The sequence below is a fragment of the Falco punctatus genome (assembly GCF_963210335.1).
Source record: "Falco punctatus genome assembly, chromosome: 13".
Taxonomy (NCBI): Eukaryota; Metazoa; Chordata; class Aves; order Falconiformes; family Falconidae; genus Falco; species Falco punctatus.
Genome location: NC_137593.1, coordinates 13,331,132 through 13,616,415, shown reverse-complemented (window position 1 = coordinate 13,616,415; position 285,284 = coordinate 13,331,132). Strand labels below are relative to the sequence as shown.

The following is a 285,284-nucleotide window of genomic DNA, read 5'->3' as shown; positions in this document are numbered from 1 at the left end:
AGCCATGGAGCTGCGGAAACCAGGCCCTTTGGCTACTTCAGGGAGTTTACTAGGTATGTATAAATAAACATGGAAGACTCCAATACTGCAGCAGTTTAACAAAGTGCTAGAATCCCTTCTGAAATGTTTACGAGGTGAAAATAAGTAAGCAACCTCTGCAAAACCAACTAACATTTTTCTATTTATGAAGCTTCCCATCTTGCAACGTCTGTTATTTTACATGAAGATTTTAATTTAAAAACTGCCTTTCTGAGCTATGCTGAGATGGGAAGGTTGCTGGGATTCTGGGCTGACATCCCAGGAACCGCAGTAGATTGCCTGGTATTCACAGTCAAGTTTTCTAGTAAGGCGGTGCACATTTCCAAAATGTCACTGCACAAGTGGCCATTGGTGGAGTTATTTTAATCAGCGGTTCAGGAAGGCACTTAGACTTGTTGTGCCTGTTCCTGAATCGACAGACAAGCATTCCTTGAACTAGCTTAAGACCCTGCTGTGAAGAGAAACTTTAATGGCAAAGACAGCTCCAGGATCACTTACTGGAAGAGATTTTTATCACTTCATTTTCTCTTCTTTGTACTGTTGTCAATCAGGAAAAAAAATATTGAAATTCAAGGAGCTAGTCCTGGATAAAAGCAGACTGAAGCCTGAACTGAGCCATATATAGCAGCTTCTTCCTCACATCAGTGGTATTTTCCACTGATAATCCGCACTAGAATAGAGGGGAACTAGAGAGGAACAACCAGGTGTACCATCCCCATCTGTGATAGCTCCTTCATCTCCCTTTCAAACATCATGCACCCAGGGACAGCTCTGAGGCAGGTGCATTGCAAGTGCTGCCAGACAGGTGGGCAGCTGTCACGAGCAGTGTTTGTATTGTCGGGCGCTGAGCTGAAAGGTGTTCCCAAAGAACCTCTTCTGCTCCATACTTTGAGGCTCTGAAAGGCACATACTTTCAATCCACCATCCCTCAGCTTCTCGTTCTGGGAACCTGACTCATTTCTCTACTCTGAGCACTTTAAAGTTACATTTAATGCTCAAGGAAGTTTCCTTTTCCCTTCCAGAGCTGTGCAAGATCCTTCATCCACTGCTGCTAAACCTTTGACAAAAAGGCTTATGAAGGTCAAAATATTTGTTTTCTATGCGTGAGATAGAAAGTCTGAGGAACCTCCTTTTATTTCCACTTCTCTGGCTGAATAGATGGTCACACTGGTGCTGCCTGACCTTCTTTGTGCCCAGAACAGACAGCAATGCTGAGCAACCCATGGCAGAAGTGAGAATGGTACGTTCTTGGTCACATGTAACTTTGTGATTTGGGTGGACAGCTAAAGTCCCAGGTGTAATGAAAGCATCACCCAGGTCCTGACGTTGGCAGGCAGAAGTCACAAGTACTGAGGCATGAAGAACACAAAATACCTTAATGGCCATAACCCAGGGATGTTCAGAGTGTACTGCAGCGCAAAGGCAAAAGCCAACCAACCCAAAAACATTTCTGAAGGGAACACATCCACAGCCTTCACTGGCAGAAGGTTAATTCACTTTGGACAGTTATGTGAGCATGCTCTGAACCTGGGCTGGTGGTGTTTCAGATAAGATTGCTGCCTGTGCTGAACCTCCAGCGGTGCATCAGCAGTGACAGCACAGCTCCTACACAGGTGGCTGCGCAAGGAGTGTGCACGATGCCAGCACGGACCTGGTTGTCAGGAGCATTCTAGTCCCTGCAGAAGGGATTTCTTGGGCTCCAGAGGGCTCTGCAAAGTCTAATCTTCTGAAACTGATGTTACTGAGTGACTTAAGAGAGCAGAGCTTAGAACCACATGGACCAGCAAAGATCCTGTACGTGTTGGTAAATAGTAACTGCAAGGCTGAGGAATTTCTTTTTTCTCACAACTAAATCTTCTCCAGTTATTTCTGATGCCTACTTTTTTGCACTACCTTGGTACTTCAGAACCTTGTCTCTGAATTGAAACCCTACTGAGTCGTACCCCTCCAAAAATTAGTCATAGTTTTCCCCAGCCATGACTAATGCCAATAAAATAAAGTTAAATCTGCAAAACTCTGCAAACTTCCTATTTGTCCAATCTTTCAAGTACTTACTATGTTAAATTTTAGTACTGAACCTTGAAGTATCTGCTGTTGCCTCTCAGATATATTGAAAATAATTTTATTTCTTTTTTATTTTTGTCCATTACTTGGTATTTTATCGTTCCTTCCTGACTACTCAACTTCTGTAAGAACATTTTGTGACTGACTTCATCATAGGACTAAGGGTGCTGTAAGCAAATTATATCAGTTAGGCCTCCTTTAATTTTTGTTTTAAAACAAAGTAAATTCAAATCATTGTCATTTATGGAAGAAAGTGCTTTAAAATTTGCTCTGGTGCCTTTCCCATCCGTGTAAGTGTAAACCTCGACTGTCCTCTACTACAGAAAACACTAAGTCAGAAACGGTGAAACTGTAGCTTGTTACATATTCTTCATTCTCATGGAAAAGACCACAAGAGACACATGCTTTGGAGAATGAAGATCCATGTCCATCTATGCTCAAATACTACGTGTGCAGAGTCACAGCTGGTACTGGACAGGGGCAGCAGCAGGGCAGAACTCCCTCAGAATCTCACCCACCCTGCCTGTGCCTTGTCACCCTACACATTTCTTTTTGGCTAATTTATATTCTCTTTTTATCCCATGTAAAACGAGCTTCCTGTCTCCTCTGATCCCCCTTTTTACTGCACTTCGATAAAATTTGGTTTTCTTCTATTCTCCCACGAAATGTAACAGAAAGACACTGCAGAGCGGACAGCAAAAATAACGCACTGAAAGGCGAAACAATAGCTTCAGGGACCATTTGAAGGGAGGCATTAGGACTACTTTAATTCCTTTTCTACTAACTGAAATATCCTACTTCTATTACACTTTTCTTGCTTTTATGTTGGAGGAAAAATTATTGTTTGAAGGAGCAATGCCTCCTGGCACACTTTAAAATTCCCTCTTACAGGCAGGCTGGGGTTGAAGCGTCCCAGTGAAAGCTGCTAAGAGCTGACAGCTGCCTCTTAGGAACTTCTGAGAATCCCATCTCTAACAAAGATATCCACTACCTCTACAGCTGGAAAGGTTAAACTGACTCAGCAAAGGAGCTACTACTCTGAAACAGATTTAACAAAGGATCAGAGAAGAGGAGGCTCGGGAGCACCCAGTTATCGTTGCTGGAGCAGAAAGTGGTTTACCTCGTGGCAAGGTGACAGTGTGCTGCCATACAGCCCCTCCTCCATCCAGGTGTTGCTACATCTGCCTGACAATCTTACACAGGCAAGCCAAGTGCCACAGAAGCCACTGGGACCCTTTCATGAAGAATTATCTGGAAAAAGGAATTTCTGATCTGTGAGTAATTCCAATATTTTGAAAATTTTTTTTCTTCCAAATATAAATGAGAAGCCAAAATTCCATGGGCTGTGTGGAACGGCTCTCCCAGAGAGGAACAGGGGAAAGAACGGATGAGATTAAGAAACATTATTTTGAAATAAAAAAATAAAATAAAAAAAAGAAAAAAATGCTGATGATACTTTTTTGATGAACTTTGCCACTTAATAACTTAGCTGGGGACCAAACCAAACCCCAGAGAAGATCCACAAAGTCTGCAGCTCACTGGGAACCTGAGAGAGGTATATGAAAAAGAAGAAAACAACTAATGATCAGTCAAGGCTGATAGTCAGAAGCACACCAATAAACAGGTTATTTTCCAAATGGTCATACATTTCAAACAATTCACATATATTCAATATTTACAGACAGCTATGACTCCTCAAAGGGTCCAACAAAGCATTTAAGTATGGTTTTCAATTTCAGAATATGTACCCCTACTGAAAATATTTACTCAAGTTAACGTGTACAGTTAGAGGTTCACTTAATTGCTTTCCTGGACTAGTTCCTATTAATTCTTAACCCAGTAAAATTATTTGTACATCTGATACAATGCCCTATGGATTTCTAAGCAAGTCTCACTCTCAATTTCAGTCAGCATTGGGTCTGCTATTTAATTCTTCAGCCAAAACTTGTTGATCCTTGATATTTAAAGTCAGCCCTTTAAAGTTACATAAGTAAAAAGTACTTAACCTTTCAGTGAAACAGAACATCTCTAGTTTCCTTAATCACTGCTGTTGAGCATCTGCTGCATTCCCTTTTACGTGACCCATGAAATTTTGGGATGCTCATTGGCATAGCAATATGCATGTTCCTGACAATCCTGACTCCCACTCCTCCTCTCCTATCACATGAAGTGGCTAGAGCTGCTCAAAGAAAACCGTTAACAATTTTAGCTTCAGAAAAATAAGCTTTATGCAATTCTCTAGAAAAGACAGACAATAGCTGGAAGAGATTTTGCTACTGCTAATCAGGTATTCAAGGCATTAAGGAACGACTATGGAAAATTTCAAAGGAAGGTGACAAGATGGAGTGTCTGACCAGAAAAAGGGCGGATAACACTGCGTGTCACTAAATGTGAAGCAATGCATACAGGAAGAAACAATCTTAAATACTTCTACTTTGCCTACATAGCAAAGGGCTCTGAGCTGACAGTTTCTATTCCAAAATGAGGACCAAGAGGGGGTTTGGCAGAGGCTGGCCTTCAAAATGATTGCTTCCAATGTAACAGCTTGAGATCTTCAATTGAAAATGACAGGAAATGGGCTCAAAAAACCCAGAAAGGACCTCTTTTAAACAGTGGAACTCCTCACCAAATCATACTCCAGATGCCAAAAGCTTACACAGATTAAAAAAACAAAGTCACCAAAGGAAAATCCCTCAAGGACTATTAAGTACAAAATATTGTGCCTGGTTCTAAAATCCCTCAGCCACAAATTGTTGGAGGCTGGGAGTATATTTGAAGAAAGTGTCAAGTATGCTTGGAGTACTGGCCACTGTCAGAGTGAGTATCCTGAGCTAGACAGACGTCTGGTGTGACCTGGTATGACTGTTCTTGCACTTTTATATCACATTTTCCTGTTCCCTTGTTCTCAGAAAAGCCTAAAAAAAAAAAAAAAATCACTGAAATGATCATAACATTTATATGCACATACCATATTTTGTTCAACAGATAGAGTTGGAATAGAGAATTTCAACCCGAAGACTGAAAGCTTAGTAAATCTATAAGCAACCAAAGATAGGTAAATGCTAAATGTTTACAGCTTAAATAAGAGACAGAGCTATCATCCCTACCTTTACTACCTTTAAATCAAAAAATAAATTTGGACTTGAAGTTGAAGTACATATCAGCAATTTAGGGCAATATATAATACAGTGATTATATAACTACCCCTGAAGTGAGCTTCATATACTTCAGAAATTCAGAGCTAATCTTGAAGTTCAAAGAAACCCAAATATGCTGAGATACAAAAATACATACATATTATGCATCCAGACATAGTGTGGTAACATCTGCGATGTTTCCCACAGTCTAAAAGACTCTCGTGGTTTCAGAGATATTCTTTACACTTAAAGTACAGAATCCTAGTAAACCTGATAATATTCACCAGTTTGGTTGGAATTTCTTGTGTGCACACATACAAGCAATATCTTTGTTTGAGAGGCCAGCATCAATTAAATTCAGCTGCTTCCCCTGCAGACTTAAATCAAGGCTGGATAGTAAATTAATATATTACTAAATATAGTCTGTTTATAAGTCATTCTTGTTTAGCAGTTGCACCTTTTCCATGTAGTTTAGAATAGAAGCTGCCCTTGTTCTCCAGCACAACCTCTACCATGAAAGCATCAGAAGAAAGTAATTACATTTAACAGGCGCCACCCTTGTTTAATGGTGTATAAATATCCTGGTGCCAGTCCTATGCTTGGCATACAAGGAAAGGCTAAATACATTAAACATCTGCAGCTCAACTAAACACCAGTGAAATGCTAGAGGTGATATGATAACCACAGACAAATGCAGAAGAAATGGGATCACTAATGACAGAAGAGCATTGTTTAGGATAATATCATAGAACGTGCTTTAAAAGTAAGCACAGGGAAATCCTGTTGGAAACATTTCCTGATGGGGATACCTAATAGGCTGTCGAATAATCACCCAAGGGAGATGGAGGAAGTCCTTTCGACTGAGTCATTTCTTTCTGGACTGGGCAAAGTGTAAAGCAGACTACAGGGGGAAAATGTACTGGTGGGTGGAAAGACAACCAGGTGTACTTCTCAGAAGCCTAAGACATTTCTGTTTTCAGCAGTGGCAGTTTTGTTCAGAACAAAGCCAAGCTCATCAAAAACTTTTTTAATTGTATGCAGATTGATGAGTGACTTCTGTAGTCTCTCCCATCTCTTTCTCAAATCTAATATATTTACATGTATTTATGATGACTCCTTAAACTGCATTTCCAGGACAGAGTTTTCCCCTTGTGTGTTCCCAGATCTACAGTCACGTATTGCCTTCATCCATCTGATGCTGCGCTGCAAGAACGGGTGCAGCTTTATCGGAAACTTGTCCTGATCAGGTGCTTGCCAAGCATGACTAGTTTAATGTGACAGATTATAAAACGAAAGGAAAGTGAAAAGGGAGGAATAACAAGTGCCAGGGAAAGATTAGATTCTCCATGCATTTCTGCATTGACCTTTTCTTCCTCGATATACCATTAGTTACCTAGATTTACAGCTCGAGATGGCAGACAAGCTGTCAGGTTCACTATTTAGGTCATTGATGATGTTATGAACTCTACTGGAAACCGATTTCATTAAATGAAAGTATGTGACTTGACATTTGATATAGCAAATATCTAACTGACATTTTTAATTTCTACTCGTACAATTTCTTTGTAATTATTGAGATCTTTTTAATTACTTCTTAGGGACCTAAAAGTTAAGACATTCCTGAGAAAATTGTATATGGGGTACCAACAGACAATATATAGCATCCATGCTGGAAAGTCATTATATGTGAGTGCACTTTGGCATCTGTGTACATAAATCTATAGATCAATCTGCAGAGCAGCAATATTTTAACCTGAAGTTTCTTGGATGGTTTTCTTTCAGCAACCTCTACATCAAGCTTTTAGTCATAAATTGAACTCAAGTTGCAATTTATTCATGAATAAAATCCCACTTCTTGGACTTGATCCAGAGAGAAAGGAAAGAACCTAACTACTGCTGGCCAGCAGAAACACAGTTCAACACACAGAACACTGGCCTGAGCAAAGCTGTGCTTTGGGTTCTCATCTGTTCGTAAACAGTATGAACTATGCAAATGTCTACGACAGTGCAAGCCAGACTGGATACCCTTCAGACCCACGTTTCTGAAGGCAAAAGCTGTACCGTATTTAAAGTGATGGAGCAATGGAGGTCTGTATCTTTATATTAAGGTCTGAACCCAGGTTCTCACTGGGCATTCACTTTACTCATTACTGTCACAAGCACCACACAGCTCACTCTGCCTCAGAAGTATGAGGGAAGAGAATTGGAAGGGAAAAAAGGAGGAAACTCATGGGTTGCAATAAGAACACTTCAGTAATTGAAAAAAAAAAAAATAATAATGAATTGTTACAAAAGCAAAAATAATGAAGAGAGAGAAATAAAATCCAAGAAAGACAAGCCATGCAAATGAAAATGATGGCTCACCCCCAACTGACCGATGCCCAGCCAGTCCCCAAGCAGCGGCCCCCTCCAGCCTGCCCCATAAGTTATTGCTGAGCATGACGACAAATGGTATGGAATATCCCTGGGGTCAGCTGACCTGGCTGTGTCCCCTTCAAACCCCTTGTGTACCCCCAGCCTACTCGCTGGTGGCACTGTGTGAGGAGCAGAAAAGCCCTTGGCTCTGTGTAAGCCCTGCTCAGTATGAACTAAAACGTACCCGTGTTTCCAGCACAAATCCAAACCATAGCCCCATACGAGCTGCTATGAACAAAATTAACTCTATCCTAGCCAAATCCAGCACAATTACATTAGCTGAAACAATGTAATTCTAATGATACATAAGATCCCCACCATTGGAACTAGGGTAAGAGTTTGATCATAGTTCAACTGTAGCATGTTGGAGCCATCAAAACATTTATCTTGTTAAAACACACTCAGGCTACAGCAGCTGTCTCCTAAGAAACTCATCCTGCCACCTGGTAATGCTTTACAAACACAAGTACCTGGAAAAAAATAATTGCTGTACCTGTTCATGACATAAATCCAGCATGCAGTATCCTGACCTCAGTGCAAACAGGGAGCACCATCACGAGAATCAGTACAGCAAATTTGACTGAGTGTCATGGTTTAGCCCCAGCCAGCACTAAGTACCACACAGCCACTCACCCCCACCCTGGTGGGATGGGGAGGAGAATCAGGAAAAGGTAAAATCCATGGGTTGAGGTAAGAACAGTTTAATACTTGAAATAAAGTAAATCATAATTACAACAATAACAATTTTAACAAAGAGGAGAGGAAGAGAGAGGAATAAAACCCAAGGGAAAAAAATAAGTGATGCACAATACAATTGCTTACTGCTGACCAATACCCAGCCAGTCCCCAAGTAGTGCCCGGCCCATCCTGGCCAGCTCCCCCCAGTTTATGTACTGAGCACGATGTTCTATGGTATGGAACAGCCCTTTGGCTGCTTTGGGTCAGCTGCCCTGGCTGAGCTCCCTCCCAGCTTGTGCATCTGCTCACCGGCAGGACATGGGAAACTGAAAAGTCCTTGACTTAGAGTAAGCACTACTTAGTGACAGTTAAATCAGTTATCAACATTATTCTCATATTAAATCCAGAACACAGCACTGTACCAGCTACTGAGAAGAAAATTAATTCTATCCCAGCTAAAACAGGGCACTGAGGTAAAGCTGATCTGAATGAGACCTGGCTGGCCTGGTTTATCTCCCTTCTGTCAGCTAGATGCAGACTGTGGTAGGCACGGAATCCAGCCTGGTTCCCGAGTCCACAGGAAGAGGGACTCACCCCACGAGGAGGGGGGTTATGGAAGGCTGCCCCTCTTTGCACTAAGCGGCTCAGTGCGGCCACAACTGTAGATGAAACTCATCCATCAGGGCTGCAGAAGGGATCCCTGCACCAGCCACACCTGTCCTGGGAGGGATTCCTTGTTGGTGTCTGCTATACTCCAGCAAGAAGGGTGAAAGTGGCATTTACGATCTTCAAAGAGTTCAATGCAACGACCAGCCGCTATCTCTGCACTCAAAGTCTGCTGAGCTTCCGTCTCTGTGGCTGTGTAACGTGGCCTGGCATCTGGTTTAGAGCAGCGAGAAGAGCTGAGTCTAAACCCCAGGACTCCTGCTGCTGCTGACAGTTCCATGCAGCTCTTGTTTCCCTCGTGCTGCAGGACCTGGCTGGCTTTGGCACACCCTGCCTAACTGCTGCCGAGTGATGAGGAAATATTTGCCTTCAGCCGGAGCACTAAACACCTCCTCGGTGGCTAGGAGAGAAGGAGCTTTCTCCACGGTGGGGTGGTGATTACATTGAACCGTTACCTCCATTTTCCACCTTTGCCACGGTAATTGCTTTCCCTTGTGCCCCTCACTGGACAAACGAGCTAATGAAATATTCTGGGAACAGGGAGGACTTTTGAACACCGTGTAACATAAGCGTGCTGGCTTTTGGAAAAGGGGCTGGCTCTACATATATGTAGAGTGGAAGAAGTCTGCTATTCCACCCTGAGGCGAGAAATTAATTGCTATGACTGTGCCCCCTCCTTGCCATGTATTCAGCTGGCAAGCCCTAGCCCGTGGCCACTGCGTGGGGTCAACATCCAATTCCGGACTTGTTTGTGTCCTATACTTCACACTAGTGCTCCTGTACTTCATGGGAAAATCACTTGCAGGGCAGAATAGGTCCCTCTGCCTCCACTAAAGGACAAGGGCTTTAATGGGCAGCGTAGATTTTACTTCTCTGTGCAGAAAGCTGAAGATGACAAGCCAATCTTGCTTGCGTGACAGATGCAGGAGAAGAGCAAGGTGCTCATTAGAAGCTACGCTCTGCCCCACTCCCACAGCTGGGGAATGAAGATGGTTTGTTACACTTGTTTGTTGGTCTGTGTTTGTCCATGGCCACATGCACCTTGGGAAAGCCTTAATGCCTGAAGTGACGTACCAGCAAGGCAGGAGGTCCCGTGTAATCAGGCTTGCAGGGACTCATGACATCCAAGGAAGCTGAACCATAAGCTAATGTATTGTCCCTAGTTTCTGAGCCTCAGAGAATTACTGCACCTGAGCTGAGATGGGCTGCAGTTTTAAGCAAAACACAGGATTAAATTATCACTCACTATGGTCCCAAACGCAGGTCACAGCCCTGCCATGTCAGAAGCTGTGTAAACAGAACAGAAAGATCCTTTCCTGCCCCACAGCCTCACAGTCAAAGGATTTGGGGACAGTCAAGTTAACTGAACTGTACATTAAGCTGACTACGGTATTCCTTGTTTGTGCACTCTTAGTTTACAATGGGATAACCTGATCGAGTTTAACCTTCCTCCATCGCAGACTAAGCCGAGCTGTGTTACATCCCCGCAGCCCCAGGCTTGCGGTGCGCTGGGCAGACAGCATGTGGGGACCTGTTACATTCTGGAAGGCAAATGCATGTCTGGGCACCTGTGTGTACAGACAGACAGTGACACATACAGGATGTGAGTGTTACGCTAGAGACATCGCCCATGTGACAGAAAGCGAGCAGAAAGCCAGGGAAGCGTCTGAAATGGGCATGCTGGCTGCTGCCTCGTTCAGGGGCAGCAAAAGGGTGAATTCTGTGTCCTGGTTTACCAGAGCCTGAGCCTCGCCAGTTCCAGGACTGGTTCCAGGCTGAAAAGCTAATGTGGCGACTTGCCTTGTCTGCCTGGCAAAGGGACAGTATTTCCTTGCTGATGATGAAGGAAGCAAGGAAGGAAGGAAGGAAGGAAACGCTCCATTCCCTTTCTTTAGGGGCAGAAGTAGCCAGCCTGCATGACTCATCTGGATGTGGAAGACGCAGCATGGCATGTGACTTTGGAGTTCTAACTACAGCACCCAAAAGACAGAGGAACTGAGCGGCACTTATCTTTTTGTGATATTGCATGTATTTCGTTTTGTGATATCACATGATATTCCAATGGATAACCCTCTTGCCATACCCACGTTACAGATGGAAAAGACCTCTGATTTAAGGTTCCTGTTCCAACTCTGAATGCCACATAACTTTGAATTTGCTCAGATCTTCAGCCAGTGGAACCGGCATAGGTCTACTGAAACCTGACTCATCAACACTGGGTCTGTTACCTTCATGGAAGAAAGCTGACACTTAGTCCATGATGACACCCGCAGAAAAAGACATACTTTTAAATGTTTTGAACAAAGTTAACTAAGTTAGAGTTACTACATATCTTAGTTGGCACTAATCCTTAAAGTATGGCACTCCATGATGTACTCCAAGGCATTTAACTGATGTTATAGAAAGAAATGCTGCAATCTTGAGATAAACTGGGCTTGATATAAAAATAAAGTCTGAGAGGATGAGTCCAAGAATGAAGGAATGCGTAAAACAACTGAAGGGAAAAAGTAAATTGGAAGTTAAAGTTGGAATCTGCTATGGCAGGCAAATATCCCCATCATTGAAAAGGCTCACAGAATTTTAGTAGCCTAATAAGTTTGATAACTGCCTCAAAATATGATTATTTTTAATGGAAAAAAACCACAAGTTCCAAATTTTGGAAATAGTGCAAAGTTTTCTGCACGGATTTAAAATACTCTTTCCCTTCCTCTCTGAAAACAAGCTTGCTGATTTTCACATTAATCAGCTTTAAGACTTGAAAAATTTAACCCAGCTTTTACTGTATTTCATTTCCATACACCACTCAAAGAAAGAACCAAACTAAACCTAACAAGTTACGTCTACGGAAACCTCACAAAGGCATCTGCTTGGATGTCAATAAGAAACTGCTTGCACACGACGTTAAGACTGAAAAAAACTTCTGAAGACTTAATAGACTCCTAGAGCATTAGACCATCAGATCGCAAGTTCATCTCCATAGGTAATGTTTACATTTTGCTAAGTTAGCATAACTTGTGTTAGACTAAAGAAGAGACATCCGTTTTCAATATGTAAACGTAAATACAGAGAATCCAGCACCTCTCCTAGGAAACCAAGGAAATGGTAAGAACTCTACTTTGTGCAGCTGCAGTATCAATCTCACATAAGAGGTGATTATTCTGTGATTTACACGGCTTGCACATTTGCCTTTTTATAACCAGATGGCATGAAAGAGCTCATTTTCCAGCATCCTGCAGTGGAAGACAGAAGTTTTAGTTTCTGGTTTTTGGTGTTCCTTCCTTCCTTGCAAGGATTCTGAGCCAAGGACCTAACCAAGAGAGGATTTGCACTGCACTCTCCATGACTTCAGATGGCCCATAGATGAAAAACCTTCATGTCAACGTTAACTCTCTTACCTAAGCTCCTCCAGGTTCTGAGGGCAGCTCACTCCAGGTGGATCCTGGAGCGCACGTTGTGCATCACTGGTGATGAGCAACATTTTCAGGGGTGCAGGGGTCGACAGGGAAAGAGAGAGAGGCAGGCAACAAATCCACACTGTGGAAAATTCTCACCCTCTTTTAAAGCAGATGGGGAAAAGAGAGCAGGAGACGGCAGGTAACATTTACAGAGGGAGTCAATATAGTCAAGAGTGGGTGTAAACTGCCCTAGACTTGACCAACATCTGCCTGCTTATTTGGAGAGAGCTGCTGCCAGCTGAAAGGGATGTAGATGGTAGAAATAGCTGAGATATTAGGAAGCACAGAAAGAGGGGACTCTGGAGTCTGAAGGCTGGGCGGAGGCAGTGGTTAACAGCCGTGGTGCCACACCGCAATCTTGTTAGCCCCTATCATACCACAACATTCAGTGTCTCTTTCCCGGGCTGAAGAATCCCATTTTGTCCCCTCAGCCCTTATAAAGGAACTATTCTGTTCCTCTGGCCATCCTTAGCACTCTTCTCTAGAGCTTGTGGTGGCTGCGAGCACAACCCCACACACCAGCTTCTGGAATCGCAGGGGTGCCTGCAGCAGGCCACTGAAGAGAAACACAACCGCTTTACTGCTTCAGTGTTACTGTCAGGCACGTGGGAAGGGTCTGTGGGAGAGGTGGTATCCACAAGTACGCACTGTGAATGCAACGGAGGCACTGTAAAGAGTTCCAGCACAGAGACAGATGGAGCACACTACCCCACGTGGTAGCTGAGCTACACGTACAGTGCCTTGGGTGCCTTTGGAGATCTTTGGAGCAGGAATATCTCCTTACTAAAACGGCCACAGCATGCTTCTTGCATGGAGATGGAGGAGAGGAATGCAACACCTCCTGCCACACACACACAAAACCCCCAACCCCTTCAATCATCAAAACATTCTGTTAGAGCTAGAGGTAGGAAGCTCCAAACATAGGTAACATCAAAATTCCTTTCTAGGCAGAGTTCAAGTTTGCTTAAGGTTGTTTTTGTCTGGGTATCACTGAACTTTCAAGAAATCTGCCAGAGCTGTAAAGGGAAAATATAACTTACAGTACCAGAGAAGTATCGTTCTCTGTGTTGTCTTCCAGAAACTGAAGGGCTGTGATTTTATTAGAACACGGCTGTTGCAAGACCACAGAGTAATATGCTGACATTTTGAGCTGCATTTAAACCCAATATGTATTTTTAAAACTACATTTAAGTTCCATCATAAACTGACACCGGACAGAACAAGTCACTATTGCCACCGCGACTGCATTTGAACTGAAAAGGGAAAAGGCTGTACTATGCAGAGTGTTGCAAAAAGCCCTTTTTCTACGACAGGGTCTATCTAGGGTTTTGCAACAGTGCCAGTCTCTCTAGTTTCTGACCACCTCCCTCTGAATTAGACTACAAAGCAAGTTGCCAGTAGGGCTTCTGGAAGCTTCAGCTTCTTTCCTTTCTCCAGCTTGCCTTGTCAAAAAAAGGAAGCTACTGCTGCATTTCATAAGGACAATCAGTTCTCTGTTGACCTTGTATAGCAGTTCTTCTGCCCTAGGAGAACTTTAACCCTTTTCTTTGCACTGTCTCATCTGCCCCATCTATAGCTGCCTGGGCAGTCTGGTGTTGTGGTACCTGATGGGAGCTTGCGTTGTCAGAATAGGAAAAAAGAGCAGAAAAAAAGTTTGTTAGAAATGAGACTGTACAGAACTGAGAACACTTTGTATTTCTGGTACTGAACAGACACAGGGATACATCCCTTTTCTTTTCTGGATGTTTCAGGGTACCCTCTACATGCTTCATCACATGAAGATTTCAAGGTGCATATTCTTAGGGATATTACTTATTTAGCCTGCATTAAACCCATGAGAACTAAGTCAGAAATCACACTCACTCTCCTAAGTTCCCTTACAGATACATACCAAAAATTGGTTGATGCCCAAAGCAGCCTGCACCGTCACATGCCCTCATTTTGGAGAGCCACACAGTTCAGGCTGGTGTGAGTCCTCCCTCCTTGCTTTGGTACGAGGAGGTATATGATCTCCTGGATCAGAAACTGCTTCTGCTTGTGCAACTATACAATGAGATCTTGACTGACAAGTACGGTGCTGGGACACTACAGCAATTTAAGTACAACAATAAATATATATTAGATGCTCAAGCCACAGTAACAATGATGTATACAACCAAAAAAAAGAGCTAATGATCTTGTAAGGCTTCCTATGCCTTATTGCTTAGTCATTTGTCTTGAAATTATAAAGTAGATGTTCCTCAGACATAAAAGCAATATAAAATGCAACATTATGGACGCTTTCATCATGCAAAAGGGAACACCAACCACAAACTTAGAAGACGGCTGAAAACCAGATCCAAGTACTAGTTTTAAAGAAATCTGAGATGTTCTCAGGATTGCTGTCATTCCTAATAATATTTCTGACATTCACATTTCAGTACTCCCAACAATTTCAGCCAGGGAACAGGACTGTACTGAACAATGTGTACACACACCTATTAAAGTTTATTAGATAGCCCTGGACATCGATTTTATCCTTTTGACAATGTATTTATTGCTGCTAATTGCTTCCTCACTTCACCTGCCAAATGAGACAAATAATCATGCTATCCATGACAAAACCAAAAAGATGACAAGAAAAATGCTTTTAAAAACACATATGTATATTGTGTAGCATAAGCCTGGAAAAGGAAGAAACTTCACAACACACAAAAGAACCATACGACAGATACACGACCCAACAGAAGAACAGATTTGTCATATGAATAAATGTGGTGTGTTCCCAAAAAAGCCCAGTCTAATACTTCAGAAAAGAGCAATATCCTTTTCACGGCTCAGTGGTACTCCCTGAGGAATTTTGGAAAACATTCTAGTAAGACGTGCTTTGGCTGATAATATCATCGGTTTGCTGGGATTTGATGTTTTCATTCTTTTTTCTTTTTGGTTTCTTGTTGTTTTGATTTGTGAGAATGAACACTTGTCTCGAAAACAGGATCTTGGTTACTGAGGAATCTGTTTATTTCGGTCCCTTTTTCCTAACTTGGTATCAGTTGGAACCACTTGGTATTTTAGGGGCCTAATTTTAGGCCCCAGTTTTTCGGATCTTGGCCAGAGGCCCCACTCAGTGTCTCTATGTATATGTAGTATGTTGGAAGATTCGCTTTTATCTCTGGTGAGGATCCAAACCTGCTGAAAACATACAGATAATTTTTTTTTTCCATCATGTTCAATAGCTCTAGGTCTGGCCTCCTGCTGGTGACACCAGTTGGTCTGAGCATTGGTGAAGGATAGGAGATGGACATTTGATCCTGGATTCACTTCACTTTGAGCACTTGTTAAGTGAAGAGCTGTCTCTGCTCAGTTGCAATAAATCTAGTGTCCATGGCTGCACAAGCTGGGGCAAGGCAATCCCATTGCCATCAGGACCCAGCATCCCAGCACCTACACAATGCAAAGAACAGCCAACACATCACAATGAAAACACAAAAGACCAAACTCAAGCCTCTCCTGACAGACTTGGTGCGAAGTCCACGTGAGTTCTCTGCATCCTGATTTAGCTCCACACCACCACTGGTACAAGCATAGCAAGAAACTTCCTAGGGATTAGCTTTGTATACAGGCTCTACTTTTTTACAAGGAGGACAAAACTTTTCCATAAGAAGCAGACATCATTTTAGGTATCAGTGGCAAGTCTTACTTTCAGGAAAAAGATACCAGGACTGACTTCTCATCCAAAAGTAAGATCTTTAAAGAACAGTGTCTCCCCAAGGCACTGATACTCTGCTGGGACTTCTCTACGACTTCATCCTCCATGCTGTCTCCCAAGCGACACAGCAGCACCGGTCAGCCCCCTCAGGACATGGCTATGCTTTCTCCTTTCACCAGAACAACCCAACATATCACAAGATTGAAGATTTCAGGGGGCAAATCATGAGTCTTTCAGGGCTTTCCCCATGCACTAGCAGCCCTCACTGGGGAGGGTTGGACTTGGTTTGTGTTTGCCACACAAAAGCCAAGAGCTGTTGACAAGCAAAACAGCCGCCTCACTCAGGGGTATGCATATGCTAGATATGGAATTACACCAAGGCAGGAAGAAAAGACATGTGTGGAGTGCAACTATGTTTTAAGTAATTAATCTGCTGCTATTTTCCTTTGTTACTGTTCCATCAAGTCTCTGAGACATCATCTGTCAGGTTGCTTATATGCCACAACAACCTTTCTTGCCCAAAACAAGAGGCATATGGACCACGACAACTAACAAGTGCTGGGAAGCAAAACGCTGAAGGCCCCTCTTATAACCAGAGGAGAAGGGGTAGAGAGGATTATTTGCAGAGAATTCAGCTTGGGTTTTCAAACCAGTATTTATAGGTTTGGAAAGAGCCAAGAACAAAAACTTTAAAATAGTTATTAGGGGGTTTATGGAAACTGGATGAATGGATGGTTTCAATGGGAAGCCAAAAAAAATATAAAAAAGATAATTTAAGCCTGGCAGGAGACCTTAGGATCTTGAAATAATAAATCTAAAAAAAATAAGAAAATAAAGCTTCTGAAAAGTGACACAAAGCCTCTGAAGCCCAGAACAAACCCTTCTATCTTAACAGTAGAGGTGCTGTGCTTGAACCATGGGACAACAATTGCTACTGTACTGCTCTCTTACTAATTATTAACGCAAACTATGCTGTCCTACGCATTGCACTCTAACCACAGCAATACAGTCAGATAAACTATCCACTAAGCACAAAGATGGCATTTGAGAAAGAAGCTGAAATAATCCAAAAATAACACCAATTTATATCCATCAAGTGGCTTCTCCCACTTTGCTTTATCTAGTAAGCCATGCCATGCATATGTATTTAAGTCCTTAGATGGTCACAACGGTGCCTGTACTAACCACAGCAATATCCCTGCAGCGGTGACCTTGTCTTATTTGGAGCTGTGTCTGCAGAGCTTCTGTAGCTGGACACCTCTCAAAACCAACCTACAATCTATGGGGGGAAAATGGAAAGCTCCTTGCTCTCATCTCTTTTCTAGAAAATCAGACACTTATTCAAAGTAGTGACTGCAGTTTCATTGTACCTGAACACCTACATTATAAATGATGCTTTTTACAAGGGCATATAGCGATAAAACAAGAGATAATGGCTTTAAACTGAAAGAGGGTAGATTTAGATTAGATGTTAGGAAAATATTCCTCACTATGAGGGTGGTGAGGTGCTGGCACAGGTTGCCCAGAGAAGCTGTGGCTGCCCCATCCCTGGCAGTGTTCAAGGCCATGGGGCTTTGGGCAACCTGGTCTAGTGGAAGGTGTCCCTGCCCATGGCAGGGGGGTTGTAGCTGCATGATGTTCAATCATGCTATGATTCCCCACCATGGCCTTTTCATAGACACAGCTGTGGGGAACGAACAGAGAGCACCAGACTCATGGACAGAGCTGATAATCCTTATGAATCAAACAGGTTTCACACCAGCAAAAGCACACCTCTAGTGGAGTTCCAAAAGCCTCTTACAAAAACAGTAGCGCATGTAAAGTGAGTTTTATTAATTTAATTAACTTAGTAATTAGGGGAGATGACTATTATGCACTGATAAAGAGGAGAAACTGAGGCAGAGAGCAGTGAAGAAATCAGCCAAACAGTGGGAACAGCAGGAATCAGCCCAGAACTTCTGACTCATGGGCTTGTGCTCATTTGGCTAGTGCTTCTTTCACATAAGCCAAATCCTGGTTCTGGTCTTATTGAAACCAATGGTAAAACTTCCATATATGTGAATGGAGCGAAGATTTGAGACTTCAGTCTGTCATCTGCACTTTATAGCTTTGTGCCTTATGCTCTGTGGTTCAGCCAGCTGAACAGTGCTATGTATATTTAGGGCACAATGAGAAAAATAAATAGCAATTAAAAACAAAAACCTCCACCCTTTCTTCCATATGGAAGATTTTAGTATTTTTAATAGTAAAATTACTCTTCTTCATTTATGGCGCTTCCACAGAGAGATCAGTTGCCTGTAACTGTTAGCAGCAGCAAAGGCTGAACTCCTCCCAGAGATCTGCTACAGCAGCCTGGCAGCTCCCCAAGGCCATGGGAGACAACAGCCCATGCCCATCTGTACCACCCACAAGAGACACTGCTCAGCTACCTTTTCTGCCATCTTCCAGCTGACAGACCTGCTGATGGATCCTGCCAGCTCACAGCAGCTAAGCTGGGCTCAGGTCAGGAGGCAGAGCAAGTTTTTCAGCAGTAAGGTGGCTGCAGATTAAGGACCTGGTCACCTTGCCCTCATGTGATGCTGAAGAGACCATCACAAGGGAAACACTCCGTGCAAGACACAAAACTCTAATCCTGACCACTTGGTAGAATGCTGACTGACTACCAGTCTGTATGCTGGGGTTCCCAGTATGCATCTTCACTGCCTGCTCCACAACCTGCTCCGAGGTCAACCCAGATGTCACATGCCAGTGCTATGTCACATCTAAGGCAATGGTCTGTGAGCTGTACCTCACTGGAGCAGGGAGCACGGCCTCTCTGCAGGAAGGGTTATGGCTGCTCACTCTCCTCCCTGTCCTTTGACATCGGAGGATTGCTCCCAGAGAACGAGCCTGCAGCTTTGACCATCACCCCTTCAGGGAATGGAGAAACAGGGAACTCTGACTCTGTATTCCTCGAGACCTAGCCTTACTTAGGCTTTTGTCAGCAATTACATGCTGTATGGCTTTTTAACTATCAGCAGGTGACCACCATTGCTATTATCCTTGAAAAGAGAGAAGCAAGAAAGTTTTAAAGCTCTTACAAGCAAAAGATAAAAGAATTGAAGATCTGGTCCCACCTATACATCACCTGCAATGAAGGAAAGAAAGAGGAACTGCGTATTTCATAAAACTTGCCTCTTCTTCAGTACCCTCACTCCACCAGTGCAGAAACACTGATGGTTCAGTCAGGGGGTAGCTGCTAAAGGCTCTACCTTCCCAATGAATGCTCAACTGTTTTATTTCAGCATGTACGTCGGTGAATCCCACCACCGCTTGGCCATGGAACATGGAGAATAAAAAGTTTATTGTGAGCAAACCCTGCTAAGAGCGAAAAGCAATGTCCATTGTAATAATATTGCTTTGTGATGCTTGTTTCTGAAACTTCTTTTTAGGGTAGAAATTTTCTATACCTTGTCCTTCCTCAAAGATGGTACCTGTCTCCTTCCTTTTGAAAGGCCTACTTTGAAAATTCTCCTTAGTCAGTTTTGGGAGAACAAGCAAGGCACGAGGCTTCATCCAGTGATAAGAAAGCGATTATTACAAGACTGGGAGAAAACTATCATAAATGATACATTTTAAGAAAACTGAACTGTCTTAGCAGGTACTTCTCCATTTGTTAGTTATAAACTGTCAGATACACTGAACTCGCATCAGTCAGCATCTACATCAGTTGAACTAGTTCAAGAGAATTAGTTGTACCTGCCCTGCTCTCAAGTACCTTTCCAGAGAAGCCAGAGATAACTGCTGACCTAGACATATTCTTCCTGAATAAGGTGTGCAAAGGAAGGCTGGCAGGCTGCTGGCAGGAAAGGCCAGGTTTTGAATACTTTGTCTGAAATCAGTGTAAGAGAAGTCTGTAACCACACACAAAAAAAAGGGGAATTATCTCCCTGACATGGGAGGGAGGGGAAGTATGTTTTCATCCTGTGTCATCATTTCAATTTCTGCATACTTAACTTGCCCCATCCTAAACTCTAATCAGTTAAGGTTATGATGAGCAGCCTTCAACTCAACCACTTTGGAATCAACCCTGCTTGAAATAAATCACAACAGCACACAGAGCCAAAAGCATCACATCCTACTGCACTGGGCAGCCCTGCACCTCCCAGACAAAGAGAAGGGATGCATCTGCTACTTGCTTGGCAGTCCATGCTAGGCACCTTCTGGAAACAGAAAAGTGAGGGCAAATCCTGTGTAACTGCTTGCCCCAACCAGTCTGGAAAGAGAAAGATGTCAGGGGCAAGACTGTAGCAGATGGCAATAGAACTGGGAGGGGAGTGGATCCCTACTACAGCCGAGACTCAGTCACCAATAGATCAGATAAACAATCCTGTTGAACATGCTCTCTCCTGTTCTCACAGGTGAGGCTCCATTAAGCACATTGCCTAGGTTTGATCCAAAAATTAAGACACACATAAACACAACTCTCCCCATTACCTCTCTGCTCCTACATACAGAACATTTGAGGCAACCACAAGCAACTTCACCTGTGTCAAACTGACTGTGTCACAACACTAAGCTGAATGTAGTCTGTGTTTTACTCACCCGTTCAAAGGAGCTGGGACCCTGCAGGACAGCAGGGTGGAGCTGGCACAAAGCAAGGCATAAGACTTACCACCTTAAAGGTTCTTCCACAAAAAGTGCCATTTTATCCCACAAATTCCCAGAATCTCAGAGTGAGGACTTGTAGGTGGGAATACCCTTCCTCTGCCCCAGGGTAGATGGTTTCAGTCACGGAACAGTTCAGACTTCAACAAAACAGGGTGCATATGTGCAAACATGCTCACACAACACTAGCCTCCAAATACTCCCAAACCCAAATGACATCAAGATTTTCTTTAATTATTGTATTTTTAAACCCTTGATTTTCTTGCGGTGGGGGCCTCAGAACCATTGGAGACCTTGGGGGGTGGAGGGGTGCCAAAGACAATTGTGGCCTGGGAATATTTGCCAGCTGGACTATAAGATTTATTTTTGGTTCTCAATTCTTTTTTTCCTGTTCTCCTTGCAGATCCTGTTTTTTTGGCTTGCTGGGGTCTGCAAATACCCAGCCTTACAAACTGTAAACCCAAACTGCTCTGGGGTGTCAGCACCTGAACCTGAGAGGACTACTGCAACAGTGAGTAGCAATTTGATCTATCTGGAAGCTAACCTTTTCATAAACCATACTCACTAGCCACAATTCCTATTGAAGTTCGAAGGCCCAGTTTTCCTCCTGTTTGCACCCATTCAGCTTTAACAGCTACTGCTGATTTAAATGAGGAATATGGTGTGGAATCTGGGATTCATTTCCTATTCTAAAGAAAGAAAAAAAAAGAAAAACACACTTTGAATCCAGCTATCTTGCAGGCTGAAATTCTGTTCTGCATTTTTTTCCTTTCAATGCCGCAGCCTCCTCTGCTCTTTCTGCCTATTTCCAATTTTCAGATGAACTGCTGAGATGCTGAAATTCAAACTACGGGAATACACATCATATAAAGCAATCACAAAGACTGTGTTGGTTCAACATCTTCCCACCTTTCTACATCAAAGCAAAATCCTCTGGTTGCCTGACACAGCGAAGAGTATCTTGCAAGTATGACTGGATTTCTGCCCAGAAGCGGGTAAGTGTTGTAGGAGCTGGTCCTGGAGACTGCTGCCCACCATGAAGATGTGTGAGAGTGTCTTGAACTCAATCCCTAGCTGATGTGTCAGCACAAAGCACCAAGAACCATCCTTTGAAAACAGCTGAGAATACTGGGTGTGAGGTGAAAGGTGTTGATCTGCTCCAGCTGGCAAAGAGGCAGCACTTTCTAGCAGCTGCATACAGAAAAGGGAGCTGGGAGAGTGTTTTGGATCACACAGGTCTTCATCATGGAGAAAGGTAGGGAACAAAACCCTTTTATGTGATAATCATGAGGCACTGTCAGCAGCAGAGGTCTGAGAGGAACAGCTAAAGCAGGAGGAGGAGAACATTACGGATGCTAATTGGTAGTAATCACACACAAAGGTTTGGGAGAAACTGTGGCTGAAGGACATGAGCTCCTAGATGGAATCTCATTAACCTGAGCTACCTCACCAAGGGCTGAAAGGAAACATGCAGCTCCCATGCTCTCGGAACAAGACATGAGCTAGCATAGGTGGACGATCTGAAACTCCCCATACCCTGCAAGTCTTGCAAAAGACTCTCTGTGGCCACTTTGTAATCAGTTACCTGCCATGTCCTTTCTTAACTCTTTCATGTTTTCCTCATGAGTCAGCTCTTGCGGTACCTGAAGCAAAATAGATCCACCACTCAGATAAGACAAATATTGTCCTATATACTGGTTTTATCTTTAGTAACCAAAGCCTGCAAGACAGCTGAAAAACAGATGGGTTTTCACAATCCTGTTAGACAGCAGGAAGGTAAAGACTTACTGGAAGTCAAACTCTAGATGTGCTATGCAATGGTCATATGCACATCCTTCCCCCACCCCCTGTTGGCTCCAATGACTTTTCAGGACTTGATCTATTAACAGGACAGAGTATGCAAACCACTTGGAACCTGTGGCTGTCTTTGGAGACTTCATCTTATTCTTCATCCAAATTAATATGTTCTTCTGTAAGCCTTCCTGACAGTGCCCCAGTTTCACAACACTTCAGTCACTCCTTTTAGAAAGAAGGAAAATACTCTATCATCTGGATGTGCCACAAACATCAAACAAGGAACAGCTTGCCTGAACAAAAGCAGAAGCACGCTACATATGTGCTTGTCGAAATTATCTGGCAAACAACAAGTATAGTAGGAAAGAACACGTAGATGAGGAAAAAACAAAGAAGTTATTTCCTCATGAACATTCTTGATAAATAACTTGACTCACTTTGCTAAGAATAATTTGATTGGAACATGTTACTTAAACTGTTTAAAACTTTTGGGTTTTTAGTTGCTCTTCATGCACAGCTTCTGTCAGAATATTTTTCTACTGGATTGGAGGACCAGAATTGCACCCTAGCATTGCACTATTAAGCAGCAAAATTCCCATGTGCTTACTGTTCCTCTTGTGTGCCTCTGCTCTGTTTTAGACCTCTTCACTGTTATGTCATGCATTTCTGTCCACAGCAAAATCCTAAATTGCAACTCTAGGGTAAGATACAAAATGCCCTACATGGATAACCAGGACATAGCCATAGCAGAAGTTGCTTGCTAGCCTCCTACCAGTCAACAGGAGAACTAAATTCAAAAGAAGGCACTTCCTTCCCTTCCTCCCATCCCCTCATTTTTCCTTTTCCTCCACTCTATACAGCTTCGTCGTACACAGCCTGATTGCAGAAGTTTTTAGCTCATCTATCTGGGTCACATATCTGTGGATGACACCAGTACAGGATTAAATACCCTAGCAAAACTCAGGAGGTTTGCACTGCATGCCTCTCCAGAGCAAAGGACCTAATAGTAAGCCAAGGTGTAAGCATATGAGCAGGATTGGACCACGCAGGCTCCATCAGCAGCCAGTGCACCTACTGCCACTGCTTAGAAAGCAGGCTTCCCTACCATCTTCTGGGTCTTTTTGTTTTACTCCCGCAAGGTCTGTTGTCAGAGGAAGGGAGTTCAGAGCTTCTTTCCCTCTACCAGTGGGTTGGTTTCACCCTATTACATTAATGGGAATTGCAGGTGCACTTCCACCCAAATGTTAATTTCTTCAAACAGCCGAGAAAAGGCTACATGCACTTGGGGAGGAAGACTATACATCCGTTTGTGCAATCTTAGCTTTCGAGGGGAAATGTGCAGTGGAAAAAGGAGGAATGATAGGGGAAATTAAATTAAAATGCAGGAAGAAGAATATTAGTAACAGAAGGGAACTTTTACCTGTGGTGCTGGCCAAAATGCTTTCAAGATGCTCACTGAAAACACACAGGTGTACAGGAAGCCCAGCAGACTATCCAAATATAATGCTGAGCTGGAGAGTTCTGGGAAAATTGTCCTGTTTCTACAATCTAAGAGAACTTCGCAGCTCAGTTCAGCTCAAGTCTTAGCGGTTCTCTTGTCCCCTGTTTCTCTGGGTTGGCAGGAGCTCGTCACAAAGCCCAGCAGGACAGCCCGGCAGGCATTCCTGCAGTATCTCTCAGCTCTCCTGCCAAATGGTCTGGGGCATATTCAAAGGCACCACAAGTGAAGAGGGGAAGCAGGGCAGTGCTCTGAACCACATGGTGTGAGTGTGTTCTGGTGAGATTTTCCTAGGTACTGTGTGACAAAGAACACAGGAGGCTGTTTCCACTTACAGTCCAAGCTGTTTGCTCAGACCTACAGAACTGACACCCCCCCAGCCCGAACAGACCTCTGCCAGCCTCCCAGAGGGCAGCCACTCTGCACAGGCTGTCATCTCTAGAGCAGGCTGGCTGAGAAGTGCACATCTCCTGTTTTCATTCTATCTTCTCATGCCTCTTGCCCCATCCAGGCTGACTTCCCACTTCAGTCACGGCAACGGGATTTATCATTGCACCATAGAGAACACAGGAGGGAGACCCCCAGCCTGGCAAATGCCTTTTGGCACTAACAGAGTTACTAATCATCAGTGACTTACACCACAGGGATCTCAAACATGCTTCCACTCCTCCTGCCTATGTAATGACACTCTTCTACACCCTCTCAGAGTCTTACCTTTACCTTGACTCTGGCCCAATCCCTATTCCTCAAGCTTTTCACCACAAGGTCGGTCTTCTCACCCAGCCTGCTCTGCCCTGCTCTCTACTCTGCCTAGTCGGGCTGCCAAGAAGGTTGATTAGATCACGTGGAAAGAATTAATTACTGCCATCCCAGCTGACTCTCACCCCAGTGTACGTGGCCAGCATCAGTTCTTGCTCTGCCCTGGGTTCCTTTTGAGATCTGTCTTCCTTTGTTATCCTTTCCCATCCCATTGATTCCCCATCCCAAACACTGCCAGCCTGCACTCAAATAATTTCCAGAGCCTTTCTGCTGTGCACTGCAGCTCCATTTCCAGATATCTTACCAGTATGTTGTACAGTGCCATGAAAACATCCCTATCTCCACAGGTCACCTGCCTAATACACCTGGATTGTACTTACATTAGCAGAGTAGAGCCACCCTATGCCCACCAATGTTTGAACATCCAAGGTTGCACCACTGACATTTCCGTTCATTTCATAAATGAGAATCAGCTAAAAGCCCAATCACTCATAAATGACTGTATAAGAATTCTTTTCCCATTCCTTTTTCACTCCTTCCCATAAGTTCATTGGGGTGGCAAGGTTTCCGATATGAACACCAGCCCTTTGAATAAAACTTGGCAGGTTTCACACCACTCATTTCCTTAGGTCAGCACAGTGCTGCATGACATTAATAGCTTCCAGCCATACAATTGACAAGAGGAAAATAATTCTTTCTGTTAGCAATGACCTTCCAAGGTAGTGTGCTTGCAAAGCATACTAAGTGCTAATGGCCTTCCTTAATTGATTTTCCCAAATCATTGACAGAATTTCTGGTGATAGGTTCATTAGTCTCAGAACAAAGAGATGATGAACATATCCACCAAGAAGAAACCACGAGGAACTGTAAAGAACTCACAGAACATGAGAATAGTGTGAGGCAAATAAATGACAGATCAGCTTGGGGCACAGGTGGTGCTGCACAGCATTGCTCGCCCCTCTGTGCTGTTATAAATCGGGGTGTAATCAGGTTCACTCTCATCTGATATAACCAACCAGACCCCAATCTGATCATGGACACTGTCCATTTCTGGGCTTTGTGTGCAGAATCTGTTCTTGAAGTTCTCACAGTTTTACCACGTAGCTCTGCATAGTTCAGCTCACCACATGCCACTGACATTCACCCAAATAAGCTCAGCTACTTTTATTGTCCACAGCCATCTCTGCTGATCAGTACTATCTTCACCACCACTCATTCATATCAGAGAGAAAAATGCTCTAGCATGTAGAGGGCAGGTCCATGTTCCGCAGTAGATTTAGATATCAGTGCTCTATTCCACTTAGGCTAAATTAATACTGCTTGAAAGACATGGAAAAGCAGCCCGCTGTGCGGCCAGGCTAACGTGGCAGAGCTACAGGCTCCAAGAGACACTGTGCTGTGTGATACAGGTGCAATAGTTTGTTCAGAGCTAGCTCAGGTCTCTCTAACTCAGCACTACTCCACATGGCACATGCTAGCCCATCCAGGTGCTTGGTAGTACCCCACAATAGCGGGGGTATTTCAATAAGGATGTTTTATGGGAATGATCTATTTTGTCCTGAATTCCCTATGCAGGAAGTTCTCGCTCTGTTTTTCCTTCTGGGTAATCACCATGAAAGGGACATACAGGCAACTGAAAACTCGCCAGCCTTCGCATTATCTGGAATCACTATTTCACCATTTTTGTCAATTCCGTGTCATTCCCACTGTCCCTAAGTGGCTATACTAGCAGAAAAGAAATGTCTCTTGATCAAGATACTTGCTTATAATGCAAAACCATAAAAGCTCATGTTCATAGAAATTACGAAGGCCAGGTCGGATGGAGCTTTGAGCAACCTGGTCTAATGGAATATGTCCCTGCCCATGGCAGAGGGGTTGCAATGAGACAACCTTTAAGGTCCCTTCCAACCCAAACCATTCTATGTTTCTGTGATTCTATGTCTTACATTCTTAAGTAAAGAGAGGAAATGTTGACTACAGCTTACCGTCCAAAAAAAAAAAAAAAAAAAAAAAAAAAAAAGTAGAAATGATACTGTAAGAACAATTGCTCATATCACTGTGTTGAAACCTCTTTAAGATCTAAATTGTGTAATACTTGGAATTTATAGGGCACCAACCCCATCAAACCATGCTTTAATTCTTGCATATTTCTCATTTTACTCCCCCCTATCCACAGCCTACTGGACTGTGAAGTTTCAAAAGTGTTATTTTTCCATTTCTCTTACACGACTGTAGAAAACACAAATCACAACAAACTCTGCTGTTTATCTCAATATCCAGAAGAGACAGGAGTAGATATAGAGTAAGAGGCCCCAGGTTCAGGGGATTCAGTAGTAGCTAGACCAGCTGTGCTACACTCTTCCCATGGTGTTTAGTGCTTTTCTGAAACTACACCTGCATGCCAAACTGCACAGATTCACATCCTTGTGAACGGAGAGAAGCACCGTTTTAACACCCTCACGCAATCTTCTCTGGCTTGCTTTTGCTATTTGTAGTATCGCTAAGGAAACCAAACGTGAGACTGGTGATCTTTATTCAACATGTGCCTTCCCCAGACATGATCTCAGCTAACTTATGTGTATCACTTAACTCCAGCCCATTCTTTCCTGTACAAATACCCATGAAATCAAGTTGAACTGGAAGGTAAGCGATGATAGCTGTGACTGAGTTGATTTTTATGTCCAGTACATGAAGAGCTACAGTGACCTCTAATGGCAGGCTGCCAAGCCTTTGGAAATACAGTACCTGTGATGCTAAGCAGAGTGCATGGTGAATTTGCTATAATGAATCACACCTAGCACTCTTTGGAAGGTCTCACAACACTTCACAACAGTGGGATGTAATTAGCTGCCAGACATGGAGACAGAGGGATATGATGTGACTCACCTAAGATCATGCACTTCATCTGAAACAGCCCCCAGGGATACAGTTCAGGGCTTCTGTGTCGCAATCCAATGCTTTCTCCAAGTGAACCTGACAATAAAACACCCTGGACTAGATATAAATACAGCCAATTCTGTCCTAAATCCAGGTTCTGCTCTACCTTTCCATGGCAGCCAGAACTCTCTTTTCAAATCATTCACCTTCATTTCTGAATCAAATGATAGCTGTGTGCCAGTGCGTGGTGTTGGTTGGAGTCTGTGGAAAGTCAGAGTTTTAGTTATGGAAAATCAGGGCCTGGGGGGGAAACCCCAGACTCTACTTTTGATCCAAATTCCTCCAGGAGTGACTCTGGCCTGCTCCTTAGCCTATAAGCCAACACAGGTATGGGATGAATTTTTCATGGCAATATTAACAGAGTATGATTAGCAGTTCTCTGATCTTGACTTTTTTATGCACTTATCCTCACAGTGCAGCTGTTTGCTGGGGTTATGTGACTTTCCCCAATTTAAAGGTGGAAAACTGGGGCAATGATTCACACTCAAGGCCAAGTTCTGTGATCACCCACCCAGCTACAACTCGCAGCCTGGATGCAGGTTGAAGTTCAGCTGATTCACACAGGCAGAGAAACACAAGCCATGCAGGGCAAAACCTTGGCTTACATTCAGGCTGGCCCTCCACTGCATCTGCCTCCAGCCATATGGTGTAGCCAACATGAACTGATGCTCAAATTACCACACAGAGAGACCAGAGGCAGCAGTAAGCTACTGTGCACCACTTAATGTGGGTGAGCCACCTGTGTGAAGGCTCCCACCTCTCAGCAATGCAGAGTAGTAAGGCTTGGCTTGGCGTGCAACAAAGGAAGTTTCACCAGGGCAGCATGACCTTACATGAAGGAAGAGTTGAGCACCAGCATCAAGAAAATGACCATAACTCAGATAACCTGTAGTAATTTTTGAGCCATAGCAACATAAGCATTTATCCAAATCCAAGCAATTCTCCCATAGTCACAAAAGAAACACAAAGCACAAGAGAGTGCAAAACTGAACAATTTCCCAGAACCTCAAATACTAAGCCCACCTTCCCTCTTTCACTTGATAATGAAAAATAACATTCAGGTATATCCTTTTATCAGAAAACTGCTATTTCTCTAATTGCTCCAACATGGGAGTTTTTAAAGTATCGTTATTTAAGGAACTCCTGAAAGCACTGACTCTGTACTAATGCAAATTAATAGAAGATTTGCAATAACAAAGCTTAGAAAGGATGCTTTTTAGAAATTAACATCTTAATAAAAATAAATTTTCAGCTGTACATAGCTAATTCCATGGTTGTTCACTGCAGGGTTTCTTGGACTTCAGTAGTAAACGTATTGCAGGCTGTGGTGTACAGGACTAGATGGGACCTCAGTTTGACAATTCTTATGCAGGGTAAAATTCTCCGTCATAGGATTTCTGATTGTATCAAAGTACTTGGGCAATCTTTTGAAAGGAAAATACAGAAGAGTTTCACACAGCTGAGAATCATTATTCCACCTTGCAGCATAAAGCTGTTCTGCACAGTTAGGTAATCAATGGAAAGAAAACAATCCTGAGATATCTGGTGACATTTGGGTTTATAATGCTCATTCCATAGCATATGCACATCTAAGCGGGAGATTGCAAGTCTGAGCTCTGTGTCAAGCACTAAGAGAACTATGATTTACATCAGTCGGAAATCAGATGCTTTGACCACAATACAAAGTTATGCGAGGCCATGAATTGTCTGGTGCCATGAATTGTCTGGCGCCAGCATTTAGAGCGTACTCTAATGGTATGCTACACCTCATTATTTTCATATATTCCTTAGTGTCTTCAGGAACTCAGCATCTCAGAGCTCCCAGTAAAAACCAGCCCTACTGCAGAGAGTGTGCCTGCCCTTCCTATGAGTCAATTCCCTGATCAAAAGTGAATTTTAGACAATGTTTTCTCAACTGAAATACAGCCATCACTGCTGAATCATCCAGAAATCTGAACCTGGAAGTTTCCACAGATCTTGTAGAAAGTAAAAAAAAAGTGATGGTAGCAATCCTGGCAGGTTCCCAGTTCCAGCATCAATCCACACTGCCCTCCAGTTTGCTCTAGCCCAGCAGGTGCGTGTACAGTACAGCCTGGTTTGAGTCAGCCCTCAGCCTTTATTAGGAAGGGGCAGCAACACGGACAAAATAACATTCTGCAGGAAGCATCAGCACATGCTTTAAGGACTCGAATCTTACTTTGACCATAGGCAAAGCTGGCAGGTCTTGTAGCAAACTGTTACCCTGAGCAGTAGGTAGTGAGTGGCTGACAGGACAGAGTGGAATTAGTTTCTATAGAATATTTCTCCGTCGATACAGTTTTCTGTGTGCCTAAGTATGGCATAATTTAATCCCCAGGAAGCTCTGCCACACAGTGTCAAGTAGCGAGCCCTACATTGCTGAGAAAGGTCTCCTGGCAGTAAAAGCACAGGAACACTAGCTTTAAAGAAAGAGGATAAGCAACTTTAGTTCAATAGCAACATGAGGGAACGGGGCAAGTTGGATGAGTACCTATCCCACTTCACACTGCGTGCCCAGAGCAGCTACTGCATGAGATCCTGTGGCCAGACAGCGAACGCCAACACTCGGAGCATCCTACCTCTGGATTTCACGTGTGCTCTAAACTGCAGAGATCCTACACAAAGCAACACTAGCCCAGCTGACACCTACCCTTTCTGACAAGGTATTCTGCCCAAGAAATCCAGGTACAAATTATGGGATACAGCCTGGAAAAACAAAGAACCTCTAGATATTAACGGTGGAAGTTGATTTCCCTTTGTTTCTCTTGTTACAGAGGACAGCTCCACCTGATTTCTCCCACATCTTGTTCTTGGTCTGGGATTTGGCAGGTACCTGCAGCCAAAGAGGTGCAATGAATTTGTATTCTTCCATTTCTATTAACAGGCATACAACCATTTTCACAACAGTGAGGTTGACTAAATGCCCTTGATAACTTCTGGTTTACGAGGGAGTTGATGGCATTCTGAAACTTTCGGGCAGTATTAAACAGCTCACAGAATTCGGCCAATAGCCAGGGCACAGATCTGGCATGTGGGAAATAATAAGTGGAATATCTCCTTGTTACCACAGCAACTTGAAAAACACAGTGAAAACAGTGCATATCCCTGCAGAATTACTGAGGATGAACACACATACACTTTCAAAATATTGAAACAAATATTATAAAGATGCTCCTCAATTGCAGAATAAATTCTACTTCATGCAGATGTTCATGCCAGAAAGCCAGATGTTGTCTATTGATACTGAAACTTCCTATAATCCCCTAAAATCTGTTGGATAACACACAGGGAACCAATTGTACCAAAGCTTAAAAGAACAACACTGACAGTTACACAACTAAACATGAGGAAACAGTGATTGTACTTTGCAACTTATTCTTAATCAAGCTTTTGCTTTTTTCGATAGGCATATTTATTTGCTTCTGTGGATTGTGTGGTAGAGACATTATCAAACCATCTTAGACGGCTTAATTCAAAGATCATTAAATTCAAGAGAAATAACTCTATTACCTTTGGTGAGCTTTGCCTCTAGGCTTCAGGCAAGCCTATGGCTGAGCCAAGGGAGTCAAGAAATCACTTCTAGCTGAAGTCAAAGGAGGATCAGACAGTAGTTTGTTTGATAACCCCTCTGACTGCCCTCTTCATGATTCAGACTTAAGGGACACCACTCTTGGTGGAAGACCAGAGTCTTGCAGCCTCTGTGTTCGTATGACGTATTACACAAATTCATATAGGATCTAGTGGATTTTCTGATGTTGATACTTGTCTTCTCTCTTACTGTAAGATATTCGAGAAGTAATTTGTTTACATATAAAATTATTTTTCCCCCAAATGAAAATGTTTTTTATGCCTATTGAAACTTTACAGTAAAACAAACATCCCTGGCTAGCATTGCAGACCTCCCTCTGATCCCTACCATGGGAAACCAAGGATTCAGACTCCTGAGAATGTTTTTTATTTTCCCCTTTGGTTTTGCAGTACCAGCTGTAATCCCTGGAATTTAGCAAGAATCAGAAAAGGCTATTTAACAGGAATCACATTCCTCAGTTTAAAAATAAAAAAGATAACTATTTATAGAGAAAACCTCTTAAAACTAGAGATGCATCTTCTAATCTGATACTGTGTCAATATTAATATTTTCCTGCATTACAGAGGTACTACAAGAAAATATCTGAAGGCAGGCTAGGTTTATATCCATATTATTATGTGGGAAACAAAAAGGTCCTAACTTCTGGGGGTGAAGATGTTATTATTCACCCTGCAAACATGTTATCCTTCCTTATTCACATTACTGGAGTTTGCATCAAGATAGACATGGCTTTGTAATGTAATACCAAGCCAGAAGGGTAGTTGAATGTCTTGAAACAGAAGCTCTATGTAGAAAATTTGAGATTAATATGCACACCCGCAAGTTCATCACAATGACTACAAAGCAGAAACTATAAACTAACTCTTGGAAATAAAAAAAAATGTAATTATAGTAAATAATGCAGTGAGAATGAGAGTGCCTATGGTCAGAACCGAAGTGACAATGGGTAGTGCAGTTACAGCCTTCTCATGTTGTCTCCACCCCGTGATCAGGCCAACTTTAATTATATTGTGGATCAATCAGATACTACAGCAATAATAAATTTAGTCTACCAAAAATTATTCACTGAGATGATCTGATTTTTATGTCACAGTCAGGGTGGGGGCACATTCAATTAGAAAGAGGATGAAGCTGAATCATTACCCAAAGCTTGAATCAAAGCTTTGGGAGTTCATGAACCGTTCAGTAATATTTTCATCCTCAATGGCTAAAATTGCTGTTTGCATTTCATTGACTTCAGGTACTCCTGTTATTAAAGGTACTTATTACCCAAAATCCAGGATATGAATAATATCAAGCTGTGAAGAAGTTCATAGCAGCACAGAGTTCTTAAATCCATGGCTATTCCCAGTGATTGAAAGGAGTCTCAAATTAGCATTAAAAAATATTGATGGTAAATAACCTGTGATGGGTTCAGTTAACAGGAAGAAAACCCAGGATCTTCAAGGCATTCCATTTATAAACTGTTTCATGGTAACAGTAAGAGAACCTGAGGCTATGGCATCATAGTGCTTATCACTATTTGTCTTGGTTTCACAGAATGCAAGATAAACAAGGGCCAGAAGAAATCCTAGGGGGTCAACCCTATCCAAACACCTCCAGTGCTGCAGATCCCAGACCCTCCTTAATTAATCCATACCTGGGTTTTGCTTCTTTGCTGCCTTTCTGTAAGAAATCTTTGCTGGGAACTGCAGTCAGACACAAGACAGCTATTTGCACATACTCTTTGCTGTTTCACCCTGGTTAATCCACTCCAATCTCCCAAGGTCCTTCCCAGAGGCTAACAAAAGAGGACAGAGATCCCTGCTTTACAGGAAGTGGAAGACGGAAAGACCAAGTGCAATGCCCAAAAGCCAGCACAAGGTCTGCAGCAAAGCCAGAAAAAAGCCATTGAAACTAAGCGTTGTCAGGTGCACATTGAAAAACTGCGGTTGTGTTTCCCACTGGAGAGCTTCTGATCATAAACCAGTGATCTACGAGGAACATAAATGCCACACGCTGTTAACAAGGTCTGTTCCTATCATAAACATACATTTATCTAATCACCCTCACTCTCAGACCTGGATTTTTTTCACTGTAAGTCACTACTAACATGTCACAACAATTACCTGAATTGATGCCAAAGAAAGTGTTGCTTGCAATTGCTTTGAATAGCTCAAAGCTCTGCATTACTCTTTCTTTTTTTTTGTTGTTTTTTTTAAATATCCTTCACCTGGTAGCTTTTGCCTTAGACTTAGCAGTTCAGCAAGAAAATACACTCGAAAGAGTTTCTTCAGAGATATGAAAGTCCTTTTAAATTCAAATACAGTGATTCTTTAAGTAAAATAGATGAGGAAAAAATGTATTTCATTTGTTTTTGTGATAGATGATAACTGTGGTGACAGTCACACCTCTTAGGGGAGTAACTCTAAGACAGGACTTGTTTTCTGCAGAAACGCCTGTGCTGGGAATGGGGAGAACCTGGGACACATCCTTTTTCCACCTCCATGGGAAGAAAGCCAGGACAGGTTTTCACCCTGGGCTTCCAAGCAGACTCCACTTCTTCCCACTGGTGTTGAAGAAAGTTCTGGGCCTCCAAGACACTGACCCTGCTGCATCCAAGGATCTCAGGAGCACAGCATCACCCCTACCTCAGGTCATTAGACCTTCCTCACCAGCAGGGATCTGCCAGTAAAGCTCACCGCCATGAGTTACCCCGAGTGTGTAACAGCATGGGAAATGCTCAACTTATCAGTCTTTCTTATAGCAAAAGAAAATAAAGCAGATGGAGAACAAGGAGGGATTACTGTGGCCAACAGAAGGAGTTCAGGTTGGCGCAACAGGCACAAGAAGACACTTCACATGATGGAGAATAAGGTTTTCCCCAACCAGTGACAAGCGAGCAGCCCCTGGTGCCAGACCTGGCCAAACCACCGTCCTGAACTCTTCGCTGGGAAAGAGGATGTCTAACTTCGAGCTGCACATCACAGGGATAAGACCAAACAACTGGTCACGGACCAGCTCAAGCCAGCACTAACTCACGATTCTGAGCACGACCATGCAGTGCAGAAAGGTGCAAACTGAAGAAAGGGACTTGGTGAACACAGTAAAGGGAATCAGAGCCAAGAACTGAATTCCATGGAGCTGCAGCCAAATGGAGTCAGAGGAAATCTTACAGCAATTCACATCCATGGATCTTGCAACTTTCTTCCAATCATTCCTTAACCCTCTATGCTGCTGGGCTATTCACATATTCACTTGTAGGTACTTATCCCCTATGAAACCGAGGGGAAAGCAGCCTGCTGGGGGTGGTGCAGAGCAACTTGCTGGCAGAGCCCAGGAGACAAAACAGCGGTTCAGCTCTGTGCTGACCAGACAATTGACACATTTTACCTTTCATCATAACATCAATGTAGAACACAGCTTAATGTCAGCCTGGAAAAGAAGCAAGGAAGGTTTCCAGTGCCCCTGCTGCCTTCAGACAAGCAAATGCAAAGGGCTGCTGGTAGATGCAACCTGCACCAGGGAGTGGGCAGGTGTAGGCAAGAGTAAAAAAACATCCCTCCATATGGAGATGGGCTCCTTCCTGAGAAAAGGCCAAAAACTGCCTTCAAACATTTCACGAACAGTTAACACAGTTTCTGTTTCTATTTGCTTATTGTTAATTTTTTTTTTTTCTGGCTTATCTTCTCTTAGACTGTAAACTTGCGAAGCAAGAACCAAATTAAGTCTAGCTGAGGAATTCAGTTTATCAGCGGGGGACAGATGGATGACAATGAACAAGATAGTCCCACATAACAGCTCATTTATATTCTAGACAAAATGATACTACGAACTCAGCAATGACTACGCAGTAATTCAGAATAAAATACATCAGAGAGACATGGTAATGGTCACCAGGTGCTAAAACAACAGAAAAAGAGCGTTGTAGTGATCCAACTGAAAAACTCTCCGAATGCATGGAAATCTGAAAATGCACAGGTTGGTGGAAAATGCCCCCAAACACACCTCTGTTTCCACATTAGATTAAATGGCAACAGAATTGACATTTTTCCTTTTACTGATGCTGTCATTATAAAGGCTTGTGGACTGAAGAGGAACTGACTAGTCAAATTTTGGAAACAAAATTGGGTTGAGGCAAATAGACCACAGAGTTGGCAAAGACTCAGTAAGGCTTAAAGAAAAAAGGCAAAAAAGGGTTTACTTCAGTAATACAGGTTAGGAATGTTAATATAGATAAATATCTCCAAACTAATATACATAATGATTTTTCACATTGACAGCTTCTGTTTAAAGATGACTTCATGGCTGTTAGCCAAAGGTTTGGAGAAGTGTTATTTGGCCCTGTAAGTCACTATTATGGAAACAAACCACACTCTTTTGGGTTATTTGGTGTACATGACAGCACAGATGCAATTTTTGCAAGGCTGGCTCTGTCTTTCTAATTAACTCTACTCTCTCCAGTGCAAAGCTGACATCTGCCAGTGCCAGTCATCCTTAATTTTGGTCAAATCCCTCTCAGAGCTGATGTTGGCAAGCAGAAAATTCTCATCTTGCTGTTCCCCGCTTAAAGCATTTCTTCCTCTGCCTTTCACCTATGAGCAAAGGGGGAAACCTAAACCTTCCAGCTGCCTTGATCTTGCTGACCTGGTGAAGTACTCCATCACTCTCGAGCACTTGCAGACCTAATAAGCAAAGCAATGCCAGCCCTCCAGTGCGACAGTAACCCTTTCCACATAAACATTTTCCAAGACCGATTTTTCCATTAGGTTCTTGATCCCTTTGGTATGCATTGTTCTGACTGATGTGAAGTGAAATCTGAAGCACGCTGCCTCTTAAGGAATAAGAAGATTTTTGCACGCAACACAAAGTATTATTGTTGCAAAGCGGTGGTATCCATACGTGTGCGTACCTGTATGCATGCATGTAAACCATCTCCCTCTGCCAGATGCTAGTTGGAGCATCCAGCAAGGAGCTATATGTCAGAGGTCCCAAAACAGCAAAGAGAAATAGCCAAGCTATCCAGACAATTTCTGCAGCTGAGGAACCTGTGTTTTACTCTCACTATCCCTCTGAAGTTTTATGTGTTACATCTGCATGCACAGATCTGCAGAAGCAAAAGTACCTTTTGGAGCCTGAGTAGCAGCTTTGGGAGGAAGATCATGAAGGACTGTCCCAGCTTTCTGCAGGGTGGGACAGGGTGGTGATCTAGGAACCCCAAAGTGCATTGCAGCTGTCTGGATATGGTGGGGAAGGAGTTGCAACCAGAGCTGACAGCACAAGGGCAAAAAATTACTTTGTGTTGGCACCTTCTGGCAAGACAAGCAGGAATTGCCAGATCTGAACAGTTCAATGGCTAATTCCAACCATGACTAGCAGGCTGGGTCAGGGACATCTGCCGTGGACAGTGAATCACTACCCAGCCCAGAGATTTTTCCTTCCATTAGTCAGAGGAAAGCCCGAAGAACATGAGTTTATTCCCCTTCTGTTTTTCATTTTTGCTTTGTGGTTAGCCTTGAAAAACTAATAAACATTTAGCATGTCTGCCACATAATTCTGTGTTTGCTTGCATGTATAGTAGCTGTAGGGAGCAAACACTATCACTCACAACAACAGGCCTTAAATCAAACAGACAGTCCTTTGTCTGCACTAAAGAAAACATTTTTTTCTCCGATGACAGTTTTCAACCCCAAATAAACTAGAAATCAATCATATAAACCTGAAATCAGAACAACAACAAAAAAATGAGTTTGCTAAAATATATGCGTGTGCTTATACATGCAGATTCAATACTGGCTGAAAATCCTCCTGCAATTAACCCATTCTAGATGTTTTCCAGTTTTTAAGAATGCCCCATGTCCTCTCCTCCTGCAGCGACTCCAGCCATGCAGCGGGAGGCTCCTGGAATTACACCAGCCTATTTCTGATCACTTCACATGTATTGATACTGATAAATTATTAATATGCTGCTATTTTTAAGTAGCCTATAGGTCTAGTGCCAGCCTAACAGCCTGCCATTCAAATGATCTATGCTTAAGTTCATTACCGGCCAAAAGCCCAGGACATGGTTTCCCTTAGCTTAATACTCGTTCTCATTTCCAGAACTTCCCTTCCTCCATCAGTCATGAGCCTAAATAATACATGACAGTCACACAAAGGCAGCTTAATGTGAACAGTCCTGAGACAATTTGTCAAAGAGCTGCAACTCCTTTTATGCAGCAGGTTCTAAATAAACTTTAGGAAGGGCTTTATAACCTCTCAGAATCAATCTGAGCCTTTATAAACACTCCTCGGTGACCTGCTTTTCCAATAAATGCTTTTTCAGCTAGGAAGATACAGGGCTGTGTCAGTCATCCAAGCAGCTGTTGCAGGCAGAAAGGAGGGCATATAAACACTGCCCCAGCCCGAGCCAGCAGCTGTGCTTCCCAAAAGGACTGCCAGGCAAAGTGCAGAGTGCAGCACAGAGGGCTCTGTAGGATGCAGAAGCCTGAACAAGAACAGAGCCAGTGCCCGAGCTCATGAAGGGAGGGAGGTTACTCAGCCAAGATGTTGCCGTTATCTCGGTTTCTAGTGAAGATGTGCTGCATACACATGGGTTACAGAATATCCTGAGGTTCTGCCATGTGCTGTGTGGGGAGAGGGGCTGGCGCGGGAGGCAAGTAATGGGATACAGAACAGTTTGTTCTAGAGTCCTGGTTTGTGTCCATCGCATCTCGTTAGGGGCGTCGGGTGAAATTAATGCTTTGCAGAAGTCAATGGCAAAACTCCCGTTATTGTTAGCCTGGGCCAGGATTCCCCCACCAGTGTTTCTAGCACGTGAAAAGAACTTAATGACCACCCAGGTGGGTCTCCCCTCTTTACTAACTGCTGCATGTTTGAGAGGGTGATGTGTGAGGCTAAACTACACAATGGTGCCTCAGAAGGGACCAACCCTGGTAACGTGTACACACCAAAAAATTGCACTGTTTCTGCTGTTGTGGGGATGGCACTCTCTAGAGCTGGTTAGGGAAGAAATCTGAACAAACTCCAGTGCCAGCGGAGAGAAAGATTACACCAAAAGCAGCTTGGTTAAATAAACACCGAATGACCATCAGAATTTCACTAAGCACATAGGAAACCCGTTGTGCTTCAGTTTTCCCCATTGTAACATCAACAGCGTTTGTCCACTACTAGTTTTGAAATCTAAGCTATCAATCAAAAAAGCAACACGAATATTAACATCCATTTGCAACACTTGACCAGGCTTATAGCAAGTCACCTTAACAACCTGCATATAGTTACAGCAATAGAAGACAATGGTTGCAAATAGCGTTACACGTTCATCAACTAAGAATGCAATAAAGCATCTGCACCCAGTCCCAGTGCTCATACCCCATCATTCACTGGAGCTAGATGAAGGTGAAGTCTTAATTATCAAGTTAGATTGGAAGGTCTGCAGGTGCCTAACTTGCCAAGAAAGTATTATGCTCTGTGTTACTGAAACCGATACAAGTGACACACGTTAAAATAGACTCTTGCTATGCAGACGAAAGGCCAAGTTACTCACAGCTGTAACTACTATTCCATTCTGGAGTAGGCTGTCTAGCAAGGCAGCAGAAAAATAGGGCTGGATATTTAACCAGTCCCCATTTGGATGTATTTACAAGGTAAAACATCCAAAATGTTGTTTTCAGTGTTAAAGCCATAGCATCCTTCCCACAGCTGCAATACTAACCATTGCTCTGCCTTGATGCACAATGGAGGTATACCCCTGCCTCAGTTTCCCTCATGTGAGATGGCTAATAATAATGACACTTGTTATAGACAAAACAACAGTGCACATATTAAGTTATTGACTGATTTTTGTGGAGGATTTCACATTGTGTATAAAGGCTGCATCTGAAATCGGTCCCCAAAACAAACCTGCGCGTTTATGCTGCATCTGATTCCTCACTGCCTGGAATTTTGCTTTAGCAGTTATATCAATGCAAAGTGAGGACAAGTCAAGTACATAGTTTGGGAAGGGTTGTAAAACTCCAATAAAGTTTGATCCACATTTTACATAACTGCAAAACTAACTAATATTAAATGTAAAGCAAAATGATCCCTCAAGTAGTTTTTCCTGCAGAAGACAGTCAAAGAACAACGATTCAGGTTTGAGTACTGATCACATCTTACACAATTTAGACCTGTCTTTGTCCTCGGGCAGCTCTCAGCAGACAGCTGGGCAGTGAGAGCCACATAGGATCTTCTGCACCCCTTTCATGTGCACGCACTCTTCACCATGGAACTGCACAGCAAATTTCATCCCCTGGATTTCCACTTTCAGAGTTATAATCTGAGATCACTTTAGAAAAATATACAGAGGAATTAAACTCTAGACTCGGTGGGCTGCTCCAGGAATATTTCTTTCCGTGCAGCTTCCTGTGAAGTAATTGAAAACCCAGGATAACTGTGTTTCGTATCGTCGTGCTACGATGTGCCGGATTTAAGTGTTACTGCACATGGCCCCATCGGCCGGGGAGGGGGGTGAATCCCAGGGCTCTCGGTTTGGATTCTGATGGGCAAGTGCACCTGAATTAGTTTGCTAGCAGCAACGTCTCTACAACCTCTTTGGGATTATACAGCTCCTGCACACCTGATTCCCAAATGACATCAAGGGACCTCGATACTCTGCTGCCGGTGAAAAGCGGGCATTGGAAGGAACACAGCATGGGCAATCAGCACGGGCTGGGCAGAGCAGGGGGTCACCCCCCTTCCATCAGAGAGTTCACCCACTAAACGCATATCTTATTCCACTGCCACTCTCAGACAGCCCTGGTGATGTGTTAAAAACTAGTCAAAAGTAATTTAAAAGTACAGGCAAAACTTAATGCAATAAGCATGCTTGATAGATAGCACACTGAGGTGAGAACAGCAGGACACAGGGCCCCCAGCAATCAGACTTCCAGCTTCCAAATAGATTTATTCTGCCCTACTAGATTAAACAACTACATTTTATAGCACTCCAGCAAGAAGGATTCTGTTTTCCATGATTGTTACTGTGTCCACTAGCAGTCACGTGTAGTATTTCAGTCATTTCTGTGGATGCTTACCCACCACCACACAGACCGCTTCCAGAAAACATGTGTTTCTGTCTCTAACAAGCCACAAATTAAAACAGGGTCCCAGAACAAAAGAAACCTGATCTGCGAGAAAATTCAGATCCGGATTTACATTTGGGTCCAAACACTACATCTGGTTTAAACGAAGCAACCAACAAATGCGGCAGCCACGCACAGATCACCACGCAGGGACCCGCACTCCCCCCCCCAGTTCCCCACCAGCCGCTAAAGTCTATTTTACCTTTACCCCATCAGTCTTCCTGGACGATACACTTTCTATTCACTTCTTTCTTTACCCACAATGTTTTCAAAGGGAACGGGATGTGTGTTACTCGGGAAATCAGGGAGAGGCTGCGGGAGGGATCACACGCCCCAGAAGGGACCCCCGCTCCGTGTGCTGCTGCGGGGCCCAGGGCTCTCCCCTCATGGCTCTTGAAGGGGCTTCTTCCCCCAGGCCTGCCGGGCTGGATCGTTCCTTCTAAAGCCTCACAAGACAAAAACTGTCCCCTTGACCCCCCTGGCTCCTGGCATGAGCTCTGCCCGTGCCGTGCCGTGCCGCAAGATGGGGCCCTCGGCGCGCGGACCGCGGAGCCACGGGGACAGCGAGGAGCCTTCCCGAGGGACACGCGGATGCTGGTGACGAGACGTAACAGCGCTGAGGCTCACACCCCACCAACACAAAGACTAACCCCGAGCACCTTCAGAACTGCCCGAGGAAGCAAAGAGGCGGTGTCGCTTTCTGCAGGCCAGCCGCCCAAAACAGAGGAGCTCAGGGTCGCCACCGCAGCTGGGAGACCAGCAAACACCAGCTTTCCTGCTGAAGTTGTAACGGGGAAGGCAGGATTCACCTAGGAGGAGAGGCAGATGGGAGCTGGCTACAGATGCAGAGACTTTCCAGCCGAGTCCCTGGCAGGAGATGGGATGCTGAGCGGGCAGAGGTGTCCGAGGTGTGCGCTTTAGTCAGTGAGCCACAGCATAAAGCGGAGAAAGAACCTTGCCCGGGTGTGTTTTGAATCACAAAAGAGCATCTCACTTCAGACACAAGAGCACGCTCACCAGTAGCGAGCCCTGGAGACAGAACCTCTGCCTGGGTCAGCCCCGGTGGTGGGACTCGAGACCTGCTCGGCCAAGGGGGACTGGGGCTGTGCCCGGCAGGGGCTCTACATCGAGTGCCAGGGAAAGTGGTCCGATCTAAAACCTGCTTTTTGCATAAAGGGGGGAGCAGGATATATGCCATGCTCTTCCCTATTTTAAAAGGACTTGCAATACATAAAGAGGAAAAACGAGATGCCCAAAAAGCCCAAAAGGCTACAGGTGCACTTTTCTTTGGGTGTCCCTGAGGGCTTGTGTACAGGACACTCCTCAGTTGTCCTGCAGAAAAGAAATATGAGTAAAATGCACAATAAATAGCTCCACAGGAGAGGTAAGACTGGAGATGTCTCCAGGCTCTTAAACAGGCTCTTGCGGCAGAGGCAGGGCCACGAGCAGCCTCCTTGTCAAGCAGCCATTTACACTCCATCCAAAGTCTGCTGTGGATGGCACCCACACCCCGCACCCTGCTTTTTCCCGGGTGCACTGCTGGCTCTTCTCTGGATGACTGCTCATATTCAAAGTACCTGCAGGGGAAGGGAGAGCTGAGCTCATATCATCTGCACCCAGCCCAGCACGCGCCCCTGCCCCGCTGGAGCAAGCATGGGTCTTCCAGACAGTGCTCAGCCCGAGCATTTGCAGGTACACAATGCAGGCTTGTGGTGTACTGACAACGTAGACATCCAAACAGCCCAGACATCCAGGACTGCCCACAGAATGTCGAGTCCCACCTAGATTTGCATCCTACGCAGTGGTGTTTCACATGCGGGGTCTGGTCTACACACAACAGCTCCGCAATGACAGTGACGCACAGGTAAGGCATTAGAAGGCATCCTCCTACATGCTGTGATCCTGCACTGCTAAGCAAACTGGAGAAGCTGTGCTTAGCGATCGCAGAGTTGCCTACAGATGTAGGCATCCACGTCTGAGAGCCCGTGAGGGCACGGCTGGAGTAAAAGGAGATAAGAGACCAGAAAGCCCTGCAAGAAACAGGAGTACAAAAGAAGCCTCAGCAGGGAAGAGACAGTATTTTCTTTCACACCAAGGTTAAGCCAGTAGGTGCCTCCCAAGGAGTGGGGAGGACTGCTCAGGGTGCTCCTTTTCCCTTGGCAGCAGAGCAAGTGCATCTGCTAATGAATAGGACCCTTAGAAAAAGCAAGGAATTTTTTTCCTCCCTACACATATTCAGAGAAGCAGAGGGGGTTTTGTTTTTTTCTTCTCCCCCCTCTTCAGAATTCTTTCATTTGTGATTTCTAATCATCATTCCGCTCTTCTTCCCCCCCTTTTCTTCACTCCCCATTCACAAGCCACACTCCCCCCGGGCTTGGCACCACTCCAGACCCAAGGAACTCCAGGAAGGTTTTTTTTCTCTCCTTTCCCCACCACCACCACCTTCTCCTCATTCAAATTGAACTTGTGGACAAAATAAACGCTGGCACTAGGTCATTGTCCTTCCCCTCCCCATCAGAGGATTCTGAGAGAGGATTAAACTAATCTCATACATTGACTCACTCCCGGGTGCTGGCCTGGACTCCTGCCATGCAACGAGATGGCATAAAGTGCAATGTCCCGGCAACTTGTTTCTGCAGTAACTTCCTATGCAACAGCAGCAAAAAAACCCGATACAGGAGCGGGTGGTTCTATATTGTGCAATGTCAACACAGTCACCACATTTAACACATTGCCTTGATTTAAAAGGAAAAAAGAAAGAAAAAAAAAAAATCTAGAAGCCTCATGGGAATGGACAGTCCACCCAAGCCAATCGTTTAAGTGCTTCTGGATTGGTTCATTTGTTAATTAATACTTAAGCAAAAAGTATTAGACGTTGTGCTGTGAAGGGAGGGAGGTTACCAGAGTGGGACTGCCTGGGGTCTCTTGGTCTCCCCTCCCACCCCCGATGTACACAGATGATCAGTGCCTGCGGCGACCTCCTGAGAGCCGGCAGCGCCTGCCTGCAGGGACCTTAGCATCAGCAGTTTCCGAGTGCTTCACAAAGGAAGACACCATCACCGCTGCCATTCGGCAGGTGGGGAAACTGAGGCACTGAAAGATACCGTGATTCCCGTGAGCCCACACTAGTAAACAAATGGGTTACTTCAGTGCTTTAGGTGTTGAAAATACCAGCTCACCACTGACATTTCTGAAAAATTGCTGCTAAGGCTCATCTTCTTGGATAGCTCTAATGAAATAAAGCTGCTGAGCTGCGTGTGTACCTCCATCATCCTTCACTGACTCACACAGAGCCGCTCCTCTCCGAAGACGTCAAAACGTTCAGCAGACATCAAGGCCCCAGCTCGGCAGAATGCTGAAACATGCCTTTGAGTCCTATGTGACAACATGACTTGACTTTGATCCAGCACATTTTTGAAGTGTCGGTGGTTCTTAATTGGCAAAATCAACTCAGCCTTGAGACTTCTGAAGAGGCAGGTAAGAATTCAAGACAGAAACACACAGATGATTGAGGATCATAGTTTGCCACCAATGAGGAGTATATGCAATATATTTCTGGCATGCAGTAACATTTATTCAAGGCTTGGAACACCAAGGTGTGTGGATATACATGAGCTATCGCTACAGTGGATGTGGTAACAGCATTAATCCATAGGGGCACAGCCTGACAGCAAGCTGTAGAGCTCTTGCAGGGAGGCTGTGCTGTGGCTGTGCTGCGGCCGTGCTGCTGCAAAGCTCATCTGCACAGCTATGTCACCCTGGTGGCTCCGAGTCAGGAACTGTGGCTATTCCTCTTCCTGTCACAGATCACCTCTGCATCCTTCAGCAAGACATTTAACCCCTCCATGCTACAGCTTCTCATTTCTAGGTGGAGCTAACACAGCCAAGTACATCTTCATAACCTATCCGCCACCACCCTTTGTGAGCAAGATGGCAGAAAGGGAAAGGTTGCTGGGAAGAAATAACCACAGAAAAACAGAAGAGGCAAGACATGACCAGAGGGTAAAACCATTCCTGACCCATATCAGGCATCAAGCGCTAATGGAACAAATTCTCATTCCTGCCTCAGACTCTCAGTTGACGACTGAACAGCTCTGAAACAATGCACAGATAGCAAACAATTCCAGTCACAAACACCCAGGCACAAACGTCTAGGTGGTTTGTCAGTGAGCAATTAAATCCTGTGCTGAATAAAAAATGTTAAAAATGCATCACATTGTGGCTTTAAATAGCCTCTTGTTGGAGAGATCGGTCGCACTGCCAACTTGCGCTTGGGTAAACTTTGTTTTTGCTACTGCTGGGATTCTCTGAATGTCCATCAGACAGTTGCATCACACGCTGAATAGTTTGGCATTACCTCATGCCTTAAGGGAAAGGCAGAAGAAAATGAACTAGCAGCCTGTTTTCTCTGTCTACTTATTTATTTACTTTGCTAAGGGGCTTTCTTATTTGCTTTTGTTTGGGGGTATTTATTATTTTTTTTGTACTTTTTCCTCCTGAGCTAAGGGTAACTTGAGTGCATTGTAATAAAAAAAAGGTGATGAGGAAAGTACATTGGGAAGTGCAAATGGGGATGTGGAAAGCAGGGGAGGGAAGGAAAAATGTGAGTCAAAGAATTAAATCCAAATTCCAGTCTGGGACTTTTTAACGAAGACGGAATACTGACTAGTTGAGAAAATTAAGCTTTTTCAAGGGGGTCTGGGGAAGCAATTGGTTTCTATCCAAGCAGAAAATGTCATTCTTCCCCATTGGTACCAGTGAAAATAAGAAAAGAGAGACAAAATACCCCCAAGCCTGCTCTGAGAAATCTGAAAGGATGTGAGAATAGACAAGGAAAAACAAGCAATTAAAAGGAAATTGCTTCTCCCTATACCCCCCCCCCCCCTCTTTTCTTTCTTCCCAAATGAAAGTGGAAAAAATTGATTAGGGGGTCAAAAAGAGGAAGGACCGAAGAACCGCATCACGTGCAATGCCACGTGAAGTGACCACTCTGCTCTGCCAGGGTGTGTGCAAAAATATGCTGCGGCAATGGGGCCGAAGACCTGCAGGAATGGACAAAAACTCACTTCTTGGCCTGTTTTGGTTGAACCTTCTTCCTGCCTCTGAACCTTACTTTGATAGTCACAGTTTCTCCACCTAAATCAAGCATGTGAAGTCACTGAAAACTTAAAATATTTTCATATATGTTGTTACTGTCTCATCAAGACACCAGGCCATCATTTTATTCTTTTTCCTCTACCAACTTTCTCGCTGTGGTTTCCCAGAGCACTGCTGCGGTCCCAGTAGAGCTAGCACACACTGACCAGCAGCTACTCAGATCTGCTGGAAGTCACTGCCTGCCTAGCAGGTCAGCAAAGAGGAAACGTGCCCTCATCTCTGTCACTGCAATAGGCAGTCAGGCATCCTACTCAAATCTGGCTTAATCAGTGGATTAGTTAATATTAATAAAATAGCTGGCAAAGTGGCAAAATAAATGCTCAACATTTGTTATCTGCTGCCCTTCTAGGGCACAGAGCAGCGGACAGTAGCTCTGTTAACTGTTGCTGTAGGATTTCCACAGGGACCCCCTTGGAGCACAAAGCATAGCAGCACACAGGAGAGGGGGCATAATTCATAGGACACTAAGTACAAACATCATTTTTTGCACCAGTACAGTACTTTTCAAGGAAGTAAAAAACTTTGGATCAAATCTAGATTCACCTGTATGCCCAATGGTCGGCAGCTTCAAAGGATTCATTTGGCTCTGCATGAAAATATCTCAAGCCATAACCAAATCATCTGAGAATTCAGTATTCACTAAAACTAGAAATTAAGGTTATGAGAAAAATAGGTTAATAGGGAGAAGTTTTATATAAACACATAATGATGTTTGTCACATTGGATCAGAGTGATACCCACCTGAGCAAGCACCCCAGCCTCAACAGTGACCACAGCAGTTACTAGACAGAACACACAGGTGTATACTTCTCCTTTAAATTCTTCCAGTCTCCAACTATTTTCAGCCCAGGAACTTCCCTAGTCAGAGGGGCTTTTTCTATGGTTCGTAACCCTGGCTGGATTACTCTTTTCTGTACTTCTCCAGCCTTCCTCTGAACACATTTAAAAGTTTAGCCTCTACAACTTTTGGCAAGGAGACCCTCAGTCTCTTAATATGTAAGATCTTTCAGGTGCTATTTATAATACCAGGTTGCAATGTATATAATCATTTGGTGGTTTGTATGGCCAGCAAAATTCTCGGCTCACCTCTGTTGAAAACAGTCCTTAACACTTCACATGCAGGCAAATTGGAACCATCCCTCATGCGGACCCAAACTGTCTCATACAATAAACTGTGTCAACGTATATTAGGCAGCTCCGCTAAACAGAATACACTACTGGACCTCATAAAGCATATTTTGCTGGAGGAGCTGGAAACCCTCTCCAGACACCCACTAATTCCACCTTACACTAAAAATATATACCTATACAAGAGCTTGGATGATGATATCCATACAACCAAGACAACTGTGAAACTTTCAGCAAAACACTATGAGAAATCACATCAAACCCCCCCAGATATCTTGAGAAGCTTTAAGTCAGCACATTCGTAGGCATTTGCTAGAGGCTGGCACATTTCCAAGGAAACCTGAGAGAAAGTATCATTGATTTGAAATACAGCCGCTCAGAATTTTGATGAAAGTGAGAAATATAAGACATTTTGTCAAGCTCCACTTCAATATTTCACACTTATGTGTGAATCCAAAAATGAAGTGACAAATTTGTTGTGAGAAACACATGGGCAACGCAAAGGGAAAAGCCAGATGAATTCCTGCAAAGTGTGAAGGATGTTTCCAGACACACATAACCAGAAAAACTTTCTACAGTAATTTAAACTAGGCCAGAAGACCTATGACCAGCAGCAGAACCCCATCCTTCTAACCCTGGTTTCGCCATGTTCTTTCTACACACTCTGGTGCTGGAAGATTTAGCCTAGGAAATTCCTCAGACATAAGACATTACTGACACCAAATGTTTAGAGGAGTTCTTGCACGTAGTAAAATCAGAATGTATTTTTTACGTTAAGTAACATAAGCACTTAGAAAAACCTAACTGCCTGCGTATCAGAGAACAGGCTGAACACTCGTGACCTCCCACTGAAACTTCCCTTGAGGATACTCGGGACCGCATTATTTTTCCTCTCATTCCTAACTAAAGCATTTGCTATTGATCTTTGCTGGAGGCAGTGCATTTATCCACCCGAGTTATTCACCCTGTACGTTATTGGTTTCTATAATTAAGTGATGTCATTTTAGAAAAGCGGCTTCATAAGCTATTCGCAACGGCCATGCAGACATTCGTGGGCAGGTTTGAGGAGAGGTAGGGCAGGCAGGCTGCACTTGGCTTTCTTTCTGCCCTGCGAGCCTTCCACTCGGAAGGGCCAGTTTCAGTAATCCAGAGGTCCCGGGTAACTCAGAACAACGATGCCTCGCTCGTATGTCCCAGACTTTGACTGGTACTACGGCAACAGCTAAGCCCGGCTGGGACATTTTCATTATAATCTCAGTGCTTGAAAACAAACAAAGTTGTACAACGCACACAAACAGCCTTTTCTAATCTCTTTTAATGGCACTCTGAAGACCAGACCGTCAATTGTCCACTGTGTTCTCAACAATTTGCTAATGATAATTAAAGTTGCCCAAAGTTTGCCAACTATTTCAGCTCTCTATTTAACTAAGAAGATAAGGGTTCAGGAGGAAAGCAAATGAAATTAACTTGATCCAAGAAGGAGGTGTTACCTACGGAGGAGCCCATAAGAGCATAAAGATAGCAAAGGCAGAGGAAAATGTTCTCTAAACTGCACAACAGATACACAGAGAGATGATGCCAAAACACTGGAACAAGATTACAAAAGTGGGAGAGTGAGTGGATTCATTTTTTCTTTCTCTCTATAGGATTCCATCCCAAAGAAGTTGCTTAGACAACAGCAACCCCCTACCATGCAATCTCTGTATGAAGAAAAACAAATCCGTGCTGTAGTAAAAGTGGAAGATCAAAACCTGGTTTTTTTCACCAGCTGAGAGAAATTAAATACTCCTAAGTGCCCCTTTCTGCAGGAAAGGGCCCTATTTCCTCCCTGGGCTGCGAGATGTTGGGCGTACAGCACCCAGGAAACAGAGAGGAAGAGAAAAGGGAGGAACTGTGACTGGAAGCACAACTTCTGCCACTCTGAAGTTCTGCTGCATTAAGAGTCCTGTATAAAGTCTTGTTTCCAGGGAATCACGCAAGACCACATTCAGTTGACCACTAAAGCTATGATTCTGCATAGTTATTTTTAATCAGTTCTGCTGTGACAAGATAAAAAAGCTGACAGACACCAATCTACAGTGCATTTTCCCTATGTCAACGCATGCAGCAGGTGACCAACTGCACGCCTGTCCCATCGCAAGGCTGAACTCATTGTCTTACGGGAAACACATCTTTCTGAAGATCACCATTCCTTGCAGAAGTTCCTCTGCCATGACCCAGTGTGATCACATCTGCTCCCAAAAGTTTAATGGGGTTGCATCAAATTCATACTTTCTACGAGCTCCACATGTGCAAAATTGCAGCTGTGACCTCTCCGTAACTTTCCATATTAGGCTCTTTGTATTCCTTTTGTCTTGATGCATTATTTTTTAAACTTGTGCATCTGAGATTGTTTAGAGCAGCATACCAACATCCCTAACAGAAAATGAATAATACGGAGAACCACTTTTGTACCAAAGGTGAAGAAGCCTTTATTGGGAAGATTAGTCTTGCCTTATACTTTAAGGAGCTTTATCTGTCCATCCATTTTCTGAGCACATCACATTTAACTTCTGCTTGTTTCAGTAAGTTCCAATGACTTCAGCACCATCCAGTCGGCAGGTTTATGTCCCCTTTCTGTAAGCAAAACAGTAACTGGCCATTCAGCAGATTGCCCTCCACGCCATCCTCAACTAGAAACTCAGGGAAAACACTGTGCAGATTTACTGCCATGTTGCACCCTGTGAATAGTCAACATCAGCCAAACAAACAGCTGCTTCTGAAAAGTTTCCCAAGTCTGTAGCAAAATCACAGGCAAGCAGAAAGACTTCTCCTCACAGCAAGAACAATAATGCAAAATTGTTCTCACAAGTTACAAAGTTCCTCCTACATAAATAGGTGCATTTTTTGCTTATATTTTTTTCACTTGTGCTGAGAACTCTGAGATCAATCTCTTGGTAAGGAAAGAGAAGGAAAAATAAACTCGCATCTGAGTGTACATCTACACACACTATCAGGGACACATTAGAAATGTTGATCGGTTTTGATTCTGTACAGAGAAGGTAGGGGTGTGTGTGGGGAAATTATGCTTGAGAAGAAAAAAATACAACAAATAAACAACAAGAAAACCCCAAATAAACCCAATCCAAATCCACAAAACTTTCCTGGCTGTCAAACAGTCAGATGAATGTCTGCAGCTGCCCCTCTGGGGTTCTGGAGAAGCAAGGGTATTCCTGCCTTCCATCCCAAGTCGTTGGTCATGTCAGATCCAAAGCCTATTTGAGTTGGTGTTTTCACCTCCTCGACTGGTATGGATGGAGCTGCAGATCAGTTTGCCCCCCCTCCCCCCCACCCCCCATATCTCCAAACCCTTTTCACACAGGCAAAACCATCACATCTTTTAGAGAAATACTACAAAAGTGTATTCTGGTCTTAGACAAGAACAGCCACCAGGATCACAGACTGACTGCATGTTTGTAACCCCAAGCTTATATAGATGTTTACTTAAACTACATTGATATACAACATAATCACTTCTTTATTCTAAAGAAAAAAAAAAATCGATTAAAACCAGAATATTTACTGATTTTCTTTAATGCTTCACTTCAGAGCCAAGCAGGTAAGTGAGCATCTGACCTGTGTTCATAAAAAAGGGTGAACACTCACTGTCATGCTGGCAGAATAAAGTCATGAAATGGGATGTGCATGTAGAAGTACACAAAAAATGTTGAATTTTATTCCTTAATTCTTAAATCACACGCTTTTCCACTCCAAATGACTGGGTCTATAAACCAATGATCAGAGACCCTTTATAAATCTTAATTTTTAATCTGGTCATATTGATGCTCAGTTTGCTCCTACTATAACTACTTCTATATAATAAATTCCTACTAAATTTCAGATATTAACTAATTTTCTGCAAAATTCATTTTTTTTTTAGAAAAACATAATCAAATAGCAAAAATACAAAGCAACAGTCAAAAGAAAAGGGAACTCTACTGCCTGTAAATGTACATTTCCAATGCAGTTCAACTTTTAGTGTCATTTATTTTAAATATCTTTTAAATTTGTTGTGCAAATTTGCAAATCAACAACACTTGCTGTTTTGCATTATAAACTTTATCTCATCTGCTTATAACCCAAGAAGCATTTCATGTAAATATTTACAGGTGTGAAGACCTGCAATATCACATTCGCAGGGTTTGATGTTAGCACTTTAGGACTGAACCATCCTTTTTTTACACCGTGATGCTGCCAAACTCACCCAAAGTAGGAGCCAAATCTCTACCAACACATCAAGCATTTCACATTCACATCATATTCTTTCTGACCAAGTGGAAATAAGTCCAGAAAGCAGGGGGAACAGTCCACAGCACTCCTTGCTCATAATGCATTTAACTTGAGCCAAACATCAGGCAGTGACAAATCAGGACATAAGGTGGCATTATTTCCCTTCCTTAACTGTCTGCAGGGCCGGAGTCCAGATCTGCGTGTCAATACCGCTACAAACTTTGCTACAAACAAGCTGTTTGGTATTCCAGAAACAAGTAAACAAACAAAAAGAAAAAAGCACCCAAGGAGAAAATCAAGCCCATACTAACATGCATTCGGAATGCTGCACAAAGCCAGATCCCGACTCCTCCCCAACCTTTCGCTGAATACTGTGTGTATAAAGTGGCCTGACTGAAAGCATCGCTATTAGGCTTAGTAGTGCATTAACTGTACAGGACCGCTAAAATAACATTTTGAAAATCTGGATTTCATTTGTATCCCTGACTCAGTGTTCAGCTGTGATTGCCAGCAGCAGGAACCTCTACCGGATTTATACAGATGCTGGGAAAAAAGAAACGAGAAAACTATCGCAAAGGATACAGAAATTTGGTTTGCATGTTCATCCACTTTCAGGTCACACAGAGGATTTGAATTTATTTTTTAAGAGAGCATATAGCCGTACATTTCAGGTACAGAGAACCAACTTTTCCCTCTTCTTGCCCAACATTTGCGGTGTAATTGGATTGAGTACCATTATTTGTCCAATTATCAGACTTGTAGTATGACTTGACTTAGTTCAAACCAAGAAACTAGAGGAATAAGCCTAGAAGAGATATAAGGCGGCAAAAGGCAATTCAATTGCTGACTGCTGGGTTGGCAAAGAACGCACCATCCCAAGGTCTGGCAATGCACGCTTACTTAATTGGGAATATGCTAGCATCCTGCAGAGCCCAGTATCGGTCCAATATTGCTCAGCACTTTTATCAATAAACTGGTAATAAGCATAGAAGCTCTGATAATAAAACATGGGATCTCTCCAAGTAATAAACATTAGAAAGTGGTCTAAACCCCTCTGGGAGCTGGGCCCATTCAAACAGAATTCATTTTGCCACCTGGATATGCAAAACTGAGGGAGAGTACCATGCTCTGGACAGCAGTGGTGCTTAGAAGGAACTGGAGAACACCGCAGGCAAGAAACTCAACATAAATTCCTCCTACATTGTCAGGACAAAAGCAAAAAAAAAAAAGTTAAGGATGTGTGGAAATAAGGAGGGTGCTCTGTGTAAAAACAGAGAGGCTGTGATTTGAGGAGACACTAGTGGGTTAACCATTAAAATAATGCCAGCTGGTTAAAGACACAGGGGACTGTAGCCTGGCAGAGATGGAGAGAGATCAGTCTGTTCAGTCTACCAGAAAAGATGACTGGGATGAGACCAGCAGCCGTGTGTGAGCATGTCTCCAGTTCCAGGTACGTACAGGACCTTTCATTCAACATACTGCTCACAATAGAAAGAAGGTGAAAACTTTAAACAGTAACAGTGGTTAAACACTGGAACTGTCTCTCACAAAGCAACCCCCTCCACTAGTAACTCAAAATCAGGGCAGGTGTCTTTTGGGAAAGGATGTTTTAATCACATACAAAATCTCAGTGCAGACATAACTAATAAGAAAACTGACAGAGCTGTATGGTGTCAGAGGCACGCTGGTCCCTTTTGGGTTTAAAGCTCTGTAAACACATAATTCTAAAACCCACAAAATTCATTGTGATACCCCCAAATATCCAGACACGTTTGTTCATTTATCCTGATAAAACACTCTCATGTTTAATTTTTTTTTTATGCATTTGCCATGAAACTCACAGCTCTAAGGTCCACGACTGTATGAATACAGGTTTAAAGGGGAAAAGCTTGCCAGGCACGACACAGTCAGTGTTCTCATCTGCAAATCTTGTGCCACTAGAACACTGACTGAGCCATGGGGTCCAGGAATAAACAAAAGCGGGAAGTACCTAGTGGAAAACCATCAGAAATTCAAGACAGCTCTGAAAAGGGTTTGTTTGTGTTTGGTTACTGTGGCGGTGGCAGTTGGGGTAAGCTCTAATTGCATCTGACCCATTTCAGCACTTTACTGAAAAGGGGGTTCATCACAGTCCAAGAGATGCCAAGCACACAGACAAATTGAAATAAACACCTATCTCTGGTTCCATCAATCATGAGCTCCTGACAACTTTTGGATCCTGCTCTCCTCTTCCCCCATCTTGCTGCAACTCTGAAGAGCCTCTTTTATCAGGTCGATTCAGCCAGGGCCACCATCTCCATGAAAGCACCCTGTGTGGTGCTGGCTCACTGTCAGACATGGCTTGATTCCATTTCATTCCATCACCAAGAGTCCACTGACATGGTTATTAATCATGGGCTCACTGACAGGGTGCTGAACTGTCTGGAGATGAAACTTCACATTCCCATCCATGGCTCCCCAGGTAGGACATGGAATTTGTTTCATCTTTGTGTAATCAAGAAATGGAGCACATTAGGGGAGTGAATTAACCCCAACTTCAGGTTCATAAAGGTGTCCCTGCTCTGTTTAATTAAATCTGTCTTAAAAACTCCTAATCCCAAACTAAAGACTTAATAACGTGCAGGAACCTCTTTTTCCTTACAATATATTGCCATAATCTGCTGACGGCTTAATATTGAAATAAACATGCTGCTCCTCTAACTGACTTGGCCAGTACAAAGACCAAAACCCACATGACTAAGACCAGCTTCCCCTAGGATGGCAAGCACACAGTGCACCACAGATGTTGTATGCCATTAGTCTAAAAACCTTCTAATTTAATGCCAAAACGTAAGTGTCAAAGATTGTCCAAAACACAGAAAATAAAAATCAGGAGTGGAAGCAAAAACAAGGTGCAAAAGTTCAATTCTTTCTCTGAATATGCAGAGACCCGTCCTTTTAGACTGAAGATAGCAAACCCTTACCCATGGGTTTTGGGTGGAACACATTCCTTTGAGAGAGTCTTGAGGCACTGACTATCATCCCAGGTCTGTGTTTCATAGTGACCAGAGAGAAGCTCTGCTTAGACTCTTCAAATTTGGTGGAAAACCTGATTTTGTAATTCCTTCTTTAAAAATGTGAAGATTTGTTTCAGATTATGATTAGCAAAATTCAGACCTAGATCAGAGCTTCCTTCCCTCCATCAAAACAGGTGTCTGGATTCAGAATTTTGGTACCAGAACTGAAGTAACCTGGAATATTGATCTCAGCATCCATTTAGTCCCAAGCGGAATGAAACCATCATCAGAGCTTTAGAAGACAGCTTGTGGAAAGCAGGGGGACTCTACATGAGATCTTGAAGGAGACAACCATATCAAGAGAACAGCAGTGTGATCCAGCAGTGGAAAAGACTGACAAGAGGAATAAAGCAGAGATGTACAGAGGCAGCAAGGCAGGCTGTAAGGACTGTCAGTCCATACTCAAAGTGACTCATCAGAGGTAGACCAATTCCTATTGCTCTCCTTCCCATATCCATGATTACATCCAGGTCCAGATGAGGAAGACTACAACTTTCAGTGCTTCTCCCTTCCCAAGACCTCCTGCCACGCCTCAGAGACAGAAGACAGGGAGAAATGTAGACTTGGACACAGCGAATGCTGCATCCAAAGAGAACATGCAGCAGATGGAAACGCTTTCTACTCTTTCTTTCCTTAAGAGGATTATTTCAGCAGGGCCTGGCTGGCGTCTGCACCAGAGCTAAGCACCAGTGACCACGCCAGCCAGCCTTACCCTCCTGTCAAAGGGTTTCATTAAGACTTTGGTTCCCTGTTGCTCTCATGGCGACTTGCACGTGCTCACTAAATATCCTGCATCCACCTCCAAGGTATTTGCTGATACAGAAATCTCTTTCCCCACTCCTTTGCCCCTCCTCCCAAGGACCTGGGGCCACAGCTCAAGTCACCATCCTGCTGAGAAATTTTCATTACACAAGGATGGGACAGAGGACTCAAGCTGAATGTGTATTATCAGAGAGGCAAAGACCTTACAACTGTACATCGTGTCTACTCTTCTGACCATGCCATCAGCCAGCTAAGAGTGCAGGTAAGCCGTGCAGAGCACAGCAGAGAGCAATGAACCCCTTTTCCTTGTGCACTGCTCACGTTGAATAACCAGATGAACTGCTGCTCTTGACCAGCTCTGGGTCCTACTGCACCAGCTGCAAAGCCACACCACGGGCTGGCACCCTGGGGCCAGTGTCTGACCTTCCCTCCTTGCTGAAGGGGTATTTCAAACCTTAGAACTATAATAAAATTCCTATATCCCAAAGACTAAAGACAGACACTTGTATTCCACCTTTCCCAACCTATCTCACCCTCAGCTCTGCCTCTGCCCTGCTTCCTCAGCCAGAACAGCCATGCAGATGGAAGGGGGTGAGATCCATTTGGCCCAAGGTAGGGAAGTCAAGGACAGTCCCACTCATTTTAAATAACACCACAAATATTTAATCTAGTTGTGAGATGAAGGTGAGGGACTTTCATCATTAAACTTAGAAGGAGAAAAGTCAGGATATCTTTCTTCAGTCACACAAATAAATCCATTCAGCTGCAGGGAATGACAGGCTGTGGTCACAGGGTCTGCAAGCGGGGAGGATGGATGTCCCCAGATATTTAGCTTCCCAGCATCCCAGGAATGAGAGATAGCTCCACCCAGCTCTATTCAGGTAAGATTAAGCATCAATAACTTCCAGCAGAATCATTCAATGAATCTACCTGGGAACCTGTTCACTCCTTTAATCTCATTTCTGTAACCAGCTTGCACAAAACCAGGAGAAAGACATGTCTCACCATACAGATAACTTAAAGGCACTTACACTACAACATGTAGCACATAAAAACATATACACTCTTTCAGAACAATCATCACTTCTCAAAAATCACTTACAAAAGTGATTCTGGCTTCAATTTTATGTTACTAGTTTCTGTAGTAGCAATTACATCTCGGGGCAGGAAACAAAGCATCAGACAAGTTGGATACACCCACCTGATGTGAAACTCCCAGTGTTGTTTTCAGTATTTCACACACACGATGCCTGCCTCTTCTAAAGATGTTCAGTAAGAGACCTCAAAAGGTAATCTTAAGTTGTGATATTTGGAAATATATTTTTTTTCTAAAAAGAAACACTAGAAATCTTCTGATGAAAGCCTCTCAATCATTTGGAAAATAAGAACTACCTATACTTTAGTGTCTTCGTTTCCTTTAATTCTAACCCAATTTGCATTCTGTCACTGGAGAAGCCACACTTTGTTGCTCTTTCTTTTGAGGACATTTTTTATTTTCCCCAGAGCCCTAAAAATATAAAGAACCCAAAAACCATTAGCAAAACTATTAATTTTGAGAAGGGACAAGGAAAAGTGATAACCTGTAAAGTCCTGGATCAGATCCAATAAGACTGTAAAAATATTTATATTTCCTATTTAAAAGCCAGAGCATATTGAAAAATAATCTATTTCAGTTTTAAACAATTTATATTTTATTGTATTTTTCACTTGATTCTTCCTAAAGCTTTAAACACCTTATTTGCCAAAATGTTCAAATAATAAACCCCTCCAGAAGCACTTTGGAAAGCGTACAGTCACAAACTCAGCACAGCTGGAACTGTCCCAGCAGCTACGCCAATTCTGTTGTTGCATATCAACGGGCTACCTTAAGTCCTCCTTTACCAAAGGAACATAAAGACTATATAAGCTAATGCTTGCTAGATAGGATGTAATCTTAACTCTAGGGTTAAATTAAGGATGCAACTTTTAGCAAAAACCAATATCCAAGCAACAGTAATAAATCTGATACGTATAAATATGTCACTTTATCATATTACCTGTTCGTGAAGGCACATGCTGCAGATAAACACACACCACAAACTGCCAATATAAACTGTAATACACAAGTAACTGGATGCGGCATATCTGTAAGCTAAGTCTTAAATACCAGAGTGCCCCAGTGACAGAAGGGTATGTATTTTGTGACTAGCGATTGAGGTGGCTTGAGGTACATTTTACTTGCACCTCAGATGGCGTGGCACGTTTTTAAGAGGACAGACTAACACGTCCATCTCTTTCAGCTGTCCTTGTCTGCCCCAGATGGCAAGAAGCCCAGGGTCAATCCGGACTCGGTCTCCATGCGTGCTCGGTCTGGAGAGCATCCATCAGCACAACAGGCCCAGCCACAGGGTAGGGGCAAAGCACACCATAACATTTGCTAACGCTGGCCCTGAGCACTTCTGAGACTCAGCCCAGTAATTCCTGAGCACCCTTGGCTCCCTAACTCTAAAACACTGACAGTAACTAATATTTAGAAAGGGCACCCTAAAATCAGCACTTGGCTTTAGAGTTCAGTTTTCCAATAAAATCTTGAGATGCAACACCAGTAATGTAACACAGACCTCCCTAGTCCTCTCCTTCTTTATGTGACAGCACCTTGACCTCCCGGAAAAAAAAAAAATATCTGTTTTTCTGGCCTCACATCCACTTCTTCCCAAATATGTATCTTGTAAACTCACTGTGAAAATCACCTTAAAACATGGTCCGACAGTCTAATAATGTTTAAGAAACGACCACAGGAGTCATTACTGATTAAAGCTGAACCCCACTATGGGGATCTTTATAAGAATATAAAGTTATATATGGTTATGTGTGTTCAATATATGCATAACGACTTTGTCTAATTCCATTGTATTGTAAACAAGTACCTATGCCATAAGGGAAGGTCGCCAGTATGAACCGGCACTGCGCACAGCACCACATTCTGCTTTATATGCACAAATCCCAGCGTAAAGGCAGATGGAGGGGCCAGTTGTGTTAAACCCAGGTGATTATGTCACAGGTTTGGGGTTTTGTTTTACATTTTCTTTACCAGCAAACTGTCCATTAACTTTCCTGAGAGCAGAAAGCAAAAGGAGAGGAATTTGTGAAGTCGGTAGTCCATATGGCTGGTAGCGAGTTAATCTGCGTCTAAGCAGCAGGTAGCATGAGCCAGGCTGTCTGTTGGGGTTGTTAGTAACCTAGGGGCAGATCATGGAACAGCAGGGAAGAGGATAAACTCAGCCTACAAATACAGTCAGGAATGTGGCAGGAAATTATTTTTGAAAACATACTCTGAAGCATAATAGCAATAATCAGTCAGTCAGACCGTGTGTATGAAACCTATCTGGACCCAGGGCACACAACAGCAACACACACAAATGTGTGATAAAACAGACTGGGTATATACCCCTGTGCCCATATATATATTAAAAACATACACTGTTCAAATGAAAAGTACAAGCAACATCAGAGTATATCTACACAAACATTGCTTTAACCTACAATTCTAAGCAAAACAAGAATAATTTACTTATGCAAACCATCCACCAAATATCTTTATAAAATTATTAATTACATCAAAGAACAAAAGGTAGAATTAGCAGAAACTGAGAAGTTCAGGCAATGAAATAATTTTTTAAAAAAGGAAAAAATAATGAGGAAACAAGCCACAGGTCATAAGAACAGCACAGGAAAGCATCTGCACCCCCAGTACAGACTGTGACACTGGGCAGCAGGTAACATGTGGCAGGTAGCCAAGAACCAGTTGGCTCAGAGGGACACAGCCTAAGACAACCTGGAGCAAAATAAAAAGCAAATCTAATTACATTTTCTTATTTATTTTTCAAAATGTCCCTCAATAAGAATTCTGATTTTTTAAGTTTTTTCAACGTATGAGATGATGACAAGACAGCAAACAATTGTCTAGGCTGGAACATTTTATTTCAGTCATCGTTTTTAACTCATCACTGGCAAAACCCCAGATAACATTAACCCTCCAGCTATCACCACCTTTAGGGTAAGTGGCAAACATTGGAAAAATTAAGCAACATGACAATCTGCCCTTGTTTTGAGAAGAAGGAGTGAAAGTTAATTAATCTTTATGATTAAGTAGATACAACAGTTCCAATGGACCATTTAGCTCCACAGCCTGTCTTCTGTGGCCAGTAGAGGATGCCCAGGAAATAATGCAAGAGCAGGGAGATACTTCAGCCATATGTTTTTCTAGTCACAAGGAATTTGCGGCTCAGGAACTTCTAGAAGCATTTCCTTGTATTTAGTACTAGCAATCAGTGCATTAGTAGGACTTCTATTCCAGCATCAGCAAAGAGCAGCCCTCTTTACTGACCATAACAAATTGCAAGACAGCTCAACACAGAGGGATACACTCAAAATTTCCCATCAGAAGTGAGAGCTATTCTTCCCCAAACTTGAGCACCAGGACAAATCCAACATGACAGATATAATTTGTATTACATATTGGTGCACTACAGGAAAGCTGGAGCCACTAGTAATGCGTGCTTTATAAAAAGCTCCAGCACAGGCTGCACAGTTACTAGAAAAGAAAGGGAGCAATAAGGATTTATTTTCATCCAATGATTCTGATCTGCGTAGCCACTTGGAAAAACAGAATTTTTCTGCAAGTGGCAGAATTTTGAAACTTGGGTGGAAAAGACAGCTGCTCTTTCAAATAGGAAAAGTAGTGTCACCTTATCTATGATGTACCCGACCCCTGAAAACAGATGCTTCTGTCTCAGGTGAGTACCAGAATACTGTTCAGGTCCACAAAGTCATGCTGCAGGGAAGTTTTGATAGAAATAACATTCTTTGGCTTTAATGCCTGTCCACAAAATTGCAGGATGACAGCAAAAAGGGACAAAGAACTTCTCTTGAAAATACAGATGGGCTTCGGAGGGGCATTAGGGGTAAGGCAAATTTTAAGGGGAAAAACAGGTCAATGAAATAATCTCAGAAGAGGTTCTCCCATGAGAGACCTGCAGTTAAGAATTGACTGTATTTTACTTCCAGCAGCTAGGAGGAATAGAGTCAGTGGTTGGGGAGAAACACTGTGTGCTACTCCCTGGATGATCTCTGTATCTGGCTACCAAGTTTCAGAGGTGCTTGTCCTAGCACAGAAAGATCCTGTCAGGCATTTACTGCATCTCAGGCATCTTTCCTCTCTAAAGAAGGAAAGCTCTGCTTAGCGGGAAAGAATGTTATCACGTGTATCCTAGTGAAATGCAAGATGAGAAATCAGTCTTTAGTGGCTGAAGGGAGTAGATCTGAGGTGTGCATACCTTAAACCCTAGCAACTACAGGGCATTGCCATGCCCTTCACTGCCACAGGTCTGCACACTGCCAGCGCTGTCCCAAAGACCAACAGCACTAGTGATGCAAGCCTCACAGTGGAGTGCCTCAGGAGCCAGTTAGCACAGCTACAAACTGTCTGAGCTGAAGGTGAACAAAATCTTTTTCCTCATCCTTAACCATCAGACTCCACCTTAGTCACATAGATAATGCGACCCCAAAAGACTACATGTTAAGACTTACCTGAATTTTAAGCTGCATGTGGGACTCGAAGCAGATAAACTGCTGTTGAACATTCTTTGCCTCAAAAGGGCTTTCCATTAGTCCTCAAGTCCTGCTTTTCTCCCCTTCTTCAGGTGCAGGTGTCCTACACAGGTCTGTTCCCTCACACAGTCTCTGAAGTTTGTTACCTTTAATTTGTACAATCTTTCTCCAGCTCTATCCTAGACCTGCAGAGTGATCTCAAAGATGGCAGCTCTCACAGATCACAAATACTGCCATATTGGTCTTCAATTCAATGCAAGATTTCTTCTAATACTTCAACTCATGTATGAGAAAATGCCTTCCCTCCTCCTGCCTTTGCTCCTCTCCCTTATCTCTCACACCCTGAAACAGGTCAAAATACTTCTCTGCACCGAGATCCACTTGTTTCAGGTGAGTAAGGAGGAGGAAAAGGAGAAGCAGCTCTTCAGAGGGTTGGTTGCAACTGTGTGCCAGTCCTGGCATCACTCAGGCATGCACAGGCAGCGGGGTGGGGGTGTGTGTGCAGAGTTTGACCTTGTAGGTAAATTATTTTGTCAGGTATCTCAGCTGAGCAGCTGGTGCTGCCCAAAGGCAGACAGCGTTGAGATCCCTGACACCTCCTCACTGACAGCGCAGCTCCCATGTCTGATGGGCCCAGAGTGCTCAGCGCTGCTCAACTCTTTAAAGAGCAAATAAAAACTGTCAAGTTAATGGGGAGGTTTTGTGCGTGCTAATTATAGCACACAAAACTCCATTGTCTGTGTCCAAGGCTGGGTCACACTCTGTTGTTACAAAGCTTTTGTAACTCTACTAATGCCTTTAATATAAGCTCTTATTAATTGTATACTCAACTTAATTCCTAAGCTCAGTGCTACTGGATTGCACTAGCCAGGCAGCTGACTGTAATTACAGCGTGCTTATAGTGTGCTTAACCCGCATTTATAAAGCATGTTAATTCTCATGATTCTGTTTTAATTTGGTGCAGGATTGACAGCCTTTTGATTTTGCTCCACAGATCAGATCTAGCAAGAGCAGCTGCCAGGTAAATACAGCATGCTACCCAGCTAACATGACTTTCTCTTGCTCTGGAAGGAGGTGACACAGTGCTTCATCCTCCCTTGGGTAACTGGAAATACAACATCCCTCCAGCTCTCTGAAAGCTGCCTTTTTTTTTTTTTCCTTGTACATACTGGCTCATTAGAAATCTTTATCTCCAAAACAGCCTTACCCTGTTAGAAGGCATAAACAGGAGTTCCTATGATTGCCACAACTGCTGAGGGATCTACATCCTTCAAAACAGAGTTTCCCTGTCCATGAAGTCCCATAGTTCCAGGCCACTATGCCACATTTCAGCAGTTCTAGAAACTAGACAAAGTATTTCCACAACTGTTTCAGAACAGTTTGGGGCTGTACCTACAGATGACTGTCGATAAGGGAAACATCACTTTACCTATTTGCTTTTTTTGCCTATACTGAAAACTTCAGAGAAGCACTGATAAAATCCAGCACGCTGCATAAATCTGGAGAGAAGCCAATACCTCATTTACTCAGCTGGCTGTCAGCCCATATGAATTGCCATTTTTGAATGACTTAAGAGCACTGAGGCATACAGGTCTTCCCGGTGCTATTGCCATAAGTAGTGTGCACCCTGATCCTATTATGTGCTATAAGGGACAAGATGAGGGTGGGCCACACAGAACTGAGACGTGTTTAAACTTCAGGATGACAGCTGTGGCTAGGCTCTATCCAGCACCACCTCCACCTCCCTGACACTCCAAGGTAGCAGGTAGCTCCTACCTACAAAAGTTCTCCTGGCTAGCAAATTGTCTTCACAGCAGGTCCTGTTTTACCTTCCCCACTGCCCCTCTTCTGTCAGTTGTTCAGGAAATAATAAAGAGCAAATAGAGAAAGTCCTGTAGGAGGGACACTAGAAGGATCAGTGATCTGGGTACCATGAAAGAAGAAAACTATGTGGGGTTTGCTCTGAAGAAGATTTAAGGAAGGCATCAAATATGGAAGAGGTTGCTGAAAGAGGCATTCATTTTACCTTCAAGCAGCACAGGACTTGAAGCAATGGACAAACTGCAACAAGGATGGTTTAAACATTAAGCAAAATCTCTGCAGGTAAGAACAGTGACATGCTGGAATTGGTTGGCAAGGGATCTTCCATTCTTTTTTTTTTTTTTTTTTTTTTAAGAGCTGGCCAGGCAAACACCCATCAGGCACAGGTTAGGTAAAGAGCAGCTCATTTTGGGACATACAGACATGCCTAATGACTTCCCAGGATTTCTTACAGCTACCTTTTCTACAATTTCTTTAACCTTTTCTCTCTCGTTAGCTTTTCCTTTGGCAAAAAACAGTTTAAAATGGTAGCAAATGCTCTTATTATACAACTTAACAGCAATATCCAATCCTTCTCTCACTTGTGTTTCCCCTCTTGAAAGAGGTATAAAAATCCCTCTATTTATTCATGTAACTACACTGATAAATATTTTCAATCAAAATGTTCTTTGAAATTAAGTGAACTTACGTACAAAATGCTAACTTACAAAAAATCTTTTTCAATGTTAGGTTCTCAGTGAAAAAACATCATCATTTTAGAACACAGTTTTCAGCAATAAGGTCAATCTTTATCTTTTCACAAGGAAAGAGTAACTTCCTAACTCAAAGTAATGATTGCAATGGTTTTTTTATTATTCCTTTTTGCCATTGCCTGCATTAAACTCTCCATTAACATATCATTTCAATTTCTTTATTTCTAAAAGATGATTATGTATTTTTCAGAAAACAAAGGCAACCAAAATATAAGGACCGAAAGTGTTTATAATTGTATCCTAGACCATTGACCATGAATATGAGCACATTTAAACGCATGCACCAGTAATAACATCTCAACTTTACAAACTCAGAACCTGCTTAATCTCTGTTTAACAAAATCCAAATGGGGAAGCCCTCTGTCCCCAAATGCTGCTCTGCCTTTATGCCAACAGGGGAGCTCTGGGCTTCTCTGTAGATGTGATTATTGCTGTCCAATTCTTTGCCTTTCTCTCAGGGCCATTCTCTTTATGCAGGATGACTCATTAGCCTGCAGCCCCGGCAGGGAGCTGACATCCAATTAACTAGCTGACAGTCCTCTAGTGGCTCCCACTACCCCTCTAAGGCTCTGTTTACAAACACAGGCTGTTGCGCCCATAAGGGAGGGGAACTTGAAAGTCCCCCTGCCAGGCCAGTTTGTTCAAAATCTTCAGAGCCCTTTAAACAACACCTTTGCAGGGTAAAGATCGGACATATTGCTTGCAGCAGGATGCAAGGCATCCTAATGGCTACATCTGCGTTTGGCGGGAAAGGGAGCAGCAACTGGTATTGAAACAGGAGCGTCGTGGCACAGATCTGGGGTTTCAGCTGGGAAGCCGATAAGAATTAGCAGACGGGGAAATATTGTTGGATTCTGTATGAGGACACCCCTACACAGACAAAGAACTAGGCTTTTGAGTATAAAATCACAGGTGTAGCAGAGTTTGTGCAACATCTGCATTAGGAGACAAGTCATTTCATTAACTCACATTGTAAAGAAGCTCCAAGTCGCCCACATGCTTGAGCAGGAACACGGTGTTATTTGCAGAGAGCCGAGGTTTTCACTTTGCAGGGACTCACTACAAAGTATCTCTGCTTTTGATCTGTAGGTGCTGGTCTCACTTCTTCTGCTTAGATTTTTCCCCCCTTTCAGCCAACTCAAAAAAAAAATAAGGTGCCCAGAAAACTATGATCACTGCTACCCAACTTCCATTTGGCACCAGCTAAACCAAATAACTGTTTCTACTCAGATACAGGTCTGCCCTAGAGCAACAACTTCAAACTAAAGTCAGAAAAGCTCCTCCTAACCTGGCAGCAAGTCTGGAATTGGACTTCAAATCCCCATTTTCCTGAGTACTTACAGGATTTTTTGATCGTGATCTAAATCCTAATCTTCACCCCCAGCTCCTTCTCCAAGTTAGGTATAAAACCACCAACTAATCCAGACACTTTCAAATCTGAGCCCAGTTCCTTTGAATTTTCAAGAACATGGTCTCACCTTCTGAAATAACCTGCACAAATCAAAGCAGTGATGAATGATGACACTGTCTTGAGTGTCCACTGTCCCGTGCTGCGTCACTGGGTAAAGAACAGAGCAGAGATGGATCCTGAGAGAAACAGGGAAGCTCCAAATCCTGGCTCCTATTTCCTCCAAAGCTGCTTTGCACCATGCAGACACGCTTATAAGGTGTTATGCTGGGCTTAAGTCAGGTTCCTTCAGATTTCTCTCTCACACTATTAGAGTGATACAAATGAGAATTTATTGAGAATTTAAGCCTGAATTTTTAGTCTTAGTTCTCTAATATATATATCAGAGCAGACATGCTGACTTAAGAGATCTCAGCAAGAACTATTCTTATTTGGTTACATAGCAGGCAAAGCTTTCAGCTAGAGGTGGTAACCACAGGCAAACACAAACTTGGGTCAGAAATCCACTGTATGAGCAGCTTTAATAGACTGAGAATTTATTCTTCCACCTCCTCTAAGTGACTGTTAACTAGAGATTAACATCTCAGTACCCTGAATCTGTAGTACAAGTTACACCAGTGCTTCCAACCTGCAGCTGTGCAGTCAGCCAGTGAGCTCAAACCACCTTCAGCAGCAGCATGAGATCTCATAGGGGCCTCTCACATTCTGGTCCCCAACTCGTCTGCAGCTGCAGCATCCTCCTACAGGAGGTGATAAGAAATAGCTGAGGGGTAGGCACTTATTTAGCCTCAAAAGCCATTTCTGTCCTAGCCAGCTAACCACAGCTTAAAGCACAGCCTCTGCTAAGAAAAGCTATTGCTGTATCTGGGTGAATTATATTCCAAACTGTTGCATACAGACCTACTTTACCCACTAATTAACCGTTCTGACTCATTACATTATAGGAGCGACCACGATAATTGCCATGTGCATTGTGGTATGACACCAGAGCCGCCAGCCAGCCAGCACAGCCGTGCATGACAGAATGTGAGCCATGCCACCCTGTCCCAGGCCCCGAGCTGTGCTCCAGCTGCAGCCTCATCATAGGAAAATTAAGAGTCCTTTTCAAACTGAGATCATGCTGCCCAGGACCTGGCCGAGGTAAGTTATGAAAAGCTCCAGGAACAGCAATTCCATAGCCTCCCCAGTTTATCATGTTTGGGTTGTTTGGTCCCCCCCTGCTCCCCCTCCATATCTAGTTGGAATATAACTTGTCCCAGCTTTTGACAAATTCCGAGTCCTTTCACTGTGCATGTATGAGAAGAATTGGTCTCCATCTTCTCTATACTCCCCCACGGCAGTGCAAGATTGCCATCAGACCCCCTCAGCCCTCTTCTCCAGGCTAAGCAAACCTAGTTCCCTCGTGTGCTCCAGGCTCCCAACCAGCTTAGTGGCCCTACTGCCAGATTCTCCAGTTTGTCAACAGCTTTCTTGCATTGTGAAGAGCAAAACTAGATGCAGTACTTCAGATGCAGCTTCATCAGTGCCTAGTAGAGGTCTCTAACCACTTTCCCCAACCTGTTGTGGCCTTACTAATGCATCCCAGATAGCCTTCTCTGCCCACTTTTGCTTTGTCTAGATAGTCATAAAATAACCCGTCTGTTGGTTGTGCCAAACCACTCATCCCTGGAGTTCCTTCTGCTGCCTATTATTGAAATTGCTATCTTTCTACACTCAGCATTTCCAGTTAAGTAAACCATAAGAATCCTAAAACTGTTTTAAAAGTCTGGACAGCAATAAGCCTACTCTTCCTGGAGATTATGTACACCCATGAAAAAAAAAATAGCCTCTGACTACACTGTTTTGAACCCTGTGGCACAGCTCAATTCACTTGTGAAAGACCAACAGATGGACAGAAAGAGACACCCTCCTCCCCCCTCAGCTGGTATCAATTCCCATTAACTGCTCTCCTGTGTCCAGACTATGCATGCTGACCACTCAATGCAGACAAAATTGCAATCCACCTTGATGAACTTCCTAACAAGTTCTGTCTCCTTCCTTGTTCCTCTACCAGTCACACACTCTCTCTCTCTCTAGATTTTCCTCTAATTAATTCCATATTAAGCACTGAAAATCTGCAGGGTCCTCTCAGACGTCCCTTTCTGTATGGACCCTCCGGGTCCCCAGTGGTAAGCCCACTGGTAAAAAGCTGACATCTGTGCGGCAGCTCACAGGCTGCAATTTCAGGTGTAGCATGTGTTGCACCTTGAACTACCGTCTCATTTCAGACCCCACCATTGAGACCAATTAAGTACAGAGCATGCAAGGAGCCGACCGAGTGTCGCGTGCTGACTATAACCACAAGGACTTAGAGGCCACAAATCTGTTATTACCAAGCTGTTCCTGACAGCAGCATGCCGCCTCCTAACAAAAAGAATAGATTAGGATCAATCAAGTCTCCCTCTGGCTTGTCAGTGGGACTTTGGACCACACCTTCCACCCAAAACTTTCCTCTTCTCCTGCTTCTGAACACCTAGGCAGCTCCAGGCTAACAAGGTGGCTGCTGAGTCAAGCATGAGCTGAACCATATGTTCATAATTAGTTAACTTCTTGCTTTGTTGCTAGAGGCACTATCAATAAATCGGTGACAGCCCGCAGTGGCCTTAGGAGATGCAACCAGCCAGCATGGAGCCCTCCCCTCCACACGGGCGACTGGCCATGTTTCATTCCAGCTGCGGCATTGTGCGGTGAATTAACTTTATCCTCAATTTAAAAAGCCAGCATGAAATCAAGAGACTTGAGAAAAAGAATAAAGCGAAAGAAAGAAAGAGAGAAGAGGAAGGGGTGGGAGGAGAGGGGAAAAATCCTAGCAAGTCAACTCAAAAAAAAAAAAAGTCTGGTGAGTGACAGTCTGCAGGGACAGCCCCGCTTAACCCACTGCTGCAAGGCTGGCTGCTGGCAGCACCTTAACCTCCAAAACCATTCTGCCTCTTGCTTCCCAGTGCTGCGGATCAAGGTTTCCTGTTACGCACTGAATGGGGGAACCCTGTGATATAACTGTTTTTAAACCATTCAAACACAATTCGTGAAGTAACAGCCTAACTAGTGGGTAAAGCAGAGCAAAAGCCAACAGCAGGAGGGTGAGACAGGCTGGCTAGCAGCAGCGCCTGGAGGTGAGCATGCAGCGCGTAGCATCACCTGCGTACCTGAGCAAATAATGGTGTGACTGGGTGTATCTTGCGAACAACCCAGTCTCCAGTAGAGTACATGGTGGTCATCTATGCTTACTGCTCCACTCAACCTCAGGAGATGCAGTTATAAAAAAAAAACAAACCAAAAACAACCAACCATTTTGGGTTGGTTTTGGCATTTTTTTGGCTTGTTGTTTTGTTTTTTCTTAAACATAAGTGAAAATAGCAAGTTAGAGCAAGTCCAGTGATGGTCCAGAGCTAGGTGGGTCACACTAAAAAAAGTTCTTGCGTACTCAGTTTGTTGATACCAAACTGAATTTGCATACTCCCCCTGATCTGGGAAAGGACATGGCACTAGTCACACTGCCTAGTATTAACTCAGGCTCCCTAGAGGCAACGGAGAGTGCTAGAGACTTCTAGAAAGTGGTCCACAATGCCTCAATGCAGAACCTGCCTATCCTAAGGTTCTCACACCTCCTTGGACTATAGAGTTACTTAGGTAACCTAAATATCACCCACAAATAAACGCTGAAGTGCTTGTAGTTAACTGTTAGTGCAATCATTCTGCCTGCTTTGGAGGATTAACTGAAACAAAGTCTGTGTTTGCAGTGCTCCCATTGGCAACTTTTATTTGATTACAGATGCACTTGAAAAGGTTGTTGCTGTAAGGTGGAGGAAGTGCTGTTATCCTCCTGGGGCTGATGGAGCCTGTGAAGGTACAGCCGTGAAAGAATTCCTCTCCCCTGTTTCTGCTCTTTCTGCACCAGCCTCTTGTCTCCGCCAGCCCTGGCCCTTCAACAGTCTTCCAGGCTGCTTCCCTGCTGTGCTTATCCCACCTGCTTTCCTGCTGCCTCCCATAACTGCTCCCTCCTCTGAGAAAATCTGCGCTTGCCCTGGCCTTCAGTCTCCTTTGCAGGTGAAACTGGCTGCTTTTGCTAGCGGGCTCTCTCTTCTTCTCAGCCTACTCTCCACCATTGAGGAGGCACTTTGCCGCCTCCTCTGCAACGGAGCAGCTCAGTTCTCTACTGTGTATGTTCACACACAAATCCTATGAAATCTAAACATCCCTGCGGGGCAACTGAGGCTCAGGTAAACCCCAGAGAAATCTGTATGAAGGGTGTGATGACAAGTCCAGCCTGTACTTCTGAAAAGTTTTGGAAGCTGCTGCTAAATCTTGGAAATAACTCAACTCCATAACCACCTTTTCAGGATTTGGAGTGCTCCTAGCCATGCAGCCACAGGCACGCCTCAGATCTCTTGCAAAGGATATGCAGAAAGGAATTCAAGACTCTTTCCAGCAAAAAGAAAGCAAGAATAACTTTATACCCCATTGATCAGGACACAACTCTCGGGGAGGGGAAAAAAAAAAAAAAAAAAAGAAAGAAAAAGACACAACTCTTGAGTCTTGCTTCCAGCACTGTTTTGGGTTTTACCAGATAAAACACACGAACTGCTGCTAGTGCAGAAAAAGACTCCAGTCCCTCTCTCCCAGACAGGTGCTTTAGGAGCCCAAGCTGGTCTTGTTTGAGGGCATTTACGTCCAGAAGGCATAAATACACAGATATACATCATTAGACAAAAATCAAGCAATTCTTTCGGATTTGGAAAATGCTAGTGAAAAAGTATAAGCTGGGGGGGGGGGGGGGGGGGGGGGGGAATAAAAAAAAAAGAAGAAGAAGAAGAAAAAAAAAAACCCACACTATGGACCTTAACTTATTAGAGGAAATAATTTGGTGAATAAATCAAAGATAAATGTGTGCTGCTCCCAGGCTCCCAAAAACAAGCCAGCTTTTTTTTAGCATTTAGCATTTAGCATAAAGCATTAACTCTGCTTTAGCATTTGGAAATATCAGCATTTTCTCACACAGCACCATCTGAGATGAAGGGTGAGCAGGGCATTATGCCTCTGTATTGCTCAGTTCCCCCTCCCCCCCAATTAAAATCCAATTGTAAGAACCGGAGCGAAGGCGCTCGGATTCACTCTGCTGAACAACCCTGCTGATCTGCAGGGGTGCGGCCAGAGGGAGGGATGCCAGCAAGCCCTCTAGTGTCCACAAACACACCGACATCCAGGAACGCATGAAACCCAAAACTTTTTTCAGAAATAAGCTATCCCTCCAAATTCATGGTACCAAACCTTAGCTTTGAAAGAATAAATGCCATAATCGGTGCTACTCTTGAAAATAAGACCACTAGCAATTACAGACGACTATTCCTCAGTAAGAACATCTAATACAGCATCTTCCTCGTCACACATTTGGGGTAAATAGAGATAAAAGTGAATTATTGAAGGTCACTTTGCTGACCAGCAGCCAACCCAGAAATGAGCACTGTAGAGCCTTTCAGTTTCCCAGTGAAGTATTCAGTGAAGTTCTGTGGGGCCACAGCTCCTTCATGCCTGAGGCACCAGGTGCCCTTACTTACTCTTCCTTGCAGCTTTGTATCTCCTGGGTGCTGGAGATCACAGATAGATGTAAGTCCTATCACTTAACACAAACTCCCTTGAAACTTGAGGACTCACAAAAGAACATTCAACACCTAATAGCAGCATCCCAGGTTAAACTAGTTGGCTTCAGATGAACCTGCTGCTTTTCACACAGCGGTACACCCTTCTACCTCTAAGAGGGAAGTCAGTGAACGTTGACCTGAGCCAACAAGGGTCCCAACGTGCATGTCAGGAGGCTGCTGAGCTTCAGTTCTAGCTATGGATGACAGACAAGTCACAGGGGGTTCTGTGGATGTCAAAAAGTCTCATTGCTGTCTGACTAGAAACAGAGAAAAGAAAGATGAAGCAGAACCCACAGGAGATTCTGGGCAGCTCAGTAGCTGCCATTTAAGTCTCTGTTCCTTCCAGTCACATCAGGAGACCAGGAAGAAGAACCCTGAGCCAAGAGAAAAAAGTTTCCTTTCTGAAGCCTGCTCTGTTGCACTGTACTAACCTCTTCTTTCTTTCCCTGCTGCACTACTACAGTTTGAAATGGAATTATAAAATTACAGTAAGGCATCGATGAACCCTGTTCTCTCATCCAGGGGCAGCTAAAAACCAAAGACTTTTCTTGTTTCTTATTCACTCCGAGGCCTTTTTACATGTCTTTGGCACAGCACAAGGCTGCCAAGTGGATGCAAACCTCCCCTCCCCCCCCCTCCCCCCCCCCCCGCCTTTCACCTCCAGGATAGCATAAAGTATAACTGGACACACAAAAACAAATAAAATTCCTGTTCACAGTTATTCTCCACTGCACATCATTGCTGCAAGGGAACCCACATTGCCATTGAAGTGTGTAAACTTTTGCTTAAAATTAAATTTCAGGAAAAAAATCAGAGGAGAAAATAGCTCTGATGTGTTTTGAATGGAATTCTTCTTTTAAAAGGCTTTGGGATTTGGAAGACATTTACTCTTTTAATCCATTATATCAAAATCATTGACAAAATCACAATGAAACATTTTGTTCCTTCCTAAAACAAAAACCAAAGAGGGGAAAAACAAAAAAACTCTCACAGAGAATTAAAAAGCATTCAGGTTTCATTCCAACGAGCTGGGCGTCAGGACCTCAGCATTCTTCAAGAAAAGAGATTATTGTCTCCAGCCAGCTCTGGTGTAAGCTTGTAAAATCCTCTGCCAATCTTTCAGATGAATTACCAGCCAACTAATTCCTTTTCATCACCAGTTCATCAACTACTACCTGCATCGGCTAGGAGCTGGAAATTTTATGTATACAGTCAGAGCTGTTTTACTTGAGTATCTCCCTAGTGACTTACTGTTTTAACTCAGCCTTTGAAGAGTGTGCACAAAAGCCCTGACGTCTTTCTCAGCTCGTGACAACAACATCCTTCACCTTCTGACCCCTGACACATTTCCACACATCCTAGGATCTTTCTTTCATTATTGATTAGGGAAGGCAATGCCATACAGCTCTGCAATGAAGAGATGCCCTCACATATATTTACTCAGATCAGAGATCTCTGCCAAACCTCCCAACCGCCAGCCAAGAAGGGAAAGTGCCCAGCTCTGCACCCAAAGAGAAATGGAGGCGAGCCAGGCTGCCAACTCCCAAGCACCAGCCAAGAGGAAAAGCACTATTAAATAGGTGAAGCCCAGTACATAGGTACTGGCAGCATGGTACACATTGGAGGAGCTCACAGCCCAGGTTATGAAGCAGGCAGATGCATGCATCAGTGGCTATTAGACATGGGGCCCCATTCAGCTCTGCATCTGGTTCCATGAAAATTCATCCTGATTTGGATGAAACCCGTGAGCTAAGCTTTTCTGGCAGGTCTCCCTGCAAAATAGTTTGACTTCAATAGAAAACACCATGGAGAAAAACATGGCTTTTCAGCACACCTGCCTTTCTCTCATAGATTCAGCCATTTCCCCAAACCATGATAGTCAACACTCATAACACAGTCAAGAGAAACTGTTCCCGTCATCTGTTATTTAACCATGGGACTACCTCGGTGCATTTGTTTACACTGCTGAATCACTATTCTGTGATGAAAGGTTTACTTAGCTGCAGCATGGCAACTCAGTTCAGTGGTAACCTCTGGATGACAAACACCAACACAGAAGCAATGCTGCTGCTGCCAGAACAAGAATAGGCTTCGGTTCCAAAACTACATCAAGGTTTATGTTAAAACTCCTATCAAATTAGCCTCCAAACCTCACGGGAATTTTTCTGTTCACAATTAATATTGCTCTTGTGGAGCTCGGTGGTCACAGCCAAGAACAAAGGTGCTCACTTGGCCAGGGGCTTCACGAGTACATTTTTGGTTACAGAAATATAAAATCTAAGCAGACACACCACTCCTGATTGATAGATGAGGAACCTAAACACAGAGATGCAGAGACTGACTTGGGTCTATACAGTAAATGGGTGATGATGTTCTAAGGTTTCAGACCTCATGTTTAAGTGCTGCTATAAAATCGTATAACATCAGACACAGGAATAGAACATACTCCTCTTCCATACATTAATCAGACTGGTAACAGTAACAGATTCCCACCTGTAGTTTTCAGGAGAACCCACCAGTTTGTCAAAAGCCATACCCGAGATCTGTATTTCTTTAGGACCTCATTTTTTATGATACAGTTCCAGATGCTCAAAAGAAAAGGGCAAGACATATGCAATACATAGGGACTGGGATGCATTCTGAGATAACATGCCCACAGAACACTAAACGAGGGCAATTAGTGTCCTCTTCAGGCAGAAAATCAATATACACAGTAGAATTAATGAAAATATTCAAAAGAACACTCCAGAATGATAAAAAGCATTATTTGATTTATTTTAATACCACAATGTTCTCGCTCTCAATGCCATTCTGTAGTAGTGAATTCCATAAACATACTCTGTGCTACACAAAACCAGCACTTCTTCCATTTGCCTTTCCATTTCAGGACACGAGTCCTCATTCCTGTACCTGGGGGTGTAACGAATTGCAATCTAGAGGGATGTGAAAAAATAAATAGTCACCCACACTGACAGAAGACAAAGTCTATTACTAGAGGTGTGTTAAGTGCTTCTCAGACGGTCAGGAAAATACAAAAACAATTACACAAAACCAGACAAAAACAGCATAGAATGTTGTATGTAAGTATATGAAAATGGCAAGTACACAAGCACACAGGATGCAAAAGTAAAAGCTAAAGTCCAAGAAAGACAAAAAGTCACAAAATCTTCATGAATAAATTTAGATCAGAAATTAGATTAACATTTTGAACAAATAGTCAAGAAGTAAGAAGCAGTACCGGTGTCACAAGAGAAACCAATGGACTTCTGGCATTGAAGTTTTATGAACTGACTGCCTAACTAAAGCAGGAGATGGGACAAGATGACCCAGAAGTGCCTCCTAGTTCTAGATCTTCATGAGTAGTGAACTGTGCTTTACCTAACAGATCTCCCTTTAAAGCAGGGATCTTCTGCCCCTTGTCAAACAACAGTTACATCCACAGGAGAAAGCAAAGATTAACTATTAACAGAACAGGGGTGACAGGAGATGGGTGAGCAATTGTGCACACAACACGTGGCACACACGTTACTCAAACATACTACTTACGTATTTCACTTGCAAGGATATTCTATACATAAAAGGGTTGCTACCTATGCATAAAAACTTCAACTTTATCAGATAAATCCAAAGCATGTCTGCAAATCCATTGAACTCCATTATTACAAGAAAATGTGATTTGACTGTAAAGTGATTTTCCAGTTCAAAATTAATCACGTCCAATAAAGAATACCCCTTCAAAATCTTAATGTCTGCACAGGTAATGAGTTCCTTGCACACTTGCTACCCAAAGGATAAATGTAGAAGATAACTGCAGATCTGGAGGAACATAACTTCTCAGCACCTTGAACTTAAGACCCTTTCTAAAAGTCCACAGTTTCAAAGCAATTCAATATTAACTGAATGTGATAGATATTCATTTGGATTTTCATTATTTAATTTGAACCTACATAGTACCACAAAAATACAAGCCCATCAGATAATATCCATTACTCAAATTAAGTTTCTAGATCACTATAAAATGTTATCCTTTTCTATACTACTGGTAAAATACAACTTACTTCCTTGGAAAAAAAAAATCCCCCTTTTATGAATACAGACAAGTAAGCATTAGTAATACCAAATTCCCTTCTAGGGATCTATCACAGAAATAAATCTCATCCAGCATATACCAGAAAACACAGAAGCAAAATCATATATACCTGAACATGCTGCATGCCTTCATTTGAAACCAGAAGAAAGCACTGAAGCCATCATGAATCAGATGACTAACTGCATTTTACAGCTAATTACATCCTCAGATGTATTTAATGCCAGCTGACAATAATTTCAAAACTAGTAACTGGTGTGAGAGAGTGATGGAAAAGGTAAATATTATCCTAAAATGCACCAGGAAGAGATAAAAAGAGAGGAAGATTTGTCAATGCTTTTCTTTTAAACATTAGTGCATTACACAGCCCGCTGTGGAATTTTGGTCATCTGTCTGAAAAACAGGTTAATGTCAGCTCTGAGATGGGTTCCTGCAGTGTTTATGTTAGGGAAGACTGTAAAAAAACCTGCCTTCTTTGACCTAAAAAATAAAGGAAAAGACAATATGTGACAACACTCTGCAAAGACAAGGCTAAACACTACAGAGAGAGAAGAAGTGTCTAAACTAAAGCAAGAGTTTGGCACAAGGACAGAAGGGATTATACCTGCTATGAATATGCTCAGACTGGAAACTAGAAAGTGTCTAGCCATCAGAGCTCAGAGTATGGTGGAGCCTCACAGTGGGAATAACATAAGGAAAATAACCTAATTAGTTTTAAGAGGGAGATTGAAAAGTTTAAGAATGTCTCAACAGCAGGGGACTGGATTTGGGAAGTGCCTTTTAGTCCCACGTTCAAGGAGGAAGACTGATCAGAGAACAACCAGAACCTGTATCTGCATAAATTTCCATTCAAAACCATTCTTGCAAATTAGTCTCATCAGGTTTAACTAATCACACCTTTAGTTCATAAACATAATCACAGATTCATGCAGATGTCAGACACGTGTGTGTACCTGACTATAGGTTAGTATCTGGAGTTATTAAGTGAGCCTCTATTTTGCCACTGATATATTAAACATCCTTAAGAGAGATAAGTAGCTCTGTAGCAGTAATATGGAAGAAAAAGTGAAGAGGATTTGGAGTGAGTCTGGACACCCGTGCAGGTGTTAGCATGAAAAGTAACACACACTGTTGTGAGTCCAGTATAAAAGCTGAATTATTTTTTCTTCTGTATACCATCTCTTGTGAGACCCAGTTCACAACGGTCGAAATACAAATTTAGGGCCATTTCTAAATTAAAATGAGTTAAACCAGAAAAAAAAAATTAAGTTTGTTGTTTGGGTTTTTTTCAGTCTGAAGGATTAGCTTCATCATTGTCATTTAAACAGGAAAAATCATTAAAATTACAGTAGAAATTATAGGTACAAAGAACACAGGGGAATTAACGCACTGCAATATGTGTTATCGTGTTCTCAAAACTTCAGAAAAGAGCTGCTATTACACTTGGTGAAATCCTATCTCCACTAAAACAATACTGCAGTCTTGATAAAAATTTCATCCCTGAATTTTTATTTACAGTTAAAGAAGTATATCATTAACTAAAACAAGCAGTAAGAGCTCTGAGAGGGGCTGCCTCAGATGAACAGGGAAAGAATTAGCAGATGATTGTTATTTGGTTTTGTTTTCACTACACATCGATGTGTAATTGCTACCATGACCTGAAGATCTTCATTGTGTGTGACGTCCATACACAATTCTGCAAAATCAGCTCTTTCTCTCTTACACCAACAGCATTTGTCTGTCCTTAACAGTCACCCAAAAGTTAACTCCCCAAACCTATCAGCCTCCTGGGCTGGACTTTGTAGTCTTTTACCCATGAGCCTTCTTTCACTCCCCAACATAGAAACCACAGCACGGTGCGTTGACATGAATTCCTTGAGCTCAGAAAGCAAAGCACAGTCTAAACACAACCCAACACAATACCAGCTGTGCAGGAGCAACAATGGAGTGACCACAGCTTTTCTTCATACCTGCTTTTTACCCCAACAGCGTGCCCGTACTCCTCCCACCACTTCTCAGAGGCAAAGAGCATGCCTAAGCACACAGAGCTCTGCCAAGAGGAAGTGGAGGCCGAGCCGCCAGCAGTGCGCCAGGCAAAGGGCCCTGTCTAGGAGCAGCCCTGGGCCAGAAACGCTTCTCCCCACACCCACCCAAAGCGGGAGGGAAACTGCCCACTCCATGTCCCTCCCTAGACGTGATGTTCAGACGCTCAGCTCTCCTCTCCCTGCAGCTGCCCTCTGTCCCTGAGAGCCAAGCTACGAGATGACTCGGGGGTGCTACAAGGGGCAGCCCGGCACCCGCTGCGCGGGGCAGCCCGTCAGTTCACCCACTAGGCCTCGCCACTGCAGGCTCCTCTGCACCGGCCTGCACCCCGCCCGGGGCTAGGCAGGCGCCCCCCTAGGCTGCCCGGGCCGCCAGGCGAGGAACCATGTGGCCAAGGAGGAAGGCGCAGGGCGGCCCCGACCCAGGCAGGAGGGACGAGGCTACGGCCCCGCGGCCACCACTGCGCCCCGCGGCGCGTGCGGGCGCGGGGTGATGACGTCGCCGGGGCCGCTCGCCTCCCCCAATGGCCGGGCCCGGCGCTCCCGCGCCTCGGAGGAACCCCAACATGGCCGCTGTCTCGGGCGGCCCCCGGCCGAGGCTTCGGTGCCCGGAGGGGCTGCAGGCGATCCGTGGGCCCTTACTCCCCGCACGGGATTGCTCCCGGCCCAGAGGGCTCCTGAAGCCTGTCCCGGGCTTGCCTGCCTCACCGTCCGGCGCTGCAGAGGCTGCCCGGCGCACAGCCTCTCCTGCCTATTGCCGGCGGTCTCGGGGCTGCTGCTTCCCCTCGACCCGTTCCCGACGTGTTACAGGCCTGCCGGGCCCAGGGTAGCAGCCCTTGCCTGCGGTGAGGGAATCATTGCTGCACGGCACCCCAGGAAGCACCCTGAGGCAGCCCGCTAAAGGACAAAGGGACTAAGCTAAACCAAGGACGGCTGCGCTGGGCCTTGGCGCTGGTTGGAAGTGTTTCATAGAGCTTGTGTTTCTTGCTAACCAAAAGATGCCCCCTGATGCCATGCAGGAGATGGGTTAGCGCCCAAAGACTGTGGGTTATCACAGCTGTTGCCAAACATACCGTGCGGAACTGAGGTTTAGTTAAGCTAAAGAGTGACCCAAGGCTGGGCATGGTGCCGATTTGGAGCATGAGCCCTTTTTAAAATGCCTCTGTTGGGAAAAACATAATCAAGGTGGGAGATGGCAGTGATTTAATGTGGCATAGCTGCCAGTTCACCTTGGGCAGCAACCTAGGAAAATATGCCAGTAATAAAAGAATGGAAGGCAAATGGTCCTCATGGTTTGTATTGTCCCTGAGCCTTGCTAATGGGGAAATGGCACTGAGCATCCTCCAGGGGAGAAATGAAAGACCATCCCATATGCCAGCATGGGCTGCCTTTGGCCCAGCCTCACCCTTGGGTGGCTGCAGATTGTGTGTGCAGGCAGGTCCAGTTACCTCCTTGAATAGCCCTTGCCATAGCAGGAGGCAGGATCCTGACTGAACAACTGCTCTGCTATTAGCTTTATTTCCACTGTCCCCTACGCTGTTCAAAGACAGACTCGCAGTGAAGAGTTGTTTGGTTTGATATTTTTTTTTTTTCCCTGGGAACAACTGAAGCCTATCTACGGATTTTAACTGCTGTGGAAATCTGATGTGAATTAGAAGTGACTATGTGCTGACAATCTCTGTCTTTTACACACCTGCATATGGCTTTTGCAACATCACCCTTTATGATAGTAAATCTTATACCACTGTCACAGCATTTATATCCTGAGATCTTCTGGAAGCCTGGGTCTTGACAGAAAACTAATTCCTAGTATAGTGAGGTATTTGCAGGAGCTTGTCATTGCATGCTATTATTCTGAAACCTGCACTTTCTCCCTCAGAGCTGTCCACGGAAGTGCTTTAAGTCATATTTGCTTCTACACACCCCTGGGAAGCTGTGGAAAGCCCACTCCCTCAGTCAGGCATGCTGGACAAACTTGCTTCTTCCTGCTGGATTTTACAACTGCAAACAAGGCTTCAAAACAAAACAAAACAAAACACTCACCAGCAACACCAGCAGCCCTGCTCTGAACATGTGGGATGCTTCCCTGGATCCCTGCTCATTTCCTGGAGTGAAACTCAGGCACACCAGTTCAGTGCTGTCCTGAAGTGTGTGGAGGCTTTTTTTTTTCCCCCTCTCTCTCCTTCTTTTCTTTTCCCTCCTTCCTTGTGTTGATTTGTGGGGCCAGAATGACTTTGATTTCAGCAAGTTTGCTGTTTATTCACGTCACAAGTTTGACAGCTTTACACCAAATCAGATTGCTGGGTTTCAGGAGAGCTCTGAGGCGTCACTGGGAGCTCCTTTAGATTAAACTCGCCTCCCCGGTCTCCCCCCTCTCCCCCTCCTTCAGAGCCATTTAAACCTCTCTGGGGCTTTTAACAGAAACGTGCTCCCAAGACCTGCATTTCATTCTGCCACTAACATGGTAAGTGCTCTTTGCATTTCTGTCGACCTGGAGTCAGAAAGGGAGGAGCTGGTCTCTCTGCCTTGGGGGGGTTGCAGCAGGTTTTGTGCCCTCTTTAAGATGGGGAAAGAAGAGGGCTCTCGTCTACCTGCAAGAGCAGTCTTTGCTGCTGTGCCTTCCCATGGGTGAGCAGGTTCCCTGCTCGAGGCTCTAAACTCTGCCGTTGCCTTGCAGAGATTGAGAGCTGCTGCACTTGGGGCTTATTTGGATGAAGGGAAAGGGGTGAATCCAGAGACAACCCCAGGTTTTGCTACTGTGCGGTCTGGGACTCCCGCAGAACTGCAGGGGCAGAAAAGAGTGCGAGCAGCCTGCAGGTCTCTGCTGGCTTTGTGCTGCTTTAGAGCCGAATCGAGCCCCCAAGGTGGGAGGAACGGAGTGGCCAAGGACAGCCCGCGTCCTCCCTTCACCTTAAACGGGCTCGGGGTTGGCTCAGCAGTATTTCCAAGGGACTGCAGGAAACTCGGCCACCTTCCTGGCGCACCTCAGCCCGGAGCCCCTCTGCCGCGGAGGGCTGCCGGCGGGGGCGGCACTGCCCAGTGCTCAGCAGCGGCGGGGGGGTGGGGGGGGTGGGGGGGGCAGGGCGGTGCGGTGCCACCGGGCTCGGGGCGGGGGGGCAGCGGGCAGCGGGTCAGGGCTGGCAGCTCCCGCGGGGGCAGGCGGCGCCTGGCAGGGGCTGCGGGGCTCCTTTGCGACAGGTACCCGAGCAAACCCCGAGCGAGGCGGCGGAGGGTGGGAGCGCTTCCCCGCGGGGCAGGGACCAGCCCCCGCAGCGCTGGGATGCTTCCCGCCGGGATGCGGCGGGGCCGGTGCGGGGCTGACACCGCCTCCCCTCGGGGCCCGCCGTACCCCGGGGGGAACCCACCGTCACGGCCCCTTCCCTCCGCAGAGCACCGGCCGGCCGTGCCCGCAGCCGGACATCGCCGGGGGCCCGGGCTGCGCCTGCCCCTGGCCCGCCCCCGCCGGGGTTTCCAAGGAGACTTGGGCCGCCGTCCGCGCCGCGGAGCCGCCGCACAGCCAGGGCCGGCGGGAGGCTCGGCCGCCCGGTAAGTGCCCGCCCGCCGCCGCCGCGGGGGTACCCGGCCGCCGTGCGTAGCCGGGCTGGGCGAGGAGGTGGGAGCGGGCTTAACCCCCCGGGTCTGCCCCCCCAGGCCAGCTCTGCAGCCCGCAGCTCGGTGCCCAGGACGCAGTGTGGCAGGGAGACCAGCTGTCCTCCCAGCTCTACAGAAACAAGCAGGTAAAGGCTCCGCGCCCCCCTGGTTTCTCCCCGCCAGTTCTTTTACCCTGTATCATGTATCGCACCTTCTGGGTTGGTTTACAGCAGGTCTCCCTCTCACTGGCACGCATGTGGGAAACGCTGGCAAACTGCTTTACGTGGGTAGGTTTTGTTCCTTGCTTGAAGTATATGTCTCCCCCGTGTTGTCCCATGAAGCGGGAAGAACTGTTGTGGGATACCCTGTTCATCCCTCCCCTTTTACAGCATATTGCGCCAGCTGCCTTGGTGCTAAAGAAGACCAGGGGCATGACCAAGGAGTCCCTCAGGCCCTCATGATGCAGAGCCTCATGCTGTTGACTAAAAATACAGTGTGTGCATCCTCCTGAGTCCACTAGGATTAACTTCATGAGAAGTGATTCCACCAGAATTACCTACTTATATGGAGGATCAGCCGTTGACCAACAAGTATTTCCTTGTTACTTTATTTTCTCTCTTTCCCTTTTTGTGAATCCCATCAAGTGGCAGGAGAAACTCTGAACAGTTCTAGATGAAGGAACCCCAGACAGATCAGTCTGGTCAAATACTTGGAATGATATTTTGACACAGTGAAGTTGATAGATACTCATTTACTAACTGTAAGGTCCCTGGAATGAAACCCTAGTTCCAGAAACCACTGTATTTCTTTCTTTGGCTCTACCACAGTCATTTCAATCTGTGCTCTTCAGCCTGTGGTCAGCAGGTGCCCAAGGTCCTTGGCAGAAGATTCTTTGTCCTCCTAAAAAAGTCTCCAGAGCTATGATCAGGAGACAAAAATCTCTGCAAATACGTAGACTTCTCATGAAAAAGTGTTGGGCATCAGCAAATCAAAACATATCTGTTCAGCTCTTGGGACCTGGGATTATTTCAGCTCTGTATATACACTGGGATTGGCACAGTAGGGTCCAGGATTGAAGGGATCACCGAGCGGTACTGTATCATAAAGAATGGCAGTTGCATCTTCCTTCTGCACCCTACCCCCATAAACTGTGAGTCTGCAGCTTCTCTCTCCTTTTCTCCGCCAGCCAACTACAAATGGGAATGAGAGGGGTGCAAAGGGATGCTTACTGCTGCTCAGGACATCTGGCAGCTACTATCATGCCCGTGATGGTTTCTGGCTGTTCATCGGGCTACCTGTAAGTCTGTTCTGTTATTATTCCATGCTTACAGGGTTTTTTTTTCAAAGTGATCTTCTCAAACACTCACTAAAGAATAAAGGAAGTTGCCTGAAAACTGAACAGTCGTGCCGCTTAGATTTATGAAGAGAAGAGGCTGGAGCGGGTGTGTTGAGTTCACAAAGCAAACACCCAGATCATCAAATCAAAGCAGCCTGTACCATAGGGCAATTGCTATTAAGTTACAGAGTCAACATCTATTCATCAATATCTCTATTCCACAGCTTCAAGATACTTTGCTTCAGAAGGAAGAGGAACTTGCTAGGTTACATGAAGAAAATAATAACCTCCGACAATACCTGAATTCTGCCCTGATTAAGTGTTTAGAAGAAAAAGCCAAGGTATTGTGTTCAAACCTGCTGTATAGACGTGTGTGGAAGAAACGGGTTGAATAGGAACATGCCAGTGAAATATATGGAAAGCCCAAGAGAGCAGACAACCTGCAGTGTGAGATCTATTTAACTTCACAGAGCTGCCAAATTCTGGTCGTGGATCTAAGGTGACTGTTTACTCCAGGAATGACATCCTATCAGGTTCTGACTATGGAGACAGTATAACCCAAGACATAATTAAGTGTAGTTTATAAGTAAGTTCAGTTTGTAAGCAAGGTAAAATTATTCCATCTAATGCTTTTTTCAGTGAAAAGTTCAAATTTGAACATACATTTCTTGAATGTGTCTGTTTTGTCAATTATCTTTTTTGGTAAGGAATAATTTTTCCTTTTTTATGTTTTGGGTGATTTACATTAGAATACTGATCTGATTTTTTTAAAAAAATATTAATTAAAAAGTTGTGTGGGTTTTTTAAAAAGTGAAATACAAACTTAGGCACATCAATTTAACAGAATATTTCATCCAACCTAAGTATGAAAGGGTTTTCTTAAGTAAATATTTTGATTATTTTTCTCTCGTCCAAAAGAAAGTAAAGATAATTGTTTCTTGTTGTATTAAAGACATCTTTTACTATTCCAGCCTTGTCTATGAAACTGAAAAATTAATCATTTTCTCATCTCTGTGGATTGGGCACAAAGTAAAAAAACCTGCAAAAAATAGCAGACTTTCCTTTTACATCCTATTCTGAGGTGACAGTGTGGCATGTCCCCCCTCCAATGCCACGACCTGGCTCCTTGCAGTAGAAAAAGTCTCCTTCATTGGACACAGCACAGAGACATGGCCACCCCTCTGTCATGTGGAGGAGGATGCAGTGTGAAATCATCACAGGAGGTGTCTGAGCAATGAATTCACGATGTGGTGGGGAGCTTCCTCATTATTCCTGCCTTCCTTTGACCATCCCTGGTGCCTGAAGGGCCCTTGACCTTGAATAATGATAACTGAGGTGGATTAATGAGCTCAGAGCCACTCAGTTTCTGCTCTGAACGCTCCCTGGCCAGGATCACACCTGCCCAGTATGAGTGACCTTCGCATCCTCCCTCTTTGTCGGGTTGCCACATTCCCCCTGCATCCCGCCCACCTGCCAAACGCTGCTGGCAGCAGCAGCACAGAGCAGTGCCATACAGCCAGGCGGGGGCTCTCATTTCACACCGTACTGAGTGAGAATGGGATCAAAGCACAGGCCTTATTGACATTATCAAATTCTTCTCTTTCAGGGACTGGATTGTTGCAAAGACTGTAAGGACACAAAATAGTCGTGTTGATATGTTTAAGCACAGGGTGGAAGAAAAAGGATCTTTTATAAGGACGTAGTAACCATCTTGCCCATCTAAAATCTGAGATCAGACACCTGTTGCTTCCAGGTAGTTAGAAATTCAGATTTTAATTTTCTTTCTCCACCATTTTTTTTTTTTTAGAAACTGCTATCCTGCCATGGCCAAAAAACCTGTGCTATTCTCAAAAGCACCAAGAGGAGATTAAAAGAGGACCATTGCTTTGTCCCTCAAGAAACTCCTCATGCTTCCAAAGCTAGAAGAAACCTCTTTAATGAATTCAGTGCCTGTGAAGAGCAAGCCAGCCCTGCTGTGGACAGCTGGGTCTTGCAGACTTTAGGATTAAAAGATGTCAACACCATTGATGAAACTTCAGCTAACTACAGTGCCCTATCCACAGACCTTGGAAAAGACACGTACTGCCTGAGCTCTGGTGAAGTAATAGACTATGACCGCAGTGAAGGAGCAGCAGCAGCATATAGCTGCAGCCGTGTGCCTCCAGCTAGCAGCAGTAACCATCCATGCAGTGAGGACTCTCCCTTCTTTCCACAGTTTTCTTCAGCACCATGTGTCTCCTCATCAGTGCCAAGTGTTTCCTCCCTCCCAGCCTATGGGTTGCCTTATTTGACTGGTGATTTGTCACCCAACAAAACAGAAGTGGCCTTCACAACATCCCTAAGTCCTCACCGAAATGTGAGAACGCACACCTTCCACCAAGGACAAGCCTTTGTGCGCAGGGATGATGATGGAGGGTGGAGATTCACCTGGGTGCCCAAGCAGGCTGAATAATGCACCTTCATTGAGGGTCAGCCATAGGGGGCTGTAGGAGACAGACACTTCCATCTTGTGCTTGAGGCAGGTTCAGGCATCAAAGGGCTCTGTTAAATGCTACTTTGTCACCTACCTGCTCCTCATTCCCTCCCAGATTTTCACAGGTGTGGCTCCAGGTTGCACTTGGACAACTATTTGCCCCAGGCCAGATCCTAAAATTGGTTCCACTTCTTTTGTGCCTGTGTTGAGATACCAGCTTTCACTTGTTTCATGTTTTTCCTGTCATTAGCTGTTCCTTATTATCTGGCAGTTTACAGTCTGGAGCGCTTTCAGCTTTGATGATCACTCCTGCGTGCACCAAACTGGAAAGCATTTTGGGAATACAGATTGGAAACAGCGCCTCTCTCACAGATATCCACAGACGACAAAGGAGGCATAGGTTGGAGGCTGAGGATCATCAATTTCTAAGTGATTCGTGTCTCTCCTATCTACACAGCTTGCCTTGGATTAAGGCAACCACGGGGTTTTGTTAATGTGCTACACTAGGCTGACCTACCTGCAGTTGCATGGTGCTGACACATTCTTTGATGATGCCTCAAAATAAACAGGATTTGCTTCTGTTGGCTGGAGGCTACTTAATTACAAGTGATTCAGCAAGGTCAGGGGATTTTCGTAAGGTGTGATGAAGAGACTAATGTGTTTGCTGCTGCATTGTGCTTTAATGGTATTTTATCTGTCAGATAAAAGGAGTTTAAAAGGTTTGAGCCTTGGAACAGGAACTAAAATTGGAGATTCTGTAGAATAACGACACTGCCATCACCAGCCAAAGCTCTGGCCTAATATATCAGTGGCAGAGATTTTCTCATCTGTGGGTTGTATATACTCAGAGCACTTCTTTTTTCTGCAAAGGATGCGTTCCTTTTGCCTGCAGCATCCCACTGGTCTTTTGATAGATTTTATTCCATGTTTACTTGCCTGATTTTGGAAGTCCTCATAAAAGGAAGCTGCTCCCTGGCTTCATAAGCGATTTCTGTGGCTCCAGTGGGGCTTTTTTACAACATCAAGAGCTACACTTGTGAAACTGCAGATTTTCTTCCTAGGGAACAACCTCTTGACCTCTTTGTTCTGATCTCTGAGATCACACAGAGATTCATCTGCAATCAACATAAGCCCAGAGTCAGGGCTGCTTCCTCCTCCTCCCATAACGCTATGCTTCTTATGGGAAATGTTTCTCCTGGTTTGGGGAGGCAGTATCACTTAGTGGTTTGACTGAGGCTTTGGCAGCCACAACCTTCAATACCAGCTCTTGCCTCTTCATGTTTCTGCCAGGCAGTGATGGACTGAAGCTAGGACCATCGCTACCTTGAGAATGCTTTAAAAATCTCTGGAGAGAAGGTGCTTTAATGCTGCACAGGACTTGACTTTTAGTAACACTGCTAATGAAATGAAGTCAACTGACATGAAGTAACTCACCAGTAATGTTTTGTGTTACCTTTTTTTTTCTGCTTTGAGGTAGTTTGATGCCTAAGTATTGGAAATAGATTGATCTCATTATTCTTGCTTTCAGAATTGTCCCAGTGGTATTAAGTACTTAAGTAAAAATATGATAATTGAGGATTTCCTTCCGGTGGCTTATGTCGAAAACTAGATTTTTCTTTATTTTTAGAGGATAAAAATATCTCCTAAATAGTGTCTTGTGCCTTAGAATTGAAATATTGGGGATTCTTCATCAGGAGCAGTAGTGATTTCCCAAAAGACTTTTAAATAAACAAACTCTGTATTTCTGGGTAGTTACTTTCAAGTCAGTCGGGGGCAGACTTCCAGAGTAGGCAATTTGAAAGCATTGATTGTAGGTATTATTGCACTGAATTTAAAAACAAAACAAACAAAAAACCCCCAATAACAAAGAACCAAAAAACACCAAACAAACAATACGCATGGAATAAATACAAGTATTTGTTTGGGGTTTTTGCTGTAGTTGGTAACAATGTGGCCAGCTGGTGAAAACGAGTCAGACAAGACCACTGTTTCTATAGCACTTTTCTGCTTTTCAATGAAAGCAGAAGAAAAATCCTGTCCTACAAACAATTACTTGTCAAGGCATTTTTTTACTGTTGATCTCCTCTCGCCTTACTATGTACGGTGACATTGAAGAAAATACTCCTGTCGCTGGAGTTCTTATTAGTGCGTGTGGCAGTGTAGAAAATGCCTGACCTCAACATGAATATGTGGTGGAACACCCTGGTATGTGCACTGTGGCGGGTGAACAGCATGCCAGGAATAGACAGTGTGGCCAGAGGATTACACCCAGCGCAGCTGTAGCTGCCACATCTTTCAAAGCAACTGTAAAACATAAGTAGAGAAAGATCTGTCTATGTTTTCTAACACTATTGAATGCTATTACTTACTTATTTCAATGCTCTGGTGTCAGCAACAGTAGTAAGTACATTTGTGTTGTCAGCAAATATTAATTCAGTTTTTTTTTTTTCTCTAAAGAGTGAGTGAAAGCTTTCCACCTGCTTGTCTTTTCCTTTCCACATTTTTCTATCACTGCATGCGAGAACTTCTCCTGCAGAGAGCCAGAACAAAAACGTCACATCTTTGGTACAATCCCAAAGTAGGGTTTCAATAGGAACAAACTGATGCTTGAACCTTTGCCATCCTCTTGTAAAGGGGTGAACAGTCCCTTGTATCAACAAATAAATGATGGATGTAAATGAATAGCTCAAAGAATAATTTACCTGAATAAATCATCTTCTTTTCCTGTGGGTTCCTGAGTTTTACTCAGGATGAAGGTGTTGAATCCTGTAGCAGGGATATTTCTGTCTGAGCCTGGCCTGCTGGAGTTCATTTGGGCAGAGGGCTCCGTGGTGCTGCTCCTGCCAGCTGATGGGTGCTCCTGACCTGCACGTGCCAACTTAAAATTCTGGTTTAGACAGCTGCTTGAGCAAAGGTCTCTATGTCAATAATATTGCTGATCACTGTAAGAGAGGGAGCACATGGGAAAGGAAACAGAAAAATCTCCAAAGCTTTTAGCAAATAACTAAGGGTGATTTCTTTTTCCCTGACAGCATCATTTGAACTAGTATTTCCTGAGCTACCTTAAAGAACAATAGAAACAAGCTACTCTGTGTCTAACACCAAGCCACAGCAAGCAAGTCAGCCCCAAGGTGAGGAATGAGACTCTTCTGCTTTTTTCTTTTTCTGTAATACTCCCACCGAGTATTACATCTCAATTCTCCATTTAACATCTCAATTCTCCTTGAGGACAAGTCCCAGTCACCAACCCGTTCCTTTAGATAAATATTGCTCCTGTTGCCAAAAGAAAGCCTTTACTCACCATGCCTCACTCTAAACTGCCCAGTTCCTCTGACAGTCCTGCATTTGTGCAGGTATAATAGATGTGGAAAATTAACGTTATGGCAGATTACTGTCAAGTGGTGGGATATGGAGGATGGTTACTGACCAGGCTGGTGCTGGTCTGACATTCTGATTTGACCTGCTGTGTCCCCATGACTTCACTGGGCCTAAAAGCAGTAAAGCTGCATTAACGTGGTGCTGCTTCCAGCGTATTTGCTTTTATCTCTTGCCAGGGCTCATGACCTTAGGCACAGGCTGGGGCTGCAGCAGCAGCATGGCTGCCAACTTGATACTACGAGTCTGAATCTAGCTCCTTGGTGTGTAGGCACACAGCATAAATGCACTTTAAATTGAACTAGTAAAAATCAGCCATAGAAATGGAGCCTAACACACCATCTTTTTCTTCCTGAGAAAATTCTGGAAATGCTTGTTTGCTTTTAATTACTGTCTAGTTTGCATCATAGTTCTTTGGCCTGCAAAGACACGGGAGAGAAAGTCTTACCTGTACAAAACCTAGACCGGGCTTTGAGATGCAGGTTCAGTCCTGGTTTGTGCCTGATGCTGCCTGTTTGTAATTTTGTATCCATTCCCCATGGGTGAAACAGAGCCCTGTTACTCATGGGAAGTTCAAGGTGAAGCCCAGGGAAGCCTGTGACACATTCCTATGCCACAGAGATAGCTAGAGATCAATAGGAATGAAAGCAAAAAGCGGAAACAAAACCCAGTTCTTCACACAGCCATCACAACTAGGCAGCCAGGGGATATAGATGAAGAGTTTCAGTTTAGTACTGTACTTCTAAAACAAATCAGGCAGCTGGAATAGAGGAGCAGGAGGCAGCAGCTCTGGGGTTTGATATTGCCTCTGGTATTACAATTTCTCTCTGTGCTTTGGTTTCTGTGGAATCCACCGCTGGACCAGTTCATAGCAATTTAACAAGAAAACTTGATTCTTTCTGCTGCAAACCATGTGAGAAGTTCTTTTTTGCCAAGGATCAGTACCAGGCCCCTATATCTCCAGGATGGGGAAGTGTAACTTGAATGGCCCAGGGAGGTTCTCTGAGCAGTGAACTTCATTGTCTGTAAATACCTGTCTTGTATTAACATATTTGTTTTATTTTTTTATTTGAATTTTGTTCGCTTTATTATATGAAGGTAACGTGCACCTACACCTTTTAAAACAATCCATGTTTTTAGAAAGGTATGCGAATAGAAATGGAAGTTAATATAACACTTAATATGTTGATGTTCATGATTTTTTGATTTAAAAGGCCATAATTATATGTAATGACACTGGTAAAATTGACATTAAGTTATGTCTAATAAAATTTAACATCTAGTTGATGCAATTCTTTCTGCCCACTTCAGCATGTATTAAACAATGCAGCTGTTGTTCACACTGCACAGCATCACACCTGGCACCTACACGCCTCTCCAGAGGACTGAAAGGGACTTTTATTTCCTCCAAGCACCAGTGTCCACAGGGGAGTTATGTTATGATCAAAAATAATGTAACAGAGGTAAAGTTGTAACGGTCACAGGTATGCTCACTTCAGTCTGGCCTCACACAGCATATTGCAACGACCCATTGTTGTTTTGAGTCAGAAATAGATTCGATGCTACAAAACAACTAGGACAGAGGGAAGTAGCGTGCTTTTTTCCTGTCATTTTTGCAGCATCAGGATCTCACTTAATAGACTCGTACCTTCTTTGATGTCTGAGCATCCTGATCCAGGGCAACCTGATTTGTCACAGTACTCCTGATTTTGACTCTGAAATGATGAATTTTAAAATGGCACTAAGGGTGAGGTAAAGAGACTGAAGATGACAGACCAAAGCATGAATAAAGTTTTCAAACCTCTATTTAGTTAGGTATACTTGACAACAAAAGTAAAGCTGTGTTACTTAGTAACTTTTCTTTCATATCACAGGCAAGTTTATTAGTAACCGTGCACCACCTGGGACCAGAGGGATCTATTTTTTTATTGGAATGGGAGTTTGTTCATTGCTTATGAAAAGGTACAAAATGAGCCTGTGTTAATCTCTTTTGCCCTCCTCTAGAAGCCACAATAGGTCTATTAGATGATTCAAGCACAGTCTGGCTAGTTGCCAGGTAGCTGACATCCCATCATGAAGAGAGAGCAGTCTATAAATAATTTGTGGAATGAGCTGTGATTCACTGAAAATGCACTTCTCCAGTCATTTCTCTGCTCCATCAGCTGTGCATCATTGAATTATTTCAAGGCTAAATATTTACAGACAGTGCTGCCCAAGGAAATCAGTACTGTTACGGTGCACAAGTGACAAGTTATAAAAATCAGTAGGAGCATGGAAATCTGGGAGGTCTGAGGTCCCTATTTTCCCTGATTTATTGAAAAAATCCCACTCAAACTGTAGCTACAGTACAGGTATGATTAGCTGAAACTCGCAACAACTGTCTCAGAAGCTACTAGTCACAGCACACTCCCTAAATATTCATTTACTAAGCAACGTTTGCACGTGTAACATCTTCCACCACCACATTATTTCCTGTTAATGATAGAACACAGGGTCAGGATTTGGGAGTGTGGGAGCTCTGACACTTTCAGGGGCACAAAATATGGAAGGCCAGGAATCCTAGCCTCCAGCAGTGCAGACTGAAGGCCTAGCACCACATTAGAGAGGCCACACGTGCAGTCAGTGTCCCAGATGTGCCACCAAAGCCCCAGCTGTGCAGACAGCAGCAGCCAGGCAGCCGAGGTCCCCGCAGTGCCGTTGCACACCCAGATGCACAGCCAAGGGCCGTTGATTCCAACTGGTGTGGGCAGAGGCGCCAAGCATTCACAGCTGGGTTCAGCTGAGGGCGTTCCGTTCCAGAGCCGTGCAGCTGGGGGACGGGGCAGGACGGGGCAGGACGGGGCAGGACGGGGCCGTGTCCCTCGAGCGCCCGGCGGCCCTGGCCAAGGTGCTGAAACGGCCGCGCCGCTCCCGCCGCGCAGCGCGGGTACGGAGGGGCGAGAGCACCCGGGCGAGCAAGCGAGCACCCCCCGCCAGAGAAACATCCCGCAGTGTCGGACCCAAAGGCTGGGCAATCCGCAGGGAGCAAGCTGTTACCAGTGCCTGAAGGACGCTGCCACACGCCAAGGCCTTTGGTTAAAAGAATGACCTGTCTTTAATTCCTACCCGATGACATGACTGGGGTTAAGGAACCAGGGAGAAATACTGTGTGCACAGGGCTGCATCCTTGGCAAACATCACTGACAGTTGACAGGTACAAACAGTGCCAGGCTCCTCTGCCCAGGCAGCGAGGTAGCTGGGTAACAGGCAGGCTCATTCCGGAGGCTGCATGCCTGCCCAAGTATCCTACTACAAATCACTATACGTAGAAAAAGTGTCAGCTGGAAGCTCCCCTCACCAGTGTTATGAACTGCAGTTTATTCCAGATACAGAAGGAAGAGATTGTCAACTGTCTCCCAGTTAGGACAGAAAAACCAAGAAATCCCTGTGACATTTGGGAAGTAGCATCTTTTGTAACCTCTGAAGCATTGCATGTTTTATTGAGTATCAAGCTCCAGATATTAAGCTTAATACTACAGAAACATTTGTTACTAAAGAATTGAGAATTAAAATAATTATTACTCTTTGCGTTACAGGATTACGTAGACTATCCAGATGGGAATATGGGCTCCATTATATTGGAAATTGTATTCAAAAATCTTACCCACTCTGTAAGGAATTCTGTTCTCATTTCCACTGAATAGGATCCCAAATAGCCTCCCTCTTTTCTAAATGGATTTACCAAGTTACACTATTAAGTGGGACTTGAAATATATATAGTGTTTCTCTGTTTTTTCTCAACATTCACTGTGGAATTACATGACAGACACCTACTAAAATGATTTTCAGTAATCAAGAGACAGAAAATAATAAGAACTGCCTTGCCACTGCTCTCCTATTCTTTGCCCATCTAGTCCCATTTGAAATCCAGCAGCACAAAATTATCTGACAATTTCAAGCAATGGTAAAAAGGAAAAAAAAGGAAAATTACATAGATAGAAAGCTTCAGTGCAGATTTGCGTTTTAAGAAAAGTTGACATTTCTTTTGTTTGTAAAACCACATAGTTCCAAGACACAAGTAATGCCTCTTTCTAAGAAATACACACTCCTGGCCAGGCCTAGACAAAACCCTAAACTGACAACGGTGTAACCCAGGTCAGATCAGAGTAGTAACTCTTAATACTGTAAAACAAGAATTCAGCTCAGCAGTATTCACGCTCAGTTATAACTGTTGGGCATACTTTGAATTCCAGCTACCTCACTTGGATGCAGAATTAAACAGAACAAGTAGGAATGACAGGATCCCTTCTTGCTTCAGGAAACAGGGCTAATTTTGATTACCTATGGGTCATGAAATATTTAATTATACCTTTCTGCAGGTGAATGGAGAAGTCCTGATTTAATACTGGTGGGTATTGTTTAAACCTGCCAGCTTCAGTTTCCTTCAAAGATTGATATTAGCCTGGTATTTTTTCTTGCCTTCTTACCTGAAGCAACCAACAATACTGCTGTGTGAAGGATGCCATGTTCCTCCACAACAATTGCTTCATTTCAATAAAAGTGTTTTTTCTGAAATAAATGGATCATTTTTGCAATCTGTAAAAATTGAGCTAACCCACTGAAATCAGCATGAGTTAGCACTACTCCTGAGAACAAAATGGAGCTTTAAGTTTCTTCTTACTAAAAGACTTATCAGAATGAAATATCATTACCTCAATGGCCCTGTGGCCGTTTGAGAGGTATATAAACATTTGCTACCTATCTGTTAGCCATTCAATTACTAAGATCTTGATACTGTGTAAATATTTAACTACAATAGAGGATATAAATCAGAGGAAAGTGATTCTGTTTCATTCCACTGATGGCAGTAAATTACAGGCTATTCAGACTACTGGGCTACACCCAAAGTACTGACTGAGCTGTGAACACAGGCAGACATTATCTAAAATTTCCTGTAAAGCAAGTCCTTATTTAATCTGGACTTCACAGGGGGAAGACTAGCAGTATACCACAACTCCAGAAGCCAGGAGCATTTTCATGATATCAGCCAGGTAGGGAGAAGCTACCAGCATCCAATCTTTGGACTAGTTCTCCAGCAGATGTGACCAGGTGCTACGAGTTTGAGTGCCTGGATATTAATGACACAGGCAGCAGAGAAAAGGAGTGGCCAGTAAATTCTTGTTTCATTAATTTTCTGGAATAAGCAATCAGATAGGTCCGAGTGTAATTAGAGGCAGCAACATGATGAAACCAGACCAGTCAACCCTTGTGATCCAGGTTTCTGTGCAGTAACAAAGGTCCAAAAGCTGCCCCAGGAGCAGCCATTCTGTGTGCTGCTACTCCAGAGATGCAACGCTGAGCTCTCATCACAACAGGGACATGAGTTTTGTCACATCTCATTCCCTAAAGGCACTGCAAACTGAAAGTCAAAATCTCCAAGAACATGGCTTTTCCTGTGAGAGTAACTGCAAATGCATGGGTTCGTGCCCAGCTTTAGCAACAGCCATCAGCAACTGAGTCACTGTCACCATTCTCCACTGACTGTCCTTACAACACCCTTTCTTTGGCTTTCTGATGTACAAGTCTTGGTGCCAGCGCTGGGTCCAGGATGATGGGTCACCCTTCTCCATTTCTAAGAGATAGTTAATACTACTGCTGGCTGGTGTTCGTCAGGACTTGTTTCTTCTCACATCCTTGTTTCAGCCCATGCCATCCTCTGCCATCAAACCACTTCACCAGCGGAGCAATTAGCATCAAATAGCTTACAGAGCCCTGCTGCAGTCTTGAAAGGGACACCAAAGATCTGACAGACCAACTATCTTCAGAAAATAGAGCAGGAATGAGATGCTTCTACCAGAAGCGTGTCCAACCCTACCAGCAATGTATCACTGCCCCGGCATGGGGCACCTCACTCAGGGCTTCTGCTGACCTTTGCTTTGCTCTGCAACAGCCACTTTAGCAGAGAAGCAAGCAAGGCTTGCTCACAAAAAAAGAGAAATAATTTATTTCCATCCTTTTATGGCTTGGGGTTTTTTTCCTCCTTGCTTGCAGGATACCTCATCCCACCAGTGCCACCTGGTGGGCCCCAGTTCCCCCATGGGGAGGAAAGGGAGGGTGCAGCCAGAGGGCCTGGAACAGTTACAATCTTCTGCAAGAGAGCATGACTACAGAGAAGCAGGTATAACCCCCACACACACACACTTTTCCGAAAAAGTTTTCCAAGATGCATGGCCTCACTTCGGGGCTGCTGACAGTGGAAGTTATTCTGCCTCTGCAAGGGTGGATTAGGAAGAAAATTCCATTTGCCTCCCTCCTTTTTCACTTGGCCCACGTGCAGGTACAAGTTTAGCAAGTGCCTGCAAGCTCCAGTGCATACAAACAAGCCTTGTGCAGCATTATGATTTGGTTTTCTCTACCCTCCTTATGGCCTCCCCTGGCTAAAGTCAAAGAAACACTGAAAGCATCCAAATAAATCAGCCTATTGCATTTTCTCATCAGCTTAAAATGCTCTCCTTAGTGCCAAAAAAATGACAATTCTCTGCAGAATCAGGCTTGCAGGATGGTTGTATTGAAGCTATTTCTTTTTGCCTTGCCTTCTTGAAAGGCATATTGGCAGAGGAACATGTCTCCAGACTTTCAAGTCCAGTGCACCGTACCGAGCACACAAAAATATATGCATGGCACTGACAGAGTGCAGAGGGTGTCCCAGCACGAATCTGCTCTATGAACACTTGCCTTCTACCACGGTCATCCTAAAACAGGTCAGATTAATTGCACCATAACTGACAGCTGGTAGATTAAAGCCTGTCAGAAGACAGGAGCCCAAGCATGTTTGGGTGTTAGCCACCCTGAGGGACAGGGACTCAACACTGTTAACCACCCTGAGCTGAAAACCTTTAGAGCTGAGCCACAGCAGCCCTGGGATGACAGGAGTGACTCAGCCCTCCTGTGGCTTGAGCAGAGGGGAGCGATGAACAGAGAAGCTGGGGTTGACCACAGAAAGGCTGGGGCAGGGGGAGTTCCTAGGATGCCACAGCTGCTCCTTAGCACATGGTGCCAGTCATTAATAAAGAAGCAAACCCAATATCCCTAACAGTCATGCTCTGCAACACTACAGTCCTCTGTCCTGCATTTGACCAGTTAAAACCTTCACTACTTCTGTCACGAGAAAAACTCAGGCTGCCTGTAACTGCATCACTTCACCCTGCTCTCCTCTTCCACAGGAATATGCACACACAGCAACAGGGAGAAGAGGCACAGAACCTCAAACAAAAAAAAGGAGGGTAAGAAAAGTGGGTTATCCAGTGATGGAGATAACCAACACTTACCATCATCATTATTAGCAATATATTATTTGAGCAGGTCAAACTCTCCCATAAAAAGCAAAAAGCAGAGGATGAACATCTCAGAGGAAGGAATTAATTGGTAAGTTGCTTGGAAATGATTCCAAAACATCTGTTTTACAGCAGTCTGGGGAAGTTTTAGAAGAACAGAACAGAAAAAAATATAACCTTGTTCTGACTATTGTCTGAACCCAAGTCAGGAGAGCTAATGTGCAAAGGGAAGCAGCAGTGAAAGCTGGAGTAAAGGGGAGCAATATTTATATGTATTTCTTTCTTATTGATTTAATTTTCAGCCCACTCTGGAATTAGCTGTTCATTTCAGCATGGATGCACTCAGCAGTTTGTGACACATTGTGCTGTTTTGCTCTGCTGGCTGTGTTGTGCCTGCCAACATTTGTTGAGAAATAACAGGAGGTCACACATGGTGTCAAAAAAATACCCCTGGCACAGTACATAGAAAAAGGCATTGTATTAGTGGCAATGAATTCAGACCTACTGATGGTGGAATTAATGAAATCCGTGGCTGGCACTCTCTTCGCATCCCAACTGAGGCCAGAATGAACAAAGCAAATGTACTGGCCACTAGCCCATAGGATCAGCAAACCATGCTTGTCCAAGGCAGCTGGAAGCCCATTACCTTCCCTGGCAAGCCCTGAAGTGGAGAAGGGAATTGCAGTGCTTACCCAAGACCTCTCTTCTGACTTTGAGGCAACAGAGACAGGGAAGAAAGGAGGTAAGTAATGCTCATGGAAGAAAAAGGGAAATGAATGGTGAGGAGCATTTGATTATCATTTTACTTTGCCTTTGTTTCTTAACTCTTTCTGATCTAGCTACAAGGGAGGAACATCTTTCCCTTTGGTTCTTACTTGCCCCAAAGCTAAAAAGCCTATTGCCTGAGCACCAGCATTCACTCAGTCTTCTTTCCTCTCCTGAGTGGTTTCCAGTCCCTTTTAAGAAACCCTCAGAGCTATCTATGTTGGCCTTTGTCTTTCCATTATGTTAAACAGAGACAACTAAGGATACATATTTCTAGAGAAGGACAAAATTCCTCACAATAAAAGCAAACACTGCATCAAGGACTCAGGTGACATCCAACCTTGGAGATGGTCAGAAGGTGGCTAGACAAGGCCTTGAGCAACCCAATTAAACTTTGAAGTTTCCCCTGTTTGAGCTGAAAGTTGGATCAGAAAACCTCTGTAGGTCTCTTTCTACCTCAGATTTTCAAATTTGAGTGTTTCTAAATACATACTTGATCAGTCTTCTCCATGTACTATTTACCTGCCAGCTAAGAAAAAAAATAAAAATAAAAAAATCAGTCAGCACTTACCTGCCTTGGACTAGCCATCATTAGCTAGATGATGATCCATCACTTTCCTTTTGCCCCTATTATATAGGGTTACATATTTTTCTTTACAACCTCACACTTTCTTCCTTTTGTCCAAATACATTCGGGAGCAGAATCCAGGAATTGTAGCTATCCATTCTAATCCTTCCCCTAGGGATCTCAAAGGACTTGCTGCATTAACCCCAGCTGCATGTTCATTCTCTTTTAAAAGGATGATTCAACCCCTGTTTAAAACATAACTGGTTGCATCAAGTCAGATACATAGCAGGGTCAAATCTTCTAGAAGGAGTAGCCAAAGATCAAAAAGACTCAATTAATTCCTTTCTCCTAGGGCATTTTAACGCAATTCTTTCATGTTTAATGTTTAATATGAGTAATTATTTGTCTCTCACTATCCCTCATTAACACAGATCAGAGGGACCAGCTGCTAGATTCCACTTAATACTGCCCAAGTGGTCACCCAGCAAATAGGTCTGACACTGGGAAAAATCCTGTACAAGAAGCCTCTCTGCTCACACTGTTTCTAACAGGCAGTTAGCTAAGCATGGATGCAAGCCCTCCTTGAGACGGCATCATGGTTCAGGGTCCCAGGGCAGGAGTTTGGTGCCTTCTGGGCAGTAGTCATCCCTCTACGAAAAGGTTGTATAAAGACTATATCGCACAGAAACTTTTACAACAAAGTGGGATGTCATTTGGCCCAGACCACATGCTGGGTTTTTGCTCTGGAACAGAAGTCCCCTCAGGATGTTATTCCCATGTTTGCCTTTTGCAAAGTAGGCTAAGTCCATCACAAACTTACACCATTGCATTTCAGAGGAGAAATTCCAAGTGAAAACCTAAGGAGAGAAACAGCACAGCACGGGGGCTTAGCTGCACGGTCACAAGCAGCACTTCGGACACAGGCATCCATCCTTCCCAGAGCTGCAGGCTCAAGGAGAAAGTGCTCAGATTGCTGCTGCTGCAGAGGTGGTAAGTTTCCGTTTGCAGGGGATGAATTGAGAGGGAGACAGGTCAAAAGCAATGTTTCTTACACCACCTTTCATTCATTACACTTAATAGCATCAAGATGTTATTAATATTGACAAATAACTATTCAAACTATTTCCACTAGTCACTCCCACCCTCGCGGTTACGTGACCAGAGCAAGAACTGGGAGACCACCTCCAGCTCTTTGCTTAGAAGTGGAGAGGTGTGTTCAGGCTGACTAAAAGCAGTTTTACATCCTAACTTGAAATCTGATTTTTAAAAAATCAGTGTAAGGGATTGCAGTGCAGTTACACTGTAATTAATGCTTTACATCAACCTGAGAAGTCTGATAATAACAATCTTTACAACTACAGTTTGACTGATTCTCCCTAAAGCTAAGCTGAAAACTGGTAATTCCATTTTGTTAGGCACTGACATTATATCCTTTCTTTTCATTTGTAAAAGACACCAGACAAGAAAAAATAAGTAGTTATGTCAACGACTTCGAAACAGAACATATTTGGGATGCATTTGCTGCCTGAAGAAGTCATCTTCTCAAGATCAGTAGTATTTCTTGAAGTATTTTCATTTTTCACAACTGCATTTTCTGATGGAAAGCAGTTCTGCTGAAATTTTTCTAGAAAGCTTTCCTCACCTTTGAAGTCCAAGATGGAATATGGGAAACGGAACCATCAGTTGCAAACTCCCTCATGTGGGAGATCAAGCTGCCCACAGACAGGAGCCCTGACAGAATCAGTTTTGCAACAAATCTATGAACACGGAGGTAGACAGGGCAACAATAATTAGTGATTTACTGATGTTCAGCTTTTCCTGTATGCTCATAACCAGCTTGCAACAGGGAAGCATTACTCAGCTCCCAGCAAGCCAGTTGTGATTGGCAAGTGGAGAGGGATTTGCCAGACAGTAACAGTGATCCGTCCCTGGGGTTGCAACAACCTTTTGAAGATGGAGAAGGCAACCATAACCTGTGCTGATAAAGCCAGCAAAGTTGGGACCAAGGGATTTTGTTTTCTTTCCTCTGATGCCAAGGAGAGGAGCATGCCTGGTACGCACAGAGTGTTCCCACCAAACAGTGTCAGATATGCCAGTTTGGAGGTCTGCCAGTCCGGGGCCACCTCAATGAACTCATACTGCGAGGTAGGAGGAACGCACAAAGACCAGACCTAGGTTATCTCAGTCTTCCCACAGAAGGCCAAAGCAACCATTTGTCATCATTATGTTTATTCTCTATTCTTATTTCTGTTCTCCCCAGAAAATAGAGTAACGCTTACTAAGAAATAAAAGGAGGGAAAGAACAACTTGAATACTGAGGCTAGTTAAACTGGTGGAGAAGATTATGAATAACCAGCATAGCTGGCATAACTCCTATTCTTCCTTTAACCTACTGCTTAAAATATCAGAATTGATTTATTACTTGTCATGGTATAAAAAGGTTTTCATTGCTTGGCGCCTCTTCTGTCAAAAAAACTGACAAGAGCATCCACCCATGATGCTTCTCTCTGCGTGTCTTATACAGCTGAATCCCCAGACATGCACTTTTGCAGACTCAGCTTTCAGCAGCCCAGAAATGCCAGCAAGTGCCCTGCTAGCCTGAGACTGATTTCATACTGGTACCTCTATCCATACTGCCAAAATACATTTTGCATGTGAAAGGTTTGAATGAGGTATATAAGCAGTAAAGAAGCAGAAACTAGAGAAAAATCAACAAAACGGTGGAAGAAATAAGATAAGAAGGCAGAATCAGTATTATTTTACACTTCTATATTATTTCCCTATCAAAGACCCTTTGGGTACTGCATTCTGCACTTGTCTTGTGTTTTGCTCACTTCTCTTTAGCAGAGAAATTCCCTGATCAGATTTGCTGCCTCAATGTAGCCTCAAATAAGCCAGGAAAATGAACAGCCCACTGGCACACAGCCTTACAGCTAAAATGTAGCGGCAAGGTTAAAGATCGGGGACAATCTTGTCTGCACAGAAGGACACAGGATCTTGAACACACACATTAAAACCCACAAGCCCCTGATTTTACATTCTTATCCAACTGTTACCCCGCCTCATGACAGAGCTCTGTGGTGGCAGAGGACTGGCAGGGGTGATTGTCATCCCTGCTTGACACAGAGCACCCCAGGTACTGCAGCAAACGTTCAGCTTCTGCCTCACATCCATCATCCTGCTGGCTGTGCCCTCACCACAATCAGTGACTGTGTTGGCTTCACAGTCTTGGTCCCATAATCCTAGCACACACTGAGCAATCATTGAGTGACAGAATAATTGCAAAAAGTCAGGATTCTGGAGCAACGAAGGAGAATGAACCTGTTCATGCTGCATCCCACCATATGCCACTGCAGTAAAACCCACCTGAGCGTGAATCAGGATGTCAGAATATGTCTCATGAAAGAAACAAACCAACTTGGATTATTTAACCAAAACTTTCCCACTGGGGACATAGCCTCTGCAGACTTTCCCTAAAGAAAGCTGATTCACAGCTCTAGCAAATGATAGCAAGCAGAGAAAATGATGCGCCCAGATACTTCCATGTATGCAGTCCCATAAAATAATAATGTTGTGATAACAGAGGAGGATGGCAGTGCCAGGTTAATGCAAAACCAAGGAAAGACAGAGTGGGCCAGGGGCCCTTGTGGAAGCACGTGCATTGGTTGTGTTATCTTGAATCTGATCATCTACGCCAGCAGCCTTTGATTAGCTGCTTCCTTGTTGACACTGGGTCTGGTTGAGTTATTAAAGAACAGCAGATGATACTGGAGATTCTTCATTATAACAGCTGAAATGAGTACAAACAAGGAAGCTAGAGTAAATCTCTGGCACACAAATTGCCATCACTATGCACAACATACACCATGGACTTGCCTCCTTACCCTTCAGGGAGAGCCTCCAATGCTGTCCTCCCCCAAGAAGGAGATGCAGAACAGCAGGTCCAGGAGCTACGGTCAGCTTGTGTAGGTAAGGAAGAACCAAAGAACAGCCTCAGCATGACTAAGAAGTGGTGGGGTATGAGCTCCTTTTCTGAAGGGACATCACCTGAGGGAGTCGGCATGGGTGAGGCAGTAAGGCAAGCTGTCAGCCTGGCTCTGATGCCAATTTCTGCCCTTCTCCCCTTGGTGCCTTTACCTGCCTTCTACCATCTGATCTCTGCAGTGTTGGGGCTGTCTCCTGCTATCCATTTTCCTACTGGATCTCACTTTCTGGGGATCAGCAAAGGAGACTTTGCAAAGATTCCAAGCATTATTTTTATTATCTTTGTTTCCTGTTTAAGGGGGGAGTTTGAAAGAACTGGTAATTCACCCTGGTCAGAGGAACTGCTCACTTTTAAGTTATTCCCCACTAGTAAATATCTATTTATACAATAGATGCTGTTTGCAGTCAAGCATAGAAAGACCAAGGAGGAGAGACATTTCCTATTCTGCTACTGTGAGTACGCCTCTGCCAACTCCACTGTGCTTCTCCTGATGTATATTAGGAGTCAGTGTGATTACAACAACTGCAAGAGCTTAGTGGGAAACAGTTTTGAAGGTTCCCATTGTGTGCTAAGAATCAAGAGCTTTCCAGAGGTGAAAAGTAAAATAAAAAGCAGCACAAAGTGATCTGGGGGTTACATTTAGTGACGAAGTCAGGGCTGCCATGCCAGGTGCCACACAGAGAGCACCACTCTTGTGTCCCTGGGGCAGGGGAACAACAGATCTCCCATGCATACAGCTCCTGAAGGGTGACCACACAGCTTTGTTTTCAGTTGTGCTGAGGATCCTCTGACAAGGAGCCTTGTGTTAAAACTGCTACATTCCTACCAAATGCGAGAAACCTAAGAAACCTGTGAAATTTTCACAAATTTCACCTGCAGTATTGAAAAATCTAACACCTGGGAAACCAGTCATCTGAAGCCCTGAGGGGGAGAGGTACCCTGGGACCCGGTGCTCAGGTGAAACTTCACCTGTCAAGTCTTTGTAAGGTCCTTGAAACTCAGCTGCTGAACATTTCTGGGCTTTTCAACCACTGTGTAGTCCATGGAAACCAGCCATGAAAAAGCAATTATGGGAAAATTGATTTTAAACTGCTGCCTGCATTCCCTACTGCTGGATGTCCTCAGACACAGCCCACTGATAGCTCATCTGTGTAGAGGTACAGCTCTTTTTTTTTAATTATTCAAAAAAATCTGTCTGGAAGGCTTTGACATACAAACTGTGATAAGCCTGAAGCATCACTGTACAATGTTTGATAAAAAAATAAAGTATAAAGCTTAAAACCTCATTTCTCATTGCCATCTTCTGGTCAGAATGGTGTAGTGTATCTTCTTGCTAAAATAAGCTGCAATACAGGGCACAGAGATAGGAGAGAGGTCACAAGTGCAGCTCTTGCTTGGCTGCAGTGATGTGTTAGTGTGCAGGAAAGGTATGAAAGCAGCTATGCAGGATTCACATCCACCTGTAACAGCTGCTTAAAAAGTGATTCTGTATTTGAAAGCAACGTTTACTGAAAGCTTGGCATTTATACTTCAAGTTCTTTCCCATACTTTATTTATATTAAAATGGTTATTGATCATTTCAGCACAGTCATCTTGCTTAGAAAAGGAAAAACAGCCTTTAAAAGTTTCTCTATAGTTAGCCTGATCTCTTCCAGGCCAGTATCCTCAAGCAAAATTTAATCTTTTGGGCCAGGCTAATACATGCTGAAAATCTATATTCAACAAACAATAGTTGCATTAACACACCATGTACTTCTGATCCAGATGCAAAATAGGCTTGGCATATATACACTGCACAGCCTGTGGTGGTCCAGTTGTGTACCTGCTGCCCCAATATTCAGAGGTGCAGCCCTGGTTAACTTGGAAATTTATGTTTATGCACCAATTAGGGACAGATAGGAGAAGCTGTGTTCACTATCAATCTGACCCTGACACCCGAATAGGGAGTGACTCTCCGTCCCTTGTGCTTTTGGAGTCACCTACACAAAGTAAGGGTCCTTTGTCTAAGCTGAGAACAATTTTCTCAGCATCATTGTGGAAGAGCATTGCTCAAAATCAGCTTTCCCAATATTTTCCCATCTTGAATACAGCATCCCAACCAGCTTCACCTATAGGTCATTTAAACACACACACACACAAAAATTCCTCCAGAATTCCAGAAAATGAGTCAGTCCAAAGAGCTTTTGTCCAGCTCTCCCTGCAGACTGAAAGTCAAAGGAGAAGTCTGGATGCCCTACACTTGCCTTTGTTGAAAAGCACCTGCCCTTTGGCCATGAGTCACACCACAATGGGGAAGCAGTTGAATATTTACACATCACACCTCTTGAATCTATAAGTATTTTGACAATTTTTGGCCAATCCCCAAGCTCTGCTTTCTTTAGCCTTTAGTTAAACAAACTGGAGGGTTTAACCAAATTTAAAACAGAACAAGAAAAGAACTATGAACATAAATAAGTTTAACTAGAGAGAATAAAATATAGTAAAGGAAGAAAACCAAACATCATAGCAATACATATTTGCAATAACCAATTTCCTGGCTCCTCTTGTAGAAATACACCTGACCAAGTCAAGGAGTGGAACAGTGCCAGAAAGCTGCTCCAAGTGCACTGGCATGGTCTGTAATTCCTCCCCAGAAAAGCACAAGGGCATTTTGCTCATGCTTTCCCAGACACTCCACACTGCCCCATTTTCCCTGTGCTCCCTGGAGATGGTTCAAGAGAATTCTTCCTTTGAAGTACACCACATACAGGCAGCGAGGGAGCTGCTCATGCAGGTCTTCTCCAGCCCCTGGGTTATTCATCACACATTACTGTGACAGTGCTGATAATCTTCGATAGTCTCAGCCTGGCTCCTCTTTTTCCAGTTCTTGGTAAACTGAACTGCAGGCTGTTTCTTTTCACCTCTTGTTTGTAATAGCTTCAGGACGTAACCCGGCTAAAACCAGGATTACAAGGTCTTTTACCATGACATATTTTCAAAGACTCATTTATTTTCTGAGCCTTGAATTTGAGTTATATCCAATTGTATACTCCTGCTTTACAAGCAAGCAGCTTGATAAATCCCTCTCCCTTTGGATTCTCTCTTAATTGTTTAAACTGTTTGGTTGACAAAGAGGTGGATTATCCCAACATATACTTATGTTTATAGATTCTATTTTACTCAGTAACTATTTTAGAATACCATTAGGGCACTGAAACCAGGTTGCATCCACAATCAGATCAGGCCTGACTCTATATATATTTATACAGACATCAGGCTTCAGTTAAACTTCTTTTTACACACTAGTGGCCCTGCCTTTCATGATAAGCATTTGTATCCAGGTTCGACAGAACAAATATCTGTGATGAGATCCATGCTGTTAAAACTGATTTATTCAGAGGATGGAAACATGCAGCAGATCTATCATAAGCATCCCAAGAAAAGACTGCATCTGGGTTTGATTGGAAGCAACTCCACCTTCCAAGTGGATCAAATGTGTTATGATTGCTGATGTTAAGTCCCAGAGCCAGTTTTACTGGTTAAAGCATTCAAACCACATCTTAGCCATCGCTGTAATATACTTTCACATCTAGCAAAAGCTGTTTGTTTTCTTTAAATAAAGAGACTTGGACCTTGAATCACTTGCACTGGAGAGAAGGAACAGATCATATCACCTGCATGCTCTTTTCACAAGCTGTACAGCCCACTGAGCCTGAAAGCCAAAAAACAGTGATAAGAAACATGTCTGAAAAGACCCAGCAAGGAGTTATTCTGGCTTTTTTTTACTTATTCCCTAAGCAAGTGAATTATATTTTTTCCCCCTTTTTCAATTCTGCCATGGTAAGCTAGTTAATGGATCATTCACAATGAAAACATAATTAGCAACAATTAATAAAGGGGAAAGGCTTGCATAACAGCATACGCAGGAGAACATCTTGCCAGTAGACTGCTTATGAAACACCACTTATTGGCACTGGACTTATGACTATCTTCTACTTCCATCGTATTTGTATGTTTACATTCTGCTGAATGGGTTGTGTATAAAATTGCTGTAAGACCAAATGCCAAGCATTTAATAAATAGGTCTAAACTTTTTCAACCTGTCCTGCTAGTAACATTTTGCACCATTGGGTTCTACCACATGTGCTAGGTGAAGGACAACATACGAAACCCCAAAGAGCAGTGCCTTACAGACAGCAGCGGATGCTGGCAAAGCTGCAGCACAAAACAGAGCAAGTTGAGGTGGCTGGGATTAATCCAGTGGAACAGCTGCAGCTTTGAGGAAGTCCAGGAGGCTTCTCTGAATTTATGCAAATAAACAACATTTACAAGAAGGAAAGAAATTGCACGTAACAATTTAGGATTTTCACCATGTCTTAGCAGCAACCTGACCCTTATATCTGCATCTTGTGGTTACAGAGCATTTTACACTGAGGCTGTCATACAATTCATGGGCTGCGTAGAGGCCACTGGATGTGTGCAGGTGGCCAGCATTAAGTACCCATATGCTGCACAATTTCAGCTTTCAGGCTGAAAAAATCCAAGGGAAAAATAAAGATGGGGCAATTAGAGTGGAGGGAAAGAACAACAGAAGTCAGGGGAAGAGGAAACAGGAGGAAACTGGGAAAGGAAGAGAGGTGTAAGGCAGCAGCTCATTAAAAAGTGGCTTCCCTTACAAAACAACTTATCAGACACTACAGATATAGCTATTAGGCTGTTTGATGCTGAATTAAAGACTGGAATCCCCTGGGATATCTGCGCAAGCACTGCCTGAAGGAGCACACTGAAGAGTGAGTGCTATGATCCCCATATGTGAACTGTCACCAAAGCCAACAGGGCACACCAAAACCCAGCATTCATCCCTCTCCCTGGAGGACTGCAGTCCTCAGACTTGTTCTCTGATCTCAGACCATTTTAACCAGCTTGTTCTGAACACTCAAACACAAGAGTTCAGATTCCAGTGGAGAGCATAAAAAGTGCATTGACTGTTACAGCTGAGTCAAGGGAGATGCCGGCATTGCAGGCGCTATTGTTTGCACAGCAAAGGCTCTAGTTTTGCCTCAAAACACAATAGGTTCATTCAAAAGAATTTTCTTTTGAAATAACTCATCTAAATCATGTAACAAAATAGATTTTGAAACAAAAAGTAGTTTTTCAAACCCCACAGCTCTTCCAAGAACTAGAAACTTGGCCAACGTGTCCTGTAATCACTGGGTTCAGTTCCTAATCCACCACTATATTTTTCCCCACTGAAATTAATGCAGATGCTCAAAGCATCTTCAAATAAGACACAAAGTCCAGTTCTGCTGGGGTTTCTGAAGAAAAGCTTGCTTAGGCTGGTTTATAAGTGTCATTAGGTAGGTTTTGGAGTCAGAATTCCCTATAGCATTCATTGCTCAGTCACAGTTCCTGATACTGGGAGGCTGTGATCAAGGCCATGACAGCTTCACTTCTTTTCCCTATACCATATGAGTTGCTCTTACCAGAGGAAGTTCTCGGTTCCTATAATTCTGGTTGAAACAGATAGCAAAAATTTGTACATACACATACAGTATTTGATCTTGCAAATGCTTATTCATCTGAACAGTGTCATTTACATCAATAGGAAAACATCAGTAACCATGAGTAAACACATTTGCAGGGTCATATCTATGTATATATTGTGTGTATATATATAGAATACAATACAAACAGAATATTTTTGTTCTATTAACAAGTAAAAGATATTTGACAGCATGTATGTAAACATAGCTGGAAGACCCTTCTGCATGATAACGTATTGAGCACTATTTAAACACCACAGGTACTTGCGCTACTACAAAATACCTGTTACTTTATCTGCTCACGCATGAAATTTATCTGAGGCTTTTCCTCAGAAGGAGTAGTCAAGGAACAGATTTGCATTTCAAAACCCAAATGCCAGAGCTGCCTGTTTTCAGCTGCAACAGTGATACGTTACTAACGCTGAACAGCCTCAAAAGACTGTCTGCCATGGTGAAGAGTTGGAGAGAAATTGTACTAGAAAGAGGTAGGAGGCAAAGGACACTGCTCTCTCTCCAAAACCACGTGAGTTTCTAGGTTTGAGATGAAAACTGAAAGTTGCAAAGAAAAAGTCACCCAAGGAACACGTCATTTCTTGCCTCGGAGCTTGCTGTTAGAAAAGCTTGCAGCAAAGAAGTGATGATATTTTAGTGCTGGACACAGAGCAGCTCCTGAAAGTGTGCTAATACTGCCTGTGGTCAGGCCTAAGCCATGCCAGATGAGATCACAGCCCTACTGTCCCATGTGCTCTACAAACCTTTCATCAAGGATGGTGGCTACCATGGTCCCTACTGGCCACCTTGCCCAGTATTAATTCACTGAATTTGATGGCCCTGAAATTATTTTTTGGGGAGTTATTTGCTTCAAATTCACCAGCTCCCTTTGCCCTCTCAGCAACAGTCATGAAAACAGATTCCCAAACCTCATCAAATAGTTTAATCTGTCACCAACATTAGTTGCTCAACCTGACTCAATAAAGGCTAGGTTTGAAAAATGTTAGTAATAACAGTAATAAGAGCAAGCTCCTCCTGCACAAATTAATAGTTCTAAGTATTTTCAACGAGCAGGACAGGTACTGCAAGTTAAACGATTCTCAAGGCATTCACAGAAGCAACCCTAGCTATTTATTCCCAAGAGCAACCATGTCTGCCAACACACCTTGCCCACCTTTACATACTGCCAGTGACAACACCATCACCTTTAGAATAAGGTCTATTATTAGTAACTCCTGAATTCCAGCCCTCTCTGGTATGTGAGCTTATGAAAAGCAAAACAAAGGCATATGGAGCTTCAATATCACTCTAGTAAGTATTTACATTACAGCAGCACCTGGAAACGTGACCAAGACCACACAAAGGTAGGTGCTCTATATGCACTAAAAAGAAAGTCCTTGCCAAAAAGGCATTTACAATCTTGGCATACTACGGGGTCTTGGTTAAGACTATTCATGTACTACTAACATCTCCAAGGGTCACAGGCCTGATGTCCCTCTGCATTCACTGAAGCCAGCCTTGGCAGGGTCCTATCAAGGGCCAGGTTCCTATGCTATGCCCGGTCACAGAGCATGGGGAGAGGGTGGTAGCTGAGAGGGAACAGGCTGCTGCAGCTATTCCTTCTCAAAGCAAGGTCTGCATGGGGCTCAGGATCGGTATATGCCATAACCCACCTTTGTCACAATAGAGAGGAAACGTTGAAAGTGAATGCACATGTTTAATACACTTACCGACTTTGAAGACTGCCTGGGCAACCCCATGGCTAAAACAGTAGATGCAAGCTCTTCAGCTACTGCATAGAGATCTTCTGCATCCAAGGCGTCAAGCATATCTGCAAGTGTTGACCAGCCAGGACCCCATCTACAACACCCAAGCAAGGCAGGCCACGGAAAGCAGCCACGTCCAGCTGAGAATCCAGGTCATTAGAGAAATCCATGGCAATGAACCAGGAAGCCAACCCACAGGTCAGATCCAGCAACGGCCAGGCAGGCCCACCGTGGCAAGGCATATCCAGGGATCGGCCAGGAAGTCAGTCAATGCATTAGGGTCCAGATCAATGGGATCCACTACCAGGAAAGAGCATAACCCAGATGCAAACACCCTCCTGCAGCATAGCTCAAATCAGAACGCAGGGGCCCAGCCTCAGCTTAGATAGGATCCCTGTGCCAGTGAGCAAGGGCTGTGGGTGAAGGTCCCAGGTGAGGTTGTCCAGGGCAATTAAGAGCTATTAGTGCCATCAGGACCCAAACCTGTGTGTAGAAGCACCATCTTAAAGGCTATGATTGCACATTTGTCAGCAGTTCCATTAACCACTAAAAGAAAGTGATGAAATTACTCTGGGATCCTTAGTTTCTGAAGTCTCCTGCTTGCTTGTTGGCCATCCCTTAGATATTAATCCGTCCTAGATAGAGGCTTATGCAGCTGTGGATTGGACAAATAAGCAGTTGCCTCTGTAAGACAAGCAGAAAGCTCAAATAAATTAATAAAAAGCTCCTTTCTATTGATTTGAGTAATTTCTAGTGATTTCTAGTGAGTGGACTTTGAATCATTGTGCCACAGCACATCAGTACCTATTGTGCTGGGAGCCACAGGGACACTGTGTGCTGAAGAAATCATCACCACCGCTCATCTGGCTACTGGGTTAAACGTTTGTTTTGCCACTGCTTTCCTTCAGTAGTTACACACATGTTGCCCATTAGCCCCATGACTAGCATTGCTCCAGCTGTCTGTAAGTTGGTGACATATGGGAAAACAGCTCTAATCAATTTCGTTTCCAAATCATTTTCCCAAAATGGTATATATTGCTCTGGTTGATTTCAGCTGTAATTTGTTTTCACTTTTCAGTGCAAAATGAGATTAGAGGTCAAGATTGTGACTTCTGGATGAAGTGCCATGTGGAGATGCACTGAGTACAAAGGCCACTCTATCTACACTCCGGTTATATATCATTTGAACAGTGAGATTTGAGTTCAAGTAAAGGCAAGACAAATCTGTTTTGACCCAAAGCAGTGCTTTTGGTTCTAGAAATTAAAAGGAATGTTGAAACCTGAGGGGAGAATCTTTATGATCATACTGTCAGAGTAAGGCAAAACTGACTCTGCAAGCCAAGAAGAAATGTTCTGAAACACCCTTGGCTTTGGGGAATCTACTCCACAGGTCAGCTTTCAAGTGGGGCACAACCTGCACCTCCACCAGCTTGATAGATACAGAGACAGCAACAACACGTTGTTGGTGTGCTGGCTTGGATATCTTAGCGCACGTGTGTGTGTATACACAACAATTCAGATTTCTGTGATATTCTGATTGTGGTCCCTTTTCCTCTAGTGAAACACCTCTCTCTGACATATCCCACAAGAACTTAAAAAGTGGAAAAAGGAGGAAGAAATGCCCGGCAAAGCAGCGAAAAGCTGTTTCACCTCAAAGATGCAGTGCAGAATATGTTTCCATTGTTTAATTTACATTTTCTTATTAAAAGGATCACTGACAGTCTTTAGTCTGGTGTTACTTGTTACCCCTTGGTAAAAGAGTTTCTCTGCTCCTTCACTATACTTCTATCACTATTTTTTTCAGTGCTCTAAAGCTTGGGATAATGACTTTCACTTGACCTCTCATTTTACCAGCCAAAAAGCCAAGTCAGAACTCTGTTGTATTTGATACAATATAAATAGTGAACACACTCCAAGAGCTAAAAACAGGTGAACTACATAAAGAAATTGTTTAGAAATCAGAGGGAAGATGATGAATAGTGTATTTCCTATTGATAAACGGAGTGTGGTATCCAGCAGCCTGAGGGCTGACAACGGAACCGCTGAGACCATCAACTCTCAGAGAAACTGATCCTATTTAATTATATTCCTTCTGCTTGTAGTTTTGTCTGTATATATCTTCCCAGGGGTTCTCCAGTGTGCGTCTTTTCATTATGAGTACAGAGAGCTCTTAACTCAGTGGGTCTGGGTTTCTTAGAGAGGCTCCAGTCTGCCTGACTAACCACATCACCACGCTCACACCAGTACTCTCCACTGTTGCTCATTAGCAAGAGAAAATGTGTGGGAGAAATGCCATGGAGGACCTAAGTCAGAGAAGGAAAGCAATACGAGAAGCATTTGGAGAACGAGGATATGGAAAATAGCCATGAACAATTTCCAGAAATGTCCCAGGCGATCATTGCCTTATTCAATGCCTCTCATTTCTGCCAGCCTATTTTTGTCTCAGCCCTGGATGTGTCCACCTCAGTATATGCAGCTAAGTTGGTAATTTTTAACTCATGACACTAATTGAATTGTTATTGAATGTGATTAATTAGAACTGGAACAACCCTTTAACAAAGAATTTATCAGAGCATTTTCTGCTCCCTTCACTGACTCACCACTTCCCAATGGCTTCGCTCATACAATCCTTGGCAGGTCCCAGGTACCTGAACTCCACTGAAACCCGTTGCCTTACGGGCATGATGCCAGCGTAGGCAGCCTGGCCCTCCTCCACCCAAATACGAGCCACCAGTGGGTCAGGTTTTTTGCTTACACATTTTTATCTCCAAAAGCACTGAGACCAGCTCAGCAGACCACTGCTTGGAGCTGCAGCGCTCAGGTCAGATTCACTGAGCTGGAATAATGCACACACCACAGCAGGACAACAAGAGGATTTGGAAACCTGCCTATCTAGGTTCCTAGATTTCAATGGGAACTTAGATCCTAAGTACAGATTAGGGTCTGAATATCTTTGTGACAGAAACACAGTGGCAGGTTTAATATTACATGCAAATTTATTAGAATGACTTATGATAACTCCAGTGATATGTGTGTATGTACATGCAGAAATACATGTACATTCGTCTCAAGTCCAGGACTTTTTATACATCTTGTGATATTCTTGACCACAATGACATCAAATAACACTGAATTTCCAGCCTGATTGTACCTGGAATGGAAACCATAGTTTTAATTGGGTTTGAGCTTGGCATTTTTAATTTCATTGGCCATGTCTTCCTCTATTTATTCCCCATGGAAGCAAGCAATGAATATCTTACCTCAGAGGCACCTCTGGGCAGAACTACTATCCTTGTGTCAGCTGGCAGCTTTTGGTAATGGGAGCCAAAAAAGGGTGTCACTTGATGCCAAGACCTGCACGTCTTTCAGATTATGGACCCAGGATACAGGCTCTGCCTGCCCAGGGCAAGATCATGGTTTTGATCTTGTTCCTGTAACATCTGCTGAGCATGTCTTGTACATGGAAAGGAGCATTAAGACAGCTAGAAGGGTATTTTAACTGAACTACTTTCCAACCAAAACATTGTTTTCATCTAAATGAAAAAGTAGTGTAGTAAAGGCAAAAGAAGAATGTTTTTCTAAACCATTAAAAACTTTAAATTCAGTGCTTCCATTTTTTATTTCCAAATTATCTTTGAAAATGAAATACTAATTGGGTTTTTCACTTGTTTCAAGGGAAGTCACATTTGGTTTTAGTCTGGAATTCAAAATACACTGAAAATATGATTTCTGAAATGTTCAGTTCTGCTGTGGGACAGCTTCAGGCCAAAATCAGTGGAAAAACTGGAGAACTTTCAGACTGTTCTATGCTGAGAGTTACACAAATTGTGAGAAATTAGCATTTCCTCTAAATTATTTCAAGCACTAACTGAGGTATCTCTTCTGATGTATAAAATTAAGCTTCCTTCAGAGGGTTACATGAAACTGAAACTTCAAGTAAACTTAGTTAGGAAAAGTCTTCCATCTTCTCTGAATGAAGAAAGAGGAATCCAAGTCCTGGCTCAAGCAAAACCAAAATTATTACGCTAACTCCAAAATATGCCCAGGCAATTCCTAACTCACAGAGAATTATAGCAGTTTGGAAATTAAAAAGAAACCTACCAACACAACAACAAACCAAACAAACAAACAACAAAAAAAAAACCCACTAAAGCACAGCAAAGCTTTCCTGTTGGTCTGCTTAGAGCCTGAGCAAGACACTAAATCCAGATGGTTTCATGCCTGACCCAGCCATGAAGTGGCAGAGTGCTGGGTGTGTGGTGCATCAAACCTTTGGGCAACACCAGACTCAAGCTCCCACCCTGGTCTCCTTAGCTGAGTACGTGCTGCTTAGATATCTTGAGAGAAGAGAGATGCAGCCTGGCATCAACTCAGTTCAAGTATTATTTTAAAACACAAGGCTTAGCACACTTAGACAATTGGACTGAAAAACAAACAGAAGTAGGTTGATAGCTATTTACACTAGACTTAGAGTTCCCTTTTATATGATTTCTCAACTTACAAAAAATACACATATTTAATTCTAATTTTCCAAGACCTTCATATATTCATCATCATCGTGACGTCCTTTGGCACCTGAGACTAAATGAAAAGAAACAAGGACAGAACAAATATATACTAAGAAAGTTCAGACCTACCCACTTATTTGAGCTAACCATCTCATCTGCACACTGCTCAGCAAACAGTGATCCAAATCAGCTGTCCTCCCTGATTTGCCTGGGGAACATAGTGCAGGTAGAGCACGTCACCTGGGGGGTGAGTTCATTGTTATTTCTCCTGCCAGCTCACCAGAAGTCCTGTTTTGGAGGAGCATTGGGCTCAAGTGTGGAAGCTGTAAGAAAAACATGACTTAATATCAAGTTGCCAGATTTGGAATGGAAAAACCTTTCTCAATCTTTCATCAGTGGTAACTTCAGTGGATGTTGTGGAGCAGCTTGTAACACGAACTGGCAGCAATATTTGAGCAGTCTCCAGTTCTCTTTTGTCCTTGGGTCCCCACCTGTGCACATGGGATACAAGCATTTTTCTGGCTCACAGAGGTTTTGAGAGGATAAAGGTTTTGAGGTCAAAGCAGGAGGAGCAGGGAAGGAAAGCAATCGGATAATGCAAGATATTTTTCTCTGCTGTTCCACATGTAGATACAGCACACATCAAACCTGCTAGTAATGGCCCCACCAGTGGTACAGCTGTGCCACGAGGAGCTCAGGACCCTGCCCAGGACTGGGGCCAGATGCTGAGGCAACCAGTCCTCACTGTCATCTCTGTGGCACTGTCCCACTCACAAGTGTGAGCTTACCTGTCTCTGGATGTGTGTCTGACACTTTGGCTGTTTTTGGTTTTGCAATGCCCTGCCAAGAGCTCCAACTCTTCTGAGGTTGCAAGATGCAACTCCTGTCTACCACGGTCAAGACCTGTCCTTACTTTCAATGTGTTTTGACCAGGCAGTGGTGGAACACTTGCTCGCTCTCAGCCACTTAAATTTCCTTTTCCTTTCCACCCAACAAATATTTTTCCAAGCCAAACACAAAGAGTTACATTATGCACAGTCCTTGAAATGTACACTTAATTTTCAAGGAGGCTGCTTCAAGGAAGGCAGCATACTTGTAGGTATTTTGAACTAGCAAAAGAAAAGGAAAAAGATAATGCAACAGTGGAGAACTGAAGCATGACTTTTCTGATGTTTGTTTTTTTCCTGTGCCAGCAAAGATTGAATAGTGCAGAGGATTTGTCTGCAAAGTCATTCTTTGCCCTCACTCCCTTTCTTTCCTTTTCGCCCCACACCTAGATGTAGTAGGTCTTTATTCTCATGATAGTTCATTAAATGTCTAATTTGCAAAATAAAGTATCACCAGCACCTGTTAGGTAAGGGAAATCATGGCCAGCATGGTGCTGTAGCCTCTTCACAGGACAAAAACAGATCAGCGAGGTGCACAGGTGGGACACCCCACAGGCTGCAGAAGCCGGTGGGTGTTGCAAGATGTATTTCTCCTTTCAGTCAATAATCAACCACTGTGTTTGCAGAAGCGGTACATTAGCTGCAAAACAGAGGCTGTGGCTATTCATACCCACTGAGTTGCTTATTTTTGCTAAGTTCAGATATGCCCTTAAATCCCAAAGCTGTACATTGAGTTTCAAGGAATTTCCACATGCAGCGCTCACGTCTGTGTAAGGAAGGCTGGCTGATTAATTCTCTCTGTGTCAGTTTTCCTTCCATGAAATCTGTGTCCACAAAAGCCTGGGGGAATGACGGGGCAAGAAGAGGGCAAGGCTTGTACTGAGATTGTCTGGAAAAGGATAGATTCCCAAAGTCAGACGTCTGCCAAAAAGCAACTGCAGTTACTCTCATCGACCTCTGCAGGTTACACCAGAGGGTAGAGCACAGGTCTCTTGGGTAGCAGAGCACTGTCGTGTATCAGGCCTCACAGGTTTAAAAATCAAACAGAACAAGGTAGATCTAGTAGGTTATTATTAATCAGATTTTTTCACAATCATTTCCATTTTAATTGCCTGCAATTTCCTTCAAAGTCCTGCAAAAAGAATTTTAAACTTTGGGTTACGGAAGAAATAACATATACGAACTGAAAGCAAACTTTCAGACAGAGAGATTTTTGGCAAAAGATCAGAACTATTGACCTTTTCCATAATTTAATATTTTTAATTATAAAATATTTTGACCAAAAATGCATAGCAGAGCTAGACATCAAATTTTGTTCTGATTTTCACCGTCATCATGAATGTCCTTCTAAGTATTCATGGCGAGCGAGATGCTTATGGGTAAAAAATTGAGGATAAAGTGATTGTCTCTTATTACTAAAATGGTGGTTGTCATCGGGTGGGTGTTAGCACCCATGTGCATGTGTCTGAGAGAGAAAGAGGTCTGCATTCAGTAGCTTTATGGAAACTCCCAAGGAATAAATCAGGAAACCCTTTGCAATCTGCCACTGTAAACTCAGAGATCTTGCAACGCTTGAACAAAATGATCCCCTAGCTCACTGCTGGAGGATATTTAATCCTTGGGGGTAGCAAGGTGGCAGAGGTAGTGTCTGCTTTTCTACCTCCATGTCCTTTGACTCAGCTCAGAGCAGGACACACTGCTTGGCAGTCGTTATCTGTCCACCAGCCTGCACAGCAGCTTTGTAAGGATCAGACACGTATCAGCCTATCTTGCTCGCCTTCTCTTCCCTCCCTCTCAAAAGAATCAGCCTTAGCTGATTTGACTTGATTTCTTAGGCACCAGAAAAAAAGGAAAGTGTGTTCACTCAGGTCAGAACGCGGGGCTGGTGCACAGACATCAGCTGCAATGGTGAGGAATGCTTAATCCCTCTCCCAATAGCGCAGTCTCCCTCACCCTGCGCCCCTCTGCCCCCATAACGCTATAGTTACTGTACCTTAGGCAGCTCTGACAAGTGAAGGATTTAATTACAGTCATCTGAAGGGGCAGCAGAGGCGAAGGTCATGGGAGGTGAGGAGACACGGGGATTTGCACTCATGTGATGCTCGGCAGGTGGTTGTCCCCAAGGCTGAAGGGTAAGCCATCGGCAGTGCTGGGATGCTGCTGGTGCTGCAGGCAGACAGGATCACACCTGAAAGGATTAAATGCCCTCATGATAAATGGTTTTCTGGATGTATTTTGGCATGAAATTTCTTCCCTGTGGAAAATGTTTCGGCGTCAAATTTCATACAGTGCAAAGCTGCTCTTGGAGTTCTGTGGCACATACTGGTCCATCAGAAGAAACCTGGGTTTGCTCCCTTTCCAGGGAGCGTTTCCCAGCCCAAACAATTCGGCATATTGAACAGATAAGAGTTTTATTTATATAGAAATGAAGAAAAAGCCACTCATATTTTAAACAATTCCTATCTGTCACAACAGAAAAAGTAGCATTTCACATGTCTTGTTGGCAGGCAGGTGACGCAACACATCTGGCCTCTGACTCATTTAATTCCATACTGTTACCTTGTGGCTTGTGTTGGAATTGCTTAGTCACAAAGCCTTCACATTTACTGAGGACCATCTCTGGATTTTCTAAGACTATACCTGCATTAGCAAGTAGGATGGACTAATTGGAGCAGAGCCATGGACCAGGAAAATTTTTGCTAAGGATTTGACATCCATGGTAAATGCATTTCATGGTTGAATTGTTTTGGGTTTTGTTTCGATTTTTCTCCTCTTTTTAATTCATGCCATCCAGTTTGATCCTAGGGATTGACTTCCCAGTAGCGATTAGAACAGATTAGAGGAGCACATACTTCAGATAAGTTTCCTCCAAAGGGACACTAATTCAAGCATCCTTAAGATGGCACCACAATGCAAACCAATCTACTTCTGAAGCGAGCTCCTGATCTGAACTGAAACACTAATGCAGACACAAACTCAGGTCTTCACAATAATTTTAATTAATGGATCTGTAATCTCAATCCATATTTAGGAAGAAAATGACAGTTAGCACTGCTAAGAGAAAAACGTAAGGACTCAGTATTCCTCAAGTATTTGTATTCTCTGGGATCTCAGCAGATGGGGCATTATGGTTATTGAGGATATGAGACGAATAAGGTCTACTCTGCCTTGATCTCCACGGTTGTTGATTTATGAATTTTATCAACCCTCCAGCCACACATAAAGCTAATGTAAGAAACTTTCTCTCTTGTTGGATAAGGGATGGGTCTATTTCTTCTTCTGGAAATCTCTCCTGACCTTGAAGGGAGTAGAAAAAAAAAGGGGGGGGGGGGGGGGGAGGACTGAGAAAAGAAAAAAATAAACAAGAAATTAAGCATGGGATAAGATCAACACTACTATTCATTTGTCTTAAGTGGGTGAGATAAATTAAAGAATAGAGATCTCTATCTGGGCAAAATGGGCATCCAGTACCCTTCTTCCCCTCCACTGAAGTAGGAAATATGTAGTTTATGACCAGCTGGGACAATCTCTACTGAATGGCTTTGGGGCAATAAATCACAGAAGCTGGTTTGTCCACATTTCTTTCTTTTCTTCAGACTGTTTGGTTAAATCTCCCACAGAGAAAGTTACGCCATGCAGGGGATTCAGCAAAATGCATGAAAAATGTACTCATGTCACCTACGAATTCTTCAGCTCTGGCCAAGGTCCAGCCGTGGCTTTAATAGAAGACAATGCCTTACTGCTCTCTTTCCCTGAAACCTATGAGGGCAGCTGTTTAAACATTTATCATTAAATGTTTCAAAAAAAGAGCTCACTGGAGTACAATGATGCTATTTGAGCCCTCAGGTTTGTTTCCGGGACCTATAGAACACATGTGGGTTTGGGTGGGGTCATCCCATAGTCCCACAGTTGGCTTATTAGTGAGCTATTTAACATGAATGTGAGCAAAATATTTTTTTCTGTATGTTCCTGATTCCTCACAGACTGGTTCAGTAAATCCAAAGCTGTGACAAGGACTCAGCATGCTGGGAAAAGGCCTCCTTACAGCTGTATCAAGGAGAAACTGAGGCAGAAGTGAGCTGGCTTGCTTTCTCATGCTGCTCTTAACTGTTCCTCGTATCCATTCTCTCTAGTTCACATCTCAGATTCATTCAACCTACCCCCATCTAAGGTTGCTCTAGATGCTACAAGTCTACACAAGACCAAGGGAAGACAGAGAAACTTCCAGAAAGATAAATGCATTGAGTTACTGAAGACAGAGAAACTTCTGGTTCTGGCAGTTCCCAAGCAGCAAGTAGTTGCATTTAGGAGATCCATCTGTCCTTGCCAAGTTCTTACATGTTTTCCTTTGGATTGCTTTTGTCACTGCTGGCAACAGCACATCACAACAGATAGACCTTTGGACTGAGGCAGTATGGCCATTCTCGTGTTCACAGGAGACCACTTACGTGGGGAACCAGGGTCCTTCTCCCATGGACAGGCAGGCTCCAAGAGGGACAGTAGTCAGCTCATTCCACAGTGGGATACCGGGAGCCACTGTTTGTTTGAAAGACCTTCCAACCTGAACCAGGCATGGGGCAATGATCTAAAAACCGTGAAACTCTGACTGACGCTTTCACAGGTCCTGTGGGGCTGTGGATCTCCTCTGTGTTCTGGAAACATGGTTTCATGAAAGGTTTGATCCCAAGAAGGTGGATTTTTAAAAGCGAGCATGGACTTCATGGGACACATTTGAAGGCTCCCAGGTTGCCTGTGCTGTTGTGGTGCGGCAGGAAAGAGCATAGCCAGCCTGTATGCACACAGCGCTGATCTGAGCCTCTGTTTGCCTTTCAACAACCAAATTTCTTCAGCCTGGGTGGCTGAAATGAGGCAGCTAATGTTATACTTAATGACCTATTTAATGGCCCATTTTCCAGAAGTGATGAGAACTTACAATTATCCCTGTGCTCAGTGTGAGCTGCAGCTGCTTAGCAATCAAAAAGTCCAGATCACGCATTCAGATGCCTCATTTTAAACGGGTAAAAGTGGAAAAAAAAATAATGTAGCCTTAGATCCTTGTCCTTCCTGCAGTAAGGTCAAACGTAGGTACACCAAAATAAAGCACCTCCTCCCACTGACTTTCATGGGACTCTCAGCATGAGCTGGGAGAGCTGATCTTTCCCAAAAGCAGCACAGCTCCAGCCCATGGCTCAGGCAGGGCTGTATGCCCTGGCCACGCTCTGCATCACGTGGGCCACGTGTGCTGCCCACAGAGAGTCTGCCAGTCTCTGCTGAGGTTGCCAATTGGAGCTGGATGCCCGCTGGTGCAAATCTGTGATCCCATTGACTGGGAAGTCCTGACCTTTCCAGCCTCCTTTGGGTTTTCATAGACCTCCCCAACCACTGCCTCGTGCTCACTTTAGGGATTTCAAGGCAATAAAAGATCCCAGCTAAGTGGCTCTATCTGGGACATTTGCACAACTCAAAAAGCAATTATCATCTCTCAGCAGACTTTGTTGATTTTGGCTCAGGGTTGACCATACTGATTCGCCTGAGGTGCTATTTATGAGCTGACTCGACATCTCAGGGTAAAGTCCTATGGACTGAAAAACGTTCCCCATGCAGGGAAAAAATATGCTGGCACTCTGGAAAGGCAAACCCTGCTTCTCATATGAAATCCCTTGTCAGCCCACTGCAGGCTCCTTCCATCTAGAGCTCAATCCACCTCTGTGGCATCAGGTACACCTGCCGACTGCCAAACTGTTTCTGCCATGTAAACTAGCCCATGACAGTCTCCACTCTCCACATGAGCAGGACTTAGTAAGTGGCAGAGTATGAAGTGATGGAGATTGAGTGCAGACATTAATCTGAACCTTGATATTCAAAAACTTCTAGCTGAATTGGTTGAAAAATGGGTTTCCAGGTCTGTGAAGACCCATGGAAGCTGGGGTTTTTAAGCGTTTCACCCAAAATCAAAACACTTCAAATTGAAGTCTCTTTTGGTCAGCATATCTTGAAATCTACCATTTGTTTTAGGAACACCAAAATATTTTGGCTTTTAATTTCAGGAGCCTTAATATTCACCAAGATGCTGAGAATCAGGAAGCTCAGCAGCACAAATCTCAGGTTTAAAGAGTCAGGGCTTCTTGCTGCATAAACAGTCTCCAAAAGCTTTTCAGCGCACACCAAGATGAAAATAGCTTACTTTTGGGACAATATCAACAGATTTTACTCCTACGCATGAGATAAGTAAGGTTTCATGGGCACCTTTTGTTGTCCTGGCTTAGGTAGGTTTTCTCAATATGTTCAGGATGCAACCACGCCAAGAAAAATGTTCTGTTGCCCTGGAGTTGTTGTCTCTAGGTTTCACTCTCTCAGTGTCCTCCTCTGCCTTCTCAGTCAACTTTGCAATGGTTAGCTTCACACTGGCTTCAAGAGATGGTTCCTGATCTGCCATGCAGGATGAATGACTTAATGAATGCCCAAAGCACTGCATACATTAAGGATTTTCATCCCAGAGGAGGAAAAAATAAGTGAGAATGTGGCAGAGCTACTGTAATTTATGATAGGCTTGCTGAGAATGAAAAGGTAGCTTTAGCTTGCTGCCTCCAATATCAGCATGGGGGGGCATGGTATGAAGCAACCAGGCAGCATGTTCGGGAGAGACAAGAGGAGGTGGTTTGTTTTTTTTTTTTTTCACACGATGCCCAGGTAAACTCTGGGCCTTCTGTGCAAGAGCACTGTAGATCCCTAAGGGCTACTGGGATGCGAAAAGCAATAAGAAATTCAAGAAGAAAACTGCATGTTATCTACAAAGGCCAGAGCTCTGCATCCTCAATTATCTGAGCCACAGTTGGCTGGGAGGATATTCTGGGGAAAACAGCTCAATGTATTTTTCCTCTTGGCATCACCTACCAGTAAGATGCGTGACTGGATGGATGCTGGGCTACAAGGACTCTGACCTTATAAGATGCTCTTATATAAGCCAAACATCAAAGACGCCAACACGGCATTCCAAAACCAGAAACACACAAGAACTGCTGTCTCTGGGCAAACTTGACTGTATCCCAAACCAGGTAAATCAGCAGTCAGGCTGGGATTGTCCAGCTCTATCCCTGCAGCCAGGACCCCACACCAGAGCCTCATGAACCAAAGGCAGGAGGCAGGTAATCTCCCTCGGGGCGGCAGGATTGCCTTGCAGAGACCTGCTTTGCCCTCTAGTGACTATTAAGCATAGAACAGGGAACTTTGTGCCACCTCTTCCAATTAATAAAAGTCAGGTCCTGCTACATCTGCTGGCTGGCAGACAAGCAGTGAGGTCATTCTGACTTTGTTCAGCCCAACTGAGAATATCCCTCTCCCGATGTAGCCTGGTCACTGCTGCCTGGGAGGCACGTGGCATGGAGCAAGGGAAGGAGATGCTATTCTGAAAAGTTGAGAACAGACATCCTAAGCTGGGGAATGAATAGCTGAGTCAATTGTAAAGGAAAATCCTCCAGGGCTGATGCTATTTCTAGTCTGCACATGCCTTGGAACTGAAAAGAGGCTATTTGGGGGAAAAAGGAATGGATGAATAATGGAAGCAAAAATAGTCGCTCCACATTCCTTTCCAAAGCTGTGTTGCCTACAAACTCTTTGGAAACAATCAACAATTCATTAGAACATGAGCTCATATTATGTGATCTATGGGGCCATAGACTTTGTGATCTATGGTCTGTATATGTGCCTATTAAAAGAGCTCTTAGTTGGAAAAATAATAACACCCGTCTTTGTTTAAACGGTAACAAGGGAAGAGAGGGATTAGAGTAGATATCTAGAAATGTGCAATTACTGAGCTATATGGAAAGCAAACTCTAGGAAAACACTATAGAAAACCTCTTTCCCTTTAAACTTAAGAATAAATACTAATATTCTAGATTTTGAAAATGCTAGTCTGACTTTGCTAAATTAGAGAGACTTTTGCTACCACCCAAGATAATCCAAGAAAGCAAATGGATTTAGTTTTCTTACAATCACAGAAATGAAATCAGATTTCCATTTGCAAACTCATACAGTCAACTATTGTGGTCAGAAAATATGGTTATGACCATCTGATGGAAAAACATAATTTTTTTTGTTTTCATATATAAACTACCTATTTTACAGAAACTCAAACTCAATCTAGATGTTTTGGTGAGTAAATATTAGTATTTTTCACAAATAGACAAGAACACCAAGAAAGGCACTCTGAGTACTAATGTTCACTAAGCAAAATAAAATTAGGACCATTATGAATTTTAATGGAAAACTTAGGCCCAGAAATAGTTTTGAGCTTTTGTGCAAAGACTGATTACCAGGAATATTGCAGGCAGGCTGGAAGCCATTCTCTCACACCAATGACTACAGCGAGTAAAATAAACCCAACACACAAAACAACAACAACAAAGAAGCCTAAACAAACAAACTAAGTCCATTCCAGCTAATTCATGAATAAGAGAAGAGAGGCTGCGTTAGATGACTGCTCAACTGCTGATTTCAAAACATATCATTTGGGTTTTACAATACCTACAATTGTACCTAAGCACTCAGTCTTAATTAGTATTTTCTACAATCAGTGTCCTCAGCTGGGATACCGTTTGTAAGAGAGAAATGTTTGGCTCCAGTTGTTAAATCACTTAGACCTACTGCAGAAGGGTTTGGAAGAAACTGGGAAAGACTCACATGAAGTCTGTAACCATGTTTGAAACCGTTGTCTGGCTGTTGGCTCCATATCCATGCTGGGTACCCAGAGCTTCACATCAGCGTCTGTGGGTTTTTAAGGGTGCTCCTCTTCTGTGCCTTTCTACACAGAACTCACTTTTACAAATTATTTCCTGCTGGGCTTTTCTAGGCTACAGCTGGCCAGACTCTGTTGAGCGATGTCTGCGCTGGGCTCTGCCATGGATTCAGTGGCTTGATTAATGCCAGCAGATGATTAGGAGTGAACTTATCTGATTTTTAACTTTATGACTCCAAGAATAACTAATAACCATAACTCCAAGAACTACTTGCAGTGCCTGCATCCCAAAAGGTGAGTTGCTGTATAAATTTTGTGCTCTTGTCTGAGAGCCCCTGGCCCCAGCAGTTACTAGATGACATCCAGCAAGGCAAGGCGGAGGGGGCACAGTTTGAGCATGGCCCTGCTCTTGCTAACTTAGTTTTAAAAACAGGTAGATACACCCAGAAGATATGTGTAAGTCATGGGCTGCTCTTATATGGGCAAACTCTGTTTACATGCATTCACCATCAACTACAGTGCATGCGGACGTCCATCCACACTTAGCTTTACCATCCCTGAGGACTGTGAACTAATGCAGGCAGTCCGTCCAAAACTCTAATTGGCCTGAAAATACTGATTGGCTAGAACAATGATTTTGAAACGTTCTTCCTGGTTTTTTGACCCTTTAGAGACATAGGAGTAACTGTTCCATAACCAAGTGTTTAAGATCTTCCTTCTTATAACAGGCAAGTGCTTGCAGGAAGGAAAACCACAGCAGCAGATGTTTGATAGTCTCTTGCACATCAGTAGTAAACTAATGTGCAATAAGAAACTAATCTTAGTGGCTCATAACTGATCGATTTAGACCTGGAAAACTAGAATGGAATCACTTGATTTTCACAGATCGTGTTCCTTAGCTCTTCTTGACAGCTGCAAGAGATAGGAAAATATCAGGAAAAGAAATTTGTAGTTCTTTTCTGAACAGTGGCAGCTGATAGCCATCCTGCAGAAGAACTCAGGAACACCGGGAAGCAATAAAAAGGGTTAATCAGAAGCTGTTCTCCTCTGAGTTCCCATATATGTATCTAAATGAGCTGGTTTCATGCCCATTTCATGTAGAGATGTGTCCTCAGTGGCAAAAAAAAAATAGTTATTACTGGGAAGTTCCAGGTCTGCAGAGTAGGCTTGGTCACAGCTGAGGCAGCATGAGGCTCTTCTGGCTCCTTGTTATGAGCTCCGAGGATACTGTTCTCCTCAGCCTGGGGAACCCAGGTAACACACAGAGACAGGTTTGGTCGAACACTCCTGAAATCTACCCGAGATAGATTTAGCAGCACTACAATTGGCAAATGCTTAAGAAGACACAAGATACCTTCAGAGTTGTCCATCTGCATCCCAGTGCTGCTGACAAAGTCCTGCAGTCCCATGAAGGTTTTCCCAAGAGCAGACAGGCGTTATCAGTGTGTACATCCTACCTGATTCTCCATCTCTGAAGGTTTCTTTGTGCCCAATTTTCTGTGAAGAGTCCTGAAAAGGCAGTGCTTTGGCCTGGCCATCCACAAGAAGGGAGGTGGAGATGCAAGGGAAAGATGAACAGACCGTGACAAATGAAGCTACCGGCCCATTACTTGGTGGGGGCAAAGAGCAAAGGGGGAAAAAGCATGTCAAAGCTGAAGTACTCAAGAATTAATTTTACTCTATTTTTCTGCAAACAAGTAAATTCTAATGAAGCAATTAAGATGTTTAATTGTATTAAGGGAATAGGTTACTCTAAAGGAGCATAGTGGAAGAATAATTTAAAGAAATATCTAGACATAAAAAACTCCACCATGTATTCATGCTGGAAAGGGCTGCTGAAATTCCACCTAGAGTGCTTAAAGAATTAGTTGAACTAAACCTCTAAACCATTAGTGATTACATTCAAGAAGGCAAAGATGACAGCAGAAGTCCCAGAGGAGTGGAAAAGGGCAAATGTAATGCTTATCTTAAAAAGAGTGCAGAGAGGGGCTCTGGGGATTAGCCTCTCCAGGAGCCAGGACACATGAATAATTACTGAGCATCCCATCATTAGTACCAAACAGATAATGAAATGATAAGGACCTGCCACCAAGGGTTTGATGAAAGCAAGTGTGTCAAACCAATCTGAATTCCTTGAGAAGGTGAGTGACCTGCTGGAGAAGGGGAAACCAACGTGTGTGATCCCAGCTTGGCACCCGTGAGACCACAAATGTAATCAAAAAAGCTATACAAAGGTGGAGATAGTCCAGAAAAAAAGGCTAGATCTCCCTTGCACTGAATTTTGAGTAGGTTTTGATGTTGTTTTTTTTTAATAAGGGTTTTATAAACTCTCCATACCTTTATGAGACTTTGAGCCAAAAGCCACCTAGCCTAGATATGGACTTTAGCAGTGAAGTGTGTTGTGAGCCAGATAAGATTTCTGTGCCCAGCCCTGTGGGTGTATGCCCAGTGTCAGTCAAGGGGTAAGTCTCCATCTCCTTCCCCTTCTATAGGATGTTGTGATGCTTTCTACAAAATGTAGAGAGATAGAATAATGATAATCTTGAACTAAATTCCAGCTAGGGAGACCTGCTTCACCTACCCCTGGCTTTCTGGGGAAAGGTACCATGCCTTGGAGTGGCACAGCATTTTCTGATCCTCTCTACCAGAGCCCCTTTTGAATTGGGAGGCATAAGAAAGCAGCTTGGCAGAGCCTGCTTGACAAGATTTGACATCTAAATTGAACGTCCAGGCCTTACATTCCTAGGATTTGCTTGAAAAGTCAGTAGAACTGCCTCTTGGTAACTTGTGGGCTGTAAAAGTGGCTGTATGCTCCTCCAGATAAGGGCTTCTTTGTGCAGCGTTGTATAACGGCTGCCACAGTGTTGATGTGTGCCAGGCCATAAATAACTTCTGCCTAAACATTTTTAGCAAATACTTTCTGCTTCTTGAGATACACTGGACAGCTTGAAGTGTGTATATCTGCATGTGAAGTAGGTGGGGGAAGCCAGAAGAGCTCTTATCCTGAGCACAGAGCAAATATCGCAGCACTCCTGATACGCACAATAGAAACTGATGCCTCCGTGTAAGAGTGTCCAAAGCAAGCAAGACATCTCAAAAGAGTTGTCTAATTGGAGTGGTAAGGTGTACTGTCCTGTGGTAGAAAGGTGAATGAGCCCAGTGCCCACGAGAGGTGGGTGCCAGCAGAAGTGCTCTGAGCAGGACATCCATGGCCAAACCCCATGCTGCCATTCCATCTGAAGGGACTCTGCCAGCCATCTACTGATGTTCCTGGTGCGTGCTTGGTGCAAGTGCAAACTGCTGTCTGAATTTCTAATGAGGATAACCTACCTTTTAGACTGCACCTGAAGGGCACTGTCTAACTCCATCTATAGAAACCACCACTAATCTCTGTAGATGATTGTCCAGCCCTGGAAACATAGCAAGGGTTAACAGGGACGCACAGTTGTTAGAAGACTCCGGTGACAAGGAAGAAAGAGGAGGGGAAAAGAACACCAAAAACCCCCTTCACTCTGATATATGAAATAGTAGGAGATCAAACAGCTCTGAAAAAGCAGAACAGGACAAAATACTCACATTCCCCCCCCCCATTCCACAGACACTTCAGAAAGCTGTGATAGACTCCAGTGTGTTAATCAGCCTGTACTAGCTATAGCTGATGGCACAGTGGGAAAGGTACAGACTGGTTATGGATTTTACATGTACTTATCATTACTGATTATCTGACTGCTTCTGCACAGAGCAAGTCATGAGCACAGTGCAAGGCTTTTGCAAGATTCTGCATGTGCCTCTTCAAAACCAAATAGGCCAGCAGAGAAGGGAGGAATAAATAGCCTGGGGAGAAAAAAAGAAAAGAAGGAAAAAAAAAAAAAAAGTGGTTTTGATTGATCCAGACTGAGATTGTCCAGAATAGCCTGTGCATTGCAAGAGCTAGTCTAGGGGACCTTCATAAAAAGGGCTAACTTCATATAAATGCAGAGGGAGAGAGAACACTAAGGACTATTAAGCTCACTAGTTTAAACATCCATCTGGCATGTAACAGGAACGAGCAACCTTGCTCAGTCAGCTCTGCAGTACTGGGAACCTAGACTCCCAAAACTTAAAGGAGCTCATTTTGAAAGCGTCAAAGAAGCACCAGCACATTTACCTTCAGTTTTTCCCATAGAGAAACAGCTTTTCAACTAAACAAACTAAGCTTAATGGATGCAACATTTGTATCTCTGCTCTGCAATGAAGTCTTTATGTAACAGGGCAGGTTTATCTAGGGTAAGGTATCTAGAAGTACTCAGATACCCATCTCTCAATATTTTTTTCTTAAGGGAGATAATAAGTCATACTTTACCGTAGACATCCATAGGAAAAGCGATCTCTAGCAACCTTCACTTCCACCTCCTGCTTCCAAAGCAGGCATTTGGTGATATACCTCAGCCCAGATCTGCTTCCTGATCACTTCTGTGAGCGCTTGCTTGCCTAGTGATATTCCTCAAAAACAGCTGATGTAATTAATAAGCATTGACGGATTAGTTAAAGGGGTGAACCTTAAGGGAGTTGCTTGAGGCAGTAAAGGAGTTACTACAGGTGGGACTTCTTATAAAGATTTTCCTTGTCACCTGCTAGCAATGTTACTTAATTATTTGGTGCTTTCTATCTTTCAAAAATGAAGGACAATATTAATGTAACTAGTCTAGTATTAATCCTGTCTGCTCTGCTTCTTCAGCCAGGAATGAGAGGTAGCAAGAGCTTCTAACAATCCATAGTTATAAGGGGAGGGATGTTACAGCATATGGTATTTAAAAAGAAAGGCCAAATGCCAACCTGGGAGGAAAGCAATGAAAATCATATAATGCAGCAGTTACTCCAATCGAGTGATAAGGGTGACAGCAACTAATGGGGAATGCTGCTAAGGTGTCAGCCAGGCAGCTGTGAATTCTCAACAATAGCCCTAGAGCTTGCTTTTGGGCAAGTTGCTCTTATTATTCTAGTGTTTCTGTAAAAGCATTGGCTAAACAGAGAGTAGGGGTTACCTTTAGTCTATTAAATGAGTGGTCACAGTTCCACTTTGTAGTACTATACTGGAAACCTGCTCTTTGCCTGCTAACTACTGCATTTCAAAAAATCCAAACTATTAAATTTATCATAAATAGAAGTGCAATTGAAAATGCCAGGATGAGTACATTTTTTTAATTGGAATGATGTACATTTATTTAATTGGAATGAGAAAAAAATGTATTTTCTCTGCTGTACCTTTCATTGTTCCATTTTCTTTCACAACATCACCTACTAGAGACTAAATATAAGCTACCCACCATACTGAAAGAGCTGGTGACAGGAGGTGACAGCCTGCAGGCTTCTCAGATCTGGATGCTCCAGCGTTACACTGGTGACTGGCAGACGCATCTGCACATGGATTTGGACCACGCTTGCTAATGAAGTCACTGCTCCAAAGCATCTGTTATGTTGACCTCTTTGCTGTACGTAGGGACCAAACTAGTGAGACTTAGTGTACCTTCAGGAAGTTCACTGTCAGGCTACGTATGGCAGCTGAGATCACACAAAATAAGTGTAAAGCCTCTTTAGCGCATAAGGTGTCTCCTGACATCTGTGTAGCGCCTGGCACACACTTCCTTACCTGTGGAGGATGCAGAGAAAAAATATGCTAGGGACTGAATTGTCCAGATACTGTTGTAGCTGAGGGTATAAAAGGGCAGGAGGCAAGCTGTACATTTCAGTGAGGAGTAAGTGAGAGAAAGCAAGCAAGCAGGTAGGCTGGAGTACAGCCAGACAGCGAGTCTCAACCACCTGCTACGTCTGTCTCCCTCTAATAGTCAGGCTGGTGTGCAGAGCAGCTGGAAATATTTGGATGCTGTTTGTGTGCATGACAATGGTTATCAGGAAGCTTCAGATACAGACAGGCAAGAATGACAGGTAGCTAAATTAGAAATGAGGGTGGGAAGCTAAATCATCTTGATCTAATTTACAAGGTGGTGACCTTGGGTCCCCCCTTGGCATAAAATTAATGTAAAAGGAGTTTGCAAGCAGTTGAGCCAGACTGAGCAAAGTGTTAGATTTGGAGTGAGCTCTGGACAGCTTCCCAATGATGTCTGTGCATAGGAGCTTGGCAGGAGTGAGGAGGGGGCCATGTGGGAGAAGTCTGGCTCACTGATAAGAACAAAGCAAAACAGGTGCAAGATGTCCCCAGGGAAAATGATGACATAGCCCGGTTACTTGGATCTATTTCCATATGTCTCAAAAGAAGCAAAGTTAGTGTGATATGAATGGGTTCTGCTGATACTATTGGCACTTATTAAACTGTACCCTTGAAAACTTCAAGGGAAAGGAGAGCATGAAGCCAAGCAAGCGGGAAACTAGCACCCAGCATTAATCAAGCAGCCCTATATGGGGTTATCTGGGGAGCTGGATAGTAAATAGATGATGGCATAGCCCAAATGCCCTCACTTTTTTCCATTCAGGTCCAGCTTTGTGCCAAATGCTGGAAAAAAGTAGACCAACTGAGCATTTATGAACCAGGACTGGCAGGATTGTGCTGCTGGAGTGGATGAGACCAGCCAAAATAGATGTGGATGTTATTGCTAAGCCACTCGCCGTCATCTTTTGCAGGTCATGAAGAACAGGAGAGGTGCCCAAGGGCTGGAGGAAAGCCAATGTTGTTCCAGTCTTCAAAAAGAGCAAGGATGACAGAGGAACTACAGGCCAGTCAGCCTCACCTCCATCCCTGCAAAGCTGGGGGCACAGCTCATCCTGGAGGTCATCTCAAAGCATGTGGAGGAAAGGAAGGTTATCAGGAGTAGTCAACATGGATTCACCAGGAGGAAATCACGCCTGACCAACTTAATAGCTTTCTAGGATGGAACAGCTGGCTGGGTTTATGAGGGGATTGTGGTGGATGTTGTCTACCTTGACTTCAGCAAGGCTTTTGGCACTATCTCCCATGATGTCCTCACAGGTAAGCTCAGGCAGCGTGGGTTAGCTGAGCAGACAGCGAGATGGATTAAAAACCAGCTGATATATTTGTTGGGGGTTTTTTTATGTAAGCAAATCTGAAAAGTATAGTGAGTGAGTCTGAAGTGCTATCTGATGCCATCAGGGTGTTAAATGCAGGTAAATGACATGTACAGTGAGGCTGGTACTGAATGGGAGCAAGCAGCTGCTCTCTTGTGCATCACCACAAGTGGAGCAGATGCTTTTGAGGCAGAGATGTGAAACAAAACGGTAGATGTTACTCTTGCCTGCCTCCAGAAAGGAGCATGCAATTAAAATGTAAGCATGAGTGGAGCAGAATTTTATTTCACTGGCAACAGTGTGCATTGAAAGAGTGTGAGCAAAGCAGAAGGCATGGATTACTGTCTTCAGAGACATCTCCATTTGTGTTGGCAATATATAGGAGAAAAGAGGTATTAAGGCACTATCCACAGCCAGGTTCTTGGACCTGATACAGAAACATGAGTGAGATTTGAAGAGCTGATACAATCTGATATGCAAACATGTTGATTTTTTCCAGCTAGCTCTAAGAATACAGTTGGAGGCTTTTCAATTGCTAGGGGGTTGGTTGAGGAGCCCATGGCATCTCTGTCCTAATTCTTTAATACATCTTAGAAGATTGGGAAACTGCAAATGCTGAAAACTGAGAATGCTGGGCCAATGTGCAGAAAAGTGCAGCTTCAATAACCAGTGCAGATCTGATGGTGTGTGTAGACTGGAAACTGTTTTTCAAAGGAAAACACTGTTTTCATTTAAGCTGAAATGTTCTAAAAGGGACTAGTCTTAACAAAGCATGCTGTAAGCAAAACAGAGTGAAATGCCAACATGTTTTTGACACTCTTGGTACAGCATATTTTGAGCTTTGCTTAAAAAACTTCTCGAAACATGTTTATGTTAAAAAGAATAGAAGTTAAAATGGGAATCAAATATTTTCCACTTGCTATGGATATAAATTGCTAAGAAAATGTCATGCAAAATTTTGATGTCATCTTGTGCTATTTGTGTTCTGTTTGATGACAGGAAAGGAGGAAAAAAACCCTCAAAATAATAGGATTTCTGTGAATGGGAAATTCAAGTTCTTTGTGAATCTGTATGGGACACTGCAGGGTCATTCCCAGACTGGTCAATATGGAATTGCCCACATATGGAATTTCAAGGGTCCGTGTAATTAGTTAGTAGCCAGTGAACATAGCTCGATGGGAGCAGGTATTCCCTAATGACTTCTTCCTATCAATAGTATTTCCAGTTTGGCTGGTAACTGTGGGTACATAGATGTGGTAGTGTTTTGTAAGCATCACCATGTGCAGATTAACATCAGGTTTTTAGTTCTTCATCCATTAACCTATAGATCTCAAAAGATGAGAACTTGTCATTGAACATGTTTCTGATGGGAGTCAGTGTCTTCGTGACTGATCTGGAGATAAATAAAATATCACTTGCTAATAACCGTGGCAGATGGCACAAAGATTGTCTGTCATCGCTATTTCCCGCTTCACCAAGCATGCAACGTGATCTGGCTTGCCTGATGAACTGGCCCCAAGCAGATACAGAGCAGCGTAATAAAAAAATTCATCTAAGATCATGCCAGTGGAGTGCCAGGGGGCACCTCAGCCATAACACCTCATTGGAAAAGGTGTTGGAGTGGACAAGCAATGAAGTTTGGTTCCCCACTGACGTGTGGTGGCATGAAGGAAAGAGTCAGTGGGAAGCAGTGAGTAGTGGTGGATCAGGCACTTCACCTCCTTGTGCAGCCCAGGCACCACGAGAGACATCTCTGCCGCCTGCGGTGTGAAAATTAGTAAAGAGCAAAGTAAAGGAAGAAAACCTTTTGGAAAACCTGAACACAAACCTTTCATGGGCAATGGGTTGCCAGCTGATTTGGCAACACCGTGCAAATACCCCCCTGGACAGAAAAATCCCTGAGAAGTCTCTTTGCTGCAGCAGGGGAAGGAAGGTAGAACAAGAACCCTGTCTGGAAGCAAAAACCAGGCAAAACAACAATCAGGCGTCCTATTAAGGGTGAGGCTGATTATTCACTTGGACAAATACTGCTGATTTGGAAAACTGATGTTTTGAAGCCAAATGCTTTTGTGGCAGATCTGTTTTATTAAAGTACAAATCATTAGCCTGATTACAGGCATATGAGTGTAAATGTTGTGTCCCCCGATGCCTGGCCATCACCATGACTGGTATTATGAAGAATTAATAATTCTATAAACCATTCTGTGACATTTATGTGTCTCATTAACATCTTCGCAAAAGGGGCCTGTGGTTCATTTATTATGTCTTTTTACCTCTCCCCAGCATGACCAGTAATGGTACATAGCATGAACAAGAGTCAAACCTTGCCTTTTCTGCAGGCAGCTATGGAGTCATTCATTCATTTCTCCTCACTCCTGCGTCAGTGTTTTAACTCATGCATTTCCAGAACAGCACTGTGCTTTCCTGGGTGCCAGGTGAGGCCGAGTGCCTGGGTGATGAGCAAGGAGCACTTCCATCTCCCAGGCTGCAGCTCCGTGCTATGGGTGCACCCTCCTGCATACATGACCTCGTATGGTCTCCCCTGCCTGACATGGCTCTGGGTTATACTGACGTATAGGTCGTACTGGGCAGACACCATCCGAGAGGTGGTGCTGCCCTTCACAGATATTTGTGGTGAATCAACCATGGGAGAAAAAAATATAAATGTGGAGCAAGGATTAAAGGTTTGAAACATTTTTTCCCTATTTATGGCATCTGTTGGTTCCTTCACAATCTTGTAACCATTTGGGAAAATGTCTGCTATAAATACACTTAAATCAGATGCTCTGAGATCAGCATCTTAGTGTAGTAGATGAGAATAAAAATCTTGTTGATGTTAGGAAGAGGATTTGTTTAAGTTCTTGCAGGTTAGTGATTCACCCAACATTTCAGATGTGAGGAACAGCCCATCATCTGCAAGTCCAGTAGGACTTGCTAGGGAAAGATCTCCTGGGTACCAGAGCTTTGCAATCACTGAAGACAGGTTGATGTTGAAATGGACTAAGTGACTTGCCTGTGTCCCCTAACTGCCTAGCTAGCTCTGTTCAGTGTCTTCATGACACCACCAGCCTTCCACAGATTGAAAACAGCTAGATAACAGTAGAAATATTGTACAAATGGCTCTGCACATTATGATCTGGTGGCCTCGTACCGTTGCGTGACATAGGTAGGATATACAACATTGTATGAATGTTTATCATTAGGGTATGGTAGAAATTCTCCATATATACTAATTCAGCTCCCCTCTGAATGGTTCTCTTGAGAGGACTGGGTGGGGTGAAGGGGATTATAGTATTGTGCTGACTTAATTTTGGAGATGTTTGCATTTTTTTATACAGCTGACAAATACATGTGTGTCAGAGAGAAGAGCAGTGACTACAGCCCATCTGCACCAGTCAGTGTCAGATGGGACATGAACAGATTTTAACTGATTTTCAGAGAGCAGAAATCAACTGCAAAGAGTTTGCCCTGGCCCTAAAGCAGGACCTCATGCTGGCACTTGCAGGTATTGCTACGCAACGTGCTCAGGGTTAGAGATAAATACAAAGGAAATTGGTTCTAGGGTTTGGCCCCCTGTGTCCTTGCTGAGATAGCCCATCCAGCACGATGTGTTTGGGCTCTGGGACCTTGGACTTGGGGGCAAAGTCCCTGCACACAGTGAAATCCACCACATCTCAGTATTTGTTAGGAGAGCAACCAAAACTCTGGGTCCGTTTGGTGGGTAGGAAAAGGAGTGGTAAAATTGCATTAGCTCTGTTGGAGCAACAGAAGCAATGGCCCTTACCAGTTTGCATTTGTTCTTTCATGAAGAGCTGACAGTTTGCCCAGAAAGGCTGGGTATGGCCGCTCTGTACATCTGTTAGAAGTTCCAGCTGTTGTTACCTGTATCTTTGGATTGATGTAGTCAACCGAGACACCACCATAGTTAAATAAGGGCAAAGTCTGTAAATAAAAGCTGTTTAAATGCCAACAAATAACAAATATGCTGACTCTGGAGGTTGATTGATTACAAATTATTTGTATTTTGTAGCTTGTGTTTTCAGCTCTACCGGACTCATTGACAGTACCATCCCACATCTAGTTGTAAGCAACTGGAGCCATTTAACTATTTAATGGTATTTTGATTATTTGTCACAAAGCATTCTGCAATTTATCAACTTGCTTTCCAAGTATCTCATTCCTGCTCCTCCTCTTTGATCAGTGAAAATGCACACACAGACAAAACTTTTCTGAGCCACTTACAATGTGTCTGCTTGAAATTACAGAGAAATCCACGCCTGGAGAGTTCTCTAGACTCTGAATTTCTAATTCCTACTAGGTGGTGGTGGGGGTTGCCCTGATGTTTTTTTACATTGACTCAACAGCAGGTTTTTTGGTTTCTATTTTCTCGGTCTGCTGCAGCAGGGCTGTTAGGATTCAGCTCACAGATTCTTGTAACAGGAGAGCCGTCATCTGTGCTTGATCTCAGAAGGAAAGGATTGAAAAAGTCAGGGCAATACTGGGGAAGAGAGGCTGCTGAGGAAGGAAAGTGATGTGTGAATTATAACTGGGCTTCAGCACCGTTAAAAGTGGAGAGATGTGGCCCCTTCCTTCCTCACAGCCCCAGCAATTTCATTATGGCTGCACCTGAGGACATCAGATAAGGGCCTGTCCTGGGGGCCGCAGACCCTGTACCCCAAGGGCTCGGTTCATGTTTCAAAAGCAGAAGAAAAATAATTACTTGCCAGCCTGAGAGGCAACACCAAGACAGACCAGAGTGGTGAAGGAGAGCATGTTTTTGTCTCAGGGGAAGAAAACAAATGCAGCGTATTACTGGGTCTGAGCATCAGCTGAAGGCGGCCAGCTGGCTCCCAGGATTAGCACCCTTCCTTGGTGGGGAGAGAAGTAATTTTACAAAGTGGAATGAGGCAAATGAAGTTTTCATTGCAGATGAAGAGTGGGAAACACTGCTGACAGCCATCTCAATGGACTGATGAAACGGCAGCCCCAGGGAGACTGACTGTTCAAAGGCTCTTTCAGTTATTTAATGAAGTGTGGTTGAGTTTTGACCCCTCAGCTTCAGTGCCTGAGGTTTTCTGTGAGTGTTTGAGGCCTTACTCCTATTCCTGAGCTCATTGACTACTCAGGGCATTTTAAAAATCATATTTCCATAGGTTTGTAATGATATTTTTTTTCTTGCTGCATGAAAGGCCACACAACTGCCAGAACAAATTCATCATATGGTGGAGCCAGGAGAGGGACCGAGCCCAGGAGCCCACTGCAAGCACTGGGAGCAGGTGGGGACGTCAGCCAGCCTGGGCAAACCACCACCCCAGGCACCACCTGGTGAACAAGGCTCTAGCATTTACCAGTTCCCATGGCACTTGTAACAACAGCAGGTTAAAGAAATCTGTTTATTTAGAGAGAAGAGACTTGTCTGAAGACTTTTGACCAAGTTCATTTAAACCACAGTGGATAACGCACCATGCTGCACGGTGCACTCCTGCGCTGGTGTGAGCTCCCATTGCCATTAGCAGTTTTATCCTTTGCAAAATGCAGGCTTGCTTCCCCTTCTCAAAGGTTACTGCCAGGAACACGGCTTCTCCCCCCTCCCTCCCTCTTGTCCCCCGGCTGGTGACCTGCCCTCCCGCACTGGACCCCACCAGCAGCCCTGCAGCAAGCACGACCACAGCTGGGGATAAGCAATGCCAGAGAAACACATTTTTAGCTCCACTTGGCAATTTCAATTCAGGAGAAAGACCCAGGCAGGCAGCCCCCAGCTGCTGCTCTGTGTGTGGCTGCAGGTCCCCGGCTCAGACCACCAGCACCAGTGATACTGCTGCAGTCCTTCATGCTGGCACAGGACTGATGGTGACTGACACCATGTCAGCCCGTGACATCAGAAAAATATCTTAGTTGAGGCTGCAGTGAGTTTCTTTTCTGGCCTAGCACCCGCAACACCGTCAGCCTCTTGGCTAGAGTACGTAGAAGTCGTTGTTGTTTGACAGGTCGCTGTAATGGCAGAGGGCAAGAGCAGGAGCCTGTGCTGGCAGGGGCTCGGGTCGACTCCTGCTCTGACCCCCCTGCGCCATGGGCCCACCCGAGCCTGGCTTGCAGAGATGAGCGTCCCACCGGGGCTCAGCCACAGCCCGATGCTTGCGCTTGAGTCTGCTGCCGCTGTTGCAATAGGTCCCACAACACTGGCATGTCAAGAAGTGCTTGGCTCGGTGTTTGGCCTTTGACTCAGGGGCCGAGGCCATCCCTCCGGGAACAAGAGTCCCTGCCGTGGTGCCCTGTGGGCTGGGCTGCCCTTTCAACCGGCTCCTTCTCCTCTGGACGGGGTCCAGGCTGATGTCTGACTGGGAGGAGCAGCTCTCGTTCCAGCCGGCACCGGCGCTCAGGCTGCGCAGCGGCAGGGCAAGCCGCAACGCCTTCCAGAACTGGGAGCCAGAGCGCTTGGACTTCTCCCCCTTCCAGGTGACAAAGGAGACAGACTCCTTCAGCTGGAGGATGCTGGGGTGGGTGCACTGCAGCGGCCTGTACTCCACCACGATGAGCTTGGTGGCGATGGCGTTCTGGCACATGATGCCCAACTTGAACTCCAGGAGGCTGATGCTCTTCTCCGTCAAGTAATCGGGACTCAGGACCACAATCATCCTGCGGCTCCTCTGGATGAAGTCAAACACAGCTTCGGTGGTATCTAAGAGTGCAGGGACAGAGGAATTGGGATGCACAAGGGGGAGGGAGTGGGGAGAGAAAAGCTGAAGGAAGCTGTTTGGTGGCATACCTGCACAGCTCCTCCCTTCCCACGGAGGGAAACCTGGCACAAGCCCAGTGACTTTTGAGTTGCCCACGCACCTGCTGGCAGGGACTGCAGGAGCAATAGCAGCATTTTTGCTTTGCAGGGGTTTTTTGAGAAGGCTGAGATGGTAAACAAGCCAGGATGGCAGGATGAGCCAGGACTGTACTCTGACTCCTGCCCTACACAGCACCACTCCTGCCCAGGGAAATGCAGGCTCTTGGTAAAAGGCAGGTCTTGTTTGGGAAACACCTGCCCAGACCCACACGTCTCTCTCTCACGCTCTCTCATCTAGAAATGGAAGCCTCCAAACTCAGAAAGCAAAAATGTGAGCCTTAAACCTTTCCATGAGTTCCCCTATCCATGATGGAGGATGAGAATACTGTCCTTCAAAGCATTTCTGGGGATTAATTGCAGTTTGTAAAGCTCAGCAAGATGCTTAGCTGGAACAGTGCCAGGCAAGGGCTGCATCTCTTTCATTATGAATGTTAAAAAGCAGCAAATCTGAAGGATGTCCTTGGACTTCCATTTATGGCTTGGGATGCAGTAAGCATATTGAAGGTGTCATGGCTAATGGGTGAGCAGTGGAAAGGATGGAAATTAACAGGGCTATGGCACTTAACAAATTAACCCAAGCTGATTAACAGAACTGTAAAAAAATTTAAGAAGTTTTTTAAAAAACAACTTACTGAGTGTGGGTGCCTGAGATGGGGGGGACCTGAGGACAAGGTGGTGTTCAAGCCGGAAAGGGATTACTGGAGCATCAGCTTGCACACTCAGAGAGAAAAAACCTGCCTGCAGGAATGTCTTGCAAAAAGCTGTTCTGGGGAGAAGAGCTACCTGCTGCTTCCATTGCCTTTCACACTGCTAAAACCCCGATTCCTCAGTCTGGAGACTCCTCTCCCTCCCCGCCGGTGGAACACTGGTCTTTTATATAAATAAAAATACCGCTCCTTCCCTGCCATGGCAATGTCTTTTGCTCTTCCAGCACCTGGCTGTCTCTCTCCTTCCTTATCTCGCAGCAGAAGGTGCACCGTATTGCACCTGGATGAATCTGATTTAAATACTGTACAGAGCAATACTTTTTTTTTCAGCTACGTAACTAGCTGTAAAACTCGTCATCATTAGATTATTTGGGGACCAAGAACTTGGAATAGGAAAAAGGATTAAACAATAATATCCTAATGGAGAAAGTAAGGCACTCTTTGGTTCTTTAACGTAATACTAAGATTAAAATCAAACTCTTTGGAGTATGTTTTTCTTGTATACAGTTTGGGTGGAATTCCCCACCTGACACATACTGATTCATTGAAACCAAAAGTAGATGACAGTCAGTACTGTCAGAATTGTCACTTAACACCACAAAATGTTCTTACCACCCTATCTCAAAGGCACAAAGAATTGGCAGCAAGCTCCCAATTTACTGAGTCCAGACCTCATTCAAACCTTTCCATAACCGATTGAGATCTGTTTTGAAATCAGCCAAGCTTCAACATTTTGTGAAAGGAAAAGCCCCTTTGCTTGTTTGAAAGGTCTTTCCTTTTGAAACTGGAATCACAGAATCACAGTGAAACATAGGCAGGAGCAGCCCCTGGGAGGTCACCCGTTCTACCTGCCTGCTCAGAAAGCACAGGCTCAATTAATGTGAGTGATTCCAACACTGCTGAAATGAAATGTTTCGATTGAGCTGACAGTGATGGTTTTCTTTCACCAGTTTTGAATTTGCAACACTTTCTAAGACTCAATATTTTTTGGCAGAGAAAATGCTCAAATTCCCGAAGATAGTTTTTATTTCTGAGAAAGGGATGCATTTAGACTTGGTTGACCAGGATACCTTGGGATGTTCAGTTTACAATGTAATCTCAGCTTATGAAAAATCCTGACTGGCCACTTCACAGTCTCCAGGCAGGATGGTCCCTCCCTGTGACACCAACAGGACAGGGTGGGACAGTGAGCAACGACACTGCAGGGGTTTGGGTACCAACAGAGCTGGGAATTTGATACTCTTGGATATCTGCTTTATACTAAATAAATTCCATCTGTACTACATGGTTATGAAGGACACTGCATTTTTTTGTTGGTTTACTTATGTCTCCTACCCTAATGCACCCCAGAGATATAACAGAGGACTGCAAGAGCCATACATTTGTCCCAGCCCAATAAAAGCTGAGGGGTCACAGACCCCAAATCCACAGATGACTCTGAATCCATAGATCGTGACAATTATTCATTGCTCTACTGGTCTGGAAGTGCTAGGCTCTCTCTCTCAACTTACCTCCTAGCACGCAAATAAGGGAAAAAGGCAAGAAAATGGCTTGGATGAAAAAATATGGTGCTGAATGAACCTTTTCTACCCAACTACCTGGAAGGTGATGGGCAAAGCAGCCTAAGAGTGACTTTCATTTCTGTGATTAGGGCAGATTTCCAAGACACTTGTTCAACATTCTGGCTTGGTCTATCAAGAGGATGGTGTTTCCTTCCCATCTTTCTATCTCATGACTGCAGAGTGAGTACTGTTCAGGTCAGAGACCTTCTGTGTGTGCACATCCACTGCTGGGTGACATCTGAATGCTGCACATCATTGTGTTTCTGCTTGCATGGCTCTGGTAGCAGCGGTGGTGCCTCAGGATCTCTACGGGCACGCCACGAAACAGCCAGGAAAATGCCCCCCCCCCCCCTAATGAGGTGTCCCCAAATGATCTTGATGCTTGGACTACACACAGTCATCTTTCTTTTGCAGATGCAATGGGGAAGAAAATGATACTTATGAGAAATGCACAAGGACTGAAATGCAGAAGCGAAAATGTTTTATTGAAAAGCAAAATAAAATAATACTGACACTTCACAGACCAAAACCACAAAACATACAGGAAACAGAAGGGAAAACTTTGGACCAGCCGATCAACATCAAATGGCACGGGGCGGGTGGGGAGGTATTTTTTCCAGTTTGTGCCATGCTGTTTCCCCATGAAATAACAATGAAGAACTTTATATGAACTGCGTATTGCTAAACACTAGGTTAGAGCACAGAAACTGAAATGAATCAACTGAACTAGACAGATGCTCTGACAGAATTCCACAATGGAAACCACATGTGGCACAGGATGAAATGGCAGGCACATCTGAGGTGCTTTGCAGATCTACATTATGACTGGGACTGGGCTTCACCCCTGGCCTGAGAGCTCCCGGCAAAGCCAGTGGTAAAGCTCCCGGGGGAGCAGAGCCTGCTCCAGCACTACCCCTTGCACACTGCTCCCTCGGGACCTCTTGGGCCCCTTTCAGACCATCGCACCTTTTGCCTTGTGGGTGCTCTGCTGATGTCTCTCAGTAATCCTGTCGTGGGATTGCGATGGCACCGAAGGCTACTGCAATGCATGCCAGAGAAAGTCCCAGTCTATCATTTATTTGGAAAACTCTCTGAATAAACCCAGCAAAATAAATTAGGTGGATTTAACCTCCTAAAATAATAACTTACTAAAACGTCAGCGGAAGTTCTCTTCGTACCTCAGCCAAAAGTGAGATGTGATGTGGTAAGCTCTGGGATGGTAACTAAATTTATGTGCTGTTTTGAGTCACTTTTTTAAAAATCGAATTGGAATCCAACACAGTTCTGCTTTAGCCTCAGGGCCTTCCCTCTCCCTGCAGATCTGGCAGCCAATTACCGAGACGCTGAAAACACAAACAAAAAGGTGAAGGTGGGCAAAACAACGTGGTCGCAATAGGTTCACAAAGTTGAGCATGGTTTTGGGTGCTATCTCATATAAACTAAGCAGATGAGGAGCTCCACTACCTTCAGTGAAGCTGATTGCAATCTGATCTGCTTAAAGCAAAGCCTACTTGGGGTGGGTAGGATGAAGAGGAAGGTGAGAAAGAAGTTCTGTTTGTTCCACATTTGTACAGTACTTGCCCAATGGCACAGATGGCTGCGGCTCCCCGCTGCCCTGGAATAACATCATTAATCATGAGATACTAAGAGCAAGAGGCTTCACTGCTCTAGGATTCAGCCCCACACCTTTAATCTTGGGCTGTTTACTGCGATGCCCTTAAACCTCCCTGCTCAGCCAGGTGAACAGCACACAGACTCCAAATTGTAGTGCTTTTTTTAATACCATTATGAATGGATGTGCTTCACCCGCTGGAAGACAACAGAGTGAAAGAATGAGTCAGAGGTGACTCAGAAACAAACATTATCAACGACAAATAAGCATGCACTTAGTGTGCATAACACTAAATTCCACAATTAAGTGGGCAGGTCCTCGCACTGGGAGCTACAGGTGTATGAAGACACCCCCAGAGCTTGTAGTTCTATGTGGAAACATTGTGAACAACAGTACCAGTCAATGTCAGGGTCCCACCGTGCTTTGGTCTGTCGTACAAGGGAAGGGATGCTCACCTCCTGGGTCTGAAAAGCCTGTCTGCCAGGGGTTAACTCACCAGGCCCTCTCCTATGCCTGCTGTCTCCCACTGAAGCAAGGGCTGGTACTTAGTGGGTTATTTTTATATTTCCATTTTGTGCAAAGGTCGGTTGCAGAAGCTGAGATACATCCTCTGTTCTGCAACTCTGGGCGGGAAATAAGTTGGGCAGAGACTTGCTTTGTAATGCCAAGGCTAGGTTAAACCTGAGTCCTGAATTATGAACGGTGAAATTGTTCATACCCAGGCAGAGAACACTGAAGCTTCATACAATCATAGAATAGTTTGGGATGGAAGGGACATTTAAAGGTCATCTCGTCCAACACCCTTGCAACCAGTAGGGAGATTTTCCACCAGATCAGGTTGCTCAGAGCCCCGTCCGACCTACCTTTGAATTTTTCCAGGAATGCAGCATCTACCACCTCCCTGGGCAACCTGTTCCAGTGTTTCACTACCCTCACTGTAAAAAATTTCTTCCTTAAATCTAGTCTGAATCTAACTTCTTTTAGTCTAAAACCACTACCCCTTGTCCTGTTGCAACAGGCCCCTACTAAAAAGTCTGTTCCCATCTTTCTTATAAGCCCCCTGTAAGTATCGAAAGGCCGGAATAAGGTCTACCTGGAGCCTTCTCTTCTCCAGGCTGAACAACCCCAACTCTCTCAGCCTTTCCTCATAGTCTTACCCAGCTAGACAGAGCTAGTAGTTTTTATTAAGTTCAAACAAGTCTGTAGGCTCTCCTGGGGAGTTGGACATACATCCACTGTCACCCCAGAGGTCTTGGCAGCGCCTTGCACGATGCTTTCCCCCAGCCAGCAGCACAGAGACAGTAGGTGGCTTCAGTAGTAAATTGGGGTACTTGCTTGTGAAGTCCCTGAGTTTACTCAGCAAAGAAGCATCTCTCAGACATGCTCCATGGCCCGTACTAATGAGACATTTCCCCTGGACTACAAGCATTACAGCCCTGAAGAATCTGGGATACTCAGGAGACTGCAAAGTCCCAGAGACTAACCACTCATTAGTAGAAATGCTACAATACAAATATCACCTAGCAGAGTTTTTTGGAGTTTGGGTTTTTTAAATGCTTTTGTAACAGCCATTTCACATTGCCAAACTACCTCAACGCACCTGCTCCTCCAGAAATGCAGGGAGCAAAGATGAGAATCCTCAAGAGTCTACACTCCTCCCACTGAAGAATGATCAGGACTATATACCTGGCACATGTATGAAAGGTTCTGTATTGGAGCCACCTTTCAAACTGTTCCCCAGCCTCTGCAACTGGGACCAACAACCAGGAAGGAGCAAAGCCACTTAGGAGAGGAAAGGAACTCAGTCCTGGATGCTAACAAAGGTCCCAGAGGAACTGCATCTAGGAGTACTGGCCTGTACAAATACTAAGCTATCCCCATGTGAAGGCTGCATCCCACCTGAATAGCCCAAATTTAGATGTTGAGCCCAGGGCTTGTATGGTTGATGACAAGGATGTGCATCTGCAGAGGCAAGGCATATGCATCTTTGGTCTCTCTACTGCCAGGGCAGCAGAAAAGCTGCATGGAGGCATCACTGTCCTCTGAACTGCTTGGGAAACACGCTGAGTTCCTTTCCACTGCCTGGCCTAAGTTGTGGCTTTTTGGGGTTTGTTTTGTTTTGTTTTCTGACGGTGTCAAACATTTTTCAGGGATACGTATGAGTTTCTCAAGGCTCAGACTCCTGCCGATTTTTTTCACTGGCATTTCCACCCGCAGCTGATTCCAGAACCTGCCCTTTGGGAACTTGGATTTTTCGCCTTTCCATTTAATGACAGTTAAGGCCGCCTTGGCCTGCTTCAGCTCCTTCACTTTGCTCTTCTTGATGGCTTTGTACTGCACTAGAATGACTTTGATGTTGCCCTTGGAGGCCATATTCTCTAGGCCAGCCTTGAGCTCCAGCAGGGCCTGTGTCCCCTGCAAGACGTAGTTGGGGCTCAGGACAACAAGCAGACGTCGGCTTTTCTGGATGAAGCTCAGGGTTTCGTCTGTGACAACTGGGAGAAAGAAACATTGAGGTAGTTAGTGATGGCTGAGAACCTGCTGCTGAGCTTCTAGTGTGACACCAGGTGTTTCTTGAAGGGGACAATAGAATCCCTTGGAGGCTCTCTCTGGAGACTATACAGGTCCTTCCCAACCCTGCAAGTGATTCCAGGTATGGCCTACTACATCACGGCTGGTACCCACTGTCCCACAGAGTGACACCTTCTACTCCCAGCCCCAGGCTGCCTACAGATGTGTCCCTCCCTCTCCATGCTACATGGAGATGCCTGAAGCACTGTACTACACAGCAGTGGCACCACCCAATGCTACGAGGATGCCATGTGGCCAAGAGGGCAGCTCTAGTAGGCTCAGATTTAGCTTCCTTCTAGTGAGAGTGGAAAAAGAGGCTCTTGGGAGCAAAGCAGGATAATTGCCAGCTGGACACCACATGATCTCAAGGAAAAGACTCAGCCTGAAAAGTGTCAGGAAGCCTGAATGCCTGTGCTTACATCCTCCTCTGGCAGATGTCCAGAATGACTCTGGGTAATCCCTTCACTCCTTTTGCCTCAGTTTCCCCACACCAAACCCAAACAGTAAGTATCTACACCTTTCCTAAGTGTCTTCACGGTTAATTTGCTTTGGAAATACCGCCATCCTAACTCCTTTACTCATCCAGCTGTTCCTGTCGCAGTCATCGATGAAAGCAGATTTGAGTGTTTCTAGAAGTGACAAGTAAACTGCTCAGGACTTTTAATGAAGTGTCCCAAAAGTTACATCCCTTCGAGCTGCAGAGATGTCATGGTAACTGTGGATCCTCTTTGAGTTTCTAACATCCACAGGTAGACTGCCCTTAGGCACCATTCTGTAACTAATGTGAGAATTCCCTCTAAGTGTGAATCCCAATGCTTGCACTCTGCTGCAGGATCTCCCAGACTTCATTGACACGGGAACGTTCTTGACTGGTCAGAAAATACAAAGGAAAATAAAATAACACTGACGGGCAACTTCATTTAGCTGTCAAGCACGTTTGATTAGTTCCTGTCAGCAAACTTGCAGGATAATCCATCTCCCACTGTTTCTTCATCAAGGACAACATAACTCCCTATCCAAGACACAGATGCATACCCTAGAGGCATGACACCAGCTGCCAAAAGCTATTCCCTGGCCCACTGTGCTTCCCTAAGAACAAGATTAGTCAAACCCTAGCTAAGAAGTGATGGGGAAGCCCCAGCAGTGTTGCAAACAGCAGCGCAACGATGAACCACCTCGCAGTGCTCCAGAGGGCTGGTGCTGCATTGAGGCTGGCAGTGACTGCCATGGCGAGCAGGGATGGAAGCACTCCAGAGGTGAGGGTGAAGGGCAGGGAGCCCAGGAGAGCTGTACCGGGAGGAAAATGAGACCCTCCAAAGGGAAAGGATGGCAAGAAGCAGCAGAGGGAACAGGAGGGAGATGTACATCTTGAGAAACAACTGGTGAGAATAGCTTAGAGCAAACCTGCTCTGAGCCTGGCACTAGCATCAAGCAAACAGAGCCTGGAGGGTGCCCTGCCATCCAGGCTGTCTCTAGAAGAAACATTTGTTTGCCCTCAGACTTATTGGGGCGATGTCAACGATCTAGGAGATAAAGGGAACAGATCCCAGACTGATCCTGCTCCCACTGTCATGCAGCTGGGATGAGACTCCAAGCAGTTCCTCCTGCCCTACCCAAAAGGGACCTCTATGGACTTTATCAGCACAGGTTCCGTCATCAGTGGGGTCCTGATCCAAAGCCCATGAATCCAAAGTGGGGTGGTCTGCACTGGCGAAAGTTCAGGCTTTGAAATTTTAGTAGGCATCAGGGATCACGCAGCCAACTCGGCCCCCAGGACACTGGAAATGGGGACTTGGCTAGATTTCTGCCCTTGCTGTGACACCTGTGTGACCATACGCGTATCTGGAGAGTTTCATAAACTTCCATTCTTGGTGATTCCCTGCATCCCTCCAGCAGATGCTGTGTCCAGAACCTTGTATGATTTGGCTTGAAACAGTGGGGAAAAAAAAAATCTACATCATAGTAAAGAGATGAGTCTCACTAACTGCAACAAAGTACTCTTAATCATAGCAACTTAATTGTATGCCATGTTAGACACAGACTCTCTAATTAATGAGAGTGAGTGGGAGGCCTTCTGGGAGAGCACCTTATCTTCTCACTGATGTTGGCACAGTGCTCTCCACACCTCCCTGAAGCAGATACTCCTGTTTCTTACAGGCACTCACCATTACTCTCTGTGAGCTACCAGTCTGGTCCAGTATTACACTTCCTCAGACTTTCCTTTTCAGCTTTGACTTTATCTCCCTTTTTTAAGACAGCTCAGAGAGTTTGCATGAAGGTCAGTAGTCCAGTTCCCTCACGCTGATAGATCAATCACTCCTGCACATCACTCCAAGAGAGAGAAAGTGAAACAACCAACAACCACCACTTGCCCACCGTAGCCTTTTTTGGTGGCCTGGAGCATCTGCAACACGTCACATGAAACAAAAACACCAGAAGATACCAACAGCAGAATGTTAATGGAGATGGGGAAAAAACAAAGGATAAGGTTAATCTGGATAGGACAGCTCCTATCAATTATGGTATCTCAACGAACAACGAAGAGAGAGTGCGTATGGAGCATGGCCCCCTGTGAAATACTCACTTCCCCCGGGAAGGCTGTCTCTGTCGAAGATACACAGCTTGTACCCAAACTCATTCTCCAAGACTCCCCGCAGTGTCAGCAGCACAAATTCCTCCTCCTCTGCATTGCGTGCGTAGGACACATACACATCGTACTCCTTCCCGTCTGAGCAGTGGGAATGCAGAGAAACACAAAGGGCAGAAGACACACTTGTGATACCGCACATGCTGAGCCTGACTTGTTTCACGGGAAAAGCAGATATGACAGCTCACCGAGCCCAGGCACCGCAGGTTAAGACACATCGATTTCCATAGTTAGGACACAGCAGCAGCACTGCCTCTTTGACTACCCAGCCTGAATGTGCAGGTACTCAGACACTGCTGCCTTGCTGAAAGCATGAGACCGCAGCAAGGTGACAAACCCATTCTGTCCCTGGTCCTTTTGTCTTTTGACATCTCTGACATTGCTTTCTCTCACTGCTGTCTATCCACATGAGCAGTCCCACCAGACAGAGACTGGCACCCTGCCTACACCCTCTGAGAGCCACCGCACCCCTTGGCAGGTTCACACCACAAGCTGCAAGGGCTCACACACCATCCTCATCCTACAGAGGAAGAAATCTCAGCTCAGAGTCCCAAGAGATGAACTCCCAGTAACACATGGAAGCTGTGGAAGAACTGAGGACAGAAGGGTGATTTCCACATCCATCCTTTTGGATACCTTCCTACATTTTAAAGCAGAATCACCCTGGATTCGTGAATCCTTACATAGTCACCAGAGAAACCAGGGGCTTACTGAAAATTCTTGACTTTTGACTATCTAGATCAGGTGAAACAGCCAGCCATCAGCAGGGCAGTGCCCCACTGACAGTAGACACATCCACACTGCAGAGAATACAGAGGACTTCTCCTTCCATTCCCCTAACCCAAGCTTGACTCCTCTTGCCCTAAAATGTCCCACACAACCAAATGTAGCTATAGAAATGGAAGGTCAAAACATCATTATGCTGTGGAGAGGGTTAAAGATAGCTTATATGAAAACTCCTTCATTTTCTGGCCTGTAGCAGGATAAAATAAATGCAAGCACTTTAACTCCTTACCTAGAATGGTTTCATCTGTTCCAAAATGAGCCCGATAGAAGAGGACCATTTCAAGCCAATAAACATGATAGATGACTATCAGCACCACAATGAGCAGGATGGTTGCCCCCAGTCCACACGCCAGCTCCACGGTGTACTTCGGTGCTACAACTGGGTTTGAAAAGAAATAAGGGGTCTGGTTTACAGAACAGCTTGGGCCTTCAGCTAAGCAGGAACAAGCTTATGTCACATGCAGCTAAACACCACAGAGAAACAGCCAAGAGCCATGTTGGCCCTTCAGAGGAAGGTGACCAAGCCAAGGCTTCTCTGGCAGGACAATGTCATGGCTGGCCACCCTGGAGTCCCCGTTCTGGGTTACTAGGTCTGGTTGGGCTGGCAGAGAAGTCAAAGCGCAGGCTGGACTCCTGTCTCTGAGCAAGACCCGGGGAGCGGCCAGATGGTAGAATGACCTGTTGACAGAAACCACCTGCACAGTCCAAAGCCAGCTCATGAATGTGCACATTCTTAGCGGTTTGTGCAAACTTAGGGCAATACAACAGCACTTACTTCCAGGAGAGCCAGCCAGAGCTTACCTGCAGCAAAATAAAGGGCCACCATTTCCCCTCACCATCAAACACACGCAGATCTTGTGTCTTGTCCCAGACTGACAGTGAGGATATAACTAGCCATGGCCTGATAGTTTTCTATCAGGAAAGAAGAATCACCGTTCATTACAGAAAAGCTGAAGTGCTTGCAAACAAATAGGACAACCCGTGGACGTCAAGCTGGAAGATCACAGGCACCCCTCCAACTCACAGTGTCTGTCACACTACTGCTGATTCTTTGTATTAGGGTCAGAAAATAACTCTTCTAACTGTATCCCTGGGCAACTCTGGTTTTCTGAAAATTCAGGTGGCAGGTAACATACACACTAGCAAACCGCACAATAACAGTACAGCAGTGAGCGGAAACCTCACCAACTTCAGGATTTAATAAGTTTTATTAGAAACTGAATTAAAAAAAAAAGAGAAAGTGGAAGGAATTTAACAATTTTCATTAGGTGATGAGCAGAGGTAGTACATGAGGAGAGGGAAACCATCCAGAAAAATCAGGAAACATATATAACCTAGTGTGATGAAAGAGCTGGAGCCAACAGATATAGCTACTAGCTAAAAACTGGAAGACAAGTGCTGAGGGGTTAGATTCTGGCATGCTTGATGTTCCTGTGTGCAGCGGGATGGTCTACAGTGAGCTTAGCTTGGGGTTGCTCTGCCAGCAGTGGTCAGGTCTGGTTCTTGGATTTTGTTGTGGAGCAGAGCAAAAAGGGAGGGGACTAACCAGGTTGGATCAGAGCAAACCCACTCAGCTGCCCAGGAGCAGACAGGGGAGGAAGAGAGCAGATAGTCCAGAGCAGTCTACTAGGAAACAGCATTCAGGCACTGCTGTATAAAGAATCTGAAGATTGTGGATCCGCTTCCGCTACACGCACAAACATAGCATCCCAGAAGAATTATGCATATAGGGTGAGCACACTGGCACATGGTTCCAGCCTCAGTTGTGTTTGGTCTATTGTTCCTTCCTAATGATCCAGAAAAGGTTTGTCTCTGCCCTGGTTTCAGCTGGGATAGAGTTAATTTTCCTCTTAGTGAGTGGAGTGCTGTGTTTTGGATTTGGTGTGAGAACAATGTTGATAGGACACTCATGTTTTTAGTTGTTGCTGGGTGATGTTTATACCAAATCAAGGACTTTTCGGTTTCTTGGGCCCCGCCAGTGAGAGGGCTGGAGGGGCACAGGAAACTGGGAGGGGACACAGCCAGGACAGGTGACCCGAACTAGCCAAAGAGGCGTTCCATACCATGGGGCGTCATGCTGAGTATATAAACTGGGGTAAGAAGGAGGAAGGTGGGGACATCTGGCATTATGGCTTTTGTCTTCCTGAGTAACTGTTACATGTGATGGAGCCCTGCTTCCCTGGGGGTGGCCAAACACCTGTCTGCCCGTGGGAAGTAGTGAATTAATTCCTTGTTTTGCTTTGCTTGCTTTACCTATTAAATTGTTCTTATCCCAACCCCTGAGTTTTACATTCCTTTTCGATTCTCCTCCCCATCCCTCTGGGTGAGGGGGAGTGAGCAAGTGGCTGCATGTGGTACTTGGTCGCCAGCTGGGGTTAAACCTTGACAGTTTCAAAGAAATGGGACTAAAAAGGAAGAAGAACAAGTACCAAGAAGGAAGATAAAGAGCTCTGTGAGCCTTCCCGTGATAGAAGGATGGAGTATGGGGGAAGAAGGTGTCCAGCATGAGCCACACAAGGCAAGGCAGCATCCCTTATGGGAGAGGGGAGGTCCAACCTACAGTAAGGTGTTGAAGCTCTAGATGAGGTTAATAAGGAGGTGGAAATATCTACTGTAACCAGGAAACCTCAGATACCTATAGCAAAGGCTCAGTTATTACTGAGAGCTGGGTCTGGGAAACAGGAAGAAAATTTTTGATGAAAGAAAAACGTACGAAAAAAGCCACACTGAACAGAGCTGGATCAATCCAAACCATCCATGCCAAGATGGCTGCATCTAGACTAGAGCATCATCACAGCAAGGACTGAAAACACAGAGCATCAGGTTTAAACTGTCTCACTCCCTAAGCAATGTCAACGAGTGCAGTCTGCCTTTCTGGAGGGTGCCAACTGGTAGCTGTTGCATCACGCAAAACCATCACGTAATCAAGTAACCTGAAATCATTTCAAGCAGCCTGTTCCCTCAGGTTTGTTTCAATTGTGGTACATGGATGGGATGAGAACAGCAGCTCTATCCACCTCTCTCTCTCCGCAGGCACTTGTCCATGGTAGGGTTTAAGTACCATGCAACCTTTGCTCCCTGCCTCCAAGAAGCGGTGCAGTATGACAGCAATAATACAGCACTGCGTACAGAACAGCATGTTGTGGAAAAAGGCCTGATGGAATTACTTGTTTCGCAGGGCAAGGCTCAAGGCAGGACCAAGAGCTCTCTCTGAACACACCTCATTTCACACCCATGCTCTGCAATTATTTTACCTTTCATGTGCACTATGGCCTGGCTATGGTCCTCGCCTTTGGCATTTCTGGCATAGCAAGTATAATTCCGTTTCAAGTCCTCCGGTGTGGCTTTTGCAACTGTTAGAGTCCTTATGACAGTTTTGTCTTCAAATTCTCTAGTAATTTCACTGTAAGATAAAAACTAGAGCATTACATACATGAAACTGCAGCAAGTTCTTAGTGACAAATACTCCTTTCCCTGATATAAACCAACTCTTTCTTTAAAAAAACCCCAAAACACCTAAACTCGTATTTATAAATTGATACACACTTCAGATTTTAATACAGCTGCAGCTGTTCCTTTATCCAATTTTCCTTAACATTTATTTTGCCACTCATAATACTCTCACTGCAGCTGTGTCATGTTGCATTCTAGAGATAAAGTCAGTCCTTGCCTACAAAGCAACAAGATCTCATGAACTCAGGATTCAGAACCCACGTCACATTTTATGTGTGACCCTGGATACGTCACTTTCATCTCTTTCTGCCTGAACTGATCATCTGCAAAATGGGGATAGCAGTATTTGCTTTTGCCCTTTCTTTTTCTTATGTAGGTTTGCAAACAAATGGGGCAGTGACCACCTTCCAGATGTAATTCAGCACCCAGCAAACGGAACTCTGAACCTCATTTGGGTTCTTCATGTAACTGAATCTCTATTCTGCCTAATCAATATTACATATAATACCACATTTTTGCTTTCAGCCTCTTTTTTAAAAGATTTTTTTTCACTTACGCTATTTGGGAATATTCCTTTAAATAAAATTGTGTCTGATCCTGTTTTACAAGTCCCACAACAGCACCAGCTGTTGGCACTACTACCAGGAGCTGAACAAGTGATGATGTGAACTGGTAAACAAAACTCCCTCAAATTCTTCTGTAAGATAAGACACCATCCAGGTCTGGAGACCTTCTCCCTGGAGCTGCTGGTGCTCAGCACAGCACGGTGCAGACACATCGGTTTCTGATTAACAGGGAAGCAGGGGACTCCACACTCCCTTGCAAGGGAAAATGGGACTGTTGCATGCCTGGTTGCATGCCCGTACTCACACCCCTCTGCAGGACCCAAAAGAGGGTTAGATACAAATGAAGGTTCACATTACTGCATCACCTTTGTGTGACTTTTATCTTGGGATCCGTGATGTCATCTGTGTTTTTTCCATCTATGGTCCACCACACCTCAGTCCGGGAGTCCTTCAGGAAGGTGAAGAAGACCTCACAGGACAAAACAAGGTCGTCTCCTGGGAAGAAAGGACCATGGTGAGGTACTGCAAAGCAGGAACAGCATCACCCTGACTTTTGCGCTTGCCAGTGATCCTACCAGCCTGACCTCTGCCTCCCTTCAGGAGGGAATGAGGCTAGTGTCCACCTTCCGATGTCTGACTACAGTTTACCACCCCAGATATGCTGATTTATGACAGACAAATAAACAGGAAAAAATACCCCGTCTTCTCAAATGTGTTACAAATTCCTTGACTGCACCAAGTGACCCACCCAAAGGGAGATGCTCCATGCCAACCACTTCCTTGGAAATCTGGGCAATGTTAACCATCCCCACTGCACAGGGGACAGACACCATAAAGCAAAGGATCCAGCTCCACAAAAGCATTTTGGCACAGGAACACTTGTCCAGGCATTTAGCTTCCCTCAAGATCAGGCTTGGGAGTGTGAATATGTTTGTGATCAGCCTGTTAAGGGATTTTATCTTAGAGAGTGACTATGGAAGAATTCTGACCTTCTGAGCCAGAAAAAACCTGCACTTTCAAAGTGAAGGCTCTGCTGCTAATCATTGGCACCACATTTATTACAGCAATGTGATGTGGCACGATCTATTCAAGATAGAGAACTGTCCCAAAGAGCTATCAGTCTAAAGAGATGGGGTAGGAGAAGGGGTGTGGGTACCCCATTACACAATGCTGCGAGGAAAGCTGTCATTAATTAGGAAGTAATCAGCCATAAAGGGAGAGGAAGTGAGCAACAAGTGGCCAGAAGGCTGAAGTCACCGAGAGGCTGCATCAGGGAGTGCTAGAGCAAACCACAGCCAGGGACAGGGCTGAGACAAGGTCCTACAGGAATTTCCCTAAGCAACTGAGTGTCCCCATTTCACCTGCTTCCGCAGCTACAGTCTTGCATCTCCATGCCTGAATACCTGTCTTTATTTGTGCTTGCAAAAATAATCTTTTAAAGCTGTGCTCTCCTATTCTGGCATCAACAACCGGCACCCCACACTGTCTGCCAGGCAACCTGTGGCAGCTTGTGTGCTTTGCAAGGGAAAGCACCGGGGATGCAGTGGAAAGGGAGAGCTTCTGAGCCCAGCCAGGTCTCTCCATCCCAGCAGGCATCTCATCCATGCCAGGGCAGTGAGAGCAGGCAGAGTGTTGCAATTTACCTGCTTCCAGTTCGTAGACAACTTTCTCATTTGGAGAGATGAACTGCGGTGGCAAGGCCTTGTTTGGAGATCCTGCAGGAGACAACAGAGAGGCCCCCGTGGGGACCCAGACTTCATGAGAATCTGGGGTGCTTGCAGCCTCGCTCGCAATGCCCTTGCAGCCTGCTGCACATGCCCCCATTTAACTTGCAATACAATCCTGCTGCAGAGCTCTATGCAAACAGAAATCTAATCCTCTTCACCAAGTTCAAGGCCAGATCCAGATTTTGAGGCTCCTCCAAAGTTTAGGTAAGTCTAGATATAAGGTTTTGGGCCTCTCACATCAGAAGAGTTCCGTCCCCCTCTCAACATCTCCCACAAGACACAACCTGTACCACTTTCTTTTTATTGCTGCTTCTAAAAAACAAAATACAAACATAATCTCCTGTCACAAGTACTTAACACAGCTCTTAAAGCAGCAGTTGCCACAGGACTCAGCATGTGCTCTACATGTAGTTAAAAACTACAGGTTTTTAAGCTCTGCCTACAATTCCCTGGCAGGTAGGCTGAGCCCTTGTGCCTGGGACAGAGCTGTCCAAGCGCCGGGCTGGGTAACTGCCCAGGCAGTTAACAGTCTCAGCACACAAGGCTTTGAAGATTCCAAGACGACTGAGGCAAGCTGGCTACAATGGGACGATCCCACAAGTAACGAGGAGCAAAGCACACTGGAGACAAAAATTAGCTACAGTGCCAGGGTTATGCGTTCACATGCCAGCAGAGGGTACCCCTGGCCATCTCATGGGCTGCACCTCACCAGTCCAAGCCTGGTCACTCTTGTTCGGGGCATTTGACATGGAGGTAGGACCTCCAGCGCAACATGTTCTGGGCAGTCACACGAGGCTGACCCCAGCAAGCAAAATTATACATGCTCAGCTGGGTAACGCAGATTGCGCACAACCACAAACGGATCCTATGACAGACCCTTCCAGCTGTTTTTACCACTTTTGCAGTTGTCCACCTGCATTTTACACATTTTAAAGTCATTCTTACCCACCACCTTCATCTTTATGGTTCTGGTGAGATTATAGGTTCTTCCATGGTCCTTGAATGTCACGATACAGGTGTAATTCCCTCTATATGCACTGCGGACAATGCCAATGACAAGCCTGGGCCCTTGGATGTAGAAGCCCTTGACCAAGTTGCAGTTCTGGAGTCAGGCAGAAAAACACTTGAGTTTTGGGATTCAGAATTAAAATATTGATTTAAATGCTACTACAAAGATCTGTTCTTACGAATATGACACTTGGGATTGTGATGTAGGTCAGACCTAAACACCATTAACTTCGAGCATGTTGGAATACAAACTGGTATGTTCACCTTGAAAATGAGGTGATGAAGCAGATGACCCTAATACTTGTACCCCACCTTAAATACAGACCATTTTATAAAAAGAGAGATCTCTGATCCAGAAGTACATTTGCAATCAAGGTGAGTACCTCAGCAGACTGAAGAGTGAAGGCAAAGAGAGACAGGAAGAAAATGATGATGTATTCAGAAATGAATACTAAGACTAAAGGACACGTCCCCCATTGATGTCAGCCTGTCTCTTTTGGGACTAATCAAGCTACCCTGACTGACTTCAGCTGAGGATGAGACCCCAAAATTGGCAACTGGCAAATGAGAATCGGTAGCACAGAAACCTTAATAACTCTTCCTTTTCTGTCAAGCAAGGTAGGAAACCTCTGCCAAATACCAAGCTAGAGATCCCTTTTCAGAAAGGGGTTATGCAGATGACATCTTGATTGTCATAAAACCCAAAGATGTGCACATTTTCTAAGAGATTATTTCTGAATGGTACATTTCCAAAGCAGATACATCCTAATGGAGCAGTTTAAGACAGGGGTCATATACCATTTTTAATGATTTTTATTAGGCATGGGATGACTTGCTGCCTGAAAAATTACTTCCATGGGGCTTTTTGTTTCATTCTGCTAATTGATTGCTGAGATGTGAATTTCAATGAATAGTACAAGTAAAGCATTTCAACTACTGGTGTGAAATTGCTCCTCTCGGATACAAACCCAAGTTTTTCCTGAAGGGTTTCAGAATTGTTTGTTGGGTTGGTTTGTTTTTTTTCTTTTGGTGTGTTTTGTTGTTGTTTTTTTAAATCAGCAGATACATTTGTTGCCAACTTTATTATTAAATTCACTCGTACAGAAGCTTCTACCTAGAAATCCAAAAGCACTTCATAAGTGGTTAGAGAATTCAGTCCCATAACCCCCTGGCTGCACATCCCCTGAGATTTCTTATTCTCTCTTGACTAAAGGCATCCGCCTAGAGAGAAACACTGCGGTCAAAATTTAATAAAATTGCACAGTAATTCTGTAGGCAAGAGCCTAAGAATGGCTGGAAACAGCCTAATTATCAGAGCAGTATGGAGGGTGGGCTAGAGACGTCCCCATCTTCAGAACAGAGGTTTCCTGAATTGTGTCAAACAAGGCAACCATGATCCTTGCAAAGAGGCCTGATGTACTTCATTTCCTGACCTCGAAGGATTTTGGAAAAGACACTACTTCCATTAGCAGGTGGGTTTTTTTACAGAAAAGGGAATATGAATCACAGCTTCCTTTACAGGGGTGGTGACTGGCTCACACAGCAGGTCAGGCATACCGCCTGAAGCCTAAACTGAAGTTCCTAAATCCCTGCTAGAATATTCTCCACTTGTGTATGCTGGTCAAAAAGGTTTCAGTGTTAGGTCTCAATTCCCTTCCAAGAGCATTTTTACCCTTGAAGTAGGAAACAAAGCTCTTAAAAGCTTTATTAACAGTTTCATCACTGGGGAGACTCTGAAACACAGCTCCACAATCCTCCCGCCAACCATTGCTTTTTCAGATACAACACTGTATTCCCCCACTGCCCAAATAAGTCCTTCTTACCAAGTACCACTTGATGGTTGGTGTTACACTAGCAGGGTAAAACCCATCAATATCCGGACATACGATCTCACTGGCATGCTCCAAGTAGAACATCTCCTCAGTAGGTTTTATTGAATGGCTCACACAAGAGTGTTGGTCTTTCGGAACAACCTCCAAAGGAAATGCAACTTTGCTACAGTAGGTTGTATTTCTAAGGACAAAGGAGGATAGGGCTGATTAGTTGAGAAGTATTTACTCCTATACCAGTGGTATGAAATAAAAAACACATCTGCAGTAATGAGCATCATAGCACTAATGAGGTATATACAGCTTTAGTTGACTCATTTATAAATGGGAGAAAAAACACTGTCAGAGATGGCCACACTAGCTCAGAAAAGCCCGTAAAGATGACTAACAAGCAACATCCACTCCCCTGCTGGTAAAGCAGATAATAGGGTCAAAGACACGATGAGCAAGAAATAACACGAGGAAGATCAAAAACAGCTCTTGTGCTCAATGCATAGCAGATGCTATGTTCATTTTGCAGCACACTTACAGACACTTCTAATTTCCTAGAAGTCTGAATCTCATGAATCTTTGCCAAATTAGCACGCAGTCAAAACATTACCCCTGCATTTGAAGCTATCTTTACTCTAGACACACAGATCACTTCTTAATGGTGAGTGACTGTGGATTTTGCCATGGGCTCTGCAATAATATTTTCACAGACACTTGCAGCTAGCAAGGAGAGGCATGCTCATTAATGTTTGCAAGGCTCCAAGCATTATTACAACATAAATTGGCTCAGCACTGAGTGGTCTTATAATTGTAACATTCTTTTCCCATTAATGCTTATGTAAATGGTCTTCTCCCTACAGAAAGGACTGGTGCTAACAGCACAATTTTCCCCGCTTCCACAGAAGTCCTTCAGTTATGCTGAAGACATATAGAAGCTGCACCGCACAACCTACCTGAGCATGCATGTATAATTCCCAGTGTCATTCAGAAGAGCAGGCCAGAACCAAAGGGTATCTTTCTCCTTACTGATGTGATTGTCCGGGAGACGAAAATTAATGGGCTCCTCCAGATCTTGGTCCTGTGCAATCCTGTACCAGATCAGGGTTAAGCCAGCAGAATGGGCTGTGCTGTAGTTGTACTTCAAGAAGGTCTCAAAAAGCGGGCATTTGATCTTGGCAGGTTCCCCTTCATAAATCTGGATCTGCTTCATGGTGTCCACACCCCAGTCATCGCAGCGTTCTGCAGCCAGGAAAGACAAGGTACCTTAGCTTGCAAGTCTGCAGAAGACAAACAGTTCTGCCCATGTTCCCCACAGCTCTTAGTCCTGCCCCTGTTAAAATCAGAGGCAGAAATGTAGTGTTTTCAGTGGAAGAAAACTGGGCTTTTATAAAGCTGAGCAAGAATACTGCATTCATTTCTAGAGAACCTGCAAACCTCTACTTTCATTTGTACACCTCCTGTTTTCTTCCAAGCTATTTATCCCCCATCAGAACAATAGGATAGGATACTGCTGTATAACACCAGGCTTCTTAGAGAGCTTCAAGAAAATTCAACCCTAAAATCTTGTGTGGGAGGATAAAATTTGGATGAAAACGCTAGAGGTGTGTGCGCATAAATGCACAGTGACAGGGAAGATGAATATAGAGGTGTTGAAATAAGAGTGGGGAAAAAAACCCCAACGCAAACATCAACCCTCCTTTAAGAGCTTTGGGCCACTGCCAGAGGCTGGACTGTGGGCTCCAGGAGTGCGGACTGCCTTTCCTGGGATGGATTCATGCGATGCCTGCGCACGCTGCGATAACACAGAGTATGAGCACAAGTATGCGACAAATAGTGACTGTTCATAGTGAAGTTTGGGAAGGGAGGCTGAGGGATAGAAGAGACAGTACGGAGGAGGTGGCAGCAGGTTCCTTTGGGCACCCCCAGACAGCCCCTACGTGCAATCCCCAAGCACAGCTCAACAGGCTCAGCATGGCTCACAGCAGACTCCAGCTGACATACAGACTGGGCAGCATGAAAAAAGCCATGCAGTGCCTTTTCTTGTGGGTTTTTGGTGGTGGTTTTTTTTGTTTGTTTTGTTTTTGTTCGTTTTTTCTGTCATTAATGGATAGTTTCAGGACAAGCAGCACAGTCAAAACCCATTTCTCCTCCCAGCGCTTCTTTCCACTCCATTCCTCCTACCCATCACGGTGCCCAGTCACAGAGGGACTTGGTGCAATCACAGCCTGGTACCAGGGTGTCAGCAAACCTGAGAGCAACTGGCACTGCTAATGCCAGCTGAGACACACGGAGAAGCTGCTGTCATTGCATCTCCTGCCTCCCCATGCTGACAAGGCAAAGCATGGCACAGCATGCTTCCCAGCACATCTCTTGTAGCTGCTGGGAGGCATTAGCTAGGGCAACCAGATATCTGAGAGCCCAAAGTGAGTCGAACGGGAGAGGGGTATGCTGCCTGCAGCGGTCCCCAGGAGTGCGTCTCAGCGTATCACAGGCACACCACAAACAACACCGCAAAGCCTCTCCAGTCTGCAGATATTAGAACTCATGCCAAGAGGAAAACCAGAATACAATATACTCTTTGAGCCCGTTTCTTCTGAACTGATTTCACAGGTGCAAAACAGGATTTCTGACATTTTATCTTCCTTAAATAGACAGCAGGATGTAGCTTGGCCCCAAATTCATACTTCATTTTAAAAAGTAAAGAGATAAACCTTTAGGAAGATGGGCCCACAGTGCTTAAAGGCAGAAATACTAACTCCTGTGGCTCAGCAATGGTTAGTCACAGTGAGAAGAAATCTGGGCCAGTAAGAATAGAAATGTTTTCTGGCAGGTTTACACATAAATGTAAATACAAACTGCACTGCTCTTCCTGCGGTATGCCAAACACGCGTATGACAGTGTGCTGCTTCAGGAGGAAGAGAGTGAACTGGGCTAGGAAGAGACTGTGAAACTGCCCAGAATACAAATATTTGCTCATAGGAGCCCCAAACCCATGGCTGGAGAGTGCCATTGCTTATCATCCAAAACCCATACAGATATGTTTTTCAAAACTGCACAGCACCATCCAGTATGGCTGCTACCACAACCAGTGCCAAGGCTTATTTTGAAAGACAAAACGACCCACTATTTGAAACCTTATTACCATAGGAAGGTGCATAGTCAGCACCATGGTCAAGGGCAACTGGAACCAGAACACTGCTTTATGCTGGTGGGGTCAAGCAACTGGGATAAGGCATGGTCAAGTTTCCATAGAGTAGCAAATGAGACAAATGACCCTGCCAGAGACTGCCTGCTAATTACATGCTAAAGCATGGACTACTGTTGGTGGGGGACGGCATTTGTTTTTATAAAGAAAGGCTTTCCCTCTGAAAGCAGCACATCCAGGTCTGTAATCTGTAAAAAGAAAAAGAAAAAAAGAACCTGGGTTCTCCTCCCCGCACCTGAAATTTGGCATCTCATCTTCGCTGTATAAAAGCAAATTGCCCTTATTACTTCAAATAGTAGGACTGGACAGGAAGAAAACTATACAAAACATTACAGTACTGAAATTCTTTGAGTCAGGATCAATGCGATTTGCAATCATGAACAGCTTTTGCATTTTGCAACAGCTTATACATCAGCATTGTAAAACTACTTACCCAATCTACCCGAATAAGTTATTGAAAATAAATCAATTATTTTACTTTTTTTCTCCCTAGATTACTCAAAAGCAACGTATGGGCCTCGTCTTCTTGGCTGGGGAAGAGGCAACTGTTATTGTTCTTTTACTATAAGAGCTGTACCTGGAGATTTTGTCTCAGAGCTGGCTAATTCACCTGACTTCAGGAGCACCATCACACCAAACAGCTAGTCCTAAGACTCCCCACCTGTGTCCTGCCTTGGGGTGCTGCGTGCTCTGAGCTGAATGCCAAACACAGCACGTAACTGTGCTGGAAACACCACAGACCGCAGGAGCAGTTGTGCAGCTTCAGATGGCAGGTTGTGCTTGCCACCCGGGCTCCTCCTGGCTGCCAGGGCAAAGCCAGGCCAGCAGAGCTCCAAGGGTTCAGGGGACAAAGCCACAACCCGTTGCTCACAGCAGAGATGGCAGAAACACCACAGGCTGGACTGAGACCTCCTTCATGCATAAAACACCAAGGACAGAAGTTGTGGTGCTTCACACAACTTCCCTCCTCTCCACGCCATCCTGACAGTAGTACTGATATTCTGATTTTTGGGGGTGGTTTATGCCTGAGATAGCTGGGATCTGCCTGACATGGCACGTGAGGGGACTGCAGGGCATCCCTCACACACACCTGAGGGATGTGTAAGCCTCTTCCTCCTTGGCTGTGACGTGGCTCTTCTCCCTGTGCCAACAGCTTCCTCTGCCACGGTGGCACTTTTGCAGCAGACCCCAGTGAATGGGCCAAGCCCAGACAGCTGACTGCACTCCTCACACACATGTAAAAGCAGAGGGGATGCTTGCATTATTATTGTTGTAAATTTTTTTTGCATCCAACAGCTCCCTGCCGTATTTTGTGCCCCATCCACTATTTTAATCTTTGTTGGGATATTCAGAGTCTATTTGCTGTTAACATTTGCATGCAGCTACTTGGATGGATGTCAGTCTAAACTCGAGATAGCCTGAAAAATGGCATGACTTCACACTGAACCTCACTGGCATAAAGCAGCTCCCGCCATGGAAAAAAAAAATTACATATATATATGTATACACATGCACACTCTGATATATCCTGACTCCAGCAACAATATTTGAGGGGGCATTGCAGAAAGAAGATGCAAGGATCCAATTTTAATTGTGAGAAACAGAACCAACTTCTATGGTGCTGTGCCCATTTGCAGCAACTCACACTTGTTTTCACTAGCTAAACCTAGAAAGTGAGTTTCTTCTCTCTTGAAATGTTTTCTGCACAAAACAGCTGCTGGAGTTAAGGGCAGCTCTTGATTAAATTGAGTGGGATCAGCATTCATGCTCTGACTTCAGAGGTTCACTAACAAATGGAAACCAGTGAAGAGATGGGGGAGCTATATGCAACTCCATAGTCACTTCCATACTGTAGCAAAGGGAGCACTACGTACGTGACTCAGGGATACAAAAAAAATCTCTAAAAATCCACCACCCCACAAAAACAACTCCCTAGAATTGCCTCTGCAAAACACTTTTGAAAAGCCGTCTTTTTCTCATTACCGATGAGGTGTGCTGCAGATGCCTCAACTGACCCCTCTTACTGCTGGGTGCTCTGTAATCACACAGCAAGACAATCCATGACCCACAACACCTACCCGAAACAACGTCGGGAAAAGGCAACAAGGGGTCCCGTTTCCACAGCACTGCTTGGCAAAAGGGATGAGGGATTACACAGGCTGGAGGGAGGCTGCATGGTAGAAGGAAACACCCGTCTCCAGCATTGGAAGAGCAAGTGCATACAGAAAGGTTAGAATAAGGATGCCCATCTTGATTTCATGTGCCTTGAGATGAAGATACAAGCGGGCTGCTGCACTACTGCTGCTCCCTGATGCACACTGGGAACTAGGTGATCTGGCAGTTAATTCTAAACGTCTTCCTTGCTTGGGCTGTACGTTGCAATCTGTGTTTATAAGGGTATCTATTACTGATGCAAGGGACAGAAACCTCTTCTGTTACAGAAATAGTCGGGTCTGTCCTGTTTCTGAATCTGGTGCTACAACACCCTTAAACACCAGGTATCCCAAAACAGGCTCCTTCTCAGAAGCCAAACAAAGCTGAAGAAAGTGGTTTCTCCAGATGGAAAGCAGAAAGTGAGAGGGGGGGCAAAAGATTATGTTGCTCAACTTCATAAAGGAAAAACCAGCCATTTCTGGAAACCTTTCCCAACCTTTCACTTACTGCACTGCTTACCCCTTATTGTGACTGATTTAACAGAGCTCTGAATACACACACCTGAAATGTTCCCAAGATGCATCTGCAGCACCCATTACAAGCACCTACACATCAAAAGAGAGATTAAATAGGTGCAATTATTTGGATTTTTTAAGAAGAGACAAACTGCTTAACCCATAGATCAAAAAAGAAAACCTGAGTAAGGCCACATCAAGAAATGCTGTCCCATTTTGACTCAGTTTGGCATTTCCATGTAGTCATATTTTTTTTTTTAAATGGAGGTACTTAATTCTCAACAGCCAAAACTCTGCCAGCTCCACACTGCCTCTAACCGTTGCCTCCCCTGGGGCTACAAACAAGAGCTTCCCCTAGTTAAAATTTCTGTGAAGAAATAAAGAGCCATCCTTATGAGAAGCCATCTATCATGTCGGCACAAATTACCCTGTCATTTGCCAAACTGATGTGCCCTTCTTAATTGCCTCTAATTTTGGAAGGGAGCCTGCCTTGCATGCAGACTAGGACTGTGCAGTGGCAGCAGGACACAAAGCCGTCAATGTTGCCAGCCGAATGACACGGCAGACCCCTCTTCCCCATACCATTTCAGCAGCGGCATCAGATGGGGCTGTACTACCTCAACAGCTTCCTACTTTCTTTGGCTGCCCCTGCTGCATTACTTTAAAGCGAAACTGATAGGAGTCAGCCTCCACCCAGGAAGCGCAGACAGGCCAGCAGTTAGCTTGATGCAAGAATCAGCACGAAAAAGGCAGGAAAAGCTGGTCACACCAAGCGATTAAGTGAGAATTAATCATTACTACCTAAAAACAAAAATCCCCCCCCCTCTTTCAAGCTCACAGCAGTCGGTGAGAAGGAAGCAGAGGATGCCGGGCTGAACGGAGGAGTCGCGCTGTGAGCACAGGAGGTTCTAGCTGTGGCTGGCCACCATGCATGGGTGTGCTTTCCATGTACACTGGTGCCAGGAGCACCCACTCTTCCGCTGTGTCTGTGCTTTTCCTTTCACACGCGCATCCTGCACAAGACCACCCCGTGCTCCCCGGCTGTGTACTTCGCTCAGCAGCTGAGCAGTCAGGCAGTGTGACAGGGCAGCGGTCTGTACCCAACGCAGCGCAGGGAGGGCAGCATGGAACAAACCAAATGAGAACACCTTCCTGAACTGGGAGAAGAGACACAGATCCAAACACACTGAAATTGGTGGGAACGACAGAGAACGTGGGTTAGCCCTAGCCAAGATCAGCTAGCCCTCACCATTTGCTCCCACTATCTCTGCAGCAACAACAGCGGTCACAGAATGCCTAAAACCTGGTCATAGCTCAATGCAGCCTTGCAGGCAGCCTGGAAGCTGCACAGACTGTAGGAATTTATAATCTGATTTCGAGTGCAAACACATCAAAAAGGGCCTGTCATAACCTCATTGCCTTCCTCCCACAGCCGCTCCAACAGAGCAAGTAAGTGGAAGTGGTACTGGCACAAACCCCCTGTGACCAGCTCCGACACACAGCGCACACAGCCCAGCCCCATCCATGTGGTTCTGCTGCAATGGCACCAGCGACACCGTTTTACGCTTCTCCCGAATCTCACCGCGTCCATCCTGTGCTGCCGCTGAGCTGTGATGCCCCCGTGGAAGCAGCTCCACTGAATGCTGTACACAAGGATGAAGTTTCTCTCTCCTCAACCACTTTTATCATTTAAATAGCTAGGACAGCCGAGAAAGGAAGACGGAAAAGGACTTTCTGTTGCAGAATGGTTCATAATTTCCAAAAACACTTATATATTGTGGTTGTTTAACTTTAGATCCTGAAAGTCTAGTTTAAACAGGTGTGACGGTCTGCCTTTCTGCCAAATTCACAAAAAACAAGCTAACTGCATAAATTTCTATTGACTTCAGAGGAAGCATCCAAGGCACAACATCCAAAAAACAATGATTCTGTAATGGAGTCCGTAGCTCCTGACTTCCAAGTTTCCTTAACTAATTAAGCACAGCCTGTAACATAAGGGGCAGTTGTTGGGTCTTTTAAAATTGCTCCACAGGGAGTTCCATGCCTTCACTCTCTGTGCGTAAAGCTGTGTTTACTGCATGTGACACAGAGTATTTCAGTTACCTCCAGCAACTAGGCCATTAAAAAAAAAAAAAAAAAAATAGTATTTGGTTTTCTCTAGCAACCTTGATGTGATTTCCTGGAGGCTTTTTTTTAAAATTGAGATCAAAACGATAAAGGTAGGGGTATGAACTGCTTCAAAGCCTGAAGGAGAAAAGGAGCAAATAGCTACTTTCCATCCCACTTCATTGAGGAAATTGCTGCACGAAGCAAAGCAGAGCAGCACGGGAGGAGGAGAGAGACGGGGAGAGGAAACGGAATGGCCCATTACAAAATTATCTGTAGGACAGGCAGCCTGAAAAGCAAGTTTACCTGATCAGCCCCACCACAGAGCTGTGCTCAAGCTGGCAGGGGCTCTTCTGTGTGCCTGGGACACCAGACTGGGATCCAGGCTCAACCCCTGGCTCTACCACAGGCTTGCTTAGTTAAATGCATGCAGCCTAGTTATTGCACCTAACCTGGGTCTCTGTCGCGTGCTTTAAAATACAGTCAAGAATTCTGCACTGCTCACCACAAACATCCACAGGGACGTCTGCATAAAAAAAACCCCACTGCAGCAGTTGTCCTCGGATGAGGACAGGAACTGAAAAAATGCAGCAGGCAGTAAAATGCACCATAAGGGTCTACGACTCTGGCACAAGTTACCTGTGTGCAGCAAAATGTACGAGACTGAGTGCACAACTGTGCAGCTGCAGCAGGGGGACATGACTGATAAGGAGGGTAGGAGATGGGTCCCTGATGTCCCCTGATGCCCTATTTGATACACACAGAGGAGCAAAAGCAACTGTCCAACATCACACCAGCAACACACCCTAAACAGGCTGCTTTCCTCCACATATTTCAGCACTTCAATGCAGATGGGTCACATCACCTTGATGCGTACACAAAACTCACCTCTCACAAGCCACTTCCTCAGCTGACAAGAAGCAGATGTGAGGTCTTATCTCCTTGGCAGGCACAACACGGGCTGCTGTGGAGGGAAGCTGGCAGCTGCAATTATACACCTCCACCCAAGGCCAGCTCTGCTCTGCAGGTTTTATTTCCCTCCCCTTCAGGGCTATGCACCTTGCAACACCCTTGCTGTTGTATAACTTCATGCCCCCAAGCCCATAAACTTCTACAACCGCAGTAACTCACAGATGGGTAGGGATGGTTATAAAATCATGTCCTAAATTAAGACAACAAGAAGCTGAGATTGGAAGAGTAGGAGGAAGTCAGGAAATCCCAGGAGAAGATGATGGGGGAGGGATTTAGTCTCTTTAGAAAACAATAATGCAGTTTAATCTATTTTTCTTTTGACTTTACACATTAAAATAAGCTTCTCAGCTTCTGGGGCTGTCACAAATCATAAGGAAAATAAGGCCACTGGAACCCCATCAGTAGAATAAGAGCTATATAGTAATAATCCTGAGGAGCTGCACAGGGCTTTCTATCTTCAAAGTGTTTTACAGACAGTAATTTATTAATCTGCAAATTTCCCATGGCCATAAGTAACTGCTCTGCCTCTCTGCTAAGCGTGAGACACACAGCACAGATCGGCACTTGGGAGAGATGTTGCAAGCGGCAGCTCTGACGCCCAGAGCCGGACCTCTGTTTGTGGCTTGCTGCAGTCAGAACTTTGCTGCTCCAGCCACCACCTGAATCCACACTGGTCACATCTGGCACTTTGGAGCTGACTTCCAAGGGGACAAAACCAGAGCTTGAGAGACTCTAGTATGGGGAAGTGCAAGAGACATGCTCACAACCCAGCAAATAACAGCAAAGCCTGATATCAAACTTCCAGGACAGAGGCTCCTGATTGCCTTACAGCCACTGCCTGCCACACTGGGGTGTCACTCTGGGCAGAAGCTGGCCCCAGTCCTGGGTGCATCCTACCACACAGCACATCTGAGAGATCCCAGCAGAGCTGTCAGAGGAGTCTCCTACGCAAACATGATGCTTCCTCCCATCAAAGGACTATGCACAGCAGTTACCTGTTCGCACTAGGCGGGTGTTTTAGATAATCAGTATGAGGCTGCTCCGGCTCTCCTGGCACCAGTATTCTTCTGCCTTTCTAATTCCCCGAGACAATACTTCCAACTGCGATGCTCTCCCCAGCCCTCACCCTGCAAAAGCTGAGAGCTCTTAGAGAACGAGAAAGCAGCCTGGTTAGCAGAGAGAGAAAAGTGGAACAAGGAGCACAACTGCAGCTACATCTTTTAAGTACGTCAGTGTCTAACATAGGCCAACTTTATTTGGAAACAAGAAGATATCATACCGTATTCATACTGGCTGTTATGCTCTTTGTCTGGCTCATTTTTTGTCTCCTTTAAGCCTGTGTATACTTATATTACTTCAACAGTGCCAAAGAAATCATTGTAGGATCGAAACGGGGTTCATCATTTTTTGCTATCCTTCTCTGGGTATCAGAACATCTGGGTTCATTAAGCACCCTACAACACAAGCACAGAGATCTAAGCCTTATTTCCATCTTAGGGATGGCTTAGCTGAGGCAAGGAAAGCAGAAGACCCCAAGTGCCATTGCAAACAGTGTCCCAAAGGTCACGAGTAAGGAATTCAAACCCAGGCACTGCAGATCGTGTATATTCTCAAGACGAGATTTGCCCACACATACAGCACGAGTGAGTAGCAGGCTCAGGCACAAATTCAGTCTCAGACTCCAAGTCTTTCACTCTACACTACTCGGATCACATTTCTTTCCCTTTCCAGCTTGCAACTCCCTTTCAGTAAATGATTTTGTTTCAGCACCAGCCTCCATACAGAGCAGAAACAGCAAAGCCCAAAGAACAGATGTTTAGAGCCACAGTGTTGTTTGTAAAATCTGGGAGGAGAACAAAGTTTGCAGATTTGTCTCTCCAGTAAGTACAGTGAAGTACAACGCTGAAGCTTTCTGACACACCGCCAGGGAGACTGTCAGCCATACTGGCTGAACTGGATGGAAAGGCCATCTGCACTATAGCCAGAGCAGTGCTGGTGGTTTATGGCTGAAAATTAGTAAATGTTGGCTCCTCGTCCCCTCTGTAAGCTCAAAGAGCTCAGAACTCAGCAGAGCTGGTACCCCTGGCTTGGGCAGTCCCCAGTCACTGGTGCTGACTGTGCTGCTCCCCTAGGAAGGGCTGGAGAGGCAGGCAGAAGTGGCAGCAAACCACGACAGGACTCCTACTTCTGCCCCTGCCAGTCTGGGCTGGAGAGAGAGCTGGTCCCAACAATACAACATTACATGGCTATTAGAGCAAAGCACATAAAGAGATCCAGCTGAAATGACAAATCCCCACCAAGTTACACATCTTGATATCCCAGGAGCCAGGTTCCCCAGTGAGACCTACTCATCTTCATGGCCTTGCTTCGTGTCAGGAGATCACCACGGCAGCTGCAGACCGTGCACAGCCCTTTTGCATTCTCTCTGGATAACCTCTGCTCTGCTCCCCTCACCGATGCTCCCGGCTCCGAGAATAAAAAGCAAGCCCAAATGCTGTAACATTATCAGAGCATGTCCAGTCTCCCACACTGTTCTGTATTTACAACTTTGCAAGGGTGAAACGAGCTTCAGCTGCCTTTTGGTGCCAGTCCCAGGAAACCCCACAGAGTAACAGAGGGCTGCACAGACGGCTGCCCCTCCATCCAAGTACAAACAACCATCCAAGCATGTTATGAATAAAAATAATAAAAAAAAAAAAGATATTTTGACAGCCTAAAGTGGTTTATGATGTCCATGAAACAAAAAGGAAGCTCAGAACTGAAAAGCAGGTCTCTCATCCACAAAGCTGCAGCAAATTAAACACATATACTACAGTGGATTTGCAGAAGAAATTTATTTTAACTGATCACATGTCCTGCGACACTCATGTTCTTCCAGCAGTCTACAAGGGCTCTAACCATCCCATACAGAACATCTATGCTAAAGGAAGACATACAGAAAATCTATGCTAAAGGAAGAATGTTTACAAAGCACTAAATACCTGCCAGAAATGCATGGAGAAATCTGAGAGATCAACTGGCACAAGCCTCTGTGACCCAAACACTAGGGTGCTCATTTCACAGCTCCTACTTGATGGTGTCAGCTTATAGAGTCGCTTTAACATTTCCTGGGCAATCCTGATTCAGTCGCACCTACCTCCTGTTTCTGAAAAAGCCCAAGATGACTGCACGTGGGGTGTTCTAACGCTGCCTCAGCAAGAGGAGGATATTGCGTTGGTGGAGAGCAGAACAGCACGTCCAGAAGCACATGCAAAGCAGGGATTTTCCCAGCAAGCAGTGATGATCCACATCACTGGGTCCCTCCTTCCCCAGGTACTCCTACTACCTAGCACTTAGCGGAGGAGATCTGGGCTGTATATTATTTCTCCTTTGCTGTTTTCCCGTTGTTCACCACTTCCATCAGACCCCTGTTAGCCAGAATGGGGCATCCCCTACTAAAGACTACAGCCTACTGTGACTGCTTGCAGCCCCTGGGCAACCTAAGGAGAAAAGCCTCCCAGCCTTCAGCCTCTGCAATGAACCTGAGGTGCATGTTGTGAATCTGGCTGCAGTAATTCAGCATGGTCCAAGAGATAACAATACAAGAGCTGTTCATCTGCTCAGGGTTTTGTTTGCCAGCACCGCAGAGGGGCAAGGGCTCGAGGCGGGGGGGGACGACACACACACATGACTTGTTCAATCCCCTGCACAGGCCTTATTTCTGAACATTTCCCCCTATAAAGCCAGCGCCTGTTCTTTCCCCGCCTCCCCCTTTCCACTCATCTCCTGCAAATCATGCTGTCTCCTTCCACCCCCAAATAGGAAGTCCGGAGCCGAGACACGCACAATCTGCCTCTTCACAAGAGCTGGGCTGAACGTGTGCCAGAGAAGCTGCGAGCATGACAACATATTTCCTGTCAGGAAAGTGACTCAGTGAGACGGGCATGAGAGCTTCTCTTACTTGAGAAGTTCCCCTCTCCCCTTGCGTTGCTGAGGCATGAGTCAGAATGCAAGAGCTGGAATTTCAACCCCCTCCGGATCCAACCAGGAATAGCAGAGTTCAGGTTCAAGCCCAGGTCCTGCCTGCAGCTCAGTGACAAGTCAGTGCCACATACCAAGCCCTGGTTTCACCCCTTGCAGAAGGGGTATAACAATACCAACTAAGCAGGCAGCTTGAATGTGCAAAGCACTTTTAGGTCAAGGTGGTGCTTATTGCTATTTGCTAATGCACCTGTTTACACCATGCTCATAGCATGAGCATTATACAATACTCACATAGAACCAGCAAAATGCATGAACACAACGTTAAAGTATTTTACACGTGACCACTTCACCCAGGAATACTGTAAATGCTTAAAATCACTGCAGCCAGTTTTCTTTCTCCAGCCTCAGATCAGTTCTTCCTACAACAAGCGGGCAAACCCATTGCATGCCATGTCTTACCTGAGCCACTGCCAAGGGTGACCATGTGCAGCCAGAGCGTAAACAGCACGGCACAGACCATCTTCATCCTGCTGAGACAAAGCACACAACACAGAATCTGGTTATTTGACGCTACTTGATCACTGCAGACAATTTTTTAACTCTGAGTGTATGTGTTTGTTCCTCCACCCACACAGTGATCCTTTAATTCTGTTATGTTCTTTTTTCGTTTCATTAAGATTCCTTAAGAAAAGCATCTGTATGGCAGTGTCATTCTGCCTACAGGCAGCTGTGTGAGCTCTCCAAGCCTCGAAGGTGATGGCTCAGAAGAGTACAGCCCAGTTCATTGCCTTCAGTAACTGGCATAGCCTGGATCTGTGAACACAAGGAGTAAGGTAGATGTTTGCAGGCTACAAATCTCAAGTTTTGACTCCCAAAACACCAAGGTCCTTTGCCAAGATTCATTCTGCTCATTTCTATGAACGAGTGCAGAAAGCACCCACGAAGGCAAGTGGCAGCTGAAGCACATTTGCATTGAACAGGCATCTGACAGTTCGGTGTGCCAACCACGCCAGCACAGTCCATATTCGCAAGGTCTGCTGCTGGTGACCTGCAAAGAGGGTGGCTACCAGAGTCCCGACTGCTTCACCCCGTTTCTTCAGGCAGGTCAAGGCTCCACCAGCTCTTCCTAGTCAAACCCTCCTTGGAACAGCCACCTCACGGGAACAAACAGGCACCAGGTTTCTACGCTTTTTGGAAGGGACCTGAACAAAGGTTTATACTTTCAAAGCAGTACTGATAGGCAAAATACCACCTCAGGTTTCTCCATTACCACTACAGAGCACAATTTCCTGTAATTTGAGATAAATGCACACTGCCAGAGTTTCACTTGCTGCCCACTCCGGTATCTGGTATTTGGCTCTCAGAGCTATTCACTCACTGCAATTAAACTTCCCTGTGTTTCTAGGTTTTCCAGGATGCAACTTATAAGCTGGCAGTCACAGAAACCGACATTTACTAGATGCTCTCATTAATGGGGTGAAGGTTGCATTTGATGTTCCTGGGTGCTGTCAGATCACAAAGGGAGAAGCAATGGTTAAAAGGCAGAACTTCATCTTAGCATCTCAGCTCCACAGGGCAGATGCGGTAATGAGCATGGTGATACTGTCAGGAACATGCTCATGAGATGACAGGGAAATCTGCTCCATCACGGTAGGCTTAAAGAGTGGGGAGAGAAACCACAGAGCTCCCTTAAACATGTCCCTCATAAACCTGTCCATAATATATGCATTACACAGAAGGGCTTTGAGCATAAGCAGACAGCACCTAAAATTGTACCGATTGCAGAGATTAACAAGAATGGGACATGTGAACTCAAAATCCAGCAGCGGATATTTAATCTTTCCTTTTCAATGCTTGCATCTGAAAAGCCTTTGTACGATGCTTTTGGATGGGTTCATCTCGAAGAGACAAAGGAAATCCGGAGCAAGCCTGCTCTTCCCCACACAGTCCATGCAAACAGCTGCAGTCTGCCTTGGAAGCCATTAGGCCTTCAGAAACAGGCAAGAAGCTGAGAAGAAAGTGAGTTTTCTTCCCTGGAGTCCAGCTGAGAGGGCTGGCTGCCCCTACCTCCTTCATCCAAACTGAAATGCCAGATTCTAGTCAAACCCTTCTCTATTACCACCTACAACCAGCTCCCAGTGTCACTTAAGATGACTCCATGGGGAAGAAACAAAATTCAGTACTCCTACCCTCTGGAAATGCTGAAAAAAGATAAAACATCTCTATGCCATCAGATAGGACAGAGAGAACCAACATGCTGCGCTTCTGGTAGGAATTTAGGAACTTCTGGAAGTTCAGAAGCTGGAAGAGAAGGAATATAAACAGTGGGAAGGAATCATTCCCATAATAAAAAATCCCTTGTGGTACCCTTTCCATTTGTCATTAGATAAATGTACAGCGTGTCCTAGCTCAACCTTATTTTCCAGTGATTTTCTCCTGCATTTTGCACAAATCACACCGAATTCAGCTCTGAAGCAAGCAGGAACAACTACTGACTTTGGATGAGTTTCTCTTGTTTACAGGAAGGCCTTTTACGTGGCCCGAGGCCAAAATAAACTACTACGTTTCACTCAGTGATACACAAGCTCTGCAGCAAGCTAATATTTACATCCATTAGCTATGCTCGTAAGAACATGCTCCAAAAAACCACCAGGTCTCTGTTCCCACGAGCAAGGTATCTAGCTTTCCATGCTCTGTCTGCAAGTATGAAAATTCTTGTTTCTTGCTCTACCCAGCTATAAAATCAGAAGCTCTACACAGCGTGATTCGCTTCTGGTTCATTCCAGGCTCTCCAGAGATCTTATCGGTGGAGACAGGATGGACACAGAGCCTGTCAGATTACAACAATTTCTCCATTACAGGAACAGGACTCGGCTGACGACAGCCCCGGCTGCTCCCACACTACACAGAATACACGTGGGGTGCAGAAGGCACGTGCACAGGGTCAAGGGCTGGTCAAGGGGAGCTGTCACAACCTCCTGGGTGCCCTGACCATGCCAGCGTTTGCCAGCTGAGATGAAAGAAGAGGATTCTCCCCCTTCGGTAAAGAAACGGCAAGCTCACACACACAGTGAAGAAGATAGAGGGGACTGTTGGGCAGGATGGCTTCTGCAGTCTAGCTCCATTCCTGTGGCACATCATTATTAAAAAAAAACAAAAAACCAAAAATAAAAATCTATTAATGCCACAGGACCTGACAGTTCATACTACTAACACAGCGCAGGGACCAATTCTTGTGTACTAGTGCTACCAGCACTGTGATGCTTAGGTTTAAATGGCCCGAAATCTGTGATATGTCCCAAAGAAAAAGGTCTTCCCACACAAGTCCTGTGGTCACACAATGCTGTCCGTTCTCCCCAGGGAGGATGTGAGCCTGCCAGTGACACCAGAAAAAGAGCACTGCACCCATTCAGTCACAGAGAGAGGGGGTGGGTATTGCAATGCCCTAAGAACCTGACGCCACAGCACTACAACCCACCCCAGTCTTGCCAGGAACAGAAGAGCTTTCTCGGCCTCTTCCAGCAACCTGCTGCTTTGTCTCGTGAAGTCAGAAAGCACGTTGACATTTTGCTTGCGTATGATGCAATTCCACTGGTGCCAGACTAACTTCTCACACAATTCGGTGCCACTGCACTGGAACACCAGCATCTCTGGCTGCAACAGGAGCCAGAGGCCAGAGAGCACAAACCCCAGGCTGCAGCAGAGGGGTTCACCCAACTGTGTCCACCCAAAAAGGTCACAGATCTCACCTCTGGTACACAATCAAATAAAAAGCAAACACTAAAGGGAGCCAGGAATAAAATTAGTGAGGAAGAGCACACCAGCTTAGAAATCATACCACAGCTAGAAAGCAGGCAATCAGAGCAGCCAGAAGGCTGGAGAGCTGTGATAGATCCTCAGCGCTCCAGGAACTTCTCATGAGACCAATATACTCCAAGGTGTTCTTAATGTCTCCATAAATTAACATTTTAGTAATAATAATTCAGAGAGCAGTTGGGGAAAATGATCCATCACTGCTGTCGCTAGAATTTTTAAAGAACTTGAAATGTTCATTTGTTTCAAGTTAGAAATTATATCCTTTTCATTCCTGAGCATCTTCTTCAAACTTTCACTGTCTGTCTACTGGGGAGCAAAGAAAAGTGGGGTGAGGGGAGACAGTATCACAGAAGTGTCTCCTTTTCTTAAAAGTACAGCTCATGGAAAGGTTTCGTTTTTCATTTGCTACTGGCCAGAAGTGGCCTTTATGTCAGAAAAAAAAACCCCGATGAAAACACCTTTTAATAAAACACCCTTCCCAAACAGACCTAGGCAAGGAATTGTTCACTCCTGCCTTTAACAGCATGGACCCCGCAAAGCCTACACATTTTCCAAACAATTATAAAACCCAAGACAGTTGTCAAATAATTAACAAAGAGAACTGCACTCAAAGTAACTACTGTACACCTATTCTCAAAGACACTGTACCAATTCTACAGAACAATACTGCATTTTCCAAGAAAACGCCTTTGTCCCTCCTAACCACCGGCACCTAGGGAGAGCTGACAGCTTTTTTGCTTTTCACTGAGAAGTCACACTATGGCACACAGAACAAAAGTGCCCTTCAAAACCTTGCCACTAAGTGCTCTGGCTGAAAGGGCATTTAAAATAAAGCTGTTTCATAAAGAGGGAAAAAAATAACACCAGCCAAATCAACTTTTACATGTTATTTTCTTTTTGTAATTGTGTCCCAGGCCCCTCTGAGTCAAAAATATTCAAGAGCACAGGACTGGCCCCAGGAAGAGGGATGCAGACACAGAAAAGGTAGCACAGAATCAGGGTGGGCTAGCTTAGAAAGCACTTTGCTTCTACACCACGTGGACTTGGGGCTGAAGGCTTATGGGCTGCAGAGTGGGGCTGGTGCTCAGGAGAGGAATACAGCTCCCCCACTCCCACATCACTGCGTGCCCACAAGCCCTGGGTTCCTGCATCGCCACACAGTAGCATTGGAAAAGGCTGCTCAATGAGTTTGCTGGGTTTTCTTATGGGGAAAATAGACATACCGTCCAAGTAAATTCAAAGAATCCAAAAGGTAGACAAAAGGCAGTCTGCAAAAGCAGCTGCAGAAAAGTAATAGCAAAAACACTAATGGAAAGTGGGAAAAGGCCCTTCAGCCCTCCAGGAAACACTTTTGCTTTTCAGTATGTACGGGAGTATGTCAGACAAAGGGAGGAATTACTGTAGCATAAACCATCTTGGTGCCACTTAGCTGGAATTTGTGCGGCGTCTCTCTGACCCTGCCTCTCCTCCGGAGGCCATTTGGGCACTGCACAGCACTGCCCTTTGCTACGGCATCAGCATTTCCACTTGTACCCCTGCCCGAAGCAGAGCCACTCCGACAGCAAGCTGGCCAGTCCTGCAGACAGCCCTCCTGAGCGACATAACATTACACTGAAATCTCCAGAGATGTGGGTAGAAAGACAGGTGACGAGTTTTGGAAAGCCAGCCTTTTCTCCCCAGGAGGAATCAGCATTTTCATTAAAATTCCCCTTCCCAGCCAGCTTCCAGAATCAGAAAGGGGAGGAAACCAGCAGCAGTTTGATGATGAACTCCATAAGCGGCTCAGAGCACTTTCCCTGCTCCAGCACACACTACGCCACAGTCATCACTTCAAATACAGGCACACTGACCAACAAAGGGCCCCCAACACCGTCCTCGGAAACACATCCACATCTCTCCTAAGGGCAGTGAGCCCAATTTGCCTTGGCAGCAGCTCCCTAAAAGCCAGGCACAATTCAGCAGGAATCAGCCAGGGCTGAAGCCTGGCCCGCAATCAGGGATACTGTGGGAGCCTTAAGTGTGGCCCAATCAGTGCACCTAATGGTGACACATCCAAGGCACGGACCTGAGAGATCGATGCTGAAGTCCCACTTTTGCCAGGGTAGGTGCAATCACCAGGCTATCACGTGCCTGACAACAGAGCAGGCTGAAAGGATTTTGTTCTGAAATGTTTCTATCATAAGTTTAATTTATATAATCAGAACCAAAGGGAAGGTTTAGATTTGAGCAGTATGAAACTTTTTCACCAGCTAGAATCACAGCAGATATTAAACACTTGCTTTTGCAGAACTGAGAGAAAAAGAAAAATGAACTAGAGAGAGTCAGATGGAAAGATGCCCTGGTGAGAGGTCTCCCCCATCGCTAGCACACAGCATCTTTTGTCTTCCTTGGCCAGAGCTGGCCATCGTCACACAGGACCTGGAAGCACTGACTCCCAGCACTGGGGGGCTACAGTGCTTATGCACAGCTTTATACCCAGGTCTACCAAGCATCCAGAAGAGGAAAAAACCCAAGCCAAACAATTAAAAAAAAAAAAAAAACCACAAACCAACCAACAACAACCGAGAACAAAAAAACCACAACCCCCAACCACAAAACAAAACAAAAAACCTCATCCAACCAAAAATATCTGGGAACAGCTTTCTCTGTCAGTGGCTCAGCCAGCTCTTTGCCAGCTGAGGACATGACACCAGGCATCCCAGGCAGCTCCAGCTGCCCATCACCCACCACTGCCCCTCCCTGGCCTCCTGCACTGCACATCCAGGCCAAGGGCTGCAGCCTGCTGACTTTTTAATTACTTTTTACTAAATCCCCAACATGGGGATGAATGAACTCAGCAGTGTGTCACTCTGGGGTCACTCCAGGAGGTCGTCCCAAGCTATTTCTCCTTCAACACAGCAGCGTGAACCGCAGAAGCAAGGCTGACCTTCAAAGGGCACCAAGAGCTCCTGTGAGCAAAGCAGGCAGCAGCCCCTTGAGCTCAGAAGCTTGGGAAAAAGCAGGGAGACATTTACAGCAGGTCATTTCTGGGAGCTTCCTTGGTAGTGCAAGATCTGCCACTGTCGGTGCCAATGTTTGGGGCACAAAGGTGATTGCCAGGCAGGGAATTTGTGATCTGCTGTTGGCATTTAGACACCATCTCCTGGCATCCTTTTGGCTCAACAGATCTGGCTAACAATCAGAATTCTGAGGAAGAAGCTATTTTTCCCTCTCTCAAGAGAAAAGGAAAAAAAGTACAATCCAGACATGTGGAGAGAAGGGGGGTGTATGTGCGCTTGAAAATATGTCTGAAGAAAGTCAGTACCCTCTCCCTCCCTCAGCAGTTCTCCTGGGGTCCTCTCAGGGCTCGGCAAAGCAGAAATCCTACAGACCTTGCACACTGCTCTGCTGAAGCCCAGGGTGCCGCTGATTATACTCTGGCAGCTACGTAGCAGGCAGAGCATGCTGCATTTCATACATTTAAAATAAACCAGCTCAATAATCTGTCACCTCCCTGAAATATATGCACACCTGGACAAGACAAATAAACAGCTGGGACTAGCACCAAGAGATCTGTGGAGTGGGCTGAAAAGGGGCAGGTAGAGCCACAGCTATGAAATCAAACATCACGGATTACAAATGCATACACGCTGAGCACTGAGCAGTTCAAACACCAATCTACAAGAGCACTTCTGTGCTCAAGCAAAAGGTATCCAGCCAAGACAGTCTATTTTTTAAGTCTGAATAGCCGGGGAATGAAAAGCTTCCAACAGAGCTTCAAAGAGAGCTGAGACCTTCCATGAAGCCAGACACAATGCTTCTATTTTAGATGGTGATGTTATAGTGAAAGGAGAGCTTGGAGAAATACCCACATATTGCGCTACTGGAAAATAAACTGACAAACTAATCTTTGCACAGAAAAAAAAAAAGAAATCCGCAGCCAACATGGCTCAAAGACCTGAGGAAACTTAAGGAATCCAGAGTGAGATTCTTCCCTCACTGAAAGAGTTCTGATTAACTCTCATGAGCACCTGGAGACATCTGAGAACAAGCATTTAATTTATACATTCTGCCTCCTGACCTTTTTAATGGCTTTTAGATGTGAGCAACCACACTGCCCTCCCCAAAATGTTATTCCACTGTCCCTGCAGACGTAACAGCACATCCACATTGCGCAACAGATTACACAGCTGCAGCCCCAAGCTAGCTCAGCCCAAATCTCTAAACCCAGAGAACACAATGCAGACTTAAGCAGGTTTATCAGCTGGGCTTACTGCCTTCTGCAGGACCGGACTCCTGAACCCCAGAGCAGCTTTCCCAGGAGAAGCATGACTCTTGCAAGCCCAGCCCGGCACCACCAAGCGCCCTGCAGCCCCACTGTACATCCCCGCTGCCACAACAGGGGCTACACCCAGCCCTGCTGAGCCCTAGCTGCAATAGGTTCTCTGTCTCAAAAAATGCTCCAAGAGTTTCTTCAGTTCAAGCCCTTGTTGCCAGCTATATACCTGCTCTTTCACTTCACCTCCTCCCCTTACAGCCCTCAGTGCTTGCAGATCAGATTCCCAGGATGGCTGCTCTATACTCAGCCACCATCTTCCCCTTCTTGTTCTCCCAGATCGGGACACAGCAGGCAAAAAGCCTCCAAGCACCATCATGCTCCAGAGCACAACACTGTGTTTCCCTCCCCTTTCCAAGCATCTTTTTTACTTTGCCGCTGCCACAAAATCCCCAGGCAGACTGCAACGTCTCCAGCACCGCTAGCAGGTTTACCCATGCTGCTGCCAGTGGTGAAGACCTGATCTTCAACTCTGCCTGCGGTGTAAGAGTAGGATTTCTTCAAGTGACTCCAGGTATCCTGGGACAAGCAACATAATCAAGGGTAAAAGCAAGTCAGCAGAGTTCTTTTTCAAGTTTGGCCCACACAGTGTTTCCACATCTGGCACATATTAATCATGTTAATGTAATTCCATTTAGCCTTATAAGAAAAAGCAAACAAGAGTAAGACTTGAAGATGCTTCATTCTTTCTCCTCCAGCTCAGACAGGCTGCTCTGTGTGCTTTACACATTAATCCACAGCAAAATTTAAAGCAATAGAAAAAGGAACACCAAAGGCACTGAAAGCCCAGGAACTACCTGCCTGCCTCAGGACAACAGCCCACGTACAAGGCATTCTCTGGAGGTCCTTCCAGCTCTCCCAAGGGCCCCCATGTTCCCAATTCACCCGCTTGGTCCTCCTAGTAACTATCAGAGCAACTTTCCTCTGCATGCCTGCCCCTTCCTGGTCGGGGCAGTACAGCTGCACTCTACAAAGGGGACTAGAAAAAGCTGGGTACAGACAGGGAGGAAAAAAAGGAGACGAGAAACAGGATGAGACAATCCTTTGTATGCCACGTGTATTGCATTTGCTCCACCGGTCTCTAACATTTTGTTCTGCAAATACTAGGTTGCATCATCACAGGGAACTTGCTCGGGCTCTGCCTGCACTGACCCCATCAGTGCAGCTCTAAATTCAACCTTCAAACAATGGCACCCTGAATTTTCAAGTCCAGGAGCCTCGTACGAGGACCGCTCTGTTGACCCACAGCACCTACACAGTGGGAAGGCTGAGAGGGAGCTGCAGGCAGCAGTATGCTGTGATTGTCATCAATATTAATTATTTGGGGAGAATATGATTGATCTCATGAGGGCAATGAATTCATTTCTCCAGCTGAATGACAAACAAAAGGCAATATATGCATTGCTGACATTTCCAAAGGCTACAAGGAGCAGCGACAAAAGGAAATACCGCTCTGTGCTAAAACCCTACTTCAGAGGACCAAAAATCTGAAGTCTTCAAACTTTTCATTTCAGAGCACTTTCAATGTTGGCATTGAAGGAAGTAGACACCTTCATATTCTCACATCTGCACTGATGCTAGCCCTGGGCTGGCTCACCTTTTTGCATTGAGAGGAAGCAATCACTGGCTGTCTTTGGAAGCTTGGGTTGAGTTTACCTCTTGCTTTTGGACTCCTCTCATCAACAACTACATCATTGGCACCTGGCAGACAAGGCAGCAGGGGTGGCTTAGAAAGGGGAAAACATTGCCTTCCTGGATAGCCGCAACCCAGGGTAGGACCCTGGCTTTCAGCAGGGCTGCAATGCCAAGGACGTAGCTCCCCCGTGCCATGGGAGAAGAGGAGGACACAAAAAGCCTAGAGAAAAGCATTTCCACCTCTCCACAGCCTCGGGTCAGGGGTGTCCATGTGTGCAGCCTCTCAAAGAGCCAGAATTAAACAGTCTCCCTAAAGTCCACATAGCAACATAAGAAAGAAGGAGGAAGGTGAAGAAAGGTAAGTGCACCAAGGCTGCAGCTATTTTTACAGAATGGATGAGGGGGAAAGACAAATCCAGTCCACAGGGACTGGGAGTGTTTTGTGGAGTCATGTTTTGTCACATCCTTCAGTCACCCCAAACCATCAGCCTTGTCTGGCTCAACTGCAACCAGACAATTTGCTAAAGCAACATATTCTGTAATCCAGCAGCACATCTGTGCTCATTCAAAGAGGTTGGGTGCCCTACAAGATCTTCACAGCCTGCCAATGTTACCCCGCCAGGCAGCAACACATACATCCCCCTCCCATTATCCAGATCCCTCCTTAGAAACCAGGTCTGCGAGGTGTCTGTGCTTAAAGCAACAGGGGGAGGCAGCTATTTCTCAACAGAACAAATCCGATTATTTGTATTAGAGTGAATTTTTATGGCTCTTACTGTCAGGATAAGTATTTTCTACAGATCACAGAGCTTTGAATCAACAGATAGCTGATAAATTTATGTAGGTGGGGCCCTGGATGATACTGTGGTGGGATGGCAGTGAAGTTGTTTTACCTTTGGTTCCTTGTGAGATTTGCTTTTTAGGGCTAACCTCAGAAAAAAATAATTAGAAATTAGGGCTCCTGCCACTGCCATTTACTATGCTCCTGTAAGTCTCTAAGGCTGAAGATTCTAAAACAGCGTAGCAGTTTAGGGTAGCAATATGGGTTTCTCATTAATCTACATGAAACCTACAGAAGCATCAATCACCAATTGTAGTACACAAAAAAAAAATGTTGCACCTCCCTGATAATCAGGTATCTGAGCGCTTATAAATGGCTGACCCTGAACGGAGCGCATTAGTAGAGGATTCTTAAATCCGTGCCTCTGTTTCTCCAGCCACATTTATAACAGCCTCCCCCCACCTCACACCACAGCTGTGCATCTTAGTATCTCTAAAGGGCTTAGAAACACTGAAAAGAAAGATAGTACATGAGTGCGAAGTATAGATTAATTCCCTGAGCTCACCAGTCACTGGAGCTGGTGGGGCTAAATGTACCACATACTATTTCAGACAGGCTCAGAACCCAAGTTTTGCGTGGTGGGTACCTACTTAAGCAGCAGCTCCCTTGGAACAAGTAATTTCAGGGCTGGTTGGCTGGGCACAAGGAGCCCCAGCAAACGGGAATCACAGAAACACAATATACTACTATGAAAAATAGATGCTCTTCCAGAATAAGGTCTCAAACCTGTTCCTATGGAATCTGGTAGTGTGATTTCAACTCATTTCAGCCAGAATATGACAGAGCTGTTCGGGTTTTAGCAACCAGCATGTTAAGAACATGGCCAAACATAATTTGAAAAGCTCTTTCCATTTCTGTTTGTTTTTTTAAATGATTAAAAATCCAGTTTAAATATTGCAAGGAAAACTTTAAATTGAGCAAGATAAATTTTGGCTTTCTCCCAAGTAGAAGGCAAACCCCAAAATGCTGCTGCAAATCTAACAGATGGGAGTTATTTTTCACTCTTTAAAAATTTCATTCCTTTCCACTGAGATTAACTGTAATTAGCTCTTTATTTACATCCAAGACAAAAGGTAAAATGATAAAGAAAGGCAACTATAACCACAAATCACAGGCAGAAAAAGGCAAAAAAAGAGGCAAAAAATCCCTCCGAGAAGGAAACGTCACATCTTTCTCACCAAGCAGTATTATTGTTACAAATACATTGTTAAACAGCTCCACAGCATCCTATCAGCGGAACGATAAACATTTAGGTCATAGTTTTGCAAGATTTTACAGACAAATTGATCGAACATATAAGATCATTCTCTGAACATCTGAGAATATTACATTGCTATAAGTGGACAGCATCAGGCCTAAGAGAGACAAGATACTGCATTACACTTTTACCTCAGTCACGCAAGGGATTAAGCAAAACCAGGAAGGGGGAGAAAAAAAACCCAACCAAACGAAAAAAAAACTCCAAAAAATTCCACCAACACATAGCAGCATTTCTAGTTAAAGAGACAGAGAGGTATTAAAACTTAGTTTTTCTTTTTTCCTTTTTTTTAAAGTCTTTGTCTAATTCTGATAATACCTCGTCTTAGTAAAGCTGAAGAGCTTCTTAAGCATTTCTGCAAGTGCATGATTCACGTTGTATCCTTGTCTTTCGGTTGCACAACAAAACTGTCCAAGGAGCTTCATGCAAAGCTAACAACCAGCCTTTTTCCAGGGTATTTCCAGGCTGCAATAAAGAGCTCCCAGCTTGCACCCAGACAAGCTGCTGACCCATGGCCACACTGACTGAAGCTGAAGGCCAGATGCAAAGCTGCACAGGTTAAATAGTAAAGCTTGCCCAGCCATGCCTAGGCAAGGTGTTAGCAATAAAGAAGATGAATGGGCTTGAGGGCAGCCTCAAATGCTTCTGAACCAACAGGATGCTCTCCCCTGCCAGCTCAAGGGTCCCAATACCCATGATGGGCACGGGATGGGAGTACATGACCATCCAGTTCCTCTTCCAGGCATGATAATATAGTCTCTTTCTACAGACACCTAGAAAGAGCTGGGAAGAGCCTGTAGCTCTTGATGACCCTGCTCTGGGTGGGATTTCCAAGGTAATGGCTCTCTGGCAACTCCCTGGTGTTCCCAGTAGAAGAAGCCACCTACCACTCCCCTCAGTCAGCCCAGGATACTCTTACTGTCTGCCCTGAACACAGCTTTTAAGTTAACAGTTCCCTTTCTGTTAACACATGTAAATCTATACCGACACCATAAAAATCAACATAAATTTTTCATTAAATATGGAGTCGGCATATAAGAAAAGAGAGAAGTAGAAGGAAAGAAAGAAAGAATGTCCAAACTCAACACCAGGGACCTTGACTCCACTTACTGCAAAAGTTAAGGACTGGCATAATTCTCCACATTTTACTCAAAGAGAAAATGAAGCTCTCGTGCTTTCACACTCTTTCCTTCTCTTTCCCTAATGCTCTCAGAGACTTCTATCTTTAGCCAGTTATCCTTGCTGTAATTTTCTTAGAATTGTAATTGGATAATCATCCAGACTTGGGGGAAACCTGTGTCAGAGGAATCCCTGGAGATATAGCCCCCATTTGATGAAATGAGAGTTGTTATATTAACAAAGGACTGACTAAAGATACCATTCTTCACTTGTAGTAGAAATCCTGTTTTAACAGCAACTATCTTTAAGGAACCCTATGACAAAATATGTGTGCTTCTGCATTTGTGTTCCTGTATTTTATTTTCTGTCAAATAAGACACTGAATTTATGAATATCACAATGTGTGTGTGTTTCTTATTGGGACCTCTGAGGTTGAAGGTAGCAAGCACACTAGCTAAGATTGAAATTCCCAAAAGCGCAGGCACCACTGGAACTAATTTCCCCAAATCAGTTTCCTTTTTGCATTCTCTCCAAGCATACATGTGGCTCAGTCTCATGCAAAAGCCTTACATGTAACAACACTGCAGCCGAGAAACGTGAGATTAGCTTTCTGCTTTCCAAAACCACCGGCGTGAGAGGAGAAATCCTAAAATACCTCCAAAAGCAGCTGGTTTGTTCCAATTTAGCAGTGACCAAATCTCAGCCATACATTTTGCTGACAGCAGAGCAGAACAAAGCAGTTACAAACCGTGGATGGAAAGAAACCCACCTGCACATGGACCCCAGAGCTACACCTGGGCTGCAGTGCTGGTGCAAGAGAGGGGGTCAGCTCACGAGTGGCAAACATGACAGCCAGCTTTGCCTTCCATCTGCCTCTACACGTGGCCCACCTCACGCAGCCAGAGGAGCACCGGCTCTCACCCACCAGGTTCGGAGATGCTGCTGGCTGGGCTGCATCAGCCCGGCATCGCAGAGGAGACAGCTCTTGGCTCTACTTATGGGGACAATGAAATCTGAGGTGTGTCAAGAGAAAGGCAGGGGAGGAAGGAGAAGAGCAGGCAATGCCTGAAATGTGAGCTCCACTGTAGAAAGTGTTTCAGTTCCCAGATAACACGGCGCTGTTCACAGATTTCAGCTTATATAGGCTTTTCCATGCATCTATTTTTATTCCCGAAGCATTCCCCGTTGCTGTATGATGAAAAGGAAGACTGGACAGCATGGATGTTCACAGATATCTGAACACATTCACATGCTGGTTATAATCTTCCCAACTGTCTACCTTGCTAATGCAACCTGTGCTCTAAGGGCCAAGCTGGGACACCCCTCCCACACCACCAGCTGTAAGGGTTATCTTTGTGTTAAGTTTTGCAAGTCAGAGTCTTTCTGAAATGGGAAGACATTTGACAGCCAGTGGGGGACCCAGGACAGATGGGGGAAGAAATATGAATCACATGCCTGTCAAAATAACCAACATAAAAATCCAAACATAACAATAAGCGAGAAGGAATAAAAGGACATGTTCTGGCCTCTTATTCTGAAGGAGTGAAATGCTTCTTCCCTAGCGCTGGCATCATGCACATACAGGTCTTGAAGGAATACAGCTGAGAAACTCTCTGCCTCTTGGCAGACTGATACTATGAGCTCAAGCTACATCCACAGACATGGAAAGAAAGTCACAGGGCTGTGCGCATATAGACCTGACCTCTACCTTGCACAGAGTTGTTGCATTAGAAATGTAGCATCTCAGCTCACAGCTCCCTGCTTCACCTCCACGCAGCCACTCCACTTTCCAGCTTAACGTGTCCTGATCGTTTCAGTGCCCTGCACGCTTCCTACCACCCCAGGTCCTCACAGCTGTACCCTCCACATGCTTTGTTATCTTGCGCCTTTAATTGCTCCTACAGAGGAGGTGTTCCCAGTGACAGCAACAACTCCATACTTACTCCCAGGGAAGGGGAGTACCTGGGTGGTAGAGCTTAATCCTCCCCACCTGCCCTCCCCTGCTCACCACAGGCAGGCAATGGAGGCAGAAAGCAGGACCCTTCCTAGCACCAAGCCCGCCCACCAGAAAGTCCTTGGGCTGGAGAGATGCTCTCCATGCAAACAGGAGAGGCTTTTCCTGCAAGGAACACAAGACAGCAAGTAAATCTTCCAGAGCTGCCAAAAGCAACCTGTTATAAATGGCCCTCTAAGTTATGAGATATGGACTCTGCACAGCACAGTTAATAAATAACACCCCACAATCCTTCTGTCTATGGAAGTGTAAGTGTAAGCCAGTTCTGCTTACCCAAGAGGGGGCACAGTTAAAAATGGAGTGTTAGAAAAATAGTACTTTTTAATTACATAGCAAATAACTTTTCAAAAAAGGATAAGGAGCTTGCTGCAACCTCCCAAACCCATCAGTAAAAAGCCTTTCCTAGGACAACAAAACTAAATGCACAGAACAAAAGCTGTAAGAGAAAACCTGTAAGAAAAATAGAATTTTATCCCAGCACTACAACCAGCTGTTCACAAAGCAGAGGCTAGGATGGAAAGCGAGAGCATGCATGCGAGAGCTTATTTATTTTGCAAGTATTTATAATCCGGTTTACAGCAGCATCCTAAGGCCCCGAGATGAGGATCCTGTTGTGCCAAGCACCACACAGACACTCGCCGAGAAACCTGCCCAAGCCGAGGAACAAGCGCTGCCACTGTAACGAAAGGAAGCGACCCCAGCACCCGAAGCACCGGAGCCTTTACGGTCTTTTTTTTCCTCCCCTTCCTTTCCAAGGAAGCATTCCCGCCGCCCAGCTTCCACCCCGATCCCCCCAACGCCTCGCACGAGGGGCGGCCGCCCCCACCGTCCCCCTGGACGTGCCTCTTCCACTTCATTTCCCTGCGGCGGCTGAACCCCCCCCCCGCCCCCCCATTCCGTGGACGGTTCGGCCGCAGAAGCGAACAGGTATCAGGGGCTCGCGTCTGCGACGCGAATGGAAATGAAAGCCGCGCCCGCCGTCACAGGCAGCGCTCCAGCCGGGGGGGTCCCAATTCCCCTGCCCCAAGGGAGGGCACCTAAGCGAGCCGCTCCGCGTTTCGGGCGCCAGAGGCCCGGCCGGCCCGGCTGCCGAGACGGCGGGTCACGCACCCCGCTCCCGCGGCTCGGGCTCGCCTTCGCACCGGCTGCGTCCCCCGCCGAGAGGCTGCGGAGGGGCCCCGGCAGCAGCACCGCGCCCGCCCGCCCCCGCCGGCCGGCGCACGGCCGCTCTCACCGCGCAGAGGCGTCCCTGCCCGGGAGGCGCCGGGCGCTGCCGCCGCCGCCGCGGAGGCTCCTCGGGCTCTGCCGAGCGGTTCGTCTTCGTCCCGCCCTTTCCTCGCTGCGCGCCGCCTCGCCCCGCGCCGCGCCGCCGCCTCCGCCACAAACTTTCCCTCCGAGTGCGGGGAAGTTCACGGCCGGGCCGGGCCGCCCCCCCCGCTCCGCCGCGCCTCCCTCCCGGCCCCGGGCACACGCGTGTCCCGCTCGCGGCCCCGCGCGCCGCGCATCACCTGAGGGCGCGGGGAGCGCGCGCGGCTCTGCCCCGCGCTCTCTTCTTCCTGCTGCTGCTGCTGCTGCTCCTCCTCCCGCGCGCCCCCCGCGCCCCCTACCGCACGGGGAGCGCTCCCCGGCCGGCGGGGGTGCCCCCGGCCCCGCGGGGGGGTGTCACTGCGGAAGCCGGGGGGGGGCCGGGGCGGGGAGCGAGCGAGGCGGAGGCGGGCCGGTGAGGCGGGAGGCGCCGCGATGTCCCTCTGGCAGTTGCGGGGTCCTGCCGGGCGGAGGCGGGTTGGGCGGCGAGCGCGGGCCGCGGCTCCCTCTCCTGGCCTGAGCCGGGCTGCGGGCGCGGGGGGGCGGGCAGCGGCCCCGGGACACCCGCAGCCGTTGCAGCCCGGCCGCCGCCTGCCTGGGTACCGCGGGCCGGCGTGCGGAGCCTGCTGCTGCGGCCCCTGCGCTGCCAGCGAGTCGCTGCCCGCCCCCCGAAAACGGGGTCCCCCCCTCCCCGCCGCGGTGCGCTGGGGGGAAGGGCTCGGGGGCCAGAGCCCGGCCCCGCACAGCGCCTGGGCGCTGCCGTGCTCGTCCCAGGGCAGTGGCACTTGCTGCTACCGCAGCCGCGGGTGCAGCGCGGACGGAGCTGAATTTGTTGATAAATGAGGAGCGGGCACCTGAAACAGACTGCGAGGGAAACGGTGGGGAGGCCAAGCGGAAAAAGAATCTGCAGAAATTTGGGCTGGCAACTTCAGGAGAACATGGCCAGCCATAGCCAGCGCAGCCCCCCTCTAGCGCAGGAGTGCCCTTGCCCGGGTCAAGGAGCCACCTCAGGCTGGCCAGGAGGTTCTTCCATCCTGGCAGTGAGCGACCTGGCCTTACTCGTGCTTTTGTCACCTCTTGGCAGCCTGACAGTGGAGCGACATGTCTGGACACAAAGCCTTTAGCACTGAGAAAATTGCTGTCGGTTTTAAACTGCTGCAGCACTTCTTAGCACTATTGGCTACAAGACTTGGACCGAGTTCAGTATTTCAGTTGTTATCCCCAGGAGGTGGCTCCAGGATACCTCAGAGGCCAAATTTCATTCCACCCCATGAGGCTCCTCTGCAAAAATCGTGTCCTGGAGAGCAAGACCTGGCCAGGGCACCTGGCGCACCTCACACAGACTCTCCCGGCACGCGTCTTCCCTGCTGGGCCCTGTGAGGCACCACTGCACACACCCTACTGCTGTGAAAGGGGGTCTTTGCCCTCGCCTGCCCACCCCAGCTCCAGCTCCCCGAGGTGGACACACCTGAAGTTCTCCCCCACCCCGAGGAGGAGCGGCGGTGGCCTGGCTGTGCCACAGGGCGTGAAGGAGCTGCAGTGAGAGGCCAGTGCTGTTCCTGCTGCTCTGGCAGGAATCTTCCTCCTGCACCTTCTCTCCCCTGCTCTTCCCAGGGCTCTGGCACAGCAAAATTAGGCAGAAAGTTTCTTATCTCAGCAGCTTTCATGTCCTGGTGGTGAATGCCCTTGAAAATCTGCCTACTTGGCTTGTGCTTAGCTCTGCTCAAGCCATCTCTAAACCAAATCCGTCAGAGTATTAAAGTAACTTGTTAAGGCAGAGCTCTGTGTAGACTAATTTGCCCCACTCTTAGGGCAGATTAGTCCATGTTTTGCTCTATGCTATCCACACAGCTCCTGGATCCAAGCTATCTTGTCTGGAGCTACTTTAGGTATCTGTATACTCATCTGCATTACTGAATATAGGCAAAACTGGAATAGCAAGGCACATTTTGTGAGCTGTATTTTCCAACATACAGAGAAATATGCACCTGAAGTCTTCTGTTGAAACACAACAGTCCACTTTTCTCATAGAAGATGAAATAACAAAAGGATTGCATATTTCAGTCAGGATATTTAATGCAGCTGTGGGAGTAGCTCAGCTGCTCCGGTGATGGTTACAGGAATTAAATAATAATAATAATGATACCTTGTTCTATGTAATATCTGCCATCCATAGATACAAATCTGGGATAGGACATGTCATTATTCTTGTTTGGGAGGATCCAGGCACTGTTGCAATACTGGTAAGGCAGGTTAACAGTCATCAACGCATATGCCCTGGGAAATCCGTACTGTTGCAAAATCCTGGCCTGCCAGTGCAAATTAGGTTCTTTAGGCCAGTGTCATTAATTTTCTCTGATTTTGAAAGGAAGCCAGAATTCAACTTTAGACTTCATTGAAAGGTTCATGAATTACAGTTCAAGACCAAGTTTCCAGAGATTGTTTTAAGGCTACAGCTGATAGAAAAATCCCAAACCACACCTGCTTATTGTGTTTTCATGGGAAAGGTTTCAAACTCTTTTTGCTTATAGATGAAAAGGATCAACAATTCCCTACTGTAAAATAAGGGTAATATTGCTCACTTGGGCTCAGTGCTGTCATAAGGATTATTTTGGTATTGCTATTTTTTTCTCCCATCCTCTTTCCACACTTGTGCATACTATTTCTGTGCAGGTTAAAATGCAACACAGTTACACCCTAGACTGAATTATACTACATTTTGAAGAGCAATTCAGTAAACAGAAAACATTTTTTAAGCACAAAAAAGCAGCATTGTGCTGCTTTTTTTTGGGCGGGGAGCAAAGATTAGCCCTACTAAGTGAAACCGCAGGGGGGACATAAATAGCAGAGGAATGTGTTGGTGTTTAGCCAGGACGCTGGAGCTGCAGGCATTGGGACTGCTGTGAAAATATTCCACAAATCTTCAGTAACAAGTGGCCAAAGGCCTTGGTTTGCTGCTGTTCTACTCCAGTTAGACAATTTAGAGCTAGAAGCACAGGAGGAGCCTGGATCTTAGAGCCCAGTTCTCCACTATGTCAGGCACAGTGTTATTTATGGTCTTTTTCATGAAAGGATCATGCTCCAACTTAAAACAAGTTTGTGTTTTCTGCCCATTACGCCTTCTGGGAGATTCTCTCAGACTGTCCATGCCCCTGATGGTCAGGAACTTTTGTGTCATTTCTATCACCAGTTTATTCCCGCATATTCTGGCACCAGCATCGGCTCTCATTTCAGTAGCTGTTTTGCTCACCATTCCTTATTCAGGCATTTTTATGGAGGTGGTTCTTGCCTCCTTTTCCCCCCTGAGCTACACGAGACTGGCTTTTCAATCTTCTTTCCTAAATGACTCTCAATTCACCTCAGACCTTTTCCCTCCATCTGCTCTGGTTTCAATTAATCTTAAAGTGCATATGGATGACGAAAAGTAGTTATAGTATTAAATGGGAGGAGATCTCGCTTATGCTTCATACAGTGACATTAAAGTCCCCGCTTCTCACTGAAATATCTTACCTGGTAATCCCAAAATTGCATTTATCCTTCCGCAAATAAGCTGTAGTGGTGCCCTCATATTTCTCCTCGATTTTTGCTTGCAATACTAAGTTCCCAAGCTGGATCAGAAATCTGTTACTATTCTCCTGTCAGTTCCCGATTCTCTTGTATTTGTCCCAGCTCTCAGCCTGCACATGGTTTTCTGGTTTGTTTGTTCTTAGCCAGCGTTTCTGATGCTGGGAGATGAAGGTGGTTTCATAACCCCTAAAAGACACGTTCCTGCTTGTTACTTTACTCACACCCACCTAACCCATTTTTCCTCCTTCCTAGTTCAGGAAACAAGCCCTAGACTACATATAATTATAGTCTGTGTAGTTATAAATGAATGTGCCTTCTGTGTTTTACACCTACATTTTAACTGGCATTGAGAAGGGCACGCCTGATAACCTAAGATACAGGACATAGAAGAAACAGGAGAATGACAGGCGTCTCTAACACAGCAGCACATGGACCTCCCATCTGCTTCTGTCAAGGAAGCTGAGGTTACTCGCATATGGGTGTAAGGGTTGAATATTTTCTGCTGAAACCATTTTCCAGCAAGGAACTTGTGCCTGGCTGCGCAGGCATGTATGGCTTTCAGACAGGTATGCCCTGCTCGTTCACCAAAATGTACGAGGAGTTGCAATTGTACCTGTGTCAGGAGAGCTTGACTAATGCAGATCATGTATTCTTTGCCATATTGACTATGTCCACACCAGATCTCAAACCATGTCACTCCCCGGTGAAGCATGTGGTGTGAACCACTATAAAAACCTTGCTCAACAAGGAGGGATCAGAAACATGGCTTCGTTACGAGTTCATCTACGTTTATTCCTAAGGATGTAGCGAACAGCTGTTGTCCATGTTAATGTGCAAAATACCATTAGGGTTTCTTCCTCTGTGTTACCGTGGTGGTGGCACTGTTGATGCAAATGGTTCTCAAATGGAAACTTGTCCTTACATGACTTGCACCTAAGTCCATTCAAATCTGTCACAAATGTTTTGATACAGCCTAAGGCTGGAGATATTTTCCAGTCCTATGAGTCTGTGTTTCATACAAGCTGAAACTATTTCAAATCAGCAACAGAGAGGAGTATCTTCTCATGCTGCTAAAGGCTTCAACTTTTGGCAGGTATCTGACCCGCAAGTGCACACATTGGACACAGTTTGTGTTTAGGATGCCTGAACATCCTTCTGCACAACACATTCTAACATACGAAATCTGTATAAATTGCCTGACCATGGAGTTTGCAGGGACACTTCAACAGTGTTGACATTTCAGATGGGCATGACCAGCATCTGTCTCAAACAGTCTTTGAAGAAAGCATCTAACCTAGGCGTTAATTAGCTGCAGCTTACCTCGCTTGCTCACTGATGCCAGTGAGAAGCGGCACGCTGTCAGCAGATTAATAAAGTTAGATGATCTGAATACAGCCATGGTCGTCTAGGCAATTTCCTACTGCTGGGTATTTCTAACTGGAGTCGTCTCTGGAGTCGTTTTCACACACCTTACTTCTCTGGCTGATGGTCCACTGACACCATTGCAAAAGGGAAAAGGCACCAAAGTGACACACTATCTTTCCTGGGTAAATGGAGCCAATTAAAAGATCTTAACAAAGTAGGAAAAGCCTTAATATGTCGTGTTTTTATCCTACCTAATTATAAATGCTCTTCCTGTCTTGACATAAATTTATACAGAAGTTTTGATGCTTTAATAGGTTTTCAATAGTCTTTTTCTGAACAAAACCCAGCTTTTTTGGGTAACTGTCTGATGAGGAAGTGCAATGGTTATGGAAAAAAAGAGAGCATCATGTCTGGTGAAGGAAAAAAATTCCATTAGCACATTCCAAAAGCTTATTATTATAATCAATAACAGTTTACTTTTTCCCCAGAAAATGCACGATCATTCTGCAGAATGGCCTTTTAAATCTTTGATTTCACTTCAGTAGTGATGAAGCAACATTAACCTTTAGACTCTCAGTTTATCTGTGCATAAGTTAAGGATTTCTTAAGGAAAACAATCCTTTTGTGTAACTCTTAGAAAGGTTACACAAGCAACAGAAGATTTTAGAAGCAAACTCAAGAAGCTGCAGAAAACCTTACACAATCCCTGGAGAGGGCAGTTGCAGGTTAGCAAGGCCTTGATGTGAGGCGATGCTGTGATGTTCCTTGCCAAAATCGGGAATTCCTCCATAACAGGCTGGCGTGTTTTAACCCAAGGCCAGGACCCTCTCTGCCCTCGTTAATCAGCGCTGCGCTGATGGAGCTGTAGCAGTTCACACTGGTGGAGGTTTATGGCAACATTGAGCGCTGTGGTTAGGCAGAATACCCGTCTGCACAAAGAGTGATTCCTGGCATCCTTGCAGCTTGTTTCCCAGGTTAGTGTATTTCCAGGCATTTGAAAGTTCGTTTCTCTTAATAGCTGCTATCCATCATTATAAAAATGAGCATAACAGACGAAGCAGAATGGCCAGTTTTGCTCTAACTCCATTGACCTCACTGGATTTACATTAGAGAAGACTTTGGAGTAATAAATTTGCATTTGCACAATTACTAGGAATGTGCTATAATTCCTCCCACCCTGGCTGCTATTGATTTCCCGGGTGCCAGATCAGCCCAGCGCAGCCCCATGCAGCTGCAGCAGACCAGCTCTGGTGGCTGGAGCAGGGGGACGTGTGGGCTTTGGTGGCACCATGTTGCAGTGGGTGGTTGCGGGTGGCTTCTGCGAAAGGCCCGCCCCACCCCTTTATCATTACCTCCTGAAGCACCAGCGAGGCAAGTTTCTGCAGCAGTCTACTGGCAGATGCAGGAAGGGTGAAATAGCCTAATAGATCAATCCATTTTTAAATGGAAATCGATGTGATTATAAATGCTATCCTGAGCTCTGTGAAAGCAGAGGGAAGAACTCAGAGATGCTCCTGGTACCTTCTAGTCCTGGGTTTCCACATCTCTCTTCAAGAGAAAATCAGAAGTCCTTAAGACTCTTTTCTTTCCTGTAGCAAGAAGAGGGATTGAGCCAAATTTTGCAAAGGTGCAAGAAATGTTATTATTAGCCTCACAGGGCATAAGAAGCTTGGACAAAAGTTTCTGAAGGAATGGGTGAGCCACAGGAACATTTCACTAATTGTGAATTGTATTCAGAGAACAGCTGTAAAGATCAGCAGAGGAAGTATTCAATTCGTATGAAAAACGATGAAAGGATGCTGCCTGCATGTGTGGGTATAGCAAGCTACAGCTCTCACAGGAATGTGGGCACCTTGAGGAAAACGCTTTGGTTAGGGCATTAATTACTGCTATGTAATTTAACCAAAAAAAGACTGAATTCAGTCAACAGAAGTTGGATAGATGTCTAGGCAGCCTTAAGACACAAGCCACACTTACGGAAACTTTTTTATTTGGAAGCAGATCACCCACCTGCCTCTTCCTTATGAAATGAGAGATCTTAAAGATCACTGAAGAGGAGGGAATCAAGAGCAACGCATTTGTTAGCAAGTCATAAATTTGCAGGGAGAAAGTGAGGGGAGCAGAAAAAGAATGAACTTGAATTTCACAAGGGCGAGAGGCACCCTCGAACCCCAGCAGTTGCTCGGCTTATGGCAGAGAGCCATCAACTGGGAGATGCAAAATCGCAAAGCAGCATCTGACAATGAAGTTCACAAGCCGTTAACCAGCAATGTAAGGATGTGCTCCGCGGGCTGCAAGCTAAACGACCTCCCAGGTTCAACACTTAGTCTCCATAATATGCCAGATAAACTTCTGAAGAGAGTAATTGGCCAAAAGGAAATTAACAATAAACCCTATGATGGAAGTCAATGCTCCTGGGAACTTTTATTATTTTTTCAGTTAAATTTCTCTGTATTATTATTTCTCTGTGTATAGCATGGATGAAAGATCCTGGGTGAACTGAAGTCCTCTGCCCATCCTCAGCAGGCTGAAATTAGAGGACGCTTCAAAGCAAGGTTGCTCATTCTGGTAAACATAAAATCTTCATCTGATCTGAAACAAAAGGTGTCCTTTCATGACTGAGCTACTCAACTTTTTTTAAAAAGCATTTAAAATACTTTAAATTTGCATTTTTTTTCTTTAAGATTTGACTTCTATTTCAAGCACATTAAAATTCTCCCCTTCGCTCCTTTTTAGTCGAAACTCTTCACTGAATTCTTCTTCAGTTTATAAATAGTGTTGGTCCCTCTAAACTATCATTTTTGTGACTTTCATATTTCTGGAAAAAAGGCGCTGCTATTATTAGTCACCTACAGTCTTCAAGATATTACCCAAAGTATTGTCAAACAACTCTGTTCCACTGTTACTGGGAGAGCACCCTACTAAATGGATGGGTTTTATTTGACCAGTCACTTCAGACAGATTTCTCAATCACAGTTGTGCAATCAGTTAGCAAATTAATTGGAGGTTGAAAATGCCCTTAGAGGAAATTTCCAGTTTGTTCTCACATGGTTGTGTGCTCCCAGCTGCCATTGTCTCAGCTGAGCCCAAATCACCATGTTCCGGTTCACCAGGAATGACGACTGTCCATAGGACAGGAGGTGCGTGTGAGATCCCAGCCTGACAGACAAGCACATTGCATTGGGCCATACTAAGTCAGGAGAAAGTTGTGTGCCTGATGCTACAGCGTAACACGAGGAATTTAATGTTGCTGATGCAAACATGGGTTATGGGGAGGGAGCTGTTTTGACAGGAGCTGTGACTCCCCATCACTTTCCAGATGTAGCTGTGCATACTGTCTGGCAGGTGCCTGCCCTGAGCTCCACTTTCCTGCTCTTGCCACACCTGAGATATAACTACAACCTATGCCACCTGTATTTAAGTGATGTTTAGAGTACAAGTTTTATCACAATCAAGATCTAAATAAAAGTTCTCCCTTGCAATGGGTGATAGTAGAAAAGGTAATAGAAAACAAATGTTTGCTAGCAAGCCACTTAATTGTAATCTGGGCTTCCTCATGAGGATGAATGTGGGGCTGCAACTCTTCCCCATGAACACTCTGCTCTGCTGCTGAAAAGAGATTTCCTTAAGCTTTTTATCCGGTGAAATCACCTAACCTATCATTTTCAGGCATGACATTTTTCTGCTCACACATGCTGTCACTTGTTCTGTGGGGTTATTTCTCGTGCAAACCAAAATAGTTCCTGATTTAAAATGTTCCTCAACCTGACTATTCACATGATAAATGACATAATGAAGTCGCATTCGTTAGCACCAGAAGCAAACTCCAAAATAGAACCAGACAATTACTAAACAAACATTCTGTAATTATCTTTTCTTTCCTGACCAGCTGAACGATGAAGAAAGTGGCAATGTGTGAAGCTCGTGATTAGAGCTGGTCATTTAGGCAAGAAAGAACATTGGATTCAAGTGTATTTCATCAATCAGAGTGTGGAGGGAGCTGGTTTCAGCTGATGGGACCAATATTGTGGTGGATGTAGATTGTTTTCCCAGCATTGACTCCCACTGACTTCCCTTTTTATACTTTCAGTCTGCCTCCTACATCACTTCTTGCAGACTTCTCTGGCTTGTTTTCTTCTACCTTGCTTTAATAATTAATTCCATCGCTTTTGGCATGCCCTTGACTTTCAGCCATTACCAACACCTTGATGTAAATCTTTGGGATTTATTTACATGTCACACAATATATTACATTATACATGTTGGAATACTACACGGAGGTGTTGGCAAGTAGGCATATCCTCATCAGAACTGCAAGAGTCTTTTACAGACCTTTGTCAGTCCTTCTGTGGAGCTCATTAGACCATTATCTGGCAACATAATAAAAGCAGTCTTATTCTGAGGCACACCATTATTTCATTTACAGAATGATCATAATTAGATTCTGCTCATTAGGACTTCATCACTTAGTCTACGATGGGAACCTGTATAAATCTTAATTAAAAGAAAAAAAATTGCTTGTTTAAACATGGGTTTAACCTTAAATACTACCTCTACAAATTAAGGACATGCTTAAGTGCTTTTTTACATATAGCGAGGATAACACCTGATTACTTGCCCAAGCAAAAGAAATGTCCCAAATGTTTGAGACAAAACAGCTCAGAGATGCTGTATCTGCTTGTGAAAGAATTCTTGTGGTTTGGGCTCTGAGTAACTCTGGGCTGACACCTCTGCTCTGTGTATCGGACATCCAGTCCCCAAGGGCCATGGCTACCCCAGAAATGTTGATGGTGGAGGCATTTTGTGGCGATGCAGAGGAGGAGCACACAGCAAGGAGGGCTCAGGGGAGCTTCTGCATGGTGCACTGTGGCTGAGCAGCCGCGGGGTCCCTTTCGCACTGCCTGGTGGTAGAGGGGCAGAAAGTTCAGTTTCTGAATATGCCATTCTGGCAAACACACCCTTTGTTGAATGAAGAATCAGTTTATTTCCATGTGAAGCACGAATTGTCGCTAGGGAATAATCCTGAAGGCAAGAGTCTGAAGTTTAAGAATTATTTGTTAAAAATATTTGGCGTGTATTTACAAAGAGCAAGGCACAGCCAACAACTCAAAAACTGCAATGCAGGGTGAAATTCTGTCATTCTTGAAAGTACTTATGATAGATATTATTGTTAGTTTAACTCCTTATGAGCCCTAACAAGGGAGCGTTTGGCACTATGAAGTTTTGCAGCTCTGTGGAACAGGGTCTCTGGCACAACTATCCCACAAGTCCTCGCTGGGGCTTGCAATGTCTCTTGACAGTGAAAAACCAAGCAAGGTGGATTGCTAGAGATTTGCCTAGAGCAGTAGTATGTACACCCAGTGTAGCAGAGCTGATGAATCCCGCAGGCCTCTTATGTGCCTGCCTGCAGAGGAAAGGAGCTGTTGCAAAGCCGCAGGGAGCAGCTCCCTATTTTTCTCTCCCACTGTAGCCAGGTGTGCTTGTATTTCTGCAAGTAGCTGGGTGAGTCCTTTGCATTTCAGATATATATCCAAAGGGCATATGCTTTTGTTGTTGCTGGTAGCATCTGTCATCTCTTCCTGAAACAACTCTCCAGACGTGAGGTAGATAAAATTTGGTGGTGTTATGGATAAAATCAACCACTGCTAGTTTCTGTAACAAAATAAGGAACTCCCCAGCCTTGCATTCATCACAAAGAAGAAGGTTTAATATGCAAAGCAATAATTCACAAGGAATTTGTTGTCCTCTTTCCATTAACCTTTAAGATTAGCCTAGAGATATGTGGAAGATCAGTCCTTTCCTCCTCCCATCGTTGTGCTTTGGTACAGTGTCTGGGGCTTTACTTGGTAAGGAGCTACTGGGAAAAGACAGTTTTATCTTATGTTGCTTTGTAATAAGGGGTGGATTAAAGATACAAGCACAGCTACTTCATCACTGTGACCTAATGACATTCAGTAAATATAGGTGCTTTGAGCTACTTTGATTCCAAGAGCAGAGGGAACTATGATTGATTAAATCTTCAGTGTTTAAGATCAAAACTAAAGTCAGGGGGATGCTGCAAAAGGTCCAGAAAACTGCAGGAAATACTGACTGAAAATCACTTCAAGTGTTAGGGAGCATCTCATCCTCCCAATGCCCAGGGAAATAATTTTTAATAACTTTTTTTACCAGTCAGTATTATCAAACTAATTCTGCTGGCAGACTTTATTCTGGTCTTCCCCATTTCTATGTGCTTGGCAGATTATGCAATATCAGATCAAATATTATTTCTCAAGGATTCATGCCTCGTGGTTTGAAGATGTAACACCCAAGTGGAAGTGCTGTGGCAGGAGTGGAACTGCCTGGTGAGAGGAGGGAATCGCAGAAGCAAGCAGAGCTGCTGGCTCGTGGCCCTACTGCCCAGTTCTCAGACACACGAGTGTACCTGGGAGCAGTGGAATTTTTTAGTTTTGAAAATTAATATAAAAAGTGGAAGCATTGGTCTAAGACCACTTAAAATCAGATTTGGGCGGTTTTGCCTTTTTTTCTGGTGAGTACCACCAACCCCCTTTTCATGCTGAACCACTTCCAGTGCAATATACAGTCAGTTTTCTAGAAGCCTTATGTAAGGGTTGAATTGGCCAGGTCTTGAGAATAGTGTATAAAACTAAAACTTAGGAGATTGCAAATATAAAAATCAATCAGATTTTTTATTTCCTTACTTTGTGAAAATCTCTTTTGCTATTTTTTTAAACAAAACTATTGAGTATGGCCCACTTTGCTTTTTTCCCCAAAATTATCATCTTAGTAAAAAGCAGAAATTTCTGTCTCTCTCTGCATACAAATGATTGTTTTCAGCTGTGATTTCATAATTCTGAAGGGAATTAATGAGTAAAGAAGAGCTCTTCATAATGCATGTGTATGTCTGTATATAGATATTATATTGCTTATTTATTATTTATGTCGCAAGAGCTTATTAGAAACATCGCTCTATCTTTTTCTTTGAAAATACTAATTTGGAAAAATAACTGACCCGTCTCTCCATCTTTTCCCTTTCAGTGACAGCTCAGGTCCCTTTTTGTGACCCCACGGTGGGCTTCAGTGCGATGCCCTAGCCTGTGCCATGCATGGGCTGGGAGCTGGAGGGCCTGACTCATTCTCATAGTTCCAGTTGCTGGTACATCTGAAACCTGCTGTATGGCACCAGATGAGTCATTTTGTTCCTTGTGTCTGCTCTAGCCCTCCCCTGCAGCGAGGAGAGGGACTCGGACAAACACGGGATGCAGTCCACGGCCCCCACGGAGGCAGACCCGCCTGTGTGCTGCACCGGCCCCGCGCTGCCTCGAGGAAAGCCTCCATCGCTCCCCAGTGAGCTGGGACTTGAGATTTTAGCATCCTGCTGACAATGCTTAGTCTTTTGAGGTATCAAGACACAGCGGGCTCTTTTGATTAAAAATAGGTCAAGATTTAATGGAAATGAAGATACATTTTCAGATGTGCAGAAATTTGAATCAGCATCGAACCCTCCTTCCCGCCCCCCCCCCCCCCCCGCCCCCCCCCATTTGATGCTTGCAAAATTTCTGGATTTCTGGAGTCAATGGTGACCCAATAATGCAATAAAGCTCTCCCCTCACCATCCCCATCCCCAGAAAATTTCCTGAAGTTTTATACATCATTTCACACATCACTAAGTAAACACCCTCCTTGCCATCACTGGCCTGATGGAGACTTACTGCATTATTGTGTAAAGCAGAAGGATTATGATATGAAATGCAAATAGAGGGGCACAGGCAGTTTCAGTATCCTTGAGGTATCTCTGCCAGGAGCATGGAAAGCAGTTCAATTTCAAGTGTAATGAGATTAATTTGCCAGTCACTTTTATTGAACCTTTTGTGATTTTGCTGTTCTCTCCACAATTGCAAGTCTTGACTAATAAATAGTGTTATTATATATAATAGGGAACATTTCCATGTCTCTGTGTGCTGTGTGGCTGGAGAGAGTAGACTTCAGCTTGATTTTTTTAGTATTTTACAATTAGATGACCAGGCATTTAGTGTTCAAACCTGTTTGGTGGAGGTTTCCAATCATGGCTCCTTAGCAACTGAAGTAATGTTAAATTAAATTGATTAATGATGCTCTAAAAAAAAATGAAGAACTCCAGCAGAGAGATTAATTTGTGATGCCCTTTTAAGAAAGATTTACGTGATGTGATGTGCATTTGCTATCTGCCAAGTGCAATTCTTCATCACCTGCATACACAAGCTTTGAGGTACTGTTTTCTGATGAAGTGTAAAGTTAAATCTACTTACCCTTCCCAGCTGGTAAGGAAAGATCTACCCCTTTGTTAATGCTCTTCCTCTCACCCTTGGTTGCAGCCCTGGGGGGTCCTGGCCAGCCTGGGAGATGGCAAAGCATCACTCAAGGCACAGACCAGCTGTCGGGTGCTGGGACATCTCATCTCCTAATGCCCCCAGCCCTGATGCTACGGATGAACGCCCTCCAGCACCGGTTTCTGCAATGCTGTTCCACTTCTCTTCATTTTCAAGATACTGAACTTTTAAACAAAACAGAACCACAGTGTCCGCACCCCAAACCCTGTTTCATCATCCCTCCTTTGTGCTTTCCTCCTCAGTTTAATCATTTTAATAATTTAAACCATAGTTTGAATGCAGCACATGGAAGACATTGAGACCAAACCCATTCATTTTTTGGTGATGAGAGGGCCTGTTCCCTTGCTCAGAGGGCCAGGCAGCATGTCCCTGCTTCCTGGAAGCTGGTCCTCCATGTAGGCTTTCATGTCAGGCAGTGCTGAGACAGACCAGTGAGGGGTGGGAGCAGGAGGAATGAGGTTTGGGGTGGACCTCGTGCACAGTGAGGTGATGCTGTGCCTACATTTCCTGCCTGCCATTATGTACCTGGAGAGGGGGAACAAATTGATGCTCGGGCCAACACAAAGCTGCAGGTGCTTTTTGAGGGCTGAGCTCCCTGACCATTTCCATGGCTTTCCTCTGGACTGTCCTGATATGTGCCACTGCCCTGCCATGATTTCCAGTTCCTTCACAGTGAAGATGCTAGTAAAAAGCTACTTGTTTTATACCCTCCAGTTCCCTTTTTCTTTTCACTGATTGCTTTATATTGCAGGCAGTCCTTCTGACATGTGCACTTAATCAGTTTGTGACAGGAAGATGGGTCAATGGGCAAGCTCCGAATAAACAGCAAGAGCCCAGATTGGAAATAGAGATTGCTCTGCTGAGCACAGTTCCGGTGTTCTGGTTCCCACTATGGCCAGAGGAAAGTAAGTGTGTAATTATGAGTTATTTTTCTTCTGTACCTCTGTTAGTGTGAATCTAGTTTATGCATCAGAATGGAAAGGCTTTCCAAAAAATACTTCATTGTTCTGCAAATTCTCCTTTTCCGCAGTGATGTCCAATTTCTTTCTGAATTGTGCTTGGCTCTTGTCCTCAATAATTTTCAACAGCCTTGTATTTCATGGGGCATTTATATACTGGCTGTAAAATTTTTGATGGGCTTTAAAAGTTGGATTAAAGGATTTGACACCCACGAAGTACCTGCCAGTTGGCTGCCAGTACTTTCTAGCTTCATTGCTTTCTGCTGTTGCTATCAAGCAAATTCTTGCCCAGAAAATATTTCCTATTTACCTTAATGGCAGTGATTCTCAAAGTGTCTTGAGGCTCTTCATTGATAAAGACTGAAACAACAATCCCAGGCTGTCCTACATCAAATCAACACATCCACTTCCATGGGATTGCACAGTCTTGAGCTGTGCCCCAGTCCTTTCCCCTAAAGCCAAAGACATTAGAGATGGAAGCAGCCACCTCCAGGTTAGTTATTCCATCTCCAGGTGAACTAGTCCATCCTTAGGTTAGGTGGTTTCCCAGTCAACATAGAGCTGAACTTTACAAGCTATTCTCCACTCCCCTTCTTAAAGGTTGTACAGCAGGACTTATCCCTGCTCCTCACTCTGCAAGTGTAACCCACAGACTAATTAATAGGTCATTTGCTCCTGACAGTCACCTCTTGCCTCTCATGACAGTCATCTGTGATCTTTCCCTACTATGAACAATGGCCTTCCGATATCTGTGCAGAGTATTAAATGCCCATGGAGTCTGTGCAGGCAAAACCTTCTTTCTGACTCAAAACCACAGTCTTCCTAGCATTGTTTGCCCTACAGCTTGCAAAACCCCAGACCATGGGTCATCAATGAAGTACAGGAAGCCCAGCTGACCCACTGATTTTGGTGGAGTGGATCTGTTTCAGTGCAATGTTCCTACTGTCCTGTTGATTTTTAGAAAATGTCATCAAAGTATTCCTAGACTTCTTGTGAGACCCAAGAGAATAGGTGTTTTGTCATGGAGCAGAGAAGAGTTTGTGGCTCCCTCTCACTTCCAAAGTCACCACCCCTGAATTCTGTTTGTACTCTTTTGGATGAAGCCCTGCATTCCCTTCACTTCATGCTGTCCTCAAGCTCTTCAGGCAGACAGCAGCTCTGTCACAACTGGGTGTGTTGCTGGAACTTACCTTCCTTCAAGAAAGACAATTTCCAAGTAAAAATATACTTGGAATAATTCTAGATTTGTTGAATCAAGTGTTTAACATCAAGAGGTAACGTATGCTCTATTTTATATAGAAAACAATTTTCCCTGCCAGATGAAATCTTAGGGCAGAGTATTTCTTATTTTATGTAGCTGCTTGGCCATTTCTTTATCTTGGGATTAATGGTGATGGTGTAATTTAGATTCTGTAACAACTTGAGACAGATGGATTTACAGAGTTATCAGTCCAGCCACATACAGGCAGCTTTGCTTTAATTGAATTTAGTGCCGAGGAAAGGAAGAACTTGATGAAAGTCCTTCTCCACCTGCCTTGAGAATAAAGGTCCAGCCGAGGCAGGACCAGCACACTTTGCCTTTATTGCCAGTGCAGGCAGTAACGGCAGGTGGGGTGGCAGAGGAACAGTACCTGGGCATGCTGTCACAGCCTGCACCGAGCAGGAGGGAGGTCTGCTGCCTTGTGGTGCCCATCCCAGGGCTTCAGCTGGCAGACTTGTGAAGCAGTCCAAGGGGAGCTTATAGCTCACTTAGCAAGTCCGTACTGGAAGTGCATTTGTTTGCATCATCTAATTTCCTAAAGAAACAGGACAGCATGATCATATGACTGATGAACTGATGTCCATCCATCTCATTCCTATGGCTCCACAAACTGCTGGCCATTTTCAGTCTCGTTTGAATCACTTCAAATCACTCAAACATAACAGTGACTTCCCAGAAGTTTAGAAAAGTAGCTGACCAGTAGAAAAGAGAGAAGTTTAAGGCTCCCCTAAGAAGGAGGACACATCAAATACAAGGATGTTGGGACAATATGAGTCTGGGGCTGTCAAGCTGAAACCTTGAGTGAGAAAGGACCATCTTCCTGACCAGGACCAGCTTCTCAGCTTTACCCACCACAGCAGAAATGCCAGTCTCCCTGCTGCCTCATTCAAAGCCTGGCCACCCTCTCTTTTTTTCTCCCTGTGTTGGCAGGAGATCTGCGAGTACATCACCATGTGCCATTTCAAGCTTCATTTGAATAAGCGTCCCGTATAATAGACTTTTATAGCTCTCTTTCTATGAATTCTAAATTAACACAACTAATTAAAATGTTCCAAAGTTTTATGTAAATAACTAATTAGCATTTGAGAAGGAATAGTAAATTCACAGATGGTTGTGCTCCATTCAGGGCCCACTCTGCTCACACTGGCTGTAGCCAGTGCAGTGTTGGGCCGCTGGTGCAACATCCTCCCTGGCACGAGCGGACTGCCTGGATTTCACCCCAAGGATGACCCAGCACCATCCGTCCTGCCTGCAGGCAGCAGGAACTCTGCATCTTGCAGGATTAAGCCCATTCTTTCTGTCCCTGAGACCAGGGTTGCAAGAGAAGAAGGGCATGGAAGCATGGATGAGAACCTCAAGGAAGATGGGGTCTGTGCACAGGAGATGAGTGGGTGTCTCAGCTGTGTATTTCAGTGTTTGTACTGGTGTTGCTCTGTTGCTCCAAGGATGTTCTTCTAGGAAGTCTTCCTCAGGTAGACCTTTTAAGTGTGCAAGCTATGGTACTTAACACAACACAGCTGAACCTCAGTGCTCCTGGGTTCCAGTCCCAGCACTGCCACCAAGACCCTGGAAGACTCTGTTCTGTCACTCAAACACCGTGCCCAAGCATTGCAAGAGGCAACATAAGCTAAATATTTTCTTCTTCTCTCATAGCATTGGGGCTAATTGATGTCTGTAGCACACTGGAGAGATTCAGGGAGAGGCTGTGCAACAATAATAACTTGTAAAAATGGGGTCATTTAAAAAAATAGATCCATAACTAATGCTGACTACCATCCAGGTAGAAGCAAGAAGAGCATCGGTTCTCCTACATTCAGGCTCATATGTATCAGGAGCCTTATACTTATACAGCCCTTAGCATCCTGTACATCTAATTGCTATAAAAGCACCAAAAAAACCTTCCTGCAAATGCAAAGAAAGAGTTTACAAAAGTAGCCAGTTGGATTTTTTTGTTATAGAAGAGGGAAATTCTCATCAGAGCATATGGGAAAAGAGATCATTTCCCCCTCCTGTTAAATAAGTCCTACATAACTCCCCTCACCTGTTTTAATAGCAGCTCTGAATGTTTGCACCTTTTGCTTCCAGGGCTGCAAAGATCTGTGGGAGATGGAGGGTTTATAAAAACCTGCTTCAGGTCAACATAAGGCTTTCCAGTGGATTTGAGCCAGATTCCTAGGGTGGGAGAGTTGAGTTTGGGGAGATTCATATTCCTAGGACAACAGTGCTTGGCTAGGGGGGAAATTATGGGAGCAGAAGCAGAAGTCAGTGGGCAAATGAAAGAGTGAGTTTTAAGGGACATGTTAAAAGAAAGAAGTGTGACAGAGCCTGGCTGTTAGAATGTGTTGAATTTAAATGTAAGAGTGTGTTCTTCAGACATGTAATCAGGGGAAGATATAAAACTGGGAGATTAAGTGAAACTGTAAAGCTGGTTGGGGAATTTGCAAGGTGAGAGGGAGAAAGCGCTATGCTAAGTATGCCTCTTGTATTATTGGTAATCCCTGTCTGCCCTGGAAGAATCCCCCATCTCTCTCCATTTGTTTATACGTGCAGCAAACTCCTGCAGAGCAGGGAGGAAGATGCAGGCTCTCTCCATCTGGTCTTCCAGCCAGCATTTTTCACCCCGGTGGCAGCTTGGAGAGGAGGTGAGCCGAGCTGGGTGGCTGGAGGGCAGCCTGGCTGTGCTATGGGGCTCTGGGAGCAGATGTGGAGCGGGAGCAAACCCAGAGGAGCCTCATCGTTTCATCCCTACCCTAGTCCCACCCGTGCTGCTGCAGCATGCTTGGGGACCCCAAGGCAGGTGGGTACACAGCATCAATTCACCATGTTCCCAGGCAGAGCATTTGACTTTTTACCTGTCACAAAAGGAAAGTTAGAGACAGCCTGCTGTGCTGTTTCTTGACGCTCTAAGTGCTGATACAAGCCCTCCCTGATGCTGGGTACAGAGGCATTTGGCTGCAGCCTGTCCTGAGCTGACTCTGCCTGCAAGAAATGAGGGTCTGAAATCCCTGCTTCTCCCTGCCTGAAGCCCAGGTGGGCTGGCGGTGCTTGACAGGGGACAGGCTGCACCTGGGGCTGCCAGCAATTCAAAATAAACCTATAATGGGCAACTGGCAAGCATTCAAGATGCAAGGTAAGGCTTTAAGCTGTCAACTTTGGCAACAGTCAGGAGGTATTTGGAAAATCTGAGGAAGCTTTAGGCTGAAATGTTAGCAGGTGCCTTCACTTAAGGGCACAGCACATTGAGTCTTTGAGGTCTGGGTGTTGCAGGAGGCACCAAGAGATGTGTATGTGTCCCTGTGGGCCCTCTCGCAGAGCTCACCCCCAGACCATGGGGCTTCTTAGCAAAATAGCGTGTGTGCCAGCTGATAATGACCAGCAGCATGGTGTATTTCAGCATTCATTGCTAAGTGGTTCTGCCTGGAAAATTGACTTGAAAATGTGTTTCAGGATGTGCCAGATATTCTCATGCTAATTTCTCAGCCAAAACCTCCCATGTGGTGTCCAATGTGATATCAGTAACTCAAAGGCAGGGGAAAATGAAGCCTCTATCTGCTTTCAAGCAATTTATTCTCCTTTTGTCTTTTTACATCCAGCAGCTAAGTAAATTACAGGGATTAAAATACAAAAGACATTTAATTTTTTAACTGTAATTTCTTAGCTCCTGGCAACAGAATGACGAAAAAGAAGAGAAATTAAGAAAAAGAATTATATGCCAAATATAATTTCTAATGATTAAAATACAAATACAATTTTAACTGATTAAAAGTGAGAGGACCTGTTTGAGCACAAAGAAACAGCAGCAGGCTTCAGGATTCAAGTAGCTGTAATCAGCTTCAATTTCACATTAAAAAAACCAAAGGGAAAATTTCTGCTGGTGATTACTTTGACTGTATTTCTGGTATACTTCATCCTTCTCTTTATTCAAGCTGCTTTTAATTTTATCAGCTTCATTCTTAATTCTGCTTTTCTGTTCCTCAAGTCTCAAGGGTTATCCAGCCCTTTGAACTGATTTCTGACATGCTCTGTGGGAGGCATGGTGCCTATCTGGAGAGCTTGTGAGATGAAAGGTCTCTTATACTCTTTTCCCAGGTGGGCTGTAATACACAGAAGTTCGTGGTTACGTGGGAAGTCAGTGACAGAGCTGGGAATTATATCAAGTCCTAATGTCCGAACCAGAAATAAGAGAAGCGAAACTCCTATTTAGTCCTCAGGTGCAGTAGATCTTAAAATGTAATTCTGAGCTCTGAATTCTCCCATAAAACCAAACAACTGCTAGGCTTAGCCCAAATCCTGTTATTTTGACACCTTATTTTTTTTAGTCTCCAACTTAGGTTTTCAAAACAAAACTCAAACTAGGGTGGGGGGAAGGGGAAACCACTTCTCTAAATTCTTTCAGCTTCTCATTGCCCCCCCCCAACACAGCTCTCAGTAAAACACTGCACGCTGTTTTCTGTTTTCAATCGTGAAAGCAGTCAGTACCAAAGCCATCGGCACAGACGAGGCTTTCTGGAAAGGTGCACTTCTCAAAGGTGCTTTCCCCTGTGAATTCCAGAGCAAGAAAGCTCCTGCCTAAATCCTTTAATGTATGCTCAGTATTTCAGTCATTGCAGTATTTATTTCAGGTGTTTGTTACAGGGTTGGAACAGGGGTATTTGGACGATTCACAGCAATTTCTCGTAACAGTTCAGTAGAATTTATACTTTGGATAGTTTTAAAGTTTTAACTTCCTGTGAATGTGTGATTTAAGGGTTTGAGGACTCCATGAGCACCTATGTGTTGAAGACAGTTTTTAGTAGTTCTCAGTCTGGGGTATGCATGAGCATATAGGAGAAATCCCTGTTACGAATAACTAATCTAAAAGGAGATTACTTTTCCTTTAGATTTCTGCCAGGCAAAAGGTTTCACTGAGCTCATTCTCTGCTGGATTTTCCCTACTGATACACAGAGACAAACAAAAGGGGCTCTCTGGACCATCCAGAACAGTGGAGGTAGATGCAGTTGCCTCAGATCTGAGGGTGACCTGCAAAGCCTTGCTCCTGGGGAGGATGCAGCAGAACAATGTCATTCTTGTTTGCACTCATTTAAATCAGTGCCCGGAGTCTTTCCTTCCCCACTGTGCAGCACGTCCCCCGCACAGGCTCACAAAGGGCTGTATTCATCAGTGAGCAGCAACTAGTTATAATCCTTTTGAAAGACAACAGGCTGTGCCAGCTCTACCAAGGCTTGTTTTAGAGTTCATCCTTCCTCGCTCACGCAAGCCTGGGGCTGTGTTGGCTGACTCCTGTGCATGCGGGTGGGTTTGAGGGTCTAAGGACCAACTGGGGTGGTTTCCATGGAGTGGGAAAGGACTCCCTGGGTCAGCAACTCGCATTGAAGTGTTTACGTCCCCTGTGGGAGCTAGATGACTTCCATCCCGGGAGCGATTTGATTTTGCACCCACATTCTTCCCGCAGACAAGCTGCTGCACAACCTTGCTGCTCCGGATGGGGTGAACTTTCTTTGCTTTTCAAGCCTCAATTTATTCATGGCCAGTTTGCTCCCATTTGTTCCCATGCCAGCACTGGCCATTAGCTTAAATAGCTCTCCACAGCGCTGGATTTATTCATCTCAGTGTGTTTGTAGGGAGCAAGCAGCTCCTTGCAGCTTTCATTTTGTGAGGACAAGATTGAAGCTGCTTTAGTTCTGTTGCAGAGGCAATGCTCAGTCCTCAGTCTTCTGTATTACCCAGCTCTTCTCTGGGGCTGAGCTATATTTGCCTGCCCTGAGTCTTCCTCAGACAGGCTGGGAGAGATGATCACAGCCTGACTGAGCCTAGGTGTTGAGGATGCAGCTGTAGCTACAGAAGCAAAGACTGAGCCAGCCACGGCAGGTGAAGTCAAGTAGGGAGGGGAGAGCTCCCAGTGGACTTGGGTTAGAGGAAAAGTTAATTGTGGTGGTGCTGAGAAAACACTGACATAAAAAAAGCTAATGCATGCTTAATTAATACTCAATTGTCAACCTTAATGCAGAAAGCAGGGATGCCCTGCCTTTCCTTGTCTCCCACATCGCTCCTCTGTGCATTCTCCATCCTGTCCCGTGTCCTTCCCTGTGTCTGTCCCACCTCTTCTCCTGCCAGTGTCCTTCCTTGCTTTCTTTCCAGAAAGTCTTTCACAGTCCCATTCTGAACTGTACCGGGAGGCTGGTCAGCAGTTAGGGAGGTGATTGCTTTCCCGAAAGTCATCCCCAGAGCCACCAAATGCTCTGAAGGCAGCTAAGGAAGAGCTTTAAACAGGTTTAAACTGTTAGCTGTGCTTATGAGCTGCCCGGGGCTCTGTGTGGATTCCTGTTTGCCAGTGAATTCCCACCCACTTTCACCAAAATCCAGAGATCCCCAGGGTGTTGCCTGAAATTTTGGCAAAACAAAAGCATGACTGGAAATTGTTGTATGACACTCAAGCAAGCAAAGGCCATCACTTCTAGAGTACATACATACAAGAATGAGCTCAGTTCCTGAAATTTAGAACCCCTAATCTGACCTTGGCCCTGTCAGACTTGACAAGTTAAATTGGCTTCTCCCAGATTCTTCCTGTCTCCCAGTCTTGCATACCCTCTCATGAAGCCCGGCAAGGGCCAGCCCCCAGTGGAGGTGGTTTCTGTGGCAACTCTAAAAGTCACCCTTTGGATGGTCGTAGAACTGTAGATCTTCCTCCCATCGAAAGGACAAGGCACTTTAAGCAAAGAGTTAATGGACAATCATAAGTTGCTCTATGTTGCAGTGGTCCCTGTTGCTGCCTGGAAGATGCATTTGTCACCTAGCAACGATATAAGGTGATGAGGAAACAACAGATTTTTAATCTAATGGCCAACATCTACCAGAGAGCAGCCACCCAAGTCCACTGATGAGATGGATATAATTGATCGAGGAGGCAAGAGATACGAAACTCTTCATCGGTAAGTGAATGAGGAGGAGGGAGCAGAGGTTATCTTCATGTATGTATATGTGTGCATATATCTCCTTATCAGGGGGAATGACAAAAAGCCTAGAAAAATCCCTCAGACTGGAGGTAGCCCTTGGACACAGAGCTACCCAGAAGATGAGTGTCTTGGTATTGCAAAACCCCAAAGACAGCGGTGTCTCAGTAGACAAGGAGTGGGCAGGAGGGCTCACAGCCCGCCATGGGTTTCAGTGCAGAGCTCCTCTGGGATTTTGGTGTCAGGTCTTGGCTGCCTTAGAGCAAGTGCTGGTGCTCTCTGTGACAGTCACATATTTGAGATGCTCAGTAGATCATGGACAAGGGGACTTCTCCTGCTGAAGCAGCAGCTCTTTTCAGTATTGGGATCATGCCTGAAGCAAAAGACAGGGCTGCTGGTGGATCCCCTCTTAGCCAAGTCTCTCTGCTTTTAACATCATTACCAAGAATACAGGGACAGGCTCCACGAATTGCCACCACTGCTGGAAACCTCTGTGTGGGACCAGCCAGCAGAAAACTCCAAAGTTTGCCTTGAGGAGTGGCAGAATTCAGTTCTTCCCCTTTTCTTCTAGAAACAGAACAGATACTCGGTGTTATTTTTCAGTACCAGGAGCTCATTGTGGTACCTGCCCCCCGAAATACCAGGGATGATCCATTCGGTAGCTCTAAATTGGAACTACCCTGGGTGCTGGCTTGAGGGAAGTAATTGTGAGAGGAAGAAATTGAAATTAGTTCACTGATGGATGATCTCTTTGAAGCCTGAAATTGTAAGAGTCACAAGGTTCCCAGCAAAGCTGTGCACATTTTTATACTGCAGGAGCTTTTTCTTTTAAGATAACAGCTAAGAAATTGGTTTGGCAATTTACTGTTGAGCAAAATTGAAAAGGATGGGTCTGAACCAGGACACCAACATGTCCAGACCATTTATTTTGTGTAGCACATGCACTTAGCACCATTATGAGAGATGGTTTCTGAGAGGGCATCGTTTCAGAGGCTTGCCTTTAATTAGCAGGGAGCTGAAAGTAAACATTTGAGAACACCAGGGTTTGGCTTGGGCTTATGCAAAACTTTAACAATAAATAACAAACCTAGGTTGAGTATGTGTATCAGAGTTGGTCAGACTTCTTGACCTTTTAGTTGAAGCAAAGCCACAGAGGTATATCTCAAGAGCAGCTTAGCTTTGCCAATCATTACTGAAGTAATGGCATCACAACGTAATGCTTAACTTCTGGGAGTGATGGCTAAACATATTCACGGCAACACCCTTTGTGTTAAATCTGGAAAAACCGCAGTTAATGGTTCATTTCAGCCATGGGCTGTAAACTTCAGTGACAATCTATTACTGACTGCCGAACAAATTGGGATCGTCTGTTCTGTGGTGATCACAGCTATGGTACAAACCATCTTCCACCCGCTTTTAACTTGTCATCTGGATGTATCCATTAGGATCAAATCAGTCCTTATATTGTGCAATGAAATTTCGTATCCCTTATGAGAACCATTGGGAATGTGTTATTATTTCAGATGCATTTCCCCAGCAAACCAAGCCCTGGCACCAGCATAACAGCAGTAGAGGTGCCGGTGGTCGTTGTCCCTGGCTGGGAAGAGTATTCTTCACCCTTGGTGCATGTTTGAGGTGGTAGGCACAGTGCATAGGAGGTGGTTGGACGTAGCTCTGTCTTTTGTGTAACGCCAGAATTGCAGCTGAAGGCAGTATGTAATGAAAGCATGGATTCAAAACACTGTCTCCAGTGATTCTTTATTTGTAGCAGGTCCTGTTAAATACAGCAGTGGGTTAATATGGAACTAAGCTTCAGCAACAGGAATTTGTGAACAGCTCTGAAAATACCAAAACAACTGCAAGGTGCTGACCTTAAACTAGTGTTCCTCTAACTTCCAGCAGCTGTTTGAGTGTGTCCATGCAAACCCAAATTAATTCCCTGGCTAGCAGTGATTTCTAAAGTGCGGAAAGCCATTGGGTAACGTGTCCTCTGGCTGAAGGCAGAATATGCAGGGAAGTTTTAAAAGCTCCAAATTACAGAGGTAAAACCCTGTTGCAAACAAAGCTCTTCCCACGTTTCTGCTGCTAGTGATGTGGAGACCTGCAGCTTTGTGTTTCACTTCATGGATCATCGGAACTGGAGTTCTGTGTTTAACCTTCTTCCAGGTAACCAGACCCTTCACTGGGACCAGGCTGATTTTAGGGATTTTGTGGGGGGAAGATTTCAACTTTTATAGTTTAGTCATCAGCCCTTTTTATTTGAGGGGGGAGAGAATTTTTTGAGGACCTGATGAATTTGGAGATGATTTAATGTTCACAACAATTCCAATTAATGCAGAGAAAACATGACCACCTTAATACTTTATTCTGTCTATGGCTATTGAAATGGCAGAGCATGGATCTTCAGCAGCATGGGTGGGCGTTTGGCTGCTTTGATAGATTACTGCCTCGTAACAGATGCACTTTGCTGCAGTTTAACTACACTAAGGTAGCTCTGCTGAGGTAGTTTGAAGGATGATAAAAGAGGGTCCAGAGGCTGTCATTCAGCCATGAAGAATACTCAGGGTACACGTAATCACAGCAATCAGCTGTCTGGTTTTGACCTGTTATTCTAATAATCAGTTGAAGTGCAAAGAAAAAAAAAAAAGAAAAAAATTAAAATACTCTGCACCAGGGTACATGTGTGACACGGCAAATTAGCTCAGTTTTGAAAGGACACGTCTGGAAGAGTTGAAGCTTCTGTGCTTTTCTCTGTTCCTCATTTGGGTTTCAGCTGCTCATGAAATTTCATAGATAATGTTTTATATGAAAGACTTATTATACCTAAAAACCTCAAGTGAAACTAGGAACCAAAAGGCAGTGTGTGCACAGGATCAGACACGTTATAGAGATTTGTGGGGTGATTTCTTGCTGTTTAGAGTGACACAAGCTTTGCACAGCAAAATCCTTACAAAGAAGTCCTTTTAATTAGAGGTGTTGCATGACATCTCTCAATTATGTATAATTCATACAAATTCCTAATACAGAACAGAGCCTTCCGGTTTGGCTCAAAGAAAGTCAGAAACCACTGTGGTTTTGATATATGCAGAAGGAAATCCAAAGTAATGATTTACAAATTACATTCTAATAGCTTTCTCCAAGAAATAAATTTAAATTCTTCCATCTTGCTCTTTCTGCTTCCCAGTGTTACTGCAATTCTATACCTGATCCACAATTTTTTTATAGCAAAGTTGGGCAAGTGTTATAAGACACCTAGCACAACTCAGCTAAAAATTATATTGAAGTTGATTCAATCATATTGATGAACCACTTTGGTTACTTTTTGCCCACATAATCTGAAACCAAGGATAAGATCAACAAGGCTTGCAAAAATAAACTTGCTTGAGTAGAAAATATACCTGAAAAACAAGTTTCAGGTTCACATATTTGCAATACCTGAAACCTGACTCTGGGAATGATGCACCACTACTATCCAAAACCAGGAAAAAGCTGGGTAGAGCATACATCTGGTCAAAACAGCTCCAATTTACAGCTGCATTCACAATTAGCTACTGGAAAATGAGCTACAGACCAAGAATTTGATCATGGGACATTTTCAGCAGACATTTCTGAATAGCAAAGCCTAGTTCTGTAAACAGGTCTCTGATACCTGCTTGCGTTTCCCTGCTCTTGTCCTTCCCTCTTTCACATCAAAAGAAATGCTTTCCCCTTGGCCTAGCTTTCATCTGCCAACTATTGAATTTATTGAGCTCTCTGTGAAGTTATCCACTGGTTTCAATATGGGCTAGCTCACACCAGAGGTGTGCAGAGGCAAGAGCTCAGCCAGAGGTCTGGTTTTCATCCCTGCAGGAACCAGCACCTGCATGGCTCTTCCCTTCTGACTTCCCACTCCAAGATCAGTAATTACACTGATAAATTCTAAAAAAACAGCAACACATATCTGCCCTCTCTGATTTATGTGTGTTTTCAGTTAGCAGACTCTGAGTCGGACTGTGAGCTTGGTGAGAGGTGAGTGTCGATCCCCCTTTTCTCACCTGTGGCTGCTCACACCCCGGGCTCTTTTGGGGATGCTGTGCTCCTGCCCAGCACACCAGCACGGCAGAGGAACAAGGGCTTCCAGGAAAGGGCTGTTCGGTTTTTCTTCCAAAAGAGGAAAGGGAGGCTGGCAGCCTTTTTGGGGTTTCAGCAAAAACGCTGGTGGCGGGTGCCAGTGTTGAAAGGCAAACCAGTTGCACGCTGCCTCATACATCAGCTGCAGCTGCTCCCATCTACATAGAGAAACTTTTAATAGAGTTCCCTTGATTGAGGAAAACTTCTCAATCCTCTGCTTACTGGTGATGCTTTTCTTTGTGTTGGTACACAACAGTGTGTTGTGTTGGTGCAGTCCCATTATGCTGGGTTGAAAGTTAATTTTATTTTTCCCTTGCTAGGTACATTGGGCAGAGCGATGAAAACCTTAGCATCTGGTATGTATGGTAAGTTTCAGATCTGTTTTAGAGGGAAAAACTGGCAAACAATATTCTTTGATGGATATATAGAGAGAAAGGCATTAAGAGAGACTGATAGCTAGAGAGCATTGCTCCTGGGCTGTCCCTGTTTTCTGTCTTTACTGACTAATGGGAATCATTTATCCCTATCCTCCTCACTGTACACTGACAACTAAGCTGGGCAAAAACAATGAATGATTTCAGGGAGAAATGTTTGAATTTCCAGCCAGCACTCAGTGCTGAGCACTCAGCACTGAGACATTGGTTTCCGGGGACTTTGATCATGTCCAGTACAGTGATGGGGAAACCGCAACATTTAACGGCTATTTGCAAAAGATGTTAATGAATATGTTAATTTGAAGATATGCAGCCATCTGTTGGTGCTGCCTGCAGATGGTGATGGTACTGTTCCTCCCTGCTGCCTCTGCCTCAGGTTCCTGATGTTGTTTTTCCTGGCCTTGCTCCTGTCCTGCGGGATCTGCTGCTGCCTGCAGTGCTGGCTGAAACGGCGGGGCTGCCTCCCCCACCGGCGCACCCTGGCCGTCTTCGCGCTCAGCGGCTCGGATGCCTTTGGTTAGTCCTCTCCCTGACTGCTGCAAGGTCCTGTTGGCCCCAGCAGGCTTCCCATGGCCCATCCATAGCCCAGTAAGGGGTGGCCAGGCTTCAGTGGGAGCCGGGCTGCAGCTGGGTGCTGTGGTTTCTGGTGAGCAGTGGGGTGTCTGATTTGGACATCTTGGGGGGAAGTTTGGGACCACGAACTGGAGGGGCTTAAGCAGGCCACATCCACTTTTCCCCAGCCATACCTTCAGCTGGACTCAGTGCTGTCCCTGTGTGTCTGTGCATGCCAAAGGAACCTAGCTGGGGCTTGGCCAACGCTGGAGCTATGTAAGCCCTTCTCCTCTGTGCCAGGGCACTTAGCAGCCCGACACAGGTAGCCACGGGCACTGGCTTGGGTCAGGCCACCCTTTCCAACACGTGACCTGCATTTCTCAGTCAGGCAAGACTGCACCGGTCTACCTGAGCCAGCCCAGCAGGCGGTTCGACTGGCTGATACACCCTGGGATCTGTCAAAAAGTTGTCTTGGTGTGTTCTGTTCATCACGGTAGCCACCCTCAGCATTCCCCAGGAGCACCCAGCCTTTTGAGGACTGGGCTATAATAACTGTGTGTAGTACCCAGCGCTGACCTGGAGTGTTGCCAGCAGCATCAGCAGGCTGGGTCAGATAACAGTCCCTGCAAGAAGAATAAAGCTAATTCTGTCATTAGACTAAGCCCTTCCCAGGGGACGTATTGCCTGTTTTCTGGGTTGTCATGAACCGTGAACATCTCCACAGGGAGGACCCACCCCGAACCCACCCAAAATTCCTCTGTTCTCATTTCTTGTATCTGGGGTTTGTGGTGAGAGGCCTTGTGATGCCATGCTTCAAAAATCACATCCATGCCTTTCTGGTTTCCAAGTGGTTTGGCAGCTCCTCCCAGGCTCACCCCTCTCACCCCCACACTCGCTCTTCATGCCTGTCTGCTGTACGGGTCTGGCTTTGCTTTTTCCCCAGCAAGCGAAGTGCCTCGGTGCCCGTTCTCTGGATCTCAGAGCCCCAGCATGGCTGCGGAGATGTCCTCCTCTCTTGCCCCACGGTTCAGCCTTGGCGGAACTGAGTTACCTCCATCCTATGAGGACATTATGAAGGAAAACAAGCTCTAGACACCACATGTTGGCTTTCTGCAATTCCAGTGGTTCATCAGAGATCTTCCATGATGCTACAGCAGTGTGAGATCAAATCAGCCCTTTCCACAGGTTGGCTGAGAGACTGAAAAGCAGCACATATTGCATCTGAACCAAAAAGGGGAGACTAAACGCAACATAATAAAGGCAAAAAACATGTGTTGAATCTACCACAGGAGCTCAGCTTGACATTTTGATAGGGCTGTGGATTTTGAGAAGCTCCCTCAAAGGCCTATCTGTATTCAGGGTTTCTGGCTCAGCCTCCGGATTTATCTCTCTCAGGCTGCTTGAGCTGGTGCAACCCCATGTGTTTTAGGACCACATGTTGATAAATGACTTGATAGTTACTTCTCAAAACTTGGTCTGCTTCTGTCACTCGGCAGGGTGCCAACAAACACCCTCTGGCAAAGTCATGTTGTTCTAATACATTGTAATGCAATCATGCCACTGCAATGAAGGATCGTTTGCCACATTTAAAATATTTAGCACAGCATATCAGATTTGTCTAGTGCAAAAGGCAGCAAATTTATGATCAGGGAAGGGAAAGCAGGAGATGGGGATTATGGGGGGAGTAGCAGCAGCAGGAGCTGGTTACAGAGCACGCAAAGAAAAGTGAGTTTGCTCATTTGAGCTATTCTTAATGTCACGGTGACTGTCCCCAGCTACTCTTGCCCTAGCATTGCAGACCTGCAGGCTTTGGATGGCCCAGGACCCACATGGCAGTTCCTCACAGACATGAATTATGGGGTTAGGTATTTGGTGCTTAGCTGAAAAAAATTATTAGGATTAAAAATGTCATTTTCTTTGAGGTGTCCACTGCAGACAGGATGGAAAGAGACTCCAAGAAGCCACTCAGACTCATACTCAAGCAGGATCAACTCTACATAAGCCATTCCTAGGAGGAATTAGCCTGCCTAGTTCTCAAATTACTGAGGAAAGATGTTGAATTTCCCCTTTAGCTGGATTCCAGATGAAAGCAAGATTATTTTTTTTTGTCATGGGCAGGTCACTGAAAGCTGCATTCAGCTTGGCTGACCTGTCTACCTCTGATCTCTCAGTGGCAAGAGCTGGGAGCTGTGGTCATCCCTCTTGGTGCAGAAGGTAAATGTCACACCTAGTACCACGCACCGCATGCCTGTGGAGCCATGAGCTCACAGCCAAAGTGGGCAGCTGGGTCTATCTTAGATACCCCAAAAGATTAGTGGAAGCCCACAGACTGCCTCGTGGAGCAGCTCCCCAGCTGTGGAGTGAGGTTTGTACCAGTTCCTCTGCTGAGGAAGGAAACTGGGAAGATAAATCCACTAAAGGTTATGAAGTGCCCACATATTCTCATAATGAGGCTATATAAGTACCTTTGCTAGATAAAGAATTATAGCATATTTTGAGAGACAAATTCTCTGCCAGCACCACTGCAAATTATCTCCATAAAATCTTATTTTAGAAGCAGCTTTAATGTTTGACTCTTGTGTGAAAGGAAATAAATGTTACTGTAGCAAAATGAATGTTTGTGCCAGCAGGCTAAAATATTACAGGGTTTGTTAATAAGGAAAATTAGCAAATACAGACTCAGCCAGTGGAGAAGTCGGCCAGTTCTTGAGTGTCCTTTCACTGGCTGACTTAGTAAGAATTGCAGGTAATCAGCACCTCTCAGGATGAGACCTTTTATACACATAACGGCTTTCACTACTCAACCCCTTCAATTTATGCCCTGAAGCATGGGATTTGATTATGTTTGTCACTTCAGCTTGCATAGCCTGCCAGTGGGCATTAAATCAGCCATCACTTCCTTCCCACCTACACACTGCATTGGCTCCAGCGACCCCTTCGCGGAACTGAACTCCACAGGTTGTCTGCATTATACGCTGCATAAAACATTACAGTCTCCCGCTTATTAATCGCTTGGCTCCGGATAAATTGCTGCCTTTAATTTCATTGAATGTCACCTTCTAATCAGATGGCTGGACAGGCTAACAAGCAAGGAGGGTTTTGGTTTCATCACCGCCATCACTCTGCATCCCCGTTTCACAAGGTCCAGCAAGCGGCACTCGTTGCCGTTGCCGAGGCGGCGGATCCTTCCCCAGCCACCCAACAGAGGGCAAGCGAAGCTTCCAGCAACGCGCCCAGGAGGCTGCTGCTCCTGCAGGAGCATTCCTGGGAACAGGTTTGTGTTTCCATGCTTACTAGTGTGCGCTCAAGTGCGTTCAGCTTCATGTTTGGGGTGCTGGAGTTATTTACAAAAGGAAGAAAACTGTTACATCAAAATTGCATCGTGGCTTACGGTAAAGCAAGCTAGTGGCTGTCACAAAATCAGGCTCCAGCTGGAGTCACCAGTGTGGGAGAAGCCGTGTGCTGTGGTATTTCTGCAATGCGACAGGAGCCATGGGCACTTCCAAAAACTGCTGAAGACCAGGAGCCATCTCCAAAAAAAAGAGGTTGGGCAGGATTGCTTAGGAGAGGGGCATAAACTGACCTCGCTGCTGGCTTACGTTGGGAAGGAGAGTACCCTGAGAGGTGTCTCTGTAGGCACTGCCTTGGTCCTTGGCTTCCTAATCACTGAAATGGAAAAAAGGATAGATTCCTTCCTTCTACAAATGTATTTGGGATGGCCCCACCGACCTACTGTTGTCTGAGAAAGCTGCTTCTCCCAGCAGGCCCACTTAGTCCCAGGTGTTCCAGCAGAATGGACAAGGTTTCTCCAGATCTGTGTTTCTGTTCTTACAGAAGCGGAGAATTTGGCTGGTATCTAATGCTTTTGTAAGCACTCAGCCCTTAATGAGGGCAGTTAATTCAGTTTGGCTGACGTTTTCAGAGTTATAAGGAAAGATGAGCTATTTCTTTATAACCCATCATCTTAGGAATAGGGTCCACTTTGGAAAAGCACTTATTCTGCTGTGACTGTCTGGCTATCACTCATCCTCTGACTTATACTTCCTGCTGACTTTGAGAAGAAATTGCAAACTGCTCTAGAAAAACCCAGAAAACATCAGAAGACAGATGCATTTGTGCGGGAGCTTGTTGTCAGTAAGCCTTGAGAAGGGGAAACAGGAGCAGTGCAGAGGAGCTAATTGCTTGGTGATTATCTGGAAGCAAAAGATGAAGGGAATGCAGTGAGGTGCATGGCTGGACTTCCACCTCCGCTCATCAAAAGCTGAATAATAAAACCATAAACCGGCTCTCAGGCGAAATAGAGCAAAACCAAAGAGAGCTGAGTCATAACATGGGATCGGTCAGGACTGCTGGGAGGGTTGCACAGGAAAGATGGGGGAATTATCATTAATCTGGTTTTTATTGTCATCTGAAGGCTCTGGATTATGGGCTAGAGGCTTTTGTGCAGGGAGGAAGAGGATAGGGCTGGGGTGAGGTGCGCGCTCTCTCCGGTCACTCGGTGGCACAGTTCTGGCTCTGGCCTTTCTCAAAGGGTTGCAAAATCTTACAGCAGGGACACAAGGGATAGCGGGTGAAAATCGTTTTCCACTCTCTGTAACAGTACTTGGCCAGACTACTTTGGTCAGTAATCGCTTGCTCACAATATTTAACGGATGCAGAAGAGCAAGCTGTGAGAGTCCAGCCCCAAGCTGAGAGAAAAAACCTCACTTTCTTGGTAGAATTTTACTTTTGTCTCTTGGAAAGTTTATAAAATGACTGTAAGTAGATGTGTCTAAGCCAGGGATAAAGTCTACAGCGGCTGAATAGCTGTTGCTGTAGGTTTGCACTGGGGTCTGATGTCTGCCTACCCGCAAAGGTCTGGGCAGCCTCCGCAATCAACAGCCCACTTTCCCAAGGGTTCGGCCCCTTGATACTGCTGCCTTCCGTGTGTCCTTGCAGGAGAGCAGTGATTTCCTTCACAGGAGTCAAAGCAGGTCACCTGGCAAAGCACTTTTCAAGGTAAAACTTGGGCTAACAAGTTTTTTAAACAAAAACTTGGTTAGAGAAACACAACGCTCAAAAGCAACTGCATTTATTATATCTCACTAACATTACAATAGGCAAGGAGAACAGAAATCTGAAGTAACATTCTTATCTACTGAACATAATTGTTCAGATCTACTGAATTCACACCAAAATTACATTACATTGTCTGTGAAAAGGTGGGAAATCCATAGTTTGGGAAATACTCATGCAGCAGCAGCAGGAGATAGTCTAGTTCACAAGGTCACAGTGAGTCCTAATTACAGCCGGAGTTATTAAAAGCCCTTATGAACAAAGCTGATTGAGGTAGTGAGAGGACAAACCATTGCATACAGAAAAGGACAGCCACTGCAGATGTCATTGTTTTATTATCTCTCTCACTCACTTACATCAAAATGGGAAATCGATACCTATCTGTCAGGCATGAAATCAACTTAGCAAAGAGCTTACCTACAAGACTTTGCTATTTTCCATAACCTGCAGCCAGCCGGATCCCTGGCAGACTGCACTGAGCTGTGCACTGTCAGTGGAGAGGGCAACAGGGAGCCCCAGGTTCCAGCAGACACCACAGGGCAGGTGCAGCAGGCAGGGTACGGGGGAGTCCCAGCTCGCAGCTGAGTCCCTGACTGCCTGTATCCTGGGAAACCAAGCAACAAGACTGAGATGCCCAAACATAAAAATACTCCTTGGAAGTTACTGAAAATCTGAAGAAATCTTGCATTGATGGCCATCAGGAAGGCAAAGTCCGTCTATTGTAATTCCTAGTGAGCTGCTTGAATGGGATGTAAGTAGGTATTAAGGAAATACCTTCACATCTGAGCTCACCTGCTACGTCTTTAGCCTTAGGGACTGCTTGTTATTTTGAAAGAAAAAATAAATCCTGTATACTTTCTCGGAGGTTTCTTGCTAATGTGTAAACAACCAAACTAAAATAGATCTGCATCATGGCATGGTAATGAGCTAATGAGGACTGAATACTTCAGTCATAAAATCAGAGTCAGAATTAAATCAAACAATGGATTAACAATTAAATATTAACAACCGATCAAAACATCAGATAGACTGTCAGCAGGATTTGAATAATGAAGCAATGCAGCACTGGACTGGTTGTTACAAAACATTAACCTGGCAAACCTAAGGGTTGTTGTGACCTTTTCCTAGTCCTGTTGTGCAGGAGATAGATCCTCAAAAGCTATTGTAGAGTGTGGATAGAACAGGAGTATGATTAAAGAATTAACCCTTGTTCTACATAGATACTGAAGAAGAGGAAGGCTCACAAATGTTTATGCAACATTCTTTGTTTGTAAATGTATTTGAGAATGGTGGACCCTGAGTGACGGTAGTATTTGGGGTATGTGTGTGCCGTATTTGTATACCCCCAGGCGGAGCACAGGGCTGGAGGGACTGATGACACCAGCATTTTATGTTCACCCCTGATCGGGGCTTAGACGTTCAGTCCCAAAGTGTCACTGAGCCACTGCTTGGTGTGACCCATGTGTTGCAAGTCACAAAACAACTCCCATCACCTCAAAACAACCTGAAGACCTTTAGGACAAAGGCCCAGAAGTTTCCTCAACTACACCATGCTGGAGAAATCAATGGTCTAAGATCTGCAATTACACCAGCATTAGCAGATGATGCCAGGCTATTTCTCCTCTGCTAAACAAGAAATAAATTTTTGCAGCAAGAGTTAATCTTCATTCCTCAGAAAAAGCTGTAGGAAACAGCAACAAGAGGCTTTCAGGTGTCCCTGAGTGTTAGTGGGGAGGACTAACATGCAGGCTCCACAGTCTGGGAAGGATATAGATTCAGGATTTTGATCCAAGTGATGATGTCTTTGTTCAGTACCTCCTCCTGAGGAGCATCTCTGCACTGGGCGAGTCAGGCTGGGGCAGTCAGACTGGGGCAGCCCACAGCACTGCAGCATCTCTCTTCGCTCGGGGAGGTTGAGGAGCATTCACCTCACTGGGGAGGAGCGGGGACATGGACATTGGAGCAGGCACTGAGCACAGCTCTGCCTCTGCAGTGGGTTCGCCCTCCCTCTCCTTCCCAAAGTGTCCCTGAAGGAGCAGGGGCACAGCTGCCAAAAAAGTCCCCAGAACTTCCCTGCTGTGACACAGTGTACCAGCATCAGCTCTTCTGCCCCAAAAGCCCCACAGAAAATATGTATTTCTGACATGACTGTGACAAAGTTTTAAAAACAAACAGCTCTGGATGCCGCTTCCTGCAATAACAGGCAGAAATTCCTATCACCTCCAGGCCTCTGCATGCTTGGTATAATCCGTGAATTCATCACATCACTCATAACCCTCATACTCCTTGTCTCTCAGGTCTTTGTGAAAAAGCCTCCGTCACTTCTCCTACTGTGTTTACATCTGTTCAATATAGCTCATCTGTTGGCAATAAGTTGCTTTCAGTTGGCTAACGTAAACACCTGCCACCCCAAGCAGCATGAACTCTGCAGGCACAAAGCCTCCCTCACCTGGGCAGCAGCGCTGCCACGAGGGCTCACGCTCAGATGGCTGCGTTACGGTCTGAGCTTTGCAGAGGTGCTTAAGCCTGTAGCAAAGCCATATGGACCTGCTATCGTCCCGACTGTACCAGGGCCTGATTGTTATTTGATTAGGAGCCCTGTCAGGATTGGATGATGTTTTAACATTGCTGGTCAGTTCTGTGCTGCAGCACAAGATGCTGCTTTGAGGACAATCTATGAGAGGTCTTGGCCCCTCATCTTCCATCATAGGGGTTATCAGAGGTGCTGTCTGGGACACAACCTGCTCCATCCATAGCCATCCCATGTGCCTCTGGCTCTCATAATATAAAGTTTCACTTCATATTGCCTGGGGAGAGAAGTGAGTTTTCTCCATCCAGTCTCCCCACTAAGCAGTCAGTGGAGGACGCCTACCTTGGTGGGGCCTCAGTACCTATGGTTGGGCACAGCCTCCTGAGAGACTGCACTGCCGTTTCTCCACTGCCCCTGAGCAGGTGTATCTGTGTGCCGAGAGCCATTTCTCAACCCCTGGTGGTCATGACCATACGATGTGGTGCCCGTGGTAGAAAGGACTGCATTTGGACAGTTCCTACCAACCCTAAGAAAACTGCCTCAGCTTCCCTTTCCATTAAAGGCATGCAAGAACTTTTGCATCCATCCTTAGGGAACATGTTAAACCATACTGTTTTTTTTCACCCATCTTCATGAGGATATGGCTGATGCTCTAGCCTCATCCAGCCTATGGCAGCCTGGATTGCAGTAGGGGACAGCAATCCTGAACTGGTTTTAAGTATCTTTTGATAGAAAGGGACAATAGATTTTACTACTGTTTATCCTAGTTTCTAGCTGGTATAGACATATTGTCATGCACAAGGTCAGATCTTCAATCTTCACTCGCTTTTTCTTTGTGCAGGCAAAAATTTTGCTAAGCAGAAAGAAGCTGGTAATTTGCAGATCTCAGTGAGTCCAGAGCATCTGTAAGTATGGGGATGGACAGTATTTTGCAGGGAAGAATGCAACTGAGTTTGCAGTGGTTCCTCAGTGCAGATGTTCATGGGCCAAAGAGAGGGCCAGGCATTTAACACAGTTCTTTATCTTCTGCTGAACTCTCCAGCTGCCCTTAAGAGGAACAGACCTCCATGCTGGGTGCACAGAGTCCAGGTGTTGGTCAGATGATCAGTCCCGTTCTTTGCCTGTATTTTCTGCTTTGTACATTCTGTTGACACATTGCCAGACACGAAATAAATTCATCTTACGGTTTGGGGATCTTCATGCAGAACGCTGGGGTCTGGTCCAGGAGCGGCTGATTTATCCCACTTGTACCAATAGTGTTGAGCCAAATGCTGAAAGAGTTTGTGTTGGTTATTTCAGTCTGTGCTTATGAAAGTGGCCTCAGCACTCAAGACAACAGAATTCCCTAAAGCAAGATCTTCCAAGAGATTACTTTCTTGAAGGAAGGTTTTTTTGAAGGTTTCAAAATGCAAACACTGTAGCATACAGTAAATCCTTGAAATTTAGCTTTGCATCTGTGTCACAACCACAGGAGCTTGGATCTCTGTGCAATCCACTACAAATAACAGCAGAGTTCTTTCTGGAGTGCTTATCTCCTTCTCACACTCTTGTGTCCACTGCATACATTTTGGCTGTAGCTGTTTGTGAGGATGGCAAATGCACATTTGTTACAATTGTCCCAGCTGAGGAATAGCATTTCCTCAAGGAGTAAGCAGTGTGGAGTCTTCCAGAGCTGGTCTCTGTGAGGCACAGGGAGAGAAATAGGATCTGCTAACAAATGCTTGGTGACTTTCAGCTGCAAAGCCTTGAAAAGCAGAGAAAGCAGCACTCCAAGATATGACATAATAACACATTTTATGTCATACTTACACGTCAGCTCTCACCTGAAGACCTTGATGTGCTTTCTAGAACTGCTGAAATAAGACTATTCCCATTTTACAGCTGAAGGTATTGCTTTTGGGGATGAACAACCATCCTGAAGGGTGTCCCTGAAGGACTTTCCCCACCCTGTGTGCCTGTAGCACACCCCAAGTGATGGCTCTATCTCTGAACTGTGTTTCACCCTGCCACGGTTCCTCACCTCTGAAGACATACATGCAGCAGGTGAGCAGGGCCCCAGATAAGAAACAGCCGAGTGACCCCGCCATGCCGAGCCAGCATGACCAGCCAAACTTGTACTGGATGCCCAGAAACACATCGTGGAAGACCAGAGAGGAGCGCTCCACGTAGACATCAACAGCATACCACACCGAGCCGGTAATGCCTGGAAGACCTGCAGGACAGGAGGGAGGTGCCACACACAGCTCCCAGAGGGACCACCAGGAGATCACAAACATAAAATCTGGAGCTATAGCCTACTGTCTGCTGGGTCAGACTTTAGCATGGGAAGACCTTCCCCAAACGGCAGCTTTTGGCCCCTGTTCAGTCTCAGCCCGGTCACAGTGAATCACAGGGTGGATTCACCCTGGCTCCTACTGATACAAGCTGGGATGCTACCAGGCAGAGGCTGGACCTCACAGCTCGGCACTCACAGGCTCCATCAGTGCCCATAAAGTAAAAGGCAGAAAGCTCCTCCCTTCTCAGCTTGTTTAGCAACTTACTGGAAAGTTGCTTGAAGAATTTAATTTTCTAATCTGTTTTGACTTTCAGAACTTTGCTTTTCAGACAAACTTTGGGAGGTGGATGGAGAATGTTTAAAAGAACCTCTCAAAATGTTTTACATGTGGCTGGGGTGAGTAATGTGTTAAATCTGCTTATGCTGAAGCAGAGGCTGATGTTTAAAATTGGAGTAAAGTCAAATGAAATTACTTGGTACCTAGTTGGCTGTATATTTTTGCATTTAAAATTCTCCCACTGGCTGTAACAGCAAAGCACCTCAGTCATTTGGGTATTTATCACCCAGGAGGGACAAATGTGTTATTACCCTTTTATTAGAGATCATCTGCAGAGATTTCAGGCAAAGTGACTTGCCCAAGGTCACACAATCTGTGACAGAGGCAAGAACCGAATCAGGATGCCGGGACTTTCTAGTCCTTCAGCAATTGTCTCTTTGCCTTAGCAACGACACTGACTTCTTCACAGTAAACCAGCAGTAAATGGGAGTCATTCAACTCAGCCAAGTCGCCTGGTCAATACACGAAACGAGAGCAGATAAACTCGGCTATGTGCTGATAGGGGCAGGCAGGGAACAGAGGAAGCTATATTGCACAAATAAAGCAAATAAAGATCTTTCCCCCATGTTTACCCTCTGGAAAATCATCAACTCCTCTCCCTAAAAGAAGAGAAGGCTTTGAAGCTTCTCCCGTTTTCTAAAGGGAATTCTGCAGGACGGGGGCACAGCAGGGGAATACCTGCAATGAGCAACATAACTCCAGACACCAGGCAGATGCGCAGCTTGATGAGCGGCTCATCGGGAAGGAATTTCACACAGTCCAGTCCCAGAACAAGGAAGAGAAATCCAAATCCTGACAGGATATCTGCTGTGATCATCATGGCTCGGGTCAGCACCAGCTTCACTGCAGGACAAAAGCAGATCCTTCTAGTGCACAAGGAATGGAAATGTGGGTTGGTGATGGGGTTGGATCCCAGGGGAACATATTTTTCTGGGATGAACTTTCTCCAGCTTCCCCTGGGAGTAATACCTCACTGAGAAATGAAACATGGCTCTAATATGTGTGTCCAAATTATCTGTCACTGAGTAGAACAGATCTTCTTGTCTACACTCAGGTGTCCCCACCACTTATAGAAACATCTTTAACTCTTACATACCAGGGTGTTCAGCAAAGATGGAGTCGTACTCATCACAAGTTTGGATCCCATCAAAAACGTTTGTGACACATTCCCACCATAGGCCACGGCACTTTGTACTCACCTGTGGGTTGAGAAGAGAAAGAAGACCATAAGTTAATATATTCACCAGCACAGTGGATGGTCAGCTAGGCCCTTCGACCCAAATCCTGGTCCCATTATGTCAACTGTAAACTAGAGGTTTTTAGCTTGAAGAAAAGAAAAAGTGGCAGGATAGAGGAAAAAAGTTTTCTGTGTCCCTACTAATGGGTTTAAATTAGAGCAAAAGAAGTTCAGACTGTCCATTAGGGAAAAAAACCTTCCTGTTGGCAAGGATAAAAATTCTGAAGGAAATTTCTGGGAGGACCTATGGGCAGCAGCTGATGGGAGAGATCTAAGAGCAGGTTTGATCACTCCTTGCCAAATGCTTGTCTAGGCTGACGGGGCAGGGCTATGGACCAGATGACCTGAGACTCTGCTGTCCATGCTCCCCTTATACCATCCCCCCTGCCAAGAAGGGGCAGCCTGGTGGGGCTGGCATGGGGCTGGCGGGGCAGGCGTCTCACCAGGAGCTGGGTGCCCACCATGGGAGGTGGCTGTGGCACGGCAGAGGAGGGATTTACTGCAGAGCAGAGGTGTGGATGTGAGCCCCTCTCCAGAGGTGTGTGAAGACCTGCCCCCGAATGACTCAGCCATAAACACTGGCTGGAAAACAAGAGGCATCCAGCGCTGATCCTGGCCCTGGGGCTCCTGGTGTGCTGCCGACTATGAGACCACGCGTGCCCAAGCCACACTCATCACTGAGACATCCAGACTCGGGCAGACGTTGCAGTAGCATCATGGCTAATCGTCTCCGCTGTCCTGAAGCCGTAGATACCATTCCCAGCCCAGCCTTCCATAAATCACTTTAATATGGGAGGTATTTTCATTACCAATGCAAATATGGCAACAAGCACCTCTAAAACATTCCTGGAATTGCTCATACAAGGAGCAGAGTTAATGTCAGTGCAGCTTCGGACTCCAGCCTGCCCCACTGCTGCCAGTGACACCTGCTGCACTTAATGGAAGGAGAAACTCTCCCAGGGAATGGGTTTCACACAGGGGAAGGGGACTGGGCTCGCTTGGATGATGCAATAAATTCATTTTACTTGCACTTTGTGTAAATCACAAAGCAGATAATAACATATCTCAGCCACCTAATAAAGTCTCATCCAGGATGTATTCAAGTCATAGCCAACCACAGTATTTTCTCCACAATACAATGTCCGAGCCAAACTGCACACCTTCTTTGTGATACTGCACTGTGGATAAAAGGTGAGTAAAAATGACTCACTACTTCAGACTGACAAAGAAGATACTCTTTATGTTTGAATGAAAATGAGCCACGCTTTGTTTCGTGAAGATGAAAACTACTTACAATTTCTGAGAATTTCTGGGTATGTTTAATGAAAAATATCACCAAAAAATGAGAAGCAATGCTGGAAAAAATCTGGTTTCATTGATTCTATGCTTTTCAAGAGAACAGAGTCATGTAAAACAATTTGCTGTGTTTATATTAGATGTAGGTTTTTACCATGGTTCTCGGAATCCAACTGCAGCTCCTCTTCTGTTTTAACTCACCACCATTCAGGCTGTGCTTGAAATTAGCATGTTTATATTAAATTACATTTTGTTCCACTTGTATTTATATCATTTCATGTTCCTCCCAAACCACTGTAGGCTTACTCATACTACTCTGTATTCAGCGAATACTCTCAGTTACTTCCTCACTTTTTCACATTAGTACTGGGTTTTTAATCTCACAAGCAGCACCTTTGTCCATATTATTTATAGACTAACAGGATTCCAGGCTTTGTCAGCCCCCAAGCAAAACAGAGGTCCTATGGCGTAACTGTTGTGATCATGGTCCAGCTTGTGCAAAACAACCCTTCCCAGACTAGAAAAAAACTTGATTAATGTTTCATGTTTCTTGGGGTGTTTCAGCTGTCACCTACTGCTAGTGCTGAACGCAGGCAGAAGCAGGGATCAGCCCATCTCTATGCAGCATGTGCACAGCCAGGGAAAAATGTCACATTGCCTGGTGCAGGAGGGATGGGAACACACATCAGAAGGGGACCTGCGGCTGGCCTGAGCCACTGCTGAGCTGTTACCTGCCTCATAACCTCCTTGGCCATCCCTTGCTCCCCTCTGCTTTGTGCATGTTTGTCCTTCTGGTTGTTAATCTGTTTCTAAACCACCCTTGGGCATCTGCCCTTGTGCAGGCAGCACAGACCCTCAGGCACACAGGAACCCGCTGCTGTAAATGGGAGAGATGTCAGGGCTGGCTGATGTGTCATGTGGGGGCACGGGTTTCTTCATCCCATGGCCAGACCCATGCACCATGTTGGTAGCACTAATTCCCCATCACCTCTTTCCCCCCACAGCAAATCTGCTCCAGCTTGCCCAGCCAAGGACTCCCTGAGAAGCTGAACATCACAGCCAAGCTCCTCATCTCCCATTTCGATTATGAAACACACCGCCACGACCTGCTTTCCCTAACACAAGTATGCATGTAAAACATAAAGTGCATAATGACTGTAATATATATAATTATATCCTAGGCATAATGTATTATTAATATTAAAATAATTCTAATACAAAAAAATGACAGAACAAGCATGCACTTCCCCTTCTGGGGAGAGCGGAGAAGGCAAACATGTGAGCAATGTTAGTCACAGTTTTACCGCACTGTAAAAAGGTGCCAACATACAATGATTACAAGCACAGCATAAAACAGGCAGTGTTTAACAGTAGTGGTAATATTTTTAATCTGCCCGCAACAGGGAGGGACTGTGTACGCAACACAGTGCTTGTTGGGAAGCAAATTATGCATTTTTTCCAGCACAAACTACTGCAAAAATTGACCCAAGCTTGTCTTGATGCTCATACGGAGTGCAGCAGCTGAAACTACTTTCTGCGTTGCCATAGCCCGGTTGTTTCTGAAGGGGAGGCAAGGGGCTGTGAGAGCTGGGCACCGGCCGGGGCCCCTGCAGCCCCTCTGGAGGTAGCTGCTCCCCATGCTCCCTGGCCTCTCCCTCCTGGGCTGCTCCTCTTCAGCGAGACCACAGTGAGGGCTTCATCCTCCCCAGCTGCTGGGGGACGGGGTCAAAGCCAAGTGACTTTCTATGCTGGAGGATGGAATTCCTTTTTTCTTGAAGTCAAAGTTTCCCAAATTACCCTTTTTCCAGCTGAAAGTGGGAGTCATTGTGAACTCCACTCCTTTCTGGCCATGGACAGTTTACCTGCATTCCCCTGTTTAGAGGGGCAGTGAGTCATTAGGGACATTAAGGATATCAGTGGTCAGGTATTAAGGCTGGGGGCATTTTGCTCTATTATTTAGTATTCACACTCAGAGCAGGAATGTGAGAGTACTGGCTACTAATAACCAAACTGGGTGTTAATGGAGCACTTCCCAACAGCCCAGTGCAGATGCCTTTGTGCCAAGAAGACAAGGTTACACAGCCTCAGGGTAATGGACTGGTTCTTTCCTGGACTCACTTAGCTCAGGAGCTGGGTTTCCCTCTTCTGCTTTTCCTCCGATCTTGAATCCACTTGGCTTTTCTGAGTATACAGATATCTTCAGCTGACTACAGAGAATTCACGTCTTCCTGAAATGAATCTATAATATCTCCCAAACCAAGATGACAAAGAGTGATATCCCAGCCAGCATCAGTAGGTGCACGCTGTTTTCCCTGCAGAGGCTCACTGAGTAGACACACTGACCATCAGCAACCTCCCCACATTGGATCTATGACCACCTCAGCATCCTCAACCACCTTCCAGGGTGGGACTGGCAGTCAGATTGTTTGGATTTCTCACAGCATAGAGAAAAAAATTATTTTTCTTGTAATCAGTTTTATCTTTCTTTCCTCAGAAAATCCATCACTTGATGTGATGCAGCTAAACGCTGCATTGCAATCACTGAGTGCAGAGGAGCAATTCCGGTTTTCTGTGCTGGGTAGCTGATATATTCAGCCAAACTCTGTCTTGGAAGGTGTTTCACCTTCACTGCAAGAAGTATCCAGTTTGCCAGACAGCAGATTCCCATGCTGGGGACCTGCAGCCCTTAAATGTACAGAAACTGCTGGCTGCTGTGGAAAGAAAAATACAAACTTGCGGTACTGAGCACTGCAGAAACAGCCATGGTTTGGGGTTTGGAGTCTCTGGGGCACAACGTGCACGTAAGCAACATTCTGCTCCCTTGTTTGCAATTTACTTTTGCCAATACCTTTCTTTAACACAACAGTGCTATTGTCTGCACAAGTTCAAGCAGATATTTTTGAGTGGTGGATCTAATGCCAGTCCCCATGCTCCCCATAAATTTCTGCTAGCCTGATAACTCAGTGAAAAGACTTGAAGAGCACAGGTGTACATGCTGGACCTTCCCACCAAGAAGTCTGACCTACAGAACTAGAAACATCTCAAAATATCCATGCAGGCTGGAGACACAAAATAACTGTACTCAAGTTCATGTACATTTAAACCCAGAGCCTGTAAACCTTTCCTGAGCTTACCAAGTGAGAGCAGAGTCTGGATAATAAAGTCTGGCAGAGAGAATTACACAAAATACTACTTTTCCCCTGCTCTTGCCAGAGACATTAATTTCATTTTCATCCACTTTCATCCAGCACAACAGAGAAAAAGTACATGAGAGTGGAACAATGATGCCACGAACCAAACTCTCTCTAAGACACATTCATTTTGGTGATGAGGCTCTCCTTACCCAGATCTTACCTCCAAGGAATCATCAGCGTTCACCATCCAGCAGTCTGTCCAGGTAGATGCTATCAAAAACCCAGTAGAGAAAAAAGCAAAAAAACAGCCCACATACTGGAGGAAAAACCTCATGCCAGCAGTGCTCAGCACATCCGACGGGGTGAGAAAAACAGTGCCCAGCCCTTGTTCTTAAAGCTGGAGTAGAGGCAGAGCCTCAGTGTCCCAGGTCACTGCCACCCTCTCCCAGTGGCCATGAACAGTGGGAACTTCTCACTTCTACAGATGCCATCCATCAATGACGGCCACAGGAGCAACGCTCACCTGCAGTGGGGACAGGAGGAGGGTGAGTGCCAGTGGGAGCTGCTGCAGCCAATCCGCCCCCACAGCTACAGCTCTGGTCATGCCTGGCTGAAGAGAAATGGGGCTGTGCAGAAGGGACATGCAGGTAACCAGAGTCCTGGACTTGCAAGGAAAACCGGTACCATTGCAGGTTTTAGCAAAGTAAGGATTAAAAAAAAGAATCAAAACTTGTTCTTCAGGGCAGAAGTTTTGAGCACTGCTAAGGGATACACAGAAGAGCTCTCATGTGCACACATATTTTTGTCCCTGTACATTGGTTCGTGCCTTAGCAGTGAGACTATAAAGTGTCTCGGTGTAGATGCCAGGCCCTTGGGTTACCCTGCTGGTCTCTGGTGCAGTGATGTTCTAGTTCAATGCAGGAATGCCACCAGAAAGGGAAGGGAAAAGGCAGCAGCCAACGGCCTTCAGAGCCAACACCAATGACCATCCCAGCTCTGATATGGAGCTCTGTATTCTACATTTAAGCAAAACCTAGATACTTCTCGTGCCCAGGACTTCAATTTGTTCACGGTCCGAGTCCAGCTCGCATGTGGGAATCTCGGAAGTTTTCAAGCCAGTGCTGGTTTGGGAATTTCGTTTGGTTGGATTTTTCCTCCTCACTTACTGCCATTGCAACCTTAGTGCTTTCCTGCAGGACTCCCTGGGCAAGCAGGGCTCACACAGGCTGCCAGGGACAGAAGGACGGGGCCCTCTCTCACACAGCGCTGAGAAACCCCGCAGGGCTCCAGGGTACCTTCCAAGAAAAGCAAAGCGGAGTGGGATCAGAAATTCCTCCCATCCCAAAGGCACAAATGCACATAAACCATCACATCCCCAATGATCTCTATTTTCGAAAAGAGAAACTCCAAAGGACTGGAGACCTGCCTTTAGCGGGCAAGACTTCCCCGCACCGCAGGGCTGAGGAGCAGATCTCGCTCCGCTTTCAGCTCCGCTCGCCCGGACTGACGGTGTCTGTCATCTCAGCTGTCACCTCCAGATGGAGCCAGGCGGTACCTCTACGGAATGGCTCAACGCCCGCTCTCTCCTCTCCGAGATGTCTCTCCAAATACAATAGCCATAAGCTGTTTATTATTCTTACAATATATAACCCGTATAATTCCTTTCATAACCACATGAGGCAGTTTTACTGTCAGACTTATCTTTTTGCCTTGATGGCAGGACCGCTCTGTTCCTCAGAGGCCACCCCGCCGGGGAGGTCCTCAGCACATGGTTTGGGAGTCACTGAGTAGAGAGCAAAAGTCCCAAGTCAAAAAGCCAGGGTCGCTTGTCTGCTCTCTGTTTTCCAGTTCCATTCTTAGAAGCTGACAAGTGAGGAACTTTTCTTCCTTCTCTGCCAGAGGCATGTCTTGATACAGTTACGCGTGTTTGGTGCTTTCTGCTGAGTTTTCTAGTATCCAAATTTCTGTGTAAGGCAAAAAAATCCAAACCATGATCTTCACTTCGTGACTTTCTGTGACAAGGGTAGAGTTGTGTTTCTAACTGTTTTGACCCATAGGGACATGGCAGTGGCCACACAGGTCCCATAGAGGATAATGACTTCCATTAGCCACATATATATATATATATATATAGTGTTGATATAAGATGGGTACTGACAATATGCATTATCTTCCTATACTTCTGCTGTACTGTGTTAATTAACCTATGGCAGTATCACTTTTCAGAACAAGGTATGCTAGCTGGTTGTTATTAGTAGTAACTTAGAAAAAGTGGTATGGTGAGCTCAAAAAAGGCCTGGAAAATCTGAAAGCGCCTTCCCACAAACAGAATTAAGTTGTTAGAGGCAGAAAGAGCAGAGTCTGGCAGTAACAGAGCCTGGATTAGCCAGGAAATGTATTATAGCCATACAGATCTTCCTGCCTTCTCATTCTGTCCTGCACCCAAATACAAGCCTCTTTCAGAGAGGATAAGGCTAGCTGGGGAGAATAGGGCTGGTTTTCCTCATTTGGAGCATGGTAAAAGTATGCCCAGTACAAGTATGACAGAAGTGGAAAGCAAAAAACTCCCAGGGGAACAGCAGGACCATGGTGATAGCCAGAGTGGTGTTCCTAAGCTTTTGTAATGGGCACATCATACTCTGTTCTTCCACCTTAGCCCATCAAATGTCCATACATATCAGCACAAGGAGTAAACTCCACTAAGGGATGAAGGCAGCAGGTTGAGGTGCCAGCGCTGCCTGTGCTTCACTCCATCTCTCCATAGCTGTCATGGCACTCCTGGCAAAGTCTTGTTTATTTTCTGCATGCCCAGCAGTTAGTGTTGCTGTCACAGCTCCATCCATCTCTCTGTGTTCACCTTCCCTGCAAGGCAGGGCAGGCAGGTGACCCTTCCTAGAGCAAGATGCCAGCACTTCCCTGGCCATGAGTCACCAGGGGATGGGAAGTGGCTTCAGACCAGCCATTTGCATCTAGCTCAGGGCTCAGGAGCATCCTGGCTTTGGCAGCAGAGCAGGTCAGGATCCTCCAGTTTTCCCAGAGCATGCAACACAATGAAAATGTTTTTTGATTTTCACCTGACAAAAAGGCCAATCCAATATCTGCTCCTTCTTCAGATCCACGTCTCCAAACAGTCCCATGGAAACTGCTAGAGTTACTAGAAAGAATACAATATTCTTATTCAGTAGAATCTGGCAAGGTACATATTTAATACTCTTTATTTAAAACAAGTCAGCATCTTCATGAGGCAAAGTCTGTAGCAGTTTATCATCATATTCCGCTTTCCTAGCTTAGCACAACAGATGCCCCCTCATCTTTAGGAAACAGCTCTCCCAAAATAACTTCCCAAGATGTGTTTGTATAGCCTAAAACCTGGCTGACATGACTCAGTGTAGCTTTGAAATGGATTTGTAGGCTGTGCTATATATGCTCACTGTATCTTAGTCTCTCTGCTAAAAACATTAACAGTACTTTGACACTAACAAAAGCATTAGGGTATCCTAACAATTATCAGAGCTTGGCCTTGTAGGGCTCTTAAACTTTGTGTTATCAATGCAGCGTAACTTTACTAAGGTAACAGCTTTATCACCTCAACTACACACGCTCCCATCTAAAAGACGAATGCGCTATGGGTTGATTGCTTTTATTACTCATTAACACGGGGTGGTCTATGCTCTCGTTAAAGCCAAGCCATTATGTTAAAGAGAGCAATAGAAATGACTGCCTACCTTGGGAGGACCATAGCTGGTTTTCATCCGTCTACCTACAAAACCATACTTGCAGCAACACCCCAATGAGGTTGCAGTCCCGTGAGCAAGGAGGGGTTGCGTCTTCCCTTTACTTCCACAGTGTCTAATATATAGTGTGGCAGAGAGCCTTGAGCAAGAGGGAAGTGGTGATGCTGCACATTAATGCATGAAACGCAGATCTAACTGCAAGCAAACAAGCAGTCAGCAAGGTGACTTCAGGACCAGGGGCTTGTACAAGGTGCAAGGCTCAGGAGTCAGAGGTGATGGAGAGCTTTGGGAGGGGCTTCCCTAAGAGCTCTGCTGCTGCTGTGAAGACTCCATGGGCTTGTCCTCCCAACCCTGCCCACTTCTCCCTCCTGGTTGTATCCTCTCAATTTTCCTGCTTCATACACCACCATCCATGGACTCTAAGTGTCTTCATCTCCAGAGCAGTCCTCCTTGGACAGGAGATGCATACACGCAGGAATTACAGAGCAGTGTGTGTCAGCTATAATGTACCACTCCAGCCATGCTCATATGGTCACAAACCCCTAGGATTTAGCTCGGAGTTAGTTTGGTAACCCAAGGAAAACAGAAAGACTTCTGAGTAACCTGTGACTTTTCAAGCAATATATTGCAGGATTAAAAGAAAACAGGAAAGCAAAGGCATTTTCTAGTAGAGATAAGCTTAAAGGATCGGTAAGTAAAAACTCTGCATGTGTGTGTGTATGGAAACTGTACACACAGGTATGATGCTTGCATACACTCCTTTAAAGCAGTTTTTTTCAGTCACTCCAATGCAATAAATAATAAAATCAGCATTTCAACACAGTCTTGCAACTTCTCTTCAGTACAATAAATTCTGTTTTATAGCTGCCTATGAAATCACACACCTGAGAAACATATAATCCTAACGACATATTACTAACCCCATTTTAGAGCTGGGGAAACCGAGGCAGTGACTAAGCGCCTTAGATCGAGAGCGAGGAGTCATAGCCCCGCTCCTCTTTAGCACCGGGGCAGGACTCTCTGCACGGGTGTGGTAAGATTCTTATCGGTGAAAACATGCGTGACCACTCGGGTTTCCTGAAAGCAGCCACCGAGAACACCCAGTGCCGTCGCTGCATACCAGCTTCACGCAGGCGTGTACAGGCAGAGGAGCTGGGCAGTGGATCAGACACACCTTTCCCCGGCATGTCAGTAGTTCCAGTGAATAGCCCTCGTCCCCAAGCACCCCAGGGGCTGTTGATGCCCTGCCACGTCCCGGCAGTGTCATCCTCAGCCAAGCGTGTGTTTCCCTGCATGAGCCTGAACTTTCCCATGCCCTGATGTGAAGGTGATAAAAGGCGAGAGTGGAGCACAAAGTCTGTGCCACTAAAAGCAATCGTGCAGGAAGGGAAGGGAGAGTGGGGTGAATATTTAGCTCTTTCCACAGTTCCAGAGAAAAGCAAAAGAAGAAAGGTCCCATGGTGGAAAGGGTTTGCATTGTGTCTGCGTTGCAGTGGCTGCTTTTCAGAAACTTGGCTCACCTTAGCCTAAGTGAGAGGGGTCATCGTATGTGCTCTTCACCCTGCAGGCTCTCCTGGCTGAGATCCAGCCCCTCTTGTGACTCACTTCACAGAAACATCCGCTTCAGCCCTCTGGGTCCCCCACGCCTATTCACCAACCTGCTTATCAGAGAGTGATGAAAGACCCTCTAGGAGACTCATCGAGGAGGGGATAAAAGAAACTACCCGGTTAGAAATGCACAGTTTGGTAACAGGATGTTTGATCTGCTATAAAAAGGTGAGGACAACAAGAGCTGAGGCTCAGAGAAAAGAGCTGCTGCTGTGATTCACAGCCCATGAACGTGGGACAGTTTTGGGACCTGGTTAGGTGAGCGTGGCTCCGGTTTGTGTACGGGATCTTCAAGGACTTTCCCAGCAGAGCTCTGGGACTGTGACTCTCTTAGAAGCAGTGTTTGCCCGCCTGTCCATCACCAGTCCCTCACCACACACTCCCTATCCCCTTCTGTTTAATATCCAACATTCAAGCTGCATATCGAACGCTGCCTGGAGCTGGTGCAGAGTGGCCCTAGGTCTGCCCACCACGAGGCACCGTACCCTCTGTGCACTGGGCTCTGGCAAGGGGGAGAAGGCAACTGCAAATGCCCCGAAGACTCCCACGAGGCCACCCCTTCACTCTGGCCCTCTCCCTGCAGGGATAGGGGACAGGGCAGAGATGCTTCTGCCCCTGCCGCTGAGCAGCTAGCATGAGCAGAGCCCCTTGGGGTTCATGTACACCCCATTAGCCTCTGCCTTCACCTTGCAGCCAAGGTGTGCTGTGAACTGGAGGACAAAACGGTGGGGGAAGAGGAGGGAGGAAGAAGGACAGCCTTATCCCTAACAGAAACTCCCTGAGGAATGGGGAGACATGGGCAGAGCTGCAGTCCCAGCCCTGCAACAGGAGACAACAGTGTGTGTGACTCCAGCCTCCAGTGCTCATCTCGCCCAAGACATTTACATAGGGAGTGTCTCCAGAGGCCACCTCTTCCCTCTCCTGCCCTGTCCTCTCCCCCATGCCGGAGTCTCTCTGTGCACTAGGAGAGGAGAGCACATGTCCTTTCCCTCTTTCTCCTATTCTGTCCCTATTCTGCTCCTATGGTCGTGCTTCACGTAGGGCTCAGTTTCCCTTTCTGTTCTTTATGGAGATGTGCTGTTCCTCCTCTAAGCTCTCCCAAAGGAGACCATCCCTCTGCCTTCTGGCCTGGGCTTCTTCGTCTGCACCGTCCTTGCCAACAGCACAGGGTGTGGGCTCACCCCAGCGCTCCCGAGTCACCCAGCAGCAAAGCCTCTGAGTACATCAGGCTTAGGGAAGAGTTGTCAAGAGCAGAGACACAGCTGTGAGAAAAACACCTCCAGCCTCTGGCCTCCAGCCAGATAACTGAGGTTTTAGACTCCCTCTAGGCATTGAAATATGACCTTGGATTGCCAATGTGCTCTCCCAATCCTAATGATAAAGGGTGTGTTAGAAAGTCCAGGGGAGAAGCTCCTTCCCTCCCCCTCTGCATGCACAAGCTCTGCTTCCAGTGCAGATGGGTCTTGCACTGAGCAAAGGATTTTCAAGTGTTTCATTCCCATGTAGGTACTAGAATAACTGGCCACTTTTAAAGACTTATTTAAGTGTTTGACCCTAATCCCCACTGGAAAATCCAGCCATGTGTGTCACAGCAGCAACTACAGAGTGCTTCAGAAATACCTGGCTCTGATTTCAGTGTCTTAAAGGGGACTGAGCATATTGAGCATCAGTACTTACAAATCCCATTTTAACACTCCTCTCGCTTTCCAGAGGCAACTGCTTGTTGGAAGACAGTTGTTCAGGGTCCGCACATCTGTGAGGATGCTGAGCATCAGTGGTTCTGGGCTGTCATAAGATTTCCTGCAGCACAGCAATCTGTGTATCTGGAATTGTTCCAATATCCAAGTACGACCCAAATAGGTTAGATCTTATGCATCCCCAGAGGAATTCCTAGCAATGTGTGGAAGGGACTAAGTTCAGCAGCCCCAAAAAAGACCGGAAACCTCATATCCTAGCCTTTACATTGTCCCTGAACAGTCTGATCTACAAATCTTGCAGCCATTTATGGCAGAGCCTTTCTAGGAAGGACGCTGGATCACTTTAACTTCCCAGCACCAATTATCCCACATGTCATAAGGGCTGAGGAAATGGATAGAGATTGTGGTCCAGACACAAAAAGGTGAGGCACAGCCATACCCTGGGATGTGAATCTTAAGATAAGAATACTTTAATCTCTAAAATGCTGAATACAGCTTAGGCTTTTACTTGACATGAAGGTTGCCCCAAAACCAGACTCACAGGTACTTGAGCTTGATGGCTTAGTTGCTCAGTGGGTGAGCAACACAAATGGTGGTAACTCTGGCTTCACGGAGGTAACTCTGTCTTCAGGATTGGCTGAACAGCAGTTCCTGCAGAGGACTTCAGAACCAGTCATTAGGCATCTCCTCTTCTTCCTCCTTCTATCTGTTTGTTATATCATTCCAATGCCCCCTCTTTCCTTCTTCTGATTTCAGGAAGAACAACCTGAGGTTCTTCCAAAGAGAAAAAATTTTCAGTTGTGATCCTGAAGGTGATCAGAGTCTTGCCAGTCACAGGAAACTCATTCCACAACTACGCAATCAAGCTCATATGTGAGCACAGACACCACCCATCGCTGAGTCCCTGGTGGAGGCTTGGTGAGACACAAGTAGAAATGTGATCCCTGCTATAAACTTGTCCCTGGAGAATCTTGGAAGACCTTGCAGGCATCAGGAACATGGTGAGAGCAAACAGGATGCATGGATGCCAAGGGTTAGGTCTTCACAGAAACCATTTCCTGGAGGATCTGAGGGATGTTTTCCTAATTGCACTTAGAAATCTCTTCCATGGATGGTACCAGGGATGAATATTATCTTGTCAGGACCTTGGTGCACATCTCTCATGGTTCATGCACTGAGTATGACACACAGATCTGCCACCCTCTCCCTTTCAGTCAGGCCTGGGTCTCACTTATTCTCATTGCTCCCACTCTCCTGCCCTGGGACTCTGAAACCAGAAGCTGTTGGTGGGGAAAGTGGCCACACTTTGTGGTTGACCCTTCCAACAAGGCACATTCTCCACCTGCCACTTCACTGTTGAGCCTCTTCCCTAGATGCCCCACCACACCTGCTCCGTCATCTGACACCATGATTAGTTTCATACATTTTGAGAAAGATATTTGTTGATGATATGACATACAGCTGTCTTCTATTGACAGTGTGCAGAAGCAAGTTGCTTTACCCTGCTTTTCCGACCATCACCTCTCTAGTACTGTGAAACTCATTCTTTCCATTAATTTGATTGTGTCCGACTACTTTTGTTTTCTATCTGGCTTCTGGTACAAAATGTCCAGTGAAAGAACAATCCTAAAATAGAAAAATCAAAAGCAAAATAAATCCTACCGTATGGGTCAAATCTCTTGGCCTCCATGGGATGGGTTCCGTGCCACGGAATCTCTATCAGAGCTTCCAGCATCACTTTGGAAAACAACACGAGGGCAGCCAAATTCAGGACCACCTGTACTTCTCTGCAGCTTGCTGCCCTGCACAGACAAGCCGGGCGATCTGCGCGCTGTGGGTAACGACACACGTGGTGCAACTTCATACATGCCAAACCCACTTGTTTACAGACAGGAATGATTTCAGTGTTTAGGGGCATTCTGAGGGACAGTCTTGGACATTGTGGTCACTTGTGGGTTGCTGACTCAGGAGAGGAGAAAAAGAAAAGGCAACAGGTGAAAACTGAGAAGCTGGGGAGGAGACACAATCCCTTTCAGAGCCCTCCCCAGAGGGTGGTTTGGAGAAGCCAGGAGTTCAGCCAGCCTCCAACCTCATGCAATTTCAGTGTGCTACATGTAAGCACATTTTAATTAGAGCCAGATGAAATCCATCATGTGAAGAGTAGAGTGAAACTACTCCAAAAACTGTAGCTTTATTAGAGCCAGTGAGGAAACATGAATGTTTGAATGACTGCAAAAAGAGGGTTGATTATTAGCTTGGTTTATCTCCAGACGATTAGGAATTCCAGGTCAGGTCTGCTGACCAAACACAGAGAGGTTTATGGTGTTTCTGAACCCCAACATTTGAGAAGAAATAATTCATACAGCCCACTTTAAATCCAGTTTTCACAATATATTCCCTGTGTGTAGTCAGTATCAAATAAGACCAGTTAGTCCCTCTAACTGATGCTGCCTCCATCAACCACAAATTTAAATTCCAAAGAGGAAATCTGAGCTTTCGTTCTGGAAATGGAGATTTCAATTCGGCTGTGCAGAGAAAAGCTCTGGTTTTGATGCTATTCACTGTCCTGTTGCCTTTTAGGCAATAAGGGTCATTTGGAGGAGGTCTTCTGCAACAACCTTTTCTAAAACTTTGTACTGTATGGCAGTCCTGCAAGAGTGAGCAGCTGATGAAGGGTTAAGCTTTCTTTGTGCTGCAGTGCTCTGCAGCCCAGCAAGCTGTGATCTTTGGCTGCTTTAGCTGCTACCATGGTCAAACACAACATCTGCCCCAGACTGGGTTGGAACACAATCCTGACTAATCCCAGGGAAGATCTGCAGCCGTTTTATATCCTCCTGACACCTGGACAAAAACACCTGGGTGCTGCCTGCAGAGGAGTGCTTGGAGCTAAGGTTCAGCAAGATATTGTACTTTCCCATGAAACACAGAGTAAACCTGCAAAAATCCTGGCTGCAGGATGCTGCAGGTGCCAGAAGTTTCAAAAAACAAACAGCTGAATTTATGGAGGAAAAACTGAGTGAGCAAAATCAAACTTAAAAGTACTGGCACTGGCTCAGGATATATTCAGATGTGGATCAGAGTGGGCTGCAACACATTTTTCGGGTAGTGTCACTATGTGCTTGTGTTCTTCTCCAGCTTTACAACTTGCTGCCACCAGAAACAGCAGGCTGGGTTGATGTTCTCTGGCCATTGCCACTTTCTGGTCCAGATGTGGAGCTGATGTCTTCGCTCCGACACCAGGATCATGCAGCTGTGCCTGTTCTGTGCACCTGCCCATACTTACATTATAACCATAATGAGATGTTTCCCCCTAATAAATCAGTTTTAGCTCACGAATGAATTCAGGAGAGACTGGGGGCCAGCTTTAGGGGATGACAGGACAAAGGATCATACCTGACCCCTGCTCTCCAAACACAGGCATTGCACAGTGAGACCTTCCCTGAGAAACATCTGAAAGAAGAGGAAACCAGGCTGCTCACCTGCAAGTCCTGGCAAGTGTTAAAGCTTGCTTTTGCCAGAAAAGGAAACAGGTATCGTTTACTACCCACAGAGCTCAGAACTCTGCTGAGCATGGAGGTGAGGCTGCTCGTGTAACTAACAACACCCAAAGGAGCAGTATGACCAAGGGGTTAAGCATTTGCTCGGTGCAGCAAGGACTGTTGCACATGAGGACAATCTCTATGAACAGTTAGAGGGGTCTCTCCACCTGCAGACTAAAACATCCCCGTTTGATTTCAGCAACTGTCTATATACTTGCCTCTTCTCACTTGATTCTGCTTTTGTAAAAGGCAAAAAATGAAACCTCACATGTTTACTCAAGAACAGGCCAGTCACTAAGGACTGTCAGTATGGAGTACCTTTAGCCCAGAGAATACAGAAGAGATTGCAACATCTTGGATAAATCCAGGTCTTTCAGCTGAGATTAATGATCTGAAAGAATGGTATTTCCCCAAAAGTCAGGTAGAAAAAACAGGTGAAAATAGAGCGAGAACTCTTTGGGACTTCAGTGAAAGAATCTTAGGCAGAGAACAAAACGCAGTGATTATTGAGTAAAAAGAGGGTTTATGTTGCTCATTGAACCAGCGCAGAAAATAATCTAAAGAAAAGAAATAAGATATTTCATGACTCAAAGAAAGGAAGGAAGTCCAGAAGAGGAGACTTGATACTTTTAGGGACGCTGTAAAATTCTCTGCAAATTCCAGAGCACTGAGAACACTGATGAGTGATGAAGGGGAAAAGCAGAGTTTAAATGTTTATCTTGCTCCGTAAATTCCTTGTGATGTCCACAGAAAGAGTTGCTGGGTTTTGAAATCTTTCATGAAATGTGAGTAATAAGTATCAGCTTCACATTGTCCCTGGAAAGCAAAATATAAATTGGATGTTCATGAAGCTGGGACTTCATCCCGGAGGTGTTTATATGGGTTGCCAGGCACGTTCAATAGTCAAAGAGACACAAGTAACTTGTCTTCGGGCTCTCACTTCCACAAAGCAAGGTGCAGGCACAGAACTTGTGCCTAGAAAGTGTGCAGAACAGCGCAGGGAAGAGCCTGTGCTGCAGCCTGCATTGACTGAGGGAGGCCCAAGAGTACATCTTGGTGCATCTCAGTATTGCTTTTCATCAGCTTTGTTTGACCCAAGGCTGCCTCATCATGCATTCAGCCGGTCACGCTGCCCAGTGCAGCACCCATCAGGGACAGAGGAGCAATGGGATGGCTGTACAGCCCCCAGGAGCACAGCACCCATCTCCAGGCAGCTGCAGATTGCAGTCCCACAGCACCTCACACAGAATAAGGCTATCTTCAGCCTAAGCTCCATGGCCTTCTGGAAGGGGAAGAAACTAGGTTGCACGGTGTCCTACTGTATGTCCAAGCAGTCAGACTCATACAACGGACAGATTTGGCACAAACTGGCCCAAAGGTGCCACCAGGACACACCCTAAACCCGGCTCTTCCCAAGTACAGGGTGGGCATGGACTGCAGACCTTCCATGAGCCAGCACATGGCCAGAGTGCTACATCATACAGCACATGCATGCGTGCCTGCTGCAAGCATCTCCTCAAGACCACTCTTGATGCCTCTCCCAGTGCAAGTGCAATCGGATCATTTCCACCCAGGACTCCTCCCTGTACTTTCCTAGAAGGTTCAGTAGAAAGTCCCACACAAAACAGCTCTGTTCCCCCTCCTGGCTGCTGGAAGTCTGTAGCCAAAGGATCTAAACCTGCAAAAAGTGTCTTTGGAACTGGTACCCCTGCCCAGAGCTGACCTCACACTGTCAGTCAGTGAGGAGCTGCCTGATCTGTCTGGGGGGTGCAGGAGGGTCAGGAGAGGGGTGAGTCAGTTCAGCGCTCTGAAGCACCTGGGAACACCACACATTCCTTTGCAGACGGACATTATCAGATTGATATGACTACCCAGACATCAATGATCAAATCCAGACACTCCTAACCCTGCTCTCTTCAGGTCTGCATGGGTTTCTGCCCTGCTTCTTCATCAGGCAAGGAATTGTTCCTCCCAGGGACCAAGTCCAACAGCCAGCACCATGCTGGTTTCTCTACTCCCTGTAGCAGATTTCTTGATGAATATGCAGAGATGCATCTACTTTGTTATCTCTGCATTGCCAAAGAAAACTTTGCTGCTTTCCTCTTCTTCACTGCCAAAGCTATAAAACACGTCCACAGAGACCCAGGAAAACACCATTTCTTCAGCTGCAGATTCACAGTTCCCCAATTCCTTCAAAAGTGAAAAACGATGCGACTGGAAAAGTTTGCTACCAGGTGACTAGGATGGATTTCGTCACAGCAGGGCTGCTGCTTGGACACTGGGGACCAGCAGCCGCAAGTATTTTCAGAGCAAACCAGCCTTGCTTTGGCTGTGCCCGGTGCGGTGAGATTGCAGTTGCTTTCCTCCCCTTTGACCCCCCCAGCATTGCGCAGGACCGGTCAGGTAATCACGAGTCTGTTTGTTTGTCTGTTTGCAAATCTCAGGAAGCAGCTCCAGCAAAATCTCCTAAGTCATCAGAATGCAGCAAAGCACAGTGTCAAAACAATACAACCCCATCCCTACCTCCAGCAGGACCTGTATCACTAATTATCACCTGTTTATCTCAGAGCCTGGGATTACAGCAGGTCCAGGCTGAACGTCCCCTCCACGCAGCCCATGGCGAAGGCAGGCACCACCACCCAGACCATGCCGTGTGCTCCCTGGGCCCTCTGAAGGAGACAGTATGTCCTCACTCTGCCTGTTCTGAGCCCGGATCTGTCAATATTCAAATATTCATGTAGGAGAAAGGGAAACTATAGTAACTGGACAAATACACGCCCAAGAAAGAGGACACTCCTTCCTGGTCTGTAATCCCCTTGTTCAATAAACCTTAGTAAATCACTGAAGCATTCAAAAATCTAAATTTCTCCTTGAAGAGAGCCCCAGTAATGCAAAGACATACAGCACATCGTCTTTATTAAAATGGTAGATTCAAAAGTTTGGATTTAGGGTCCTGGCAGGGCTCGTTCATGGATAATGTTTGCTCAGCTGCCTCTTCGAAAGCCCTTTAAAATCATAGTGCTGATAATTTCCATGACTTCTCTATCGCTTCCTCTGCGGAAGTTCATTCCCACATGTCCCACAGATGGGCAGTGAGTCCGCCAGGTGGGAAGTGCCCCCCACTCTTGCACTGGGGTGGGCTGGGGAGGTGGGTCACGCACCCGCAGGACAGGTGGGACTGACACAGCCCCATCGCCACCTTTGCTGTCCCATGTGCTGGCTCAGGAGGGTGTCTTCACTGAAAAGGGGAGTTATAGCTCCAGCTGGGAAAGGACAGGCACAGGCAGCAAAAGCCAGGGCAGGTGGGGGTGCGCTCACGCTCTCAGGGCCCCCCAAGCTCTAGAAGTGGGGGGACCCACGAGCACAGCCAGGGCACCCTTTGGCGGCGCCAAGACCTCCAAGGGTGCCAAAGAACCCTGTGGCACGCCCGTGGGGGACAGAAGGGACAGTCCCACCAGCCGTTTCTCCAGCAGCACGGAGGAGGAGAGCGGACCGCAGGGGCTGTGGGTCGGGGCGCTACCCCGAAGGAGGGGGGCACACCCCCAGCGTGTGTGAGCTGGGGGGGCGGCCATTTTGCTGCCGCCCCCCTCACCCCGGGGGTGCCAAGATCCCCCCGACGCTGCAACCCAAGGAGGAAGGGGAGGGGAGGGGGGCAGCGGCAGCAGCCAGGGCGGCCCCCCCGGCTCCGTCGCGGAGGAAGGCGCGGGGGTGCGAGGGGCCGCGTCCCACCGCGGAAAACCCCGCGGGGCGGGGCGGGGGCGCCGCCGGCAGGGGGCGCACTTTGCGCGGCTTTAAAACCTGCGCGGGGCGGTGCGCGGGCGGCAGTGTGGTGCGCGGAGCTGGGTGCGCTCTCTCGCTCCCCTCGCAGCGACCCTCCGCCGGCGCGGAGCAGCCCTCCCCCCCGCGCACCCCCCGGCCCGGCTCCGCGCAGACATGGCCAGCGGGGGACTGCAGCTGCTGGGCTTCGTGCTGGCCTTCCTGGGCTGGATCGGCATCATCATCAGCACCGCCATGCCCCAGTGGAAGATGGCATCCTACGCGGGGGACAACATCGTCACGGCCCAGGCGCTCTACGAGGGGCTGTGGATGTCGTGCGCCATGCAGAGCACGGGGCAGATCCAGTGCAAGGTGTACGACTCGCTGCTCAAGCTGGAGAGTAAGTCGGGGGTGCGGGGTGCGGGGCTGGCGTGCCCCTCCTGTCGGAGCTGGGGCTGGCGGTGCCCGTCCCGTCGGGGTTGTCCCCTCCGCTCTAAAGCCTCTCTGGTCGGGGCTGAGGGTACTAGTCCCGTAGGGTTCGTACCCCCATGCTGGGGCTCGGGCTGAAGGACTGGGACTGCCAGACCTGTCGCGCTCCTCCCCCCCCCCCCACCCCCCAGTGCCTGTCCCCCCGGGGTGCCATTGCTCTCGAGTCTCGAGGTGTCCGCCCCATCGGACCTGCGCCGTTTGTCCCTTCAGGTTGAAGGTGCAGGGCTCGAGGTCACCCACCTCTTTGGTGGCCCCTCGTCCTGTCGGGGCTCTTGGGGTTCCCCCGGTGGCTCTCCCAGCCGGGGCTGAAGGTGACTCCCGCGGTAACTGCCCTTCGGGGCACCCGGGGCTGTGTGGCGCCTGCTGAAGCGCATCCCGCGGCGGCGCTGCCTCCCGGGGGAGGGAGCCGAAGCCGTCCCGCAGCCCCCTGCCCGCACCACAAAAAACGTCCTGGGAAGGGAAGGGGCAGATCTTGCACGTGTGTTCGGGAACGCGCCGGGATTGCGAGCGAGAGCTTTTAGCTGTGGCAGCTGAGCAGGGGCTGCCTTCGCGGGGCACGGCTCCGCAAGGAGCGGTTTGTCAGCGGTGCTGAAGTGCTCTTTGCGAGCACGGAGCCTTTTCTTTATGCATTTGACTGTTCTGGGCTTTTGTTCTCTTGGAAAGTCGCTGCTACTCCCGTGGGGCTTTTAAGCAAAGGGCTGGCAGGTGAGCTGGACTCTCGCCCGGGTAGCGCTGGCTGCAGTTCTTAAGCAGACCGGTCCATCCAGGTAATCTCTAGGTCCCCTCTCTTGTCCTGGGACAGCGAAGCCATCTCGTGCATGCAGGAGCTGCAGCCTGGCTTGCTGGGGTGCCACTCGGGGCGGTCACAGTGAGCCCCAGCGGGGGCTGCTTCTAGAGCACTGGAGATTTTAACTTTAAAAGAGGTTAAAGAAACCCTAGCCTTTCTCAGTATTCCTCCTCTTATCCCGAGTCCAGCGGTGTCCTGGAACACCTTCATTCCTCTCCCTCCCTAATTAATAAAATAATAATTACCACCTTATCCACCTTCTCTTTCCCAAAGGAGTGAGCAGGCAGTTTCGCATAAACCGGGGGCCACGGGGAGTATCCCCGAGCTGGATTGCCCCCAGCCCTGCCTGTGTCATGCCGGACTCCCGGGCCCCACCTTGCTTGGTAGCCCACACCGGTGACTCCCTCGCCCCGGGCACCCGTGGGCCCTGCAGCTGGCAGGGGTGCAAATTACTCCCTTCAGGAGCGCGGTGTGCCCACTTCGCACTAACCGGGGTGTAGGGCAGTGGGTAATGGGGGCTGGGCTAAGCACACGGTGCGGGGCGGTTTGAGCAGTAATTATGTCAGCTCAGCTTCGAGCCTCTTATCTCGCACTGGGGGTGGGGGGCGAAGATGCCAGCGGGGCTGAGGAATCTCCAGCCACCCTCTGGATGGGTTGTGAAAGGTGAACTTGCCTCGGGGGCTGCGTGGCCTGCAGCCCCTTGTGCTGTAAATGAGACCTGCCCGCAGGATCGGGTGCAGAGCCTGGCTTAACAGCGCTCCCGAAAGCCTGGCCCATTCACGGCCGAGCGCAGGCAGCCACTGTGCCCCTCACCTTTGTCCTGCAAACAATGAGGGCCCCTCTCCTCCAGGGCTACGGGGGAGGGAGGTGTGAGGTGCCAGGGACCGAGACTGAGCTATTAGCAGCCTTTTTGTGCTCTTACTGGGTGCCTGGCCCTGCAGGGCACACTTGCCTGAAAATTCCCAGGAAGCCCAAGATATGCAAGAATCACAGGAGATGTTCTCCTCCTTGGTACAGTCAGTAAGGGTTGGCTGAAGGACTCCTTGTTCTTTTGGTACCCTGGCTTGCTTAGGTTGTGCCTTTCCCACTTGAAAGCAGATGATACCTAAGGACCTAGATAGTATCTGTTCTTTTCCCTGTCTGGTCTCCCTTCAAGATCTTTGCACGGACCAGCAGTGCTGTTGCAGGTGGAGGTGCAAAAAAAAAACAAAACCAAAAAAAAACCAAAAAAAACCCCCTGTTTATACCAAATTCAACAGCCACACCCTGGAACAGGTGCAGCTGTGCAGTAAGAGCTCCCTTACTGCATTCATTTATGTCATGGTGAAGGTGGTACAGCTATGTGGGCCAAAAACTTTCTGCCTGGCCACACTTCACTGCCAGAGCTTCAACATGCCCTGAATGCTCTGAGCCACATGTCAGAGCCTCATGCACTGATGGGAGAGGCTCAGATCTGTAATTACTTTGTCCCTGTAGAAAGAACTGTGCCTCCTCACACCTGCAGTAATTCAAGGTTGTGGAAATGCTGGAAGGCTTTGCCAGAAAGCTCTTGGGTATTAGCTATTGCCATTCCTCTAGATGTGTTAGTGGTTGGTTGCTTGGGCTGATGCTGCATGTCAGAGATGGGGTTGGCACAAGCTGATGAGCGCTGTTCGCCAGCTAAGGGGCCTCCAGCTTCCCGTGTGGCCACACTGCTGGAGTGCACCCATGCTGGCACTTCTCCCGCAGCTGCGTTCAGCTGAGGGCTTATGTCAGTGCTCCTATTCAGGCAATAAAAAGGCTGCGTTTTGCTGGCTTACGTGAAAAGCAGTGCGTGGCCACACGCAGACATAGAGGCAACAAAAGCCACCCTTGCAACAAGGCTTTATTGCACAGCCTCAGCATTGTTCTTGTACCCCTCCAGCATCGTCCATAGAGCTTAGCTCAGCTTTGTGCTCCTCCAGGATCTCAGGGAGACCCTCACAGACAGGAGGGAGAAGGGCTCCTGGTACCTGTCTCTGGAAGCTTTCAGCCCCACGTAACCATACTCTCCTGTTCAGAGCAGAGGTTGTTCTGGGTCCTGTCTAGCTGTTTTAGCTGAAGATACGCATTGCCCAGTTTGGGTTTGCTCGGAGAAGTTCTGTGCTTGAAACAAGCTGAGACTCATCTACCACTTCATCACCAGACCTAGTACATCCACAATGAGCCTTTGTGCCCTAGCCCAGAAAATAAACAAGGGTTTGAATGCCCTCTGGGTCAAACAGCATCACTGAAATATGAAATCTTCCCTCCTACACCTTTACCAGCCTGGCTGAGCCTGTTTCAGGAGCTGGGGAAGAGGATATAGATGAGGGGAAGCAAGGGTTCACGTTCAGGTTGCTGCTGCTCTGTCATGGTGGTAAGAGAGTTGGGAGAGTGGCCCGGGGAGCGACAAAGCTATAGCACGAGGGACAAATATGTCCAAATAGGTTGTCACCTCTCCATCTGTAGATCTGGAGTAAGCAGGTAGAACCTGCTGGTATCTGTACTTTCATGTGGGTTAAGGGTTAATTTACTCCTGTGTTTCTCAATCCCTGTGCCTTCCTTATGAAAAATCATGATCAAGTGATAAAAGTCTCACTTGTGCTGCACTTTGAGAAGGTAGAGGGTTACTTGGAATGCCACCCAGGCTGTTCCTGTGTGGTGCCGTGCTGTGCCTGCAAGAGGGGATGGGGAGTCTGTTGCAATACACTGGCTGTATTGCTCTACAAGCAGCTTCTAAGCAGCTTTAGTAGTTGGTGTTACTCTGTTACTAAATCTCCTGGTAAGTGAATTTCCAGGCTTTGTGGGAAAACAGGCTGCCCAGGTCTCCTCTGACCAGGAATCTGGAAATGGTGGTACAGTATGTTGCCTGTCTTACCAGCAAGCTTTCTCTGCTGCTTGAGTGACTGCACGGAACCTTATTTGCTTTGGTATAGGCAAGAGTACAAGGCCACTGTCACCTACTGAACTTGCCTCTGTTGCACTGGATGTGTGTGCTGCCCGATTCCTCTGTACAGCCTTCTAGACCTGTGTGGAGGCAATTTGAAGGAGTCCAAACTGGAACATCTGATGGTGATGGGTGTGTGGGGCCTTTTCAGGGGCTGGTAAGGAGGCTGAAAGCCTACAAGCCATTAGCAGGCATTTGGGCCGAGCCAGAATGCCTGCAAAGTGTGAGATGCTTGCTGGCGACCTCTGAAGCTGTTACTGCATGCTCAATCTTCACTCCCTTGCCTGCTGCACAGAAATAACTTTCAAGCGCTGGCAGGGCAGAACAGCAGCATCTCAGATCGCATATCCCTCCTTCCAGGAGACCCAGCTTTCATGAAATCCCTGTGAGAAGGCTTTGAAGGCTGCTGACTGACTTCTCTTGGAGGCAGACAGTGTGACATGCTTCCTATGCTACAGGGGTGCTTATAGCTCCTGGGGAAACTTCCCTTGCAGAGTTCAGAGGGAGCTGCACAGCACCTGTTTCACCTGTATTCTGTTGTCACTTGGTTGCATGGAGGCCCGTGGGAAGGGAAGGAAAAGTCCATAGTTTAAACATAAGCAAGGCAGTCAATGAGCATCCCTATCAGAAAATGATCTGAACACAGAGCCATTACAGCAATTTTGCATTACAAACAGGTATTACAAAAAATCCTGTGGCACTTTCCCAACAGCTTTTTTACAACGTAGATGACATAAACAGAATAAATAAGGAAATGATGACAGAAAAATAACCTCAAACATACCCTGGTGAAGTCCTGGTTTTATAACTAAGCAGTTGCCAGCAGTTACTTCTGTGTCAGGTAATGATAGTTGTGGGTAGGGAAAAGTCTTACGTAGGCTTCAGATAAACTGCATTGCGTGGTTTGTGTCCAAACCCACTAAGACAGAATTGTTTTGTTAGAGTTTTAAAAAAGTGGATTAATTATGTGAAACAAGTATGAGCTGCTGTGTCGTTTTTGTGGACTGCACAGTATTTTATACCTTGCAGAATTCACATTTGTTATTAACCATCCTCAGTAGTTTTAAGCCTCTGTTCTTCAGTACTTTATGGTTTCTTGCAGTAGACTTTTCAGGCCAGGTCTCATTACTAACAAGCAATAAAAAGTCTTGGCTTCTGAGCGGTGTATGTTGAGAAAATACTGTTGCCGTCTGATAGCTGTTGCTGGGTGCCAGGCGGGTTTGGTTTTTTTCCTCATGGGCTTCTGAGGCTGCTTGGGCTTTCCAACAGCTGTGGCGTATAGTGTGGGAGGCCACAAGCATTGCGCTACCTGTTCCTGTTGGTGAGACAGTTGCAGCAGCAAGGAGTGCAGGGGAAATCCTGTTTCTCTCTAACATGGTAGAGGTTGTAAAGTTAAATTGCTGTGGAGCACTTCGACTTGTTGGTAGCCAGTCCTGTTAAGCAGGTTAAGACAATACTATACTTGTATCATTTGGGATTTTTAAAGCACCTGGAAATGCCCATGTGAACAACAGAACTATTATTAAACTAGATTTCTCTGCCTCTGGATGTGCAGCTTCCATTGACGACATGGTTGTTAACGTGTACATAATAACGAATAGCTTGTATGATGATTAACCACAGTCAAAGTACTGCACACATTGCAAAAGCAGTAGGAAGACAAAAGCGCTGTCTCCCAGCACATGCTGTATGCACAGGGCAGCCAGGCTGGGTGGAGGGGAGGTTGGTTGGCTAATACAGTCATGTCACAGTAAAACTTCTTGGGATAAAGGGACAGTCTGTTCCGCAAATGCTCCAACCCGTTTTTCTGTCCTACTACAAGTTTTCTAAGTGCTTCTGTCCTCTTACGCCATGGAGCTGTGTGTAAGGGAAGGGTGAGGACACCAGGAGGTAGGTCCCTCCAGAATCTGTCACTGCAAATGGGTGGCCCTGGTAAAAGCTTACAGTGCTGCTTTTTGTACAGCTGCTTCTGCAAAGCACCAGTTAGTATTTGTACATCTTGAGATTTTTAGCAGGTCTCCTAGCTAGGTCTTCTGAGGTTGTAGAAACTTTCAGGCATCTTCCTTGCTTTGTCCCTTAGTACTGTGTTTGAAAGTGAGAAGTCTCTTCCCACCCTTACAAGTAGCTTTCTAGTTGAGAACATACCCTATTTTCAGCTTCATTAAAAAAAAACACCTTCAAAACCCTCTCCTACAAATTAATTCCTTCTGCAGCAAGACTAAGTCTAACTTACTGTAGAGTTGACAAAAGAGGTTTGGTACCTCTGCAGAAAACGTCCTTTCCCATGCAAAGTATGAACTAGTGTTCAGTCATGTGCTTCTGCAAAGCTGCTGCTGTAATGCACAATTTAGCCTTAAATGTATGGTAGCTGGGTTGTTTGCCTGGGTGGTAACCTGTCAGCTGAAGTCTTTCTGAAAATTGGCATAACTTTTTGTAAGCTAGGAATTATTTTTAGAGCATCACCTGACAACTGGAGATAAATCCATTAAAAATGTTTGGAAACTGCTATTGTGATTTGTGCTGAAGTGATAAACTGCTTTGGAAATGGGTTTCTACAATGGGTGCAGCAGATGGGTTTCGATGAACACCTGGCCGGTGGGGTGTGTCACCTTTCCCCTTTGGAGGAAGTGAGATGACATTTGGCCAAGCTGATAATGGGATTTTTCCTCAGAAAGCCAAGACTTCTTACGAAAGTGTGTCACTTCCTATTGCTCTGCATATTGCCTTTCTTAGTGTATTGTTTAACTGCTCTCATCATCTGTTTACAGAACCATGTGTGCGTAGGGGCAGATCCAGGTCTGGTTTAAAGCAGAAGTAGAGCCTGGTAGCCTGTTCTTGGTGTGAGTCACAGGAGTTTTCCTGCACGAGCGAGCGGTGCCGCGGGACAAAGTGTAGTAGAGAAGCTGCAGAGGACAGGTGTGGGGCTGTGCTCCCCTCCTGGCCAGTATGGAATTGGGACTGCTGCCTGGGCTTGGAGCTGAGCCGGAGAACCTGCTGCTGCAGTACAGGCTGCTGGGTGCTGACAGAATTTGCAGGTGCTCTCTTGGTTGTAGGCTTCGGTGTGGCAGTTGCAGTTGCCCAGACTTGGAGTGCTTTGCAGAGCTCTGGCAGAGCGTGTCGGTGTGTGTTCCGAGGAGTGAGCTCCAGACTTGGCAGCAGATTCTGGTGATGCTTTGCAGAACTATACATGTGTTGCTGCTAGATAACCTTCTGTGACAGGGGACTTTTTTGCCTTGGTTACCACATGCTCCTGGGAGCTTGTTCCTTTGATTAACCAGCCCTGTTTGTTCCTAGATCTTAACAGGACTGCATGTGAAAATCCATGCTGTTCAAACAAACCTGATGTGCTAGGCAGTGACGCTCGGGCTCTTTCACCGCTATTCAGGTGTTTTGTCACCTGAGTTTTTTAGTAGTGATTTAATTTATATTGTTTTCCTTTGGCGTCAAGAACAGCTGATTTCAGTGGCTCACATACCTAGGGTTAGAGTGTGTGTGCCTTCACCTGAGTCAATATAAAACCAAACCGTGGATAAAAGTACATTGTGGATAAAAGTACATTGCGTCTGTCTGCTGAGAAGCCAGGCCAATACAACCCTTGCCTATGGGAGGCATCACCCCATGCTCCAATACTTGAAAAGTGCAAGAGGCTTCTTAAATGAAACATCTAAATGTCTTTGAGTCTAAGCTAAATATTTTAGGTTGGATTGTCTCCCATCATCCCCTGCATTTTTCACTTGGCTGGGAAAATCCTGTTTCTGTTGCAACTGTGTTTTTGTACCCTCTGGGACTCTGAGGATTTAGTACAAAAAATACCTAAATTGTCACCGAGGTATTTGTATAAAACACAGGTTTTGGAAGCTTTGAGCAATAAAGGGGCCTTGCTGTCTGCTGTGGGACTATTCATATGTATGCACTATTCATATTAAAACATGTGCTTGAATGCTTTGTCAAGGTAGAGCCTAAATCTGAATACTTCTTTTGATAAACAGATAGGTCCTTCCAATTGGGATTCAAATGATCAAGGAACAAAAGATGTCTGAGGGCAATTCCCAGGTCATTTCCTGCAAAAAGCTGCCTGCCCTTGTTTGTCATGCATTTTAGAAGAGGCTGAGAGTCCTCTGATCCTGATGCCCGACAGTTTCTGGGAGCTTAAAGCTAAAAAGAAATGTCTTGCTTGGCGGTATACTGTAACAGGGAGCAGAGTGTTTTGACACATGATTACCGAGCCCAGTGATTTGAATTTCTATTTGTACCTTGTTTTCTTTGTGGTAACTCCAATCCTAATATCTTCTAGGCAGTCTGCAGGCCACTCGGGCTTTGATGGTGGCTGCAATACTCCTGGGACTTGTTGCTGTATTTGTTGCTGTGACTGGCATGAAATGCATGAAGTGCATGGAAGATGACCAGGTGAAGAAGATGCGGATGGCTGTTTTTGGTGGGGTGATCTTCATCATTTCAGGTTGGTAACATATTTAGTGTTAAATGTGCCATTTCCCAGATGGCTTTTATCCTGCACAGGATGTGAAAGGATAGGGGATGGCTTGCTGTCATTGCTCCAAGAGCATTTTGGGCTGGGAATTCTCTAGCAGGCTCTAGCACGTAGCTGCTGGCTACCAGAGGTGTCAAATGGGTCTCTTGGCACTAACTAGCAGTATACTTTCTATGTGGACTGCATGCCTTCCATATGTGTTAGTAGAGCAGAGTTTGACCTGCTTCACTGAAAGACTGTCAGCAGTGTGGCTTTTGATGCTATGTAACTGTGGGTACTTGGATTTTATTGTTGGTTTCTTTAATTTCTCTCTTGGCCAGCACTAAGTAACAGCTCAGAGCTTCCCAGGGCAGCAATAGCAGTGGCTCAGCATCATTCCAGATGCTGGTTCTGCTACATGTAATTTTTTGCAGTAAATTTGTTGATTTTTCTTAAGTCATGACATTGTGTTCCCTTCATCGGCAGGTTTGGCAGCACTGGTGGCCACATCATGGTACGGCAACAGAGTGGCTCGGGCCTTTTATGACCCTTTTACTCCTGTCAACACCAGGTACTGACCCAGTTGATATAACACTATTGTATAGTATGAAAATGCTCACAGGGCTTAGTTTTGCATAGCAGTAGCTCAAAACAAAGGAAGGAGTTCTCAGCTGGCTGCGTTGGCTTCAGACTGTGCAGAAGGAGCATTAGGACCAGATCCCATCATCCATATGGCTCTTAAGTCTCGGGCCTTTTTTTAAGGCAGCATCACTGCCAGAGACCTAACTGATGTGACTTACGCAATTTCCCTACACTAAATGCTTCAGGCCCGGTTTGCACAGAGCCTGGCCCCACCGCCTCTGTGCGGGGTGACCTAAAGGACTGGACTATCGCAGTGAGCAAAGCTCTGGGCTTTGAGGGGCAGCAGGGTCTCAGGCTGCTTCAAACGGCTGCCTTGCAGGAAGCCACTTCCATCCCAGTTTCAGCTCCCTTCTGCTTTGTACGAACATGGTAATCCAGAGGTATTACTTCTATATTCACTTTCTTCCTTCTTTCTCCCCCAGATTTGAGTTTGGATCAGCTCTCTTCATCGGCTGGGCAGCTGCTTCTCTGGCCATGCTGGGGGGAGCCTTCCTCTGCTGCTCCTGTCCACGGAGAGAAACTTCATATCCACCCAGCCGAGGCTACCCAAAAAATGCCCCCTCCACAGGGAAGGATTATGTATAATGAAACAAAGAAGAGGAGCCACCAGCCCTGGTAGTGAGAGCATTTTGGAGAGGACACTACAATGCCACTGTCCTGAGCAGAGTTCAGACTCTAGGTTCTGCCTTCCTCTTCTCCCAAAAATGTGTATATTTTTGTAATCCTCTTTGCTACTGGACATAACTTCTCCTTTCTCTCCCAGCCCATGGAGGGAGGCTAGCCTAGGTTCATAGGTATTGCCACTGGAAAGATGGAACCTCCAAGCTTGGGTTAAGTTTAGTTTTTGGGAGTAAAAGGGAAAATGATACTGTTTTTTAGATGGATGTTGGTGCTTTTTTTTTTAGTTTTTTAAAAAATAGATGGTAACAATTCAGTCCCATATCCCAGTAAGTTAGAGCCCAGTGTGGTGTGTGCGTGTAGAAATTAAAGGAACATATATACAAGGTGATGAAACCAATAGCTTAAGGGGAAACATAATTTTAAGGAAAAGGCTTTACATGTAGGAATGTTTGAAGAGATCTAAAGTGCTTTTGTACTGTCCTACTGGCATAATCTTCAGCACCCTCCTTCCTGTGCAGATGGGCATGACAAAGGGTCAGGCACAACTAAATTGCTGTGACTTAAATTGAAATCCCTAACTGTTCATGCACATGTTGTTGACCAACAGCAGATGTGTAAGGTGGTGACCGCACAAGTTAGCGGACTCCCAAAGTAGCTGCAGGTTTCCCTGGTGCCAGGGAAGAGCTCAAGAAAAATGATTGCCTTCTGTTTTCACTGGGTGTCTCTGGCAAGGCTGTTGCTGCTGTTCCTTAGACACCGAGTGCTGCTGCCAGTGACTGTTTCCCCGTGTTCCCAGCATAGTACCTAACTGAGCTTGAAGCTTTATCCTCTTGTGTGTTACAAGCCACCTTTTAACATTCTCCTTTTTCCTGGAGTCTTTCTCATTTGGGCTTAGTTACCGATTTCAGTTTGCCTTAAGCAGCTACATGTGCTGAACCAAACTGAATGCACTGCCACTCCCTGATGTTTCCCCAAGGATACCTCACACGCTGCCATTTGATCCTGTCTTTTCTTGTAAACACTTTCAGTGATGATATGAAGGCAAATTCCAAGGAAACTGACCCAAAGGTTATGGCATTTTGTTGTAATCCAAGCTCACCAAAGAGGAAGAAACTAGCATTTTAAAGATAAAGCCATCCTTGCATATTAAGTCATATCTTTAAAAAAAAAAAAACATAAAGAAAATGCAGCTCATCAAAGGTTCTCACGCCTTTGTCTGAAACACCAAGTCAGTCACTTGGTGTCTGACTAACACTGGTTGAGGCTGTCCAGAGATAAGTCTTGTAATTCCTAGAAAGGAGGTGGTACCAGTTTTCCAAAGCTCAACCTTGCTCTTTCTACAGAAGGAAACTACTTGCTTCAGACCAGGCTTTACAATTACATGTTCAGAGGCATCAGACTTCTTGCTTTCCTTCTGTAGAGAGGGAGAGAGCCTCTGTGGCTGAGCTGTGTACAGCCATGGTGTTGGCGGGTTGTATAAGCATTGTACCTCTGTTTGACCTGACTCTGCAACATAAATCAAAGTTACTAAAAGAAACCAACCAGAGCATTTGCTTCGGGCTTGAATTGATATTGGCCTGTACTTGGAGCTGGGTCATGTGGCTTCCACGTCTCCATGGGGAACTGTTGCCTGTGCACAGCAGCTGCCTCGGGAGACCTTAAGAGGTGGCAGCTCAGGGCATGTTAAAGAGCTGCTGAAGTCTGTGCTTTTGTATTTGCATTAACCCTGAGCCAGGGAGCAGATGCTTGTATTGGGAACTTGTATAAAGTGTTTAAACAATTTCAATAAATGGACTTTTTTTTTAAGGAAAACTTGACTCTATTACTTAATTTCTTGGTTTTGAGCAGAACTTGCATAGTGTGTATGGAAGAGAAGACTGGGGCTTGAGCTGTTGGGAGCCTGCCTGCCAGGATGGAGCTTGTTTAGCTGTGTGTATCTACAGCAGACATAGGTGGGGACAGATCTTCTGCAGTGAGTCAGGCAGTTGTGGCCTCTGGCAGAAACTCACCCAGTAATCTGCTATGATTGCAGCCCAGGAACCAGAAGGTCTGCTCCTCGGCGAGGCAGGCTGCGCCCTGGGTGGAGCAGGAAGGGGCAGGGGGAAAGCAGATGGCTCCCTTGCAGGGGAGTGGGAGCTGGAGGAATGGGGAAGGGATGGGGTGTGGAGCCACGGCGCTCCCAGGAGAGATGCTCTGTGTTTCAGCAGCGCTTTGCTCTCTGTAGCTTTCTCTGGGGTAGGGTATGTGCAGGCTGTGGCTATCTGTGTGAGATGCTCTGCCTCCAGAGCAGGAAGAGACCTGCTGATTTATGTCTTTTCTTGAACTATTAATATGCAATTCCTTCACACTTCTGGGTTAACAGGATCATGAAAAGATGGGCTGTGAGAGGATTCGTCTCATATTAAAGCCCCTTTGGGAGGGTACTGCGTTTCTTCCAGCTGTGACAATGAGCATAACCAGTCAGGCCAGGTAGAGAATGGTTCCAGCTGTGGATGATCTCTTCGGACCTGCACTGATACCTCCACAGGACAGCAAGGCTCTATTCCCCCTTCTACCTACCCTGAAAAACCTTTTTCCATTCACCAGGGCTCTTGTGTTCATCCCTTTCATATTTTTTAGTACATGTGATGAGAAGCAAACTTTATTTAAAACATTTTCTTAAGCTCAGTCAAGGAGCTGCAGCCTCTGTTCCCTCACTCTCCAAGGGCTGTTTGCTTTTGTAATTACAAACAAAAGGAATAGAGCTAATTAGGCCTTGTAAAGCTGGCACAGCAAAACAGCCAGGCATGTGGCTGGCTGAGGGAGCTTGCAGTGCCTGGAGCAGACTGGTTGCCTGGCATAGTTTGGGGTCTATGGTCATTCTTATTCCAACCTGTCAATTAGTCAAGAATTTCCATTGAGATTAATTTTTTCCCATGTTTTTGTGCTCACTCCCTCTCCAAGGACTTTTGCAAGTTCCACTCTGAAGTTTCCTGGGCAGAATGAGGGAGGAAAGCAATCCCACCTACAAAATGGTCAGTAGGACTTCCTGGCTGGTGGCAAAACTGGGCTGTTGCTGGAGACAGATCTGTGTGTGAGGCTGGCAGAGAAGAAGGAGCCAGAGGGTAGCTTGCTTGTTTGCTATACTTTTAACTTGACAAAATTCACAACCAAACTTCTATTTGGATTGGGCTTGCGGATTGCTAGCAGGCTGGTTGGAAAGCCATGGGTGAAGTTTGGGGGTAAATGTAATCTCATGGCTCATGATCCTAATTCCTGTCTGGTGGTAACAAGGGGCAGTATCTCTTGGAGGGCTGACATCTCAAGAGATGCCCCTGACCCTGCTTGGGAGGGTGTTTTTCAATCTTTATCCCCTGCCTTTCTTGCCTAATCATGTAATTCTACTTAGTCATGTTTTCTACAGCCCTTTGGCCATCTCTGCCGTAGGTCGCATAGAAGAGGAGTAACATGGGTTGAAAGCTGGGGGAGAGTTTCCCACTGGATTTCAGTCCTTGCATGTGACTGACACTCCTGCTGCTAAAGCCATCTTGCAATGAAACGATGGCATTTGTCTGTACAGACAATGAGAACTTTGACAGCTTCTTGGCGTCTTCTTCTACACCATACTTACTCACATGGTGCCAGAGCTGTGTATACTATGTGGGGAGCTTCACTGTCAGTGGGAATTACATGCTTATTCATATTGCTTAGATATTTCAAAATAGTAAGAGAGCTCAAAATTTGGAATAGCATCAGCCTGTTGGATTTCTTAGCTTCTCCAACTCAGAAATTTTAAGAAACCATCTATGCTAATGCCTTTATCAGATTCAGCTTCTGATTTACATGAGCTTCTTACAATAAATCTGCCTTTGTTTTCTGTACTTATCTAGGCACATAAAGTGTATCGAAGCACTGAAAACTCTGGCAATGGAGATCCCAGAAATAACCAATAGAACTGGTGACAGCTGGTGATAAGAAATGTTTGGGAAATATTCATACAAGCTCAGAATCTTTTTAATATAAGGCAGAAGCACAAATAACAGCATTACTAAGGGAACAAAGTTAACGCAGCACTTCTGCTTAAGAGCAAACTGCAGAAATGCCATCAACCTTCCTGAAATTGCTCAAATGTAGTGGATTTACAAATACAGATGAGTGATGAGACTGAAAGAGCCTTTGTCCTGAGCATGGAGACACAGAGTAACTGGGGCAGCCAGTGAATTAACAGTGATGTAAAACTCTCTGTGTTTTCACAAGGGGCTTCTAGAAGATGCCGACAGCAGCAGCATCTTCCAGGATCTTACACCTGTGTCTCCCCGAAAAGGCATTCTGCCAAGTCAGCTCTCTGCACAGTGGCAGGGCTGCAGTCAGATCTTGCAGTGTAAGACCTTGCAAGTGGCCAGAGTCCTGCCAGTAAGTAGCACTCCATGTGCACGAGTGCCATCAGGATTCCTCCCCCACGATGTGGTTTGCCCGCCACTTTAGCACCCACCGAGGGGCAGAGGAGACATGACACTGCTGGTGTCATGCAGAGCAGAGAGCTGCCGGTGGGTTCCCTCCCTCCGTGCCCACGGGAACAGCTGCCCTGAGACAAGATGAAGGGTTGCAGACCTTGCCATCTTGGAACTTGGATCTCTTTACTTGCATTCCCAGCGGGAGCTTATACTGCCTGTGACTGCATTTTTGTCTGCTCTTCCTGAGGCTTTTCATTCCTCCTTCCCCTTCAAGCTGCTTGAGTCTTACTACTTACACCCCATTTGCAAGGGTTTTGCCTCTCAGAAAGTCTCTCTAAACTTTCCGTGAGCCCCACCACTACAATCAAGAAAAAGTCCCCTTCTCAGCTACTCTGCTTAGGGTCTCTGCAGGGGTCCCAGAGGAATGGGACTGTTGGTCACAGACCTGGCTCAGGTGCACTCATTTTTCAGAGGGTGCTGCAGTTTACCCCAGCAGCCAGATGCACCACAACCATGTGTTTCAGACGGGGCTTTGCACCCAACTGAGCAACTGATCTGAACTTTGCAAACAGGACCTTTGATTGCAACACAAACAGCATTGCAAGGATTTCCTCATTCTCCCCCTTCATTATGCTCTTCATTCATCCAATCCCACTGGTTCTTCAGTTTGCCTGGTTGCTTTTTCCCTGCTTCTAGAAGTCCAGCCTGTGACAAGGAGCTTGCTCTTCTATAGCACGATGCTTTTGACCCTGTCTACAGTCCCCGCAGAAGTCCTGCATGCTATGGCATCTGCATCACTGTGCAGAAAGGGAAAAACACTCCTTTGTTGAGCCTCGTGTTCAATTGGAAAACATCCCAACTCCTACAGCTTTTCCAGAAAAGCCCTGCCTGGATTCCTAGCATACTGCGTCAGGGACTTGGTGTTTCTAGGATATACATTTCCTACAGAGATGTGCTGCAGACACTAGGAGCCCCCCACCATGGGAACCTGTGGGTGCTTCTGCTTTGCTGCCACAGGGGCTGCAAGCAGCCACCAGCTAGTGGGTCCTGCCTGGGCTGGGGGCTGAGCACTGGGCAACCCACCCATGGGTTTGCCTTGAGGCACTGAAACTGCCCTCTGCTCCTGGCTGGTTCATCATCCAGGCCCAGAAGCAGGTTTCATGTCAGAAGCCTGAAATTTAATGTTGAGTTTACCATATTAAGGTATTTTTGTGTGTTTGGGTTTTGCCTTGCTTTGAAACTGGGCTCTGCTCCCCTTCTGCCCTTCTTCTCTACAGTTGCCCAGGTCCTCCCTCGTCCTTGAGGATGGTCTTTTCCAAATGCCTTGCATCACCAGGTCCATCTGAGCATACCAGGCTGTTCCTGACCAGTACAGCCAAGGCTGCATTAGATGGGCTGGTGGCACATTCTGGCACATTGCACATTCTGGCATAAGTTCCCGTTCTTACCATGAGACTTTTGTACTTCACCTACTGCAACATCAAATACCATACCTGCAAAAGGTGCATCACTGGCTCTTGTCCAGGAAGGTGAAGGATGTGACTGATGTAAGAACTGCATTTTCACATCACCATCTCATCACAGTTAAGGATTTCCACCTGCACTGCCAGCAAGGATCCCCACGACTGAGGAGTACAAAGACAGCCTTTGCCAATGCCCTATACTTTGCAGATGGTTTTTAATGGAAAAAAAAAAAAAGAGAAAAAAAAAAAAAGAAAGAAGAAAAATAAGGTTGAGAAAGAAGCTATCCTGCAGGAGGCTGAGAGAGAAAAACAACACAGACTAGCTAGTGCCAAGCTTTCCTACTTCCCAGGCTCCTAGGAAATACCCAGCTATGTGAGCTTCCTAGTGCTAGTACCAAGCGTGTTCTTCCTTGCCATGGACTCACCTCCCACTGCAGCCAAGGGCTTTGCTTTTTAACTTGGGAACCACACGGCTCTGTTCAGCAGGTGGGAGGGGTGGGATGCTGGTCCTCCCAGCCCAGTGCTCCTGGCTGCCTTCCGAGCCAACTCCCCCAGCAGTGGAGCGGCAGGGGAGCCATAAAAACAAGCTCAGTCAAGGGAAAAAAATCAAGAAATAGCATTCTTATTACAAGGTAAACAGCATTAACTCCATCTTGGGGGAGTAGAAACACCGCGGCAGCGATAGGCTTTTCTGCCCACAAGCCGTGGAAGGGCGGTGGAACGCGCTCCACCCTCCCCTTGTGTAACACTCCCCACGCAGCAGCTGTAAATAATCATTTACCTGCGTGTACTCCTCTTTTGCTGCCTTTTTTAGGGCCTTTCTTCTTAAATGCAGTTGCTGGAAGGGTGGTTGCACCGAGGTGTGCACGGCACAGCCTGGGTGCTGGAGCTGGCAGAGCTCTGCCGCGTACAGCCGGGGCTGGAGCTGGTGGCCCCGGGTTACTCCTGCGAGCAAAGCTGCAGCTGCGGTAAGGGGGATGGGAAAGTGTGGGCTGCATTTGTTATTTTTCCAGTGAAAAGAACTCAACGTTTCGTTTTAATTACTGTTTTTCCCAGATCTGCAATAGCATTTCTCCACACTTTGCAGTTCTCTGGAAAAGGTCTGGTAAAAACACATCAGTCAAAACACATCTGTCAGCGAGCCAGGTCTGCTTGTTTACCTGACTCCAGGATTTCAAAGCAGGTGCTCGGGGGAGCTGTTTGAACCTTTCCTGACTTCAGGTGCTTAGAAACTGGGGACAAAAAGATGAAGGCCAGTCCCTCCCTATGTGTGTCTCTGTTGTTTTTTTAATGGGTAGAAATTCCCTACCACTAACCTAGACCTGTGGGTTGTCTTTTTTGTGTATGTTTACTGGTCGCTGGCGTAGTCTAACGTGACAAAAGCATCTGCTGGGGAGTATGCATGGGATGGATGCTCCGGGAGCATGAGCAGAGATGCAGCCATACCCATGCCCGAGCACACAGCCCTGTGCAAGCAGGGAACACCAAGGAGCAGCGAAACCCTCTGCACTGCCTTCCTTCAGGGATATGGCCTTGGCCCAGCAAGCAGAGTCTGCACAAGAGGGAGTCTAATTTACAGTGCCCTGTAATTTGCTGATGCCGTAATATGTTTAGCTTGGGGAAAAGGCTCTGTTGATATTAACGTGTACACTCACATTGGAGCTGTGGTATGTTCCATGAACATGAAAAACAACACCACACTGGGCTGTGGCTGGACCATTCTTGCAAAAATAACGGGGCAGTAGCTCAGCTGAGGCTGAGCTGTTGGGGCTTCCCTGACATGGGAGCAGCCCCCTGAACCCTCCAGAGCCAGGCAGGATGTGGCAGCTGGGCATCTGCTGCAGTAACACTTGCTCCTTGTCAAGAACTACTGCCTAGGTAAATTAAAAGCCAAAGTGTCAGCACTAGATCAAGCAATATTTTCCTAAAGCTTTTGAACTGGCCCCAAATCACTGACGACAGTGTCAAAAAACTAAGCTCCATCCCCTGTCTACAACTGCTTTCCTCTAACTGCTGTTTTTTGAGTCCAGACAGCAACGGTAAGGATATTGTTGTTGCTAACACCAAGAGCAGAAATAACATGAATGATCTCAAGGCACAGACTGGGGTGCCAGGGTGATACACCCTGCAGGGACACTGGGCAGCCAGACTTGCACTGAGAGCAAATAATTACTGCGCTGTGATCTGGTCCTGCTTTGGGATGCAATATGGTAGTGGCTTAAACATGCCTCCCTGTTTGCCCAGTAGATTTGTTATCAATAATTGCTTACATATTATGCAGCACTTGAGCTCATGGGACTGCTCCAGGCTGGCTGCTTCACGTTTCAGAGTAAGTCTGCAGGACCCAGCCCTGCAGGTAGAGAAAAGCCAACTCTGGAGCATGTATTTATCTTCATGGGAAGAGATGGCTTTTTACAGCTTCATCTGCACATCTAAATTCTTCATCATCCTCAGAGCAGCCTGGTGGGTGAGGATAGGGTGTTCACTCTGCTTACAGATGGGCAGCAGACAAACTATAGCCCTGAACCTTAAACCCCTGAGATCAGGGGAAGTGCCTACAGATCCACAAGGCTTTGAACTTGAGTCTCCTCTCATCCATGCTGGTGTTGTAACTTTCCTTCTCCTCCACAAATCTACTACACCCTTGAGGAGCTCTGTGTCTGTTGGTTTGGGACTGACCAGCTGTGAGGAGTTATTTGGCTCTGGGTACAGTCACTGGATAAAGATGGACCATTTTGTCCTCAAGCTGCCCTGGAAAGGGGGAGGTCTCCCTTGCTGCCTGTGTACTCTTCCATCCTTCTTTTTGCCATCTCTGGAGCACACAGGTGAGCAAATAGTTCTCTGCCAGGTTTCTCACATGGGTGGTCAGCCCAGCAGAACGCAGGGAACAGGGCTGAGACCCTTCAGCTCGGAGGCAGGCAGAAGAGTGGAGCAGTGGGGTAGGACCATGCTTTTGGCAATGGTGAGCCCCAGGGTACAGCAGGCCAGCAAAGCTCAGGGGCTTCCTGCAGAATTCCTCAGAAACTAGAACAAAAAAGTAAGTAAGACTCTGATGTTCTATGCTGAAGGGAAGTGACCAAGCTTCCCTTGTTCTATTCTGCTATTGTCCTAATTCTGCTGAAGGCATGATTTAGTCCTGACTCAGAATAGCTCTTATTAGTACAAGACTATGCTTCAATAGGAGTTTCCTTGCAATTTTTCCCCAGAACCAGGCTCAGGCCAGCTCTAAAAGGTGACGACATCATGACCCGAGTTAGGAGCAGATAAAAACTGCTCTTAGAGCATCACGCTTTGCACGAACCTTTTTCCAAAGAACACAGATCAGGTGTTTCAGATTGAGTTAACATTAATTACAGCCACAGCAGTAGTTCAAAATGTGGCAAGCCTTTTATAACTTGTTTGTTACTGTAGATGGCAATGTCAATATTGCAAAAGTGTAGTTTATTTCCATCATAATCAAGTTGTCTAGCACTGAATAATGGACTAGTGGAGGCTGCCTCTTTTTATCTTGGCATAAGCTGAGCTCAGCAGTGTGTGTCAATACTAAGAACACTTGGAGGGTTGCATTTCTTTGTCTGCTTGGACCCAAAAACACAAGGACTTTGGAGGGGATTCAAGCTGATTCGTAAAGTACCTGCTCTGAGCCAGCTTACCACCTCCTAATACTGGCAAACTTGCTTATCTGTGTCCTGGCTTTCAGAAGTTAGCCCTCCCTTTCCTCCTGTTATTCACCTGGATAATGAAATCCATGCTGTGTGAAAGGGGCAGTGATACACTTTGCACACAAACTGGCAGAGGCTTCCATCGGTGTACTGCTAACCCCAGTTCTTTCAGTATGATATAAATGACATCATTCCATCATTCCCCAGACTTTCCGAGCAGTGGCTTCATTTTAGCTGTGCCAGGTGCCGTACAAACAGCTCAGAGCTTGAAAAAATAAATAATATATTATGGGTGGCACAGAACCAAATATATACCCTTAATCAGCTGGTTTATGCATGACTGAAATGCAGTAATAGCTCCGGTGAAGCAGGCGGTGTTGCATTCAGTGTCCCTGAGCCTGCACCTGGAATTGCAGCACCTGGACTCCCCTTTGGTACGCAACTTGGTGGCTCCTACTGATTTTAGAGAAGGGATACCTATGGAAGTGATAGGACAAACAAAGCACAGGGGGTCCCGGGACTGATGACAGTCCCATCCCTATGTTGGTCAGTTAAGCATTTCTTACAGAATAGCTACAGATGGCACATGAAGTGCAGGATGTGTTCTGTGTCCCTCCTGCCAGAAGGGAGATGTGCAAGTAAAGCAGTGCAAGTACTTTCACGAAGAGATTTAGAGGAAGGCTTGTCTGGGGCTCCCCTGTGACATGGTTAATTTTGATTCGCATCTCCTGGACAAATGAGAGCTAAAAGCAGCGATTACAATGACTTTCCACAGGAGATTCTTTCAGGATATTTGAGTTTTTACTTTTTTGCAGAACTGAAAGAAGTTCAGAGGATATGCTGATAAAAGCTAAGTAAACACTCTTCCTTCTTCTACTGGAATTCATCTGCAAGATGATGCACAACACAGCTAATCAAGACTGGAAAGGTTCTCCCAGAGTCATGCCTTTTCCTCTTGAGAACAATTGAGGTAGTTTCGTATGAAAGGGTGTTTCTGCTCAGTGTCTGTAGCAGTGTTGTTTTCTCAGGCTAGGTGGCCACGCTTATTTGTGGGGACCACTGGTGCCCTTGCTGCTGGACATGCCATAATGACCAGCCTTGGATGGGAGAAGGTGTCCTTCCCCCATGGGCATGGCACATGGGCTTGCTCCTAACACCAGTGACTCAGCACCAGCTTTCTTCCTCCCCGTGCTCCTCAGTGGCCCCTCAGCAGTGCAATCTCTTCCTTGTCAGAGACTTCTTTTTTCCTGGTAGATGTTTCTCATGTGGATTTAATTCTGTTTGTGGAAGGTGCTGTGTGCACAGACCAGAGGAACGGGGTGGGTGGCAGGGTCAGCTCCCACACGTTATCTCTGGCTGACCAGGGCAGGTGGGGAAGGGAGGCTTTGGGCTCCATTCAGCCCAAAATCTGTGGGGTAGCTAGGGATGGTTACTAGGATGATATCTCCTTCCTGAAGAATGTGGTGTGTGCAATCTGGGACACGTTCCCACACCCGCCTCTGTATATTTACACTCATTCAGCTTGAACATCCAATTAAGCTTGATGATGGCAATTAAAAAAAGCAGCAGTATCTGTTCTTACTCATCTGTGAAAACCAGTTAGCAAGATTCTGTTACAGATGATCGGTCAAATTTTAAGCTGGTACAGTTAGAGTCTCAGAATAATTCTGTCTTTTGGAAACACTGCTCATGTGTGTCAGTGTAACACAGCACAGCCCAACACAGGGAGCCTTCAGCAGGGTGAATTTTAATTACCCAGTAGAGTGGAGGGTGGATATCTGTTCTAACTGGGACCTGCAGGAGTAAAAGTGTGTGTGTGCAAGTGGGCACACGTGTAGGTCATGTATGCATACATGTATGTGGCAACACACACGTGTAGGTGACAAACACACACTGGACTAATTTTGCAAGGGCAAAGACCAGAATGTCAGAAACGATCACAACGTATGCTTGAAAACGGCTTCTAGCAGCATTGTAAGAGTAATGAAAGCTTGGGACTGCTGCCATTTGTGGGGCAGTTTCTGTTATTTTTATATTACTTATTTTATATGGGGTTCCCACTGGGAAAAAGGCTAATTCCATTTGTTTGTTGTAACAGCAAAGGAAGGGAAGAGGGTTTCCTTTTATCCTGCTATTACAGCTACCTTTGTCATCATATCCCTTTTCTCATTTGTTTGAGGTCTGTATTCAAACTGGCAAAGATCTTGTCCACAGCTTACCTTTCTGTAAACAGTAACAAGTTACAGCCAGCTTCTAATCAGGTTGAATTAAGCAAGCAGCAGATCAATGATGTAACACATTTACTTTTCTTTACACTAGAGCAGGAAGAGGTATATATAGATCCTATATATATAGGGGTATATATAGATCCTATATTATGGACCCTATTAGGAAGGGGTATCCCTCGATTCTGATGATAGAAACTCCCCGCTGCAGCTGATCAAATAGAAAGCTCTTGAGTTCTGAGCTAAAATGTCCTAAATGTGGTTGGTGACCTTCTGACAAAACCAGTGGTGAGCCCCTGCTTCATTTGGGTGCTCAGGTCAGTTCAAATCCAGAAATGATCCTAGTCTCTCCAGACTTGTTATTTGAAAATACCATCAGATTTTCAGATCTGGAAGTGCCCTGAGGCTACCAACTGTGGACTTCCATCAGCCACCGAAACTTCAACTAAGCCTTTTCTCCTTTCGGATAAACAAACCACCCTTTGCCTCCCTGATCCCCATCCAACAGAACAGCCACTCCTGAAAATGAAAGCAAGCTAATTTACTGATCTAAACTGCTCATTTCCCAACATGATATTCAGTGCTGTGAGTCATGCAGAAAGACTCTCCCCTTTTCCGTTAGGGTCAGAAGCAGTTTCGGTGGGGAGCAGGCAGGGCACGCTGCCTGGTCACAGCACCAAGCTGAGCTGGCAGCACCGGCAGAGGAGCCCAGGTGGAGGAAGGCTTCCCACCTCTGCCTCTGCCACAGCTCCTTGCTGGCACCACTCAGGGAAGCATATTCTTTGCATCGATAAATCTGATTATCAGCTCAGTTGCACTGTGGCAGGGTAGGTATAACTCCACTGGAATCAAATGCTAGAGGAGCATAAATAACCGTAATCTTACAGGGGGTCAGGTGAACGAGATCAGTAGCACTGCCTGAACCTTCTTTTTAAAGGACTTCTTTTCAGATGCAAATAACTCAGTTTAATAAAGATAGGTGCTGCCCCAGGACTCGACTTAATTTGGGTGACAAATGAGGGATGGCTGGGAGGCAGGGAGCTTCACCTAACTTTAGAAACAGTTTAATCTCTTTCTTAGAGCTGCAACAAGGAGAACTTTTCTTTGTGTTTCTGTCCTCAGACAAACTTCCTTTGTTCTGCTGCAGTTTCTCCTCCCCTGGAATTTGCTGTCCCAACTGCCTCACTCAGTCATGCTCAGGCTTGCTCCAATGCCAGCGTCTCAGAAGTCTGATGAAACATTACTGATCCCCGCTGCCCCCGTACGCCTGTACCCAGCCACCCAGAGAGAAGCTGGGGAGCCTCCTCCTGTGACAATGCTGGCCCAGCAGCACCACGTGGAGAGTGGGAATGGAGGGATTACACCTGCTGGAGCCAGGCCTTTGGGTACAAATACTGGGTGACTTAGATGTCTGGAGTGGTGGCTGAGTCACCGGGAGCACGGGAGCCTTGCCTTTCCCGATGAGTGTTTTCCTACCCAGGCACATCTGGACCAGAGCGGAGGACAGGGAGCCACCAGCCCAAGGTTAGGGCACTCCCTTGGGAGCATGTTTGCAGCCTCCGCACTGACCAGAGCAGGAACATGAATTAAATCTTCCACCTCTCACGTGGACATCCCAACCACCAGCACCCACAGGGCTGCCTTTGCTCGAGCTGGCCATTCCCGGCTTTGAACAAGCCTGGGGGCAGAGGCTGGGGAAATGCCTGTGCGTTCTCCTTTAGGGCATCCAGCCTGAGCTGCTCGCTTGCAGGTACTCAGCTCTTGGGGCTCCTTGGCACAGCTCATGAAAGCTTGGGATCCTGCTGGATACTTGGACACCCTTGAGTGAGGAATGCTGGCTGCAGAGTCTGGCCCATTCCCACCAGCTGAGACCAGTCGAGCAGCAGTCTCAGTGGCTGACTCAGCCCAGCTCTCCCATTTGACTTCACTGAGGAGCACCTGTTAAATCACGGTGTGACTTCAGACTCAGATGAATCAGACACTCAGTGAAGGAGTCACTCTAGGATTTATGGATTTAAGTGCAAACTTAACTGCTGCTCAGGCTGCGGTCATTGTCTAAAGGGCAACACCAAAACACAAAGTCTAAGGCAGCAAGGCACCTGCTGCAAGAACGCTCCTCCATTTCATTGCTGCTCCTGGAGCTGTGCAGCCACTTCTTCATGCAAAATCAGAGCAGTCTGGAATCTCCTGCGTAATTCTTAACCCTTAGCATGTTCCTCTACCTGTAAAAAGTCCTTTTGCAACAGGTAAGCTCAAGCCTAGAGTCAAAAAGCAGCCATGTTCAGCAAGGGAATTCTCAGTGCTAGTGTGAGAGCCGTGTTGCTCAAAGGGATGATGTGAGGCCAAGTTTCCCACGTTAAATAGGAGCTGGCATCATTGCAGAGAGCAAAGTTTCACCTGGAGAGGCTGTTCCTATTGATGGTGCCAGCACCTGCTTGTGCGATACTCAGTTTGAAGTTAAAGGGAGGGAGAGCAGGAAAGGACCAGGCTCTGTCGCTGATGGAGTCTGTACCTACACTCTCACATTAGTTTCTTGCTTTATTCTGGTTTGCATTTGCTGTTGTGCTTTGTGGGAACAAAACTCAAGTTTCAGGAAGCATCTCATTAAATTTTCCATATTTTGAAACGTAGTGACTCACTCTTACCAAGCCAGCCACTGTTTTGTCCTTGCTTTCTGTGCTGAACAGAGCACAGGACTCACTCCTGCCCCATGACTGGCCCCAGCAGCCCAGGGAGCTGGGGGTCCCCCCAGCAGCCAACGCTCATCACCTTCCCCCGTCAAAAAATGTCCCTTTGTGGCTTTTAGACACAAACATGAATGTACATGAAAGGGCAGTGGGTGGGGGCTCATGCTGAATAATAAGTAGCAGCCAAACAAGTCGAGCAGGTCTGTGGAAGCAATTCAAGGCAGGCAAGGCAAAAAGATCGGTAAGGTGAGATGTAATTACAATCCCTCTAAGCTGGGACATGAGAAGCCGAGGATCCATGGCACAAACATCAGCCGTGCAGCCGTGTTACACCAAGGAGAATTAGGCCCCAAGTAACAACATGTTTACAACTTCACGTTTGTCCCAGCCAAGCCAGCCCCGTGATGACGTAACTCAGAGCGCATCGTATCTTGGCCAGGCTGAAATCTTGTTGGGTGTAAGGGGAGATGGGGAAGAGGGACACAGGGACATAGGGCTTTTTTTTTTTTTTTTCTTTCTTGTGTCCTGTCCTAAAAATATTTAACTGGAGAGAGATTTAGTCAGGATTTTTCCCCTGTTTTCCATTGTGTGTCATGTGCTTTGCTGGTGTATCCGTGATGAAGGGACTGCAGAGCAACAGCTCACATCCAGCAAAAGTAAAATGAAGGTTCAGAGCCCAAGCTAATGGTCCCCAAACCTCAACTACCCTGTTAGGTAACAAAGAAGCCAAAAGGTACCTTGTTTTTCACCAAAAAATAGCCTATGTAAACATCCTTGCAAGCTCATGAAGCTACCCCTCACTCATTTCTTTTTCTTTAGCTGTATGACGTTTGCAGTCTTGGCTGCCCAGTGGCACAATGCGAAAGGATGAAAGGGTGGCTGTCCTGAGCCAAGTGCTCAACCAAAAGCTAAAAGAAAACCCTACACTATAGCCAAAGATAAAGCTTAACCTAAATGAGCATCATCATCAGAGTGAAATAGCGAAAGTGGGAAAGTTTAAAATTGTGCAGTCACTTCAGGTAAGAACTGACTTTCTAAAAAAGGAAATAAAATCAAAGAAAAAAAAAGCTGGGGAAATGCTGAAAGCTTTCAGACTTCTTTCTTTCATCACAAGAAAGAAAAAAAGAGGGGCACATTTGCCCCTTTGTGAGTTGTATTTAAGAGCTAGACCCTTCTTCATATCGAGCCAAGGGAATTTTTGCTTTTCAGTTTGAAAAAAGCAGAATCAGGGTCATGATTTTAAAAAAGCTTAAATCCCAGGCATGTTTTAGAAACAGATTCAAAAGCACATGCTCACTGCAATTATCTACGCCTGCGGTGTTTTCGGACATGTGGACTTCAGGAAAACAATAGCCAGCCCTGTTATCAGCACAAAGGAGGATCAGTTTGGAATTACCGTACCTGTAACGTCGGCAGCCCTCAGCTCTGAGGGTTTTCACTGCCACTGTTGTTCAGCCGTGAATTTACTTACAACATTCCTGAAATTAAAAAAAAAAACAACAACAAACCAAAAAACAAACAGAAAAAAAAAGAAAAAAGGAAGGGCATTCTTGACTGAAGTGTGGAGTAAATGAGAGAGCTGACACTCTCTACACAATAATTCTTACACAGATCTTGCCTAAAACCAGGGGGATATTCTGCCAGTGGAAACCGATGGCTCTTGAAGAAGGAAAAGGAAATCAGGTGGGGAAAGTATCTGAGCACTGGGCTGCTCCATGTCAAATGCAGGCACTGCACAAGGGTAAAGACATGATGGAGATGTCCCTGGCTGCAATATTCCCTGTACAGGAGCTAAGACTGTTTCCATCCAATTGAGACACAGGACTATGATGAACCATTGCAGCCCCCAAAGATGGTTTAATAGAAAGGTTTGGGGATGATGGCAACTATCTTGATGCTACGTGGTGTGGTCACTCAGAGGCACACATGTCTTGGGTAGCTGGGTTGGGCTGGTAAGGAAGTATCTCTTGGAAGCCCTCGGCTTGTTATTTAGGTTAGCTACATGTGATTCTCTTATGTATTTGAGTTTAACACTCCCAAGGATAATATTGTTGAATCTCAGGAAGTTGGGTGGGAGATAGCTAGACATGGGCAGTCAAACCTTACGGACGGAGCTGGAAAAATAAAAGGTGATGGTGGAAGTTTAGTGAGTTTTAGCAGGAGCTCCAGAGGAAGCAGTCCCCTGCGCTGTTTGCACTGTCAACTACGCTGTGCACGTTGTTTAACCAAATTCCCAGAAACCCCTTAAAAACATCTTGGAGATCTTGGGTCTCTATCCCAAGGGCGCCAAATCCTCAGTGGTCCTGACCTCTATGGTGCGTCACTGTAGGGTGATGGGTCACCCTGTGGGTGGCTGCTGCAGCACAGGGGGGACGTGACACTGCTATCTGCTGCAGCCATCTCGGCTCCTTTCATAATCGATGGGGAGAAACCGGGAGGAAGGCATGATTCACCTGACCTGCCTGACACTCCGCCTGAGCACTGCACAGGTTGCAGCCCTTCTGCCTGGAAACTGCCCTGCCAGACTGCCACCACTCCCTGCCTGCCCTGTGTGTCACCCACACCCTGCACCGCCACGTGTGTCCTCTGCTGATGGCCCCTGAAACCCAGACCTGGGGCAGGACACTGCAGCCTCCTTGCTAGCAGCTTGTGCTGTGAGTGCTGGGACAGGGCAGAAGGTGCAACACAGGGCAGCACCCCTACACCAGCACCCTACCTCCTACATGGGTGATCCCTTGGCACCTTGAAGCAGGAACAAGTTTGTGTCACCCTTATCCACGTGATCTCAGCTGTGCATTTCGTTTTTCTGTCTGCCAGAGGAGGAGCTGAAATCTGCACCAGCTGTGATTCATGTGCCATTACTATGGGCAAGCCCGGTGGTGGTGATGATTAGCAATCACTTATATAAAACCCAGGTTTCCAGGGTATTGATCACCTGTGAACTATGATAAATTGCAGGTAGAGTGCCTGGCCCCCTCTGGTAGTGGCACCCATGGGCTCCCAACTGCCCCAGGCTAACCAAACCCATGATGCTGTGTGGCAGGGAGCCAAGGTACCAGCCCTACCAGAGAGCTTTCCCCTGTACAGGGAGTGGTACCCATACCTCCCTGGCAAGCTTGTCTGGAGAGACAACTAAGGCAAGAGGAAAGGACTTGGGATGGAGAGGAGCTAGAGGGGGTGATCCTGGAAGGGAGGAGGCAGAACAGGCTTCACTGAAGTGGGATTTTGGAGAAGGGGGAGTGCTTGGAGTCTTGGCTGGGGAGGAGAGGCTGTTTGAGGTGTAGCATGAGAAGGTGATACTGGATTGTGGGAGCTCTAAGAACAGCCTTGCTGGGGTGATGGGATGGGGCTGGAGGAAAGGAAATGTGTCTGATCATTTCCCAGCTTTCTGTGGAAAATGAACAGAAGTAGGAGAGGCTCTGAGGACAGATACGAAGATTCAGCTAATCTCTATCGAGTTAACACTTCTCTAAAGATTTGCTGAGCAGCTATCCCCTCCATGGGGCATGCAGGAGCCAGTCTTTATGCCTCATCCCTCTTCTGCACCCAGTGGATAGGCACTGCTTGCTGCCAACTCAGCATGTGCAGGGATTGAGTGGGTCCAGGCAGATGGCAGCAGGATGGGGTTGCGGGGTGCCAGGCTCACCTCCCCATGGGGCTCCCGGCAGGGACCATGCTGAGCCTCGATGAAGCTGGGTAACGGGGTCCAGGTGAACCAGTCTTGCAGGCTGCCTGGCAAAGCCAGCCAGCTTTTGCCCACTCTACTATGCACTAGTTAAAGTCAGCTCCATTCCTAGCCAGAAAAATCCTCTGATAAGTAAGTCAGCCAGCTGTGTATTTACCTTCCAATGCCAGCCAGCACTGACATGCTTTGCAAAGCCAAGCCCAGCGAGAGGGGGAGTGTGCGGGGATGCGGGAGGATTTATAGCTGCTTGGAATGGGGGTCAGGTGGGTCACCTGAGCTGAGGGGGCCTCCTCCCAGGTCCTTTTTCTGCCTTGCCAAGAAAGGCTTTCCTTGTTTGGCCTCCCGATCCTTGGACCCTGCAGTCCCCTCCCAGGGAGTGGGGTCATTTGGGAGCAGCTGAGCCTGGGAAATGAACCCACGGGTAGGGCTCACATCTCACAGGGAGCGGGAAGCCGCTGGTGAGGAGTCAGGCTCAGGGGGCTGCAGGGAGCTTGGCAGAGAAATGAGCCAGGCTGTGGTTATGTACTGTATTGCTGAGCATTTCGCTCCTACCAGCTGACCATCTCTTTGTACACCACCCCCCTTCCTGGCTGCTCTCACACTAAACAGCAGGAAAAACATTTTTTCAGGTGAAATGGGCTGATGCCTGACCCGGGAGGGGTGCATAGGGATGGGCTGTTTTCTGGGTGCAATGTCTTAGAGAGTCTAAGTGTTTTACAAGCCAGTGGAGCGTTCTGCAGGGACTGTAACACCGTGATTTAACTCCCATCCTTGACTGACACACACGTACCTAAAGCCGAACATTTCCCATGTCTGCTCACTTGCTGATTATTTTTTTTTCTTCCCTTTACCAAGAATGCAGGAACCTGCTGCTCCTGGACTGCTCTGAGATGAATTTCCGCTTCAAGTGCTCCTGCTTCCAAAGCGGAGCTGCGAGTGCAGCCAGCCGAGCTGCCGGAGAACTGTGCTGCTCCAGGGAAGCGCTTGGCAGGGGCTGCCAGAGCACCCCACAGTGCCTGGAGCAGCACTGGGAAAGGATGTGGGGCTGGAAGGGGAGATGTGCTGGGAACCCCGCATCCTCCCTGGGCTGTGGTACGGTTGCAGGGGGAAATTGCTCTGGCCACTGCTCCCCTGGAGGCTGTGTGGGAGGAGGACTCATGGCAACGATTTTCCACAAAACTGCAAAACTTTGCAGAGCGTTTCATGGCCACAGGTGGCATTTAGGTTTTTTTTCCTTGAGAAAATTTCTGCACTTTGGGAAGCGGTTTTTGCAGGAAAAGACAGAAATCTGAGGAAGGTCTAGCAGCATCTTCTGTAGACTGGCTCTGGGGAAAGGGCCAGTCTTTCTGGGTCAGTGAATATTGAATATTTATGCTAATTGAAAAGCCTGGCAAGGTGAAGGCTGCCTCTACAGCTCCATGTGGTGGTAGTCCCATTACCTGTCTTAAACTGCGCAGAACACTAATTTCAGCCTGTTTTCTAAGCAAATGCCCTGACATTTGGGTCAGCGGCTGTTAATTTGAGTACTTCTGCTGTTGGCAGGGCTTCCCCCGACACACACAGCCCCCGCCCCGGGATTTCTTGTTCTAGTTGGAAACTCGTTGCAGAGCATCACCAGATTCCTCCAAACGCAACGGCTGCTGGTGAGCCTGGATTTTCCCGTACCAAAGTCCGACCAGCTGAGGGTCTATGTGCTCCCCTCCCCCCTGCCTTGCTGCCTGCCTTCCCCTCGCCCCGGGCTTTGCAGGCAGGGGGTGCTGCCTGCAGCCGCTGCTGCTGCTCCCGGAGCCGCTCTCGCAGCTCCATCTGCAGGTGCTCAGCCCAGGCTGTGCCTGCACAGAGCCCAGCTCCCCGGAGCGTGGATTTCATGCTGGGCTTGCACAGCCCGTTGCTGTCTGGCCCTTTCTGTCGGGTTCCTGCCCTTCGTTGCGACACCGGGGTGCTGCTCCACCCGGCTGTCCCGCTGTCTGCCCCACCACGCGGTGCGTTCCCATGCTTCATCCTCCAAACTCTTTGAATCAGGCTGTAAGATCCTTCTTATCCTCCTTCAGATCCTCCCTCAGGACAGGATTTCACTAGGACACTGAGGAGAAATTCATCGTCTAGCTATGAGGAAAGGAAGGGTGTGCTGTGGTACGTGGGTACACGTGTCTCTGCTAGGACACAGGCTCGTGGTGCGATGTGAACCATTTGCTGACCATATTTTTAAACTCTCCAGCAGTTCTGCTTGCTGCTGGGTTTCTCTGGAGAACAAGAGGACAAAGCCATGGGTAGCAAGTCCTAGAAAGCTGGTCTGAGCGTGCAGTGTCCTTTCTCCTTCAGCTCATGTCACCCCCTGACACATGCCGCTGTCCCTGGAGGAGACGGAAAGGTGTATTTGGCCTCAGTGCAAAGTCCAGAAACAGTTAAGCCAGAGCCTATAACAACATTTCATCATCCCAGTGTCCCTCTTCACTCAGTGTTCCTCAGGACCCATGGGTGACTGTGGTAGCCTGCTCCCAGCTTTGTGCAGGGCTGTGGCTGGTCCCTCTGCATGCTGGCAGTCTCTCCCCTGGAGTGCCCACATCATCCACAGACCAGAGCAGCTCTCACTGCTCCTTTGGTGACTGCAGCAGTTGTGGTCATGGCTCTTGTACACCTTTGAAACCACAGCTATGGGGTTAGTGCATTGACCCAGATGGTGGACATTCAGATTAGTGCTCTACAAGGAGAGAATATGAGGATTGGGAAGATCTTAAACTCCCTCATCTGCAACTAAAACTGATATCCCAGGAGCAGCCATGACTTCTGGTCTTGCACTATTGATAACAGCAATGCTCGTTAACAGCAATCCTACAAAACCTAGTGTGAGGCTTACATATACATTTTGTGGCCTGTTTGCTGTGCTTTATGGAAGGCATCTGTTCTGAGATGTCTGTGGGCAAAGCTCAGCAAACTCTCCACAGGTGAGAACGTGTAGATACTGGAGCAGACTCTGGGAGAACTGCTCAGGAAGAAAGGCTCCTCAGCCCAGGACTGACTCACTCTCAAGTAAGAGTTCACGGTTGGTGGCTGCTGCTGTTGTACAAGATTACAAGATAAACAGGATCACTGGCCTACAAGGCTTTTAATGCAACAATTTTCCTTGGTACATGAAGACAAAGCTGATGAAATAAGCCAGAGATGGTCAGTCCATCGGGCTCCCAGTTCTGTTTGAAGCAAAGCATTCAGACTGGGCTGCTTATGGGGTGTGTATTGATCCCATTAACCTAAGAAAATGTGAGCATCGTCCCTCCTATCAGCTAGATGAGCACTTTGCACTCTGTCTCTTGTGCCTGTGTGCATGGCCTTTGCTCATCCATCCATCAGGAGAAGATGGCAGCAGAACAGTTAGATCAACCACCAGCCCAGAGTCTGGGAACTGCCAGCTCTGAAGTTCAGGCTTAGAGAAATCCCACCATCTGTGATATATAAAATAGGGGATAATTATGTCTCAGCAAAAGTTGCTTAGAGCTGTTATGGGGATTAACTAGTTAATCTCTGCAAAGTGCTGTAGTTATCTGAAATGCAATGTTAATATTACTGCCTTCCATGCAGGCAAACAACATTCATTTCATTTGAGAACTTAAAGCGGACTACTCTCATTAAGACTCCCAGAAGAGTTTTTGAAACCTTTTGTGTATATGACCTTGTCAGGGCTGATGTTACCGGTCTGCGTGAAATAAACCACTGTGGTCCTGTTCAATTTTTTTTAGCGGTCAAGCATGATTCTTTCATCAGCATATTTGTCTGATGCAGACACCAACGTGGGTGATTTCAGACCCCTGGACCAAGCCCAGTGCTGTTCTTGGCATGGCTGGGCTGCTGTTGGCCTGGCTTCACCTGCAGGTTTGCAAGCTCTCCATACTGACTGAGCTGTCAGGAAGCACCTGAATAGCATCAATGCACTTACACTTTCACACATGGTAAATCCAAGCAGTACAGTCTGGAGCAGAGTGTGCCTTGATTGCTTCAAAACTAGACGAGGGCAGCGAGGCAGATGGGTGCGTTGGGAAAACGGCCGTTGCACGCAGCTGGGAAAGCCAAGAGCGGAAAGAGGATCTCGGTCTCTGAGAAGCCCCAGGGCTGTGGAGCTGCTTAACAGCCTCGGGGCAGCTTTGTTTGCTTGGCATCTCCGAGGGGCCAGGCGGGTGCGTGGCAGAGGCAGCTAGCGGGGCTGAGCCCGGCTGCGGGGGGACCCGCAGCGGCTGCGGCGGCTGTGCCGTCGGGAAAGGCCGGTAGATGGTGGTGTGATCTTGGCACCGCTTCCTTCCAGCGCTGATGCAGCAGGGATGGGTCACAGAGAGGGCAACAGCAGTTACCGGGCTCTCAGCCCTAAATCCTGCCATGCGGAGCCCAGTGCCCTCAGCTACAAGAAGCTCAGAGTCCCAAAAGTCCACCGCATCCCCCCCCCAAAAACCCAACCCTGGGGGTGCCGCTTGCAGCTGGTCTTTGTTCTGCTGGGTCCCCGGCGTGTGTTTCGCAGCCTCCAGCTGAGTGACCTTGTGAAGGAGGAGGCAGGAATTCGCCTAAAGAACCAGCCCGTTCCGACCTTCCTACCACTGCCCTTTGCTCCCATGCCTGGGTGCAGGGGCGGCTGCTTACCCGTCTTGCAGGGAATGAAAGGCCGGTGAGTGGGTCGGAAGGGAGGCATTGTACCCTGCTAATCCCTCGAGCTGACACTTGTCAGTAAAGGGCTTGACTTTGTTCTCAAAGCGTGTTTTCTGCCTCCTCAGTACAGCCAGGCAGCTTTGTCCCCAAAATGCTGACTGGCCTGTCAAGGGGCTGCCAGCTATAACTTCAGACATCAGATGGCTCAACCCCTCTCTGCCTTGCCAGTGCTACGGCTCCTCTTTTCCTTGGGTTTTGTTTGCCTTAGCTCTGTTACACAGGAATTGTGCAAACTTAATCCTTATCCTTCCACAAAATTAATTTTCCCTTTTATATTTCCCTATTACAGGGAGACACTTCCCAGGCATCAAGGAGTCCATTTATTCCTCCAAGAGGATGAATCCAGTGCTGAGGCACCACTACATTTCTGTGGGAGTGGGTGAGATACCAGAGAGCAGGGGCATGTGAGGGGTTCCAGTGCTTCCCCTGGACTTGTTACCACTCTGGCAGGATGAGGCAGTGCTGGTGGGACAAATGCATGGGAAGGGAAAGGGAGGGACTTCCAACCATGGGCTGGTATTTTTTGATTTTATATTTTAAAGCCTTAAATTCTCCCAGGATGGGAGCCTGGGCAAGCACCCCCACACTTAGGAATGGGGAGGTGTCCCTCATAGCCATCTCCTGCCTATGACACCCTAGGTTTTCTGTGTCCCCTTGGGTTTGCCTGCACCCAGTACAACCCTCACACCTTCCTCTTGGCCGTCCTTGTCCCTCCTCTGCTTTGGCATCAGTTCTCAGGAATCCTCCTTTGCACTCCAGCCCCAGAGGAAGAGCTGGGGGGGGGCGGGCAACAGGGTGGGGAGACAAGGAGCTGGGGCAGGTGCTAGGGAGAAGAAAGACAAGGGAGACCCTAACTTCTCACCAGTGGTTCATTCTCCTGCCATGCCCCCCACAATCACTGCATCTCACTGCATCCCAAATTTCTTCTGCAATACAGATTTCATGCTACCCTCCATGCCCTCTAGCAACACTCCAAATACTTCCTGTATACTTCTACACTCTTTCTATAACACTCCTATACTCTCCTGCTCCAGTTTACAGGGTGCTGTATCCTCTTTCTGCCCCCTGCACCCATTGGGGCCAAGTGGCTGAGGACAAGGTGGGTGGGAAGCATTCAAACTCCCCAGGCAGCTATAGAAATCGTAACATTGAATAATATCTTCCCATGCACCCCAAGCCAAGGGCTGCTCCTTGTGCATGCAGCATGCTGAAGAACCTGGCCTTAGTTTTCAGCACACTTGAGGCCAAATCCTGATTTATTTATGGCATTTTTCCAGCTGGAGCAGACCAGGACTTACACAGAGATGCACATCTCGCTAATGTTTCACATAGCTGTACTCACTGTTGCAACATGATGGTCTTGTTAGAAGGTTTCAGAAATGTGCAGAACAGATGCAGGTAATTTGGGGTTTCCAGACTTGGAACTATTTTGTGCCCATTGAAGTCAGTGGAAAAGCTACCACCACTTCCACTGGGTGCTGGAATGCCTCTAAGCTATTTGGCAGAACGAATTTGACTGTCTTAATGAGTAAAGGACGGCTTAGGTTTTCCACTGGATAAAATAATCGGCAGCGGTGAGCTCTGGAAATACTTGTGTTATCATATAGATGTCTTTCATGCAAAAAAAAAAAAAAAAAAAAAAAGAGTGTCTTAAATACGGGAAAAAGAAAAAAAAGGAACATTTTGTTCTTAAAGGCTCTGGGCATTCAGAGCACTGTAGATCACCTTAGAGCACTGACTGGTTTGGAAATCAGGGTGTTTCTTAACCCCAGTTTGTTATGGGAACATACAGCCTGGGTCAGACGAGCTGGTATTTCCATTCTGAGCAAAGACCTTACCTGGCAAATGAGCCAAACTACCCAAAAGGCCTGTATTTATCCCACTCCTACGGCACAACAAGGTCCAAGTCCCACTCTGCAGACTCACACAGCTGTGTACGCAGCAGAGCTCATTTTGGGAGGACCTTTGAGATGCAGATTTCCAGCAGTTCAACACTGCCCATGGGGTGCTGCTTTCCCACATCATGGATATTTCCATGACCCCAGCTCACTTGTTGGACTCGTGGAAGCCGTGTCTCCTCCTCAGCTACCCAGGGAAGGCTGCTACCTCAGTCAAAGGCTGATTCCAACCTTTGTGGCCCCTTTTCTTCCTCTGGTCTGTTACGCCATGCTTTCCCTTCCTCCAATAAGGAGGTTACTTTTTTCCTCTGAAAATGGGTTGAGAAGAGGGAAGAAGAGCACTCTATGCAAAAGCCAAACCTCTTGCATGGCATGAGGCCAATTCGCTGCCTCCTGTTACGCTGATAGGTAACAAGGGTGTCACCTATGTGATGGGGGGATACTCCCAGAACAGCTTAGGAATCTTGGACTAGATACAGAAGCATGTTGGTATGGAAATTTTGTAAATCCATGAGACAGTGGAGGCTCTTTAAAGAAGTCATGAAAAAACAGCCCTTTGAGCTTATTTGCCTAAGAAACTGCAAGTTTTCCTAATGTGGGAATAGGTGATGCAAAATCCCCCTTCCATTATCAAAACCTTATAAATGATCTCAGCCAGGGGGATGTTTTCCTTGTAGCATATTTCCCCTTTATATTGTGTTATTTCATCACTTTAATATCACTTGCTTGGAATTCTTCAGTTCATAGCTACAGAAGGTAACTTCAGCCGTAGCTATCCTGCAGCCAAACTGATGCGCTCCATGTAGGAGGCAGTGTCCTGGGAGTGACCTCACAATGACTTCACTTGGTGTCTCACAGTAACCTATAGATAGTGATGCTGTAAAAATGGTTTTGTGAGAGGTATAAATACAAACACCATGAGATCACATATTCCAAACTATAACTGGATGCAGACTCTTGGAAGAAAATCGACTCAAAGCCCTCCTGGAAAAAGCTGTCAAGCACAGCACACTTCATAAATTTTTCCACATCCCCAAATGTACCATGCATCAAACAGGCTTCTTTTAGAAAGTGGTGCTGTGAACCCCATGATGCCTGGACATTTGTTAGATTACTTGTATCCCATCCAGGATGGGGAAGGGGAAGGAGAAGGGGAAGGGGAAGGGCTATCTCAGGTCCTCTGTGCTCATGGTGTCCTGAGATGTCCTTGGGGACCTCTATGGGAACCATTGTGCAAGGCCATCAGGAAAGAGTCAAGTGCTGGCTCTGCAAAACGAGCCTGATGGCTTCAATCTTGTGCCATGCAGCATATCCCCTTGCCCAGGGAATAACAACCATCCTGGCTGCCTGAGGGCAGTTCCAGCAGTAAGGCCAGTGACTCAGTGGATCATGAGATGGGTCCACCCAACCCAGCATTGACTATGGGTAATGAAGACGCATACTGTATGGGAAACTGTACTGAATCTCTGTCTTTCATCTGCTTTTGCCAAATTGGCCAAGTTACAGGTGTCTGAAAACATTCTTGTAGCACTTGTTCAGGGTGATGGTGCTTGTGGATGCTGACTGATGTGGCTGATGTTAATAACAATTGTGTCCTAGGTATAGAAATATGCCATACTCTGAAAAATCAGCATATTGATGTCTCAGAAGGCACACCAAAATTTGTTGCTATATTTCATCTTCGTTTTGTGTGGATTAACTTTGTACAGCTAACATGGAGCTAAAAGGTTTTCTTGTGCAAAGAAATTAATGAACAGCACGGCAGCATTTAGAGACAGCACAAAAAAATCAGAGAAAAGCTTAAAGTGAAGTTGTGTCCTCAAAGAAATATGTATATGCTTGCACTGAATAAGACCTGAAACTGCATGCTGAAGAATGAGGAGAATACAAAACGGAATTATTTCATACATGTACGTCTACTTTGGTCTGAGCAATCCACAATCCTGAGGGATGATGAGGCAGAGAGCGTGAATAATGAACAACATACCCTGGAGGCCTCCTCTAGTGCATTCATCTCATGGGTATAGCAGGAAGCAAACTAAAGCAACCTTAGCTCTGATAACCCCTAACTTCAGATTGTTTGACAGTATAACTGTCACGTTCTCATAATGTTTTCCTTTATTTATTCAGTGAATAAAAAAAACCCTCAAAATTTTTGCTTATGCCTCCCAAAAATTTTTGTTTTCATGTCTGGAGATGTATAAACCCCATTATTCTTCCATTACCCTATTCACCCTAAAAATCCACTCTAGGTGTGTGTCTGCAAAATGGGGTCCCCATTCTGTTTCTCCTCTCCTCATGAGGAGAGGTCTCTCCCACAAAGAAGCCACATTTGCACAACATTAAGCTTAGTTTCACAATAAATTACTCCCAGGCTTTTGGATTACTGTGGGGTGGAGAAAAATTATCCTTCATTAGCCAATTTAGGAACAGAGAACTTCCTTACATGATGTGATGGAGGCATTTATTTGTGGTTTGCCTTCAGTATCCCTGGCTCTTCAACCTGCCTTGGGCTTGTATTAATGCTGTGGATCTCTGAGGTCCTATGGCTCTTTCAGAAACCTGGCCAGGCTCAGCCTTGACATCTCTTCAGCTTTCTGTTATACTAGATGAATGTCAAAAACACCTAATCGCCGTGGGGCTCATTTCTCTCCCCCAACTCCAAGATGCCAGGTTGGGATCGAGAGGAGGAAAGGCAGCCAGAGGCTGGGAGCCTTCTCCATAATTTGGGACTGGGTGGGGTGATGGCAAGGAGGAGGTTTCCCTTGGTTTGTTTTTCATCATGAACCATGACTCTGGACTGCAAACCTTTCACCCCCCTTTTGATTACGTTCACATGAAGTTCCTGAAGAGCCTGTGCTGATTTGCAGGTTAGTGTGGCAGTCATGCAAACCCCTCTGCTTTTTGGCACAAGTGCAGGCAATATCACACCTATTGGCTTCCAATTAGAAACAGCATTTAGCACATAGGTAGCACCTGTAGCCTTCAAAGTGCTGCTCAAATATTACCAGAACCCTGGGAATATGGTTCCAGAGAGGTAAGAAGCTCATGCAGAGACCTGGCCTCGAGTCTGTGCTCTCCATCTGCTGGCTCAGATGCATGTAGCAGACTTTTCCATGTAACCATGATCATCCTCTTCCCAGTTTGTGCTAGACTGCCTAATCACAGCAGGCATGGCACAGAGAGCAGCAGCCACTGGTACAGTCAGCTGCATTGCAACAGCTTTATTTGGCCTTAAAAAGTCTGGGAGATCTTTGTTTACCATGGAAAATCCCTAGTTTAAGATTTGACATCTGGTGGCTGTACTAGTAAGTTAGGTCTCATCCTAAAAGTATTCCTAAAAAGATTTTGCTCTCAACCTTTCAGTATCTCTAGTCTGTGCGTTAAAATAACACCCCAGTCCCTACACAACTGCTCTCAATGAAAATACCAGCTAGCGACCGTCCTGTGAAACCAGACTGCAGACATGAGGAAATGGGTAGCAATCAACGTGGTGAGTAAATCAGATGAATGCTGGGGAGGAGGGGCGTATTTTAGGCATTGTAAGTTTTGTTCTTCTCCCCTTATCTCTGTGTCTGGCTGCTCTCTGTTCTTATATTGTGAGATCCTGAGAGAGGGGTTTGGTTGTGTTTTGTTTTGGTTTTTTTTAATTTTTATTCTGTATTTGTATGGCTCTCTGGACAAGTCCTGAGTGTTGCCTTAACACATACCTGTTCTAAAAATTCCTTTGTGTGTAATAGGTTATGTTGTTTCCTGGTCTCATAATGAGGTGCATGATTAACCTATACATCTAACGCTTGGACCAGCTCCATAGCTGGTATAAAGCGACATAACTGCCTGGCTCTTGTCCTGTGGTAGCAGGATTACTATGTTTAACCTGATAGTCACTGAAATACTACATGGGCTAAAGATTTCTGTCTGCATTTTCTCACATGCACTTGTCACTGAGAGATGCTTGGTGCTGGGCAGCACTGGTTATCTCTCGCCAAGTGTCAGCTCTTCAGGGCGAAGTGGCTGTGCCAGGGACCCCATCCCAGCTCTGTGCTTCACTGACCTTACAGACACTGTTGGAAATCAGCAGAAACCTCTTTGAAATAAATATGTAGCACTGATATATGATAAAATCTGGCTCAATATATGTTTAGGTGAGGGACACCTTGATCTTTTATCTCCTAGCTGTTTGAATAAAGGCTAAGAAAAAGATCGCTGAGACACATATAAGAAATATAAGATGGTTGGAGGCCTGGGGGTAGAAGAGGGTGGTCTTATTCATGGGTGCCTGCCCAGGCACTTCCTCTTTGGGACAAGGAGAGGCAGAATCTTAGTTCCTGATGCATTTATTGTCTCAGTGTCAGGTCGTTACATGTCACTGACATGTCTCGGTCCCTAGTTTTGCTGTGCTAAGGGCAGAAATCTCCATGGCCAAACCACTGCAGAGAGACAAAGCCCTGCTGGCACTGGTAGCTGATTTCCCTCGTATTTGGGGTGAACCCTGCCCACTTCTGCATTGACCCTGCTCTCTGTTGAAGACAGAAGGAACTCAGCCTTGACAGCTTTTGGGCTGGACACATGCAAACCTCAAATAAAGCTTTCTTGAGCATAGAGGCTCACTCTAGTAACACAGAGATATTTGTGTGCACGCAAAGCTGGGAGTACAGCGTAGGGAAGAATGAGTCGCTGTAATGTTTTGTGATGAAAAAGTGGAGACACGGTTAAAGAAAAAAGGTCCCATTTTCTTCTGGCCAAGCCTCACTGGGGAAACTCCAACAAAATCAGTGATGTTTGGCCCAGAAAGGGAGCATGTTGGCATAAGCATAAACCAAAGCATCCAAATGCTCACAGATGATTTATGAGAATTCCTAAGGCCTTTACTGCCATTTCCTCCAGCTGCCCGAACTCCTTCCACACCATCCTCCCATCTGAGAGCAGGAATTAGCCTCCTTTTTCCTAAATGCTGAATCTGGGGAAGACATCTGATGGAGCAGGCCCTCTGCAGATGCCCATGGGGAGGGGTTCAAATATTGAAGGGTTTCCTCTTAAAATAAACTGGCTAACTCAAGCCCCACTGGAAAACCAAGCATCTCCCTTGGGCTGCTTTAGCAGGCAGCATTTCCCCTTGTGGAAGCACAAAGCTTGTGTGTAACGGATACAGCATCAATTACGGAAAATCCAGCACCAGCTGATGAGCTGTGTGATTTGATATCTCCCCCACTGTAACATGGACAGCGTTATTTTTGTCTTGGGTTCTCTGCTTGCTGGTGATCTGGTGATCAGTTTGTCCCAGAGCTGAAGTATGCTTTTACATAGGTCCTTCAGTCTCCAGCTACATCTTCTGTTCCTAGGGCAGGGGGCCTCTGGAGTGTCTGCAAAACCATGGTTAATGCCCTGCAGAGACCTGCCACAACTTATGAGGGAGGAAGATCACAGACCTTTGGTGATCCTGTCAATCTGGCTATCACGAGGTTGAAAAATCAGTGCAGCCTCTTATTTCAGCTGGGGCAGTGGGCTTATTATAGATCTGTCTGACTTCTCATTTCTGGGGAGTGATGCTCAAAACAGGCTTCTTCACTCCCATGTAACCTCTGGCTGGATGTGTGCCGTGCTGAGGACAGGAGCCAAAGGTGGTGGCAGTTCTCAAGCAGCTGGGGAGTTGACAGTGGCTTAGTGAGACCACAGGCCTGGGGAGATGCCCTGGCTTGCTGCTAGCTGGCACTGACCCTGACATCGATGGCAACCCTCAGCACTGTCATTGCAGCTGAACTTTGCTGCCTTCTCTCCTCCGGCTCTGTCTCTAGTTGCTGTGCTGTCCGTGAGCCATTTCACCTGGCCTAGGGACTGACCCTTGAATCCCTACCAGGATGCTGCTCTTTGGAGAGAGAGGCGCTGAAGGAAAAGCTGTGGGCACAGCTTCTCCATGTGTCATTGATACGCAGGATCCTTATCGGCAAACTACTTTAATGGTGAGAGAAAATCCCCCAAAGCCCTACCTGGCAGCCCAGCTCTGGCCAATGCAGTATGAGCTGTTCTGCTCAGATGGTTAGTGCAGAGAGAGAGAGAAAAGTTTCCCAAGGATGACTCACAAATTCCTGGTGATGAATGTGCTGAGGTTAGTCTGAGATGAGGTCAGCTTTCACGAAGCACGAATGCTGTAGAAGGGGGTTAGCTGTTGACTTGGTCTCCATCCCATATGTGCACAGAGGCACCAGTAACAGCCCCAGTGCAGAGTCCGGCACCAGTGCACATCCCTCTCCAAGGGCTGAGCAAACACAAGAAACTGCCAGCCTCTCCTTTGCCATCTCCCCTACTGGATTAATACCTGCAAACTTGTCTGGAACCAGAATATAAGTGGTTCCTTGGCGTTTGGTCAGCGCTAACAAGCAGCAATGTAGCCTGCTTATAGGCAGAGACAGAAGCAGAAAGAAAAACAAGGAAACACTGCAGGCAGTGCTAACATCAGACTTGCTTTTATTTTAGCTTTCAGGGTGGTTTTCCAGATTTAATTGTGTTCAGTAGTTAAAAAGCACATTCATTTCTTCATTACCCACAGCATATTGGACGTCCCTGTTCTTAAGTTGTTTTGATTTCTAGGTATTTGAGAGTTTAATAAGGTTTTGTGTTTGTTTAAGGACTTATTGCCCACCCAATTGAAAGATAATGGGACGCTGTAGTCTTGCCAAGCGTTTTTATGCTTCAATAAAACAACAAGCAATTTACACAGGGCAATAAAACGGTACCCTGCATCCCCAATGAAGAAACACAAAGCAGTGTTTGAAATGATGTCTAGCTCAGAAAATAAATCCACCCTTACTCAATGCACTCCATAAAATTAACTAGGTACAAAATCCCCCATACACTTTCCTTTTTCCAGAAGTCTGGAAAATTAGCACAAGATACACTTGAAAATCCTGCAACGTATCAGCGTAATTTGTCCCAAGGTACGTTGCTGTCTGCAGAATGGCAGACTGACTGCTTATGAAGACTTGCAAAGGGGCATAGGTTTGATCATATACTCCATCGTCCCTGATTTCTTTTCTTTTTGTGCTCTGTCACTTTTAGAGCTTTGCCTGGTAGCTTGAAATGCTGAAGGACCCCATCTGATGTAAGGATTTGCCTCTTTATCCCCTCTGCTGCAGGGCTCAGGCATTTGATGGCATTTTCTACACTGCCATTCAGAACGTTTTGGAGGCTGTGCTGCCCTTCTGCCCTCTGAACGACTCTTCTGCCACCTCTTTCCAAGGGCTGAGAGCATCCCTGAGCCCTCAGAGTGGCCTCTTGTTGCCTTGCCTGTTTCTTCCATAGAGGCAAAGTAGGATTTTGGAATTTACCCATGTCATTCGTCTTCCATGGAAGCTGACAATAGCAGGTAAGTAGCCCTGTTCCCTCAGAAGTGTGTTGTCGTATGTCTTACCTCAATTTGAGTCTTGAGCTTCAAAAGCTTTTCCATCTGAAAGACCTCTTGGCTATAAGGATGCTCTTCCCTGTCCCTTCAGGGACTGCCACAGACAAGAGATTTCAAGTTCTGTCTTGATTAAAGTGGCAAGAAGAGGTCTGAGCCCAAAATGGGGTACAAACTCCCTATTGTTCTCACATCCCACTTACTTTTGGCAGAGAAGGGTTCCTGCTGGCTGTTCCAGTGGGAAATGCCATAGTGAAGCCTGAGATTTATATGTTTGTTGCCTATATGCAGCAATTTGCACCATAAGTGTTGCTGTTGGTAGTACAGCAGGGACACCACCAGCAAATAAGGCTCAATTTTGCCTTTGCCAACTGATGCCAACTGAACTGGTGTCCTGAAGCACAGAATGGCAAAAAGCACGGCAGAAATTCATAGCAACACTGCCCTTGGGGGCAGCTGTGAGCCAGCACAGCTGGCTGAGGGAAACGCACTCTGCAGGGCTGTTCATTTAGCCCCTTTCAAAAACCATAAACCCCAGCATTTCCAAGCATGTGCTGTTTCAGAAGCTTGAAGTCATTCATAACAGTGCTAGCCCTATTGGTGTGAGGGACCCCCCAGATTAGTATCAATTTGTGGCCAAGGACCTTCTGAGATGCTTTTCAGGACTGCATCTCCACCCACCCTGCTGACCTTCAGGGTGCCTTTCAGCCTCTTCAGCAGCTGCTGCTCAACAACTCTTCTGGCTTGTAACGGCGGAGGCTGTTTGGAGAAATAAACATACAATCTGGCCAGCTGCAAAATCAGGTTCACAGCGATCTTTCCTAACAGATAAGGTCAGAATCATCTTAAACAGGAACATGCCCGGGCACAGAGATTAAAGCTTTCCTGTATCTCTTTTGCCATTAAAATCACACTTCTCATGAGAAATCTCCCTCCTCTTTCCATAAAAGACCTAGCCTGTTGGAGCCATCCGCTTGTCAGGGTATGATGGATTAACACAACAAAAGGTTGCTGAGGCTTTTAGCTCTCCTTCTCTGGGCATATACTTCAAAAAGCACCCTTGGCCTGGCATCCCGAGCAAATTTCACTCCTAGTCCTGAAGGCTTGGCCAGGGGGATGCTTGTGAGACCAGATCACTGTTCTCTGCAGAAATTACAGGGGTCAAAGAAGTAACCACACTCTAATTTCTAACAGCTGAGATCTTCAATGCAAGGAGCAGATACAAAAGCAGCACTGTCTGTGGCTTACTTATTTTTCACTAGCAGCTATATTACAGAAACTAGAAAATTAAGGAAAATTGAGTCCTTACTACTGTATTCAGAGATCTTCTCCTCTTGGCTACCTTCCTAAATCTTTTTTTTGGACAAGTCCCAAAGGTAATGCACTCGAGGAGAGAGGGAGTGAATGCACACTAGGGCCTATTTTTAGTGATTACAGTAAGACTGAGATCTGCTTCCCCTGCCCCAGCCCATCCTCAGCCAAAAAAGGCCCTGCAGAAACTGCTGAAGCTGTGGTGAACAGCCTGTGCCAGTGACACCCTCTCTGCTGGGGCACTCGCCTTTGGTGCCTGACCTAGCAAAGGGTGTCCCCATGCAAGGTTCCAGGGAGGAGAGTCGGGAGAGCTGGTTCTTCTGTTTTGAGTGAGTACAAGCTGCTTGCTTCCCTGCCTGGGTGCACAGCACCTGGTGTATTGGGAATCTGCTCCCTCCAAAGCAGTCTCCTGCTCTGCTTGGAGGAAGGGCAACATCACAAAAAAACTAATCACAGCAACATCAGCTTTCACAGAGCACTACAGCACAGGAAATGCAGAGGCAATTTCCCTTCCTCTTCTTTAGCAGTGTTTCTCTTCTGCAATTTCTCTAATTACAGGGAACGCTTCAATGAGACAGGGTATTTGCTCCTCTCCGTTATCACCATCTGGATTTGCTGCTCTTGCCATATGTTCCCCAGCTGATGTTACAGCCACCCTCTGCAGTGCCACTGTCAGCTGGCATGCAGCTGGCATCCCTGGTGCTTGGCATCCCTTAGAAGGAAAGGAAAGCGTGGCACAGGGGAGCTCAAGGCAGATACTGATCTCACAGGTTTCAGTGTTGATCTTGAGCAAACTGGAGTCACTCCATATCTTTACACTGCTGCTCCACCATATCCCATGGCTTCCATACCCAATTTTTCTGTAATTCATACCACTGTGAAACCAGAGTAAATGTGCTGCTGCAGGGGAATTCATCCAGCTTTAACAAAGCCTAAAAATTAGCCATGGGGGAAAAGAAGGAAAGAGAAAAGCGAGTAAGGGAATGTGTCATTGCTTGGATTGGCAGAATTATTCCCAAATTGAATGTTTTCTGCTGGCCTGCAGCAGCTCTGCAAATAATGGTGTTATACAGCCACCTATTCCAGTCTCCTTCCTCCATTCACCCCTTCCAGACCTTCTTCCAGCAGGAAGGGTCCTGTGTAATATCTGTGCAGCATCCAGCTTTCCCCAAGTATTGGTAAAGGTACAAAGGATGGGGAGAGAGGAGAAATGACGATGCAACCTCCTGCATGCCTTGGCTGGCTACAGACCCTCAGTTTCCTGATGCCTTTTGGTCGGGCTTGTTGGTTGGGGCTGATCAAGTGTTAGGAAGTTTCTCATGGGTTGGGGGCCAGCAGGTACCCCTGCTGCTGTGTATTACCAAGCTGGTACCAAGCAATGGGGAGCAGGCGCTATGGACCCAGCCCTGGCTGAACCCAGGCATAGTCTGTTGCATGCTCATAGCCCAGCTCTGAAATCTTGATGTTTCTTCTTGTTTGCTCCAGGGCCACGCAGTTGGCTTTGGTGCTCCACCTCCAGAATTACATCTGTGAGG

General features: G+C 45.6%; 6 protein-coding genes across 10 annotated transcripts; 3 read left to right on the top strand and 3 right to left on the bottom strand.

The window, feature by feature from the left end:
* Positions 1-79,149: 79,149 nt before the first annotated feature.
* On the top strand, positions 79,150-120,338 carry GMNC (geminin coiled-coil domain containing; the record flags this gene model as incomplete). The annotated part of the gene is made up of 4 exons (XM_080409281.1): positions 79,150-79,780; positions 79,886-79,971; positions 81,386-81,502; positions 82,969-120,338. Coding segments are annotated over 4 exons (1,479 nt in total), but the record flags the coding sequence as incomplete, so codon positions are not given.
* Positions 120,339-126,278: 5,940 nt separating this feature from the next.
* LOC308072483 (uncharacterized protein) lies at positions 126,279-137,497 on the bottom strand. The gene has a single exon (XM_080409437.1). It carries the CDS (start codon positions 134,830-134,832, stop codon positions 134,023-134,025), a length of 810 nt encoding a protein of 269 aa, XP_080265563.1. The 5' UTR covers positions 134,833-137,497; the 3' UTR covers positions 126,279-134,022.
* A 139-nt stretch (positions 137,498-137,636) lies between these two features.
* Positions 137,637-182,921, bottom strand: IL1RAP (interleukin 1 receptor accessory protein). Of its 3 annotated transcripts, none has more exons than XM_080409433.1 (11): positions 182,784-182,921; positions 166,737-166,804; positions 154,316-154,601; positions 153,366-153,555; positions 151,480-151,636; positions 150,451-150,522; positions 149,173-149,302; positions 148,043-148,191; positions 145,018-145,167; positions 143,940-144,083; positions 137,637-141,279 (listed from the first exon to the last, which is right to left on the bottom strand). In XM_080409433.1, the coding sequence occupies exons 2-11, from the start codon at positions 166,801-166,803 to the stop codon at positions 140,699-140,701; spliced, it is 1,926 nt and encodes a 641-aa protein (XP_080265559.1). In that variant the 5' UTR covers position 166,804; positions 182,784-182,921; the 3' UTR covers positions 137,637-140,698. The 3 variants fall into 3 exon arrangements, with proteins under 3 accessions (XP_080265559.1, XP_080265561.1, XP_080265560.1); XM_080409435.1 differs by lacking the exon at positions 182,784-182,921 and adding an exon at positions 182,510-182,733 and having other exon boundaries at positions 166,737-166,807; XM_080409434.1 differs by lacking the exon at positions 182,784-182,921 and adding an exon at positions 182,510-182,733.
* A 143-nt stretch (positions 182,922-183,064) lies between these two features.
* TMEM207 (transmembrane protein 207) lies at positions 183,065-211,247 on the top strand. Of its 3 annotated transcripts, XM_080409446.1 has the most exons (5): positions 183,065-207,218; positions 209,023-209,060; positions 209,483-209,527; positions 209,973-210,112; positions 211,092-211,247. In XM_080409446.1, exons 1-5 carry the CDS (start codon positions 207,144-207,146, stop codon positions 211,238-211,240), a joined length of 447 nt encoding a protein of 148 aa, XP_080265572.1. In that variant the 5' UTR covers positions 183,065-207,143; the 3' UTR covers positions 211,241-211,247. The 3 variants fall into 3 exon arrangements, with proteins under 3 accessions (XP_080265572.1, XP_080265571.1, XP_080265570.1); XM_080409445.1 differs by lacking the exon at positions 209,023-209,060 and having other exon boundaries at positions 183,065-205,031; positions 209,483-209,518; XM_080409444.1 differs by lacking the exon at positions 209,023-209,060 and having other exon boundaries at positions 183,065-205,031.
* An 8,016-nt stretch (positions 211,248-219,263) lies between these two features.
* Positions 219,264-230,567, bottom strand: CLDN16 (claudin 16). The gene is made up of 5 exons (XM_080409447.1): positions 226,233-230,567; positions 221,442-221,544; positions 221,024-221,188; positions 219,754-219,945; positions 219,264-219,412 (listed from the first exon to the last, which is right to left on the bottom strand). Exons 1-5 carry the CDS (start codon positions 226,344-226,346, stop codon positions 219,273-219,275), a joined length of 714 nt encoding a protein of 237 aa, XP_080265573.1. The 5' UTR covers positions 226,347-230,567; the 3' UTR covers positions 219,264-219,272.
* A 9,709-nt stretch (positions 230,568-240,276) lies between these two features.
* Positions 240,277-252,090, top strand: CLDN1 (claudin 1). The gene is made up of 4 exons (XM_080409443.1): positions 240,277-240,746; positions 248,864-249,028; positions 249,524-249,608; positions 250,102-252,090. Exons 1-4 carry the CDS (start codon positions 240,524-240,526, stop codon positions 250,262-250,264), a joined length of 636 nt encoding a protein of 211 aa, XP_080265569.1. The 5' UTR covers positions 240,277-240,523; the 3' UTR covers positions 250,265-252,090.
* Positions 252,091-285,284: the final 33,194 nt, after the last annotated feature.

Excerpts from the sequence above, each read along its gene's own strand:
- LOC308072483 (XM_080409437.1), bottom strand. The coding sequence starts at position 134,832 with ATGCCACCAAACAGCTTCCTTCAGCTTTTCTCTCCCCACTCCCTCCCC.
- IL1RAP (XM_080409433.1), bottom strand. The coding sequence starts at position 166,803 with ATGAAGATGGTCTGTGCCGTGCTGTTTACGCTCTGGCTGCACATGGTC. Across the intron at positions 148,192-149,172 it reads AAGATAAAAGTCACACAAAG|TGAAATTACTAGAGAATTTG; the intron begins GTGATGCAGTAA and ends TTTATCTTACAG. Across the intron at positions 144,084-145,017 it reads AACAGATGAAACCATTCTAG|ACGGGAAGGAGTACGATGTG; the intron begins GTAAGGAGTTAA and ends CCCACTGCTCAG.
- TMEM207 (XM_080409446.1), top strand. The coding sequence starts at position 207,144 with ATGTGGAGACCTGCAGCTTTGTGTTTCACTTCATGGATCATCGGAACT. Across the intron at positions 209,061-209,482 it reads GACTGTGAGCTTGGTGAGAG|GTACATTGGGCAGAGCGATG; the intron begins GTGAGTGTCGAT and ends TTCCCTTGCTAG. Across the intron at positions 209,528-209,972 it reads CTTAGCATCTGGTATGTATG|GTTCCTGATGTTGTTTTTCC; the intron begins GTAAGTTTCAGA and ends CCTCTGCCTCAG.
- CLDN16 (XM_080409447.1), bottom strand. The coding sequence starts at position 226,346 with ATGAGGTTTTTCCTCCAGTATGTGGGCTGTTTTTTTGCTTTTTTCTCT. Across the intron at positions 221,545-226,232 it reads ACGCTGATGATTCCTTGGAG|GTGAGTACAAAGTGCCGTGG; the intron begins GTAAGATCTGGG and ends CTCAACCCACAG. Across the intron at positions 219,413-219,753 it reads CTGCATGTATGTCTTCAGAG|AGACCAGCTCTGGAAGACTC; the intron begins GTGAGGAACCGT and ends TGTGCCTCACAG.
- CLDN1 (XM_080409443.1), top strand. The coding sequence starts at position 240,524 with ATGGCCAGCGGGGGACTGCAGCTGCTGGGCTTCGTGCTGGCCTTCCTG. Across the intron at positions 249,029-249,523 it reads GGTGATCTTCATCATTTCAG|GTTTGGCAGCACTGGTGGCC; the intron begins GTTGGTAACATA and ends CTTCATCGGCAG. Across the intron at positions 249,609-250,101 it reads TTTACTCCTGTCAACACCAG|ATTTGAGTTTGGATCAGCTC; the intron begins GTACTGACCCAG and ends TTTCTCCCCCAG.